Source organism: Poecilia reticulata, chromosome 21, assembly GCF_904066995.2.
Source record: "Poecilia reticulata chromosome 21, P_reticulata-male-v2, whole genome shotgun sequence".
Lineage (NCBI taxonomy): Eukaryota > Metazoa > Chordata > Actinopteri > Cyprinodontiformes > Poeciliidae > Poecilia > Poecilia reticulata.
In genome coordinates, this window is record NC_088850.1 from 12,376,116 (window position 1) to 12,659,200 (window position 283,085).

The 283,085-nt window shown below is 39.2% G+C and overlaps 12 protein-coding genes, 2 long non-coding RNA genes and 1 other non-coding gene across 36 annotated transcripts; 10 read left to right on the forward strand and 5 right to left on the reverse strand.

Annotated features, from left to right (window-relative positions):
* Nucleotides 1-18,248: 18,248 nt before the first annotated feature.
* On the forward strand, nt 18,249-20,167 carry LOC145549846 (uncharacterized). Its single transcript, XR_014085693.1, has 3 exons — nt 18,249-18,341; nt 19,029-19,124; nt 19,814-20,167. It is a non-coding gene; the product is annotated as an uncharacterized LOC145549846 (long non-coding RNA).
* Nucleotides 20,168-25,171: 5,004 nt separating this feature from the next.
* LOC145549746 (uncharacterized) lies at nt 25,172-27,168 on the forward strand. Its single transcript, XR_014085592.1, has 3 exons — nt 25,172-25,277; nt 25,957-26,052; nt 26,713-27,168. It is a non-coding gene; the product is annotated as an uncharacterized LOC145549746 (long non-coding RNA).
* An 8,665-nt stretch (nt 27,169-35,833) lies between these two features.
* On the reverse strand, nt 35,834-35,905 carry trnae-cuc (transfer RNA glutamic acid (anticodon CUC)). The gene has a single exon. It is a non-coding gene; the product is annotated as a tRNA-Glu (tRNA).
* Nucleotides 35,906-36,113: 208 nt separating this feature from the next.
* Nucleotides 36,114-50,910, forward strand: ncoa7b (nuclear receptor coactivator 7b). Of its 5 annotated transcripts, none has more exons than XM_017302292.2 (18): nt 36,114-36,284; nt 37,036-37,181; nt 42,994-43,139; nt 44,852-44,922; nt 45,064-45,171; nt 45,262-45,363; nt 45,508-45,633; nt 46,031-46,215; nt 46,362-46,394; nt 46,584-46,738; nt 46,921-47,478; nt 47,632-47,803; nt 47,937-48,084; nt 48,218-48,343; nt 48,604-48,756; nt 48,904-48,999; nt 49,096-49,169; nt 49,272-50,910. In XM_017302292.2, the coding sequence occupies exons 2-18, from the start codon at nt 37,144-37,146 to the stop codon at nt 49,405-49,407; spliced, it is 2,427 nt and encodes an 808-aa protein (XP_017157781.1). In that variant the 5' UTR covers nt 36,114-36,284; nt 37,036-37,143; the 3' UTR covers nt 49,408-50,910. The 5 variants fall into 5 exon arrangements, with proteins under 5 accessions (XP_017157781.1, XP_008396062.1, XP_008396060.1 ...); XM_008397840.3 differs by having other exon boundaries at nt 46,617-46,738; XM_017302293.2 differs by lacking the exon at nt 36,114-36,284 and adding an exon at nt 36,365-36,533.
* A 3,526-nt stretch (nt 50,911-54,436) lies between these two features.
* Nucleotides 54,437-58,505, forward strand: LOC103457580 (adenosine 5'-monophosphoramidase HINT3-like). The gene is made up of 5 exons (XM_008397842.3): nt 54,437-55,720; nt 56,225-56,342; nt 56,441-56,510; nt 57,512-57,638; nt 57,767-58,505. Exons 1-5 carry the CDS (start codon nt 55,628-55,630, stop codon nt 57,842-57,844), a joined length of 486 nt encoding a protein of 161 aa, XP_008396064.1. The 5' UTR covers nt 54,437-55,627; the 3' UTR covers nt 57,845-58,505.
* Nucleotides 58,506-59,546: 1,041 nt separating this feature from the next.
* Nucleotides 59,547-89,165, forward strand: ppp1r13bb (protein phosphatase 1, regulatory subunit 13Bb). Of its 7 annotated transcripts, XM_008397849.3 has the most exons (19): nt 59,547-59,937; nt 60,167-60,318; nt 67,122-67,269; nt 67,935-68,054; nt 69,233-69,303; nt 74,293-74,394; nt 76,763-76,937; nt 77,162-77,361; nt 77,445-77,609; nt 78,205-78,397; nt 78,817-78,945; nt 81,678-81,811; nt 82,549-82,999; nt 83,318-84,084; nt 84,180-84,317; nt 84,905-85,038; nt 85,126-85,292; nt 85,382-85,581; nt 86,430-89,165. In XM_008397849.3, the coding sequence occupies exons 2-19, from the start codon at nt 60,310-60,312 to the stop codon at nt 86,469-86,471; spliced, it is 3,345 nt and encodes a 1,114-aa protein (XP_008396071.1). In that variant the 5' UTR covers nt 59,547-59,937; nt 60,167-60,309; the 3' UTR covers nt 86,472-89,165. The 7 variants fall into 7 exon arrangements, with proteins under 7 accessions (XP_008396071.1, XP_008396067.2, XP_008396072.1 ...); XM_008397845.3 differs by lacking the exons at nt 59,547-59,937; nt 60,167-60,318 and adding an exon at nt 64,518-64,697; XM_008397850.3 differs by lacking the exons at nt 59,547-59,937; nt 60,167-60,318 and adding an exon at nt 64,522-64,540.
* Nucleotides 89,166-90,778: 1,613 nt separating this feature from the next.
* Nucleotides 90,779-140,225, forward strand: daam1b (dishevelled associated activator of morphogenesis 1b). Of its 3 annotated transcripts, none has more exons than XM_008397855.3 (26): nt 90,779-90,941; nt 117,994-118,286; nt 120,708-120,797; nt 125,609-125,680; nt 126,418-126,512; nt 126,817-127,150; nt 127,274-127,384; nt 127,482-127,585; nt 127,887-127,953; nt 128,040-128,157; nt 129,967-130,105; nt 130,313-130,371; nt 130,442-130,629; nt 130,799-131,107; nt 131,204-131,311; nt 132,573-132,602; nt 133,675-133,772; nt 133,849-133,933; nt 134,043-134,149; nt 134,761-134,849; nt 135,895-136,063; nt 136,195-136,302; nt 136,919-136,979; nt 137,113-137,244; nt 138,222-138,392; nt 138,918-140,225. In XM_008397855.3, exons 2-26 carry the CDS (start codon nt 118,098-118,100, stop codon nt 139,128-139,130), a joined length of 3,246 nt encoding a protein of 1,081 aa, XP_008396077.1. In that variant the 5' UTR covers nt 90,779-90,941; nt 117,994-118,097; the 3' UTR covers nt 139,131-140,225. The 3 variants fall into 3 exon arrangements, with proteins under 3 accessions (XP_008396077.1, XP_008396078.1, XP_008396076.1); XM_008397854.2 differs by lacking the exon at nt 90,779-90,941 and adding an exon at nt 106,623-107,082; XM_008397856.2 differs by lacking the exons at nt 90,779-90,941; nt 132,573-132,602 and adding an exon at nt 106,622-107,082.
* l3hypdh (trans-L-3-hydroxyproline dehydratase) lies at nt 140,223-143,832 on the reverse strand. Of its 2 annotated transcripts, none has more exons than XM_008397853.3 (6): nt 143,488-143,832; nt 142,197-142,681; nt 141,943-142,112; nt 141,659-141,781; nt 141,323-141,460; nt 140,223-140,520 (listed from the first exon to the last, which is right to left on the reverse strand). In XM_008397853.3, the coding sequence occupies exons 2-6, from the start codon at nt 142,672-142,674 to the stop codon at nt 140,395-140,397; spliced, it is 1,035 nt and encodes a 344-aa protein (XP_008396075.2). In that variant the 5' UTR covers nt 142,675-142,681; nt 143,488-143,832; the 3' UTR covers nt 140,223-140,394. The 2 variants fall into 2 exon arrangements, with proteins under 2 accessions (XP_008396075.2, XP_008396074.2); XM_008397852.3 differs by having other exon boundaries at nt 142,197-142,684.
* A 111-nt stretch (nt 143,833-143,943) lies between these two features.
* LOC103457585 (voltage-gated delayed rectifier potassium channel KCNH5-like) lies at nt 143,944-160,576 on the reverse strand. 3 transcript variants are annotated; one of them, XM_008397857.3, is made up of 12 exons: nt 160,216-160,576; nt 158,811-158,934; nt 157,534-157,640; nt 157,307-157,435; nt 156,226-156,341; nt 155,751-156,143; nt 155,118-155,210; nt 154,064-154,493; nt 149,764-149,963; nt 148,795-149,047; nt 147,776-147,972; nt 143,944-146,943 (listed from the first exon to the last, which is right to left on the reverse strand). In XM_008397857.3, the coding sequence occupies exons 1-12, from the start codon at nt 160,286-160,288 to the stop codon at nt 145,855-145,857; spliced, it is 3,204 nt and encodes a 1,067-aa protein (XP_008396079.1). In that variant the 5' UTR covers nt 160,289-160,576; the 3' UTR covers nt 143,944-145,854. The 3 variants fall into 3 exon arrangements, with proteins under 3 accessions (XP_008396079.1, XP_017157822.1, XP_081458631.1); XM_017302333.2 differs by lacking the exon at nt 155,118-155,210 and having other exon boundaries at nt 154,064-154,536; nt 155,740-156,143; XM_081602505.1 differs by lacking the exon at nt 160,216-160,576 and having other exon boundaries at nt 158,811-159,313.
* Nucleotides 160,577-161,984: 1,408 nt separating this feature from the next.
* On the forward strand, nt 161,985-170,174 carry LOC103457586 (sphingosine-1-phosphate phosphatase 1-like). The gene is made up of 3 exons (XM_008397859.3): nt 161,985-163,056; nt 166,768-166,857; nt 167,862-170,174. The coding sequence occupies exons 1-3, from the start codon at nt 162,397-162,399 to the stop codon at nt 168,411-168,413; spliced, it is 1,302 nt and encodes a 433-aa protein (XP_008396081.1). The 5' UTR covers nt 161,985-162,396; the 3' UTR covers nt 168,414-170,174.
* Nucleotides 170,175-170,861: 687 nt separating this feature from the next.
* abcd4 (ATP-binding cassette, sub-family D (ALD), member 4) lies at nt 170,862-184,538 on the forward strand. 2 transcript variants are annotated; one of them, XM_008397862.3, is made up of 19 exons: nt 170,862-171,266; nt 171,472-171,590; nt 171,824-171,951; nt 178,783-178,922; nt 179,117-179,233; nt 180,214-180,339; nt 180,604-180,654; nt 180,981-181,075; nt 181,158-181,279; nt 181,589-181,680; nt 181,768-181,857; nt 181,952-182,157; nt 182,453-182,544; nt 182,640-182,676; nt 182,981-183,042; nt 183,138-183,190; nt 183,278-183,354; nt 183,480-183,595; nt 184,057-184,538. In XM_008397862.3, the coding sequence occupies exons 1-19, from the start codon at nt 171,226-171,228 to the stop codon at nt 184,156-184,158; spliced, it is 1,866 nt and encodes a 621-aa protein (XP_008396084.1). In that variant the 5' UTR covers nt 170,862-171,225; the 3' UTR covers nt 184,159-184,538. The 2 variants fall into 2 exon arrangements, with proteins under 2 accessions (XP_008396084.1, XP_008396085.1); XM_008397863.3 differs by having other exon boundaries at nt 182,993-183,042.
* Nucleotides 184,334-197,436, reverse strand: acss1 (acyl-CoA synthetase short chain family member 1). Of its 3 annotated transcripts, XM_081602506.1 has the most exons (15): nt 197,343-197,436; nt 195,590-195,891; nt 195,330-195,426; nt 195,043-195,242; nt 193,494-193,669; nt 193,103-193,255; nt 192,868-193,015; nt 191,488-191,625; nt 190,473-190,565; nt 186,762-186,874; nt 186,177-186,303; nt 185,947-186,074; nt 185,615-185,678; nt 184,944-185,065; nt 184,334-184,794 (listed from the first exon to the last, which is right to left on the reverse strand). In XM_081602506.1, the coding sequence occupies exons 1-15, from the start codon at nt 197,345-197,347 to the stop codon at nt 184,630-184,632; spliced, it is 2,031 nt and encodes a 676-aa protein (XP_081458632.1). In that variant the 5' UTR covers nt 197,348-197,436; the 3' UTR covers nt 184,334-184,629. The 3 variants fall into 3 exon arrangements, 2 of the variants coding, with proteins under 2 accessions (XP_081458632.1, XP_008396082.1); XM_008397860.3 differs by lacking the exon at nt 197,343-197,436 and having other exon boundaries at nt 195,590-196,244; XR_014085602.1 differs by lacking the exons at nt 185,615-185,678; nt 197,343-197,436 and having other exon boundaries at nt 184,658-184,794; nt 195,590-196,243.
* A 2,642-nt stretch (nt 197,437-200,078) lies between these two features.
* On the reverse strand, nt 200,079-205,459 carry LOC103457589 (visual system homeobox 2-like). The gene is made up of 5 exons (XM_008397864.3): nt 204,638-205,459; nt 204,157-204,244; nt 203,501-203,624; nt 201,019-201,199; nt 200,079-200,425 (listed from the first exon to the last, which is right to left on the reverse strand). Exons 1-5 carry the CDS (start codon nt 205,161-205,163, stop codon nt 200,103-200,105), a joined length of 1,242 nt encoding a protein of 413 aa, XP_008396086.1. The 5' UTR covers nt 205,164-205,459; the 3' UTR covers nt 200,079-200,102.
* Nucleotides 205,460-223,034: 17,575 nt separating this feature from the next.
* batf (basic leucine zipper transcription factor, ATF-like) lies at nt 223,035-229,462 on the forward strand. The gene is made up of 4 exons (XM_008397865.3): nt 223,035-223,138; nt 223,221-223,337; nt 224,131-224,235; nt 228,284-229,462. The coding sequence occupies exons 2-4, from the start codon at nt 223,275-223,277 to the stop codon at nt 228,488-228,490; spliced, it is 375 nt and encodes a 124-aa protein (XP_008396087.1). The 5' UTR covers nt 223,035-223,138; nt 223,221-223,274; the 3' UTR covers nt 228,491-229,462.
* Nucleotides 229,463-229,613: 151 nt separating this feature from the next.
* flvcr2b (FLVCR choline and putative heme transporter 2b) lies at nt 229,614-256,075 on the forward strand. 4 transcript variants are annotated; one of them, XM_081602322.1, is made up of 11 exons: nt 229,614-230,629; nt 234,466-234,607; nt 242,164-242,304; nt 243,730-243,797; nt 244,910-245,013; nt 246,044-246,154; nt 246,957-247,062; nt 247,212-247,323; nt 249,228-249,283; nt 251,237-251,393; nt 252,610-256,075. In XM_081602322.1, exons 1-10 carry the CDS (start codon nt 230,054-230,056, stop codon nt 251,318-251,320), a joined length of 1,500 nt encoding a protein of 499 aa, XP_081458448.1. In that variant the 5' UTR covers nt 229,614-230,053; the 3' UTR covers nt 251,321-251,393; nt 252,610-256,075. The 4 variants fall into 4 exon arrangements, with proteins under 4 accessions (XP_081458448.1, XP_081458447.1, XP_081458446.1 ...); XM_081602319.1 differs by lacking the exon at nt 229,614-230,629 and adding an exon at nt 231,483-232,787; XM_081602321.1 differs by lacking the exons at nt 229,614-230,629; nt 251,237-251,393 and adding an exon at nt 231,479-232,787.
* The last annotated feature ends 27,010 nt before the right edge of the window (nt 256,076-283,085 follow it).

A 283,085-nucleotide genomic window follows, 5' to 3' on the forward strand; every position in this document is an offset into this window, starting at 1 on the left:
CGCCTATCTCTCCCTCGAGGTGGATGGGATGTTTATTTATTTATTTATTTATTTATTTATTTAGTCGTTCTTTGATTAGCATTTTTTTTAAAACTTTAAATATTTTGAGCAAAAAGTAACGGACTAAATATTTTTGGGGGATCAGAAAAAGATGAAGAAATGCGTTTGTTTTTAAACTATGACCAACATTTTTTAATCTTACTTGTTGTGACCGAAATATCAGTAAAGTTTGGTTTTCTGCGATTTTGCGCGGATGTAATTTTTTTTTTTATATCAGCAATAAGATCGGCGGATTTTTGTGTTTGTTGTCTAAATAGATACAACATAATATGATGGGGGATTATATCTTTCTTCGATTTTCTAAATTCTGAAACTGATCTAAATCTTTCGTTCGTTCGTTACAGACCTATTTGACATTGAGCTCATCTTTTTGTCCGAAAAACGGACATATTTTTGGACTACCCTTTAGAAGTTATTGAAATCAGTAATGTCGTACGTTGAAATTTGTAACACGTTGTTATAGAGTTAAACAAAGGAGTAATTCCGTAATCGCGTGTCTTCAAATCTATTATTCACTCAAAGACAAAAATTCCCAAAGCCTATAACTGCTTTGTTAATAATTTATATTTAGCAAAATAAACAGACATTATCAGTAATCCAGTCGATTTAAAACCTTTAATTTTGCTTGGAAGTGACAGATTTGGAGAGAGGCCACGCGTGATCCCTTCTCTCTTCATGTCACTATGAAGAATGGCGCTGTTGTAGTCGGAAGTGTCCGGCGGCGGCTGCTGCCCTTATGAGGACAGATTTATACCTGTCATCGACACCAGAAAACGTAAACACACGGGGCCATTTCATTGTGCGGCCACTTCCCGCTGACAGCCTCATACTGAGTTATGGAACCGCTACGGAGGCCTGTAGAGTCCCGCATGGTGTTTCTCTTACAGTGTGTGTGTCGGACTGAATGGATCAACGCCAGAAAACAATGGGGGGCGGGTGGGGGAACACACACACCAATTAATGCTCCGCGTCGTTGAAAAACACTTAAGATTGTTTACAGCGTGGTGAACGCATTGCGCAGTAAAAGTAAAAGTCCTGCTTTCATTAAAGTGTAATCATTAAAAATTTTAGAATAAACAAAGATGCTGTGAATAAAGTTGAAAAATCTATCTATCTATCTATCTATCTATCTATCTATCTATCTATCTATCTATCTATCTATCTATCTATCTATCTATCTATCTATCTATCTATCTATCTATCTATCTATCTATCTATCTATCTATCTATCTATCTATCTATCTATCTATCTATCTATCTATCTAAACTATGAATATCAGTCCATATGTATTTCAGTATTGATTCAATCAATCCGCCCTTTCCTGTAGGAGCAAAAGGCGAACAGGGCAATATTGCCTCCGTGGAAATGGGGAACTGCCATCAATGTGTAACTGCAGGCTGATAACACCAGCACCAATTGCTGACTAATAATATCAAGGTGTGGCTCAGCGTGTGGCCTTAGACGGCACAGAGTGGCATCAAAGTCACGGGTTGTTCGTGATTTTATGGCCCCAATCCAGTTAATGTACAGAGATTTGCTCACGCTCTCCAGGGAGAGCTGAAGGTTTCTGTAGTTTTATATCTGTGCTGGGTGGATTGTTACTGTCCGGACTGCTGGAGTGCGAGGTGAAAGGTTCACAAAAACAGTCTGAAATCAAGCATCCTCTCTCCCCTGTTGTTGTACTGTAAAATGGGTGTTTTGGTTTGTGCGGCGTTGCACATGCCAGACTGCAGTGCTGACAGTGACAGAGGCCAGAGCTTATTTGAAACGTGTGCGTGTTCATGTGTGCGTTTCAAACGATGATTCAGTGCTCAGTGTGTGTTTGCTGTCAGTGTGTATGAATGAGGAGGTGTCGGGTGAGGGACTAGATAGAGATGCTGGTATGTGCGGCACACTGCTGCTGTGAGGAAGGTGTGTGTCTGTGTGGGTGCGTGTGCATGTGTGTGTTTGAGCCAGGCACCAGGAAAACTGTCCCCGTCCTGGCTGGGGGCAAAGACTCAATCACTCGGGGTCGGTGACTTACTTTGGCCCTTCTTCCTTACACACAGACGCTCGCAAAAACACATACACACACACACACACACACACACGCGCTCTCAAGGAGAAAGAGGCCTGTAGACTCCTGGCTCCAGGAAGAACACTTCAAATGGAAAAGCAGGAAAACCCAGGAAGAGCAACGATATGAGGCCAGTGAAACACACACACACGCACACACGCACACACATGTCACTCCGTTGTATTCGAGGTGTTCCTCACTGGCATTTTCCTTTGCAAAGTAAGCAGAAAATCTGAGTTCTTTCAGCTAAAGGTCTTTCATCTTCTCTGCATCTGTTCCTGCTGATGTCACCTGTTTGTCTTGTTACAGCAGACCGGGCTGATGTTCCCTCATGTGACAAAAGAGTGAAAATCAATTCAAACACAGCTCAGATGTCTCCATTTACCCGATGAGTTATGCTCAGTTTTGCAGTTTTGTTGCTCAGAATACTCTCTCAATTTTGACTGTTTGCAGGTTTAGGAATATATCTAAAAGTCCACACACAATTATTTATCGTAGTAAGCAAAACGCTGAAGTGTAGAATACGCTAACTAGTCAAAATGAAATCAGTTCACACTGAATAGTTTGTTTATATAACTTCGACTCACAAATAATGTTATCAGAAGGCTTTTTTTTTTCACAAGGCAAACAAATCCAGTTTCTACACAGAAAAATATAGTCAATTCAATGTGATAGATTTAATGTCAGTTGCATACATTCCAGTTGTGGTCATAAAGCAATGCATTCAAATTCAGTCAACAACTACGTGTTAGTTGATAAAAAAGAATGCTTTGGCATTTTTTTATTTGCCCTTTGCAAATAAATTGTGTCAGTAGGACCACGAGTTCTGCTGATTAGGCTTGTACTGTATGTTAATAATTTTGAAAATGTGAAGTTTAAGTTGACAACTGCATTATGCAATCAAGAAAAACTGTGTACATTTCCATTAGATTGTTGTTCTTTTCTTAATCTGTCTCGAAAAGGTCAATTCCGAGTTTCTCTAGTGACGGTAAATGTGTCTAGTGTTAGATCAACCAATGATCAACCAGTATTCAGGAATAGCTCAAATGTGCATCATCTCATGAACTTTCAACTTCCAAGTGTATAGTGTAAACAGCAAGAGCACGTCACAATGTTACCTTTTCCCACAATGGAAGGACAAGGATTTGGAGACTGTACGGTTTTCCTTAAGGAGATTGTCCTATGTTCAAAATTTCTACTTTTGGTTTTAGTTTCTTTGAGATATGCAGTGTTGTCTTTTCCTTTCTGCATCACAATAAAATGGTCTGTCAACAAATTACAGTAAAAGAGTAAGTATAATTTTGTCTAGGGTCTTGCCATAAATGCAATTTCAATTCTTTAGACATAGTTTACAACAAAACATCCATCCAGAGTGCAGTTGTATTTACAACATGAGTATGCAGTTTGTCTCTCTTTTCCATACACAATTAATCAAGGACCTGTCACACTGAAGCACTGACATGTTCATCAGGTAAGATATCGACTTTTGAGAGATGAACTAAGGATTTTCAGACAGAGACTGGCTTTTTGTGGGTAATCCGCTGCGTTTTGCTGTTTGTACGATTTGTTCTGAGAAATACACTTCCTGTTTTGCAAATGTGAAGGATGATTTGAGAAATGCACCGAAGCAACTGAGAAAAACAAACCATCAGCAGAACCTGGCTCGGGGGTAGCAGCCGTCTGCCCCAATACCCCTTTAGGTATTTGAGAAAGCATAGAATGCACACAAAAATGCACTGAAGTGTGAATATACTTGTTAGTTAGTTAGCATAGCCTACTTAAAGTCTAGAGCTCAATCCAACTGTGTAAGAAGCTATCTATAGCTTTGCATGGCTCTCTGTTCAGTAATTCATATGGTGTTATTCAACTTTCTTCTTTAAACAAAGTCAATTTGTACTCAACTCTCCATGTGACACGAAATCAAGGCTTTTTGATTTCACATTATTCATTCTGAACTTTTTCTTATATCTACTTTTGATAACGTTGTTGGGTCTGGATTTGAGTGTTATTTTAAAGGATCTCGTGGATTAGGGTGTGTTTGTGTAAGTAAGGTTACACAGAGTCACACAGACACTGGTTTTCTTAGAGAGAGACCTGGACATCAGCGAGACGATCATCTCTTTTTCACACACACACATACACACACACACACACACACGCATGCACGCAAACACACATCCACAAATCCACACACACTATTAACCAGAGGTGTATTTTTGAACAAATTATTAACTCCTCAGGTAATTGATCTCTCATGTGAGAGGCCGAAGAACTGATTTGGACTCTATTTACATAATTTAAAGAACAAAACAAATGCAAATACATCGAGCAGCATTCAGCTATACGGGTGATAAAAATCAAATAATCATCGTTGATTTCATCAAGCACAAGATATCAACAAAAGATTGATTTCTAGGTAAGGAGAAAGTTAGAGCACCCCTACAGTGGCTAGTGCTACCAAGGCCAGGTACGGGTCACTCAGATTGGTTTGAGATCAATGTCATCTGTGGCATGTCTGAGGGGTTTCTGGTTTCAGGTGGCCCCACTTCATAGACATTTGGGTTTTGACTGGGCCCAGGACTTCCCATTTCTTAATTCTCAGCTAAAATATGATCGGCATACAGGTATATTTACTGTCTTTGTCTGTCCTTTTTTTTTTTTTTTTTTACAGATGGTATAACATTTTCCTGCTACAGCAAACATTCCCAAACCCTTGTCTATGTTTGCTGGTATTCTCCTTGCACATCTCCCATGAAAGCCAAGCTTCTCTGGTCTCATCTTGATTGCACAGGCATGGACTTTCATATCAACAACCAAAAGAACCTGCTTTATTGAGATTGCATTTTAAGCTTTTTGAAGACTTCTTTCAGAAACTTCTGCTCTGATTTCAGGGTAATCATTTTTTTAATGTCCTGCATTGGAAGACTATTTTTCAGGCAGTGATGTGGCTGATTTCAAATTCTTTAGAGACCTTTTTAAATGTGTACCAGACTTATACGCCGCCACAATTGTCTTTCTGAAGGCCCCAGACAGCTATTTTGTTCTCTCTTTTGTTTCAACATTAAGGAGCAGACCAATCTTGACCAATCTTGCTCTTTGAAATTGCTGAATCACTGGGTTTTAATCATGTGCTGACTTGATCCACCGGTGTGTGATTTTAACAAAATAAAAATAGGGGTGTCCAAGTTAATTCCTTCCCAGAAATTGGCTTCTGTTTTATTACCAAAAAATGTTTGCATTTCCACCAGCTTTTATGATCTCCAATGTTACAATCAATGAAATTTTTTAAATTATTTCCAAATACGACAGAAAAGCTAAACAAAACAAATTTTCATGTGAGTTTTTTTTTTTTTTTTCAGATCCCGGATATGAAAGGTCCTCTGGAAGTTTTGTGAATGATTCTCTACTATCGATGGTTGAACATGTGCCTCAACAGTATCATAAGTGCCCGTTTTAAATCTCATGCCCCGTGACACTAAGTGCATGAGTGCAAGCAATAGCAAGAGTATTTTTAGCAGTGCGGACCAAGGGATCCCGGGACCTCTCCCTGTGATAAGCCGTGACCAAAGTCCGCTGGCTAGAGAAGGCCGAAAGAGCAAATAGGGAACGCACACACACATACGGAGTGTTTAATAAACGCATACATGGGACTTAGCTGCAGTGTGATGTGGCAGGCAAAGGTAAGGCTGCTTGTTTGTGCGCGAGGGGCAAATTAGGGGCAAGATCCAGGTTAGGTAAAGGTGAAGTGATGTCATCAAAAACAATGGGTTCTGGAGGTGATGAGGAGTTCAGGCAGAGTTCATGCAAAGGTGGTCTGAGAAGCTTCTTCTGGGGGGAACTTCAACGAGATGCTCCGAAAGGTGGAGATGGTCGAAAACCCGTCCCGTTCTGTCAGTCAAAAAGTAGGGGGGAAAAAAAAAACACTCTGAGGAAGCAGGAGGGAGGAGAAACGGTGCCTTCAACTGCACCCAAGTCTGATAACAGCAGGAATCTTTTTGTTTGGACAGAGAGAGGAGGGATGATGTGTGAGAGGAGTTCAATAAATTGAGTAAGAAAAAAAGAATGAAGTTGAAAGTGGATCAAGAAACAGAGAAGAAACGCTGAGAAGAAGGATGCCACCAGACAGGAGGAGCAGTGGAAAACAAAAGAGGCTCCACACTCTCCTCTGCCTTATCTGTCTGAGGGTCTTATCCACTGCTGGCTCTGTTAGTGTAACCCCTCTCCCTCCCTTCCAGCACGGCCGCTCTCCTTCCACCTCATCCCTCCATCTCCATGTCCCCCCCCCTAAGCCCCCGTCCAACCAGCCCTCCACTGCTTGCAGTGGACCCCCGTTATCAGGCCAGGGCTGACGTCAGGGGGGGCCGGAGACAGAGGCTGATAGCGTGGCAGAGGCTGCCTCCGCAAAGGCTGTGGGAACCAGCGGCCCAGCCCAGTTCGACCCAGTGGCCCTGCACGTCCACCACCAGAACAGACGGAGGCAAGCAATAACAGCGAATTCATGACAGCGCACACTCCATGTCAATTTATGGCTTTGTTGTTGATTTTTTATTTTTTTTACTGTCGCACTAAAATAGAAAACTAAAATATCAATTGTTTTTGCGCCTCTCAACAGTTGCAGTTCGTGTTTTACATTTCCGAAAACGCTGCAGAAATAACACAAAACAGAAACTTTCATCAAAAGTCAGAGTTTAATATAAAATACAACAAATGCATTCATCAGCATTTTCCTTAAAGTAGCCAACATGCTTTTGTTATCTTCTACTATTTTTGTCACAATAATTCACTTTCAGTAATAGCTACAAGTTTGAGAACTTTAATGAATTTGAAAAAAACATATTGTGAAACTGTGTCATTTTGATAAAACCAGAGAATCAATTCTTCATTCATTTAAGGTGAAACTTGTTTTTTTTTATCACTTAACGCATCATTCGTCATATTTATTGGCATTCGATGGGAAGATGCTTAAAAACCCTTATAATTATGTCATCCTTTATTGTAGAGGCATATGATGTTTTTTATTGCTTTTTTTCTTTTTTGTTTCTTTTTTACAAAAAGAATGCAAGAACAAATATTGGTACTCTTTTAATACAAGCTCTTTTTTGTGCATGTAGAATAACATTTAGTCTTCTTTTATACCTCTCTTGAGGTTGGAGCCCAATCTCTCTAGATCGAATGGGAAAAAGTAGATTTTGTGTCTGATGAACCACATCGGTGCTGATTTGCTCTGAGGCTTTTGGATCAAATTCCCAGTCATGATGACTTTCACCCTAACAAGGTTCCCAGACCCTTTGGAAAAGAATCAGGCCCAAAGCATCACAGATCCTCTACCGTACTTAGCAGTGGTCACGTTTTTCACATGTTCACTCTTTTCTTAAGGTCAAACCCACCTCAGTCTTAGTCTTACATGTCCAAAGCAAACAGTTCCTGTTAAAGTCAAAGAAGAGTTTAGCAAACTGCTTCCAAACAACAGGCTGAGAACATAATATTTTGTCACCTTTTTTACTATATCAACAAGATAAATAAAGGTTAAATAAAGGTTAAGTAAAAAACAATAAAATAAAATATGGGTTTTTTTTTACTTGCTTTATTTGCTTACATTTATGGGGGTTTTTTTGTTTGTTTTTTGCTAATTTTAGCTACGAATAACCCAACAAAACTGTTTGTGCTGGTCCAGAAAAACCCAACACATTTGCACCGCATGGAATAAAAACAAGAAATACATTTCCTCAGACTGTTTTAAGTTTGCTCTTAACCCCAAATAGTTTACTTGGTATTGTCTTGGCAGAAAAGCTTGAGAGAAACAAAGCGAGAGAACATGTGAGTTTGTTGGTGCAGGTCAACAGGTGCAAGTTGTGAAGTGTGGGGAGTGAATGCAACATGGATGGCTGCAACAGATGAAGTTTCACATCATTAAGTGCAGGTGCTGTACTCCCAAAACACACTCATGCGCACACGCGCAAAACACACACACACACACACACACGCAAAGATATCTCATGTCATCTAAACCTTGTTAATTTTCATACTTCGACATCAATAATCTCAAGGAAGACGCTTAATGCGCCTTTGTTCCTCTGTCTAATTCTGGTCTGGCTCATTTACACTCAAGGGGAGCGAGGTGAACCATCAATCTGTCCTTTGCTCAAGCATATATTTCCACTTTTCCTAAGTGTGTCGCAGATGTTTTCGGTGATGGATTTGTCGGATGGGGAGTGGAGACACGCTTATCAGTGTGTTGTCCTCGATAAGCGAAGGAGATTTGTAACCGTTGTAGTTGGTCAGTCTTGGGTTTGTGCGTGTGCGTGTTTGTGTCTTGCTTTGACCTCTTCCCCGTCGAGCTAGTAGGAGGAAGAAACAAGCGGCCTTGACAGAGAGCTAGGAGGGGTGAGATCTTAAATAAGAATATGTGAAAGAAGGAAGCCGTTGTTTCTGAGCTCGATATTACTTCCAGTCTTGCTCTTATTTCTCTCAGACACACTCTTTACACCAGACTTCCTGTTATACTTTCGGTGTATTGTATTTTGTTTGGTTGGGATATGACAGACCAATGCAAAGTACGTGTGCAGCTTAAGGTTTTAGCTTTTGCTTGATTTGCTTGCAACTACAAAACTGAAAAGTTTGACTTTCATCTGTTATTTTTGCTTATTCTATTCTGCAAAATAGCCAGTCAAATTGGATGGAAAGCCTCTGAACAGCAATTTTCAGGTTTTGTTACATAATCTCAATTGGATTCAGGTCTGTTCTTTGACTTGGTTGTTCTAACAAATGAATATGCTTTGATTAAAATCATTTCTTTGTAGCTCTTTTGTACCTCTGCCAGTATGTGGTCGTCCTGCAGGAAAGCAAACCTCCACCCAAGTCTCAAGTATTTTTCAGCCTCTTACAGGTTTTCTTCCGTAACAATTCTCAATTTTGCATTATTTTTATGTTGATCAATCCCATAATACTTCTCTCAAATACATTAACATCACATTAAAAGAGTATCGATACAATCACAAAGAACCTTATGTGTGGCTGTTAAACAAATATGACAATGTGGTTAAAGGTGAGTGACTGAGCAAAAAGGTTTTGACTTACGCTGCACCCTGGCTGCTGAACACTTACTCATCAGTTAGAAGTTAAAGAAACAGGTGTACTAAAATATCTATATTTTAGGGTTTTGTCTCAATACAAAGATGCATTTTTATAAAACAACTCGATTCAGGCTTTAGAGGAACTAAATGCTATTTTCTTCATGCTCAGGCAGGTTCAGAGAGTGTGATGTGCAACTTACAGATCTATTCTTGACCGAGCCAGGCAGGTGTGTGACACAGATGTGCGACGATACACAGGGCCCGCTCTGGGCAGGCGACGAGGCTTGTTGGTATTTTACTGCCTTACTCTGACATGGAACAATAATTTTTCTGAAAGATGTTGAGTGTCAAACCTATGGCTCTTTGTTGGTACAGTCAATCAACGTCAAGGAAAATGTACTTCGCTCCTGCATTGGCTGCTTTGCAAATGTCAGTACCGTGTCAAATATTGGTATTTTCTGCTTCCCAAGCAGCATTTGCTTTTAAATATAAAAAAAAAAAAATGTGCAAAAACATAAAAATAATAAAGTGAATTTTTTGTGATTAACTTAAAGCTATGGTCCACGAATCAGGGAATCCAATTTAGAGACTAATTAACCTAACATGCAAATTTGTGATTTGTTCAATCTTATTTAACCAAACTTAACAAATCTGGTTTAATAAACGAATGCAAGGATGAAAATAGGTGTTTGCATGAGGAGGATGTCCAAGCTGAAACAAGCACCCAGCTTTCTGTGACCGACTGATCTCCTCGGCGCTCAGACATTATGCCTGTTCCGTTATGCTGCTTCTCGACTCGTTCAGCCTAAATGAAAATTGTTGAGATAGCAGAAGAAAGCAGAGCATCAGCAAGAAATGTTACGGATTTAATTACTGGAGGAAATTCTGCTGTGTATACTGAGGAAAAAAAGTTTGTATATTTCCAACTCTTTTTTTTTTCCACGCTGAGTGACTCAGTCTCCTCATCTCTGCCCTCTGGCTGACATTATAGGAGATGGGCTCATTAGGCGTTTTAATTGGTCCAGAGCAGCTGCTGTATGTGAACTGGTTTGTGGGCTGGCTACCCGCCAAACTTAAATAAGGTAACCTTGCGGAAAAGCTACGCAGACTGAGCAACAGATCAAACAGGTCAAAGAAAAGTTTAAACACGATGAGAAAACCTTGTATTCTGTGCTTTGAATGCCTTTATCAGAGTTTTTTTTTTCCAACTACTGTGTATTTCTTTTTACGAGAGTATTTTTAAGGAACCTTTCTATCTAAAAATCACAAGTTTTTAAATACATCTACCCCTCCACCTGACAGCTTGTTGGCCTTTGTAATAAAAAAAACTGTCTTCTTTGACTAAATCATTTGTTCAAAAGACTTTTTTATCATTAAATAAGCAGCACTGTGGTTCAGTTTTTCAAATGTGAATGACATACGTTAAGATTGATCAGGTTGAAGTTGATTTTCTTGCTGAAATTTAGAAATTAGACCAATGACTTAAGAGCACCTTGTCGAATCCACATTTAGCTCGTTTTCTCTTGTGTGTGTGTGTATGTGTGAAACCCGCTGTGTTTCACACATACACACGTGTGCGTGCGTGTGTTTGTCTTTGCTACATAGAGGGGACCAAAGCAAGACAGCACACTCACGGTGTGGGTACCAAATTTTTTGTGGGGACCAAAAACCTAGTCCCCACACCGTTTGCATTGAATTCAATGAAAGGAAGGTCAGGAGGATGCTCTGTCAAATTTTCAGACTAGTCCTCATAATTCACAAAAACCAACAGTTTGTGTATAAGTGTGTATAAGGTAGTCACTCAGTATCGGCCTCTATTGGTGGGTTGTGGTACTGCAGGAACACACACACACACACACACAATACACACTAATCTTACTTTAGTGACATTGAAGGGACTCATAAAAATCTACTTCAGCGGATTATTTTAAATGACTTGAAATAATTTTATTTACTATTTGTTGATTTATAACCTTCACATTTGGAATCATTAGCGTGATTGCAGATTGGTTGTTAACTTCTTTAGTACTACATTGACATTTATGTAATTAATGTAGTAAATATTCTTAAAAATCTGTAAAAAAAAAAAAAAAGTATTTTATGACATGGTAGCTTATTACTGGAACCGCCATAATCTTCATATACCAGCATAATTTTGTTTATAGGTTTATACATGCAGAACCTGTAGGATAAAAGTCTTGTCAAAAAAACATTGTCTCTTCAGACCATCATTAATTATTGATACAAAAAAACTTTGTCTTAAATTATATTAAATTATTCTTTAAATGATTGCTTCTGAGTTGTAGTAACATCAGGAACTCATTCAGTTCTAAGGGAATGGAAAATGTACAGCTCTCCCATTTTTCATTCATGTCGTCATTAAAATGTTTTGTTTTATTTTGTAATTTTGTGTAATTTTAGTTGAATATTTCTGCCCATGTTGTTTAAATGAAGTCAGTATTTTATTGCCACAACACTTTCCTTTGTAGTAGTGTCTAAAAACCAAGTCAAAGGAAATAAAACTTGAATAACTATACAAATGTACATTTTCAAGCAAACTATGCACTTATTGTTTTTGCCTGACTACAAATACATTGGGCTAATTTTAGATATTATTCAGAAAAATCACTAAGAGCAACTATCAACAGTATAATGGCAGATGACTTTAAAATAATAAATTTGTTATGGACCATCGATATGGAAAATTAAATAAAACAACTTCTTCCAGAGCTCAGAGGAAACTGAGGATTTTCATAAGATTTCTTTTAATATGCTTAACACTAAAATGTGTTTTTATTCATATTGAAAGTGTTTTCCACTGTTCTATTTAAATTGCTACTTTGTATTTATAATGGTTGCAATTAACAGATGCTATTAACATTGGTTTTATCAGGGTTGGAGAATTTTTGGAGTTGGGCGGGTTTTCCATTTCAGATTTGACAAGACTGCAGAATGGCAGCATGTTTATTTGTGAGAGTAAGGCTCATTCAGGGTAGAGAAGGAAATGGAGCTATGACCTCATCATTTAAAAGAAAACCCAGCTATAGTGACCAAAAATCAGACAGAAATACCAGGCATCATTGTCTCAATGGATGCTGAAAAGGCCTTTGACTGTGTTGAACTGGAGTACATGTTTGAAGTGCTCAGAAGATTTGGACTTGGAGAAATTTTATAAACTTGATAAAACTTAATTATAAAAAGCCCACAGTACCATCTTGACAAATAGCCTCTTGTCAACACCCTGTGGGCTAGGAATGGCGCAGGAAGCTGTCTTTCTCTGCTACTTTTCTCTTTGGCTGTAGTGCCACTTGCAATTGCAATTAGACAAAGCAATGATATTAAAGGTATATTAATAGGAACAAATTGTATAAAATATTATTATACGCTGATGATATACTTTAAACTTTGACAGACCCTGTGAAATCTACCTCAGCTCTAATTGATTGCGTCAACAAAATTTGGTAAAATATATGGGTATAAGGTAAATTATAGTAATCAGAAAATAATGCCTTTAAATGCCTGTGACCAGGGAGAATCAGTATTCATCAAGCCATTTTGATGGGCTTCTACAAGATTAAAGTATCTAGGAAAACACATTGCATCTAGAATTAGTCAGCTGTACTCTGAAAACATCAATCCTACAATTATTCATATTAAGGATAAATTGGTGAGATGGAAGAAGCTCCCCTTATCCTTTCTGGGGAGAGTTAGCCTTATTAAGATGATAATTCCCCCTAAGTTAATTTATCCAGTGTCTATGTTGTTTTTGTTTATTGACTCTAAAGATTTAGGTGGAATCAATAAAGCAATTGAAAACCTCAAATTAAAACTAAAGTCTTACAACTTCCCTGAACCTTGAGTGGATAGGGCCTGCCCAGGGTTGAAAACTATGTACCGTCTTTACGTGTAAGAATTATTTCAGTGTGGGCTACCCAAAAACACTGTAATCCATGGCTTGAGATCGAGGAAAGTGTTTGTAAACCCTGTCACCCCATAAATATGTTAAAACAAAACCAATAATTCCCACTCATTGTCAAAGATAACTTTCACTTTTGTTCTGTGGAACATGTTTGGTCAGAATAAAATTTTTTCATCTCAGACAACATTGGTGGATCTGACAGTAGAAGGTGGGTGTCCTGATCTTAGATCTTGGCAAGATGCTGGCATTACTAGGATGGATACACTAAACTACAAAAGTTTAGAAGAGATTATAAACCTACGCCAGATGATAGACAGCTCTACATTACAATGTCATTAGGTGACGTAAAACCCATCCAAGCACTGAAAAGATGCTTAGAAAAATGACTGGATATGTCAAAACTTTATCCAGCTGAACAGAAACAAAACTGAAGTTATCCTTGGACCTCAAGAGGAAGGATCTAGAGCAGGGGTGTCAAACTCCAGTCCTGAAGGGCCACTGTCCTGCAGTTTTTAGATGTGCCACAGGTGCAAAACACCTGAATCAAATGGCTTAATTACCTCCTCAGTTCTCCAGAACCTTGCTAATGACCTAATTATTCTATTCAGGTGTGGTGCAGCAGAGGCACTTCTAAAAGTTGCAGGACACCGGCCCTCGAGGACTGGAGTTTGACACCCCTGACTAGAGTCAGCACACAGTTTCAGTTATTACAGGTAGAAACTAGAGATCAAGTCCTAAATCTGGAAGTAGTGATGGACTCTGACCTGAATTCTCAGAATCTTAAAAATAGTTACAAAGTTTTCATTGTAGACTGTGTGTTCTATGAATTTGTATTTTTGTGTTTTAATTACATAAACCACTTTGAACTACCTTGTTGCTGAAATGTGCTATACAAATAAACTTGATTGATGGACTGATGAAATAGTTAAGAAATACAAAATATCTAAAGAATCAGGTTACTAGACATTTACACCCGAAGGCAGAATTGATACCAAAGGATGAACACAAAACCAACTCTAGAGAAAGCCACAAGCATACCAGAAAGAGAAAATAGCAGTTGGAAAGATCAACCCTTCCTCTTGATCTGAATGAGACTATTGGTTTGGGAGAAAAGAAATTAAATCTTTCAGCAACAAAGATAGTAACCAACAATGTGGACATTTGGTCAGAATGAGCGGGATCTATAATTCCTAGTTTGATGTCATTCAGTAGTTAGTAAATTAATAATGGACAATGTTTCAATGATTCATACATAGGTGCAAGTGGCATATAAAAAATCTTAATTGTGTCTAAAAAGTAGTTAATTCATTTATATTTAATTAAAAATTTTCAAACTGAATAAAATTCAATTTAATATACCATGTAAATGTATGCTATGCATAACATTTGGTACAACATGGTTCATCAATATTGAGAACAGCGGTACAAGAATTTAAGTTAGCAGAGTTTAATCCACCACACTTCTTCAGATGTAGTCATTTGCAGCAATGTACCAATTTATATAATTTATTTAAAATCAAACAAAGAAATTTGAAAAAATATGTGCTATGTGGGATACTATGTGAAAACCAACAACTTTTAAACAGATTGTACCTATTACATGTAAACACAAAACAGAAACTTAGCCGACACAAGAGAGGAGGAAAAAATCCTGACTTACCAATTACAAATTTACAATTCTTTGCATTCCAACTGCTTTTTAAAACAACTACTTTTAAAAACATAGATAGTTAATTAGTGTCCATGCCATCAAATCAAACACGCAGTCCCTTTAAATTACTTCAGGAAGATACTTGAGTCATTTGGATTTACAAACATGGATATACCGGACGGGTGGAAGCTCGTAGTTTGTGTGTCACTTGTCTCCACCCGGGGCCACGCTGACTAACAAATGAAGCGCACCTTTAAAGGAACTAATTAAGAGCCCTGGGCAAAGCAGCTCAGCACGTGGAAAAGTAAGTAATTTCTCTTATTTTAAATGTATTTTATTATACTGGTTTAATTAAAAGATTTAATGAACTGTGATGCTAGCCGAGCTTCTTTTTAAAACTCTATAAAGCCACACAAAAGCATACCACAGAAGTAAATTGAAGATTTACTTAAGTTAATATGGACAAGATTGCGTTTACATTAGCTACCTGTCATGTAAGCTGTTTTCCTTGTGTCCCGACATACTGTTCTAGGTTTAAGTATTTCCAAAAATTACTATATGTTAACATATGCAAGCCAAAATATTTCACTATATCCTGAAAACTTTTGTCTTCCAATTAAGGTGGAAGGTTCCTGATTGACTTGAACTACTAACGCCATTTTGACTTTGAAATGAAAGTTTTAAAACTTTATTTGAAAAAGATGGTTTTAAAAATGATTACCTGTGCTCTAACAGGATAATGACATCAGTAAAAAGAAGAATACCAAGGTGGGTCTGTGTGTATGAGCATTACAATTCAGATATTTCCATAAATAACATTTTAAAGTATTAACAAAATAATTTTGAAGCAATGAAGGTCATACTCGATAGACTTCTGATCTGCCATTCACGGTTTTTGTGTGTTTAGGACGAGGTGTGTTCGCCACGGCTCCTTTTAAAAAAGGAGATTTTGTGGTGGCTTTGACAAACTCTGAAGAATCACAAAGAAGGAGAACACTGTATCATAGTGAATGACTTCTTGTGGCATGAAAGATGGTGGTGGTAAGTCCAGAGTTTATGATAAATTAATGTAAGTCTGCAAAATTCTGGAGCTCTTCAAAGCCAATGGGACTGGATTCAGGAGGGCTGTTATGTAGTGTTATATTTTTACCAAGATAACTAAAAAAATATTAAACAGACTAACAATTGTCTCTTTTACCCCACCCCCACACCTTATTTGTAAAGTATTGATGCATCCCAAGAGGATAACAGTCTTGGAAGATTAGTCAATGATGACAACAAAAATCCAAATTGTACAATAAAAAGATATTGGTAGATGGAAAGCCACACCTGTGCTTATTTGCCATCAAAGATATAAACCCTGGAGAGGAAATAACTTACCACTATGGAGGAACTGACTGGCCATGGAGGGACTTCTCAAGGTTAAACCTATGTTTAGTCTGTGTGTCTATTGAAGAGGTTAAAATCCTGAAGACTGGAATATTGCATTTTGTGGAATTGATTTGGGAGCGAATACAATCTTAAAGTTTAAGATGGAAGTCGATTGATACAATTTCAATGTATGTACCTTGAAAAACTTTGAGGAAAATATGTTAAGAATATGTATATATTTTAGATTTTATACATATAGTCTTAAGGTAGTTAAATTTAATTAAAAGTATGAAAAGAAAAACACGTCTCGTGACGACTTCTTAGGTAATCATTTGAACCGGTAAAAGTGATGCAGAAGTTTGAGACTTTATGATGAAGGATGACGGCTAAACCGAACCAGAAATAGGTTTTTAGTCGATCTGCAGCTGAATTTCTTTTGTTTTGTTCTATATTGTTGTTGAGGTGGTCAGTGGATTGGAACAAAAGATGGCCAATCTTGTTGCAGTATTAAAAGACTATTCTTTTCTTTTCCTAAGGTTGACAAAGAACCAACTGTGACTGAGGGTGTTGAGGTTGAGCCTGCTGGCTCAGCAAATCAAGCTCCACCAAAGTCAAAGTCCTCCAAGACAAAGGTAATAATTTCTGAACTTCTTTTCACTGGGCTTCTAGCCCAACTGGAGATGTCTGGGAGATTCTGTTGGTACGGTTGCATTGGAAGAAATGTAATATTTCCTTCAAATGCTCCATAAACTATGAACTTAACAGGCTTTTTTCAGCAGTTCTGGTAACACACACTAGTCTGGTCTGATGTCATTGTGGGGTCTCTACCAGCTGAGGTGTTTAGTGAATGGTTGTTTGGGGCCATACACATATTTCTGGTTTACAGTACAAGTGAGGACCCCGTTTGAGGTTTCTTTTGGTCAAAATTTAGTCCCTTTTTTGTGTAACTATAGATCTTGTCTGCCCTCAGTAGCATGGTTGACAGCTGGATTAAGACACGATGTATGTTTCAAATCAGGGAATACGACGGAAACATGTTTACAGTCCAATCCAGTGACGTCTACTTCGATTAATGTTTGAAACGGTTTAAGTGATACTGAATTTTGAGACTTTATGATGAAGGATGACTGCTAAACCGAACCAGAAATAGGTTTTTAGTCGGACATCACTACTGTGATTCATTGACAATGTACCATGCTGATCTGCAGCTGAATTTCTTTTGATTTGCTCTATATTGTTGTTGAGGTGGTCAGTGGATTTGAACAAAAGATGGCCAGTCTTGTTGCGGTATTAAAAGACTATTCTTTTCTTTTCCTAAGGTTGACAAAGAACCAACTGTGACTGAGGGTGTTGAGGTTGAGCCTGCTGGCTCAGCAAATCAAGCTCCACCAAAGTCAAAATCCTCCAAGACAAAGGTATTAATTTCTGAACTTCTTTTTATTGATAAGCTTCTAGCCCAACTGGAGATGTCTGGGAGATTTGTCAGTACAATTTCCTTTCAAAGAAACGTAATATTTCCTTCAAATGCTCCATAAACTATGAACTTCACAGGCTTTTTTCAGCAGTCCCAGCAACACACACTAGTCTGGTCTGATGTCATTGTGGGGTCCATAGCAGCTGGAGTCTTTAGTGAATGGTTGTTTGGGGCCATACACACATTTCTGGTTTACAGTAAAAGTGAGGACCCCGTTGGAGGTTAATTTTGGTCAAAATTTAATCCCTTTTTGTGTAACTATCGATCTTGTCTGCCCTCAGTAGCATGGTTGACAGCTGGCTTAAGACACGATGTATGTTTCAAATCAGGGAATACGACGGAAACATGTTTACAGTCCAATCCAGTGACGTCTACTTGGATTAACGTTTGAAACAGTTTAAGTGATACTGAAGTTTAAGACTTATGATGAAGGATGACTGCTAAACCAAACCAGAAACCAAACCAGAAATAGGTTTTTAGCCGAACATTACTGCTGTGATTCATTGACAATGTACTATGCTGATCTGCAGCTGAATTTCTTTTGGTTTGTTCTATATTGCTGTTGAGGTGGTCAGTGGATTGGAACAAAAGATGGCCAGTCTTGTTGCAGTATTAAAAGACTATTCTTTCTTTTCCTAAGGTTGACAAAGAACCAACTGTGACTGAGGGTGTTGAGGTTGAGCCTGCTGGCTCAGCAAATCAAGCTCCACCAAAGTCAAAGTCCTCCAAGACAAAGGTAATAATTTCTGAACTTCTTTTCACTGGGCTTCTAGCCCAACTGGAGATGTCTGGGAGATTCTGTTGGTACGGTTGCATTGGAAGAAATGTAATATTTCCTTCAAATGCTCCATAAACTATGAACTTAACAGGCTTTTTTCAGCAGTTCTGGTAACACACACTAGTCTGGTCTGATGTCATTGTGGGGTCTCTACCAGCTGAAGTGTTTAGTGAATGGTTGTTTGGGGCCATACACATATTTCTGGTTTACAGTACAAGTGAGGACCCCGTTTGAGGTTTCTTTTGGTCAATATTTAGTACCTTTTTTGTGTAACTATAGATCTAGTCTGCCCTCAGTAGCAGGGTTGACAGCTGGCTTAAGACACAATTTATGTTTCAAATCAGGGAATACGACGGAATCATGTTTACAGTCCAATCCAGTGACGTCTTCTTAGATTAATGTTTGAAACGGTTTAAGTGATACTGAAGTTTGAGACTTTATGATGAAGGATGACTGCTAAACCGAACCAGAAATAGGTTTTTAGTCGGACATCACTACTGTGATTCATTGACAATGTACCATGCTGATCTGCAGCTGAATTTCTTTTGATTTGCTCTATATTGTTGTTGAGGTGGTCAGTGGATTTGAACAAAAGATGGCCAGTCTTGTTGCAGTATTAAAAGACTATTCTTTTCTTTTCCTAAGGTTGACAAAGAGCCAACTGTGATTGAAGGTGTTGAGGTTGAGCCTGCTGGCTCAGCAGATGAAGCTCCACCAATGTCAAAGTCCTCCAAGACAAAGGTATTAATTTCTGAACTTCTTTTTATTGGTAAGCTTCTAGCCCAACTGGAGATGTCTGGGAGATTTGTCAGTACAATTTCCTTTCAAAGAAACGTAATATTTCCTTCAAATGCTCCATAAACTATGAACTTCACAGGCTTTTTTCAGCAGTCCCGGCAACACACACTAGTCTGGTCTGATGTCATTGTGGGGTCCATAGCAGCTGGAGTCTTTAGTGAATGGTTGTTTGGGGCCATACACACATTTCTGGTTTACAGTAAAAGTGAGGACCCCGTTGGAGGTTAATTTTGGTCAAAATTTAATCCCTTTTTGTGTTACTATAGATCTTGTCTGCCCTCAGTAGCATGGTTGACAGCTGGCTTAAGACACGATGTATGTTTCAAATCAGGGAATACGACGGAAACATGTTTACAGTCCAATCCAGTGACGTCTTCTTAGATTAATGTTTGAAACAGTTTAAGTGATATTGAAGTTTGAGACCTCATTATGAAGGATGACTGCTAAACCGAACCAGAAATAGGTTTTTAATCGAACATTACTGCTGTGATTCATTGACAATGTACTATGCTGATCTGCAGCTGAATTTCTTTTGGTTTGCTCTATATTGTTGTTGAGGTGGTCAGTGGATTTGAACAAAAGATGGCCAATCTTGTTGCAGTATTAAAAGACTATTCTTTTCTTTTCCTAAGGTTGACAAAGAACCAAGTGTGACTGAGGGTGTTGAGTTTGAGCATGCTGGCTCAGCAGATGAAGCTCCACCAAAGTCAAAGTCCTCCAAGACAAAGGTAATAATTTCTGAACTTCTTTTCACTGGGCTTCTAGCCCAACTGGAGATGTCTGGGAGATTCTGTTGGTACGGTTGCATTGGAAGAAATGTAATATTTCCTTCAAATGCTCCATAAACTGTGAACTTAACAGGCTTTTTTCAGCAGTCCCGGTAACACACACTAGTCTGGTGTGATGTCATTGTGGGGTCTCTACCAGCTGAGGTGTTTAGTGAATGGTTGTTTGGGGCCATACACATATTTCTGGTTTACAGTACAAGTGAGGACCCCGTTTGAGGTTTCTTTGGTCAAAATTTAGTCCCTTTATGTGTAACTATAGATCTTGTCTGCCCTCAGTAGCATGGTTGACAGCTGGATTAAGACACGATGTATGTTTCAAATCAGGGAATACGACGGAAACATGTTTACAGTCCAATCCAGTGACGTCTACTTCGATTAATGTTTGAAACAGTTTAAGTGATACTGAAGTTTGAGACTTCATGATGAAGGATGACTGCTAAACCAAACCAGAAACCAAACCAGAAATAGGTTTTTAGCCGAACATTACTGCTGTGATTCATTGACAATGTACTATGCTGATCTGCAGCTGAATTTCTTTTGGTTTGTTCTATATTGCTGTTGAGGTGGTCAGTGGATTGGAACAAAAGATGGCCAGTCTTGTTGCAGTATTAAAATACTATTCTTTTCTTTTCCTAAGGTTGACAAAGAACCAACTGTGACTGAGGGTGTTGAGGTTGAGCCTGCTGGCTCAGCAAATCAAGCTCCACCAAAGTCAAAGTCCTCCAAGACAAAGGTAATAATTTCTGAACTTCTTTTCACTGGGCTTCTAGCCCAACTGGAGATGTCTGGGAGATTCTGTTGGTACGGTTGCATTGGAAGAAATGTAATATTTCCTTCAAATGCTCCATAAACTATGAACTTAACAGGCTTTTTTCAGCAGTTCTGGTAACACACACTAGTCTGGTGTGATGTCATTGTGGGGTCTCTACCAGCTGAAGTGTTTAGTGAATGGTTGTTTGGGGCCATACACATATTTCTGGTTTACAGTACAAGTGAGGACCCCGTTTGAGGTTTCTTTTGGTCAAAATTTAGTCCCTTTTTTGTGTAACTATAGATCTTGTCTGCCCTCAGTAGCAGGGTTGACAGCTGGCTTAAGACACAATTTATGTTTCAAATCAGGGAATACGACGGAATCATGTTTACAGTCCAATCCAGTGACGTCTTCTTAGATTAATGTTTGAAACGGTTTAAGTGATACTGAATTTTGAGACTTTATGATGAAGGATGACTGCTAAACCAAACCAGAAATAGGTTTTTAGTCGGACATCACTACTGTGATTCATTGACAATGTACCATGCTGATCTGCAGCTGAATTTCTTTTGATTTGCTCTATATTGTTGTTGAGGTGGTCAGTGGATTTGAACAAAAGATGGCCAGTCTTGTTGCGGTATTAAAAGACTATTCTTTTCTTTTCCTAAGGTTGACAAAGAGCCAACTGTGATTGAAGGTGTTGAGGTTGAGCCTGCTGGCTCAGCAGATGAAGCTCCACCAATGTCAAAGTCCTCCGAGACAAAGGTATTAATTTCTGAACTTCTTTTATTGGTAAGCTTCTAGCCCAACTGGAGATGTCTGGGAGATTTGTCAGTACAATTTCCTTTCAAAGAAACGTAATATTTCCTTCAAATGCTCCATAAACTATGAACTTCACAGGCTTTTTTCAGCAGTCCCGGCAACACACACTAGTCTGGTCTGATGTCATTGTGGGGTCCATAGCAGCTGGAGTCTTTAGTGAATGGTTGTTTGGGGCCATACACACATTTCTGGTTTACAGTAAAAGTGAGGACCCCGTTGGAGGTTAATTTTGGTCAAAATTTAATCCCTTTTTGTGTTACTATAGATCTTGTCTGCCCTCAGTAGCATGGTTGACAGCTGGCTTAAGACACGATTTATGTTTCAAATCAGGGAATACGACGGAAACATGTTTACAGTCCAATCCAGTGACGTCTTCTTAGATTAATGTTTGAAACAGTTTAAGTGATATTGAAGTTTGAGACCTCATTATGAAGGATGACTGCTAAACCGAACCAGAAATAGGTTTTTAGTCAACCATTACTGCTGTGACTCATTGACTATGTACTATGCTGATCTGCAGCTGAATTTCTTTTGGTTTGCTCTATTTTGATGTTGAGGTGGTCAGTGGATTTGAACAAAAGATGGCCAATCTTGTTGCAGTATTAAAAGACTATTCTTTTCTTTTCCTAAGGTTGACAAAGAACCAAGTGTGACTGAGGGTGTTGAGTTTGAGCATGCTGGCTCAGCAGATGAAGCTCCACCAAAGTCAAAGTCCTCCAAGACAAAGGTAATAATTTCTGAACTTCTTTTCACTGGGCTTCTAGCCCAACTGGAGATGTCTGGGAGATTCTGTTGGTACGGTTGCATTGGAAAAAATGTAATATTTCCTTCAAATGCTCCATAAACTGTGAACTTAACAGGCTTTTTTCAGCAGTCCCGGCAACACACACTAGTCTGGTCTGATGTCATTGTGGGGTCTCTACCAGCTGAAGTGTTTAGTGAATGGTTGTTTGGGGCCATACACATATTTCCGGTTTACAGTACAAGTGAGGACCCCGTTTGAGGTTTCTTTTGGTCAAAATTTAGTCCCTTTTTTGTGTAACTATAGATCTTGTCTGCCCTCAGTAGCATGGTTGACAGCTGGATTAAGACACGATGTATGTTTCAAATCAGGGAATACGACGGAAACATGTTTACAGTCCAATCCAGTGACGTCTACTTCGATAAACGTTTGAAATAGTTTAAGTGATACTGAAGTTTGAGACTTTATGATGAAGGATGACTGCTAAACCGAACCAGAAATAGGTTTTTAGTCGGACATCACTACTGTGATTCATTGACAATGTACCATGCTGATCTGCAGCTGAATTTCTTTTGATTTGCTCTATATTGTTGTTGAGGTGGTCAGTGGATTTGAACAAAAGATGGCCAGTCTTGTTGCAGTCCAAGACAAAGGTAATTAATTCTGAACTTCTTTTTTATTGTAAGCTTCTAGCCCAACTGGAGATGTCTGGGAGATTTGTCAGTACAATTTCCTTTCAAAGAAACGTAATATTTCCTTCAAATGCTCCATAAACTATGAACTTCACAGGCTTTTTTCAGCAGTCCCGGCAACACACACTAGTCTGGTCTGATGTCATTGGGGTCCATAGCAGCTGGAGTCTTTAGTAAATGGTTGTTTGGGGCCATACACACATTTCTGGTTTACAGTAAAAGTGAGGACCCCGTTGGAGGTTAATTTTGGTCAAAATTAATCCCTTTTTTGTGTTACTATAGATCTTGTCTGCCCTCAGTAGCATGGTTGACAGCTGGCTTAAGACACGATGTATGTTTCAAATCAGGGAATACGACGGAAACATGTTTACAGTCCAATCCAGTGACGTTACTTCGATTAATGTTTGAAACAGTTAAGTGATACTGAAGTTTGAGACTTCATGATGAAGGATGACTGCTAAACCAAACCAGAAACCAAACCAGAAATAGGTTTTTAGGCGAACATTACTGCTGTGATTCATTGACATGTACTATGCTGATCTGCAGCTGAATTCTTTGGTTTGTTCTATATTGCTGTTGAGGTGGTCAGTGGATTGGAACAAAAGATGGCCAGTCTTGTTGCAGTATTAAAAGACTATTCTTTTTTTCCTAAGGTTGACAAAGAACCAACTGTGACTGAAGGTGTTGAGTTTGAGCCTGCTGGCTCAGCAAATCAAGCTCCACCAAAGTCAAAGTCCTCCAAGACAAAGGTAATAATTTCTGAACTTTTTTATTGGTAAGCTTCTAGCCCAACAGGAGATGTCTTGGAGATTTGTCAGTACAGTTACCTTTCAAAGAAATTTAATATTTACTTCAAATGCTCAATAAACTGTGAACTTAACAGGCTTTTTTCAGTAGTCCCGGCAACACACACTAGTATGGTCAGATGTCATTGTGGGGTCCATAGCAGCTGAAGTGTTTAGTGAATGGTTGTTGGGGGCATACACACATTTCTGGTTTTCAGTAAAAGTGAGGACCCCGTTTGAGGTTTATTTTGGTCAAAATTTAGTCCCTTTTTTGTGTAACTATTGATCTTGTCTGCCCTCAGTAGCATGGTTGACAGCTGGATTAAGACACGATGTATGTTTCAAATCAGTTAATATGACGGAAACATGTTTACAGTCCAATCCAGTTATGTCTACTTCGATTAACGTTTGAAACAGTTTAAGTGATACTGAAGTTTGAGACTTCATGATGAAGGATGACTGCTAAACCAAACCAGAAATAGGTTTTAGGCGAACATTACTGCTGTGATTCATTGACAATGTACTATGCTGATCTGCAGCTGAATTTTTTGGTTTGTTCTATATTGTTGTTGTGGTCAGTGGATTGGAACAAAAGATGGCCAGTCTTGTTGCAGTATTATAAGACTATTCTTTTCCTAAGGTTGACAATGAACCAACCGTGTTTGAAGGTGTTGAGGTTGAGCCTGCTGGCTCAGCAACTCAAGCTCCACCAACTTCAAAGTCCTCCAAGACAAAGTTAATAATTTTCTGAACTTCTTTTCACTGGGCTTCTAGCCCAACTGGAGATGTCTGGGAGTTTCTGTTGGTACGGTTGCATTGGAAGAAATGCAATATTTCCTTCAAATGCTCCATAAACTATGAACTTAACAGGCTTTTTTCAGCAGTTCTGGTGACACACACTAGTCTGGTCTGATATCATTGTGGGGTCTACAGCAGCTGAAGTGTTTAGTGAATGGTTGTTTGGGGCCATACACATATTTCCGGTTTACAGTACAAGTGAGGACCCCGTTTGAGGTTTCTTTTGGTCAAAATTTAGTCCCTTTTTTGTGTAACTATAGATCTAGTCTGCCCTCAGTAGCATGGTTGACAGCTGGCTTAAGACACGATTTATGTTTCAAATCAGGGAATACGACGGAATCATGTTTACAGTCCAATACAGTGACGTCTTCTTAGATTAACGTTTGAAACGGTTTTAGAGATACGGAAATTTGAGACTTTACGATGAAGGATGACTGCTAAACCGAACCAGAAATAGGTTTTTATTCTAACATTACTGCTGTTATTCCTTTACAATGTATGCTGATCTTCAGCTGAATTTCGTTTGGTTTGTTCTATATTGTTGTTGAGGTGGTCAGTGGATTTGAAAAAAGGTGGCCAGTCTTGTTGCAGTATTATAACACTATTTTTTTCTTTTCCTAAGGTTGACAAAGAACCAATTGTGACTGAGTGTGTTGAGTTTGAGCATGCTGGCTCAGCAGATCAAGCTCCAACAAAGTCAAAGTCCTCTAAGAGAAAGGTAATAATTTCTGAACTTCTTTTCACTGGGCTTCTAGCCCCACTGGAGATGTCTGGGAGATTTGTCAGTACAGTTACCTTTCAAAGAAATGTAATATTTCTTGCAAATCATAAACTAGAACTAACAGGCTTTTTTAGCAGTTCTTGCAACACACACTAGTCTGGTCTGATGTCATTGTGGGAACTATAGCAGCTGAAGTCTTTAGTGAATGGTTGTTTTTGGGGCCATACACACATTTCTGGTTTACAGTAAAAGTGAGGACCCGTTTGAGGTTTATTTTGGTCAAAATGTAATCCCTTTTTTGTAACTATAGATCTTGTCTGCCCTCAGTAGCATGGTTGACAGCTGGCTTAAGACATGATGTATGTTTCAAATCAGGGAATATGACGGAAACATGTTAACAGTCCTATCCAGTGACGTCTTCTTAGATTAATGTTTGAAACAGTTTAAGTGATACTGAAGTTTGAGACTTTATGATGAAGATTGACTGCTAAACCAAACCAGAAATAGGTTTTTAATCGAACATTACTGCTGTGATTCATTGACAATGTACTATGCTGATCTGCAGCTGAATTGTTTTTGGTTTGTTCTATATTGTTGTTGAGGTGGTCAGTGGATTTGAACAAAAGATGGCCAGTCTTGTTGCAGTATTAAAAGACTTCTCTATTCTTTTCCTAAGGTTGACAAAGAACCAACTGTGACTGAAGGTGTTGAGGTTGAGCATGCTGGCTCAGCAGATGAAGCTCCACCAAAGTCAAAGTCCTCCAAGACAAAGGTATTAATTTTTCAACTTTTTATTGGTGGGCTACTAGCCCAACTGGAGATGTCTGAGATTTTGTTAGTATGGTTACCTTTCTAAGAAATTTAATATTTCCTTAAAATGATCTATAAACTGTGATCTTAACTTGCTTACTTGATGAAGGATTACTGTATATCTGAAGCAGAAACGGCTTTGTAGTAGAATCACACAGCTGTGATACAACATTCCTTTTGACTAGTCAATGTTTTTTATGTTATTTAGATGTTTTTTTTCTATTTGTCCCAATGTTGGCAAGCCTCTTGCTTACAATATTCAGGTTTATTTTAAAGTACATTACATTTTCAAATATTACGTCACTGACTTCAGAATTAAAAGTCAGCCCTAATTTATAGTAACATCAGGACTTCATTGTCTTGTGGGTAGGGTTAGGGTTAGTAACAATTACCTTAGATGTTTACAAATATATATTTTTGGTATAATTGAGAAAAATAGCTTTTCATGGTGAGAAAGGTACAGTTATTAATTGGTTTAGGTCCTGTATTTAACTGTATTTTGCAGGAAGGGTCTAATCAGGCATGAGTGTATTTTACAATTTCAGAAAACCCTTCAATTATGATATTGCTTTGGTAACTTCATTTCATTGTTTTAAACTTGTTATTAACTTTGGTTTTAAAGGTTGCCAACCATGCAAGAGGAGGACTTGGAATGAGGGAGAGGTCCTTGCAGTCAAAAAGCACTTGATGGCATTCATCACCACCTGTAGAGTTCCAGGAAAAGCAGACTGTGATAAGTGTTTAAAACGGGAGCCTGTTGCACTCAGAAACAGAAATTGGCTGGCTGTTAAGTTTTACGTTAAAAACGGCTCTTAAAAACAAAGTTTAAAAACATTTAATTTCATGCTGCTTTTAAGTGCTTTTAGTTAGTCATGTCATAGACATTTCAGTTTGCTGTTTTTTTTTAAATACAGAAAGTAGTATATCTTTTAGTTTTGGCTTTGTTGCAGTACCTTTTTTACTGACAGTAATTTCAGTTTGTACTTTTTAAGTTCATTTGTTGGTTTAAATATTTACGGGAAAACAAAGCATCCTGTAAAGAGCTTGGTTAAGCAATAAATGTTTATTCTTCAGCATACTTTTTACGCCTTACTCAATCATTTAGTACATAGAAGGAAGATAAAAAAATACCTTTCATCTATTTTCAGATGCGTGAAAAGTACATCATATCTGAGTTGTTGTAGATGCTTATGGCTGTGGGCAGGGAGGATTGTCTATATTATTCGGTATTCTAATGGATCTGAAGATGCCTCAGTGTTCAAACATATGAAAGAGGATGATCGGGTTGTCTGTAATGTTTGTATTACAATCAATCAGTCAATAGGTTTATTCGACAAAACTCATTACATGAGTGAAAGTGAGCAGACAGAACAAAAACCTTCAAAGAATCCTTTTTTGAACAACCATCTCCAGAGGATTTCAACAGTAGTCCCCGGAACAGAACCAGCCTTCTTATCAGGCTGTTAAGCCTTTTCAGGTCCCTGGCTCAGATGCTATTTAAACAGATGATGACATAAGAGATGACACTCTCAACAACAGACTTGTAGAGTAAATTAATCAATCAAGATTACTGCCTGTGGCCCATCTTCTCGTAATTACAGGTTGTTCCTGGATGAGAGATTTACAGTCAATCAGAAGAACACAAAATTATGATATAATTTGCTAGGAAAAGGTTTTTTTGCAGAAATGTATGCATCATTTTAATCCCTTTATGTAATGTCTTTAAAAGAATACATTTAACAAAGCGTAATATGCTGCTCAATACTAGAATTTGACATATCTGAGTGGCTACTCAATTTTCTTTTGTACCAAAGTGTAGATTTCATTGTGCATTGAGTCATAGTGGCTGTCAAAGCACTTGAACCGGAAACTGTGCTACAGGTACTAAGAATGTAATAAAAACTAATTAGTGTGTATTTATGTCCCACCCATTACTAAAACCTGACAAGTCCCCAAGAGTCACCTTCTTATCATGTTTGGAACTCTAGTTAGTCTTATTGCAAATTTAAAGTGATATGTTTGTTCACTGCCCCTCTAGCATGCTACTTGATTTTTTGCAGAGCTGTGCTACTTTCAGAAAGGGAGGTTCCCAGAAAGCATGGTCTTGTCTTTAGTCCCCAGTAGGGCATATAAACAAGGCTAGGTGTGTGTGTGTGTGTGTGTGTGTGCGTGTGCGTGTACGTGTGTGTGTGTGCTGTGGGGTCTATAGCTTGTGGAGAATCCATCAAAGCTTATCATTATAAGTAAACATGACAGAGTGGACAAAATGTCTTGTGCGCCGCCAGACCTGCTATCTGACCACGAGCCATATCTGCGATGATGGACTGATGTGGCGCTGGCCTGGACTAACCAGAGTCTGAGAGTTTAGAGTGGGAGGCAACATGCACTCGTACACACACACGCACTCCGGGACACTTGAAAACACACTTCAAAAGGCGCAGACACGCAAAAAAGTCAGGAGCCCTTCTATTACCTTATATCTTCAACATCTTAAAGGAATATTGCTGTTTCAGTGGATGAAAAGTTGATTCACTGCTCAGTCGTAAATGGACAGACACTGAAATAATACATTTGGAGTTTATAGCTGTTATTTATTGGCAAATGTTTATTAAGGTTCAGGGTTTATGTATTTTTCAAACACAGGGAGGATTTTATTCCCTAAAAAGTAATCATTACTGTACACGACAAGCCTCTTTTTTATGGCAGGTGAGATCAGAGGAGAGTTAAGTAGCCCCGATGGAGATTTATTAGTAGCGTTACTCTTCATCTTCTGCGCTCGTGGTTTCTTTATAGACTGTGTCTGAAGGAAGATTATCAAAAAAACCTAAAGGGGATTTTGAAAAGTATATGGATTCAGTATGTTTTTAGACAGGTTTTCCGTTCGTCCGATGTGAGGCATCTCGCATGTGTGTGAAGTGTTGAGGTCAGCCTGCATGTTCCTTTACTTGTTACAACACCACTGATAAGAAAGGTAAACAACCCTGCACTGTTTGCTCCCCTGCAGCAGTCACATGATCAAGAAACTCTGATGATAGCCTCTGTGTGAGCTTGAAAAGGTACAATTTTGCAGACGCAGTCTAATCCGTGTTCTGGGCGGTGGATGGGGGACCTGTATGTCCATTTGAACTAAAACTCCAGTACTGATAACCTCTTTCCATGCTCTTTAATTTCTGGGTCAAAAGTTGTGGCTGCAGTACCTCAGCTGACATGTCAGATTGACAGTAGGTGTAGTGGCACTGGATGGTGTACATACAGCACAGGGATGTCTGATGCCATGTCGTTGTTCTGCCTGTAATCAAGGAGCATGTGTGTTCAGGAGGTCATTAAACTCATTGTGATAAAGAAGGTGGTCCTTAAAGTGATTTGGACTATCCCAGACCACCAAGGTAGAGTTGACTTTCTCTTTTACATCTAGATTGTTAAACCTTAAAAAACATTGTTACAAAATTTAAGAAATTTATTTTATTTCTAACTCTACAGGCCTCTGACTTGTTTTGCTACTCATTGCAAAGGGGAAAAGACTAATTGGACATAATGGGGTTAAGTTTTTTTTTTTTTTTTTTTTTTTTACCTGCAAGTAATGTCAGTGTAATTAAAGATTTGTGTTGGACTGTGAGGGATTAGATGGTGTTGACAATAGTATCAACTCACAAACCGCTTCCTGTCCATCGCTGCTCTTGCTCAGACAGATGTTACTTTTCCCATTTTCCTTTTCGCCTCATACGCCAGTTTCAGTAATATTTCCCTTCTTCTTCTTTAGTTTCATAGATTCATGTTTAATCACCTCCATATGTTCAAGGTTCAGGAGCATTCTTCCACTTTTGTCCTCCTTTGATTATACTTATGAAATAAAATATGTTTTTGGAAGGGAAATCAGAGTGGAAAATAGTGTACTTGAAGTTTAAAGTCAAAGGTCTGTTGTACCTGACTCAAGTGTTGAAGTCCAAAACTTTCTTGCATGTTTTACTTTAAGGTGAATGCCAAATTATCATTAGTAACTAATAATTAGTACGTTATAATATCAGTTTTTATAGCGTGAAAGTCCAATTTCTAAACGTAACTAAATAATTTAATTCTGATTTTTATTATTACATTAAATTAGCATAATTAGCATAATTAATACAGAATAAATGACACACATGCTCTTAGTCATCGGCTACAACATTTCATGAAGTTGGAGCAAACACTCTTTGTCCATTCTTTTTCTTGTTTAATGTCTCTGTGTCATTTACTGGGCCTGCCTTATGTACTCCTCTCTTCAGGTTATCCTGAAGGTCTTCTACAGGATTTAGGTCTGGGGAGTCAGAATGCCATGGAAAAGGTTAATTTTGTGTCTGGTATGCTTTTTCTGTGTTCGTTTGACCTTTCATTTTGGACGTTGAGCGATCTAGTAACGGCTCATTTTCAGTTCACTTGCAGAAGCCACCGATTTTTTTTTTGTTTAAAATGTTCAATTATTTGTGAGGGTTTATGAAAGCATGTATTTTAACAAGGTTCTCACAGACATCACAAACTCTTCACATGAGGTTTTATTTTATTTTTTTTAAACCACACACACACACGCATGAAGACATTTTTTCCATTTAATAAACGCACTTTAGAAGGGTTGGATTTTTCCATGTGGAATTATGCAACTGAAAACCCCCAATTTATTCTTCTGCATGACTTTTCAGACATCTTTACCAGGGCCCGTAACAAATGTGGAAAGTTACTGTATTGTGTTTTCCTGTTTTATGATCTTATTTTAATTGTTTTTCTTTGGGTTTTATATTATCTGCTAACCTTAGGGCTAAATAATACACTCAAAGTCTAAACCAAGTTACTATTATTCTCTGCTAATCTTATAAACAATGACAGGACAAATAAAGACGCTAACTATCAGAAAGTCGGCTGTAATTTTGAATAAACCATGGCGATGCAAACATAAATAGATTAGCAGGAAGAAAATTGTGATTACAATAAAATCTCAATAACACAAACATGGACATCTCATTTTGAACTTCTGCTATCTCAGATTCTTCAGTGCTGTGCTTATTTATGTCGAAGCTGTGTTGTAAGTAGGACGCTCAGCTCTGTGTTGTTTATCTTCATGATTAGCTCTGTTTTAAAGATTTCTTGCCCTAATTGGTTTATGACCCAACCCCTCCATCAACATCAATCATCTGACTGTAAACTCTGAGACAAAACATGAGACTTTTTTTCCCCCATAATACAGCAGCACTTATTTAACATGTTTTGGCCTATTATAAATGAATTATGACCCCATAGTCTCTATCAATTATCATTTGTGTGACATCTCCTTTTTCAGTGTTTAGGTCTTTCTCCTTCTTGTTGCCACTGTGTACTTGACGTTATCAGTGGCTGTAGTCTAAGCTGGAGCTTTTGACGTCTGCGCAAAATGATTTTAAATCAATCCAAGGACCGAGCTGGGTCAGACTTCTGTGTCAGTTTAAACAGATAGAGACAAGATATCATCTTTAGTTGCACTGACTTACCAAAACAAAGCTTTTAGTCTACACTCTTGGGAGAATGTCTAAAACAGGGGACCAGACAAAAGCAAAATGTTGACAATTTTATTGAGAAATTGCTGAAAATGGCAAACACTGATCAGAGTATGTGTTGAAATTGAATCTGTGAAGCTGGTGCAGCATGCATGTTTGCGTACATGTTACTTTACCTGGGTAGATTTTAATCAGTATTTTTGAGTATTAAGTATGGCTAAAAGACTCTTACAGAAAGATGCATTTTACCAGTAACCTACTAAGTTAGTTAAATTCTATCTACTCAAAACGATCATGTTGATCATGTTGGGTTTGTCCATGTTAAAACAAACCATGTTAAATCAACTTGCAAGCTATGACTCTAGCATTAGCACTGAGGAGAAACTAGATAGATAAATCTTTAGATTGTTGCTCCAGTATAGGAACTTTCTAAGTTTTTGGTGTGAAGGTATTTGCTTCCAGTACGTCCCGTTCTGTGTCCCCTACACTTTTTTTTCAATCATTACAGTGTTTACAACTGTTTAGTCTGTAGTTAACATGCTGTAGTATATTTTTCCGAGACGCCTTTGAACTCAGCGTAAGCGTTCACACACTAACGTCCATTTTCAACCTGTGGGTCAGCGAGGGGAGACATGTTGCTGAGCATGTGTGCTGGAATTATGGCCGCAACCAATTTGCACATTTGTATTTTTCAAACAAACCAAGTAGGCTAATTTGAGTAATGTTGTGGGATGCAAATAATGTTTATTTATGACTGCTTAATCCATGCCAATATATCATCTTAAACGTGTTAGTAGGAATGCTAATGCTGTTACCTGTGATACATCCCTTTCTGGAAAAACAAAATACTAGGAATAAACCCAATCATCCTTCATTTCTGCACAAAAATCGTGTTTGCTATTTCTTATCACATTTTTTATTTTTATTTTTTTTAATTATTATTATTTTATTATTATAATCAAAAGAGCAAAACCAGGGAGGAGACATGAGACCAGAGGCCAGAAGCAGGGATGATGCATCGTCTTTATCAGGTAAGGAGCGATTATAACTTGCTTTGAAAAATATGTCTATTGTGAGGAGAAATCAGTCTCTGAGCATCATTTTTTTTTGTATATTCTGTTGACTCATGCACTTACATTTCACTGTTTATATCAATGTTATTTTGTAAACAACTTGGTTGTTTCATTCAAAACGTTACATAAACGTATGTATTTATATTAGGCAAAAAGCATCCACGTCTAAGTTCCTCTGCAGCTGGGTCTGCTCCAACATGTTTTAAGATCAGACAAAGAAAAGCTGGGTGGATACAAAAGGCAGTTTTCAAATAATTAAAGGAGAAAAGAACTATCTAAATCTAAATCGCTCTGATGGCATCACCGTGGAGGAACTTTGGCCCACTTTTCTTTGCTGAATAGTTTGAATTCAGACATATTGGACGTTTTTGACCATGAGAATTGAGCAAACTCAAAGTTTTTACCACTGGAACTTGTAATCACATTTAAGTTCAGAAATTGACCAGGTTACTCCAAAACCTTTAGCTTGTTTTAGATTATTCCTAAGTTATTCAGAAGTGAACCTGCAGTAGTTAAGGAGCCCAAGATTTTCACCTCATAGCCACCAGGTTTAATCCAGATATGATGTCTTTTTTTTCTTAAATGCTGTTAGTTTTATCCCTGAAGTAACAAGAAGCACACGTCCCAAAGGTTCCACATTGGGTTAGCAATGGGTTTGCCTTGAAAATCTGCTATGGATGATATTCAGTCTATTATTGTTGAATCATGACCTTAGTTGAGGCTAAGGCCTGTAGGGCTCAGGAGGTTTTTTTGTGATCTCCTGGACTCAGCAGTGCAGTCTTGGAGTAAATTTGATAGACTGCACTGTTTCATGTTTTCTCCATTTTGTGGATAATGGGTGTCAGTGTGATTTGCCTGAGAGCAAAAGCCTTGGAAATGCTCAGAACGCTTCCTACAACAACAGACAACAACGACAGATGATTTTTTTTTCTCTCAGCAGTTCTTGGATTACTTTCGATCAGGGCATGATGTCTTGCTTTTGGAAAACTTTTAGCCTGTTTTATGTTATCAGACAGATTCTGACAACAGTTTAAAGCGACTTCCCAAATGTAGGCCAGGCAGATCCATGCTGGGTGTGGCCGGTGAATCTGAACTCAGCTTTTTGATTAGCGTTTGATGGTCTGGACACTGCAAATCTGGGGAAAAGACAAACAGAAGAAATCTGGAAGTGGGTAAATGTCATTTTACTGTGCATCCAGGGATGCATTAGAGCTGATTATGGGCCACAACTTTGATATATGTGAATTTTGCAATCCCTTTATGTCAGGGGGACTAAATACAAACATACCAAACAGATAATGATGGTCTGTTTGATGTGCACGTCCTGAAAACATGACTCATATGAGCTTAAAGTTTACTCCATTTTTTTTGGCATTTTGAGCACTTGAATTACGTGACCATGTAATACATCTCGGACTCAACATGATGTCTTTTAGTTTCTTCTCTGGAACCAGATAAATGACAAGATTAACTGGAAAAGAGCGGGTGGAAGGCCACGTTTTGAGCTGTCCAATTTTCCAGTCCCACAGTGGTTCTGTGGATCTGGGACAATGACACCCAGATCCATAGCGTCCCCTGCCAACACAAACCCTGCTTCTGAACAGAGCCACCTCCCTCCCCACGATCCTTTGCTCTGAGTAGGGCAAGGAGAGGAGGTGGGGGGCCGAGGGGAGGCCAACGAAAGTCTGAACAGGCCAGAGGAGCGACACACCGGCGCCATGGCGATCCCTAAGACAACTTATCTCCTCTCTCTCAGTGATAGCGCCTGTCAAAATAACAGCCAAGATACACACCCAGCAAGGAACTGGTTAACTTGTAGGCCGTCCAGTTAGAATGCCGGGGTCTTTGTCTTTCCTACACGGCTCACTTGGGCTTGATAATGTCACTGCTGTCTTGGCACCCAATTATATTTAATAGTAATACATAAAGTTACAGATGACCCTCAGCATCACAGTCTTTTCTTATTAAGAAATTTTTTTTTTATTGTATTTCTGTTACAAGGAAGTGGGAAATGTGTATGTAATATACAAAATGAAAATATGTTAATGGCTAGATTATGCTTTAAAGCGTAGCAAAGTCTTGTAGTGGTTGTAGCTCTCAGATTTGCTCTATATACTGTCAGCGGCAACCTGGTCTGATGATGATAGACACATATGTTCACATCATACAACACTGGGGCAAGATTTCAAATGGAAAACAAAAAAGAAAGATAAACAAAACAAGCCTATAATAAATAAAAAATTCTGAGTTGTGAATATGAGTTTTTGTTTTCATCAGTTGCATTACTGCACAGTGGATTCACTGGATAACTGGATTTGAACACGACAGATCTTTTGGCGCCCTCTTGTGGTTGTTCCGCTCCTGTTATAAATGTCATCAGAGAATGTCGCAATTTAATTCATATATATATATAAATATATTGTATATATAAAAAAAAAGTGAAAAATAAATTGCTATTCAAATCCATTCAGTTCTATTCAAACTTGGTGAAAGTGGAATCATTTAAGAATTTATTCTATTTTCAGATCCGGTGTTTATTCTGTCAGCTGTTTTTGATCAAATTCAATGGGTCAAATCAACACATCGAAAAGACAAAATAATGATTTTAACAGATTATCATAATGTAAATGAATAATTTCAAGACTTAAACACACAACAATGTATTAAATAAGTATGTCAAACTGGTAAATAATTATAACTCCATTGTTTTATTTATGTTTTTACCAACTGATTATTACAATAATCATAAAAAGTAGTCATATGCTTTTAACATAATCAGCACAATATTTGTTTGTTTGTAAATTGAGATAATTATGGGTAAATGGGTATATTTATTTAATGTTTGTTTTTTGTTTATTTGTTTGTTTTTTGTTATTTTGCCACAAATAAATTACATTCAACTACTCAATGATATATTAAAATGTGGTGATTTTGTCCCAAAATAACAGTTCCAGTTACTTTGAGTACTTTTTTTTATTTTGACGTCCTTGTTCAGTTGATCTCATAAGGTTAAGGATATTATTTGTAGGGAAACAAATGTATGCCTATGTTTATTTCCATACCTATGTGATAATTTAGTTATTTTCACTTTGCCGATATACAAAAAAAAAAAATTACACTCTATGCTGTCACTAATTAATTAAATGTTTAAAGTTGAAAAAAAAAAAAGTTCCCTGACCGGGAATCGAACCCGGGCCGCGGCGGTGAGAGCGCCGAATCCTAACCACTAGACCACCAGGGAATCTGTTCGAGATGTTTGCATGACATATTATTGACTCTTCTACGATGGTCATGTTTTGTCAATGGTTATTTGTTGCATTTGTTCTATGACTGCTTAACTTGTATAATAAATGCCCTCTTGCCTCTTTTATAGAAAAGAAGCACAAAGGGAGATGTAATTCTAAACAAAAGGGACAATCTTCCCCCCATTTTCTGGCACTGACGACGCTAGAGGGCGTTGCAAAGGAGAGGCTTCATGTAGCGCTTCGAAGATGCTCGCCTGGCGTGAGCGCTGCTTCAGCTACCTGTTTTCAAAATCAATTTTGCACGTCATGGAGTCATTGTACAAAGACGTTACAGCCCACTGCTGAGACAGGTTGGAGGAGCAGGGATGTCTCAGGGTAAGCAAACGGTTTTAAACCGCAATTCCGTTCCTACCTTCAATAGCAGGTTGCCATTGTGTGTAAACAAAGTGGCTAGCCGCTGTAGCAGCGTTAGCAGCAGCTGTGTGTAGTCAGCTGGAAGAAAGCTGGACCTTGTTCGATGCGTCTTTGTTTGCTTAAATCTGCCGGTTGCTCGGGCGGGTTTTTGACAATAACATACCTGGCTGTTTTGTGGTTTGCTGTCGCTGCTTCGACTTGTCAAGATAAGTAAGCTATTTAGCTAAATTTAAACAACGTAGCTTCAATTATTGCGTTTCCTCAAAGGTTAACCATCTACCTGTTATATAAGACTGTAAAGCTACACATGGATCAACTTATGTCCTCTTTTTTTAAGTATGTCTTGAATCGTTTCATTAATTTTAGCGTCGTGTTAATTGTATCTCAGTGTGGCTGTTTACATCAATTGGATTCCCAAAGCTCAGTGCTAATAATAGACAAACAGACTCCTACAATTAAGCTGTATTACATAATGAAAACACATGTTTATGGCAGGAAATCGGGAGCAGATGCTGCTTGTGAAAGGAGCATTTTCTCCCTTTATGCTAATTAACCTGACACGAAGATCATTATGGGATGCTTTCATCGCCCTCCACGCAAGCCGACTGACTTACGGGATGCGTTATTAGGGTTTTGCAGTCCTACGGAGTGCTGCAGCTTGAGAAGGCATGACTGAGAGCTTTTCTGATTTCCTTCCTTCTCTCATTTGCAGGACGAAAAAGAAGTGTGAGAGACAACTGCGGGATCCTCATCTAGCTTGGCCGTGTGTGGATGTTTGTATGGATGTGTTTACTGTAGCTGCATGCGGATTTGAAGCCTGATGGAAAAAAGAGAGAGAAAGCAGGGATATTTTGACAGGTAAGGCACTCTTCTGGGTTTGTTTGTCTGTATTAAATGTCTCTTGCTTTGCAATGTTTAGGGCCAATGTTTGTATTTGAGCTTATGCCTAAATGACCAAGCAGAGGTAGTCCAGCTGGTGCTATCGGTGCCGGTCCAAGGCATTAGAGAACTAAGCCGCATCTCTGTTCCCACACTCTTCAATAGAGCCTTCAAAAACCCTCACATTCACAGACAGTATAAACCTCTCACTGTTGTTATAATGATTTTATATAATTTACTCATTGTGTATTGTATGGAAATGTAGTTTTATGACTTCTATATGTACAATGTTTCCGTTGGACATTGCTCAGATCTGACGTCATATTCTCATATATATTTGAACTCACCTGGCACAAACAAATGTTTATGACCACAAATCATGGAAATATGGCACAATGTAAAGCAATTAATATGCAATTAAGCTAGGTATTTTTATAAATCATAAAAATGCCTTAAAGGCAAATGGCCGTTTATAGGGATGAAATGAAAGCAGAAAAGTCAAGTCAAAGTTTATTTACATAGCACAGAAAAGAACAAAGTGTCAATATGAGGGTACGAAATAGAGATGTGCAGTGTATTGACATTGAGCGATTTATACGTTTTCTAATAAATACTTTTAAGTAAAAAAAACATTCATTTAAGATTTAAACGAGCTAACCTTTGGTGACTTTTCTTCATTTAATAGTAATTTTGCAGATCTTTAATTTATTACCGCCCACTACTGTAGTTTAGTCATTCCAGTCGCTTGTATTAGAACTGCGGGTCACTTCCAATGCAGACATTTGCTGTTTGCAAAGTAAACTTTAATGGGTAGTTAATCCTTTTCCATCCGAGTCTGTAAACACAATGAATGAAACTCGTTTGACTCGTCTGTTATGACTCCTGAGTTTAAGTTGAGGCCTTGTATATAGAAAATATTTTCAATTTATTTACAGCTTTCACCTTTTGAAACACCTTATCCCAGTTGCTACTTATTAGCCTTTTAGTCAAACAGAAAATGGAGATTACATTTTTTAGCCCCCCAAAAAAATCAAACAGAAAGCATCAAATTGTGAAAGCAATAGCTTGATGGCATCTGCACATTCAGAATTAACAGTTCGGCTTATTCACAAGCAAGCGAGGAGTCCGAGATTTCTCACTTCATCTGCAACGAAAGCTAAATCCTTCAAAGCTACTTTCAGTTTCTCAGCTCAACATTCTGATGCAGCTCATCTCGGTTTAACCCGGCGTGACTCTCTTTCATTTCTCTCGTTTGGAGAACCCAACACGCCAGCTTACTAGCGCTAGAATTTATTGTACCAGACTCAAGCTTGTACTCGAATATTAAAAGCACCTTCTGGTTGTATTGACGAAACATATTTATTGATTTGAAAGTCTTCGGCATTTCTGTTCATCATCCGTTCTAAACACCGAGGCGCATTGAATAATTGAGCATTTTCAATCTCTGCTACGTGTCGCAGATCTACACCCACCTTACAAGACCTCCGTTTAGTCAGTAGTGCGTCAGAGTTTCACACAGAGAGGCACTGGCTGTTGACTTTGAAATTGGATTTTGGCAGTGTTGTGAAACACGATATTGGGAAATGAGTGGAAAAAGGCTTTTCACAGCTACGGAGTATGGAGGGATGAGAACTTGTGAAGTTATCAGCAAATTGCAGCTCTTAGTCTGTGACGTCTGTTGCAGGTGAGGTGCTTCGGCGAGCTGCATGCAATTCAGACGTTTGATTACTGTGAAATCTGCCACCGGTTATTATTTATTCAGATTCCATTTAGTTTATTTACATAGAACCAATTCACAACAAATGTCTCAGGACACTTTACAAAAAAAAATTCAATTCAATCGCACAGCATTCCAATTGATCCTTATAGATCAAAACGTTTCTGTCTAAGGAAATTGCATCTAGTCATGGACTTGCAGCATTCATTCCTCTTGGACATGGTTGTTAGCTTTTACATCCTGTGTTTCAGTGGATGTGAGCACCATATATAATCACAAATCAACTTTTTTACCTGTGGAACGAGTGAATCATAAAGTAGAGTGTTCAGTTGCTTCCTAAATGGGGGAAAGGAAAAAAAAAAAGAAGATTTAAATACAATCAATGCCCGGATGGTAAGCACAGCGTTTGGGTTTTTTCAGAGTGGGTATGTGATTCAATTGTGTCTTATGGGCTTGTTTCTCTTGCATTATGGCTCCGGTTTCATGCTGTGATTAGGCTGACAGTCTGGCTCAAATAAGACATCAGTCATGTCTTTTCTGCTGGAAATGTTGGACTTTATTTATTCGATTATCATTGTATTGGTTCTTAATGGGATTTTGACTCTATGTACTATTATGAGAGGTCTACCTGTATGGGCACTAAGCAGATCTAAAGCAACATGCAGCAGATCTCCTCTAATAAAGTTACCCAGAGGTGTCTGATGTCTCACGTGCGGTAAGATGGAGTTCTCTCAAACAGAGGCGTTTAACATGCCTATTGCTATAGCTGCCATCAAGCACTTTATTTTAATTCAGAGCTTTCTTCCAGATTAAAAGATCGGCTTTGAATCACAGATTAACCGTCTTCCTGGACAGAGTGATATTTAATGTTACTGCTACAATGTTTAATTTGTTTTACCCTTTGGTATTTTGTGCTTTGCAGTTTGTTGGTTTTTTTGTTGGGGTTTTTTTGGTAGAAAATGGTGGTGCGTGGAGCGGTATGTTTTTTACCGACCGTGGTTGCCATGGTTCATTCCTGCCTTTTATTTCCCTCTGCTAGCCTGAGCTTTTAGATTTAACTTGCTATTACAAAAGGGAAACGCTCCGATTCCAGATTTAAAAGTCGAAACGGCTTTGATTATTCCTCAGTTATGTGTCTATAATAATCTCTAATTCAGATGTTAAAATCTTATTATTATTATTTCAACATTCCAAACCTATTTTTGGATTTAGGCTTGTTCATCACGGGACGCGAGTGACTTCGGAGGGAGTGCTGCAGAGCCAAGTGGCCCGCGGTGTGTTTGGGAAGAGAATCAATATGTTCGTAGCAAAAATAGTCCTTATCAGCCAACACAGCTACTGCTGTAACAACCACATCCCCTCCTATTTGAAGTGGGTGCCACTTTGCTTCCTGACATATCGAGCAAAGGTCAACATGCGGCCGGCCGCCCAGCGTTTTGCTGTCCAAGCAAAAGTCATTAGGCACCGAACTGCTTTGTTCCAGTTATGCTCACTATTATGACTCAAAATAATGTTTTGTTGATGTAGTTGATCGCTATCTGGCAAACACTTGTTTATTCTTAGGGGCCTAATGTGTTAAAACTTCATGCACGATTTCTTTGAATGGTGCACAATCATCGCTTCAGTGCAGCAAAAGTCAATACAAAGTTGTGAATGTAAAACCAACACACTGTTGTTCTAATAAGCAATAAAACTCACGTTAGTCAGAGTTAATCTTAACATGCAAGTGTCATAAAGTGATGCTATATGTTCTGAGCTGAGGATTAATCACTCTTACTTTATTGCTGCGCAAAAAGTGGGTGTGTTAAAATCCTTCTGCAGTAAACTAATGTCAAAGTCCTACTGTAGATTAATGCACTAGGATTTGTCGTATGATATAGTTCATTAATTAGACTTTTGGTTGTATGTTTCTATTTCTGGAGAAATTAATATTAAAACATTACACATTTAGTCAGGAACAGTGAGACAGGGAGATATAAGGACATGGGATCATAATTGATGTTAACCTGCACTTAGTGACTCCTGGAAGTATTGCGCTTACTCAATTTTTTTATTTTTTCAAATGAGAACGCTTTCTTCAGATTTTGTACAGAACAGGAATTCTATCTGAATTTTCAGTCGTATGAACTAACTGTGGTCACCAACCAAAAGTCTAAGTTACATTTTTGGTTGATTCAACAAGCAGGTGCTGTTAACGAATCGAATGCTACACGCGAAAGAAGAAAAGCAGAGTGTGGAAATGAAAGGAACCCTTTTGATCTGTGTAGTATGAGAAATTCCCCCCCGAGCGAAACAGATGCTGCTACTGCTGAGATTCTAGAGATCCATGCTGTGTCTAAGTCTACAAAGAGGAGAGACCTCGGTTCCCTCCGTCTGCAGCCTTATCGACCCAATCTCATCCGTTCCATTAAAGCACTTCAATACTTAAGATCCTGTTGTTGTAATGTTCCTTTATTTGCTCTTCACCTGCGTTTGTGCTGGAAATTAGCCCAGTTCCTCTCCAATAAGTAGGCTTATCTTTTCTTGAGATATCTTCTTATAGAGCGTCTTAGTGCTTTTGCAAAAGTATCCACACCAGTTGAAGTTTTTCACATTTCTGTAACATTTCAACTACAAACTTCAGTTTAATTTAATGTGATCAGTCAACGCAAAGTGGAGCATAACTGTGAGGTGGAGGAAAAAAAAAAAGATGCCTGCTTTACAAATTGTTTGATGAATGAAAAAAATGTAAAATAAAAAGCGATTCCGTGCATTTTTATTCTCCTCCCCCTAGACTGGGTTCCAGATGTTTAAGGTGCGTGTCCACCAGCGTCACACATCTCAAGACCATTCACATTTACACAATAGCTGATCTCTAAACAGCAATTTCAGTCTAGATTCTACTTTGACTAGGCCATTCTAATGCATGAAGGCACATTGATCTAAACCTGTCTTGCTTTAAGGTGAATTTCCATCTCGGTCTCAAGTCTTTTACTGCGTCTAGCAGCTTTTCATCCAGTGTTCAGCTCAATTCCATTATTCCCTTTTCCAGTTGAAGAAAAGGATCCCAGAGTATGATCTTGCCACCGCCGTGTTTCACTGTAGAGACGTTCAGAGTGGGTTTTTCACCACCATGGAGTTGAGAAAGACATGTTTGCATTCATAGCTTGTGGCAATCGGCAAACTTCCTCTGGTTTTCTTTCAACCATCAGTTTCACGTTGAAACATCAAAGCCAGATTTTTTGCACAACTTAATATTTATGCTCTTCAAAGGGTGCAGATACACTTGCAAGGCACAGTACAAAACCTGCGGCTCACCACTAACCCTGGCTACCAGTGTACTTCAAGTAGTAAGCTTCCATAATGTACCCCCATCATTTGCTGCCCATCAATGATTAAACAGGGAATAAGAGGAGTCTGGGAAGATGATACGGCTGACACTGCAAAAAAACAGTATTTGACAGGAGGCCTCAAAATTCACTCCATCTACAGTTTATCGCAAATGCACTTTGTTTAAAAAAGGATCTAGATTATGGTTTATGCAACAGTCTTACCATTTTTCCAGGTTCCTGTAAACAAGTCTGGTAACACTTTATTTGGAGGGGAGTGAATAAGAGTGACATGACACTATCATAAACATAATATAACACCTGTCATGAACATGAATAAGCTTTTGTGAATATTTATGACTGTTGTCGTAAAGCGTCATTCGGTAAATTATGAAACTTTTAATACAAAGTTGACATTATTCAAAACCAAGAAATCATTACTGTTTAAACTTTACCTTTAATAACATAAAGATACCTAACTTTTAATGTGCAATCAGTAATACTTTTATAACAAATCTATATCAGTTAATGTCAAGTTGTCATAACAAAGACATTTTGAATAATGTCAACTTTGTATTAAAAGTGTCATAATTTATCGAATGACGCTTTATGACAACAGTCATAAATGTTCATGAAGGCTTATTCATGTTCATGACAGGTGTTATGTCATGTTTATGAAAGTGTCTTGTCAGTCTTATTCTCACCCCTTTTAAATAAAGTGTTACCACAAGAACTGTTTTATTTATTTTTTTTGCTATCTCATCAGGCTGAAAAGGCGAAAGCAGCTGAAGCCGACCCAACCAGAAAAGAGCCAGAATGAACCGAGTCCAGCAATCATCTCCTCCTGTGGCACGGATCCCAACAAGAAGGCGGATCTGCACGGAGTAACGGATAAACCACCTGCAGATCTGGGTGAGGCGCGCCAAGAAAGAGCTGATTCTTCATCAAATATCTATGAAAAGCATAGTCATTTATTACTGTCAAATTTCACATACTAGGTTTGAGCAGAAGTAAGATAAATCTATCTAGGTTAGAAATCGTTGGATAGATGTATATTTTGGCCTACTGTCATGTGTTTCTTGTTTTGAGCATTATAAAGAAACCCGCATTTGACAGTTACATGTAATACGATATATTCAACCACTGCATACGTCTAATCATTGGTGTTTCTGTTCAGAAACAACTTATTCTGCTGAGTTAGCTGTTGACAGTGACTGTGAGCATTACAAGCATTCCTCTTTTTGTTTAAAATGTTTCCTGTGGTCTCACAGCCCCACGAAATAGGGAATTGTTTGCATTTGCAACCTCAGCAGTTTTAAATGGGAAGTTGCATAATCATTTTCCTGGTTTGTTTAAGAGTCAGTGAGGACACTCAGGGCACCATGTTCACAAAGCCTGCATGCAATAAGATTTGCTTTTAATTAGTTAATCCTGAAAGAAATGTTAAAACTCTGCATAATCTGTTTGCACTTTGATTTTGTCGGATCTGTACAAGTGCAAAGAAATGGTAGAAATAGTGTTTTTCTTAATCCACTATTTGGATTAAGCAAGATTCACTGTGGATACTTATAAATAAATCTTTGCATTGATAAACCAAACAGTAAAAGTAATGCATCATATAAAGGTGAACATGCACTATAGCTAAATTAAATTTTGGTGTTAAATCATTTTCAATATATTTTTACATTTATTTGATGTGTGTGAGTGATTTTTAGTTTTTTCTACAGGATCTTTATTCTCCCTAAATGTAGTATAATGTCACAATGGGGTTAGCCTGTACACACAGACTGAATTTACGTTGTGGTATTACAGTGTCAGCTCTGTGCAGACTTGGGGAAGTGGAGAGGTCAGAGGAGTGGCTGTTCAGGCACATGCAGCAAACGTTCCAGCAGTCTTAGTCATGCACTGCGTTTCGCTCAATTGTGCACTAACAGCTTCTGCGTCCTGGCAAGAGGAAAGTGCTGACTGTGGGAAGGATCTGCAACAGGAGTGTGATTGTGTGTCTGCTTACAAGAGCTGCTGCATCCTGTGCTGAATGATGATAATGGGGAGAAAGAAATAACTGGTACTGGAAGACAAGTAACTCAGTGGATGTGAAGGCCTTTCACTGCACCACAGATTCTCTCTGAGGTTTGAGTTGTGACTTTGACAGCGTGACCACACGTCCCTGAAAAAAAAAAAATGTTAAATTCATGTATGTACAATTAAGGCCTTAAAATGTCTTAAATTAATTTACAAAATGTAAGTTGGCCTTACATATGTTAATCACAGGTTCTAAATTTTGTTGTGGCATGACTATTTAATACCATATATTCTGTGTAGCTAATTTTTCTCACGGTACATATTAAAATTAAAAGATGACTAAAGATCTAGCTCTGCCGGGGTGTGAATAATTTGCTCAATTTCATCCTCATGTGACATCACATGACATTGTCCTCCACAGGTTTGCTCTGTCTCTTTCAGCTTATTTTTTTGTATTTTCCCCTTGCAGTAGGTTTCATGTTTCACACGAACCCTACTAATATACTTTGAAGTTTGTGTTTTTATTGAGACATTGCTTTCCAATGAAGAGATTTCTAACATTTAACATTTTCTAGAGTCTATAATTCTTCTTCGACTTTCAGGTAATGGCTGTAAAAGTAACAATCAGGCAAAAATGGAGAAAAAGAAGCCGCCGGGGACAGTAGAGTTCATTGTGAGTAGCCCGACACTCGCTAGACAATTTTGAAAAACAAGATGCTAATTTATTCATTTTGCATCATTTTTAAGCTGTGTGTGTGTGTTTAGAAAGTCTACAGAAGCTAGGTTTCGCATAAAGGCTGATCTGTGGTTACAGGTGGGACCTGATGATTCCATCAACAGCATCGCTCTTAAATTCAACATCACCCCGAACAAGCTGGTGCAGCTGAACAAGCTCTTTGCCCGCAGCGTCTACCCTGGCCAGGTGAGAGGACCGAAACTGTCCGGTCGGGCTGATTTGCATCGTTGTTATAGATTAGCAGACTATTTACTGGCCGGTCCACTGTCATTACAGAAGCTTTTTGTTCCCGATGTGAGTCAAGCAGAAACAGACCTGAAGTCGCCGGCGGCTTCTGACGCCTCCTTCACTAACGGCGTTTCTGACAAGCCCTTACAAGTGAGTCGAAATCAGTCCGGGATGTTGCAGCAAGGCTATTTGACCTTAAAATACCTTAACGGCGTGCTGTGGCATTTATGAGTGTCAAATCTTGACACTTCAGTTGTGCACATATTATTGGATTTGTCCTTAAACTTGTTCCAGGATTGCACTCAAAGCTGCCGGTCAGCGAAGTCCATCCGTCGGGAGTTCTCACCAAATTCTGAAGATGAGAGCCCAGCAACGGTTAAATTCATTAAGATGAGCTGCAAGTACTTCACCGATGGCATGGTGAGAAGCTTACATGCTTTGCTGAAGTCTGGTTAAAATGTAGGTTAAATCTTGAAAGACTCCTCCGGAAATGTAGAAAGTTATTCTTTTATTGTTTTTCATGCATTTAATTAATGTCCTTAGATGTTGATAAATGATTTGTCTTCTTTTGCTCCAGCTATTGTGTATACCTTATCTTAATGTATTCTATGCATAAGTGATAATCAAATATGTAAATTTTCATGTTGTCTATTTTTATGGATGAAAGAAAAACCCATATGCTAAGCAGAAAATTTTTTGTAAGCATTTTTCAAGTTTGGACAAAGCTGGAGAACAATGCTAAGTCTGGAAAAAAAATATTTGTACTCTCAGACTTCATTCCCTGTCATAGTTTAAAAAGCTGCTCTCCCTGTGTTAGGGTGTTGTGGGCGGTGTGTTAATTGTAACGCCCAACAACATCATGTTCGACCCTCACAAGTCGGACCCCCTGGTGATCGAGAACGGCTGTGAGGAGTACGGCCTCATCTGCCCCATGGAGGAGGTGGTCTCCGTGGCGCTGTACGACGACGTGTCGCGCATGCAGCTCAAAGACGCTTTGCCATCGTAAGAGCTGACGCTCCACATTTTCTTGCCATCCTTCCTGGCCTTTGCCTTTACTCCTTTTTTCCCTTATCCTGAGTCCAGCTCAGCTTTCTCTTGTCCTCAGCTGTTTTTTTTTTTGTTTTTGTTTTTTCTGACATTCTCTTCAGAACGCTACATTTCCAATTCCCATCCACCCTATCGTGAGCGTTTTCGTTTGTTAAAAATGTGTCCTTTGTTTGAGATTTTTTGTTGCCTCACATCACATTTGTTATTTTCAGTTGGGTGTAGTTTTTAATTTAAGTTGGTCATGTTCTTTGTTTTGTTGTGTTTTTTTTCCTCCCCTCCTTCCATCCTGTTTCCCGTCTATATGATGTCCCGTGTCCTCACAGAGACCTACCCCAGGATCTGTGTCCTGTCTACAGGCCAGGTGAGTGGGAGCAGCTGCCATCGGAGCGGGAGCTGAACCCCTTCAGTCGGTACGAGGCTCTGGTTCCGAAACAACCCATATTTTTGGATGACATTGAGTCTACCCTTTCTGAAACTGGTAAGACGTCATCAAATATGGATTTTTCCAGTCCGTACACCCCCCCATAGCATTAGCGGTATGCCAAAATCGACTGGTCAAATATGCTCAAAGGACTCAAAACCTTTAAAAGTAAAATATGCTTTAATTGTGGCTTTTATGTTTTGTACAGGGCTTTGTTTTAACATATTCCCTATTTCCAGTGAGTACAGAGGGGGAGCAGACAGAAAAGTCTCCGTCGGATGAGGGATTTACCGATCTGGAGCCAATCATCAACTGGAACACTGAAGAGACCCAGGGGAGCTCCTCGACTACACACTGCAGAGACAATTATGAACACGTAGGACCAAGCTGTCTCAACCTGCAAGAGTCCCGAGACCATTCAGCACTCAGTCGAGCTAAAGGGAGGCTGGATGACGAAGAGGACGAAGGTGTTGCTCAGAACAGCTCCGTAGAGGACGGAGAGTCAGTCTTATCTGCCTTGGAGACCGAGAAACAGGGTAGCTCGCAGATTAAACCCTTGAGCCAGCAGGTAACTGAAACCCAAGACAATCACCCCGAAGGCACCAAAGAGCTACCAAGTAGAGTAGAAGATAAAACACTCAGGAGCCTGAGTCTGCAGGAGGCTTCGGAGGTGGAGAGAAGAAGCCCAGACAGACTAGCAGAGGGCGACGGAGTCGGTGAGGAGGCGAGACAAAAGAAGAACCAGGAATCAGAGATGAGGTCCTGGCTGCTGAAGAGGATGCAGGTTCCAATAGAAGGTACATCAGAGGGTTGGTTATTAATGGTATTTATATGCTGAATATGTTACAACTAAAAATTCAAACTTTTCAGTGAGCTGTGAAAAGTTAGAATAAAACTGTGTCATTAAGAAGTTTTAATTTTTTTTTTTTTCTTCTTGTCTTGCTTGGCAGACATGCTTTTACCGTCGGAGGAGAAGAGCAAAAATCCACCCATGTTCCTGTGCTTCAAGGTTGGGAAGCCAATGAGGAAGTCTTTTGCCACCGGCATGACCTCCAGTCCCGGCCCCTCGGTCAGAGTCCGGGAGAGGCAGCCAGAATACTGGTTTGCTGTTCCTCAGGAGAGGTGATGTTAAGGCCCCCCCCCCCCCAAAAATCAGAAATGTCAACGTCAAAATAAAGAAATGGTAATGTTTTTTGTTTTGTTTTTTCTCGAGGATAATCTGTTGAAAGGTGTATCGTGTGTGTGTGTGTTTCAGAGTGGACAGTCTCTACTCCTTTTTCGTCCAGTGGTCTCCTGACGTGTACGGGAAGGAAGCCCGTGAGCAGGGCTTTGTTGTGGTGGAGAAAGACGAGCTGGACATGATCGACAACTTCTTCAGTGACCCTGCGTCTTGCAGCTGGGAGGTGAGGATTTTGTGCTACCATCACCCCAGTGTTTGTGTGGCTGCCATCACCCCAGTGTTTGTGTGTATGTGTTTTTTCCCCCACCCACTTCAACATCTTTACTTTTGTCTTTTTTTACTGCTGCGTATTCTAGATCATCACCATTGACGAGGCCAAACGCAGACAGAGCTTCAGCAGCTGTGACAGAGAATCTACGGTCGACGCTTTGCCCATGCTTATTGATAACAGTGATCTGCTGCAAGATACACACATTGAGAAGGTAAGTTGTGTAAGACATGCACCAGGTTTCCTACCGCCCAAATCCTTTCACTCTGTTTTTTTTTTAAACTGATATTTCATTTTACTTTGTCAAACATGACAAAAAAAAATCTATGCAAAAAATCACAGCATAACAGCTTGATTTTATGTTTAAAATGGGATAGAAAGAAATATAAACATATTAAATCCTACCCTAGATACTTATGCAAGTATTAATTCCTTAATTCACAGTCTAATAGTTGATTATTTTGTTTCTTTCAGCTTGCCTGCCGCCTGCCAGCCCGCGTGCAGGGTTATCTGTGGAGGCTGGTCTACAGCACTGAGAAACACGGCACCAGTCTGAAGACTCTGTACAGGAACCTGTTGGATGTGGACAGTCCCGTGCTGCTGGTTGTCAAAGATGTTGATGAGCAAGTAAATAACAGACTGATTGTACAAGATAAAACTGTTTATCTTTGGCGCCTCATAGTGGTGAAAGATGTATATAGACTTCACAAACCCCAAGTCACGTCATTTGTGGATATTTCTATCAGAAAGGTTATTTTTTTTGTCTTGTTACAGATATTTGGAGCTTTTTCAACTCACCCCTTCAGAGTCAGTGAACATTTCTATGGCACTGGAGAGACATTCCTTTACAGCTTCTGTCCTGAAATTAAGGTTCGTGCTTAACCAGCTCAGCTCCATAAACGCATCCCAAAAATCTGCACTCACTTTAGAGGGTTTTAATTCTGACGTAATTTGGCATGATTTCAGGTGTACCGCTGGACGGGGGAGAATTCTTACTTTGTGAAAGGCAACACTGACTCTCTGCAAATGGGAGGAGGAGGGTGTGTACAGCAGCCATGTTATTCCCTTTGCTGACACTTGGCTGTTGAACAGAAAAGTGCGTTTTAGCTGCTCCTTGACTTTTTGTGTCCTCTCTACTGCAGCGGCCATCTGGGTCTCTGGCTGGACGGCGAGTTGTACCGAGGCACCACCACCAAGTGCGCCACCTTCAACAATCAGCCACTTTCCGCCCGGGAGGACTTCAACATCCACAGCCTGGAGGTGTGGACCTTTGAGTAGCCTCATCTGCTCAGGCTCCTGACACATCTACACATCTTGAGCCATTAGACAAACACTCCCAAGTCTGTTATGCATCACTTGGAGCCACTCATGAAAGAGACTGAGTGTTATGTGAGACAGAAGCTAGCGGCAAAGGCGTCTGTGTTCTGAAGGGGGCCTCGTCACGAGTTTACATCCAGTTGCTTTTGCAAGTGGAAGTGCGACAAAATGCCCTGAGCTCATTCGCCGCCTTACAAATGGAACAGAGGCTCCAGCTTCCTCGGCGTGAAGGCTGCCTTGCAGTGAATGCTGCTCTTTGACTGTGTGGCTAAGACCTAAAGAGGCCAAAGTGCTCACATTAATGTTCACATTATTCCCAACAACACCAGATGAAGGTCCATGTAAAGGAACAGGAAGTCTCAGAATGATCTGGGCTTAATCCTTACAGAATTTATAAACAGTGTTGACAATATTTGTATGTTTGACAATGTACATATTTATGTACTGAAGAAATTCGGAATGTTAATCTCTTTTTTTTTTTTTTTTGTTATTGCTGCAGTTTTCTCAAAACTTGAAGGAAAGTGACAATTGCCAGGGTTAATTTTAACCCATTCAATTACAAATGGCTAAATTGTTTCCATCTGAAGCATTCGCTTATTTTTTGGTGGTAACTTTTTCTCTTGTGGTCAATCTGAAATGGCAAGAGTGAGATACGTTTCACTTTCCAGATGAAGAAATATGATCCAAAAAATCTCCTACAGCCAGAAACAAGTTTGCAATGACCACATTTAATGTTTTGTGCCTGACCTTGTATTTTATAAGAATATTTTTTCATTTTATTTTTATATATTTTTATTTTTACGAGAAAACTGCTCCATTTTTTGATATTTTTTTTCTTTTTTACAATAGTTTATTTCTGTTAATGAGTAATTTTATGTTAGAATTTTTGTTAGCTTTTTTTCTGTTTATTTTTCTTTTTTTTTTTTTACTTGGTCATTGTTGTTGAGCCAGTTCGACATGATGCCACTTTGCACTACAGGATGCAGCCAATGCTGCCTTTGTGGCCCCTGGTAATGAGCATTACTTTAATATTACTGTTAAATTGTTACCAAATCTAGTTGAATCTTTAACCAGAGAAGGGAAGTCCAACCACGCCTCACTCTCTACATTAGCTAAGCGTTGATGAGTAAAAGGGATCAACTGTTATTGCACTTTGATGTGACACTAACTACACAATCGAATCTGCTAACACAGAAATAAAGCCTCTTTTTGTGTCTGATGCAGGCTTGTAGTGCATGAATACAACACCACTACCTGCCATGCTCTGTTCACTAATGCCCGAAAAATGCTTCATGTTAAAATTGAGCGATATTACTTTAAAGCTGGTTGGTGTTGTAACTGTGAATGCTCCCCAAGTATTAATTCTTGTGAATCCAAAACTGCTGCGCTCTGTGATGTCTCTAAGAAGCTATTTATTGTTATTGCCACCACATTTAAATTTAAATAAATGTTGAACATATAACAATGAGCTGCTCATGATTTCAGTTGTCCTCAAAGGGCCAGTTGTGCCAGAATGTATTTATGAAACCCAATAACAAACTTACAATATTAATAGTTGTCTCTCCAGTCAGTGAGTACTTTAAATTAAACTAGAGAAATTGTTGTTCCTAGCAAAACAGCCAGGAGAATGCATATTTGCAGAATGACTGATGGAGAAATGAGAGAAACATGAGAACAAATAAGTAGAAAAAAGCAGAATAAAGCTAGTCATACATTGTAGAAATCTTAATGAAATTTAGCAAAGGTATAGCAGAATTCAGAAGAAGCAGAAGTTTGTTTCTACTTCTTATTCTTTGTTCTCACCTGAATTGTTTGGAAAAAGACAAAAGTGAAACAGAGCTTAATAAATATGATAATTAGCACAGAAAGTCAAAATTAGTACAAAAGCAGAAATATTTGAAAAAGTTGAACAGTGAAGCATAGCAAAAAGTATAAATTAGCAGAAGCAGAAATTAGTAAAAAACCAGAAAATTTTAAAAAGTGAAACATAGCAAAACAAATAGCATAAAGGAGCAGAAGAAGCATATTTGCAGAATGATTGATGGAGAAATGCAAGAAACAGAACAAAGAATAAGAAGTATCTGTCCATCTGTCCGTTATATACAGAAAGGTAGACAATATTTGTATAAAACCTTAAATATTTGAAAAAGTACAATAGTAACATATCAAAAGATATATAGCATAACTCAACAGCAATATTTGAAAAAGTGCAACAGCAACATACAACAAAAGATATAGTATAGATTAGCAAAAGCTAAAAAAAGTATATCCTGAAATATTTGAAAAAGCTGATAATAGGAAAACTATGCAAAAAGCATAAATTAGAAGGGCAGAAATTAGTACAAACCTGAAAGAGTTGAAAAGAAATTATAGCAAAAAGCAAAAAATAGTACAAAAATCAGAATATTTTGATACATGAATTGGTAAAATTGAATAGTTTGCAAACAACCTTTGTAGACAGTAAAACCAGTAAAGCAGAAGGCATACACAGAAAGGTAGATGAGCAGAATGCTGACACACAGACAGAAACAGAGCACAGCAGAGAAATACATTGAAGGAATAGGAGAAGGTGTCTGTACTCCAAAAGAGTTTGACAGAAAACGGTAAGACCTGTAACAACAACAGAGCTGTAAAGTCTTATTGTTAACAGAGTTAAGAGTTGGAAAAAGTAAAACAGCAAAAAGCATAAATTAGCAGAAGCAGAAATTAGTTCAAAATCAGAAATATTTGAAGAAGTGAAACAGCAAAACAAATAGCATAAAGGAGCAAAAGAAGCAGAACATTTTGATACTTGAATTGCTAAAATTAATTAGTTTGCAGAGGACCTTTGCAGACAGTAAAACCAGTAGAAGCAGAAGGCATATACAGAAAGGTAGACAAGCAGAATGTAAACACACAGATACAAACAGAACACAAGAGAAAAACACATTGAAAGGAGGTGTGACATGACTGTACTCCAGTAGAGTTTGACAGAAAACAGTAAGACATGTAGCAATGATAGTAATAGTTCCATAAAGTAGACACACGTGGCTACGTTTTAATGCATAAATTATTTCTCTACAGTGAAATATGTATGAACAGCATCATTTTGTTTGTCAAAAAGCATTAAAAGTTCATAAACGGCAGTTACTAGAGTGTCCATCTAGCAACTGACTACAGTTACAGAATTCCACCATGTACATATTTCAATGGGGCAAAAATTTGCACCAAAGGGCACGTATTTCAAAAAGTGTAATAGTGAAGTTTACCAAAAGTCATAGCAGAAATCTCCAGAAGAAGCAGAACGTTTTGATATATGAATTAGCACAATTAGTTGAAGATAGCAAAAGTAGTTAACGAATGAAAAATACGAAAAATTAACTTTATACCAGGTGAGTCTCTCTCACCTGAGAATGTGAACATGTACTGGGCTGATTCTATGCCTTCAAATAATTTTAACAGCTCCTGGAGAAGTTTCATAACTTATAAGTCTGAAACAGGACCAGGTCTGAAAAAAAACTGTGTGCTACATTTGAGACAGACTCCTTTTATGTCTGAAAGAGTGATGTCATCACTTCACTGCTGATGTCATTGTTACCATAGGAACTGAACATTCTAATGGTGCATTCACACAAACACGTTTTGAGCATCAGGCGAGTTTGGTTTTCATTCAAAGTCTATGTGAATCATCCAATGCCGCACTAGATGCTTGAAACGTGCAGCAAAGGCCCTCGACGCGCCTCCACATAGACTTTGAAAGTAAACCAGATGCGCCTGATGGTCAAAACGCGTTTGGTGTGAACAAACCATTATATGTACAGTGTCATATTAGTTCCATCATATTAGGACCAAGGCCCGGTCCTAATATGATGGATTCATTCCTTTGGTTCAGGGATAACGTTTAGAGGTAAGATGCCAATTAAATTTTAGTTAATGTTATGGTTAGAAATAGACTAGTATTGGGTGGGGTTAGGGAAAATGTTAGGGAAAATGTAGGGGTTAGAGTCACAGCTCCTAAAATGAAGGGAAATGAATGCAAAGTTCTAATATGGGTCAAAATAGTTTTGACAAACGTGTATAGAATTTTGTTTTCTAAATCATTCTATAAATAACAATTATATAATGTTTTTCTGGCAATTGCATAGCTGCAGCATACCAGTAGACTAAGGCGTTGAATGTGCTGAAACCCATTCAACGCATTAGAAACCAATCAGAACCAAAGGGCAAACTTTTGGTTCTGATTGGTTGTTTCTGGACAGAAGGAAAGACAGAGGAATTTTCACAGATTCTCTGTTTCATATTTTATTGTCAGACACTTTTAACAAATATTCATCCATCCACTTAAATGTGTTAAGCCTAACACATTTATCCTTGCACACACACTGTTTTGATTGTGTCTGTTTTCATTTCCTAAATTTGTGTAAAGCGTTGAATTTCCAGAAGTAGGAAAGAAAGCACAAAAAATGCTAGAAAGTGGAAGGAGCATAAAGAAATCAGAAACACAAGCAGAAATGAAATTGAGCAGCAGAAATCACATTAAGCAAACAAACTGTTAATCACAGAAGACCCTGGTGCTGGAGCTAACCTTTGTAGGATTTTATCTAATTATTTATTATCTATCTATCTATCTATCTATCTATCTATCTATCTATCTATCTATCTATCTATCTATCTATCTATCTATCTATCTATCTATCTATCTATCTATCTATCTATCTATCTATCTATCTATCTATCTATCTATCTATCTATCTATCTATCTATCTATCTATCTATCTATCTATCTATCTGTCTGTCTGTCTGTCTGTCTGTCTGTCTGTCTGTCTGTCTGTCTGTCTGTCTGTCTGTCTGTCTGTCTGTCTGTCTGTCTGTCTGTCTGTCTATCTATCTATCTATCTATCTATCTATCTATCTATCTATCTATCTATCTATCTATCTATTAAAGTTTGCACAAGAACTTTGCAGGAAGTTACTGTCTGTAGCAGACAAAGACAGTGAATTATCAAAGCTACACCTTTGCTAATGAAATTTAGCAAAGGTATAGCAGAATTCAGCAGAAGAAGCAGAAGTTTGTGTGCAACTGGAATTATTTGAAAAAGTCAAAAAGTGAAACAGAGCTTAAGAAATAGCATAATTAGCACCAGAAGCGGGAAATTAGTACAAAACCGGAAATAGTCAAAACAGTTGAACAGTGAAACATATTAGAAAATATAAATTCGCAGAAGCAGAAATTAGTACAAAACCAGAAATATTTGAAGAAGTGAAACATAGAAAACAAATAGCATAAAGGAGCAAAAGAAGCAGAAAAGATTGATATATAAATTGCTACACTTGATTAAAGTTTGCAGAAGACCTTTGAAAACAGCAACACCAGTAAAAGCAGAAGGCACATACAGAAAGGTAGACAAGCAGAATGCTGAGACACAGATAGAAACAGACCACAAGAGAATGAAAGTCTGAAGGTCTGAGAGAAAACAGTATGACTTGTAGCAATGATAGTTAATTATTTCAAAAAGTACAATAGTGAATTTTAGCAAAAGACATGGCACAAATCTCCAGTAGAAGCAGAACATTTTGATATATGAATTAGCACAATTAGTTGAAGTTAGTAGAAGTAGTTAACGTCCAAAAAATCTGAGCAGGATCTTAATAAGTGAGAATGCGGTAATGCATTCTCACTGATAATATGGAACATCTTTTCACATAGATTTAATTTGCCAGCATACAGATAATAACTGCTTTGATTTGATTGATAAAATTTAAATATACAACTGTTCTCTTGAGAGTTAGACTTATTTCCCTTTATAGTCTGAAGGGCCGCAAAAACCTGTGGCGGGCCGAATTTGGCCCCAGGGCCTTGAGTTTGACATCTGCTGTAGAACGTAATCTCAACAAAGACCGTTTTCAGAAAAGATGCATCACTCTGTAGATTACAAACAGTTTTAGCTTAGTTTAGCTTTAAAATGAGGTTCAAAAGTGTTCGGGGGATTCAGAAGTTTGGTAAATTGAATATGTTAACTAAATTGTACTTTTGTTTTACTCTTAAGGTCTTTCTAAATTATTTTAACCTAACTTCATCGCCATTTACCTATTAGGAAAACTGACGAGTGATGTCCACTCGCAAAAATTGACGATCTTTGGTAGACATGTAATGCGGAACAAAAACAAATATGTTGAAAGGTAACTTGATCCGGCAGGGAAGATGGAAGGAAAGACTTCTAGAGAGTTTGATGAATTGTGTATTTTCTGCCATTTTGCGCACAATAGAGACGAAGAAACGACCATTCTTAAGCAGGTAAGGAGTTTTTGTTGGGTTTAAAGAGGAAGGATCTGAAACTCTTAGGCCAGAGTTTCAGATTTATGTTTTGAAACTCTTGTCACGTTCCGTTGTCACAGAACGTGACAAAATAAAATAAAATAAATCCCGTCCAGGATTTTTATTGATCTATCTACAATAACTCTTTGAAGAATTTGAATTAATATGAGTTACAACAACATTTAATTTCCCTTTGGAATCAAAGTATATTTGAATTTAATTATATATTTCAAAATTTTTAAATGGATATAACGTCTGAATGTGAGTTTGCATATCTTTGGGTGAGTAAGTGGGTATTATTTATGTGTTTGGAATATTTAAAAGTAAAAAGACAAAAAAAGTGAATGGAACTTGTCTGACGTATTGACAGCACGTCTCTGATCACCCAGGAAGTTAAACACTTCCTACTGGTCAACTTCCTACAAGTCAACATCTCATTTAAGGCATCATGACCTTAAATGAAATAATTTCACTCTTCTACAGGACGAAGAGTTTGTTTGCTTCAGAGATATTGATCCTGCTGCTTCTCATCACTACTTAGTTATTCCTAGAGACCACATTGTCAGCTGCAAATCACTGAACAGAAGCCACATTGACCTGGGTCAGTGACATGTTCTCCTTACACTAGTTCTATTATATATTTTTTTTATATATCTGCTGCTCATAGTGGCCAGCAATAACAAACCATGTGTTCAACAGTTGAAAGGATGGCCAAATTTGGGAAGGAAGTGCTCCTGGACCAGGGGATTACCGATATGAAGAATGTAAGGTGGGTGACTAATCTAACAAGTGTGTTTATTCTCATTTGTGGCCAGCAAACTTCCTCTGGCCTTTCTTCTGTCTGTTTTTTTTTTTTTCTAGAGTGTTTACATGAGGGGAATAAAATAGAAATATACAATGTTTGCAATGTAAAACAGGTCAAGTTTATAAAACAAAACAGGAATGAAACAAAACATGTCAAACACAACATGGAGGGTGACCAGAAAATGTCCACAAGGAGACAGGTGGAAATGGTTTCACAGATTGTGACAGTAGAGCAATATACGAAATATAGCAGATAATAAACTGACAGACAATCAAAATGATCAAAAGTTGGTCATTTTAACCACAAAGTTGGCATAGTGAGGCAATTCATTTAACCATAAAATAACTTTAAACATCCTAATAACTTTGGAAATGTCAGGAAAGTACTGAATTTGAATCTGAAATATGTGCAAATATATTTCAGGCCTGGATTGGTGGGAATAAAATTACTTTACAGACTTTCTATCAAATTATCATTCTTTTCTTTCTTTCTACATTCCTTCCTTTTTTCTTTGTATCCTTCCAATCTTTCATCTCTGTTTCCCTCCTCCATCCTTCTTTTCTCCCTTCCTTCTTGATTCTTTCTTTTTTTTTCCTTTTTTCCTTTCTTCTTTCCATGCTGTCTCTTACTCTGTAATCCGTTCTAACTTTCTTTTTTAACTTCTCTTGTTTTGCAGGTTTCAGATAGAAATGTGCATATTTTTCTGTTCACCAGTTATTGAAGGCAGTTATCATTAAGGATGAATCAAATACTTGGTGCATAAACTCAGTAAGAAGTGTTTTTATTTGTGCTTTAAAATGGAAATTGAAATTGAAAAAGAACCCTGAAATTCTGAGTCAGCTGCAATACGAGACATTAGAAGTGAAGACAAACTTGTAGCAACTCTGTAGCTTCACTGACAGCTTGTAAGTCTGCGGCAAAAAGAAACTGAGCGAGCGTGGCACTGATGTGTGTTTGTTCTTCAGGTTGGGGTTCCACCAGCCTCCCTTCATCTCAGTAGGACACCTTCACCTCCATGTGCTCGCCCCGGCCAGCCAGATCTCAACTCATATGCAGCACAAGTTCACCCCAGGAACTGACCGTTTTATTACTGTGAGATTGGCTAACAAATTTTCTTCCTATTTTTTTTTCTACCATTGTAATGTTTTCTTCACTTAAAGAAGAAAACATTACACGAATCAGATATAACGACGTGTGTCCTTTCTCTACTCTTTCTCCAGGAACAGTCTCTAAGGAAGCGTTTAAAGAAAGTGTCTCCACTTACCTTTGCAAGTTTTAGACAACATTTGGGATTTTAGGTTTTGGATCTGACATTCACCCTAAAGGGCCCACAGCGAAGGAACCTCTAATGATCGTGCAGCTGTGGCAAAAAAAAAAAAAAAAAACTCAGCCTGGAAAGAGACTTTTTACAAGCACTGGGTGTTAAGAGAAAAACTAAATTCAGGTGTGCTGTTTTGAATATTTATTGTTTTTTCATCCATTATGTAGCACAGAGGTCACAAGGGGTGCTAGTGCCTATGTCCAGTGGGATACACCCTGGACAGATCGCCGGTCCATCGCAGGGCAATACAGAGACAAACAGGACAAACAACCGCACACTCACACTTAAGGAGCAGCCGAAGTGCCCTGAGAGAACCCACGCATTTACAGGGAGAACATGCAAAATCCAGGTTGGATGGAATTCTAACCCAGGACCTTCTTGCTACATGGCAACTATTCTACCAACTGCACCACTGTACAACCTACACATTTATTTATTTAAATCATTTTATCTTTATGTTTAGTTACATTTACATGTTAAGGAGACAATAAGCAAAACTGTGGCCTATAAATCATCAATTTTAGATTGTATTGTTTACTGAAATCTGTGCAAATCAATTTGTTATTTTATAGTTATTTATAATTAATACCAAATGAACTGTTACATAACTAATATAAACATTAAAAGATGATTTTTGACTTGTTTGAAAAATGGTCTTGATATATAAAAAAGATGCGTACGTCTTTTAAAATGTGGTTTTTAACAGTGAAAAAACCAACAATCTTTTTTTTAATCACAATAGAAGATACAAATTGTGATTGAAAAAAAAGCTTCTTGTATTTATTCTTTTATTTATTTTAAACTTATAAATGTCCATTTAAACTTTTAAAGCGATGAAACAATTGTTTATAGGATTAAAATTCTCAGAATTTGTGTCACCTCAAAATAGTTTTTGTTCACATCATTTGGAGTCAAGGGTTAAAATTTTGTGTCTGTTGTGCTTCTTTAATGTACAGCATACAAGCCAACTTATATTGTAATTCAAGTGCTGAAATCAAACTCATCCGCTTGATGTATTTTTTACTTTGTCAGTGTGCTTTGGATTCCTCGCTTGTAGGACAATTTGTAATAGACATAATGAAGTTTACTTACATACCTCTAAAAATTGTCAGTTTTTTATGATGATCAAGACAAAGTATTTCAGCACTTTTTTCCACATTTATTGTGACATACATCATACAAATAAACTAAATATAATCCAACATGTTAGAGAAAAAAAAGACATATAATATATATATATATAATATATAAAGTCTATAGGATATAAAGTCATCCTATAGTAACTCTGTTTAACTCTGCACTTACAGTGCACAATCAGGTTTTTGCAGCATTATGCAAATACTGCAATAACCTGAGTGTGCACTGTAAGTGCAGAGTTAAACAGAGTTACTATAGGATGACTTTAATAACGGCATATTCATGTGTGTGGGTAGCCCAGTGAAGTTAAGAGTCCACTGGGCTTTTACTAAAAAAAATTGTGGCCATTTTTTTTATACCACAAAAAATTGTGGGATAAAGGCCACATCAGGTAGATGAAAATATCTGGTGCTTCCTTTAAATACGACAGTTTTTTTTTGTTATTGTTTTTTTTTTTTTTGTTTGGTATTTTATTATTATGAGATTAGGACGATTTATGTCTGCCTGTCATGGCTGGTGCTGACGTTGCATTCTTCACATTCTACGTTAACGTGAAAGCGTCGCTGCTGTGGTGAAGTCCCGCCCCTCCCATCGACAACAACTGGATTCCAGCTATCTGTATTTTCGACAACTAGCATCGCTAGCCCGCTAACGATGGTTGCGTTCATAAAGAAGTAACGTAACCTCGGCGGACTTGGGTTTGTTTCTTTTAATCCGAGACGGGCTCCGTTTACGGCCCGCGTCGTCTATGCAAGCTACTGGACCAGCGGCCGCAGAGAGACTCGCTGGCGTACCGTCCTTTAGCCTTCTCCGAAACAAGATTAGCAGCTATCGCTAGCTGGCTCGCTGACAGCTGCCTGGGTTAGCTACGTGCCTTTACCAGCGACGTAGCAAGGATTTATTTGATAAAACAATGAGTCGTCTCTGACATTGGTGAGTCATCGTAGTAGTTTAATATGGTTTATATTTTTTTAATGTTGTTTTTAACGCAACCGCGCTAACCATCGGCTTGTTTGTAGCCACACATACAGAGCCACGCCTGGACCATTTAAATCACTGCGCCGCATGACACTGGGAACTTACTTCGGCTTCAACGCGCCTACGACTGTGCAATGTTTGTGTTCAGGATACTTAAGGCATTTCTACTGTTTTTGGTTCACAGAGAGTACTGAGGCCTTGTTGGTTGTCACTTAGGAGTTATCCGAGCCCATTTCTTGCAAGGTGGGTCTCGGTTGACTCTGCATTGGTGCTATTGAAGATACGCTCGTCCGCGCACGCTGGTTTGGTTTTACCAGAGCTGCCAGTATGATGCCAGTGAGTATGATCGCCTTTTAATAATGTTGATTTGTGTGCTTAATTATACAGAAATCCTATGTGCTTTCACTGGGTAGGTGAATTTTTTCCCAAAGACTTATTTAAAATAAATCGCTTATTTAAATGATAAAAAGTGATGGCATTTAAAACATTTTGGGGTCATTCCTATGATTTTACATAAAAATATATTCTGACCCAAATGACTATTTTTTTAATCAAATTTCTTAAAATTTCACCAATTAAAAGTCAATTTAGAGTTCTACAAAACCTGTTAATATTTTATGTTTTTATTTAACTGAAATTAATATTTTTAATTGACTTGGAATTGTTAAATTCTTGAATTCAGCCAAAAGACCAAGTTCCTTACTGTACTTTTTTTTTTACAATGGAATACAATGCTGGTATAGTTTTTCATAATATTTATTGTTAATTTCTCAAATTAAGACAATTTACACTTCACACCAACCTAAAACACAGCTGTGGAATAAAAACCAAAACTATTTTTATGGGTAATCCAAAAAATGGCTTTATTAAAACAAAAAGCTTCAGCGTTTCGATCCTAAACTATGCCATATTTTGTATTTGTGTAAAGGTATTGCAATTTAACTTTTAATAAATGCCTATTTGAAGCCTAATAAGAAAATACAGCATGATTTGCACAATTTTATGTCTAATTATAACATAAAATACATTAAAGACATCTTTTAATTTTTTTTATTAAGATTGTTTAATTGAACCTTATTCAGGTAACACTCTAGCAATATCTGAGTACTTTTTATTTATATACTCCATATTATTTAACTCGGCATTCACATTTTCATACATTTTGCCAAATAAAAGAAACATTTATCACCTCTGCTGCTATTGGCTCCTTTCCACTTTATACAAAAACTTATTTAAACAAAAAAAGGCACTGGCGTACCTAAAGGAGTGTTTTTTTTTTTTTTTGCTTGTTACATTTTTCCTGTACCCTGTATTGACCTGGTTTTATTGTTGTGTGCAGTGTAGAATATAATATCTGAATTGCAACTCTAGTACTAAGGCTTTGTTGTTGTCCGTCAGTGCTGAGGATGCAGCGATGAATTTTGTGGAAAATTACAACTCTGTAGGTTGTTCAGAAGAGAGAACAAACACAAATGCTGAATCCATAATGTCATGATAGAAGGAGGTAATTTATATTTGGTTTGTTATCTAAGAGTTGCAGGAAACAAACACAGTGAGCCTTTTGAAGCTTTCAAGTGTACAAAGTCGCTCTACGTTTGTCCCAGTGGTGACCTCCTCCGGTCCAAATGCGGCCACAGCCTCGGCGATCAGTTGCATCCTGTGGCACCAACCAGATATCGACGGAGTCAAAGAGTTAGAACAGCAGAGAGGGACTCGGTTCTCTCGTGTGACTCGGCCAGCCAATGAGACCTCAGTAGATCTAGGTCTGTGCGACTGCGTCAACTAACGCTCTGTTGTTGGGGGGCGGGGGGGCTTTTGAGCTGAGTGGATTGTCAAGAGGCATTAATCTCACACTGCGAAACTGAGCAAAGCTTGACTTGGAGGAAAAAGTAAACTTTTTTTTTTTTTTTAATTCTCACTTTTGTAGATTAGTTGCTTTAAAAGCAACACCAGGCGAGCCACCATGCTGAAAGTGCTTGTCATAAAAAAGTAAAGTATTTGTAGTTGAATATGGAGGGTTGTGACTGTTTATTCTTTTTTATCAAACCCAATAGGAGTAGATGAATAGAGTCAGGTATTGATTTATTTAGCAACTTTCAGTTGTTTAAGATGCCTGTTTCTATTTTGCTGCTTGAATAAAATACATTATTGATTATGCTTTCAAAGTTTTGTCCTAATGGACATTAGTCAGCCTTCACTCTGAAGCGCTCCCTTATGAAGGGCGGATAAGACGTTGTTGGACTTTGACACCTTTTTGTCTGCCAGCTGAGGCTTTTCTTCTATTCTTTTTCAAGACCTTGACAAATCTACTTCATGTTCTAAATGTGAAATATTAAGACTTGCTGCATATTAACAAACAAACCTGCATAAATGCTCAGGAACAATTTCCTAATCGGCTAAAGCAAGCCTTAAATCTGCTTATTCAATGTGGAAAGATCCTGTTGCCACGTTGCTTAATTCAAAGCAAAAATAATAATAATAAAAAAAACCGATGTTTATTCAGGTTTATGTTGCGTGTGTTTCAATTTTTCATTCATACTGAGGCTCTTTTTCAGTATTGTTTGTGTTTAAATACAGAGAATTGTGACATGCAGATTCAAAAAGCCCTTTCATCAAAGCACACCGGTTTATTAATGTTTACTTATGAGAGGAGCTTGTTAAAACCTTTTGAATCAATGATATGCAGCAACAAATCACAAAGAAACGGTCATGAGTCGTCCAAAGATTGAAATCGAATCTATTCAGTTTAAATGTGCGTGCAGTTAATGCTTGGAAACGACCAGGGCCATGTAGACACTCCTGTTGTTTACCACTGCCTCATGCAACACTGACTGAGCCCTGAATATTTTTCCTTCCCACAAGTTTCTTATCCTCAATGGTGTCATAATAACCTGTGTTGACACAATGGAACCTCATTCCTCTGCCTCAGTATTTGGTTACAATGCAATACGTGCTTTTCTTTCAAAGCTGAACATTTTCTCTGGCATCATTCAAGTTCTGAAATAATATTTTATGGGTTTTTTTTCCACTTTTAGTTGAAGTAGAGGGAGAAAAAAGCTTGAAGCAGTTGGCAAACATACTTAGTCAATCATTTGCGATAAAGCTCAGATGGTTTTGACTGTATAAGTCTTGTGTTCTGGTGTCACTATTTTATCTTGCTTTAGGACAGTTTTATTTTGAAACTGGTTTTCATGAAGCAGCATCTTTCTCCTGCTTATGTGCCACTTTATTGTGAGTAAGCACAGGATAAGACTTGAGTGAGAAAATGAGTGTTTGACTCATCAAACCAGGAATTATGTCAGCTGAGACTTTTATGTTTTGTTTTTTTCTCAAACAGTGATTGATCGTTTTGTCCATTCACCATTTTTCTTGCATTTTTGCAATCTTGATCATTTTGTACCAGACTAAAGGAGCTGTCTGCCATGGGATATTTCATACTGACCATGCATCAGTATGTACCCACCCTGACTACCAATTGATGAAACAAGGAGAGTTGTGACACAGACTCCAGCGTTGGGTTTATAAAGGTTATTTCCTCCTCCTCCATTCTGGGCAGAATATATTAATATTTACTAAAAGTAATTTTTTTATTTTTATTTTAAGAACGGCTTCTGTAAGCAACTGTGGTTATGAGTTTCACTAAGACTTGTTTGACTGGAGGTTATTATCTGTCATGTTTGATTATTTAATAGCCCCAAAAGGGGTTTAGAATTGCAATCAGGGAAAACAGAGTTCAATATAAAAACACCTAAGTGTTATGCCATAAATTTCAGTAATGCTTATGGTTTTGTGATTTTATCTTTATTGCCATAAATCATCAAAACCCAAAACTTCAATGCGAGTAAACTGATTAAAGGTTACAGAGAGAAACTATGTTCATTAGGTGAATATAGTAGTGAAAATAGGGTGACTTGACCTGAGGCCTTTATCATTTGCTGGATTATTCTGTTCATGTTTGATACGTGTGGTGTGTTTTTGTTTTTTTTAAATCTTTGAACCCAGTGAGCATCAATCTGAATCATCATTAGATCAACTAAAGGTTTAGCTTTTCAGTAAGATTCTGTCATTCTTAGAATTTCACTTGAGGTTGTGGAAAATTGTTTTCATTTACAATTCTGTCAAGGTCTTTGATTAATAATCAGGTTTTAGAATGTTAAGTCTTTACTTTCATATTATAAAATGCTGCTTTACATATTTGGCCATGAAAAGACTGATCCCATCCTCCCCCCCCCCCCATGACGCCACGGTAGCCAGCACCACATCCCAGCCACAGTCTTCTGTCAGAAAGTCTTTTCGTTATCCTCCTCTGCCCTCTCTCCCTCTTTTTCATTCTCTTCCTCTTACTGTTAGTTATACTCTTGCTCACTCTCCCCCGTCCATCTATCCCTCCCTCCCCGAACTGTACATCCAGCTCGTGTTTTTTTTTTTTTCCCTCCCAAGTCTCCTCTGCAGCACTTTTCTGATGCACGCACCGCTGTCGGCTTTAGAGGTCTGCTCGCGATGGCATAACGATTAAGTCCCACGACTGCAAAAGCAGCAGCAGCGCCATGATGAAGAGGTTTGTGAATATAATGCTGCGTGGCCTTGTTAGCCTCTCCAAGGAGAGCCCTATTTGGGCAAAGGAACACCAGCCGCTGCCAAAAAAGAAGATGAAGAGGAAACGGAGGGCGGTGAAGAGAAACAAGAGTATGGGCAGACGCAACTTAGTGAGGGCGGTTGGTATTTCTCCAGTGGTCCTTCAACAGGATCACTGGAGTTCCTGTTTTCTGAGCTGCTGTTTTTCCTGTGCAGATTTTTTATTTTTTTATTTTTTTCTGTCATGTTTTTTACTCTTATTAGCGGATCATTTAAGTTTAAATTTGCAACTTGTTTTCCTGATAAGCCTGAGTAATTGGTTTGGTTTGGAGGCAGACGATTAGAATTACATTATTAATTGTTGGCTAAAAAAATCTGCATCAAAGTAAAGTATTCTAAAAGATGTAAACAAGGAGGAATGTGCTCAATTCTCCCTCAAAGTGAGGTATATGTATAGCTTCATTCTTTTTCCCAGTCATCATCTGAAAATGTTTGTGCCAGTAATGTGTCACCACCCTTAACTTATCTGCAATAGTTCACGTCAGCACAGTTGGAAGCAGCATCAAAATGGATGTAGGTTGTTTTTTTTGTTTTGTGTTTTTTTTTTTGTCATACTTGTAAAGGAAACCCAAGCTAAAATATTTGCACGTGCTGCAGAACCTTTGGGCTTCTGGTCGCATTAGTCAGGCTTCAGAGAACAAGTGATCATGCTGGTTAATTTAGCCCGCTGTTGAAAATGTCAATGAATCAGATGTCTGCATCATTGAAATTCTGAGTCATTTGTCTCAGAAAATCTCCTGGAGTTACAGTTTAAAGGTAGCTCAGTGACTGGACTGTAAATTATATATGACGGTGCTGCAGAGCTGTAACCGGACACTGGACCCTTTTCACAAATGTAAATGTGAACTACTTTATTTTAAATGTAAACACCGAGTTTGTTTAAGGCATAGCTCTAGGTTTATTTTATGCGAGACTTGTCACATTTAGCAAAAAAGTGTATCTTTAATCCTTTTCGCTTCGTATTACCAGTAACATGAAACCAACATGTAGTGTGTTCTCACTACTATAGCAAGAAAAACAAGCATATGTGCCCAAAGATTGAGAAAGTTTAAATCTGTCATGTTAGAGCATTAGTGGACAACTTGTGCCTCCTTGATCACGTATTGCCAACTCCTACCCTTAAACTGCCTTGTTGGTCTTTTGTGCCCATTTATACAGACCTACACATCCCTTTTGGTTATGGTTTTGAAAAATGATGCGGACTTGTGGTTTAGAGTGTTTCTCAACGCTCAGCTGAAGGACGGCTCCCTCGGCTTGGCTTGCAGTGATGAAGGCAGAGTGAAAAGAGTTTTCCTCTGTTATGGAGGTCCGTGTGTTTTTGAGGAGGAGGTCAGAGATAACCTGTCAGTGACCCGAGTGTCTGACGTCATGGACGTATGTAACCTTTATTTTACCAGGAATGCCTCATTGAAATTAAGAACCTGGTCAAGACTGACAGAAGCCCACAGACAATAAATAAGCAATAGTGAAACGTAAACTACCATAGATCACTTTGCGGGTAATGGGATTCATCATATTCTTCAGATTTATTTGCTTTATTAATTTATTGAGATGGTATATTTAACCAGTCAGATTTTTGTGGCACATTTTAGCAGTTTTTTATTTGATCTCCTAAGCCTACTATACGATATTAGACAGTCTAAAATGGAATAATATCTTTCCTTCAGTGAACACAATTAATCGTTTTAGTCCTTGACCGAAGCTGTTAACTTGGAAACATCTTCAAGGCTAAAGTAAACAGCATTTGTTTTTTGAGGACAAAAGGCAACATCTTGTTAATTTTAGTGCCAGATGGGACTGCTTTGAATTTAAAAGTACAGCAGTGATGTAGAGTAGCTTTTGCACAAAAAGCCTACGTTTTTGTAACAAACATAAATTCATAGTTAATGTAGTAATGGGCACAACTCCAAAAGACAGTATTATTTTGCTTTTTTGTTTTACTGTTTTTTTTGGGGGGGGTTTTATCAGTTACATATTTTATTCTTAAGTATCACTTGCTATATGGATACATTGTCATCTCACCTACCAAGGCAGGATGACCGGTTTATATGCTTGTTTTCCAACTTTCGATGATGTACTTGTAACATTAGGTTTGTAAAGATAAATAAATGCGGCGTCACTATCTTCTAAATGCTCCCCCACCCCACTTTCTAAGAACTTTAGTTGAAAATTATCTTCCCAAATGCAAGTAGAGACATTATTCTGCGTTCCCTTCCAGCCTAAACTGCATGTTCACCACAGTATTGGGCCTTAATCTATGTAAACAGAAAAGTGGCAGGCACAGTCACGTGCATATCAGCAGCTCAAGCTATCAGTCACGGATGGTCTGCAGCATAACGCAGCATCAGCATAGAGGGCTTTGTACATCACTGAGTGTTTAAAGCCCCAACCTTCACACCACACCTTTAGACAATGATGGACTCTTTGTTTATTTCCTTCATTATCTATTTATGTTTTCAAAATTTTCTTCTCCGGATCATTTATCCCTTCCGCGTGTCTTTCAGATGATATTGACGGTGTACCTCAGCGATGGGGAGCAGACCGCGGCCGAGGTCCCCATCACGCCCGAGACGACGTGCCGCGATGTCGTGGAGTTCTGCAAAGAGCCCGGCGAGAGCGGCTGCCACCTGGCTGAGGTCTGGAGAGGCAACGGTGAGACCCGCCTGGGAGACTGGGAGTGCATAGATCTGCCCTAATCTACACAGTCTTCAAGTAGTGCATGAAAATAATGCAACGAAGCCCATTATTGCTGAGTCTGGCACTTTTTTTTCATGCACAGGAATTTCATTTTTGCTGTCTTATTCCAGAAGCATACTCAATCTGAAGAAGGTGTTGAGCTGAGTTACGCATGAGTTACTTTAGTGAAAAAGACAGAACATGGAAAAAGAGGAAGATATTTTTACAGCACAAGATAATGGGCTTCAAGTTCAGGTTCCAGTTCATAGGACTGTCACGACTTCCCTCCATCCAGATCTACAGCCATCATAGTATCCTGGTACACTGGAGCCAGTAGTTTTTGATCAGAGCCCCTTATTTTCTTCTACGTCCAAACAAAGGGTGTTATTAAACCCAAGTTATGCAATAAGATTCAGCTGACATTTAATAATCCATCGCTCCCCCCTCTAAAATCTTTCTGGTGTTTTTGCATGTTTTATTCCACCCTTTTGTTTTTGCTAACAATGGGCTGTCACGTTGACATCCAAAATACTTAAAACTCTTGGAGATATCCACAAATCTCCTCCTACAACCTTGTTGTTTGAGGGCAAATTAAGTCCCAGCTAATCGACGTCTTCCTGCTTTCAATCATTTTTCTGCAGAACGAGCGATCCCATTCGAGCACATGATGTATGAGCATCTGCAGAAGTGGGGGCCTCGAAAACAAGAAGTCAAGTTCTTTCTCCGCCATGAAGACTCTCCCACTGAGAGCAGTGACCAAGGTGTGTGTGGGGAAAGTCCGGACTCCAAGTTGGCTCTTTACGACTGACACTGCTGTCATCATAAGTTTGTGGCGGTCTGGGTCTGCGTTACAGATTTTGTTGTTTTGTGTTGTTGCACGTCAAAGCCTGAGTGCTGATAAAAATCAAAATGGCCCCAACAGGGACAGTTTTGTTTTCTTTCACTTTTGTCAGAAAATGTTTGACAACCAAAATGTCCTCGGGTGTGTTTTCCTTTAAGCTACTTTCCAACCATTTAAACGATGAGCGAGTTTACTTTGGGTAGGTTGGACCAGTTTTCACTCTCAAAAATATTGTTCAGCTGCATGTGTTTGAAGCATTGCCAAATAAACCAGAAATAATCCTGTATTTAAATCCCTTAAATCCCATCTGTCAAAGATCACCACAAAATATTTTAGTTTTAAAGCTCATTAGGTATGTTAAAGATGTGCACGCACATCAAATTAGTACATTATTCAATTTTTGTCTGTGCGAACATAAAATAAATCCACTTGCAATAATTGTTTTTATTTAGTTTCATTAAATACATAATTACATGATGCACGCAAAATACATAATTTTTCAGAATGTGTTTAAAAGTATCTAGTTATATTTTGTGTAAGTATTTCATCTTGTGTTGTCAGTCAGTCTTACCCATCAGTGAGTGGGTGGAGCTACTGTTGCTAAAGTATAATTTATTTGTGATTTTTTATTTATTTATTTTTTTTTTAATTTATGATAGTCAGTTTTAAAAAGGTAATTGTGTATTTAATAAGTTGACACATTTGGTAAACATGCTTTTGTCATATATTCAGTGTATTAATTACAATTTTGTAGGTTTAAATTAATGCAGGTATATTGTGCATCCTAAAAACTACTGTGAACAGTTGGCAAAAACATGGAGTTGACGGGGAAAAATCAGTAAACAAAGTTTTCTAAGAGAACAGGAATTTTCTTTTCCACCTTAGTTTGAATCATATTTTTTCCCCCCTTCTTTCTCCCAAGCAAAGGTTTTCCCATATCCAGTTTTTTTTTTCCATTGAACTTTTCTCAGTTAGTCTGTCAGTCTGTTCCACTCATTAATTATCTTTCAAAGCTGCACGTATCTGCACACTTGTTTGTGTTTTTGTACGCTTCTTTTCTTGGTTAGTGACGATTGCTGTTGCCCGTTTGTTTTGCAGGGAGTCAGCAGTCTCAGGATCAAACTGGTCGCAGAAGTGGCAACGCTGGAGAGAAGCACAATGAGAATGGGGTGAGAAGTAAAGCTTATAATTTACTGTCTCTTTAGTCACCTATTATTATGCACTGTTAAGTATATGTAGCTCATAAACATGCCTACATTTCCAGAGTGTTTTTGATAACACTTAAATCTGAAGTATGTTTTTGCAGACAGTCATTTCTACCTTCTATCTTGGGAGTAAAAGGAAAAATAATAGTGCATGTATGATTCTGCTGTCATGTCCATTGGACGATGGTGTGTGCATGTTTGGCTCTCAGGATGTATCCACTTGGAGATGCGAATGACTCCCGTTAAGAGCTCCCTCTGGCATGACATCCTCTTTCTGCCCGACCATCTGTCCCAGATTTTGCATCTAAGTGTTGCGGTCAAGGAAATGTAACTAATTGAACCTTTAGGGTTGAGACAAGAAGCCAGTGTATCTGGTGAGATGAGAGGCTTGGAGTTTTGTTGTTTTCAGCTTATTTGATTCGAGAGCAGCTGCACCATTTTTACTATTCTTTCGTTGACGGGTGGAAATATTATCAATATGAATGAAAAGTATTTAGATGGCACATAATGTCCTTGTGTTTTGTCATTAGTTTAGAGAGATTTGTAATCTACAATTCTCTTTACAGTACAAAATGATTACTCATGGTTTTCCAGTGTTCTCAGTAGGACTGCACAGTATATTGAAATGCAGTATACAGTAATGTGTACACAATCACATATTCAGCCAATTGCTTTGATATAATATTTTGCCTAGCGAGTCGGATGCTTTCATAGTCTGCATGCAAATAAATACACAGCTCAAACCAGATATTTACATGCACTATAAATAGACACAGTCTGACTCGCGTTTAAATAGACCAAGCTTTTCCACTTTTAGGTCAGTTGGGACTTTCAACATTATTTTCATTCGTAAAGTGTGTGTAAGATACATAGATAGATAGATAGATAATTTAAAAAAGAGGTCTGATGAACTTTGGTTTACTGATATAACAGAAGTATTTACAGTCATTAAAAGGAGCGTCCTGACTGTCACAGCTAGGTCAGTTTTTTCCATGTGTCAGATTCACAAGACTTCACCACACTTCCTTCTAGATCAGGGATGGGCAATCCTGGTCCTCGAGGAACAGTGTCCTGCAACTCTTGGATGTCTCCCTGATCCAACACACTTGAATCCAACAGCTGAATCACCTCCTAAGTGTAGTCAGGTTCTCCAGAGTCCTGCTAAAAACCTCATTATTTGACTCAGGTGTGTTGAAGTTGAGGCACAACTAAAAGTTGCAGGAGTCCGGCCCTTGAGGCCTGGAGTTGCCCACCCCTGTTCTAGATGATATAATTGTTCCAGAGAACATAATAACTCATATTCTAAAGCCTAACCTGGTCATGTCCTAGTACCGCTGAGATAAGCACGCATACATTTCTTTGCAATTTCAAGACCCTGTGTGAAAAATGCTGAGGCCCAGATGGTAGAAATGAGCGTTTTATCTCGATTCCTCTTCTCAAAAATCTCTGTCACTTTAAGACGCACCACCAACATCATACATCTATCATAACACAAACCAGTGGATGAAATGAACTCTGTTGGAGCTCAGGAGCACCATGGACGTCTCTCAGAAGCCTCCTGACTGTCAGAACTCATCTATGTCAGTTTCTTCCATGTGTCAGATTCACAGGACTTTACCACACTGCCTTCTGGATGATTGTCACAAATAGGACAATTTCTTTGGCTTTCTTCGGCATTTCCACAGGCTGCTGCTCTGCGGATTACGTCTGTCCACTGAGGGAGGCTGCTGTTTACAACAGACTCGCATGAAGGGAATAAATATAGATTTATGCCCTTTACAAAATCTTGTCCTCAAAGAAGCTTAGCAGACGGTTAGCTATCTCGACAGATCAAATGAAAAGTAAAATAAACACCTTTTGAGACATAAGGTGGTTTTGAGTTGGTTTATTCTGAGGGTTCTGGTATAAATCCATGATTTTATTCAAGAGTTTGTTTTGGCAGCATAATCAAAAGGTTTGCATGCGCTTCGAATTTCTTCCTCGGGTGAATTGTTATTGATGCAGATTTGCTTGAGTGAGTCTGAGTGTAGCTTCCTTTGCATCCTTCCTTCCTTTCTCTTCCAGACAGCCATTCATGTGAATGCTTTGATAAATGCCACATTGGGACAGACTGGCTGAGTTGTGCTGGCGACAGTGCAGTGACATCGGGGCATGTTTTGAGTTTAAAGTTGCTGCTTCCCTGCACAATATTTTAGAGAAATGGAAATGTAGAAAGGAAAATCACTCTGGAAAAGAAGCCGTGTTTTATTCTGACGAGATGAGTTGCATTAATCTCCATTAATCAAGTAAGTCCTTACCCATCCAGCTATTTTAGCTCCTATAATACAAATACTTTCACAGTAATCCTCTTGCTAATCTCTTTAGCAGCAAACTGAACTCTTTCTGTGCTAGTATTCCACATTAAAAGGAGGCCACCTTCACATGTCTGGCACCATCTGCTTTCTCTGTACATCCGAGTCGAAGAGAGAGTCTGGGAGAGTTTCAAGGCAGTTTAGAGAAGCTTGGAGTTCACCGAGAATGCTCCTTCACTCAAAGGCAGCTGCATCTTTGAAGAATGTTCAGAGGTTTGGTTTGGAGGAAAACAGGAGGGAAGGCATAACAAAAATCTGCCTTGTTTTGAAAGCGTTCAGGTATTATGTTAGTGTTGTTTTCTGTAGATGAAGAGGATGACTGTGGTGGGTGTGGTGGTGAAAGCTACAGTTATTAATATTTCAGCAGCCTCTACAGATAGTTGTACATGGATGCTGTTACCTAAATGTTTTATTGGAGTGGGTTGTGGTTACATTGCAAATCCTACGTTATTTAGGGCCCATTGATTATTTTTTTTTTTCCTTCAAAATTTTGTGAATTTGCATTAGAAACCAGAAACATTTTTTTAAAAATTATAGAAAGTCAAAAGAAAAAAAGTAATTTAGTTAATTGTTGAAATATTTTATTAACTGCAACTGACTTATCTTCAGTCTTTATTGGCTTCATTTATTTGGAAGTTTTTATTTTATTTCTTTTTTACATTTGTGAAGTTTAGCTGATGTTTGTCAGCGTTTGGTGCTTTTCTCCTGTAAACTCAGCATCACGTGAACCGTTATTATCCCGTTTCTCCTCGGATTCCTTTGTGTCAGGAATGCTGCCTGTTCCGAGATAAGAGACGCTAAATTTGGAGGAGGTCTGTGAACCGCACTGAGGTGCATAAACAAAGAAGAGGGGAATTTCTCCAGTAGTTAAAATGACTATAAAAAATCCTACCAATTGGCAGCCTATAAAATATGTCACAAGGTGCTGATTTAGTAGATTATAAGCAGTGTTTACGATGTTGACCTCAGAGTAAAATGTTTGTGGATTCCAGCCTGCTGGTTGAAAGGTTTTCCCTGCAGCTTCGGCTTCTCTCAATATTCTGAAATATCCACGTTAGATATTGGATATTCTAATCATCCAATTTTCAAAAAGTGTTTTTTTTTTTCATCCAATGTTTATCACTATTGATACACAACATATACTCCTCTATTTACAATCATCAAAACATAACTGCTACATCATATCAACAGTGAACCTTTTTTCAGGTTAAGTTTTGTTTATGATTTTCAGCTTTTCTAAAGCTTTAACCTGCAAATTATTTATTATGGACTACAATTAAATGTTCAAAGTATGTTTTTCGCTAACGTGAGCTGTGTTTGTTTTGTCAGTCTGAGTGTTTCCTAGTGAGGCTTAAAAACCTCAGTAGTACTAAAAATATCTTAACTTGGATACACTACCTTTCTATCAGTAACTTCTTCTACACTGACCAGTGTTGTGTTTATCATGACCTTGTAGCATTTACTGAACAGAAAAACAATTACTTTTAAGTTTCCAACCACCTGGTCAACTCAAAATTGTCCCATTTCGATTAGAAGCCATTTTTCCATCGCACCCTTACATGATACCAATGCAAGTATTCACCCCACTCCCATTGTTTAGAAAGCATAATCTGTCCTTGCGTCAAACTCCCAGCTGTGGACAGTATTGAGGAAACGATATGAAGGTCCACATCTGATGTGGTGGAGTTGTGGACGGCTGTGGAGTAAAAGTTTCCTTTTACTGTAAGAAATGTCTCCTGGAGACTTAATGTGGTGTATTTGACTGGTTGAAGCTCTGCTGTGTAATTGTGATGCCCTCTCTGTCATATGAACTGTTATTTAGCTCTTCACACTAAATGGCACATAGGCTTCATCGTCTCACATCATTACGTATAATATCTGAAGAGAGACTCTCTGTTGTGCCAAATTGAGTTGGATATCTCTTTAAAATGTATACAAATAGAATATTTTGTGTAACTTGTCAGTTTGTATTTTACTCTGGCACTTTTTTCATTATTTTATGTAATGTGCTTTGCTTACGTAACTTGGATGCCACATGTATTATTCTGCACTTAGTGACTTTTTTTTATTATTTATTTTTTTTACAATTGTCGTGGACGTGCAGACTTATGGGACATTCACCTGAGTGGTGGCTTTAGGGCACACCGCCACGTCACACTGTGTCTCAGTGGCAGCTTTCAGGTCTTCCAGCTTTTTTGCTCCGAGCTGTTAAACCTCGATGTTGTGGCTGGATGAAAAAGCTGGGTATCCGCTAAAGTAAAGCATCCTACTCATCAAAGCTCCCGGGGAGAAGCAAAATCTCCGGTCGTGAACTTTTCTGAATCCGGCAGCTCTTAGTAATGGGAATTTAAGCTGTAATATTTAAGCCTATTTTTGCTTTATTTATTTATTTATATTTACTCAGCAGACAGTTGTGTTTATAAGAAAGCAGGACGGTTCTGCACAATTAGGCCCATCAGTTCTCTTCACCTGACTGGAAATCTTTAACCGCCCTCTGTGCTGTGTATATATCAGCACTTCTTGTAACATCTCGGTGCGTGTCAACATTGGGATCACTATGTTTAGATTTTAGCGTCTTGACCAGTGTGTGTGTGTTTTGTAGGTGGGGAATCAGCGTGTGGAGCTCACGCTGTCAGAGCTGCAGGAGATGGCCACCCGGCAGCAGCACCAGATCGAGGCTCAGCAGCAGATGCTTGTTGCAAAGGTAAAACCTTTTACTTTTTTTTTTTTCCCAATCCATTTTCCAGAACAAGTTTCTGTTTACTGTATCTTTTTTTGGGCTGGACAAATAAAGTCACATTGTTTGCATTTCATGTCTCCTCTAAATTGAATGGTTGGGTTCAATTTAGAGGAATCTAATCCTACGTTCACACCCACTTAATGTCAAAACGAATCTGAATCAACTTTTATTTTCCCAAACTGTGCACAAACAAGGAATTTAATTTTGGTTTTCTGGAACTCTCAGCATAAAGTGTATAAATGTGTAACTTCTGGAGAGAAAAAAAACATAAGGCTAAAAAATAAAATGTACATCTAGTTGAAACCTTTTCAATTTATTTTATAAAGAAAGAAAAAGAGGAGTAGAATTTAGTTTTGTAAACCAGACCTTCACACTGTTTGAATTACAGATATACTTTCTGTTTTTCCACTTAAACCTCAAAAAAACCTCATTCCATGTGGGAACATCTATACCAGGAAAAGACAACCTATCAGTGTAAATTTTCTTGACAGAATTTTTTAAAGAAATGATGACGGTTAATGATTTGTAATAGTTTATCTCAGGGGGTACTCAGATTGCTCGCCCATGTTTGTGTTTTTGGTGCTTTTTCCATCATTGTGCTCAACAGCTGCAGTATTTCTTAAAAACCACAATTGCATAATGAAAGCACAAGACATTTTCCTATGGTGTTTTTTTTTTTTTTAGTTTTGCATTTGACCTCATGGGTAGATAAAGATGGTTGTTTCAGGGAAAAGAATGAGCCAGTGACTAAGCGTGAGATTCTCAGTCTAATTTTTTATATTTAATGCTTCAGTATTAAATATAAAATACTTGCAACAGGAAACTTGCAAGTAAAGAAGCTTCTTCGCTATGCTTGAGGATATGTATAATTTTTAGCTGTTGCATTGAATAAAGCTCACCCATAATCATTCACACATCTTAGGTTTAAAATCTTTTAATTTTACCAACATGTTTCTTCTGACTGGAAGGAATACTGCTATTTTGGAGTGGCCTGGTCCAGAGTCCTGACTTGGACCTTTACAGAAAATCTGGATAAAGAGCTAAAAATGAGGGTGATGGCAAGGAGGCCTTCAATGCTAAAAGACTCGGACCTCATCAATCAATCATTAAGCTATGCAGCAAATGGCCCGAGACCAGGAATTGAACCCAGGACAGTATCCTTAGCGCATGGTTCACAAACTGAGCCACCCAGCTTCTTTTACGGTTTTAATCAATTTGAGGATTATCCATATATTTCAATATGATGCAGATTGTCTTCGGTTAACTTCAGGACACAGAAGTACAGTGAACTGCTTATGTGTTTGTGTCGTGCAAAGATTCTCCTGCGACCTTAAAAGGGGGCCAAGCTGTTACATAACCAGTTGGATGGATTGTAGCGTGATTGTTGGCGAAGAGACTTTAAACATAAAATTCATTAAGGCATTTCAAGGGTAAATGTTAACCCATGAAAGCCTCTTTATGACTGTTATTGTTGTTAATAGGCCTGTCACGATAGTCAATAAATCAATTAATTGCATGATAAATTAAAACAAACTCTTATTTTCATTCAGATTCTCCTTTTACCAAAAACTGGATGTTTTGGTCTCAACTACCCCTTTTTTTTTGAGGAACAATTTTGTTTACAAAGACTTAAAAAAATTCAGTTTATTTGTTTTATTTTTTCTTAATATTTAAAATGTTTTTCAGTTCCAGTGTTAAATGTTCATTAGAATTAAAACTTCATTGATCTTTGAGAATGTGTTCTTGCATTATTTTTGCCATTACCGTTACATAACTTAAACATGGTCTCGAAACAACAATATTATCGTTTATCGCAATCTTACCCCGACTTGCGTGTTTGTGGTTTTGCTGATCAGTCATGCAGGATAAAGGCCACTGTAGACCTCCAGATAACACAACGGTGTATTGCCTTTTGTTGTGATGTGTGAAAAGTAGGCCCCACTCGAAGCCCTGCAGTCATTTGGAAACTCGGGCTTGTCGGTTCTTATTTTAGGACCCTAACTGGAGCAATTCTCACTTGGGTAGAGATGAAGTCATCTGACCCTTTCTTCAGCCCTCCTGACACAATGAAGCGTCCCGTTTAATACACACTCTAGACCTGTTTAGCCTTTAAAAGTGTCTCTTCCTCTTCCTGTGTTAGATGGTATCTGTTGTGTTTTATTTGCCTGCGAGAGTAATTTGTTTTGTTGGAGCAGAGGTCGATGTTTTGTCCTTCTGATAAAACATTGAATGTGGCCTGGGTGGCCACATTTTGCTCTTCTAGTAAAATATCTATCTTTGTGTTTTATTTTTAATATTACAAATTAAAAAAAAAATCTAATTTATTTTTCAGGAGCAACGTTTGCGTTACCTGAAGCAGCAGGAGAGGCGTCAGCAGCAAACCGTGTCTGAGAGCGAGAAGCTGCAGAGGCTCAAGGAGCGCGTGGAGAGCCAGGAGGCGAAGCTCAAAAAGATCCGAGCCATGAGAGGCCAGGTGGACTACAGCAAGGTCATCAACGGCAACTTGTGTATGTAAAATTACCAAACGTACTCTGACTTTTTCCTTCTACCTTTTTAAGTCAATATCCTGGTAGTAATACTACATAAATCAGCTATTGCAATGATTTTGAAAGAAGATGAACTTTAGAAATATTTATTTGTATGCTTTCCAGAAAGCATTTTTTTTCCTTCTGTTGACTATTAGCATATACATAAATAGTATTTATGTTGGGATTTTTGTTTTGACATCCAGCGGCAGAGATCGAACAAGTCACCAGTTTGTTTCAAGAGAAGCAGGCCGAGTTGCAGACGGCCGTGCTGAGGGTGGAGCAGCTCAGCCTGCAGCTGGAGGACCTGCGAAGAGGAAAGCTCAATGGCATACAGACCGGCCTGGGTGGCCAAGTGACCGGCGCAGCGGCCCTGGAGCTCAGAAAGCTTTACCAGGAACTCCAGGTACATGCTCTGTGTGTTCTCACCGCTTGCAAGAGGTTTACTTTGCTTCAGGCTGCAGTGATGACGCCGTTTATGCTCCTCAGATTCGGAACAAGCTGAACCAGGAGCAGAACAGTAAGCTGCAGCAGCAGAAGGAGCTTCTGAACAAGCGCAACATGGAAGTGACGCTCATGGACAAGCGGATCAGCGAGCTGCGGGAACGCCTCTACAAGAAAAAAGCTGAGGCACGTCAAAAAGAAAATCTCCCTGTAAGACTAGGAACACTCAATCCATCTCTTGAGTTTTTTTTTGTCTTTTTATCCTTCAGGCATCATCGTGGATATTTTTATCCATTTCTACTGTTGTCTTTTCTTTTTCTCCTTTATGAGAATCTCTTAAACCCTCCCAGCTCTGCAAAGACACTTACAGTGCAGTACATTACTATAGACTACAAAAATATAAAAACAGAAAAAAAAACTCACTCTTAAAAAATTTAAACATTTGAAAGAACTGTCTCCAAACATATGATTGGAAAATTAAGTCATGTTTATAAAAAGTGACATCAAGACTGACATTTTAAGTCAAAAGTTAAAATTCTCAAATTTCTTGTGTGTTTGGTAGTTTTGAGAAGGGCTGATGCTGTTTAAGAGATTTATGCAGAAAAAAAATACTAAAAAGTATTTTTTTTAATGGATTTTTTTAAGGTGGATATTTTTCTCAAGTTTTAAAAGTTGGTCAGTTAAACTGATGCCTTAGAGTTAAAAATCTCTCCAACATTAGTTCTGCAGGTTTTCTCAGGCTCTCTGAAAGTATCCATAACTCTCCATCATAACGTCTGAAATGTGTCTGACGCTCTCCTTACAGCTCAATAGAGCCAATGGGCCTCCCTCCCCCCAACCGGCCCCTGGCACGCTGGGTCGGGTTGCTGCTGTTGGGCCCTACATCCAGGTTCCGGTACCAAGCCGACAGGATGGGGGCTACACCTTACCGCCTGACCCTCTGAAGCCTCAAACACTGGGTGTGAATAACCAAGCCAACCAGGGTCGTCCTAAATCAGGTGGGCTGAACTTCATTGAATCAGGAATAACAATGTTTCCAGGGAAAAAAAAAAAAACTGTACAAGGTTTTATTTCACCCGATGTCGGAAGCAAAATTCCTAACTAAAACAGTGACTTAAAAAATGCATTTACTGTTAGGATATCAGCAGAAATTCGGCATGCACTTTGGGACAAACTGGCTTTTTCACTTCTTCACGTTGAACATTTCCTGCATGAACCAAAACCGTTTCTTCCCAATCTGAACTGTTAGATCTCAGCTTTGACTTGACCTCTGTGACTTCTGTTTCCCTCCTCTCTAACCTTCACTCTCTTCCTGTGTCGTGTGAACTCTCTTTGTCCGTCCTGGTCTCTCCTCGTGTCGATTCTGTCATGTCCATGTAATGTCTCTGTTTCGATTGGGGGTTGGGCTTTTGGGCAGACGGTGTGCGAAAGCCTCCCGGTCCTTGGAAAGTGTCTGATTTAGACATCGTTGTGGACCCGGTGCCCCCGTCCTTTCCAGAGTCACACCCGGGCCCCGGAGCCTCCAGTGGCTCTGACGGCACGTCCCGTGAGTGCTCAGAGCTGCATATGCAAAGGAGGGGCAACGACTGAACCTTTTCTCTTGATTGTAGCACAGGATCCTCAGTATGCATTCAATATTTTACTCCTGATTAGGAAAAAAAGGAGAGTTATTTGGAATCCTTGAAATCCGCCTCAGAAACTAATTTGTGTCTTTTATATTAAAGTGATTTCATTATGATGAGTTCCTCCAATATTTGCAGACCAGCAATACAGTACAATGCCTGAGTTCAGTATTTATGTCCCTTTACATTATTACAATGTTAACACATTACAACCACAAACTTTAATAAAGTTCATTAGGATTTTGTGTGACAGACCAACAAAAAGCAGTGCATACTTGTGAAGAAGAACAAGAGCAAAGGGTTAAAGGTGAGAAGAGCAATAATCGGCGAAGCAGCCAAGAGCCCAGTGGTAACTCTGGAGGAGCTGCAGAGAGCCACCACCCAGGTGGGAGAATGTAAAGCTAGTGCAAAACTACAAGGCAGCCATTTTATAGTCTGCAAAATACTTTAGACTGGAGCAGAGGCTCATCTTAACATATAACCACAGCTATAATCAAAGCATATATTTTGTTACAATATTGCAGGCTTACAGCCATAATGGCAAATAAAATTTTATTTGACACAGTATTGATGCACACAGTCTTGTTCTTTTTTTTTTTTTCCTCAGATTTTAATTTGTAAATGTTTGTCCTTTTCTTGAATGTCACATTTACGCACTGCTATGTGTTGGTCTTTTCTTAAATTGACATATGCACTGTAGTTTGTTGTTGTAATGTGACAAAATAAAGACCTTTAAGGGGTATTAATACTTCTGTACAACTCTGTACGTTTTATTTTGTTTTATTCGCTACGTTAACAGTTAAACATCACGTTGAAATAATTTAAAAATGTTTGCATTTATTAGAGAGACTAATCAACGCACTGCTGATCCTGTGCCTGTTACTTACAGTTTTGAGAAGGTTCGAAGAGTTGAATGCCTCGTTTGTTTTCACACACAAATCAGCCAATGATCTTTATTTTCCTCAGTGTCATAACATTCCTTGATGGCCTGTTGTAGCACTAACCTTCATGCGAATGTAGTGACATCTCAAACACTAGGAAACATTTGCTGTTGTCAAACACTTTGCATGAACAAGATGTTGACTTGAATCTAAAAGGTTTCCTTATCACTAGGAATTAGTATTCAAGTATCAAAAATGCCTTTATCACCGTATTGAGGGGGAAAAAATGAGCAGTTTCAATTTGACCGTTAAAAGTTTTGCTTTATAAAGTGAAAATTATTGCTTCCCATTCAGTTTATTGAAAGTTGCAACAGCATAATATGACCCATACTGCCTCGGCTTTGTTGATAGTTAGCCTCCACTTGATCTAAGACCTAAAAGAAATCTGATGACATCTGATGAAATCTCTTAAACACATCATTGAAGTTCAGCATTATGGTTTTCCGGCTTTGTCGTCTGCATCTACTTCTGCTGTTCTTGTTTTTCTTTTTCTGTTTTTTCCATTTGCCCTTTCTTTGCTGTCTAAAAGACACACCTTTGTAAAAGAGATTTCCCCCCCCTTCAAAACTAATGAAATTATTTACTATTTCAGCCTGAATGCACGTCTTACTTCAACTACATGCTATTCTGTTCTACTAATGCATGCAAATCCATTGTCATTGCTGTGAAATTGGGCCTCAGGATTTTTTTTGTCCTATTGATCAGTCTTCCTTTCTAGAATATTTGTCTTAGCCCTGTTTTTGATCAATATCTATTCAGACGGATTTTAGGCCATCTAGACGTCTGAAATATTAAGTTGAAGGACTTTTCCAGAAATGATTTAGGTTCAGGTATCTCATCACTGGGTAGGTGTATACCTATCAATATCAGAAGCAAGCATAGGGTTTCTTCAGTCTTGGAGAAAGCATGTACCGTATTTTCCGCACTATAAGGCGCACTATAAGGCGCACCCAGTGGCGCAACTACACATTATTCAGGTGGATGTGAAAACATAGATCCCCCCCTCCCCCCGTTTTGAAAAGGGAAAATTGGAAAAGGACACTTAATTAATTTTTCCATGATCTAAAAAGACAAAACATTCTTAAAATATTTTTGTATATTTCTTTATTCATTTATTTTAATTTTACACACCGTTTCACATTTTTTCTTTGTCACTAAGCTTTTCAGATCAGATCAAGGTTTTAAACAAGACTTATGGTTTAGATCCCAAGCAAAGAAAGAAATTGAGAAAACATTTTAGTATTTTCAAAGATGAAATAAATGAAGGAACCTGTTTTTAGCGGATAATGATCTATTCTGGATTTGAGAATGTTTTTCAATGGATCTGATTCATCTGATTGGCTCAGAGCTCAAAAACCAGGTAAAACATCCCGTTATCGGACGGCTGAATCAAAACCCAACACACCACATCAAGTGGTTCTGATTCACAGCAGCCTGAGCCGGCTCCATGAATATAGTTTCATCTTATCTGTCACTTCATGATTTCTGGTCAATAGGATCAGCATGTAAAAATCCTGACTCCTTCATCTGACTTTGTAACACGTTTACTTTCCCTCACTAAAATTCCACACAGCCCTGAACAAACATTTCATACAAAACATTAAAGTCAGATTAGTTGTCGCTTTGCATAGTGACATTTGTCACTATGGTTAGTGGTAAGAAGTATTTTTATTAATATTTTGTAACATACTTACTGTGTCCTGGTTTTGTCATAGCTAATGACACTGGTTGGCCCACCATAGGAAAGTCCGGCACAACTTTGAAACCTCCTGAGAGACGAGACTCGGGGGCTGACAGTCAAGGCAAGAGCCCCACCTCAGGCTCCCCCGTCACCCCAAATGCAGAAAAGGTAAGCTATCTAAGTCTATTCTTCACTAATTAATCTTCTGAAACTTGATTAACTACAGCCACATTAATTGTGATTTTTAAACTTGTGAGGACCATAATATCTCAATATTCATTTTTGAACAAATTTACCATCAATCTGTTGGGGTAAAACTGTCAAATCAGACTTTAAACTGTAGAAAAAAAACACAATATAAGATCTAAATATTAAAAAGAGATCAAGCAAATCGTACCTGATGTACAAATATATGAATAAATATTTTTAAACATAATCAAAGAGGTTTGTGTTTTAAGTTTTAATTTTGCTAAATTACTGACAGCCAAGTCAGCTACACAAGAAGTTCAGTTTTGCCTTTTAATTTTCACACTTCATTTTGTTTTAAATGTTTTTTTTTTTTCTGTCCAAACAAAATTTTGTTACATATTACAGCTCAGAGTGGATCAAATTGCGATTGGGCTAAGAAATTGCTTTACATACAATGTACATTAAGCACTTTGTATTGCCTGGTTGCTGAAAATGTGCTATATATATAAAAAAAATTACCTTTACCTTTATCAATATTGTCATTCAGAAACTGCAATCAAATAACTTGTCAAGCTGATTTATAAAAAAAAAAAACCTGAATGTTTATTAAATTAACCAAATACAAATGACATCTTATTCTACAGAACCCTGACACTTGATTCTTCATAAAAAAAAAATAACAAAAAATTTTTGTCTGTCTGCTGCTTTTTCCTCAGGTGCTAGATCCAAAACTTGCTGTAACCTCCCCTGCCATAACCAAGCCGCAGCCACCGCCGTACGGATCCCACCTCACTTCCGCAAACCCAGCCAGCTCCTTGGAGCGCCGCAAAGATGCACCGCCCCCGCGGCCCCTTCCGAACCCCCCGGCGCCCGCGTGGCCCCGAGTGCCGTCCTCCACCGGCTCCTCCTCTCAGCAGATCCAGCAGCGGATCTCCGTACCGCCAAGTCCTACCTTCCAGCCCAACGTTCCGCTCTTCCCGCCCGCGCTGAGCGAGCGTCTGGATCATCCGCCCGCCGTGGCGGTGCGCCCCTTCATCCCGGACAGAGGAACGCGGCCTCAGTCGCCCCGCAAGGGCCCACCTACCGTGAACTCGAGCTCCATTTATCACATGTATCTGCAGCATGCTGCGCCAAAGAGCCAACCGCCGAAGCCTGCTGTTAAAGCGGGTAAGACTTAAGAACATTTCTACAAAAACTCAAAATCTAACCAAGTATCGAGTGCTTGGTCTAGTTTCTAGTGCAAATATCTTGGCACACTTTAAATAATATACAGTTAAGGTACAAGTAACTTTTCAGCATGAAATAGGAGCTTGTTTTAAGACAATAACTCCTTAATATTGATGAAACATATGTGAAATAATCTGATAAAGGTTATTGCACTTATAACTAGTACTTTTTTGTGTTTTTGCAGTGTAATACTATATAAAGAAAAAACAGATTGAACTTTCTGTTTGCTTTTATTCCACCTTCTCTTTCTGCATCTAGTCTACGGAAAGCCTGTTCTCTCCTCCAGCTCGACACCAGCATCCCCCCTGCCTTACGTCCAAGCAGGGGGAGCATTCCCGGCGCTCCAAGGCCTCGCCGGCAGCGACGACTCTGTAGACGGAGAACTTGATGATCCGGAGAGCTTCCAACCATCGGCACCTCCTCCCAGTGTGGAGAATATTCCACGGCCACTCAGTCCCACGAAGCTTACGCCTATGGTTCATTCCCCGCTCCGTTACCAGAGCGACGCAGACCTGGAAGTGCTCCGTAAAAAACTAGCCAACGCTCCAAGACCACTGAAGAAGCGGAGCTCCATCACAGAACCCGAGGGCCCCAGCGGACCCAACATCCAGAAACTTCTCTACCAGAGGTTCAACACTTTGGCTGGAGGAATAGAGGGGAATGGTGGCAGTGGATCAGGTGGGAGTAACGGTGCCGGTAACGGAACGCCGTTTTATCAGCCGGCTATTCCACCTGGATACTTGGGAGGCGATTCGCTGGCTGACACAAACAACGGCAACCTCCTCCCTGAGACGCTGCTACAGCCACCACCAGGAGGGGAGGAACCAGGCTCTGAGGCTTCCTCTACCAACGACGCTAACGACAACGAACCCAAGGCACCGGAAGGAGCTGCGGATCCAGGCGAGGAGGAGCAACCGGAGGACGACAACAACAACAACATCGGAGGCTCTGAGGCATCTCTGCCCAGCCCGGTGCCAGAGGTCAGCAGTCCAGAGGAGAGCGGGACGGCAGTTTCTCAACAGCTGGTGAGTCACCGGAAAGGTGTACTCTTTTTTTTTTTTTTTTTAATACAACGTTAACTTTTTTCTTAACTTAAGAGACATTTCTGTTTTTGTTAAAGGAGAAGCGCACAAACCTGAAAAAGCCTGACTCTGAGCGCACCGGTCATGGCTTCAGAGTCAAGTTTAATCCTTTAGCCCTGCTGCTTGATGCGTCACTAGAGGGAGAGTTTGATCTGGTTCAGAGGATCATCTATGAGGTATGTCCTTCGGATGAATGTTTTATGTACATTTCATTCATAGAGCTATGCAAAAATATTCACACCCCATGAACATTTTTACTTTAAAGGGGGAATTTGAGATTCTGTAAAATCAAAGTGTTGCTATGATTCTTCCATTCATGTTTGAGAAATCCTCTAATCTCCCGTGGCAGCAATTAGAAAACACCTGGTAGAACTGCTCTTCTGCTTATCATCGCGCACACTACTTTACAGTAAACGACTGTAAACGGGCTACCGGAGAAATGTTGTTGCAATTACAAGCTGAAGGTGTAGTGTGGGAAAGACTATGGGCTCCTTAAAGAGACAGAGTCCTTTAAATAGGACAGTTTTTATCTGCGTTAAATTTCAAAGACAAAATGTTTTAAGTTATGTTTGATACATACAACATCTTTATAAACAACTGAACACATTTACTTGATTGTGCTATAAAATAGCACTATGTGCCCGGAAAATACACAATACTGCCCCTTTAAAGTCAAAAACCTCAGTGTATTTATGGGAAGAAGATGAGGAAGTTCATCATTTTTAGGTCGGAGTATAACCCTCATGTTTCTCTTTTCCTCCAGGTGGAGAATCCCAGCACTCCCAATGATGAGGGCATCACACCTCTGCACAACGCAGTGTGTGCAGGACATCACCACATCGTCAAGTTCCTGCTAGATTTCGGCGTGAACGTCAATGCGGCGGACAGCGACGGATGGTGAGTCCGTTGAGTCGACACCGTAACGCTTTAATCATGACTCGGTTCGCGTCTCTCTCCTTTGACTGCTTTTGTTCATCTGAGCAGGACTCCTCTTCACTGCGCCGCCTCCTGCAACAGCGTTCATCTCTGCAAGCTGTTGGTGGAGTCAGGAGCCGCCATCTTTGCGAGCACCATCAGTGATGTGGAGACGGCAGCGGACAAATGTGAGGAAATGGAGGAGGGCTACATCCAGTGTTCCCAGTTTTTATACGGTGAGAGAGGAAAGTTCTGGTTTTGTAATCCCGCCGCTGCTTCATCTCCTTCAAATCTGACACAAGCTGTTCTGGCTTCTCCTGTGCAGGTGTTCAGGAGAAGCTGGGTGTGATGAACAAGGGCACGGTGTATGCTCTGTGGGACTACGAAGCCCAGAGTCCAGATGAGCTGTCGTTCAAGGAGGGAGACGCCATCACAATCCTGCGGCGGCAGGATGAAAATGAAACGGAGTGGTGGTGGTCACGGCTGGAGGACAAGGAGGGCTACGTGCCTCGCAACCTGCTCGGGGTACAGCAGGCTTAATATTCCTTCTGCTCTAAATTACACTGCTATAAACTATTTTAGTTTTTTGGGAATTTCAGAATTTACCCCTTTCAATTACCTTGTCAGAAATGGTTAAAATTTTACCTCCATTTAACTCTGCAAAAAATAAATTTTTGGATTAGTAGACAGTGAGATAAAGATTTCCTTTATCAAACTAATTAATTATCCACATATTTTATACAGAAATATCTAAATCCCAAATAAGGCTCTTTCTGGGTTTCTAGGTGGGCAGAAGATCCAAATCTGAGCTCGTTTGGAAAGCCGTGTCTTCATAAGCAGCAACATGATGTCTTGTGTAACAGAGCAGATTTGATAACATGCTGATGCTGTTCAGAGATTAGATTCACCTGCTGCTTTTGAAATTACAAACATGGGAGCTACTAAAAATAAAGATTTAATGGACATGTTCAAAGCAGTTTAAGTAGTTTGACGGAATATGGGAACATAGAAATCCTTTTTTCAGACAACAGGAGGAATATTGGAGAGATCTAAAGGTTGCTATCACTGAAGTGTGCTAATAGTCATGTCTGAGTTGTGTATCATACAGGAAGAAGATTCAAATCCTGGTTACATTTGTAATTAACAGCATTTGCTAAACGTATTTTGTTATGTACAGTTGCATATTGTTTCTATTTTGTAACGATTTTGAGTTCTGCTTTACTTTAAACATTTAAGAATAAAATAACACTCATAATTATTGAAAAGTAAACAAAAAAACAAAGATGATAAAAATAATTTCATTAAACCCAGAAATTTAGTGTGAATTTAGTTATGCAAAGCAAATTCATTTTGATTTCCGTTTGTCTCTGCAGCTCTGTCCTCGAATTAAGCCTCGTCAGCGCTCCCTGGCGTAACGTCCCCCGCCTGGACCGGAGACGCACCAGAGGAGCCCGGTGCTCCGACTCCTTCCTGTGGCCATAACCTTCCCCAGCCTTGTGCGTTCACAAAATCTTTCCCACGTATGCGGAGGGAACTGAACTTTGACACACCTACTCACGTCTGCACACACAAAGACAAGCACTCCAAAGTCTGTTAACTGTCTCCATCCTTATTTCCTCCTTCCTTCCTCTCTCATTGTTCTAACAGACGACTATCTGAAGATTCAAACACTACCCCTTGTCTGTATTTCTTGCAGTGTTCACACTTCAGCCATCTCCTTGAAGAAGTCGTAACGATGGCACTGGTTTACATGATACTGTATGATAGCTGGAGGTTTATCCTTTAAGTCTGGTTTGGGTTTAAGGACGTTCTTTTTCTTGTTTTGCTCCGCCTGAATAAACACTATTGCAGAAAAACGAACCACCAAAGATGAAATGCAGTTAAAAGTTTTAATTCATGCTCTCTGCAACAGCTTGAAGTAAAGCCGAAGAGGGGGATGATCAGTTTCTTTGCTGCTGTTTGTAATTATTAATGGTTCCCAGCAGTAAAAGTCGCTCTGGATGGTCTCACGGAGCTGAAATTGAAATTTTATGGGGAAAACGAGAAAGTAAATCCTCAGTATCGCTCACACAAGCTAGTTTAATGAATACAGACTGACATCTCATGCATTATTCAGTAACGTTTTTTTCTTTTCTTTCTTTTGGTGAAATTAATGTGCAAAATCTGGACGCAGAACTACTCTGGATCTGTGGCAAGAACACTAATAAATTATAAGCGAGCCTTTGAACAATATTTTCTTTGTATTATGTGATATCTCTGTAAAACAGATGTTAAATTGAGAAGATTCAGTATGTAAAGTCTCTGAAATTAGCACATCCCAAAGACAATGATACAAAAGTGGGCAACAATCAGTATTTTGCTTTGCTAGAAAACGTTGTGCATGCAACTATAGTGTGTGTTAATGCATACAACACAATTAATAGCTGCATTTGCACAGAGAAGGAAAGAATTTGGCATCAAGTGGTGTCATTTATATGCAGTGTTTTCCGCAAGTCATTGGTGCCCCTGATACAGATGCATCTAAAAGCCTTAAAATACGTTATTGTCACGGCTCTTTGCTGCAGTAATCTAAATGTGAGCGCTATTTTTCTTTTTTTTTTTTCCTTAACCGGTCCCACCTCATTATAAACTTATGTTATCATCCAGCCTTGTTTATTGTAGTTCCACTTGTTTTAAGTTTAAAATATTTGCTTTATCCTACTGTAAATAAGAGCAAGTTTTGGTAAGGAGTGTTGTTTTAGCCTTTTTTTCTGTTTTATAGAGATTAACACATATCTGTGTCTGGCTTACTTGAGTGGCAAGTTCTTTTATCTTTTCCATTTTGAGGCGTGGCTGAGAGAACGTCACTTGTCAAGTCATATTTGTACCCCAGAGAAACAGGATGTTTACTTGTTGCATTTCTTTTAGAGGACTATTGGTAAACATCAATTGTATTTCTGTAACTCATATGAGGGACAGTACTGCGCTGCAGCAATTAGCACAGTATTTAAACAAAATGCATACGATAAAGTTAAATATAAATAGACTAAGACAAGGAAAACCCTGCAACATAAAGTAAGTTTGAAGGAGGATTGAAAAACCCAGTAGAATAAATATCAAGTGGAAAAACTATTCAAGTTTGGATTTTTATAATATTTTCCTAAGGGATTATGTTTATAGAATAAAAATGTAAGGCTTTCACATCTCTACCAAGGGCGCCAATGACTGAGGGGACATCATTTAAGCAGTAATGGGTTTTAAAATGGTTTTTCTGTAAAGAACAAGTTTTTGGTAAGGAGTGTTGTTTTAGAACAACACTCCTTACTTTTTTTATTTCAGAAAAAAAAGTACATGAAAGACGCTAAGAAAAAACTGGACTAGAAAATTATTTAGGCTTCGTAACGGTTTACTTAAATATATTAATGCACCTTGAGGTGTTTTATAGGCCAGTCTTCAAGATTAAACCACGTTCTGATTTCAAACTCATCTCTACAAAACTAGCTTTAAAGGAAAAGTACAGGTAAGGGAAATTGCTAGTATTTTGGCTCTGAAATGTTGCATTTCCTACACATGCAAATACGCAACCCGTCAGGAAGGAGTGCAGGAAATAAACATTGGTTATATACACATTTTAATTTCTAAGTCCAAGGAAACAGACCCTGTAGCATTATCTCTCACTACTATCTTCCTAAGACCTCACTCTCACCATTTCAAAAACGTTTATTAAACATTTTTCTTCCCTCGTTAGACAGCTTACACTCTATTTCTGAATATAATTTATATATTATCTGTTTTTCTCTATTAAAATATTTTTTGTTTGTTTTCCACCCTAGCTGGATTTTACAGTGTCATCTCTGGTTTATTTCTTATGATTTAACCAACTCCACTGAAATATCTCAGGACTGACTAAGTGCTGCAGACACATTTCATCTCGGCTCTGGAATAGCATTTAACAAATTGCAGTCTGTTGCTCTGTGTTGCAGATAAGTCTGGGCCATCATCGTGTAACTCCTGTATCCTTTGGTTTGTGCCATAAATACCTTTAAAATAGGGTGTGAATATTAGAATTGATCCTATTTGTTTGAGCTTTACGTTGCTGAAATGCTAATAAAATCTATTTGCTCTGTTTATTTGTGGTGCATTTTTTTTCCTTTCGTTTAAAAATGAAAAAGCTGCTTGAAGTGAAGTTTGTTATGCTGATCTTTATGTTTTTAGTTGTCAGACTGCATGGAAATATTTCAGAAGTTATTACTGACAATTCATGCACAACATAGTTATATGTAGGAAATGCGGGAATGTTTAAGATCTGACTTGAAGGAAAAGTTTGGGTTGATCTCTTGGTCAGACATTATTCCACCAGTTCTTAAAGCTTAGGGGGGAAAAGCTTTGGCACTGGACAAACAGGGTGGTTTTGTCAGTATAAACAGAGTTTTTAAGTTTGAGGATGTTTTTACAGCTCGGATTAAAACCATGCGATTTGTTTTTGTGCCACCAGAGAGCAGTAAATCATCTGTCCATAGCCACTTCAGTTTCCAAAGTTACAGCTTCCGATGAAAAGCAGGTCGATTTTAAAACGTCTGGCAATAAAAAAAAAAAAAAGAAAAAAAAACTAACATGGAAGTACTACTGCCTGTTAAAGTGTTTTACCTTGTAGTATATAGTTTTTTCATCCATCCATCCATTTTCTTTACACCCTTGTCCCTTGTGGGGTCGGGAGGGCTGCTGGTGCCTCTCCAATTAACGTTCCGGGCGAGAGGCGGACAGGTCTGGACAGGTCGCCAGTCTGTCGCAGGGCAACACAGAGACAGACGGGACAAACAACCATGCACACACACACACACACACACACACACACACACTCACACCTTATTTGAATTTTTTTCTCAACCTAATTAAATAAATACATTGCAACAACAGCAACCTTTGTGTAGTTTGCTTGTTTTGATTTTGGTAACAAATTGGAAGAACTTGCAGAAAATGAGTAATAACTCGATATTTATTGCGAGGGACTATTTCATTGCTTATATGTTGGTGTTAATTACATTTTGAGCTTACTAATACTTAAATGTGTGGGAAAAATGAATTGTGTGCATATAAACTGCTGTTTATTACTCAATAACTTTACAGAAATGAATGGAAACATTTAACATGTTCGGCGTTGGAACATACAGAAGAGGGGTCTACTACCATCTCTCCAGTTTTTCTTAATTAGGTCTGGGAATTGAGATGGCAGTGGGGTGGTTTTGTGACTGATAACTCGTTCATGTGTTAATTTGGCAATGTGGTCTGGATCATTATGCTTCAAAAGACCTGCTAGTAAGTTGTTTTCAGTTTATTCTTAAATTTTTAATGAAAAAGGCCCATGAGGGATAACAGCCCAAAGTATCACCAATCCTCCACTAGTACTTAATAGTGGGAATGAGATACTTTTCTACATTTTTCAGGCCAAATCCACCCAGTAAAGCTGAAACAAACCGCCTTCATTGCATTCAGTAATTGGTAGCAAATTTCAAGTTTATTTTTGCCACCAAACTAAATAAAGTATTGTTATATATATTTAAATATATATATATACACACACAGAGAGAGAAGAGAGAGTCTTATCTTACACCAATTCCTTGTCTGTGTGCACAAACTTGGTGAATGAAGCTTATACTTGTGACTGAAGCCCAGCACTACAACACCCATGAGGCACAGGGGTAAACACTAAACGACGCGTGCGCATTACCTGGTCGAGTAAACCGATGAGGTTACGCGAAGCTCTGACCAACCAGTCAAGAGGAGTCATTTCCAGCCGTCTGAGTTCAGCGCTTTATGTCCTCTTGTGTGTTTTTTTATTTTTATATTTTAGTTTACCTCATGAACTCACGGACACAGAAAATTAGAGGAATGTCCAACCTGACGAGGTAAGTACGGTGTGCTGTTTCCATAACAAAATAATCACCGCAAGGCGTGCAGGAAAGCCGGAACCGGGCCGTTTTGTTTGGTCGCGGTGTTGTTGGTGACCTCCTCACCGCCGCCCGGTGACGCCAGCCGGTGAACTGTGGGGTAATGCTGGGGCGAGTTCATTCATGCTCTGTTGGATTTCCAGAACTGCTAACGCTCAGAGAGCTTAGTAATCGATAGGAACGAAAATATTTACCAGACAGGGAATAACAGGGGCAGGCAGGAGTCACGTCTGTATTTGCATATATTTTGTTTGCGTTTAGCCCAGTTTTTGTCTTCTGAGGTAAACTGACCTGTCTGAGCAAGTGAGGTTAGAAACAGGATGAAAGATCTTCCAGGAAGGTAGTAAGAGTCTCTAATGGTTTCATAGCTTATTCACTCTGAAAACTACTTTAAATGCACCGCAGTTAAATATTACCTGCACTCAGCTTGGACTTTGATATTCTTACTTGAAATTTATCTGAATGGTCACTTTTGCTTATGAATATTCATTTGAAATTGAAACTGCACTATTATTTTTACCAAAATGCCAATACTTGTTCTATATGGGATTATTCGTGCAAACTGTTATTGTTTTATGTTTTTTGTCTGAGAGTTAAATGTCATTTTGCCTATTTGTATTATTTTATTTTTACTTTACCTATTTACCTAACTTTCCAATCGCATTATCAGATGTCTCATGGTCGTACATATTTTTTAAGATGTCATAATTAATAATTCCCTTCAAACTATGATTCAAAACATTTTGAATTAAATAAAAAACCTTTTCCGTAAATATCCTGTTAATGTGATTAAGATTCACTCACTGTCTGCATTTATCTGTTTATTTTTAGCCATATAAATGAGTTTACGATGCTATTTTTTGATGCATCATCATTAATTGTTTCCTTATTAAAGTCATGAAGCTTGAATCTTTCATAAATTAGCCAGCCTGTCAAACATTTAATACTTTACCGCCATGATAAAGTAACTACCTTTGTCTTGTGAAATAAATTATTTCATGGAGTTAAACAGTCACAGGTTGCTCAGAGTCCACAGCTGAGATTATCTGTAGTCTTATACCGAGTTGGACATTATTCAGGAAAGATTTACATTCCAGAGCATTAAAAAGCTCTTCATGGTTGAAGGGCCTGTATGTGCTTGTAAGAAGGCTTTACCGCTGTGGTATCATCTGCAGACATGTTTTGACTGTAAACACTGGAGAAGTCTGACGTTATTTTGTCCACAGCTTTATTGCTCAGAGAGGGAGGTGAGCAGGTGAAGATCAGCACTGACAGGCCTGGACATTTAAACTGAGAGAATTGTTTTTCTGAATACCTTGCCGATAAGTTCATGTTGAAACTGCGCTTTTTCTAAGCCTTAAGCTATTTTGTTGGCACCTAAGCAATTGCATAACAAAATGGCACATTTGCACATTTTAAATCGGAAGCAGTTTTTATTATAATGCACTTCTGCCATTTTCTGTTCATTATCCCGTATGTGGTTGTACATTGTGGCCGAGGGTTTTAAATGGGTGCGTTTCCTTCCATTAAGCGCTTAATGTGTCTTTGGGCTCGACTCGTGAAAACAAACAAACAAAAAAAACATTGCTGCTGTGACAACTTAGTTTTTTTGTTTGGTTTGTTGACTTTGTCGCTTGCTTGTCAGCTAATATCACTCAGCTCTGTGCAATCTCGAGCACATCAGATGACACATAATGGCATCACTTCCTCTACAGAAGCACAGCATTCAACCATAGCAGCTGCCCTCGTGTTTTTTTGCATTGGTCTTTTGTTGATTTTGTGTTCCTCTTGTTCTTACAACTTGCATAGATGGCTCATTTTTAGTTGCTGCAATTTGTGATGATCCCAGTTGAAGCTTGAAGTAAGTTGATAATAATTGAATAAATCCTTGATGCAAGGTGATTAAGCTGTCCCATGTAAAAACCTGTAATCGTGTGTGAGAACCAGAGACCAAAGGTGGCACTCCATTAACAGTGGCAGTCCCATTGTAAGCCTGTCAGCACGTGTACCACCAGCACATGGAGGGCTCATTTAATGATATATGTTAAGTTCCACGGGCTCACAGTGTTACAGTGTAGCTGCCTCCCTGGATACTTCACCATACGACAACTAAATACCTGCCATAAAGAGAGAGAAAAGGAGTAGCTGTGTAACATTGCTGAATCCCACAGACCTCCATTTGTCTGCATTGTTTCCAGATTTGGTTTTGTCTTCAACACATATTGGCCTCAGCAACTGACGGCTTAAACGGAGTCAGGAGGCCATTAAACTGACTGCAGGTGTTTGTGACGTGAAGTTTCTTTGTGCATAAATAGACATTCTTTGACCTTTTCATCAGCCATCTGTTTAAAAACACCTGCTGACATCCTCTTTTCAGCTCATTAAACTAAATCAATAGCTGATCTCTTCGATTGTTCCTTCTGTATGTTTGCACAAGTGAGTTACCTGCAACCGTGGCTTATATTGCTCAGTGTATGAGCCAAATCAATCAGAGATTGTATTTCAGTAGTTTGACTTCCCTTCCAACAGAGTTGTATAATATATCTGATTTGTTATGGCATTATCAGTGTCTCCAATATTTAGGAATCAAAACAGTTTGCTCGGGTACAATATTTGGTAGGGACCTATATTTCCTGCATTGCTTATAAGTAGAAGTTGCACATACACCAACTGTCCTTGATGCCCATAGCTGATGTACATTTATAGTGGCTAAGATGTGAAAACCAAAGGAGAGTGGAAGAGGCAATGTTGAAAAATAACTGAGAAGATGTGTTTGTCATTACAATTGTCAGCATAAGCATTGCAATTTAATAATTTTCTGACATTGTGCAGCACTACCTACCAAACATGACATGTAAAGCATAAAAAAAAAAAACTGTTGACAGACTTGTGTAGTTTGAGCAGTGTCTCAAACTATTATTTTGATTCGTACATTAGTATTACGTAGTTAAACCTTAATGAGTAAAACATGCTGTGTGCTTTTCAATCCCCAAAAAGGGCACTGGTTTGCTATGTCTCCAAGCTACTGCTTCTTAATACCATTTCTCTTGACACCTTCTATATCACTGGAAAAATGACTATTTAATATGCAATGAGCAGGGATTTAAGTCTGGATTCTTTTAGTCTCTACTTTCTTCTTGGGGGGGGATTATTGTGTGATGCTTTGAGATCTGAGTTTGGTTTTCTGTGTATAACATCATTCTTAATCACTCATTCATGTGTCTTTTCCTTACTTAAGTACATAATTGGAAAAGAAAAGTTCTTATAGCTCAAATGTGAGTCTTACACTTAAGCTGTGTTTGAAAAGACAGCAGGCCAGGGCTGTGTTACTGTAAATCATGTGCTGGGGAGTCCTGTTTAACCTGTTACAATCCAATGTGTGTGTGTCAGTGTCTGATCCTTTTCTTTAAGCATTTAGTGGATATCACCTGAATGAAAACATGCTGGCTTTCAGTAGTTAAGGCTGCAAATCTGGTGGGTAAATATGCCTCAGTAACTTTTCTGGGGTTAAATATTAACTACCGCTGCATGTGTGTGTGCAGTTTTCCAGTCTCTTGTATCGTGGCGTTCAGTTTCTGTGAGGTGTTAAGGTTTTCTTGACCCACAATCGTTTTGCTTTATTTGTCTGATCTGCAATATTGTGTAGTATTTCTTGCAGTGGAGTTTTACAGAACTTTTCACGATTTTGTCACATTTTTAAAATACTGATCACATCACTATCAGCTGCTGTTTTATCACAACCAGAGCAACCTCCTCCACAATTAATCCAGTTGTTTTTTTATGGATAGTGACACATAGAAACACCTGGATTTGTTTGGCAGGAGTGGAGGAGTTCCAGATGGAGTCTCTGTTTCATGTCCCCCCACCAAGCACACTCGGTGTGATTTGTGGTGGATCGTGTGGCATCGGTGCGAACAGGCATTACTCTGCGGGCCCGTCACAACAATAGGCCTATATGACTGTTTGAATGTGCCATTCTTTGCGCGGTGTGCTTCACTTGGGCCAGACAATGGCGTCATTTAGCATCCCATCTCCGTTTAGGCCTGCTCTGTCACCATGGTACCCCCTGCCATACCACACCCTACCCCCCCAGTCTGCCCTGCCTTTGCACTTGTTCTGGTTATTGGGGCAGCTGTTTTCTAGACAGCCATTGTTGGCCACACCCAAGACCCAGCCTCATATTTGGAGGATTGCTGAGGCTGGGTGGGCATAACTTATGGAAACACGGAATGCACTAGCAACATTTTTGCTTTGAGGTGGTTCGGACATGTTTAACACCGTTAAACGAGTTTCAAGAGCTGCTATTTTCAAAAAAATGTTGTGCCTTGTACAATGACAATAAAGGAATTCTAATTCTATTTGATGACAAAAATACTGAAAATTTGACTATTTATTGTAAAGAAAACAACAAAAAAAACAATTTCCACTAACAAGATAAAAGAGTGGCATATGTATTTGTGATTTTTTTTCTTTTCTTTTTAGTAAAAAGATAGTTATGCAGTTAAGGAAAAAATGAAATATATTATAATCAGTTCCTATTCCTATTTTACAAAGTAAACAGATCACAAGACGAGGCATGCCCCAATCCGGGTGGCTTACTACTCAAAACAAACTATTTTACTCCAGGAATTTCTTCATTTTTTCTCCTGGTGATTTAAAGGTTTTCCTTGAAATGACTTTCTAAGAAAAAAAAATCCAAAAAATGACATTTATTTAGATAATCACAAAGTGTTTTGCATTTATAAAATTACTGCTTCTTTTAACAGTTTCCTTTTAAAATTAAGTAATAATTTTACACAACCTTTTTCACAATAAACTATAATTAACAAATCCATCTGTGGGTTAGTTTAGAAGCCCACAGAGCAACCGCACACTGGTTGTCCTTCTTTGAGACTGTTGACTCTTGACCCTCCGGATTGTTGAGAGGTGAAAAGGCAACACACACACAGTGCCCGGCGAAGCCACTCGGTGCTGGCAGATGTTTCATTAATGTGTTTTAGCCTGAGTGACTTCATAGGTCACAGTAATGGATTCTTCATGGGAAGTCCTCTACCCAGTTTTAACTTTGAAAATGCATCTTAATGCTTGTGAGCCACATCCTTAATAACACAAGAAACACATTCGAAGCAGATGTTATGCTGTTAGACTTGATATGCTGTCATTGAGTGTTGGATGAATACAAACCTGATGTCATTGTCGGTGTTGATGCCAACGTTTGCATCATCCTCCGTGCTCTTATAACACCTGCAGTTATTAAGTATGTCAGGGTTTTAGACTCCGTCCCAGTTCCTGTTTGTGCAGCTCCTCAGTTTAGCTTCCTCTCCACCATGAAGATCCTCGATCTACTGCCTTGCCTTCTGGCTTTATATCTAGAACTGGGTGACCTATCTGATTTTATTTTGAGCAATCTGAACTTGTTGTAGCCATACCCACGAGAGTACTGGCAGTACCAGTTGTGCTACTTGCAATGCATGCAGAGAGATGGAGCCTTTCAAAATTTTTGCACAACTTTTCAACTTTTTTAATTTGGGATTTTATGTGATTGACCAGGGGTCTGCAACCTGTGGCTGCAGAGCCACAAGTGGCTCTTTGGATCTTCCACAATTGCTCTTTAAAACTTTGACAGATAAAGAAACAACTGAACTTTACAAATAGTTTATAAACTAAGATGTTTTTCAGTTTCTTTTCCTGGAATAATTGCATTTAGCTTCCGCACATGACGCTAAACGTTCCAGTCATATTTATTTAGATCTGTGTGTTGTTATGCTGGACATTGTGTGCAAATATCAACATCCCATATAAGAAAATTTAGCCATCATCTTTTAGAAAAGTAATATTTTTTCAAAGCTAAACATAGGAATAAAATGATTGTTCTTTAAAAATCAGAACAAATCCTCTTTATTAGATATTTATCAAAAAATCAGATAAATATCTAATAAATGAGTTGTAATTTTTTAAAAAGTCATGTAATATCTGTGGCTCTTAACCAGTCTTATTTAGCTGGACTGGTGGCAGAAATTGCTCTGGGTTGTAAAGGTTGCAGAACCATCTAGTAGACCAACTCACAATGGTGCTTATTTGTGACTAGTTTTGAAATCAACAAAATGTGGCCTGCGTTAGTATTGAACCCCCTTTGCTCTTTTTCCAGTGGGATCATGGGGGGGGGAGTCATTAAGCTACCCTGTTTTCAATTTCCCACAAGCGATGTAGGAGGCACAGCAAACATGTGAAAGAAGGGGCTCTGGTGAAATGAGGTCAGACTTGATGGCAGCATCATGCCGTGGGATTGCAGTCAAGATCTGCCACAACACTGGAAAGTTGAAGCTCTCCGTCTCATCTATAACTATTTTGTTACAACTTACAGGGAGAACATCAATTATGCTGAGTTTTGTGGTGCTCTTTAACAAAAAAAATGCAAATATTGAAATGTTTAATTTATATTTTTCTAGGTACTATAGTTTCCTTTTTAGTTAAAACCCACCTTACTTGTAATATGTATGTAATAAAACACGAACTGCTTAGGTAGACAAGCAGAGAAATGACTCACTGACTCTTCCTCGTGTCTCGTTTTGTTGTGACAAAACCAGGAAGTCGCACAGATTTTATGACCGATCTCATCCTACCACATTAAATCTCATCAGTGGCTCATGGTTTACCACAATATGGAGTGACGATTCTATTTTGGGTGCTGGTCTCTCCTCTTCTGAGGCCTGTTATTTGGACTAATTGCCTCAAGCTGTTAGTCTGTCATGTAACAGAGGATCCATTTATACTTTTGTTGTGGTTCAGCCTTAAGTATTTGGATCAGTTAATTGTTTTCTGCATGTGCAGTTTTATTTGCTTAATTAACTGGTCACTTGTTTGGTAAGAGGTTTTTAGCTGTTTAGGTTGGAAAATGACTTCTCTCTTGCTCTTGGCAGTCGGGACGAAATGAGGTAAACCTTAGCTTATCATGACAATGAGGATCAAAACTAATCCTGTTGGAGGCTCAGCTACAAGATGTGGAAAGAGTGCATCAGTGGAGGCCGTTCAAACAAAGGGCGCATGAGGGTCCTGTGTGTGCACGTGTGAGGGGGAGTCCCTTAACCAAGAGTTTGCTTTTAGAGGAAGGGAGGAGGTTTAATAGGTCTGGAGGGATTCATGTTTCACTCCATGCTCGCCTCCTGTGCCCCTTTGTCTAGGTCATATAATAGCTGGTAAGTTCTGCAGCAGAAATATTGGAAAGTTGGACTTTTCCCTGTGGGCCTGTGAGCTGCTGTCTGTCTGTCTGTCTTTTTTTTTTTTTCAGACATTTATTGTTTTTGAAGGAAAGCTTCCAGCTGGTTGGCTGCCAGCATTTTGCTTGACAGCACATTCAATCTGTTCAGGCTGCTACTTGAAGTTCTGGTAATGGCAGCTAAATTACTCATAGCTGACGCGTGTTCAACATTTCAAAGGGTCAATGATGCCACACGCAGCAACACACCTTGATTATTTGCATGAAATGTTTAACAGATAGCAGATCTTTTGACAAAACTACACATTTCACGTTAAACTTCTACAATCACAATGTGTCTCGGGAGGTACAACATCTGAGTCGGACTCCTGGAACTTCTCGGGATGCACATTTCATCTGATCTGAAATCTGGATCTTATTTAAATATGAGCATTAGATGAAGCTCCTGTGATTACCACACAAATCTAAGTTGTCTAATTGTAAGCCTCCAGGATGGATTTATAATCAAAACATCATGTGGGTTTTCAAATTATGCCATGCATAATTTTTCTTTTTTCTTTTTTATTGTTTCGTTTGACTAGATTAGGTCTGACGCCAACACGTGCCTTCTCTGTACACAAAGCTAACTGTGTGTATCTGGCTCTGATAAGCAGATGGATATCATATTCCAAAACAGCCTGTGCCAGACCATGGCATGCTTAAAATTGTTACCGCACCCTGCAGAAAGTTGGACTCATGTTCTAACTTGTAGTTCACTTATAAGAGCAATGCATGGAAAATATGTCTAGCCTATGTCCTTCTGCCTGTCTTCAGTCATAACTTGATCATCTCAAATGTATAATTGATTTACATGAACTCGAGATCTTGTTTTCAATAGAAATCAGTCACATCTTTATTGTTTTTGGCATCAAAATGTGTATAATTGGATGTTTTCGATCACTATTCTTTTCGGTTGTTTATCGCTTACATTGACTTGTTGGTATATTTGCTAGCTAATTTAATTTCCTTTAACAACGACTGATGGTAGTCATGCTCATTTTAAATGAATTAGAATAATTGGTAATTGTTTTATAAAAAAGAGGTCTTTGTTAGGCAGATTGTTGCCTGTTATAGAGTCCAAACTCATTGCTTTACTTTCAGACTTCAGTTGCTCTTTTCACTCTTCCTTAAACTGAGCATTTTTCATGTACAAAATGTTTTCTCCTTATCTGTGAGTTCATCCTCCAGATGCTTTGGGTTCCTTGAACTCGGCTTTAAGCTGCTGGTAAAAGAAACCGGTTCCCACACTTCATCATATCTGTGTGATTAGCATTCCTTTGGCGTAACTATTATAGCACCAATGCAGTCTGACGACAGTATCTACGTCTGGAGCATCATGTTCCTTATGAGGCGTGTTGTGAAAGCGTATTTATCTGCTTATTCATTTCTTCTCTTTGTACTTGTATGTATTAATAAATATTTCACATCATCTAATGAACTTTATTACCATGTAAAGATGATCTAAGTGAATACTTGGTGCTGTTGGGGTTTTTTCCATAGATGTGGAGGAATACTGGCCCAGTCATTGCAAAATTGCTCAATTTTAGCAATTTTAGAGTTTCTTTAACACATTAACTTTAACTTAAGTCCAGACTTTACTAGGACTATGCCCTGTCCAAAACTTTCATCTTGTCTTTAACAGGTCAGAGCAGGACATTCTGGTTTGCTTTGCATCATTGACCACCTGCTGAATCACGAGCGAACCTGAGCAACGTGACTTTCGCCATCGAGCAGCAAAGCTTCAGAACCTAGAAAGGTTTGGAGCATGATGAGCACCAAACCTATTTTCCCAAAAGGTTTGGTGCTCATCAAGATGTTTTCTGGCTAATGTGAGATAGACCTGTTGCTTGCTTTTCTTGGCAGTGGTTTTGGTTTTGGAACACGACCATAATTTGAAACAGAAGCAAATGAGCGCTGCAGTGCTTTAGATGTTGTTCCGGGTTCTTCTTTGACCTCCTGACTCAGTCCTTGAAGTAATTTTGGTTGGCTGGCCACTCCTTATGCTTTCTCCATATGTTTATAATGCCTCTCACTATGGCTTACTGGAGCCTTAGACATGGCTTTTTAACCCTTTCCAGACTAATAGATGTCAGTGACTTGGTTTCTCATCTGTTCTGGATTTTTATTTTTTTTCTTCTTGGGGCATGATCTGTTACTACATTAGGCCTTTTAGCCAACTTCATGTTGTCAAACAGGTTCTGTTTAAGTGAAATGTTTCTATAGTTCTGGCAGCAACAAGGCTGGGGCGTTACCAATGAAACTGAAGATAATGATTTAGTTAATAAGTTGATTTATCATATAACAAGTGACACATTTATTTTTCTCTTAACAGGGATGGTTGATTTGCATTGCTTTTTCTCTAAATTAATGAAATCCACATTTTGTATTTACTCTGGATACTTCTGATATTAATATTTATTTGCTTTGAAAATAAAAAAGAGAAGAAAAGTGTACTTTTACAGCAATACTACCCACTTTAAAATGTTTTGTGAGGTTTTTCTCAATCTTATGCAACCGTACAAATAGCCATTTGAAAAGGGTAATGTTCTATCAAACTGTACCTTGAGCATTTAGAATGTAATTCATATATTATACTGCAGCATACAGCTGCTCTGAGCACAGAGTTGTTTGTTTCTAACGTTTGCGTTTTGCAGCTGATTGCTGAGACGCCGCAGGGCAGAAGCTGCCAGGTTAATCCTGTTAAACACCAGGTGTCCTTGTTAAACTCCCGCAAACATCCTTTTTTTTTTTTTTTCTGCTGTGCATGTTTTGGTTTAAGTTTTCCTTTGCAATGCTCAGTGTTAGCAAAGTGTTTCATCTTCTGTTTCCATGTTGTTTCTTTGTTCTGCTGAGATTATGACCACAGATAAGCAGATTGTATTCCAGACACCTTGCGATACACTTTATGACAGCTTTGTTTCACACAGGACTTTGCTTCTGTCATAAATCCAGCTGGCCAAGAGCCAGTTTTGCATCTGTGTTGGCTGAGTAAGATGAGGCCAGATGAGGCCTCAAACCCCGTTCACTTAGATCTAGTCTGGTGGATGAACTCTCTGATCACCTTTGTGTGTCAGTAGCTAATAGCCGAACAACACTTTGAAGCTGTCTTCACCATCAGAGCAGACTGAGCACTGATTGGATTATATTGGATTAACACTACTCTATTTGATTTTGTTTGTGTGTATGTATCCTAGCTCCTCTCTAGTACTTGCTTCATGCTTCTCTATTTGTGAAAACCCTAACCACCAGTTTCTCACTGCTGGCCTACATCTGGACAGATCAGCAAGTTAATCTCTCTGCCTTTTAACCCCCAAACTCTGTCAGTCTGCCATAAGCAGTTTCTCTGCAGCTGCTTAATGTTGTCATATTTTTCCGCCACAGCCTTCAATTTGTTTTACCAAGCCCTTTAGTCCAGAATATACCAGACTCATTTGAAAAGTTGATATATTTATAGTTGCGTAGTTAAATATCCTTATGTTGGTAATAGATGGAGAAGCTCTGAATCAGTTTTTGAGATTCCTTTGCTGATACAGTTGTTTTCTGATCCAGAAATGACTACTTTTACTTCAACATTTAGTGTTGTTTTCTGTTTTGTTGTTGCATAAGCACATGTTAACAAATCAGTTTCTCACAGCCTAAGGGTCAAAGTTTTTCTTTTTCTGGATTTTACATTTACAAAGAACAAAGTCACATATTTGAAAAGTGTGGTGTGCACTTGTCTTCATCTCTCCTGAATTAATGCTTTATTGAACCACCACAATCTAGTGATATGGCTCCAAGTCTTTTTGGGGTATGTTTCTACATTATTTGCACATCTATAGATTGGAATATTTATCCAATCCTCTCTGCAAAACAGCTCAAGTCAAACTAAAAGGAGAGCATCAGTGATCATTATGTCCAAGCCGTGCCACAGATTTTTTAAATTGTATTTAGACCTAGATTTCTCCTAGACCATCCTACCACAAAACACGCTTTGATCAAAACCACTTCCATTGTAGCTCTGGCTCTGAATGTTCAGTGTTAGTCAACCTCCATCCAAGTCTCAAGCCTTTCGCCTCTATAAAAGGTTTTCTTCCAGGACTGTCCTTTATCTACTTCAATAAAAATTCCCATTAACTCTGACCAGATTTTCTGTCCCTGTTGAAGAAACATCCCCGCAGCATAATACTGCTACCACCATATCTTATAGTGGTAAAGGTGTGTTCAGGGTTAGTTTCTTACCACCAATACTGTTTTGCTTGTAGGCCAATAAACAGATTTTTCATGATTCTGCCAAATGCATCTACTAATTTATAAACGTCTATTCATTTACTGTAAGTTTATTACTTTACTGCAATAGGTTTGACTGTAAGCTCAAACCTTTACAGCAAAATCAACCAGCTCAATAACAGCTATCAGGATCGTAGAATCTGAAGCTTTGGCTTGTTTCAGTGCCCATATTGGATCAAATGGATCTTCCGTTATGCAGATTCTTACTTCCTATTTACTAAAACGTCACATCCCAATACCAATAACAGTATTGGAACTACTCTTATATAAGGTCTTTTTGGACTTGAGGTCCACTTCTACCTCTTTACAACACTCATCTTTTTTGCATTAAGACATTACATAAATGCTATGTTAAACACAGTGCTCGGTGAGATAAGTGACAGTGTAATTGTAGACACTTTAGTCATGACGTATAAATTGAAAACACTCCTCCCTGCCTTTAACAGAATTCCCTTAACATAACTTGCCTTGTTGGCTGCATCCACTTAGAAACATATTTTCTTGCTTGGTTGTTTTCTTTCACACCCCAGCTCTCTCTCTCTTTCCGAATTTCTGACCCATAAAGTGCTATTATCAGATATTGGACTACCTTTTCTTGTTTACACTTGCTTGGCTGCACTTGAGCGGATGCAGAGAGTTGTGTGGGCCTTCAGGGATGGACCTGATTCAGAGGGTAATTACAAGCTTTCTGAAGGGTGGGTAAAGACCAGAGGGACCCTCGCCAATCCTGGCATTTAATTTGTCAATGATGGGGTCTCCTTCAAGGGAAGGGCTGCGTGGTTGGAATTTATAGATACAGCCCCACCCATACAGAAACGTGTGGATACTGTGCAGTGCTATTGCCTTTCGCAATATCCTTCCCCTTCATTTCAGTTTTTGGCACTTTATTTAGATTTTTTGGGGGGAAGTTGATCACAAGCTAGATCACAATAAATATATTTTGTGGTGCTAGGTTTTAATTTTCTTTTTTATTTATGTTGTATTTTTTGCTTTAAATTCCAACAAGTCTTACTTGTTTGTTTTTTTAATAAAAAAAAATATGGGGCTCCTATCTTCCCAGGAAAAGTGTGAGATTTGATTTAAGCATTTTTTAGGTATTGACAAATGTAAAAAATAAATTGGCTCTCAAAAAATTGTTTTATTTCCATCCACTAATGTATATTCCATATTCAAAGTCTGTCTTCTGTTGAAATATCTGCTGTAAATTCACAGTGAACTTAAAAAAAAAGGGTGGAAAACCCCTTTTTGAGATTGAAACCTTTGGTTGTTTGTGTTTGGAAAAAGTCTGAAATTCTGACTTTAAAGATGTAGAGGAATAATGATACAAACTATTAATCACTGCAACAACATTGTTAGGAAACATTTTATTATATCTGAATTTTTCAGAAACCCCCAATCAACATCAAATTACAGTCTACTTTCAGTAACACTTTATTTGAAGGGGTGTGCATAAGACTAACATGACACTGTCAAAATCATGACATAACATCTGTCATGAACATAAAGAAGTCTTTATGAATGTTTATGACTGTTGTCATGAAGTGTCACTCAGTAAATAATGACACTTTTATTGCAAAGTTGCATTGAAAGTCCATTAAAAGTGCCAACTTTGCATTAAATTATCATAATTTACAAAATCATGCATCATTCTCGCCTTATTAGAAATGCTTTAGCTTGTCTTTAATCACTACCAGGAATTTTAAATAAAGAACTTTTTCTTACTTCAGTTTCTGTCCTATTATGCCTCAAGCTGGAGGTTGTCATGCATTTTGTCAATCAAGCTTGACGACTACAACTCCAGCTTGTAAAAGATCACAAACGATCTGCAACTCTCTTTTAAAAACTGTGTGATGGGGAAAAATATTCAGAAGTGTTGAGGTTTGACATTTTATCCAGGATAAAACCAATAATGTCAGCTAGTTTGTTCAGATATGCTCCTGTTGTTTTAACTTCAAATTAATACTGCACACAAATGTAGGACAATATTAGTAGCCGTGGAAACTGTCATCACCCTCAGTGTGCGCCCATCTGCTGGTGTACCAGGTGAGCAGGAGGTCAGCAAAACATGAGTGGTGGCTCTTTACTGACAGAGGAGAAACGTCCCACCAGAACAGAAGTCCTCCATGGGAACAGGTCCTGTCTGTTATTCCAGCTGCATGCCATTCTTTTCAGAGGCAGCTGTCCAGGACTGTGCAGCTTCCACTGTTATCCATTCATGACTGCACCGGCTCGGCTTGCCAATGATGTCTGTTATACCAGCGCAGCAGAGATAAACTGTTTCACACGGGCTCGGCTGCATGGATCAAAGGTACCAGATTAAACAGGAAAATTTGCCGCGTTTTATTTTTTCCCCAGCAGGTGCAAAATTGTACCAGCCAACTTCAATGCGTGACTTGGAAATGCTTCAGACGTCTTGAAGATGAAGGCAATGCCATGAGCAGGCATCTCCAAGTGGTGGGGAAATGCAGCTGCTGTGAGATTTTGAACTTTTAGCAACCTGGAAATGTGGAAAGTGACATTAATAAGTAATTCAGATCATAGCTTCTCATATCAGAATTTTTTATCCATTTTTCTCTTCAGTTGTTGTACTTCACAACACTTTCATTCCATGTCCAAAGCTGAAAAAGTGTAAAAGTCGCAGAAGAATGATGTTGAATCTGGAGGACGAAACTTGGGCATTGATTCATAAATGTGGCTGTAAATAAATAAATTTGGTAAATGGCTGTTTTTGACCATGTCAAATTGAAAAATGTCAAATCCTGGTAGATAGGCATCAGCTTTCCCTTTTCTCCCAATAACTTATGTTATCAGAATACTTGAATCAGTGAGGTATGGAGTTATTGTTTAAAACAAATTAGCGGTGAAAGGAAGCATCTCAACATATCATCAGTCTTGTTTTGTTCTTGGTGATTTATCAGCACTGCAATAATGTAGCTGTCATAACATTATTTACTTCAACTACCACAACAACATGTTGTTTCTCCTTTGAATTAAAAAAATTCAAACTATAGCTTTTTCTGTGGTGGCTGGAATTGTTTGACACAGATCCTAACCAAAAACTGCCACTGTTGCGGCTTATTGTGGACAAATGAGCAGGAAAATCATTTGAAAGAGCAGGAAAAAAAAGTTTTTTTTATGTCTTTGTTTCAAACAATTGCCAGTCTCTCTCTGTGACTGGCTTCCATGTTGCAGTTTCCATAAGCTAGGCTCTGAAAGCTCTTTTTTTTTGTATCGAAAATGTGTTTTTATTAAAGTTACAAAAATAGGTTGATGGTAATTAGTGATACGGCATCCCGTTTTAAGTCATGTTGTAGCATATGTGTTCTGTAGCAATGCTTGATCCATCTTTTAATATAAAAAATAGGTGACTGAATGATGGATGACATAACTTTTCCCAACAGCTGGCAGGAGACATTTATGGCCTGAATCATATAGACAACGGCTGTTCTTTTATGAGGACCTGTCTGATTATCTTTCCTCCTACTGCATGAGAAAAGATGAGTAAGTAGTAATTAGTGCTGATGACTTAGCTAAAGGTCTTGCGTTGGAAAAGATACATGAAGGAATGACCAACATGTTACAGTGGAAATACAGTTTTTTGCAGTTTCTGCTGGATTTTTCTTAGTCAGCAATTAGCTGAGATCTGTGTGCTGTAAATCATGTGGGAGTGTCAGGAATTGCTTAGATTTAAAAAAAAAACAAAAAAAGCCTCTGATTATTTTCGCTGTCACAAATGTGCTGCAATTTTGTGATCATGTGGATTTTATGCACAAAAAATGTGTTTTTGGGACCAGAAGGATGTCAAGGTAGAGAATAATAGCAGCTTTTCTTTATTATTGCGCTCCTTTTCTTCCTCAGCCTTTCATCGCTGCTTGTGCGTTTCCAGTTCGTACCCACATTTGCGCTGCAGGTTTTACACCTTAGTCTTGTTCTCATCTCGCAGCTTTCCAAACAAGACTTCACTAAACAAGCTACCCAAAGCCCCGTCTAAAGGTGGGGGAGGGAGGTAGCGAGCTGGGCGGCGGCCACTGCTCGGCTGCATCCTATTAGAACTGGGAGTGTTGAAAAGGGGTGTGGCTTGAAGCCAGTAACATCTGTGCCTGTCCCCTTTGCCCCCAAAGCATTCTGCAGAGAAAGGGAGTGGAAAAGGAGGCTGGGGAGGGAGAAGATCTCCTAAGAAGTTCTCGCTGGCCAGCTGGCTGTTTTTGCAAGATCTCAAATCGTTGCCGTCTTTTATGGCAGGTTTATCCTATTTGCCCCCTAGTTGACAGAGAAAACCATCCCCCATCTATTTAGGATTTTCATTTTGATTGATTTTTTTATTTTTTGTTTTGCACGTGTATATATATATTTTATTTATATATATATTATTTTTTGGCAGCTTCTTGAAGAGCGCTTATTACCGATGACTTTGAACCTGCGTGGATTACACACCTTGTTCAAGGATATGCTCTTCTGTGTGCTGCGTACAAGTTTTATTTATGTCAACCCTGCAGAGAGCTGGATGCTGCAGTGAGCTCAGGATATAAAGGGAATGCCCAGAGCACACCAGAGGCAAACTCTCTCCAGGACGGGGTAAGACGAGCCCTATAAATCTATCTCTTATACCCTATAATCAAATGAATGCAAGGAAACGGAGAGCCGGAGCAGAAGCCGGCTATCTGCTGACTGGAATGTGTGCGCAGACTGCATGTGACCAGCAGATAGTTACAGGCTATCAGTCTGTGAGTGTGCCTAAGAGGAGTTGTGGCTGCTGGTTTGATTTATCACCCACACCGGCCACCACCAGAGCGTCAGCTGGATTCCTCTTACCGATACGTAGGTGATTGTGTCATGTCTGTCTAATTGAGAGGTGCTGGTGCTGGGAGCGGTGTTGCCGTAGTAACCGGAGAGAAGAGGGGGAGGATGACACGGCACTCCTGTGAGGGCCCTGGGCACATTTCTCGGTGGGAGAGTTGTGCCGTGCACGCAGGGAATGCCCCGTAATGACAAGGCTGCTCTGGCGATGGGGTGAGGTGGTGGTAGAAGTATGTGCACTCATGTACCGGCGGCTGCCTCCCACCAGCTTTCTCTCCCATTATCAGCATCAAGTGAGTGTCAAAGAGAGGGAGGATGGCATACTTTTTTTTTTTCCTTTTTCCATGACTGGGGATGGGTGGGGTGGAAAAAATCAGGTCAATGAGAGAGAGAGAGAGAGAGAGAAAGTCACCTTGAGCGGAGACAGGTCCACTCGTCCTCCCCTCTCATTTCCAGCTCCTGCCCACACTTCTCCGGTTTTGCTCCCAGGAGGGAGGCTGCGTGTACTCCACATCACACGTATCACAAAGGGACTGACAGCCAGTCTTTGTGATTCAGTGGGATTGTGCGGTGCCTCAGAGTGATGAAGCAGGATTTTTTTACCCTGTAATCCTTAATGGTGCTGTTACTTGTTTTTGTCTGCTGAATTAGAGGGGCAATCCTATTTTCTTCCCCTATAAGCATCCAGAAGAGATTAAAAAGGAGGGTAATGTGCATTGGAAAGGGGCTTACATTAAATCACCCACCCAGCTTGCACCGGTCCCCCACTGCTCCGGTTACCATAGCAACTGAGGAAGAGGCAGGGATTTTTTTTTAAAACTCATCCTGCCTCTTGGGGTTTCATAGGAAATATTGCAATGCTCCTCCTGCTCTTTTATTGACGATCTGCCGGGTTGCATATTTTATTAATGAGGAATAGATTTGTTTGTAATGTTTGACTATGCGCAGCTGTGCACACAGTAGTGTTTACTGTTCCCTCCGCAGAAAGAGATTGAGATGTTAGCTGTTGTTGGTTTACTTATCTCAGTTTTTCAAAGTCTGTAATCTATACACAGACTCATCCACTGTTTGTTCTGATCTTTCATCAAGTTTTCCTCTTTCCTTTCATTCACGTCTGCTTCACGATGAAGTCAGTCATTTCTATTGATGACAGAAGCACACATTTTCCAGATAATAATATATTATAAGTTCTCTTAATGCTGGTCGTCTAGGAGATATATTACACTGTACTACCCACATTTATTGGCACCATAAATTGCGGGAAAAGCCTTAAAATTGATCCATCTGTTATTCCGGCTTCATATCTGGAACATTTAGAAAAGTTCAACCCTTAATTTGATGATTGCTTTTAGCTAAATTCCAGTTACCACCAAACTCTTCATATAAAATAAATGTGCCAGAAACATTTCTAATTTATGCTGTAAAACTTAGCCAGTTTTATGAACTTCCTGCTTCCCTGAAGTAGGAAGTTTGGCACATTTGAGAGGTCACCAAATCTGCATAACAATCATTAAAAGTTGTCTACATGCTATTTGTCAGAACAACACAAAGGTAAATACGTGGAGCTTACTAAACTCTACCGAGTAAGGAAAATGTACATTTGGTAAAGTGAATATTTGGAAAAAGCAATCATGGCCACTATAAAGTACACTAGATGACCTGTGTTGCTGTGAGCCATTTATTGTTCCAAGAGCTCATATATGTTGTTGAAGTCCATGGCATCTGGACTCTTTGAAACACAAGGACATCTTAAAAAAAATCTGGTGCCATCTACCAGAAAACTGAAAATACATTGCCAGTGGATCTGTATTGGTGCTCAACATTGTCCTACTCTTAAGTCATCTTGTGTGCATCTTTATAAATTGTTTTTTCCTTGATCATCTAAAACAACCCCCTAATAGTAGCATCCAGATAAGACGGTGAAGAACTCTGTTTCAACTATTTTCTTTTTTTGCTCCAAATGTAACCTCCACTTGAAGGTCTGACCTCTGGAAGAATGCCGACATGGGTGGGGGGCTTTGGATCGTCTCTCTGCACAACTGGTTTGACAACCTTGTCTGTGAAAAAAGCAGCAGCCTTTTAACCTGCATTTTAATCTCTGTCCTCCCTACATTTTACACTGGCCTGCCTTTTTTTTTTAACACAGATTTTTGTCCGTTAGGCTACATTTATCGGAAGTAACAAATGAAATGTTTTTATGTAGATGTTATTTATAATGTGAATGAGGAAGCTACCATTTTAATACTTCTCCTTATGGATTAAAAGTTCAGTAGACTCAGATGTTCTGCATTTCCAAGGCAACAAATATGTCCTTTGTTGATGAACTAATGCTGCTTTCTACTATAGGTAAAATATGTCAATAGCTCTGATTGTGAAAGTTTGTTGCTTCAGCACTCATTTGTGACATAAATCTTCTGGAGCTGGTTAGCTTGCTTCTAGGTCTTTATCTCCCACCTCTTCCTGTTTGGAGATAACTTTTTACCTGTGGCTGCTGGAAACAGGCTTGTTTGCAGCAGATCTCATCCAACCTGTGATCATGTTTCTGTGCGCTGAGGAGATGTGTAAAGATCATGAGGTTTCTGTAATGAGGAAAGATGGAGTAAAAATTGGATTACCCTTATGTAAGAGGGCTAATAGAATTTACTATTTTTGAAACGCCAGACTTGTCTTTTTAATGGAGACAGAGTGCAAAAATCATATTCATCTCAATTTCAAACTTTAATCTGTTATATTGAGTCTCATGATTGTCTTGGCAGCATTTGTTCTTCCCTCTGAAAGTTGTACTGAAACTTATTTTATGGTGCAGAATACTGCGACCTTACGGTTAGTTTTGGCTCAGACTAACTTTGTAACACTTCAAAGTCCCGAATAAGTAGAACTTTTCTAACCCTCCACCATGTCGTCAAAATGTGTCCATTGTTAGAAGAAATGCTTCCTTTGTCTACTCCTGTGCTGGTATCCCCCTTCTTGACTCATACTGCATCCCTGTGTGTTAATCCTGTAATCTGAGAGCCCTGCCAGCTCCCTCAGCCATGTGACATTAATGCTCCAGAGGCTATGCCACAGCCACATTTCAACAAACAATCGTGTAATTCAAATGCACAGTAGCACCTTGCTGTCGGAGGCAAACTGCGCCACTGTTGATCGGACAATCCTGCCAACTCGGCTATCACAGAGATGTGATTGATTTTAATCTGATAACCTTCCGGCGTCTGAACCATGTGATGGTTCAGAGTATCCAGGTCTGCCTTTGTTCACACATTGTGTTCTCTGCGCACCATTAACTAATTGGCGGAATACATAATTGCATGTGAACCAGGTGTGCTGAACAAATGGGCAACATGTGGCATTAAAAACACCATATTTTTTATTTATCGTAGGGACATCAGTTTGCTTTTCATGTATAAAATGCACAGAGCACTTTGAGGGTTTGAAATGTACATTTGGGAGTTAAGGGCAGCTATATTCAATGTCTATTGTTGTTTTTCTGCTTTGGTGATATGTTCATAAAATGTATATGACTCATCAGAGCTCAGGTTAATAACCGAGGCTCCAAATACCTTCCTGGTTTGTCTTGTAACACAGCTTCAACTGTAAAATTATATTGGTTTAATTTTTCTGCATATGGACAATCTGTGATTATAGAAAGGATATTTTCAATGGGTTATGGCATGATCCGATCTTTATCCCTTCCAACAACAAGTTGCAGTTTTCATTCAGACCCTCTAAATTATAATCTGAGGTTGGGTGTGGGAAGCTTATCCCTACAGAGATTCAGCAAACAGAATTTTTGTAAAGTTTTTGTAGGGTTTCTGCTTGTCTATCCTTATTTTTGCCAATTCTAAGGTCTTAAATCAGAATTTATTGGGCAAGATTGCGTGCAAAAACTAGGAATTTGACTTTGGTTTCAAGAACTCACAGTATAGAAAGTATAAATATGGAAACTTTAAAGGGATTAAAATAAAAGCAACAATGAAAATATATTTATCCCACCCTTCCTGCCATAAACGGTCATTAATTATTTATATTATGAGTAAAAGTGATCTCATACATAATGTGGGTGTGGGTGTAACGGCTGTGTGACTTTAAAACAAAGACAAAATGATTGGAGAGTTGACATTTTAAACTGTCTTTAGTGTCAGATAGTAGCAATTAATGCTGTTGGTGTTATTAGCATTATAAATATCCAAGTCTCCTTTTGTTTTCCTTTGAGAATGTGTATCCTTACTTTAACTCTGAGATTTCCAAAGGCTAGCGAACATAATCAAGTCTAGCATGTTCCATAAGAGCATATCCATTAATCTCCACTTTATCTGCCAAAAATCTTGCTCTCTCTCGTTTTTTCACAGCTTGAACAATTTTTTTCTTAAATTGCTTCTTTTATATCTGCACTTTCACTGACTTGCAGAGTTCTTAAGCAATTTCATCAAATCTGGAATTTAATTTCAGCATTTTTCAAACTCAGGTTAAGTATTAAAGAAAATAAGTTTTCTTCTTATTGCCAAAAGGTTGTGTTCTTTATCTCCTTAAAATGCTTTTCCTCTGTGTAAATATTTACCATAAATTCATGGTAAAGTACGGTGTTTTATTTTTTTAAATGAGCATGAAGGGATGTGAACTCTGGAAAGTTGAATCTGGAAAAGTCTGGATTTTTGCACTAAATCTAGGTTTGGACCCTGGATTTCAATTTGCTGATCAACACCCAAGTATGGTGCATTCACTGGCCACAAACAGATTTATTTTGTTTTATTACTGCATCTCCAGTAACTTGTACTATCTCTATTTAATACATCTGAAGGATTCCTGTTTCACTCGAGAACATTTTACAGAGGTAAATTGTTTCAAAACATTGTAAGAACATAACAGATATTTTGTTGCGCTTTAAAAAAATAAAATAAAATAAAAAACATATAAAGCAATGCTATTGTGTAATACATTTATTGATTATCGATAATTCTGCTGCTTCTTTTCTCTGTCTGAAGCCACAGTGAACTGTTTATCTGTAACAATTTACAGCCAACATAAATTTGAGATATAATCTGAGCAGATTTAAGTTGTTGTATGTTTAAGAAAATTAAAATTAATCAGTCAAAAACTGCTGAGAGATGGCAGCTGGGTTCAAAAGGAGGTATTTCACACATCTGTTTCCAATACACAGCTGTCCACTGTGTTCTCTTTCCAAGGTTGAATTCCTGCGTCAAGTCGACCACATGCGCACAAAGAACCATCAGCCCCAAAATGACCTTCTACTATTTTTAAATTAAACATAAATCAACCTAATTATGTTTTGTTTCTGGCACTGACGCAGCTAAATAGTCCCTTTGTATTATATATACAACCGTTTTATGAAGATATTTGTGGCGCATGCTATTTTGCCTTTTATGTCACTGACACGTGTAGCATTAAATAAATCCAGCCCTTGTTATTTTTATAACAGGAAGGCACATCCCCTTAAGATCAACATTTGTCTTCAGTTATTAACAGGAGATTCAGTCTATAAACAAAAAAGGTCTGAATGAAATCGGGGGGGGGAAACAGGCAAAATCTGGAGGGAGGCAGCTCTATGAAAAGTGTCAAGCCATCTTTGATTTTTTTGCCCCTTATTCTTCTCGTCACATGTCTGGTAACGTGAGTGTCTGTGTTTGGTTTACAATGTTCTTCTCAACTTCTGCCTTTCCTCCAGCCGACCTGACAGCTTTGAGAGTTTTAATAGGGGGCTCTTGTGCAGGCACCATGCACGGCTTCTCGCACAATTCACAAACACTGGTGTTCTTTTTACAGTCTGGACCTCAGCCAGGTCATCCGCCAAACCACATGGTCAAGAAAACAATAAAACCATCCAAAGACAGAAATCTCCCTCAAACAAACAGAGAAGTTGTCTGAACATGGGCAGGCGGGGTCTTGTTAAATGTGCCACGAATTAAGGAGCACAAGAATTGTTCTGTAAGCAGGGGCCGACTAACATTCACGATACTCCTCGTGCGGCCCGGTCCAAGAGTTGATTTATGGTGGAATAAACAGCATTCTTCTTGATTATGGAAAATGCAGCTGTTGCGTGGCATCACCGTCAACTTTCAGACTTTTTGCATTTCAAACATGCCTATCGACGTGGATCATTTCTGGAATACGCTGTTCGTCCTGCCAACTTGTAATGCTTGGACAGCTAGTGGTCGTTTCAGAAAGCTTTGCTGAAAACCCATGAGCCAAAATGCTAAGATGAACTGTGATCCCACCCAGTTGGAGCAGGTGGCAGTCGAAGGTTGGTTGTGTGGATGTTGTTCAGGGTCACAGGGCTCACCTGGTTTGTAGAAGAACGTCTTCCAGCTTCAACAAACATGTTTTTTTGTTGGAAACCTTGATCAACTGTCAGGCAACCTCTGGCGTTAACGTCCAGAGCACTTTGGTCTCCCAGGTTAAACAGTGACGGCACACAAACACAGCCTCTGCGGCTACAACGGTCTCTGTGTGTTTAAACCTACCTTGTACCAGTTCCTGTGGCTTAATATGGCTGACAACTTTACACAAAGCTTACAGCAGGCTTTAGCTAATGGAAAAGATGGGTTGTGTTTTGGACTAATATGGTCAAAGAGAGCTTTGAATATCTCCTTGCCTTCATGCCAGAATAGATGGTGAGTGTGAAGCCAAGCAGCTGCTGTTGAGACCTCCGGTAGTCCATTCTGAAACATCGAGGATGTGTCAAAATAAATACACACTAGTCAGAGTGTAAGAAAGAGGGAGCTGCTGTGTACTTCAGCCCACATGTGGTCATCTGGTTGCAGGCAGAGTATGAGTAGTGTGTATATTAGAAAAGTCTTTACAAACCTGAGATTATTTTTGGAGTTCGTAGGCCTCCAGAGAGCAGTGGTTAAATGTACCCATGTGCAAAGTTGCTAATAAAACGTCCTGTTACATTTAATCTTTAATTTTAACCAATTACAACGTAGCAAAAGCAGGACTTTGTGTCCTAAGCCATAATTATTCCCAGTGCTGCTAAAATAATATAACAGATTATTACTGTTACTGTAATTTGTTATTTTTATGAGTCTTGCTTTTATTTACAGAAAGCAAGGCTTGATGCAGTTTCCAGTTAAGACGAAAAAGAAAAACAATGTGGGAAATCTTTTTTGTTTATTCAGCCTTGAACATGAAATATTCAAATGGGTTGTAACATTTAATAAAGTCTGGATGTACATAACTGCCTGGATATTTGGTTTGATTTGGTCAATGACTGAAATCATTATACACCAAAGAAACTACTAGAAATAGTCAACGTACCATGATGTGGTTGCATGCTGCTGCTGTAAAGACTCCACGATGTCTGGGTCAACAAGGCTGGGTTAATTTTGGTGAATAAGACTGTAATGTAATGTTTAGTCAGAAAGCTAGACTAAAACTAAACAAGAAGTCATTTAGAATGACGACGACTATGGAAACTTGACCAAAAGGGAGATTAAATCCAATCATAGTTTTAATCCTTTGTGAATTTTGATCATGTAATCTAACCAGTATGGAGTTACAGAATTTAGGTGTTAACCTGTCCGCGTTTCTGCTGATTTATCTATATGTTCATCTGCAACATCATTTGATGAAATTGCCTCCCTCTTAAGTTATTGACAGTCAATTTACGATTTATTTATACAACATAGCAGTTAGAGGAAACAAATGTTTCAAGCAACTGAAAGTTTTTTTTCCCTCAAATCCATATTTAGCCATTATAGCTGATTGTTTTGAGTCATTTCATTTTTAAGGAAACTTAGTGACATTTTGCAGTTTATAGCAGAGCTGTTAGCTTACCCAGACACACTAGACATGGCAGAACGCTGAGAGCCCATTAGAAAATATGGGCTACTCTTTTTTTTCATTAGTAATGGGGATAAAGCTACCGATACATGAAAACAGGAGTTTCTATATTACTGGTTTGATACAATTTTTGCAGGGCTTACTGTACGTCTCGATGCTTCCAGACATCGAGACGTACAGTAAAGCGTTATACATGTAACCAACGTAACCTCAGTTTTTGTGGCTCAGCTGACCAAGCATTGCTTTTTAAGTGGGATTCTAGGAGCTAAAACAGAGTCTTGCAGACAGGAAGACTAGAGTGTCTGGGTAATGCAGAACACAAGGCAATGAGGAAATAGCAGGGTTCTTATGCAGGCTTGAAAAGCTTGGAAATGTCTGGAATTTGCCTTTAGCGTTTTCTATGTGTGAAAAATCTATGGATGCATGGAAAAAGTCCAATTTTTCAAAACTTTTTTTTTTCTTTCCCACATTTCCTAAACACAGAAATCTAGTAATGTGTAAGAGGTGGTGTAAGAAGTGTGGCGGTTTTACAATAATCTATAAACATTCATGAATTAAAGATTGTCTCATTATTTGTGGTAAGTAGTGATGATGAGAAAACGGCCCACTCGCAGATTAAGGTGAAGTTTTGGAATATTGCAATAAAGTTTTTGAATCTTTAAAACTTTTGAAGATATTTTTATTCGTATAGACTCGATGTAAATTATCTTAGTGATTTAAAAAAAACAAAAACTTCTTGGATATTTAATGTCTATTTCTGATTATTTTAGCAATACTACTTGGATTTACAACATTTACAATTTACAGATTAGACCAAGTGATTCATCCTTAATGAAAATGAATTTCCCCTCGGACAGCTAACTACAGCTCTATGCTCCTACCTCAGCTCTTTGAGTACGCTGTCCCGCAGTTTCCTGATTACAGTAGAGGACATGACTCGAGCAGACTAAATTTAGAAATGAGTCCCACAGTTTATGATCCATACAGTCTGGATGTAGAGCCTGACGTGTAGTAAATCTTTGTAAAAGGTGAATGTGGTTGTGCTCAGCAGAAATCTGGTCACCAAGAAAAGGCAACCAGAAATTCCTGTAGGTCGGAGTCGGCTCTCCCTCCGCGGTTTATGACGCCTCGCTTCACAGCGAGGAGAGAAGCTGCCATGATATGCTGACATCCTAGCTGTGTTTCCAGACAGTGGAGATGTGTCATGAATTTAAAAGCAACCAGCAGGTCAGAGATCCTGTTTGTGCGTTTCGTCGTTTGTTTTCACCGTTTTTAGTAGGGTGCTCATCTGAGGTTTGAGAGGAATGACAAATGAACAGCGTCGTTCAAAAGCTAACTTGTCGTCATGGAATGAGAGGAGATGTTGAGGAATCATCATTAATCTTTAAAGTTTCATGCATATTGTTTTTGTTTTTTCCCCAAGACGTTTTAATGTATAAAACGTAACTCTGAAAGCACCTTTTAAGAAAACAAAGTCAAGATTTATCGTCTAAGTATGTTTCAGAGGCAGTTTGAGTTGGCACCAATTCATTCATTTCTTACCCACACATTAGCATTTTCTCATATCTCCATGTAAAATATATTACCATAAACCACTGTGTGCCAGTGCTTTATTTGTGTTAGTATTTTCTCCATAATTTAAGAAAATACTTATCTATTATCAATTTAATGGCTGATTATTTTCTAAAAAGTATGCATTTCAACCAATTTTCATTTATTTTGCTTCCGATTCCATTGTGACCCTGCTGATTTCAATCCAATATGGGAGGTTCTGAAGGAACCAATACAGAACTGATACAGATTGATATGTCACATTAAGTCACATAATCATGTCTCCTTACAGTAGAAGACTAAGAACACATGATGGAAATGGGGTTGAAGTCGTTTGTACAAATTTCCCCCTTCGAAAACCTCAAGTACCAAATTAACTAAACTACAAAGGTTCAAAGTGGAGAAGGGACACAAAGTCCAAACCGCTCAAAACACATGATAATGATTAGCATTTGGCAGTCTATGTAAATGTTCCAGAGCTTGTTTTATTTATTTATTTTTTAATAGTAAAACTTTGTGGAATCTGCTCAGCCCTGTTCCGTAATGCTGTTCATTTATGACAGCTGATGTTTGTATTTTTACCCTCCATAAACATGCAGGCGGACGGTGCCACTGTTCAGCAAGAACAGCAGACTTTTTAAATATGCAGCTGTTAGAGTTCATGTTTTGGTCTGTAAAAACATTGACTCTACTTCTGAAAAACAATATCCTTTACCTCTCAGCAAGACGCCTCCTCGTCAGAAATGAACGCCGAAGGCAACAATGAAGAAAGTGGCAAGGGAGCCTTAAATGCACTAATCCAGGCAAATTATGGTCACCTCCTCAAAAATCCCTCATAACTAGGCTTTATTGTATAAACAGCATAGCTGCCCTTTGTCATGTTTTATTGATTTAAGCTACACCATTAAGCAAAACCACAGGCAAAGATTCAGGCTTTACATTTGTGAACTTCATCTCTCTTAAAGACTTTGTTTTCTCAGTCATAATGAGGAGTTTTTGATTCAGTTGTTGGGGATTTTCTGTTGAGAACTAAAGATTATAGCCTTTGAACGGAGTGTTGATCAAATAGTACATCTTAAGCCCATTTAATTATTGGATATCTTCTGTGACCATGATCCTTCAGCATTCTCACATTTAACTAAACAAATCTGTCACTTTCCCTCCTTTCAAAATTGTTTTTATTCATTTCAGGCAAGTTTTGCTCTTTGCTCTGATACCTTCTTCTAGCATTTCTCTCCATCATTGATGATTTTACACATTTTCTGTCAGTTTTGGCAAAGGCCTTCATTTAAACAATACAGGTCGAAACCTTACTATGTCCTCTCTTTGCGTCCACAGCGTGCTCTGATGGAGGCCAGACTGTAAGGTGGAGGAGGCCGTAAAGAGGTCCAGACGGAACCTCCTATCCTCCCTACCTGATCAACGCTACGCGGCTGATAGCCATGGCTCCCCGGAAGCGCGGGGGCGGCGGCAGCCGGGGCGGCCTCTCCTTTGTCTTCTGCTGTTTTAGCAGCAATGATCACCCAGAGATCACCTACAAGCTGCGGGAGGACTTTGCCCTGCAGAGCATGGAGCCGTCTCTGCCGATGCCCGGATATGACGAGCTAGATAACATGTTCTCGGAGCTGGTGGTAAGCTATTGCTTTTTTGCTGTCCCTTATTTAGTGTTCTCTGCAAAGCTAAATTCATTCATCTATCTATGTCAAAGAAGACATACTTTGGTTCAAGCAGTACAGAAAAGTTTGGATATAATCACAAAAGGATCCAGTATGTATGATTAAAATGTTGTATTGAAACAAGTCACTTCAAAAAATTTATTTACAGCAAAATTTTAACATTTAAATTTCAGCTTTCGATTTCAAAATATTCTCTTGCCTTTTTAGAAATTTGTAATTGAAGTATCATGTTCTCATATTTTACAGTAACAATATCTTGTGAGTAACCAGGCCAGCATGCTTTCCTTTCTTTCTTATTGTCACTTCTAATTTGTCCAGTCACCCTCTCTCTCTCCTGGCCCTGATTCCCCTCTCACGGCAGCCACAGTAGTTTCTTTGCACATCAATAGGTCTCATTCAGGGGCTCTTTATGTCTCACCCCGCTACATCTGCTAATTGCTTGTTTTTGTCTGCCGTTCTATATGAAGACATAATTGAGTAAGTTTAGTGTGAAGACAAGGAGGCTTTCTGTTGCTCTGTTTACCAAAAGACAAACAGCCACATGCTTTTATTTTTTTCCCCCCTCAGCCACTCACTGGCCTTTTTGTTTACATCCTAAATCTGTCCACTAAGAAGGGAAAAAATATGAACAGTGGGAGAAAAGTTGCTGATATGTTTTTCATTACAATCAGTTAAATTTGAGCATGATGAGCAAATGACAAGCTTGTCTTCCCATGATAGATAATGTCAGAGGTCAGAACTTAAATTAAAAAATAAGTCTTAGAATCATGTAAAAATGGACACATCTTTACTCCTAATAAAGTGTATTAAAGTTAAGTAATGTTTTATCACAGAGCATAATCTAACACTAAATATTTCACACATTCATTTGATTGATACTTGAACGAAATAAAATCCCAGTGAGTATGATGGCTTATTTAGGGGATAATTTATGTTTATAGATGTTTTTATGGCCAGAGGGAGCTTTGTAGCGCCTCTCAGTAATGGGGGATGCAAATTGTCCGTTGTGTTTTGGGTGACTTTCTTGACCACTGGCGCATTGTGCAGCTCAGACACTGAGCTTTGAACTGAACCAATAGTAGAAACAGAATCGTTATCCTATTAAAACACCCCATTGTGACTTTAACAGGACAATAATCCAGAACATACGGTCTAATCAACACAGATGCTAAATTAGCCTTCTTCCATGGGCTTGTTAGTCGCCCAGTTTTAATCCTACAACAATCTGGACAAGGGAGATGATGGAAAGAGGAATGATCAAAGATCCCTAAAGCCTTTTATCTTACAACAGAAGTGTTGTCCTGTGTGGAAAGGTATTAACAGGAAGGGTATTAATAGAGGCACCAATGGTTGACCAAAAGGGAGAATATTTCTTGGTTATTTCTTAATATCAGATCCCCCACCCCCACAGAACAAATCTACCCAAATTAAATGTTTTTTTCTAAAATTTCCAGTGTCAGATTATACTACCGGAATAAAACACATTTATTTTTAAGCTTCTGTTACAATTAATGGCAGCAAATGAGTCTTTATCTGTATGTATCCAACCTGAAAATACTAGAGTTTATTAAATCCTTTGCCCTGTAAGCCTAGCACTCAGAGTATGCAAGCCCCTGACTTATAGGATCAATCAACACTGATTGATTACAGTTAAGCTGATTAATTGATTGGCAGGTCTTGAACACTTTCACAAAATCCAAACTGTATGCTGGTTGGAACAGATGAACTCATTTATCTCTTTGTTCTTTAACTATCTACCAAAACCACATCCAAACTTATTTTTTATGCTCCTTTACATCTTCCCTCTTGTGCTAAATTGCATAAGAGCTTTCTCATGCCTTTTATCACTTTCTTCACATGAAGTTAATTAGACGCAGTTATCTCCAGCTGAAAGTTCACATGTTAAACCTCACATATTTTGCTGATACGTCCCCCTTTCCCCAAATTGGCTCTGGTGTTCAGTCCGAAGCCTTCCCGTCAGCACCCTTTTTTATTTGTGCCTCTGCGAACGTCACACATTGTGACACATGTTGTCTCCAGATGTTTGTTACCACATGGCAAACACGCGAACCGCGCCTTATCTTTTTACGCCGTTACTCGCATGTCTGAAGCCTGGAAGGGATCCGATTTACTTCACAACCGCACTGGATTTACAGTGACAGACACAAGCCAACCCAAAACTGATCCGCAGCTAAAAATGAGATCTGTTTGAGCCTTTCTTGGCGAGCATTTTTGTTTTGCAGGAAAACAGAATTGATTTATGTGGATGTTTCTAAATTTGCAAACGCAGTGCAGCACGGTAATCAATAGCAGATCATTAGCATCTCCGTCCTGCTGTTAAGGAGGAATTTTGAAGGCGTTTTTCTCCTTTTGCAGGATGAGCTGGACCTTACAGAGAAACACAGGGAAGCCATGTTTGCCTTGCCTGCAGAGAAGAAATGGCAAATCTACTGCAGCAAGAAGAAGGTAAAAGATCAGACAGTTTTTGCAGGGCTTCTACATGGTCTACGAATTCTCCATACCTTTACTCATTAGCCCATCTAATTTTATCCTTCCATTTGTGTCATTTCTTTGTGTTGTTTATTACCCGAGTCCCTCCTTCCCTGTACATTTCATCCCATCATTTTGCATCATTTCTTCCTTCCTTGTATGTCATCTAGTGTGGCTTTCTTGCTTCCTCCCTGATATCATTCCTTTTTCCACTGTCTTTTCCCATCGTTTTATTTCTTCTTGTGTTCCTTTGTCATGATTTTTCTTGTTTCCTTCCTTCCTTACAAATGTACTTGCATAAACACGTCCATCCTCTCTTCCAAACTTCTTTCATCCCTTATTTGAGTCCTAACTCCTTTTCTGCTTTCCTTCATTCCCAACAGTCTGTGTTTCTTGAATTTTAAGCTTTACATAAACATATCATCCAGATGTTCACAGTAAAATATTCTGTATTTTAAAATGAACATAAAGGACTGAGAACACTGGGAAGTTGATTCTGTGAAAGCATGAACGTTGTACATGAATCATGCATAGAAACTATGTTTTCACAGCATTATTTTCTGTTTGAATACTTTCATTTTGACTCACTATATCTCCTAAACTATCTCTAAAGGCGTCCTAAGTCTGACCTTTATCTCCTGGATGTTTTATTTATAGTACATGAATGTTTGCACTTCCTGTAAAAACTCTTTAGCTACATATTTCTGTGCTCCTAGCATGCTGTCTGTCAAAACCAAATGATTAATAACGTTCCTCTTGAATGTGAAATTATTCGCCAAAAGATTGAAAATGATTTATTTTATTTTTTTTAGCTTTTATGGAACTGTCCCGCAAGAAGGCAACTTTTATCTGTGTCAAACCTTTGACTTGTCACTTTTTTCTACCCAGCTGTTTTTTTTTTATCATCTGTAAAAATCATAAATAACTGTATTTAAGCTGTCCAAGCATGTGCTTTCAGACTTCAAGGAATATTCTTCCCAGGAGGAAGATGACTAGCTCAACATCACTCTTGCGACTGTTTATGATCAAGCTCGTACAAAAATTGGGAACCTTAATAAAGCCTTTCTGTATTCCATTACAACGATGGCAAACCACATTCTTTCTGTGTCTCAACATCTTTTTTCTTAGTAAAGACAACAGAGTTCAGATTGTCACACAGCATGGAAAATAAATGTAACTTTATTTTTAGTTTTTTTGTAAAACTATGAAATCTGATTAAAGAAGCCTCAAACTGTTAAACGGTTGAAATCTGGTGGGGGAAAACTGAGAAAATGTTTTGCTTTTTTTAAACCACATTAGCTTGCATTCATCGATGAAAAATGTGATGAGACAATGTGGTGAAGCCAAATCCAATTAGATCGTAGTACTAATTGTTAATTTATGTTCTCTCATTGCGTCATGGAGCTGATAGTTTAAAAGACACCTACCCAGTAAACGTAACAAACTGAATTATTCGAGTCTCCAAGCAACATCCATTAAAGTTTATTATCATCACATGATAATTATTTCTTATCATGATATTTGCCGTAATTCTGCAAATCGTTTTCATTTTTTTGTGCTTGAATTCAGGGCAAAGCTTTGTAAATTGTAGATGAAGTTGAATATTATTCTGAACTATTACCAGTTAAACATTCAGTGTATTTATAAGCATTAATGAGTTTATTCCCATTTGAAAGCTAAATATCTAAATAAATCTACTCCTAGATTATCACCCTTAGCGTAAAGTTGTTGCTAATAATCTTATTCCCTCAGGGTTAGATCACTGTGTCTTTGCTCAAAACTTCATTATAAATGATAACAGCCAGACACACGATAAAGTCACTTAATTTGTCTATTTTTGGTTCTTTTTTTGTTGCTTGATAATTTACTTGAATAGTAACAGAGGCTGTTGTTGTTTTAGGCACTAACTGGACTCAAAAGCTAAAAGCCTTCAATGTTCTGGTGTTATCTTTGCAGCGATGACACCTGTCCCCTCAGAGTTTCCACATAGCCATAACATTCCCGACTGCTCTGGAACCGCGTCGCGTTTCATTAAGCTCTTTGTTCCTGATAAAAGGCGCTTCAGCTGTTCGTCTTTCCCCTACACATGAATTTTTACCCTCAGCATGCAGGAAAACACAGATGCCTGTTCTCATGTCACTCTGTGGAAGTGACGCTCCCGCTGAATGTGCCCTCGCATTTATGCAACATGAGGTATGAGCGTGTAGGATATCCTGTCCCGACTAGTTGGCCGTCTGGGCATGCAGATGTACTAATCTTTTCCTACATCTGCAGAGGAGAGATGATTAATCTGAAGGATGGACATTTAGTGCATCAGTGTGTACATTAAAAGTCTTCAGTCACAGAACCAAGATAGAAGTTCTGTGTATTTTTTTGTCTTTAAATATATATAAAATTTTGGGACCATGTCCAGTGGGTTTAATTATTCTTGAAACGGATACGTCTCCCAGCCATAAAACTTTAAGTGATTCTTTTGGCGGGTCGTGTGTTTTCATGTTGATAGATAATTGCTATGGTTACTTCCTGAAGTCAAAAGAACAGCCTTAAAACGCTACGTCATTATAAGCCTCTATATTTGCTTCTGTTTATTTTACTATTTGACTGAACATTCTTTTACTACAGATGTTAAGTAAATTTGTCCCAAAACTACATTTATTCCTCAGTTATGACAGGGCAAGTTGTAAACACTTCATGGTAGAAATGAAGTATTTTGATCTTCTCTTGATCCTTAAGTAAAAGACAAAAAAAAATTTCAAGAGGTATGGTGAATTTTTTTGCATTATGCTCACAAACTTCAGTGTATTTTATTGGGATTACATGGGCATGACGCTGCCACCACCATGTTTCACATGACATGTTCAGGGATATATATATATATATATATATATATATATATATATATATATATATATATATATATTGTCTTTTGTCTAATTCACAATTTTGCACTACAATCTGGTTAAAAAAATACCAATAAAATACAATGAAGTTTTATCTTTAACATGACAAGAAGTAAAAAGTTCAAAGAATAAGAAACTCTTTTAAAAACAGACTCCGGTCTTCAGGAAGGATTGGTTTGCTGGCGCAGTGAGCGAGGGAGGGTTTAGACGGATCAAAGCCTTATGTGTGAGCATCGACCTGCATGAGGGGGCTGCGAGCAAAGACAGAAATGCCCAAGTATTGCTGACTCTGCACTAGTCTCTGGCTCTAGCCCAGACGGATACAAACTGAACCATCAGAGCTCAGAGGGGAAGGGTGTGTTAGAGGGGGGGGAGAAGCCAAAGGAAGTACTTGGCTGTCCAAGCCAAACAGGAAGGTTCACTTCCACAGGTGCAGCTCTTTTATGAGCGCAGTGGGGGGTTGGGGGTGCATCAGCGATAAGGAGGAAAGTAGTGTCACAAACGGGGCTCACTAAAAGCCCACCAGAGATGAAGGTGCCCTTTTTTATTTTTTCTGACTTTAGAAGCCCATCTGGATGCTGAAGAGATAATTCTGTCAGAGCCGTAGCTGTTTGCTTTGGCCAGACACCTGAACCGATGAAATCATTCTGTCAAGAATCAATCTTCTCTCTGCCTTTTTGTCAGCACTCCTCAAGGCTACATCCTCTGCCAAGAGGAAGATTCACTGATCCGGTTGCTAGAGGAGACTTTGCACTCGGGTTTCAGGTTTCACCCAACTCCAGAGAAGGCTAAGCTGCAACTTCTCTTTCAAGCGGGCTGTTCTACTAAAAACAGAAACTCACCCCTGTTTCCCAAAGCATCTTTGATCTTTATTTTCCTAAACGTGGAGAAAATAAATCCCCCTCTACGCTCACTCCCCCCTTCATCCTGAAGAAACTGGAGTTATAAAGCAGGCTGCTGACATCCGAGTTAGAAGATCAACAGTGAGAGGAAAGTGGCCCCACTTCTGCGGCTGCTCCTCTAATAGACTGGACCACATTCAGATCCCGCCTGGATCTGGTCAAGCTGGCACTGGATCCTGAGTGGACCCAGCAGGCTCTGGTCCGACTGTCGCTGCACACTCCGCGCAGACCGGCCAAGTCTCCGCGGTCCGCTTTAATAACGGGCGCTCAATTAGTTTCCGACGGTCACAGTTCGTTTGTGCCTAATGGAGCAAAGTTAAGCTGGGAGTCACAAGGCCTTTTATGTTCAAGCCAAGTTCAGGAGAAAGAAACTGCCTCCTCATGAAAAATAATGTTTTTATGTACTTGTGAAACAAACATGGCTATGTGTAGATTAAACTCACTATAAGTCGGGCTGTGTCCCTAATCTGTGGTTTTAACAATCATTTGTTAATCTCCAGATTTCCTCAAGCAGCTGTGCAGTCTTTTTTGGCACCTACTGAAGCGCTTGGAAGATAAAATGGGTTGAATATCTGTGTCGTCCTACTTAGGAGTTCTTCATTTTTAGCTATTTCTGTCTGCTCCCTGAGCGCTGCATGGCGCTTTAGCTGGTGTCTTTTACAGCTTATTGATCTGACAAATGATGGAGAGTAGGAGTAGAGAGCAAGAAGCTCCGGTTCTACTTTGAAGTCGGTCTTTGATGTTCATAAAGATCAAACGTGTGACGAGAACCAGATGAAAGTTTGTCCTTTTCTGTGACTTTCTGCTGCATTTCGAAGTTGCGTCTCAAAAGATTTGCTCTCACCCAATTCGCATTCTCACTCCAAATTGGTCCTCTTTAATCTTCACTTTATATTGTTGTGTGATTTCTTTTGAAATTCTTCAGTAAATCACAGAATAATTGTATGTTTACAAAATAATTTGCTTCTCTGCTTTTTTTTTTTAGGAACAAGAAGAAAACAAAAGCGCAACTAGTTGGCCAGAGTATTATATTGATCAGCTCAACTCAATGGCAGCTGTAAGTAGTAATGCTAGAAGACTAAAATTCTTCTTTTTGGTTATAAACTGTTCGTAAAAACATGTATATTTCATCTGATTATTGTTATTTTTATGTAATATGAAAATGTAACTTCAGTGCGCTCCATGCTTTTTGACACCCTTGGTGGAGGTGTGTGAAAAACAAATAAATGTTAAAAATGGTTGAAGAAACACACCTGATAATTTGGAGAAATTTTACCTTTTAATTTAAGTAATTTCTTTTTGAGAAATGCAATCACTACTGGTGCTACAATTATTTACCATCAGTTATTTTAGTAATTCCATGAAATAAATAGAACTGAAACCATTTTTATTTAAATGTCTTCTTTAGTTTGATCAGAGTATCTTGGAAACTTTCATTATTGTTCATTACATCACTTCTCATTTCTGTCATGAGCTTTTCAAAATGAGAAAGACATGAGAACATGCTATTCGAGAAAGGAAATGGCAGCAGGAAAATAAAAGTAAAATTAAATATAGCCTAAACCTGCACAGAGCAACACGGAAAAAGTTCACAACGGCTGACAGTGTGAGTGAGAAGAGTGAGATCCTGGCGTCACCATGACAACAGTTTATTTGAAGGCCTTCGTACAAATCTTTACCAGGGGTGCCACTAAATGTGGAAGCGGCTATATTTTCACATGCAACTGGTAGGTGGCTCTTTGAAAAATAGGCACGAACTTGAACGTTGATGGGGTTTCATGTGTTGTTGTACAGAGAAAGACCCTTCTCGCTCTGGAGAAGGAAGACGAGGAAGAAAGAAATAAAACCATAGAGAGCCTGAAGACGGCTCTGAGGACACAACCTATGAGGTGAGAATATTTGCCGTTTGTCTGTCTCTGACAGCCACTTTCATGGTCTTTATGTTTAATGTCATCTATGATTATATCTTCTCTCACTTACCCTTTCCTAACCCTCTCTGTCATTCTTTTCGGTTCCTCGTCACAGTATGGAAATGAGTCCTTTAGAAAGTGAAAGGTCAATGTACAAAAGAAAGTTTATTTCTCTAATCGGCTGCATCAACGCTTAACCTCAAGGCTAAGCTTTGATGCAGCTTAGCCTTGAGGCATGTGGCATGTGTGTGTTCTTGGAGTTACCTTGAATTTTATATTCCAGGTTTGTGACCCGTTTCATCGACCTGGATGGCCTGACGTGCATCCTGAACTTCCTGAAGAGCATGGACTATGACACCACCGAATCGCAGATCCACACGTCGCTGATCGGCTGCATCAAGGCGCTGATGAACAACTCTCAGGGTCGTGCCCACGTCCTTGCGCACTCCGAGAGCATCAATATCATCGCCCAGAGCCTGGCCACGGAAAACATTAAGACTAAGGTGGCAGTGCTGGAAATAATGGGTGCCGTTTGCTTGGTGCCTGGTGGACACAAAAAGATCCTGGAGGCCATGCTGCACTATCAACGCTTCGCCTGTGAGAGAACGCGCTTCCAGGTGGGTCATTGCTAATTTTCTTTTCTTTTGTTTTTTCCTTTCTTTCTTTTTTTTTTTTAACGGTTCAATGCAGCAATATATTCGGAAGATATTAAATGCCGGTTATGGTCCGTCGTTCTTCAGACACTTATAAATGAGCTGGACCGGAGCACGGGGAGATACAGAGACGAGGTCAACCTGAAAACGGCCATCATGTCCTTTATTAATGCTGTGCTGAGTCAAGGAGCTGGAGAGGTACGTTGTTGAATCATTGCACTCATTTTATACTGGAGCATTTTTATTTAACAACTTGTAAGATTTGACTCACTTTATTTGTTTTCCTCCTTAACAGACTAGTTTGGAATTTCGTATCCATCTCCGATATGAATTTCTTATGCTGGGAATTCAGCCTGTGATCGATAAGCTGCGATCACATGAAAACTCAACTTTAGACAGGTAAGACTCTGTCTCTCTCTTTAAAATGTGCAGTTTCAATGACAAACATCAGTAATAAATTTAAACAGAATTTTTTATGAAAAGCTGAGACTCAAAGTTTTTCATATCAGGTTCCTAGGAAACGTGGAAATCCAAATCCTTATTCTGAATCCATCACCCTTAGCTTAAGCTGTAATGGGACTTCCCAGAAACCCTTTTGGAAAACGCACAAATATAAACAGTTCATGCAGGATAAGTACTTGAATGCATCATATTTGCAGCCTTTCAATATAACAACATAGTTTTTTTGTGACCCTCTCAGGCATTTAGACTACTTTGAGATGCTGCGGAACGACGATGAGCTGGCTTTGTCGAAACGGTTCGAGTCGGTGAGGAAGAGAGCCGCCTACTCCTGCAAGTCTGAGTAAAGCCTTTTCTACACATTCAATATCCCGTCATGGTTTCTCTCTTTTAGGCACATATAGACACCAAAAGTGCCACACAAGTTTTCGATCTCATCCGCAAGAAGATGAATCTCACTGACGCATACCCGCACTTTATGTCTGTGCTTCACCACTGTCTGCTAATGCCACGTAAGTGTTTCTGTATAAGGTAGGATTACACAGAGATAGTACCTATTTCTGTAGTATTATTTATTTTTTTCATGAGGCTGCAAATAGCAGTCCAAAGGCAGCGGTATAACTCCCATACAGCACACAGTGCTTGTACTCTCCAGTTTGGTGCCAAAAAAGATAAGAGTGTTGACTTTGTCCAGATTAGATGGTCCAGAAAATTGGATAAGCACATTCCCAGCCTAACCGAACACTATGCTCCTTTGAACCATGATATTTACTTTGTCCAAGGGGTTTTTGTAAAAAGGTACATAATTCCTAGTTCCCACATCATGCGTGAAAGAGCCTCTAAACAAATAAGTATTTTAACTGGTGTGTATTTTCTTTATTAATCAACTAACTTCAGTCAGCATACTAAAAGAGGTAGATAAAAAAAACCTCTACTAGGCCTGCTATGCAGACTGGAAAAGTTGGATGCTAGTATTTTCCACAGTCTGAGTATTTATGGTACTTGCATCTGAGAGATCCACCGGTCCATAAATCCAGCACCAATCCACTATTCTATTGTTTTATGTGTCCATCTAAAACACATAATCATTCTTAGTTGTTTCAGGTTCTCTGTTAAAAACAATATTCTGCTGTGAATTCATAGGAAAGTTTTGTATTTTGACTTAAAATATGTGAACATTGGAAAAAAGTCTTATAAAATCCTGAAAGTAGACGTCTACAACCTTGATTATTATTATTATTCAGAAGAAGAATGAATCAGTCACTAATTTATGATGATATAATCCTCTGAAATAACACTTGACACAGATATAAATGTAACACTTGTTTTCACTACCATTTTGTCACTAGCTGAACTCAATCTAATCAAAACTTTTTCTATATACACAATAAAACATATTTCTCTAAATTAATTTGTCTAAATCTGTTTGTAAGCACTTCTCCTTTGCAGAAATTATCCATCCCACTTCACAAGTGTGGCATATCGAGATGCTGATTAGACAGCATAATTATTGCACAGGTGTGCCTCAGACTACTCACAATAAATGACCACTCTGAAATGTGCGGTTTTGCTTTACTGGGAGGGTCAGAAAACCAGTCGGTATCTGGTGTGACTACCGTTTGCCTCGGACAGCCCAACACATTTGCTTCACATAGAGTTGATCAGGTTATTGATTCCGCTCCTCTTCAATGGCAGTGCAAATTTGCTGGATATCGGTAGAAACTGCAACACGCTGATCCGGAGCATCCCGAACCTGCTCAATGGCTGACATGTCTGGTAACCGAACAAGTTTGGTAACCGAACATCCATGCATGAACTGGGATGTTTTCAGCTTTGATTAATTGTGTATAGATCCTTGCACAATTGACCGTCGCTGCGATGGTTTCTGACAGTTGGGGTTAGTTCTGACGGCTCTGGTGGGCATTCCTGCACTCCCTCAAAATCTGAGACATCTGTGGCATTGCGCTGTGTGATAAAGCTGCCCATTTCGGAGTGGCCATTTATTGTGGCCAGTCCGAGACACACCTCTGCAATAATCATGCTGTCTAATCGGCATCTTAATTCATCACACATGCAAGGTGAGATGGATTATCTGGTGAACAGAAAATTGCTCAATAACACAGATGTTAGGAGATTAGTGAATAATATTCTAGAAAAATTGGTTTAGGAAAAGTTGTGGATGTTTGAGTTCAATTCATGATAAATTACACGTGTTGCGTCTTATACTTTTGTTCATAGGAATATAAGGCATTTTTTCTGAGGCTGTTGAAGAGTAAGAAATGATTCAGGACTGACTGAAAACTCCTTGTCTTCTTTTCCAGACAAAAGAAGTGGAAACACGGTACAGTACTGGCTGCTGTTGGACCGGATCGTCCAGCAGATGGTCCTACAGAACGATAAAGGTCACGACCCAGACATCGCACCACTGGAGAACTTTAACGTAAAGAATGTGGTCAGGATGTAAGTGCGCCGCTCGTCCTTTAACACACAGAAATAAATGGGGACATGGAAGGAATTACATGACTGTGGGAGTGAGGAATGCGCAAGAGTGCTGTGCTCGCTGACGAGCTGAAAGTCACAAAGTTTACAATGTTGGCTCTGGAGGGTTTCTTCTTAAAGTTCATCCGCGGGCTGGGATTAATTATCCGTTGTCATTTTGCTGCACAGGCTGGTCAATGAAAACGAGGTCAAACAGTGGAAAGAGCAGGCAGAGAAGATGAGGAAAGGTGGGTGCGTTCCACGACTTCAAATCCAGATTGAACGAACTCGGTGCTAACAATTATTTCTCCACAACAGAACACCATGAGCTGCAGCAAAAGTTTGAGAAGAAAGAACGCGAATGTGACGCAAAGACGCAGGAGAAAGAGGAGATGATGCAGACCCTCAACAAGATGAAAGAGAAGCTGGAAAAGGAGAGCAACGAACACAAGAATGTCAAACAGCAAGTGGCCGAACTTACAGCGCAACTGCATGAACTCAGCACTGTATGTTTATGTCACTGTGAAAAATCACAGGTTTTTGTTTTAAAAAAAAAAACCTCCTTGTACTTCAATAGCATAAGGTTGTTAATTAATTTTCTGTCGTTTTCATAGATGTGCAACACGAGAGACTTGCATTTGAACCCTCCTTTGTGTTTTCAATCTGTCCCTGCAGAGACAGGCAGCAGCTGTCGTTCCTGGAGGTCCTCCTCTGCCCCCCGGACCACCCGGCAGCCCCCTGCCTCCTCCACCGATTCCATCACTTGCAGGCATGTGCCCCCCACCACCTCCTCCTCCCGGTGGTGCCATGCCTCCACCTCCTCCGCCCCCTCCACCTGGTGGCCCTCCGCCTCCCCCTGGACGCGCACCCATGGGGGGCATCCCTCCACCACCAGGAGCCCCCCTGGGACCATCTTTGAAGAAGAAAACCATTCCTCAGCCATCTAATCCTCTCAAGTCTTTCAACTGGTCCAAGTTGGCTGAGGTGGGAGCAGTAAAGAGATTCGATGCCAAGTTTTTATGTTTTTGTTTTTGTAAATAAAATGACACTGGGGTAAAATGTATACTTTCCTCTGCACAGAATAAGCTGGAGGGTACTGTGTGGATGGATGTGGACGATGCCAGAGTTTTTAAAGTCCTGGATCTGGTGGACATAGAGAAGACATTCTCAGCCTATCAGAGACAGCAGGTATGATTCAGGTTCAACTTTAATTAGACGGGAACAGCAGATTTTTCTTTTTAATATTCAGATTTTTTGTTCTGCCATTTTTCACTTTTTCATCATCCAAGTTCCACAGCTCTGATGCGTGAATCTTGCTGATCTTTTATATTTGAATTGATCATATGGTCTGTGTGACTGTATGTGCATGAGTTTAACCAGCACAATCAGCTTCCTGTTGATTTTGTTTGCTTTTTGTTTTCTTGCGTTGCTTGAACTTGTTCACTTTTTATTGCACGAGAACAACACTGTTAAATGTATTTTTTGGAGGATTAGAGATGACAGACCAACACAAATAGTACATTATTGTGAAGTGGAAGGAAAAGTATAATTTTTACTCAACACTTAAAAAAACTGAAAAATGTGCCATAGGTTTGCATTCAGCCAGCCTGAGTAAATGCTTTGTAAATTCACTTTTCAAGACGGTAATAACTGCAGGCTTTTGGGAAAAGTCTCTGCCAGCTTTTTTTATGACTAGACTGTTTTTCCTTCCTTATGTTCAAAATGGCTCAATCTCTGTTGGACCAGATGGAAAGTGTCTGTGAATATCTTTTTTTTTTTTCTGCCCCAAAAAATCTAAATTTATGTTGAAAAATGTTCTTTGAATTAGATATCTTTATTTGAGCTGGGAATTCGTAGAAAGGTGTTGCCCTGTATTTATGAAGATTATTTATTGATTACACAAGTAACAGTTTTGTGTTTTTGCATTTGAATTGATTGTTTTCGGTTTTGCCTTTTTTGCTGTGTGAAAATGCATGAATGAACTGTTCAGAATTGGCTTCCTTTTGGTTTTAGTTCTCTTCTGCTTTAATTTCTGCACATTACAAATGATTGATTTGTGGTATTTTTTTATATTAAAAAAAATTCCCTCATGCATTTAAACATGTTTAATACACTCAACCTTACACTGAGATTGCATGTAGAATGTAAGAACACAGGCTGAGTTTTGTTTTAGAAGTCAGTTACCAGCCTGATTAAATTTCACAGTGACCCAACATGGAGGCAGCCGACAGACGTTAATGTGCGCAGCATGTGACAACGAGCACACATTGATTAATTGAACCACTCATCCCGTCTCACTGCTGCTCACCTCACTACTGATTCATTGTCACTGAAGCACTGAATGAGCTCTGATTCATTTGCTGTCTGCTCTTATGGGCTGCAATCACATAACTGCTTTACTCATTTCTAACGAATGCTTCCATCTTCCCTGCTTCCTGCTGCATTTTAGGACTTCTTAATGATCAATAACAGCAAACAGGTGAGTTGATTTTTCTCTACTGTTGAGTATTTGGGGTGTTTGATGTTTGTGTGTCATGTTTGTGATGTTATGAGCTCATTGTGTTTCTCCTACAAAGCTTTTGTAGAGTTTTAGTCCCTCTTTTATGTGTTGTCTCTTCTCGCCGGCTTAAGACTGCCCAGTTGTTCATGGGATTTATAATTTGAAAAAGTCACTGGTTTATCATTTCCACGTGAAGGCAAGCACAATCCTCCTCTCTTTGGTTCAGAACCACACTTATCACCTCTGCAACAAAATGTTTCCTCACAATCTGGATGTTTCCAATAAATTTTGGAGGTTTCTGCATCCCTACGTTCAGTTTCAGCTTTGCTTGGGAGGAGGAAACGCCATTGGTGTTCTCACCAGCTTCTTACAGTTAACATTTGGCATTTTGTATTTGCGCTGCATTGTGAAGAGCGCGCATCTGTTCTGGGCCTTCCCAAAAATCGCGATTTGGAGGTTTTCGTGCTTAGCCTTAGCTTGGAGCGTCGTATAAGCCACAGACCTGAGCATAGTTTGGAGTTTTCCTATTCTTTCTTTTTTCTTTTTTTTTTTTGTTTTCTTGGAAAAGTGAGGATTAATCACGTCAGCATCCTTGCTGGCAAAGCAGTGGCGGGACCCCACCCCACCCCCCGCCATGCCTCATAGTTGCAGACAGTCTCTGGACCTTTCTGCTTCACATTTTCTGTTTTCTGAGCCGCACGAGACCCCAAGAACTACTCATCATGACTAAGCAGCCACTACTGCTACCAGGCCATTTACACCAGAGCCCGATATGCTACCAGCACGATAATGAACCACCTCAGAAGTTTAGTGCATGCTAAACAAAGTCTGGGAACTCTCACCTCAACTCTTATAATCCAGCATAATGGGGAGCGCACTGTGTTCTTGACACACCACAGAGGACCCATCTAGGGCTATCCACATTCTGCCAGATTTTTGGTATTATTTCTAATCTTGTTGTGCAGTCTTAGTCTGGTGAAAAATGGGGCTTAATCTGTGTTTTGCTTCTGGCGAAATGGTTTACTATAGCTCTGATCTTAACTCTAAACAGAAAGAAGCAGAAGATGACACCTTGAGCTCTAAGAAAGTCAAGGAGCTGTCGGTCATCGATGGTCGTCGGGCTCAAAACTGCAACATCCTGCTCTCACGGTGAGTTCAGATGAAACCGTCACGCCGAGCGGAAACAAAGCGCGTTTCCAACTGACTCACTTGTTGTGTACTGCAGACTGAAGCTCTCAAATGAGGAGATTAAGAGAGCCATTCTTACCATGGATGAGCATGAGGACCTTCCTAAAGACATGCTGGAGCAGGTATGGACACGGAAGCACAGACGTACCGAGCAAGAAACGCCCGTATTGTGCTGTACACATCTGCTGCCTTACTGCCGGATTTGTAAATATCCTCACTTTGCTCGATCAGCTGCTGAAGTTTGTTCCTGAGAAGAGCGACGTGGATCTCTTGGAGGAGCACAAGCATGAGCTGGATCGCATGGCCAAACCTGACCGCTTCCTCTATGAGATGAGCAGGTAATTACATTTGCCGCCTGCAGGATCCTCCTTAACGTGAGAGCCGGGAGCTTCAGGTTGGCGTGGCTCAGACAATAGTTTTTGTTGCAGGGAGCACAAATAAATAAATAAATGAAACAACACATGGGTTTCTACTTAGGAGGGAACAATAGCTGAGTGTGAATGACGACTTTTTAAATTTGGGGGATGATTAAGTTGTAACAACAATGTAGTAAGAGTATTTTTATTTGCAATAAAAGTTATGTAAGCCATAAAAAAATAAAATATATGTAATAGCTGCAGAATCTTTATGTTTTTTCAAACAGACATTAGGAAAAAGCTAACTGGGATTGCTAAAATGTGAAGTTTTGTGTTTTATTTTAGGAGAATGTCAACTTTTCATGGAGTCTTGAAAGAACTACGCATGTCACTGTGGTTGTCATAAGCTTCAGATTCTGTAGTTTATTGCTCTTACGAACCCTGCCAAAAATACTTCCACTACCACAAATCTTATGTCATTAAGTGAGATGAATAGTTTTGGTTTTATAAAGGGTCTGTTTTGTGGCTTTTCAGTAAATCTATTTATTTCCCTATTCATATTTAATTTCGCCTGCTCTTCGTCTTCCTTTCAGAATAAACCACTACCAGCAGAGGCTTCAGTCGTTGTACTTCAAGAAGAAGTTTGCAGAGAGGATAGCTGAGATCAAACCCAAAATTGAAGGTGAGCAAAACCGTAGAATGAGATTTAACTTCACTCGGTCATATTGATTGGCATCCCTGGTAAAGAAGTGCCTTTTAGAATTAATTAATCTCTTATTGCAGTAGCACAAGCTTAAAATAAAAAGTTGGTTGAGAGTGATGCAAGAAAAACACCTGGCTTATCTTGCACTGGGACTACAACTGGAACTGTGTACATCAGTAAGATAAGACTAAGCTCCTTTTCAGATGTTTTTTTATGATGTTCTGTATATGTGTTCTATATAGCTTGTGATTAACTAAAAGAAATGAAGTCGACCCACCAATATTCTGCCCTGAGGCCCCTCTTGTCATAGCTGTAAATCTGCAACTACTATGAAGTGTACGTGTAATCGCTAAGGGGTAAAATAGTAAGTAGAGTGAAGGATGAGTGATGCTGTGGGCCTCTTTCTCTTTCAAAGGCCCACAGCATTTGAATGTTGTTCAACAACATTCAAATTGTTGGAATGTTGTTAGCGTGCTTCCCATCATCGACTCTATGAAATACCAGGGCGAGTGGAGTGAGAAAATCTGGTGGCCTCTGCCAAACCAAACATAAGAAAGGCCGTGGTGGGGGTTTGCTGGATTAAAATGTGGCCAAATTGATACACAAATTGTACACCAGAAACAAAATCTTACTTAATTCTGTGGCCATCTCAGTCTCCTAAACTGAAGTAGGATGGCAAACGGCATCAGAAAGGACCCATGAGTCTGGACTGTCTCTCCTAAACAGAAATCCTCTCTCTCTGTAAGATGCAACCTTGTGAAATGTTATAGAGGACCAAGTGTTGTCCTATTTGCAAATGGGATTGTATAAAGGGTTAACGGCTGGAGAAAATAAATGTGCTCAATATAACTGTGGGATCTTTTTTCAGGGTGGGATCGTAATGCTTCAATAAAAAAATAGGATCTGTTTTAGGTTTTTTCCATATTTTTCCCAGGGTTGCCAGTAAAAATGTCTGGATTTTTTTTATTTTTATTAATCCACACTCCTGTCATTTTGACGCAAGCTTCCCATTTCTTTGTTTTAGCTCTCACTAAGGCTTCCAAGGAGATATTACACAGTAGAAACCTGAAGCAGCTGTTGGAGGTGGTGCTTGCTTTTGGAAACTACATGAACAAGGGTCAGCGAGGCAACGCTTACGGCTTTAAAGTGTCTTCTCTCAACAAGATCGCCGATACCAAATCCAGTATTGACAAGTAAGTTTGTCAGCGGTACAACTGGCGATATCTAAGTATGATAAGGAACTGAGAATGTTTTATTTTTCTGGTGAAGCTCCATTAATCAAATACAGCACAGTTACTCACTCCTTTGTGCCTCTTTAACTCAGGAATATAACTCTGCTGCACTACTTGATCACCATCCTAGAGAAGAAATACCCCAAAGTCCTCAAGTTCCAGGATGATCTGCAGAGTGTCTCCGAGGCAGCTAAAGTCAAGTATGTAAAAAAATATATATAAATTTTATTTTCTTTTTGCTAAATTGTTCATAAAAATATGTTTGTTTTTTTTAAACTACTGATGAACCCTGGATAGTTTCATCAAGGACTAAAGTCTTCCATCCTACCGCCACGCCACTCTGATTTTTTTTATTTAGACGGATGCAGAGTTTGAGTTGCAATCTTGAGTCGTCTTTAGACAGCTACATCACTGTGGTACTCTTTAACCATTACAAGTAAAACACACAGTGATTGTGTGGAAAACTAAGACTTTCAACTGCCTTCATTCACTGTAATTATGTTTTACTCCACAGGTCCCATTAATTTAATGTGTTTTCGTGACAAAGTAACAGTTTAAAAACAAAAAACAAAGCATAAATGATGCCATTTATGTATATAGAGAAATGTGAGATTTTTATTTTTTTTCCCCCACTTTTGTCACTGAGATCATTTAAATCTCTGGGTATGGTCCTCATCCGTTAGGTTTCAAAGCTAATACCTTTCGATTTCTTTTAGGAAGCATCCAATCTTCACAGTCTGCTATTAAACTGGTTTTAAGGAGGATCACTCCTCGCTGTAGGCAATTATCCACTTTCTCTGTTCTGTTTTATTCCAGCATGACAGAGCTGGATAAAGACATTGGCAACCTGCGCAGTGGCTTAAAAAGTGTTGAGAGTGTGAGTCAAACATTCATCTTACTATTACAGCAGTTACACACTTTTAAATAACACATTCTCAGCCTTTTAAAATATTGCTCAATTTACATTTTCATCTTCTTTTTTCTTTTTTTTTTTAATTTTACAATTACAGGAGCTGGACTTCCAGAAGAATCGCCCGCAGGAAGTAGGTGACAAGTTTGTGTCAGTGGTAAGCCAGTTCATCACGGTGGCCAGCTTCAGCTTCTCCGACGTGGAGGACTCTCTCGCCGAAGCCAAAGAATTGGTGAGTGGATCCAAAAGGATTGATTTCTGGAGGAAACCACATGTGAGCTGACGGGAGCGCATCACTGTCACTCCACGACACGGGCGCTGAAAGCTCTCTTCTGGTTCCTTCTCGGCGCAGCTGTTTCTACACGTGTCGTTGACCCCCATCAGTCACCTCTGTAGGAAAGCGAACAGCAGGGGGGGAAGCGTCTCGGCTTCCTGCTGCAGGACCCCTCGCGCTTTTTATTGGGTCCAAGAAACAGGAGCACAAGTCTAGGATCATTTCTCGGCTGGGGGATTACACCTGCCTGCTGCATAAACACGATATTTCATGGATGCTTTTTCTTCCTTAAAGTAAAGCGCCAGTGTTGAATAACAGAGGAAGCTTTAGTTTATTGGGTTGATTAAGGTAGTACTGCTTAAAGCTTGAGCATGTTTTTAACTTTTTTTATCTGAGATTATGACATCAGACTATTGGATTTATATCTGTTTTGTACATAAAAGTGCATTTAAAGTATCGATATGCTGCATTTTCTTATTTATTTCCATAAGATGTTAGAAAGACAACCCAAATGATGAAGTGACTGCTTTAAAATCCCCTTTAAAGCATCTTTGATCTACCTTATGGTTTTCCTGTCAGAGCTGCTGCAAACATCTCATTTTTAAAGGTATATATTCTCAGCGTGACCTCACATCCGGACGCTCTCCTTTTTAACTAGCTGCTCAAAACACCCAACAAACACATTGTCTTAATTTGAGGCTCTGGCTCCAGCCCCCCGACCTCTGCTCTAATCAGTAGCCAGTCATATCTAAGCTTAACTTGGGCTTCAAAGCTCCCGACTTCTGCTGCCCTGCTCCGATTTCAAAGGAGCCAAAAGCTTAACGAGTCTCCTGTAAAACGGTAGAAGACAGAGGAAGACGTGGTTCTGCTGACTGCTGCATTAAATCTAATCCCCTGTGCCCCTCTCTGTGTTCCTCTTCGCTTTGGTCCTGCAGTTCCTGAGGGCAGTGAAGCACTTTGGGGAGGATGCCAGCAAGATGCAGCCAGATGAGTTTTTTGGCATCTTCGACCAGTTCCTGCAGTCGTTCACGGAGGCTCAGCAGGAAAACGAGAACATAAGGAAACGCAAGGAAGAGGAGGAGCGCAGGGCCAAAATGGAAGCTCAGGTGTGTGACGTTGTTGACTGCAAAGTTTTGGTTTAGGGACATTTACACTTTCACTCAGAAGTCTAAATGGACATTTGTACTTTTATGACAGTTTCGATTTTTTTCAAGGGTGAAAAGTTCAACAACCAGGTGCACAAGTTGTCATTTTTGTAAATTTTCTCTTATCTGCAAGGGTCAGAACTATACATACAGACTCGGTTTAAATCTTCAAAAGCCCCAGATGAACATAATTAAGAGAAAACCAAGTTGCCAAATTGCCGTGCATAAACGGATAGATTGGCAGCAATGTGATAATTGAAGAAAGAGAGGACAAAAAAAACCTGTTCGACTCAGCTGTTGCTAATTTAGGTTCAGCAGATGAATGAAAACAAATGAAACTGTTCTACAGGTTTTATGCGCAGGAAAACCAACACTTTGTTAGATCTAAAACAGTGCTGTGCTGGAAATGATTCAGTCTCTTGTAAGTTAATGAGAATCCACTTGGAGAGATTTATAAATGAGCTGCTTGTTCCTGCGTGTCACCAGCTGAAAGAGCAGAGGGAGAAAGAACGCAAGGCCCGGAAGGCGAAGGCAAACGGCGAGGACGACGGCGGCGAGTTTGACGACCTGGTGTCTGCGTTGCGGTCGGGCGAAGTGTTTGACAAGGACCTGTCCAAGATGAAACGCAACCGCAAACGGATCAACAACCAGAGCACGGACTCGAGCAGGGAGCGGCCGGTCACGAAGCTCAACATCTAAAACGTCCGTCCCCGCTCGCTCGTTGTTTTCTTCTTCAGCATCGGTTTCCCGCTGGGTCGAACTGACCTCCGCATTCCTCCACACCTTCATCCACCACCACCCAGATAGGCTTGAATAAATCATGACCTCGCTGCAGAGCCGTGCACTACACAACACATTCAGTAACTTGTTATTTTTTTTTTTTTATCTTATTCTGTTAGATTGCCATATGAGAGGGGGCGGAAACCAAACGCTGATTAAACTTTGACCAAATCAGATCAGCTTGTTCAGACAAAGCTGGAGAACAGCCTCCCTCCAGGTGTGGGAGATGCTTGCGATTGTTTGATAAGATCCCTTTTCGTGCTGCTTTTCTACATCGGAATCTATGCACAAAACTGAAACGTGCAGCTTTTAGACTCATCCGGAGCCGGGAGAGGCCATTTTGTACAGACTTATTTCATGGATCGAAAGGCGGCCAGGTTCTGCTACCTGTGGTGTCCCAGACAGACTTGATGCTCTGCTGCTGCAGAAACATCAGAGGACTGAGACTCTGCGTTGTTGGGACACAAACTGAAAGTAATAGAGAAGCAGGGATTTTTCTATTCATTACTGATGGGGAGCATTTATTATATATGTGTGTGTATATGTTTCATTTGAACATTCTCCTGTTAAGAGCTGGCCTTGACTGTGTTGGTTTTTCTTTGTTGGGTGGGGTACTCTCACAACCTGCAGCCTCTCAACATGTGTGAACACTCATGTCATAAACAGCATATATCCAAATATAAGGGTGTGTGCTTTCACACACACACATAGAAATGTATAATTCTTATGCTAAATGCCATTTTAAGAACAGAAAACAATTCTTGAACTATATTTCCCTACCCATAATGAGAGTTGCCCCACTTTAATGTCTTTATTTGAACAAATTAAGTATGTTTTCAGCACACTGGCTGGACTTACAATGCATTTAAAAACCCATGTATAGGTAACTTTTGTATTTGAATTTCAGCTTTGTGAATCGATCCAGCGTCAAAACATCCCCACTCAACTTTTATAATTTAAATACTGCCTTCCATTTGATCGGATAATAATAGTAATAATAAATGGGAGAAATTACGTTTGAGTTCTGTGTTTATTCAACTTTAACATTTGTTTCGGTTAAAAATCTGTAGCTGAACATCTCACACCGCAAAATCTTTGACGCTCATATCAACCTGACCTCTGGCTCCACCTAGTGGTCGGTTCCCTGTATTTTCTAAGGGGATTTCACTTCTAGTGACAACATTCACTTTAGCAGAAACCCGTGGGCCAGCTCGTCTTGCGGCTCCTGTACGAAGCGTGAAACCCCGGTGTAGAAAGCTCGGCCGGCTACTTCCACCACAACTGCCCTGAAGTCGCCGCATCTGGTCTCCTGAAGAGAAACGGAAACGACAAGAGTTCACCTCGGACTGCCGGGGAAAAGGTTTGTGGGGGGTCGACACAGGAGGCGCCATCGGCTCATAAATCAGGCTAAAGCTCAGCTTAAGAGTCAGAACTGATGGTTTTAATAAGAATGACGAGAGCTTAGTTTTGCTCCTGTAGTGAACTTTTAGTCAAAGACGGTAAGAGCCAAAAATTAGAAAAACAAATTTAAAATGTGATTTTAGATCCATTTGAATCTATTTCAAGTTGCTGTTAACCTTTGCTTGGTGGGGACAAAAAGAGAGCTGAAATCTACCATATAGATTTGTTCTTTTATTTAAATTTTTATTTATTTTGGATTTATGTTAACCTAAAAATCTTCAACCAACAGGCCACTTACAGCATTGATTTAGTGTAAATATTCTAGACAGTCTTTTGCTTAAACATGAAACTGTTTAAGATCTATTCATTTGGTAAAACTTTGTATTTAATCAATAATTATGTGCACCCAGTAAAGCTAAAAAGGAAAAATATTTTAAAAATACTAAATAAAACTGTAAAACCCACGTTTTTTATGCAAATATATTTAAAAAATGAACGACTTGTGTGTAAATGGTTGCCACACTGATTCAAAACCACGTATAATTGTCTTTCCTCTTTACAAGTATGCATGCACTAAATTGGTTTTTGCCAACCACATAAAATGCTAATAGAATAAACTGATGTTTTTGGTTATAATTTGACAAAATGTGGAATTGTTAGGGACTGAATACTTGTGCGTAGAACTCTATCTAGATCAGGATTTCTCTTGCCTCAACAGCTTTTCCCGTAAACTGGGATCCGGTGGCGCCGCTCTGGAACGTCCTGGTCTGGTTCAGCTGGATGAGACCTTTGTGGTACTGAAGAGCAACTCGAGCTGTAACACCTGAGCCAGTAGGGCTTCGGTCCACCTGGTGGGGAAACGGATTACATGTTTAAGAATGCATGCTTTAAGCTCAGTACAGAAATGAGAGCTTAAATATGACATCTGCAAAAACCAGAGACTGAGGGGATGGAGAATGGGGGCGGGGGGGGGACGAGGTGGATTGGTGGATAGGAAAATGGATGATGTGAAGCTGGTTTTTCCAGATTGTGCAGGGACCCTGAACCTGAGCTTCGGCGAATACGCAGATGTTGGCGGTGGGCTCGGGCGAGAACTGGTCTCTGCCGTCTGTGAGGATGGTGCCGTAAAGGAACGCCAGGTCGTCGCTAACTGGATGGTGCAGTTTCACCTACCAAGGAGAAGAGAAAGGAGGAGGAGAATGTGGACAGACAAGTATGTGGACAAGCTCGTAAATAGCATGCACATGAAAAGGAAGCACTCTTTCTGTTAACATCCCTGTGGCTGACTAGATGGTTTCCTTTTCAAGTGTAAAAAGAGAAAGTTTCCTACCTGGGATTTGACAGCTCTAGTCACCGCCGTTGCTGCGTCCACCAGAACCCGAGTCTTGGACCGCTTCACATCCAGACCAAACCTCTGTGCATCAACAAAGGCGTAAAAAGCTCCCCCGTAGCTGATGTCCACCGTCACCTCACCAAATCCTTCCACTGTCACCGTCACATCTGGTGTAAAGTTATTTAGTCAGACCTGTGGAATATAAAACCACCTGACCACAATTTGAGTGTAAAAAAACAAAAACATCCAACCTGTTGCAAAGGCAAACGCCGGCACGCTCAGAAACCTCACCGCTCCTGTTTTACCAGCAGAGTACTGCACAAAGGCCTTCACCAGCCCACAGGGGCAGTGGATGTTCACCTGCGTCTCCGGCGAGCGCGGCTCCTTCACCAGCTTGTAGTCCACGGCGAAGCGACCCAGGGCGATGACGGCATGTCCGCACATCGTGCTGTAGCCCTCGTTGTGCATGAACAGCACCCCCAGGTCGGCCTCGGGGATCTCGCTGTCCACGATCAAGGCCCCGTACATGTCGTAGTGACCCCGGGGCTCGAACATCAGCACCTTCCTGAGGTGGTCCAGGTGCTCGCGGGCGTACCTGCGCTTGGAGAGCACGCTGTCACCTCTGACCTCTGGGTAGCCGGCGACAACGATGCGGAGAGGTTCCCCTCCTGTGTGCATGTCGACCACAGAGAGCTCGACTCCCTCGTGAGGAGGAAGCTGCAGCTCCATCTCTGAACTCCTCAAAGAAATAAAATAGCACGCAAGGTTTCAGCATCATTTGGACTTGATAAAAGTTTAGTTCAATGCCTCCTCACACCACAGGAGAAAGGAAAATAATACACAATATCACCAAATAATAGAGTCCGCCCTAGTGTAGTTTATCTCGGTATAAATCCAGATGTTTGAGGTTTGAGAATATTAGTGTACATACAGCATCCTGAAGACCAAGGGACACAAGGAGGCCAGCTGAAAAGTTTAAAACAAGGTTCAAATCTTGGAATATTGGCTTGTCTTGGAAGATTTGAACGTCCCACAAAGCCCCGTTTAGGAGTTTCGTTCGGACGAAAGTATATTTAGGACTAGTTGGACACTCTGTACATTCTGTTTGAGCTCGAGCTGCTTTGTCAGAAGAATCTGTAAACATTTCCATTACACAGAAAAAAAACCTAAAGCTGTAGTCGAAGCAAAAGGCAGCCTTAGAAATGCAGACTAAACTTTTTGCTATTTGTATCAAAGAATAAATGACATGTAAAACATGCGTATGGTTACAATGACTTCACTTAAAACCCAAACAAAATACATTAAAATTTGGCGTTGACCAAAAGTGAAAAAGTTGAGGGGGAGTGAAGCCTTAATTATACAGCGGGTGAGCAGGCATTACGGGTTGGTCTTTTGCAGAAGTTAGTTTTGATTTTTATGAAAAGACGCTCAACAACAAAACCAAAGCAAGGAACAGCTTTGAAGTTGTAGTAGCGACCAACAGCAACACAGGAGCAGAGACAGTCGCTTCAACATAAAAACAAAAAGGAGGAAAATGTTTACCTGATTTAAAAATATTAAAAAGGTTCTTTGATTCTTGCAAAACTTTATAAAAAATTTTATTCGTCTTCCAGTTATTTTGTTACCAACACAAAACGGACCAGAGAGGATGGGAAAAAAGGATCAATAGCGCCACCTGTTGTTCTGGATGACTAAACGACGTTTAAGATGGGATGGTGCGGTGAAGGGTCAAGTTTATATAAACAAGAAAGGATTTTGACACAAATAATAACCATAACTGGGAGCGATAACCCAATTATAAATTTCTTTAATAAATAAAATAACAGAAGGTGATCTGGGATTTAAAAAGAAATCTAATTAAGCCTTTACAGTGAAAAAAAAAAAAATTGTAAATAATAAAAGTAAACCTTAAATGTGCTGGGTGTGTGAAATAAAAAGCAGACCGCCACATTTTATTTCACATTTAAAACGGGGAAAATTATACTTTTACACAGACGATAACGAAGGAAGACATTTTTATTCATCTGCAAACTGAAATAAATAATAAAACTATGACAAATTATATTCTAGGTCATATCACAACCTTTCATATTTCCATGCATTTTTTTTTTTTTTTTTTTTGGTGTGCTGGGAGTTTTAGCTGCTCGTCTGTAGCAAAAACAGAGTTCAGAATTGTTTCCAACTTTCATGAGATAAAGATGTGCTACATAGGAGACTAAACAACAGATGGTGAGCAGGAATCTTGTTTTCATTATTCATTTCACAGCCGACAGGCTCCCTCAGATGCATGCAAGGTCGCTAAATAGATCTAACGTAGGACAGATGTACCAAATCGGCCAGCATGCTAACAACATCACAGCTTACACTAACTTAATCGGAAGTCATCTACAATTAAATGCCAATTATTTAAATCAGCTACCTGTAATAAGCGTACCTGAGCAAGTTTAGTTACATGTCAGAATAAATAGTGAGTTTAATACAGTTCTGTTTCTATATCTGAATTATACATTACAATGTTGCAATCCTTTTTGAGCATGGGTAAATCCGTTTGTTGAACACTTCAGTAGTTAAATGTGTAGATCACTAATATACTGTTATGTTTTTCACCCTTTAGATTTCCATGCTCTACTAGTCTGTGTCAGAACTTCTAAATGACACTAGTGTGGGAAAAAATAAAGGTCAACCCTAACAGGTACTTAATTGTTTAACCTTGATCAGTCCACCTCTGTGGGAGGCTTTTACTTTATAAGGCACATACAGTTACCTGACTCCAGGGGTGGTAGCTATAGTGAGGGATGAGGGGACATAGGGGAGACATTAGACAAAGTGACCGATCCATTGTGCATGTGCAAATGTTGAGCATGTTCCGATCTTATACGGAGAGAACAAAAAGTCAGAGCGGCTCCCATTTTCTCTGAGACACAAGCAGATGAACGACAAAAATATGCACATTGACATTGGTAAAGTAAATAGTTCAAGAAGTCATGCTGTGCTTTGTTTTCTTTTTTTTTGACATCTTAATAAAATTTGATTATAAACTGTCTCTGGCAAGGTTTCCTCACAGCTCCTTCAAAGCAACGCTGAAATAACTCGTCTTTACAATAAATCCTTTGGACCACAGAAGGGGTCCGGGGGCTGTCTTGGTCTCATCTTGAGAATGGTTTTCCTAATCTAGGATCAACTTATGTTCTAGTTTCTTTTTTTGTTTTGAAGCCAAGATCAAACAGTCTTATGTTAATAAAGTGACCAGATATGAGAAGATGATTTCTCTGTTGCATACCACTGGTGTCATTATTCCTTCTAACATCACTGTAAACACTCAATTAAGGTGGCATTTCCTTCCTCCAGCCACTGGTTATTATCTCTAACCAGGTTGTGCTCCTTTGTACCGGTTTGGGGAGAGTGGGGTCTATTGGAGTTGGGTTTGTAAACATGCAAATCTGAGCACCCGACATTTGCAAAACCAAGCATCTTAAAATGAAATGGCGACATCGCCACCCATCAAACACTAACCATTGTTTTCCATAAAAGAAAGGAGTTTTTTTGTTTTCTTATTATGTCCATTTTAACTAAAGTGATGGTTTGGCATCCTTTTAAGAAAACACCGTAACATGCATAAACGCTGCAGAGCAGATAATGTGGTGCTTTAAAATGCATAAGAAGTTTCAACAATCAGCTGTATTTTTACTTGTTTGTTTTTTTTGTTGTTGTTGTTCATAATATGTTTCTGTGCCTTCTTGGCAACACACCGCCGTACAAAGTGCATACAATTCTGAGAAAAATCCCTGGGATTTGATGCATAGGTTACATAAAGTAATGTCAGCATGCAGTCACGTTTTTAGTGTTCAAAATGCCCTCCAGTCCAGCAGAAACATGCGGGTTGCCGATCAAAAATATACAGATGTTGAGTCACAAAGATTCCTCTTCTGCTTTTGGCGCCACGACCCTAGAGGACGCCATCACGTCGTGACTTTTTATTTTCGCCTTGGAAGAAGTCGGAGGCAGCGAGAGTCTCCGTTTGGACGACAGCAACCTGAGGACTTCGCTCACTTGCGACTCGAGGAGAGACAGCCGACTGCTCAGTTTCCTAATGTCTCCTTTCAGCTCCAGCTTGGCCTCGTGCAGCGTCATCTGCAGCAGGGATTGTTCAGACACCGGCTGGAGGAAGGAGTGCCTCAGGGATACCTCCGTGTAAACCCCCAGGCTGTGCTCGAAGGGACTCCTGTCCAGGGGGCTCTTTTCCATCGGGCTCCTCTCAAAGGAGCTCCGGGAGTCTCCAGCTCGGTCGATGCGCAGGTCACTCTTTGTGATGCCGCTGTCGCAGGAGTCGGTTTTGTGCAGGGCGCTAGTTTCCTCTGCCGCGTCTCCTGCTGTGTTGCCGCCCTCCGTGCTCCCCGTCTGTCCGCCGCCTTCTGATTCCTGGCTCTTTTTAGAAGCTGCAGGCTCCTCTGAGGCCTGCGGTGCTTTCGAACACTCCTCCGCTTTCTGCGTGTCCCTTTCCTGCTCAACAGCAGGAAGCGCCGGTTCAACAGATACGGCACTCTTGAATCTCGCCCACCCTCGCCCCCCTCTGCTGCTGGCTCCGCCTGCACCCGTCCCACCGCTCTGTGCAGGTTTTAAACTCCTCTGACTAGGCCTCAATTCCATGGTCACTTGGGTGCATAACTGCTCTGACTTTCCAGAGTCATTGCACTCTTGGTGAGGAGAAGTCGCGCTGCCTCTCCTGCCTCCACTCCCTGCTTCTGAGCGCATGTTGGTGCCGTGCTCCTGCTGCTGATTGCAGGAGTTTGAGTCGGTGTGACCGTGGTGCTGCGGCTCCATCTGGATGCAGTTTTGGTCGGAGTAAGGGTGCGTCTCTCCTGGCGCTTGAGAGTCCCTCTGCTGCCTGAACCTCTGGAACAACTTGCGAACGGGGTGATCCTCAGGAATGGAGAGCGCCACCTCGCTCCTCTGCCGCTCCTGCTCTCTTTTCACGTCAGCGATCTTCCTGAAGATCACCTGCAGGGCAGAAATGAAGGCAGTCAACAAAGGCAATCTGTGAGCATTCATATGTATCTTGACAGATGCAGCTATGACGAGAAATTGAGTACAAGATTAATCCACCTATTTTGTTTTGTAAAGTATTATATATTTAGAAAATAGACATTTTTACAGCTACTTATTTCTACTGAGCACCATGTACTGTTTTCTTACTGAGTAAAGGATTTGCAGGTCACTTCCTTTCTCTATTTATTTTTCATGCTACATCTTACAGGATTCATTTATTTTTCGTGAATCAGCAGGTTTTGTCCTCACGAAAGCAAACTTTACACATCTAACGAGTTTATGGGTAAAAGTTAAGCCCGTGCAAACAACAACAAAAAAAGCGCTTAAAGCACCTTGAATTAATAATATATGATATAAAATCTATATAATACAATCAAAGTGTCATGAATCTTTTAACATGCAGCTACTTGTTTGGATTCAGAGCCGCTTCACTGCGCCTGTGATTTTATTCAATATAACAATTAAGGAACTCTAGGTCATTTTTATTTGTCTGCTTTTGACTCTTCATGAAGTAGCTCCTTGATGTGTTTATGACTGAATTGTTTCAAAATGTTCCAGTAGCCTCCATACAAGCAGAGACCCGAATCGACTCGGCAAGGAAAAAAAACGTGAATAATTCATGAGATGTTGATTAGACATGGTAACGTTACAGGATCATCTAAGCAATTTACCCTAAAGATCAGAAAGTAAAACATCTGACATATACTAGGGTCTTAGTAGAATAAATAGTGCAAGTACAGTCTCGGGAAAAAAACCCCAGTGCTTCCTGTGACATTTTTTTTACCCGTTTCCGTAGGTTACAGGTCAGGATGAGATTGCGGGAGAAGGAGTTGGCAAATGCGGTGTAAAAGTCCAGGACCCTCATCAGAGCTTCTCTCCTGATGACGTGCAGGTCGCAGTAGGTCAGCGCTCGCACGTTGGCGCAGGCCCGGGCCGGCGTGGTCTCCTTCCAGAAGACGTCCCCGAACACGTCCCCTTTACCTGGACGGATCCAGACGCCGTCAGTTTACAAGTAAAAAGACGAAACATGTTTTCATTTGAATCCATGTTTTCTCTTCTCCAGAATGAACTACGTAGCACCTTGCAGAAAGCACCATATGTTTGTATATATTGAAGAGGCTGAAATGCCTGTTGTGATAGAAATGGCATAAAAAAATAAAAAAAATCGTTATAATTCCGTATCAAAAATAAGATGGTAGCTCTGGAGGAGCTGCACAGATTCACAGCTCAGGGGATGGGGGAGAATATGTAGAAATCAAAATTGTTATTAATAAACTTCACAAACTAGCTTTTATGAAAAAATGGTCGGATGAAAGTCATCGCTGAAAGAAAACTGCAAGAAAATTAAAAGTTTGCCCCAAGTCATGTACAGAATTCAGTAATTCAGTCTTGACCTATATTGGTAGAAATGTTCGTTTCTAGGTGAGTATGGTGAATACATGCTCCTAAAAGTCTTGAAGCTGAAATTGCAGCAAGACATGGCGAATCAAGGGGGCGGGATATATACTGCTCAAAAAAATAAAGGGAACACTTAAGTGTTCGTTTAAGTGTTCCCTTTATTTCTTTGAGCAGTGTACATTCACACCACACTTTTCAGATTGCCCTTATATTTTCCTCCTACGTCAAAAATCAATTGTCTACGCAGCATGACGAAAAGTGGCGAAGCTCAGTGGAAGTATTCGTTAACAAGGTAACGGCAAGATCAAAAAGTGGATGTTGACTGGTGTAAATATGACATAATGAAATCTCTGTCCAAGTTTAACATTTCAACATAGGTCCAAATAACACCCAGCGTTGGGTTACCGAGTATTGCGATGACCTCGTCGTCCTGGATGACTTCGAGGGAGCCGGAGACAACAAAGCAGAGCGTGTCGACGCTTTCTCCGATATGGAAGATGAGGTCTCCCGGCGCGCAGTGCGTCGTCTGAAACTCCACGGCGAGCGAGCGCAAGCAGCCGTCGCTCGCCAGACGAAACGCCGGATGGTCGTTGAACACCTGCCTGTTGAGGTGCACACAGATGTCGGCACGCATGTCTTTAGGACAGATGGAGAGGACCTTTGGGAGAGACGGAGGAAAAAAAAAAGGGCTGTGACATAGATGTATAAAAAGCGTTTTGATGGCTGCTTTTAATGTGGTTCCTTAACCAGAGTGTTTGTAAATATATCAACTGGCAATATTTAGAAATCCTCTCTATAAGTTACCTCCATTTTACTTGACATGGACTTAGCTGCAGAAAAGTACATTTTAAAGCAAAATGTATCAGATTTTTTACAAAGATGCTTCTGGTTTGGTCAAATAAGCATTCTTAGCTTAATGTTAGCAACACCTGCAAGGGTTTCACAGGTAAAATGTTCAAGGAAGGAGAACGACCCCACGCCAGAGATGCAGAACATTTTAAATGCACTTCGTTCTGCGTTTCAAATCTCTTTGTAAATGTAGCACACTTATTTATAATACACAGACTACAGCACTTCAATAATTAACAAAATCCTCATTATTAAGAGATACAGTATGTGCAAGCCTTTTAGGCAGAATTGATTTTTTTTTTATGCAAATAAAAAGAAAACCTATAGGTACATTTCGGGAGAGAGGAAGAGAAAAGATGATGTTAACGGTTTGTATTGATTTTTTTTTTTTTTTTTTTTTTTTTTTTTTGCTTCTTGTTGATGACTCAGCTTTGAAGAGACATACCATTTTTTTCTTCTTTTTTTTATTACTTCCTAAAAGGATTAAATAGTGGCTGTCTGTGCTGCGAGCGTCAGCCCGGCTACCTTGTCTGTGTCGATGCCTTTAGACATGGCCCAGGTGGAGACGATGAAGTCCATGACGCGCTCGCTCAGACCTTTGGGAACCTGGTAAAGCTTCAGGAAGTCGCGCACGTTGTTGAGCATCTCATGGTATCGGTTTGTGTTGGTGTACATCTGCTGGAAGATGGTGGTCACGTTTCCAAAGATGGTGGCGTAGAGCAGCGCTGAGAGGGAAAATCAATGCACACGTCACTGCTGTGGAATGATTTCTCATCAGCTTTTTGCGTACTGGCTAAAAGAAACGGGGTGTCTCTGCCACATCTAAATTTGACAAACTAAGAGGGTGCAAGTTACAAATGTCCTGTTACATTTATTTCACACTTCTAACTGAATAAATGCTTACTAGTTGGCAAAAATGTGTGGCATGTCAGCTAAACAAAAAGCTGTTTTTCAATTCTTTACACTTCATAATTATCTCTCTTACTTTTACAGCAATCGTTTTGTGCACATTTTACTCAAGATAACACAGAATTTGAAACCGCCTAACCACACGCATAAACCCAGTGAGTGCCGCATTAAGCCTTTATGATATAATTTCCACTGAACGTTTCTTCGGTAAAGAGTGCCGCGCTGCCGTGACCTCAAAGAGTCAGTCAGTATCTCATATAGTGACGTTTTACCCACTCAAGGAGAAAACTTTCCACTCATCACAGCAGGAGCACAGAGGTTAGGATGCATATCTATCGTGATGGCTCATTGTCCACTTCCTTCCCCCGCGGCCTGCAGGCAACTCTCCCTCTCTGCAATTGTTTCTGTGGTTAATAATCGTATCTGTAACAGGAACTTCATCAGCTGCAACTGAAGCGGACATGGCGTTGTTTTTTTTGACGGGGTCCCAGTCCGATTGGGCCACCAACGGAGCGATGGGTGTTTAGTGTGTAGGATGCACAAACCTCGGAGCGCGGCTGTCACTTTCTGAGTCCTCACTGGTTTTGTTGCATCACTTTTCATGCTGTTTCACTGGAGTCGCTTAAAGGTTAAAGGTGCAGCGATGCTACTCAATGGATGGTGAAATTAAAGTGAGCAGTATGCTGACACCAGTTTATGTTGCAATTTTTCTCAGTCTCTTTGGTGGATCTCTCTGATACGAGGTTTAATGTTACTCCAGCCTCCGCAAGATTTAGTCTCTGTGCTTCTTAGGAGAAGTTTATCGTTCCCTACAACAAATTGCAAATCCTTTTTGACTTCCATACAATTATCTTCTGTTTTATAAAATTACAATGTTTCTTATGTCATGCCAATCAAAAAGAACTACACTTATGGATGATAAACAGTCATTCACTTTAAAACAAGTAGTTCTCATTTCAGTAGCTGTCAATATTTATCCCAAATTCAGCATTTTCTCTTAGATAAACCTCAATTTTCACTGATTATATTGTTTAATGTTGTGCGCAGCTTTGGTCAAAGGGTCTTTCTTATGTTTGCTGTAAATACCCGTATATTTTGTTTCAGAAAAATGCTGTGACCAAATTAGAACCGTGAGGAACATATGCAGTAAAAATGAAAAAGATACATATTCAGTGTCTGATATTCATTTCCCTCACTGTAGATTTTAGACATACTGTAGATTTCAAATGACTGCAGTGCGTAGCGCCGTGTTGAGCATTTTCAGCAAGCGCCACCGAGATCTGACTTTTCTTGCGTTGGGACGCACGTTTAGATGAAAACATGACAAAGCCGTCTGACCGCCTCGTTCATGAACAATACTGTCGGGGCTTTTCAATTTGATGACACTTGACATTTTCATTGGCACGAATGCTGGCTTTTGAGGAATGAAGCATCTATTTTGAGCAAGTGACACACTTTTGCAGATAAATGTGGATTGCTGGTGAAGGCGAGAATGATATCACCTCACAGTTTCTGTAAGCGAACCAAATACTCACAGAGTTACATAAGCAAAGAAATAAAACTTAAAGAGCGGCGTATATGCTGAGCTAGATATGAGTGGCGTTACGCAACAGCACAGAACATGATCTGTGGTGTGATGAACTGCATCGCGTCTGCATCCGCTTCATGCTGTTCTAAGGATTTGAGGTCAGCTCTGTGAAAAAAAAAAAAAAATAGCTGTTTTTAAATCACAGGAGAAACTTATGAAATAAAATCTGATTTAATTCCTTGTTTGGAAATAGTTTGAAAAGGATTCATATGAGAAACTTAGCACAGAGACAATGGTTTTGTTTGAGATGGAGGAACCTTCAGACAGACAGGCTGTGATGGGCGCTGAACATGTCACTTCTTATTATCAACAAAATGACTCTTAAAAAACTCAACTGGGGTTTAAGGCTCCAGTGAAAGAGGAGAACCATGTAATTCTCTTCGTTGAAATAAGATTCAAATTTGTGGGAAGTTTTTTTTTATCAGGTTAATATAATTCTATTTTTTTTTTCCAACTTATTCTTAAAGCTTTACACATTTGTCGGACTTGTTTTCAACAAGCACGCCTCAGTGTTTATGCATAAGCTTATTTCAACTGCAGATCAACATATATATATACATATAAAGGTTAAATAAAACAATCTGAGCACACAGCTCATGCAGTTTAGGCATAAATTATCCACATGCTGATAAGATGATTGTAAGAAGATATGCAACCTTCCCCGTCTAACATATGCACCATATGTTGCTATACTGACAGCTGTTACGTAGCCAGCAGGACTGCAGAGAGCACACTGCCGTGTGCAAGCAAGTGTGTCCAGACTGTTTAATCTCTTTTTTAAGATTCTGCTCACTCATTATGAATGGATGAATGCGTGAATGGGATAAAAACGGCATCAACAAATGCATGTCTGGAACCAGACGTTTACGTACATCCGTCATGAGAATGTAACAGCATGTTGAGTTTGGCCTTTAGTTGATGATTTTCAACTATTTTTCCAGGTAATTTAAGAAAAAAACAAACAAAAAAAACTCTCAGGCTTTTGTTTCACTTTGTTGTGGATTTCTCTTTAAACAAACCAGGATTAAAAATTACTGTTACAGTCTAAGATATGCACACAGATCTCTAACTTTCTTTAGCGAGTTCTAGAGAAACCGGACACTTTTTTGTAGCCATCAATAAGCTTCTGGGAACATTTTTGGTGGATATTTGAACTTTATTCTTGTGGGAATAGAATTTACATTAGTTGATTTCCTGCCGCAGACCTGATTTTTTATTTATTTATTTTTTTTGTCTAGTCCACAAATTTTTAATTGATCTAAGTCTGAGTCTCTGGAGAGACTGGAGGAATGAGGAGGCTTGGATCACTGCTGGAACACACACTTCCAGTCATATTCAATACATTACAGTTTTGTTTGTCAGAACAAAAGTGCCTTTCAAAATAACAACCTTTAAGTCAGTATTAAATTATTTTTTAATTAAGCCCACATTTCCACTTTAAAAAAAAAAAATATTTTTTTTTTTATTGGTCTGATGTAATATTCTAATTTTAAATGTTTTCATTAGCATCACAAAGGCTTTAAAACTCCAAACAGTGTGTAATTAATCTATTCAACGTGATAAATTCCTGAAATGACTGGACTTAAAACATCTCACACAAACTGGCACCCAGAAATGAAAAGAAATGGATTAGGATGTTCAGGAACAACCCAGGAGCCATCAAGGTTGAAGCCTATAAATAAGTAGAAACTGCCGGGAAGCCAGTCTCACGCTCTAACAGGACAAAGCCAGAGGTCTGTTGGCCAGAAAATCAACCAACTGAAAGGAGCGCTACTACTTATTAAACTATTGGTCAAATATCCAGCCAAAATAATGTCAGAAGTTTGCTACTGTCTACCAAAACATAAATAAATACATTTGCTACATATTTAAGATATTTGATGCCTTAACCAAATAAAAGTGAATGTGTTTGTATATTTGAGCCTGTATGTATAAGTCTGAGATGACTATACACTGCTGAGTTGTATGCTTTGTGTTTTTCTAAATGTTTCTCATTTTTCTAAATGAAATATCTGCAGATGTTGCTTCTAGATTTCTCCTCTGACAAGTTTAAGCATTTTGTCTCTGCCTCTGCTGATTGTTTGTAGCTCCGTAACGTTATATCACCCGTTACTTGCTTGACGTCGTCTCAGTATCTCCGCTTACAGTCGCTCAGATCGGGCTACGGTAATGATGGTACTGTAAGACCATTGCGTAACATCAGACCTATTAGATTTAGTTCCACTCCAGCTGACGCATTACGTCCCGTAACGATGTATACGAAGGAGCAAATATATTCCAGAGGAATTTCTGCAGACTTTAAAGCGCTGTGGATAGATGAGTACTCACAGCCCACCATCATCATAGCCACGGAGAAAATCTTCTCTCCATCTGTTGTTGGCGCAATATTGCCAAATCCAATGGTGGTGAGACTCGTCATGGTGAAATAGAGAGAGGAGACGTACAGGGTGTCTTTGCCGGGGCCGCCTTCCCACCGACCCGTGCCGCTGGCGTTGTACCGGTAAGGCTTTCCGATGCTCATGGCCAGCTGGTAGAGCCAGCTGTCCGTCTTGATGCTGTTGGTGGTCTCGTCGATGACCTCGTAGTCCCCGATGCTGTACCAGATGCAGGCGAGCCAGTGGGCTACCAGGCCAAAGACACACACCAGGAGGACCAGGACGGCCGCCCCGTACTCCAGGTAGTGATCCAGCTTCCGGGCCACTCGGCCCAAACGCAGCAGGCGGATCACCTTCAGGGAGCTGAAAAGGCTGCTGAGACCCTGCAGGACAAAAGCACACGTTATTCTAAAGGTTTGATCTGTTCTGGAGGGAAGAAAACGAAATTTACTGTCAGGCCTTGCCTTGTTTTCTTTAACAAATCACTTTATTCAAGACATTAAATTATTTACAGAAGCTGTAAACCCAACAGGAACAAATTTTGCACATCAGCGTTTAAAAATGAGTTGTCAAAACAGAAACCTATTGTCACATCTGGCAAACGGGGAGCATCATAAGTTAATGTAGCCACCTGGTGAATATAAGCCCAATATTGACCCTTCTGTTAGCTCTCTTTAGCGTCCATCAACACCAGTTGGCAAAACATATATGCTTCGTTCATCCAGTCTGCCACCATAAATGGCTGAGTCACTCATCGGTTCCTGCTGTCTCATTCGTCTCACATGTTTCTAAATAGCACACGAGTGTTTCTGGCCTAACAGTGAGCCGTAGGGTCTGTATAAAGAAGAAGAAAATGTTTAAACTTTTTCCTCACTAAAGGTAAAAATATTAACCATCCCATATAGCTGCAACAGCTAATTTGGTAATAAGCATTTTTGCTTTAATAGCAAAAATGATGAGCTTTTTAATGCAAGTCCGGACAAACTGGGGGGGGGGAAAGGACTTACTGGAAGAACAGAGTCCTCTGCGCGAGTTGTGTTTCTGTGGAAATTTGAGAAGTCACGGAGATGACTTGCCGGGGAGGCATGAGGAGTGACGTCCTACAACGGAAAATAAAACGTGTGTAAATATCCATGACGAGATCATCTTAGAAAGAATTAAACATTAAAATTCTCCGGCAAACAGCCGCAACAGCAATTTTATTTTGATTAGAAATCTAATATTTATGCTTCAAAGCTGACGAAATACGTTTTTTGGAACTTTGCACTTCTCAGTATATTTTTCTTGAATAATTTTATTTTGTAAATGTTTTACTTTTTAAAATTTTGTCTTAAACTCTTGAACGCTCTGAAAGGTTTTGAAAATATATACTAAATAATAAAATGTATAAATAAAGCATTTGCTGGGTAAAATCAAAGTTCCATATTATTATGGAAATCTGACCATTAAAACTGAATCTAAAAAAAAAATCCAATGCTCCATGTAAAATTTCCAATCTCTAAGCAGGTGAGATTACCTGAGCTGACCCTTGAACCCTGAAATTTGACATGATAAGCCAGGTCAATTTCTTCTCAAACCCGACCTAAAATTCAATATGGCTGCTTCAAACATGATAAAAGCTGCAGTAACAGGCCGTTTACCTCCTCCACATTTTCAAAGGCGTTGATGATGTCGTAGGGCAGACAGGACAGCAGGTCGATGACGAACCACGTCTTCAGGTAATTCATCCGGATTAGCTTTGCGTCTGAGATGACTTCTCCAGCCGGACCCACGAAGGTTGTGTGGAAGTTGAGCACAATGTCGATCAGGAAGATGACGTCGACCACGCTGTCCACCACCAGCCAGGCCAGGTTGTTGTGCTTGGTCCTGAAGGAGACGTTGTAGGGAACCATGATGGCCGTGTAGAACGTGAGGATGAGGATGACCCAGTCCCAGGTGGTCTTAAAGGTGCAGTAGTGGAGGATGATGTGTGGAGGGGTCTTTGGCGCCTCTTGCTTGTACTGAGGGAGGATGTCTGAGCCCAACTGGAGAGCCTGTTATTGAGAGGATCGTGTGTTAAATGCCGGCGGTGCAGAATGACTTTCCCACGTTTTCAAGTGGGTTTTTTCTGCTCACCTCAACCAGTCGGGAAGGCTTGTGGCTGACCTCAGGTTTGTTCAGAGGCGCTATCTGCTGCACCAGGTTGCGGTTGTTGGTGAGTGCCCTTGTGAGCCTGGCAAATTTGGTCCAACCTATGGAATAAGAGTTTCGTCAAGGCAAATGTGCTTGAACATGTTCTCATTTTGTCGGGTTACAATCTTGTTAGATTTATTAGATTTTATTAGACTGAAAGAAAGATTGATTTGGATTTATCTTCAATAACGGTTGCTCCGATGCCTTTAAATAAAATTCAGCTGCCTTGTTTGTTTACCTTACTGAATTAATAGACCAAATGATATCCCAAATTTCAAACATCTCAGGGAGCCAAATTCAATATGAAATTACTATTATTCTGAAAATGAAAGAGTTTATGACTGCAAACCTACCAAGATGTTATAGAACTGAGTAGTGATTTCATATACAAAAGGAACAAGAAAATATGTCACATAACTGTTATGTTACCTGCAAAGACCTTCAACATGAGAATTACAGTAATGTCACAAGAACCGGGTAAAATTGTTGTTTTAGATAACAGGAAATAGAACATTGCTTTGTTCATAAAACTGTGATTCAATGAGGCTGAATGAAATACAACCAAAGGGGGAGGGGGGGCATTTTGATAGAAATAAACCACTGAATAAGCGATTCCAAATCCACTTTTACAGGCTAGCATTTTGGGTTTTCTGAACTGCATTGTGGGTAAAAACCTGCTCTTGTTTTGGGTTGTTGCTGCAAAACCTCTCGACAGCATGTTCGCACTGTTTTCTTTCTTTTAGCTGCTTGATAAGCGCTCTTCCTCCTCTCGGAAATGGCCCTGAGGAGACCCTGAAAAACCCACTGTTCACTGACCTGAACACACAACACCTGGCCACTTCTGTACTAAACACCTGGAGAAAAACGTCAGCGAAGTCACCCGTGTGCGATCAAGAGGTCTGAATGGACTTCATTTTCTGTCTTTCATTCAAGTAGTTGTGTTGTTTAAGAAAAGCCCTTAAGTTTTTGGACGGCAATTACAGCAAAACATGATTAAACGAGGTAAAGCCCCATTTGGCCTCACCTCTGGCTGAATCATCTTCTATTGGCTGCTTAAAAAGTGTAATGTCTCTGAAGGTGCAGAGGAAAAGCACCACCTTGTCATTTTCATTCCTGATCGGTGCGATCTGCATGTAAAGCCATATTGGTTTTCCTGTCGGGGAGTAAAACAGAAACAAAGAACTGCTTTGTAAGTTGAGTAAATATGAGTTAATTGTGATTTTGTTTTTAACTAAACATGTTCGCACTCACTGTTTTTTGTGTACAGAAGCACCTCGTGGAAATTGGACTCGTGGCTGTCAAATGTTTGCCTGATTTTGTCTAAAGTCTTTTTGTCGGTCAGGTCACCGTACATGAAGCTGCAGAAAAGGAAAGAGAGAACATTTTAAACTGACTTTTTTTTTTTTTTTTTTAAATAAAACAAAATGTATAATTGCGAGGTTTGGTTGTCAATTATATATCATCAAAAGGATTTAAGTAAATTTAAATTGAATATCAGAATGTTTTCTTTCCTGCTTTAATCATAAATGAACCTTGATTTGGCTGGTGGGAGGAAGCTGTATTGATGTTGTGCATGCACAAGGCATGCAGCCATATGAGTTCTAGATGAGATTAACTAAACTAAACAAAACCATTTATATCAATCACAACCAAGAACAGAAAAAAAAAACATTATTTAAATCAGTGCACTTTATCGGAAAATAAATGTGTAAATCACTCCCAGCTTCTGGATCCAGATATTTATTTTATAGTTTATTTTGGTAAATGGGTTTAGTTGTGATTTTTATCAAGGTTTTTAATCATTCATTAAAAAGCAATATTCCTCTGCATAGGAATATTGCTTTGTTTTTTTTAGTTTTTTTTATTTTTATTCAGTTTCCTAGTTTAGTTTGGACATGATTCATCATCATAATACCTTTCTTCTGTCTGTGGTTTATTGTCAAACTGCAGTGTTGTATTTTCAGCAGTACCTTTTGTTTCTTTAAAATAAATGTGACTTTTTTGTGATCCTGGTAGCATACTGTGGTTTGGTCTTGGCTCAAACACATTTCATCTTCAATCACATGGCCAATTAGTCACTATTTTTGCCCTACAACTACATTAAAAGTCCTTCTTTAGGCAAATTAACTTCTCTGTTGGAAACAAAAATTTGTCTTTTGTTGTTTTTTTTTTTAATCTTTATTCCCAAAGGTGGTAAGGAAACACCTTGTGTTTGATGTAAAACTATGATTCAAAACTAAAAATTAAGTTACTCTATTTGTCCTATAGAGCTGGATTAGAATCTGCAAATTATCGCTTTACGTGCTTCTAATGGTTTGATTAACTTATCATAATTAACTGAGTTGAGATTAATAAAGAAAAATCAACCTGGCTGCAGAAACTCGGATTCTAAAAAGTTTTTCAACCCTAACATCAATCAAAACATGAGTACTTATTCTTGGGGGAGATGAAAAACTTAAAGATATATAGCACAGACCGTCCACTCCAGCTTGACATTCAGCTTCATTAAAGCACAGATGGTGTCTTACTTGCATGTGCTGCTCTTGTGCATGACCTCGGCTCTGTGGTAACCGGACAGCTTGCAGAATCCATCGTTGCTGTATACAACTGGCCAATCTAGGATCTGCGCATTGCCCAAAAGGAAACTGGTTTCTGACAGAGTAGTAGAAAAGAAAAAAAAAAGGAAATTTAGGTCTGAACATCCAGAATACACCTCGAGTGTCCACAACATTACACAAACTCTGCTTATACTGTGCAAAGAGTTGCAAATTATAACACAATCCAACACTGACACTTCAAATTTCTCCACCTGAGATACTTAATGGAGATAAGAGGCCATTCATGTCTACAGAAAGCCTAATCTGAAGCTTCAGTGAGCAGAAATATTTGCTGATAAAAGGTTTACGTTCCAGCCTTAATGCAAATTAAATATTGATGGCCAGCTTCAAAGTTTCCCAGCCATGTAACAGTTAAAACACAGACTGCAGAATGGGGAAGTAGAGATGGTAGAGAAAGAGCACAAAAGATTTCTAAAATCTTTTGTGCTTTAAGGTGTTGACTTAACTAGTACTGGAATAAACACATGCTCTGCCTGCTTAACTGATGAGGCCTGCATCTCCATTTGCTACTAACCAAATGAGGGAAACAAGCAAACAAATACAGTTATCACACAGTCGGCATGTATAATAAAAAGGTTCGCATGCATCATCCAGAGGCTCCCATGAAGACTGTGTCTGCCATGGGATGTTGCAACGGCAGAATCATTAAAAAAGCATTACCGTAAGACATTGCTCGACTGAGGTGAACAAGTAGAAGCTATATGGCATAAATCACATTAACAGTCCCTTAAGTGGAGAGAAAGAAGCACTAGTTTAAAAATGGCTGCAAGTTGAGTCTGGCAGGGCATGTTTTGTGCTCAGTGACTGTGGGCGCTGATCTAAAAGAAACGAAGAAGCCTTGAGGTTTTTGTAGTGTTTACTGACAATGCCTATAGGTTTTAACTTGTTACATTTTCTAACTTAATTATAATCAAAAAGAAGCTAAATAACAATAAAGCAGCCGGTGGAGTATAACTTATTTCTAGAAGCTTTACACTTGGGGCGTGACTTTAATGTAGACAATACGAATAGAGAGTTTTACTCGTTTTATTTCACTGATTTCATCCGACGAGTTTGAACACCAGAGGTGGGTTATTACATAATTAATCAGAGCGCATAAAAGTCAGGATCCGGAGAAAGAAAATGAACCGCTTAACTCACGAAAGAAAGGTTTTTGTCCCCCTGAGAAGCACTAAAACACACTTTAATATCATAGAACCTAACACAGCAAAATAATAATAAAAAAAATCAATAAAAAAAAGATGCAACAGAATTTTAGAAACATTAAAAGGACAGCACTTTTATTTATTTCTCCGCTTTTAAGTGTGAAACTCACCGCTCGAGCGCCTGACGATGTTTTCCAGGAAAGTGTTCTGCGGAGCCACCAGACCCCTCTTGCCTCCATGCATGGTGGAGGGATCCGGGCAGAGACTCGCTGATGCGCCGAGGTGGTGGTGGTGCTGGTACCCACAGCCCAGTCTCTGCAGACTGCCCCGTAGCAACTCACACCACGTACGGTCAAGCACAACAGAGAAGAAACAGCATATCCGGTGGACAGTTTTAAAAAAATAAAACCTCCAATCCTAGAATGAAGAAAAAAAAAAAAAAATGTCATCACGCAAACTGGATCAAAGGTTTCAACTGGATTATGTTATCCGGTCTCCACTAATTAATGGCCTGTTTTCAAACATATATCTTAAAAATCACAATTTGATATAATAGGGCTTGTGAATAATATGTTATATAAGACTCGCTGATCCATAAGCTGTTATCGTGTTCTTACACAAATGCAGACATTTTTTTTTAGACTTCTGGCCAAGGTATAGCAGATAACATCTCTCAAAAACAGATTAATATAGGTAATAAAATATAATATGACCTGATCTGTGTACAGATTCATGTGTTTTGAACATCCGCCATACCAGTAATATTGGCTATCAATAGAAATAATGATGCAAATAATATTAGGAATAGTTTTATTTTGAAGGCATCTCCACTTGTTTTCCGGCTCTTTCCGAGTGCACTATTTGATTTTTTTTCTCTCTCTTGCATTTAACAGAAGAATTTTTTTCCCTCTCTTCCACAAGAACATATATTTCTGTAGCTATGGAGATAACATAATAAGAAAGAGAAAGAATATATAAAACGACATGGCTTTGTATATATAAAAAATATATTTGGAGCCTTTAAAAAATTATTTACTTGAAAGAAAAAAATCAAAGCATGCATTACATAAAGAAAACAATTGTTGAATATAAAAATAATTAAATAAATAACACATACATAATAGTTTAGGGGGGGAAATCTATAGCTTTTATTTGTTTTAGTGAATATGTCAATGTACTTTGCACTCATTTCTCATTGTATAGTATATGGTAAGCATAAGGATTTTTGTTGTGGGAGTGGGAGGTCAGACACACACACACACACACACACACCGCCTCCCCCGCCTGACCCCTCACACACTCCTACACACACACATGCAGCGCACAAGGCATTTATGTTGCGAAACCTCTGACTATACAGATTTAGGGACTGTAGAGATTTTTACGTGCACATTTTCCAATGTCAAACTTTGAAATGTAAAATTCTAAGTTAAAATAAAATGCCTAATTACACCACATCAATTGACCAACCTGCTTCAGATGGTTATATGTGGAAAACCTGCCTGTAGTGATAAAACTTTGGAGATTCACTGCTTGTGACAACATTATCAACAATAATAATACAAATATACACTGCTAAAAATATTCATCTTTAAGTTTTGCATTATTCAGGCAATCAACATTAACATGTTAAATGTTTTTTTTTTCCTTTTCTTCTTTCTTTTGGTGGTAACTCAAAATGCAAGGAAATAAATACTACGTCTTATTCCTGTTTTTTAAACGTTGCCACGTTTGGAAGGAGAGCAACTTCACCCATAAAAAAAAAACTTGTCAAATCCTCTGTCGCAGCGCAAAGCTTGCAAGCTAGTCAGTATTTCCATTGTTTGGAACCTTTTTTTTTTTTTTGAACATTGAAGTTTAAACAAGTAACACATGTTTGGTAAATGAACACTTTAATAATTTATCAAACAGAGGCAATGTGTGAGAGAACTATACACACACAGGACATTTTTATATCTCGTGTCCACTGCGTGTTATATGATAGACGTCCAGTAGGAGGCGGTGCTTAAACATTTTGGAGAGTGAACAACAGAAAGTAACGCCAGAAAAAGAAGAGGAGAATAAACGTCCCAGCGATTTGACGCAGTTAGTATCTATGAACGCATTGCACTGTAACTAATGGTTAACTGTTACGGACTTTGGATGCCGGTGTCTCTATTAGGACCACGCCACCGAACAAAGGCGGTATTTTAAATGCCGAGAGCCGGACTTCAGAGAGGTATTCCGTACCGGTCTTCCTGCTCAGAGCGTTTTTTTTAAAGGAAATGACCCGACCATAGTTAGCTTTCCCGATGATGAATTACAACTGAAAACAAACGGTTTTGTGTAACGAAAAATAAGTATTTATAGTCATGGCGAACGCTGCTGTAAATAAGTTTGTAGAGATTTGTAATTATCTCCAAGACCCCATCCATGTTGCCAGGTTTCAAAATTTCTGCGGCGTTAAAGGGACATTTCCGGAGAAGCGGACCCAGCCGGACAGCGGGCAGCCGGACCCGGACTGTCCGGGACTCAGACAGAGGGTCCACCAGAGCTCGGATGAGGATGTGGGGAACGGGGATCCCTCCTTGGCTCAGGTTAACGGGAACCAGGAAGAGGACAAGGCCAGACCCGCTGGTCCAAAAGCGGCAGAGACTGTTAGAGCGCCCCTCCGAAGGAACTCCCTGACCGGGGATATGGGTCAGGAGTTCCTGATCCAAAACAAGTTCCTCTTCTACCTGTTCACCTTCGGGACTGAGCTTGGCAACGAGATGTTCTTCATCGTCTTCTTTCCCTTCCTCTTCTGGAACATCGACGCACTGGTCAGCAGGAGGCTCATCGTGGTCTGGGCCTGGAACCTGTTCGTGGGTCAGTCTACCAAGGACATGATCCGCTGGTCCCGACCGGCCTCCCCTCCCGTGGTCAAAGTGGAAGTCTTCTACAACTCAGAGTACAGCATGCCATCCACGCACGCCATGACGGGGACAGCCATACCTTTCTGTCTCTTCATGCTGACCTACGGACGGTGGGAGGTCAGTATGTCCATTTGTTTCACAAGCAGGGTGAGGATATTATCAGTGGGAAGTAAAGATAACAGATGCTTCAGGGAAAGGATGGTGTTTAATGACCGTTATGTCCAGATAAGAGCAGCTCCAGTTTGAAGCCTCATGGAACTTGCAGACCCCCAAGGGCCACTCACAGGTTCACTGGCCTCTTGCTTTAGTTTAAATTGCTGAAGGTTTTGTTTTTCGTCTAAAACCTTCAGCTGACTAATCAGGTCAGGGATCAGTTCAGTTCCTCTTTTATCACAGAAATATCCTCACTCGTTAGGCTCTGACTTCTTAACTTGCTTTGCTTTTTCGGTAACACTTTATTTGAAGGGGTGTGCATAAGACTGACATGACACTGTGATAAACGTCACATAACACCTGTCATGAATATGAAGAAGTCTTTATGAATGTCTACTGTTGTCATGAAGTGTCATTCGGTAAATAATGACACTTTTAATACAAAGTTGCTCTAAAAGTTGCATTGAAAGTCCATTAAAAGTGCCAACTTTGCATGGTTTTGTAAATTCTGATAATTTAATGCAAAGTTTGCATTTTTAATGGACTTTCAATGCAACTTTTAGAGCAACTTTGTATTAAAAGTATCATTATTTACCGAATGACACTTCATGACAACAGTCATAGACATTCATAAGGACTTCTTCATATTCATGACAGGTGTTATGTCATGTTTATCACAGTGTCATGTCAGTCTTATGCACACCTCTTCAAATAAAGTGTTACCGCTTTTTCTTTAGATTCTAAACTTTTTACATTGGAATATAGTTTTTAAAACACAATTTTTCGAATTGCTTGCAGCCTGAACACAAAATAATTATCTGTTGTTCACTATTAACATTTTTGTTACAAATGGAGGTGTAACATTAGTTTGCCTGGAGATGTGGGTATCCCAGTTTTCTGTTGATCAGTGACTGGTGGGGGGAAAATGCAGAAAAACCTCTTTCTGTATTAGCTAAATGCTTCAAAACAAGAACTGCCCCCCCATGTACTTAGTTTAATGCATTTGACTTTCACTTTAGGAGAAATCAGATAAAGGCTAGATATGCTTTTGTGTATAAATGGGGAGAATCTTGTGATTTCTTTCATAAAGGTTGCCATGACATGTTCATTAATGCTGAAATGCTACAAACGGTCCTAAAATATAATTTTATACATTTGTTGTCTTTTGTCAATGTATTTATATACCAGTTTATTTCCATTGGTATCGAATGTTTTTATAGGAATTAAGGAGACATGCTTAAGAAGGAATCTCAGAAGGTTTCCTGGGGTATTTCAAAAATAAATATTCTGCAGGATGCAGCATATTTGCTCTTCAGGCCGTTCCAGCTGGGTTATCTGATCACAAATGACTGAAAGCAGCTAATCCCAGGTTATCTTCCGTCTTCAGTCGTGAAGAATACCAGTAGCTCTGGAGAAGAAGCTTCAAGATGACGAAAAATTGAAATCTCTCTCTGCGTATGTGAAGCAAATCCTGGCCTGTTGAGGCCGACCAACAGGTTGTCTTAGTGCTTATTGTTTAAACTCACTTCGCTACATTTTAGTCAATGCGACTGGTAGGAAGAGAACATTTTGTCATTTCCTGCAATTGAAAGTCATGACCGGTTAATCTGGCTACGACTCTGTTGAGGTTTTCATAACAGTTCAAACAATAGCAGTGCTCAAAGAAAGGAACTGTTCTTTTTAACTGTTCTACACAATAAGTACATTTTTAGCCCTGCAGTGAACTGGTGGACTTGCCTGGGCTGTAAGGAAAACGGTGTTTGGGAAATGGATGAGTGGATGGATGAAAGCAAATTTTTGCGTATTAAAAATAAATGAGAGAAAGGTTTGATCTGTGTAGGCATTCTTCTTATAAACAGATTGGCCAGAACTTCAGACACACCTCTTCTTCTTATTAATGCTTACCCGTTTGTTTAAGCTTGCTCTATACAGCCTGACATTTGGTGGGTATATTTTCCAATATGGAAACTATTTGAGAACCGTCTCAAAACATGCGCTTTACCATTTCCTCTTTGCGGTTTCTTGCTAAATTATTTGCTGACATGCACACTTGTGCTGATAAAACCCCCTGACAAGCGTAAAGATCACCCACGCAGGAGATAGGCGAAGGCACAAGCTGTTGGAGTTCAGTGGGAAGAGATGTAAAAGGCAAGTTTGGGGGGGGCAAGAGAAGCAAACACACTGGAAAGTTGTGCGGTTTGTTTTTTGGGGTTTAGACACAGAAAACACATGCCGGGAGACAAAGCACAAGGTCATCAGTAGGAAGGAAAAGTTCAGGGCCTGAAATCAAGGTTTTATAGTTGAGGAATCTGTTGACGGGCTTTGAACTGACCAGAAGCAGCTGTCCTGGTTGAGCTTTCTCTGCTTTCAAGTGACTGATGTGGACACGGCAAACGAGCTAAGGAACCAAAAAAAAAAAGACAGCGGATTTTAAAGCTGTAAAGGGAAACAAACGCACATCACCGCTGCCACCTGGCACTTCATTTATGAAGCGAGTAAAATATTCCACTGAACGTGGGATAGATCTTCAAGAAACAAGATGAGTACTCACTAATGTCCATTACATGAACAAATGTGAGTTTATAGGTAAAATGATTCAGGTCTTTTATTGAGCAGCTGATCTCATCATTATTATTTCTCTGTAGCGATTTAAAGTGTTTATTTTTCTTCTTTCTATAGAAATGTGTCTCCAACTCTGAAAAAGCTTGAAAAACACGTAACGTTTTTGTTTGTTTGTTTTCAGTGCAACTGGTATTTTCTGCATAATTATAACAATAATTAATTTTATTTATAATGTCCTTTATCTCAAGTTGAGATGATCTGCACCATCAGCAGGCACAGCGCGTGAGGTGTCTTGCCCCAGGACACAAATGACGAGGGCTGGCAGAGCGGGAATTGAACCGGCGATCCACCGATTGCAGGGTGAACTCCTACAGCTGCTGCAACGAATCTTCAATATAAATTTCAAATCATGATGTAAATCTGGATCGCAACCTGTCAGCAGTGTTTCTCAGCTCTCCTCGTGATAAAGAGACATTGCGAACCTGTGCACCAACACACATGTATGAATCCCTGCACCAAGCACACACACACACATGCACTCTGCCACCTGGTAATCCACCCTATTGCTGCCTATATGACACTTTTCTAACGTTGTTCTCTGACATTTAAATAACATTCAATCTGAATGACTCAAACACTATCTATGCCTCAAGAATTGAGCAGTGCTTTTCTCTGAACTTTATCTCAAAATGCTGTCAGACTGTTGCTAAATGCCATAACCTTTATCTTTTTCGCAGAACTTTCTTAAGCAAGCGATGACTTGTGACTGGGAGTCATTGTTAGAATGCTGACGTCGCTCATTTGGCTGAACGCACTGCGGACATCCCTCCTCACACAGTGACCTCTGCTTTGTTTCTTACCTTGACAGAAATGAGCCAAATATTCAGAGTTTTTAGAAGATGCCAAGGGTGGCAAGATGACCATATGGCAATACATAAAAATCTCCATTCTGCTATCAGTGTCCCGTTATCATTGCTGCCGTCCTGCAGCGTCTTGCTGTGACACGTCGGGAGAAACCCTGATGGCAAAAACCACAGCCACAATACTTGCATTTCTATGGGATTACCTGTTTAATAACGTGCTGCTTTAACCTGTGTGTGCTCTCTTTTGCAGTACACCTTCCTGTTTGGATTCTCTGTGGCTCTCAGCTGGAGCCTCCTAGTCTGCGTTAGCCGAATCTACATGGGCATGCACTCTGTTCTGGTGAGGTGATTAAATAATTACATTAAAATGAAACTGATTCTTGACATGCCTATTGTCTCCCATCAGCTACTTGAAGATACATTACAAGTGCGGCCTTGAACTTCTGTGGTCTCGACTCATGAGCTGGTTGTAAATGATAGAAACATAATCTGTGTTATGACTATCGTCTGGAAAAGTTCAATCGGCTTCAGCTCTCATGAATGACCCAGTTGAGTGCTTCGCTTTTATTTTAAATATATTACACTCTTGGGAAAAATTGCTCAAATATGAAATCAGGGTTAAATTGAGAAGGTTTTGCCTTGACTTAAGCTTTGTTTGTGGAAGCAGGATAAAGCCTCCAGGAATGGCAAACATTGAATCATGCAAAAAAAAAAAAACTTTACTGTGGTGCCTCTTCAGTTGTTACAGTTCCTTATCTTTTTGCTTTGCACAAGCTACAAAGGAATCCTCGCACAGACCTCCAGTTTATCTCTTTAGTTTGGGTTTAAGTTAGAGCTGCAGAATATATCAGGTCAGTAGTGATCACTGGCATATTTATATGTGCTGCACGCAATCACAAAGGACTGCTTGGATGCCGCATTTGGCAGTGTTATTAGTTTTACATATATTTGAACTTTATCAGTGTTTAGTGCTTGATAACACTGCATTGCTCCTAGAACATGGTTATAAACATATGTAGATATCCTGTAGATAATGTTGGATCCAGTGGTGCGACCTCAGAAGCTGCAACCTATGCGACCTATCAGCTGATTTGTAGATGTATTGGTTATCTTCTGCATTGCCCAATAGTAAAACGGGTTAAGCCATCAGCACCTCACCTGATTTTTTTTTTTTTTTCTAGAACTTTTTACTACTATTGCTGAAATAACAGGGGAACATAGCGCCTCCTTCAGGGCGGAAAGCATCATTGTTTCTTTTGTGATTTTTTTTCAGGATGCTGAGCTAATGCTTGCAGTTTTGACTGACTTGTTCTTTTTTTTTTTTTTTTTTTGTCTGTTTTGCAGGAAGTGATCACTGGCTTCCTGTACAGCCTTCTGGTTCTCGCCTTCTTCCAGCTGACCTTGGAGAAGATCGACAACTACTACATGGCGAACCACTACGCTCCTCTCGTCATCGTCTTGTCACATGTGAGCCTGGGACTCGTAGCGTTCTCTCTGGATTCGTGGAGCACCTCCCGCGGCGACACCGCTCAGGCTCTCGGCACCGGGGCCGGCACCGCCCTGGCTTCACATGTGAACTACCAGCTGGGTCTGCTGCAGGACCCTCCGCTGTCCTCACTGCCGCTAACTCTGCCGCCGATCACCACGGGTCTGGTGTTGCGCTCCGTGCTGCGCTTCGTCATCGGCGTGGCCGTCCTCCTTGCCACCAGAATGACCATGAAAGCAGTGACTATCCCGTTCTTGTGCCGACTTTTCGGGCTGCCGCCTGACGACGTGAGGCGGGCGAGGCAGCAGATGAAAGTAGAGCTGCCGTACCGTTACATCGTCTACAGTGTTGTAGGCTTTATTTGCGTCAGCTTTGTGCCTGTCCTCTTCTGGATCTTAAACCTTGCCTAAGTTTTCTGTGCAAACTGTTTGGACATTTTGACGGACGATGCCATTTGGGAATCTGCTGCTCGTTCAGGCAGAACGCAAGTTGTTTCCGGTGCGACCGAAGCATAGTTAAAGGATGAAGCTGATATTTCGGTAAACAAATCCAACCAGAAAACCACAAAGGGATGTAATTATATCAAATGTTGTCTCAGCCAAAGAAAATCTAAAAAAAATAAATAAAACACAGTAAACCCCAACAATGAATTCAAAATAAATCTTCCTTTTGTTCTAAGAATCTATATTTAAATACATGTGGCCCACTGAAGCACTAGTTTATTTTTTTTTAAGATGCGTAATCTCTCTTTATTTCTTATTTTTTTAGTTAGTGATGCATTTCTAATTAAAAGGAGAAACCTGATTTATCTTCATCTGTGACACTGACCTAAAGAAACACTGGCAAATCACAATTATGTTTTATTCTTTAAATCATTTAAAAATATAGAAGAAATGTGCTGCAAGATATGTTTTTTCATTCCAACAGAAAATGAAAGAACCATTTCCTTCATTTTCTGTTATGTCATTCAGTTGTTTTTCTATTCACAGACTGATGCAGTTAATGGAAGGGGAAAAAATTATGTTTTTGGTTTTTTTTTGTCTGACTTGGTGATTTCCAAGGAAAAATGGACAATTCTGATCTCTGGTCAATAGATTGGTGTATCTTTACTCATCTTTTCTTTTTTTTAATTCACATCTCTCACCACAATTATTGACAGACATCTGCCTCTCGTCTTTTCCATTCTGCTGGACAGCTAACTGGCTTTCATTCCAGTAAATGCGGAGTGAACTGTAAGTGAAAGGAAGTGCAGTATTTGTTACTAACTTTTAAATATCTGAGCAAAGAAAACATTCAGTTTAAGACGATAGTAAAAACAACTAGTGCTGTTTATGAACATGCTTAGCCTTTGTCCTTCGGACGTAATAATTATTATATAAAAAACAATATCACGGTCCTTTAAAGATTTCCATATTGTCAAGGCGTTTAGATTTCAACTGAGCCTTCAACATGTATTTCAACAAATGCATGTTTCAAATGTATTATAATGGTTTTGAGTTCACTGTTGAAGACCCTATTTCACATTTCCAAAGGTTGTTAAAATATTCAGCTGTATTCTTTAAGAGATTCATATTTTCAAAATAATTCAAACCACAGGAGAGATTGTGGCAGATCTCATTTGCTGCAGTGTTTTAAGTAAATAAAATTCACTTACAACACTTTTAAATTTTATTTAAAAGTGAATTTTATTTAAGTGCTCATCAGGGACCTTCATTGTTGGTTTTTGACTTTAACGTTTTTGTTTTACTTCTATTTTCTTGTGGCGACTTTTTTCATTATTTCTACTGATTATTTAGCCCAAATATAAGTACACTCAGAAATAATCATTTGAAGAAATAATAAACATATTTTTGACAAATTACCTGAATTTTTGCTTTTGCAACAAGTAATCTGTAAAATCGTCTCTTATTTATTGTTTTGGTTTCCAAAGGCATCTCATCTGACATTTATAAACTGCAATATATGACAATGTTGACTCTACTTTTGCCATTGATATGACTGTTTGTATGTTGTTGTAGAGTAGGTTAATTCTGGTATTAAAACCAATATATCCCTTTTCATATATAGATGTTTTTCCATCATCAACTCTTTCCTTTTATACCAGAACAATGCACATTAACTTGGAAACAATGAAAAAAAATAAACGTTTTTTTTTGTTTGTTTTTCTGTCATATATGTTCATATGTGCTCTTATTTGCGGATAAATTAGTATCTGTTAAGGCATCCTACTGCTTACTTTCAAATATAATTATTCATTAACAAATTCAAACAGATAAATACTTTTTCAAGTCTGTTTTTTTTAAAATAAACTATGACATACTTGCATCCATAATACATATTACATATGTTAGAACATTGTAAAGGACTGGTTGATGTTTAACTTCACCTATAGGTGTGTCTTAGATATATATATTTTTTTCTTCATTCAGCAAAGTTACTCACAATTGCTCAGAGCATCCAGAATCTTTACTCAAGTAAGACTTAATACTTACCTAAGTTAAAGTAAAAAGTACAGTTTAGTAAAATTACTTTTAAAAACTTTTTTTTTTCTTAATGTGACTGGAGCTAGCTACTACCTACCTCACGGAAATGTCTACAAGAAAATATTCACTTACATATATCTTGGGACATTTAAGTGAATATTAATAATTATTGTTAAATTATTAATTTGCAATAATTGAAGTTATGTGTTTATTTATTATTATATTATATACCTTTATGTTTTTGTAAGCAGTTATACATATAAAAAAATTATATTTTTACTGTGCTCTTTTACTATGATATCAACAAATATTTTATATTACTATTTTCAAAAATATCATGCTAAATTTTATTTCGAAAAACCGAAGAGGAACTCGGGAACCCGGAAGTATGACCCGGTTGCTGACCAAAACATTTGCTTTCAGCAGAAGCGGAGGTTGACAGTGAAGCAGCAAGGCAGACTTAACCGGGATAAGTTAAACTTTCTTGCGAACTAACTACATAGCCTTGAAACAATAATAAGGGACACGATTTAACATCCATTTCTAGTTACGTGTTTGTAGCTGCACTTGCTAGTGGCTGTCAGTTCATTCGGATGTTGCAAATCTGTTGGTTTTTAGATTATCTGGAGCCCTGGTTGCTCTCAGGTTTGCCTGAACATTTAAGGAATATTAATTGACCTGTAAATATCCTATGTGAGCTGTGATATTGAAGGGAATTATTTCCCAGCTGCTGGTTCAGATGCCTTGCCTGGAAAAGTCAAAGGAGAAAAGGACAAATAGGTAAACCCCCCACGCCCCCCAAAAAACAAAAAAACCCTGATTTACAAGATTACGATGTAAACTGTGTGTATTTACATAGACACTAAGAGTCTATTTTATTTTATTTTTTAAATAAAGTTACATATCAGTGTTTTAGCTTTTGTAGAAGATAATCCAGAAAATCAAATTAAGATAATGTTTCATAATTTTCTTCTCAATCATTCAGACCAAAACTAGACTGGACGTTTGTCCAGAGGTTCTGCAGCATCCAGAGGGTTCTGTTCCCATCATGGTCCAGTCAAAGTGTGCTAATGTTCGGAACGCTGCTGGGTGTCTCTCTGACAGGTAGTTATGAACCCATTTGAGCAACCACAGACAGAAAGAGGAAATGAATTGCTGAAATCACACTAGTCATGTAATAGCAGAAACTTCTTGATGAACTCTTGTTCCTTTTGTGTCTGACTGCAAAAATATGCGTCCTGTTGCTGACCTTTACCTTGGGTTGAGCTGCTTTACGACTCCCTATCTGACTTGTCTTTCAGTATTGCAATGTGCTAACATCTTTTTTCTACCACCAGAGCAGCTGATCATTTACCAGGTGGGCATCCTCCCCAGTCACTTCTACAACGTGCTGGCAGACAAAGATTATTCCGGCTTCAGGAGTCTGATGGGAACAGCAATGGTGCTCATTTTGCTCAACTCCACGGTAAATTGATGTAGTAGTGATTGCCGGTTTTGTCCCCTTATCTCTCATTCCTGTGACCACATGAGAATAAAGTCACACTGATTGATTTTCCCATTAAAACCTGGAATTTGGCCCTTTGTCACCTGATCCCCTATCTTTTAAACCACCAATGGTTTGATCATTGTCTTTCAGCAGATGTTTGTTTCATGTAAATCATGTTATTGATATAAGTTAATCAGTTATATCTGTTTGTTTAAATCTTGACATATAATTCCACTTGTATTACTGAAACAAATTATTTTGTCCTTTCTCATCATACATGCTTAATTCTCTATTTTGTTAATTTATTTGTGCATTTTGTCATACAGTCATCTAGCTGTCTGTCTGAGACACCATTGTTACGGCATCAGTGGGCCCTGCCCTCTTTTTCCTTGCAGGGTTCTGCAGTCAGGCCCTGCAGGTGTTGGGTGTTCCTCTGATTGGCGTCCTGCAGCTTTAAAGCTGCTAGGCGTACAGCAGAGGGAAGGCTTTTCCCTTCCCTCTCCTCAGATCCCCACTTGGTTTGGTTTGTATCTTTTGGTTGAGTTTTGTTAGGTTTTGCATTTGCTCATTTCTGGTTATTTATAGGTTTTGCTCTAATCTATTTTGGTTTCTTATTTCAGGCATTTCTTTTTTCTTCAGGGTTATTTCTTTCATATAACTTAATAAATTCTACTTTCATTTACACATTAAATCCTTGTGTGGTCTCCATTAATGTTGCCCCATCAAACGAGCCTGGTGGACGTAACATTGTGGGGGCTCGTCCCTTCATGGTTGCCATTGTGGGAGCTAATTATGCTTGATTGGCCTCATTGGTGAGTTCAGGTTGCAGTTACATGCCCCTGACTTTGGTTTTCCTGTACTGCAGGTTATTTGGCTAGTTTAAGGAATTTTACCTTACTAGATTTTGGACATTTTTGATGTTTCATGTTTGTTGCTGGAGGTCCATGAGGATTTTTGTTGGTAGGGGAGAGAGGGTTGTGTTTTGAAAAAAGGTAAGTGCTGTCTGGTATTTGTTTGTGGCAACTTCATTTTAGATTACCCTGTTTGTTGTTTTGGTTTGTTATTTTTGGGTTGGACTCTGGGCTGAGGGCACCGCCGTGGTTTGCTGCCTGAGAGGTCTTGGCCTGGAGGGATTTGCTGCCAGCGGTATCTTGGTGCTTAAAGTGACTTGGCTCTTGGAGGAAGGCCTGAAGACTAGGCTAAGGTTAGTCAGGGTTTTTGGCACTTAGTTAGTGGTAGGAAAATGGAGGTTTGCCATTTGTTTGTACCAGTCATGCACTTCCTTGTGGTTGTTTAAACAATTGGGTATATTTTGACCTGTATTGTTTGTTTTTTTTGAAAGTGGGGTTGTTGGGTTAGTTTGGTTTGAGGATGGACGTTGTGAGTTCTTTCTTGTCTTCTCCAACATTAGAACTCTTGGAAAAGCTTACAAAGGAGCAGATTCGTCAAGTAGCTGAACACTTTAAAGTTGATCTTGAAGATGTAAAAGGATTAAGGTTACCTCCGCTAAGAAGTTTTTTAAAAGACGAACTTGTAAAACTGAATGTCTTTCCTGTCTCTCTTTCAGATGCTGATGTGACAGATGAAACTTCCCTCGGTTCAGTTTCTTTAACTGGTGCTCCAAATGAATTGTCGAGCTCAACAGTGTCTCAAGCTTCTCAATTAAAGTTTCAGTCGAATAAAACTGAGATGGAAATGCAGTTGGAGTTAGAAAAATTACGACTAGCACATGAGCTTGAGGAGAGAAAATTAGAGTTACAGGAAAAGCGGCTAGCATATGAGCTTGAGAAAAAACTAGCTTTACAGGAAAAGCAGCTAGCACAGGAACAAGAGGAGAAGAGGTTGGCACATGAGTTGGAGGTGAAGAAATTATCTTTGGAAGCTGAGCGCCTGAAGTTGAGGTCTGAGGGCAGGTTAAGTGGTGGATCTGTTAATCTGTCTCAAGGTGGTGATGGGTTTTCTGGACATAACTTGGTTAACATGTTGAAGCTGTTGCCTAAGTTTAATGAAAGAGATCCTGATGTGTTTTTCTCTTTGTTTGAGGACATGGCAGAGGACAATGACTGGAGTGATCTAGCTTGCTCCATGCTGCTGCAAAGTGTGCTTGTGGGTAAGGCCCAAGAAGCATATGTTTCATTAACTTCAGCTGAAAGAAAGGTATACACATCTGTTAAAAAAGCTGTGTTGAAAGCTTATGAATTGGTTCCTGAGCATTACAGGCAACAATTTAGGAGCTGCAGGAAAGCTGAAAAACAGTCAAACACGGATCTGGTCAGAGAACTAAACACCCAGTTTTCTCGTTGGTTATCAGCTGAAGGTGTGGATGATTTTGAATCACTTTGTGACTTGATGGTGTTGGAACAGTTCAAGAACATTATTCCAGAACGGGTGGCTATATATATCAATGAACATGAAGTAAAAACTGCTGCTAAAGCTGCCGTCTTAGCAGACGAGTATGTTCTGACCCATAAAGCTTTGAGGGTTTCTCATTTGAAAGGTGACCACAGCCTTAAGGAATTTCATTATGACCGGTTTCCTGGTAAAAATGGATTGGATCATACACTGAGATCTAAAGCAGACTTGGTTTGTAACTATTGTCGCCAGAAGGGACACTGGAAAAATGAGTGTCCTCTGAATATCAAAACTAAATCAAATAGGGGCAAACGGGATCATCGAAAACCTGTGGCTTTAGCCAGTGTTACACAGTTGCATTCAGTGGAGTCTACACCGCTACCTAAAGTTGAAAGTGTAAGACCAACTGTCTTAGCTGCACCTCTTGACTTTCAATCTTTTTCAGAACTGACTGATTCAGATCCCCAGAACTTTGTGAAGGATGTCGGACAAGATTACGCTCCTTTCATCACACATGGGTTTGTTACTCTGAATGGAAGTTCTAATAAAGTGGCTGTAAAGATTCTGCGTGACACCGGAGCATCTGAATCTTTCATCTTGGATTCTATTTTGCCATTTTCTTCATGTTCTGATACTGGTCGTAGTGTCTTAATTAGAGGTATTGGGATGGAAACTTTCTCTGTGCCTCTCCATAGGATCTATTTGCAGTCAGAACTGGTACAAGGAGAAGTGACGATAGGTGTTCGTCCTTCTTTGCCTGTGGAAGGGGTGTCTCTCATTTTAGGAAACAATCTGGCAGGTGGACGTGTGTGGCGAGATGTTGCACCTCCTCTAGTGGTCCGAGCGTCTCCATCTGTTTCCGTGTCAGACAAATGTGCTCAAGACTTCCCTGAGGCGTTTCCAGCTTGTGCAGTAACTCGTGCCATCACTCGTGCTTTGGCTGATAAGGAGGTTGAGTCTGGTAAGCCTAGTTCTGTTGAGAAGACTGCTTGTTTGCCAACTCTTCCTGTTCCTTTGTCACTCAGTGAGTTGATTGCAGCCCAACAGGAGGACACAACCTTAGCTGTCCTGTTTGACCAAGTCCAGACAGCTGAACAGGACACAAAAACGTCATGTGGGTATTTTCTACAAGCAGATCTGTTGGTACGTAAATGGTTACCCTACAGTGACAGGGATATTGTTGGTCCAATTTATCAAGTTGTTGTTCCAGTCAAGTTCAGAAACCTTGTTTTGAAAACTGCTCATGGAGAATTGTCTGGTCATTTCGGAGTCAATAAAACTTATAATAGAGTTTTACATCATTTTTATTGGCCGCGTCTGAAAAAAGATGTTGCTGCGTTTGTGAAAACCTGTCACACTTGTCAACTAACTGGAAAACCTAATCAGACGTTGAAACCAGCTCCACTTTTTCCAATACCTGCTGCTGATAAGCCTTTTGAACACTTGATCATTGACTGTGTTGGCCCACTGAGTCCTTCAAAGTCCGGATCAGTGTATTTACTGACGGTTATGTGTAAAAGCACTCGTTATCCTGCAGCATATGCTCTGAAAACCATTACAACAAAGTCGGTGGTCAAAGCTTTGTCTAACTTTATTTCAGTGTTTGGAATCCCAAAGACCATTCAGACTGACAGAGGTACCAATTTCACCTCACGCATGTTTGGTGAGATTTTGAAACAACTAGGTGTAGTCCATCAACAGAGCAGTGCTTATCATGCTCAAAGCCAGGGGGCACTAGAGCGTTTTCACCAAACCCTGAAGGCTTTGTTGAGGGCATACTGCACAGAGTTGAGTAGAGACTGGGAAGAAGGTCTGCCTTGGCTACTTCTGGCAGCTCGTGAAGTTGTACAAGAGAGCACAGGGTTCAGTCCAAATGAACTAGTGTTTGGACATCATGTGCGTGGTCCTCTTGCTATTTTAAAAACCAACTTGGAGAGGTCTGAGCCACCATCAAACCTGTTTGACTACATCAATGGTTTTCGTCGCAGACTTTTCTTGGCTGGCAAACTAGCTTCTGAGAATCTTAAAAAGGCTCAGAGGAAAATGAAGCGATGGTTTGACCAGAAAGCTGAAAATAGAGTGTTTCATCCAGGAGATAAGGTGCTTGCCTTACTTCCCATTCAGAGTTCACCTTTCCAAGCAAAGTTTTATGGTCCGTATTCTGTGTTGAGATGGGTGTCACCACAGGACTATGTGGTTTCTACCCCAGACCGTAAACGACCAACTCAGCTTTGCCATGTGAACTTATTGAAGCCTTACTTTGGTTCTACTTTGGAAGAAAAAGATGGGAAGGCAGTTGCTGCTTCTGTGAAGGCAGACTCGAGCTGCAACACAGGTTTGGATGAGGATGTGCAGACTCCAGATGACACAGTGTTCCAGCCCAGACTTAAAAACTCTGAGATGTTGTCTAACATACAGACATTATTGAGTCATTTGTCTGCAGAAAGAAGTGAGCAGTTGAAGCAGTCCATTATGGATTTTCAAGCCTTGTTCAGTGACATTCCAACATGTACCAATTTAATTGAGCATGACATAGATGTGGGAGATGCGCAACCCATCCGTCAACATTTTTATCGTGTGCCTCCTGAGAAAAGTAAGTTTTTGGAGTCAGAAATTCAGTATTTGCTGGACAATGGCCTGGCTAAACCATCTTGTTCTAGTTGGTCTTCGCCATGTTTGTTGGTTAAAAAACCTGACGGTACTTTTAGATTCTGTACTGATTATAGGAAACTGAACAGCATTACAAAGCCTGACTCTTACCCGCTTCCTCGGATGGAAGATTGTGTCGATCAGGTTGGAACTGCAAAGTATGTGAGTAAATTTGATTTGCTCAAAGGTTATTATCAAGTACCCTTGTCTGCTCGAGCCCAAGAGGTGTCTTCCTTTATTGTACCATCAGGATTATACTCTTACACTGTAATGAGTTTTGGCCTTAGGAATGCACCTGCCACTTTCCAACGGCTGATGAATAAAGTAGTGGCTGGTTTGGAAGGTTGTGCTGTCTACTTGGATGATGTAGTGGTCTTCAGTGACACCTGGATTGAACACGTGCTGCGTATCCAGAAGTTGTTTCAGTGTCTTCAGGATGCTCGCCTAACTGTGAACTTAGCTAAATGTGAGTTTGCAAGAGCTACAGTGACTTATCTGGGAAAAGTTGTTGGGCAAGGACAAGTGAAACCAGTAAGGGCAAAAGTCCAAGCCATTGATGGTTTCCCACCTCCTTCCTCAAAAAAGGAGTTGATGAGATTTCTGGGGATGGTGGGTTACTATAGAAACTTTTGTGAGAACTTTTCTACTGTAGTGGCTCCATTAACAGACCTATTGAAGGCTAAAGTCCAGTTTAGGTGGTCCTCAGCTTGTCAGAAGGCATTTGAAAATGTCAAGTTTCTCTTGAGCACTGCACCAGTCTTGTCTGCTCCAAGATTAGACCGGCCATTCCAGGTACAGGTTGACGCAAGTCAAGTGGGTGCAGGAGCCATTTTGTTGCAGACTGACGAAGGAGGAATTGACCATCCAGTGTGTTTCTTTTCTAGGAAGTTCAATCAACATCAACTTAATTATTCGACCATTGAGAAAGAGGCCTTGGCCCTTATTTGGGCCCTGCAGCACTTTGATGTGTATGTGGGTGGGGGTGCATTTCCTGTTGTGGTATATTCAGATCATAACCCTTTGACCTTTTTGCACTCTTTACAGAGCCCCAATCAGCGGTTGATGCGATGGGCCTTATTTCTACAGCCTTACAACCTTGAAATTCGGCACATTCGAGGCACTGAAAATGTGCTGGCTGATGCATTGTCTCGTGCCATTGATAGACCAGACTAGCAGGAAAAAATGTCTACAGAGGTCCTAGTGGGAACCTCTGTTTTAAGGGGGAAGGTGTTACGGCATCAGTGGGCCCTGCCCTCTTTTTCCTTGCAGGGTTCTGCAGTCAGGCCCTGCAGGTGTTGGGTGTTCCTCTGATTGGCGTCCTGCAGCTTTAAAGCTGCTAGGCGTACAGCAGAGGGAAGGCTTTTCCCTTCCCTCTCCTCAGATCCCCACTTGGTTTGGTTTGTATCTTTTGGTTGAGTTTTGTTAGGTTTTGCATTTGCTCATTTCTGGTTATTTATAGGTTTTGCTCTAATCTATTTTGGTTTCTTATTTCAGGCATTTCTTTTTTCTTCAGGGTTATTTCTTTCATATAACTTAATAAATTCTACTTTCATTTACACATTAAATCCTTGTGTGGTCTCCATTAATGTTGCCCCATCAAACGAGCCTGGTGGACGTAACACCATATTACTTTATGGTTTGCTATAAAATTGTGTGATTGTTTCATCTTTGTGAGGTCACCCTGACATGTATTTTTTTATACGTACACTTTTACACTCTTATTTGATTCCCAGCCTAACTGCAGTGTAGTGTCGCAATACTTTTATAGATTTAAACTTGCTATTTATTCATTTATTTTTTGCTTTTCAGCTTAAAAGTCTTGACCAATACATTTGCAATCAAATGTATCTCAGCTGGAGGACGACCCTGACTGAGAGCCTCCATTCGTCCTACTTCCAGGGCAGAGTTTATTACATACTAAATGTACTCCAAGAGGACATTGATAACCCGTAAGCATAGGGGTTTTCTTTTTTTCTCCTTTCCATTTCTACTACCCAAATAATTAAAATATGCATGCACAAATAAAATGTTCAGTTTTACTGTGCACAACAGTCTTGAACTGTAAATCTCAATTTCTAAATCTTTTGGCTATTAAAACTGAGTCAATTTATCTGTTTCTCTTTTGCACCTGTGTATCTCGCAGAGACCAGCGGATCAGTCAGGATGTGGAGAGGTTCTGTAAGCAGATGAGCACCATGGCCAGTCGCTTGATTGTCTCACCGTTCACAATTTCTTACTACACCTACCAATGCTTCCGCAGGTCCGTGTGCAGGAAGACGTCGCATTACTGCTACAGTATACATGTCCAACTATGAAGCTAAGATGTTGTAAACTAACATGATAGGTGCAGTTGCACTGCAGTAAAAGATGGCTGGTTTTAATTGTATGAATAATTTAAAAAAAAAACGAAAGAGAGCAGCAGAATGAGGTTGGAGAAGCTGAAATAAACGATAAACTTTTATCCAGGGTGTTAAGCCCCCCAAGGTCTAGGGGTCCAGGGGCGGTAACATAAAATGTGTCCAGAATAACAAGTGGAATGTAAAATGATAAAAGGTTTCACTAAACACCATGTATCCCAATTAATGCAAAACAAACGGGATTAACAAACTCAAGAATGTCAAGTGCAAATTAAAGTTACAAAATGTCCAAACGAGTCAACTCAAAGTAAACTCAAAATAACTCAAAAGGGAGGGGAAAAAGAACACGCAAAGGGAATGCTAAGGCTAAACACCAAGCCTCCCAAACACAAGCTTCTAGCTTGTGAAATTAAACTAGAGCAAAGTCAAAACTGCTCAACTGAACAAACAAGACCAAGTTAGTTCAAAAACTGTCCAAAGCAGTTGCAAACACCAAACAGGGGCGGCAGTTTCACAAAACCTCTTCCAACTAAAGGCCCCACTGGGGGGAATGGATTCAGGAGCCTTTAATATGGTGCAGGTGAGCGTCAACAACGTTTGATTGGCTTGCCAATCCTCTGCTGGTCCAATGGTGTAGCTGCTCTCCTGCAGCCTTCAGGCAGCCAATCAGGAAGGTGTACTCTCACCTGCATAACAAAAAGGAAGCCTGCACAGCCTCAAGAGGCCAGGGGCCGTAACACAGGGAGACATTTTTTTTTTTCACATCACATCCATCTCTGAAAATATGTCTGAACTCTATTGGTCTTGCCAAACAATGTAACAGATTCTTAATTGCATTTATGTTTCACAAAACGCCTAAAAATAAATTCCCTTTGTTTTTCAGCACCGGATGGATTGGTCCTGTGAGTATCTTTGGATATTTTGTTGTTGGAACTATTGCCAATAAAATCCTCATGGGGCCCATTGTGTCCACTCTGTTTGAGCAAGAGAAACTGGAGGGAGACTTCAGGTAACTTTCACACAAAGTGCTGTGCACACAGTGGTTCGAGCTCCTGACACACACAAGGCTTTCCCCAGTGTTTGATGTAAAGGAAGTTTCTGTGGACTTTGGCGCGGTGCCTTTTTCTTTCTAAATAACGCAGGATATGCGTCGGCTCGCAGTTTATATTTGATCTTTTTTTTTTAATCATATGTTAAAACCATTAACAATCTGTGCTATAAATGCTTCCTATTAATGCCTATGCTGAAATAAATGTGCTGATTTGTTTTCCAGATTTAAACACATGCAAATTCGTGTCAATGCAGAGTCCGCCGCCTTTTTCAGGTGAGTCCAAAATAATAATAATTTGTATCACATACGCACACAAAGCAATCAAACTCTCTATTCACTCACAGCGTCTTCATATACTGTCAGTTTCTTAGATGGTGACTCTTTTTATTTACTCAGATTTGATCTTTCAGCTTCAAGATTACGTCGGCCTTTTACGTCGTCAAACAAATACAGAAATTTGTTTGGGGATTAAAAACTAGAGTTTCACCTTAAATCAAGTCTTTAATAAATAGTTTTAGATATTTAAATCTGTGTTTCTGTGCTGAAAGACGACCAGGTATGAAACTGCATAAAAAGATCGGTCTGTGTTTCATTTTCAGAGCTGGTAAAGTGGAGCACATGAGAACTGACCGAAGGCTGCAGGCCCTGCTGCAGACCCAGAAGAGCCTCATCAACAAGGAGCTCTGGCTTTATAGTAGGAACATCAACTATTAGCACATTTCGCCTCTGGAGCATTTCAAACTTCTTCGCTTCAACTGTAACTCTTCTTGCCACAGTTGGAGTAAACACCTTTGACTACCTCGGGGGGTTCCTCAGCTACATTATAATCGCCATTCCCATCTTCACTGGTGTTTACGATGGTCTCACTCCAGGTGAACTCAGCGCACTCATCAGTAAGGTGGGCCTGTTGTTTTAAATGCTCATGCAGAGCTCTTTTCTTTTATTTCAACCTGTTATCAGCTCCTTCATGAGGAAGCAGCTGCAGAAATCAAATCTTTTGTTCCTAGTTTGTCCACTAGATGGCAGAAAAACTCTTTTCTTTCAGTCTAAGAGCCAATGCCAATATTTAGCATTTATTTCATTGCAACACATCTAATTGTCTAAGGATTTGACTTTGTGCTGCATTTTTTTCTTCTATTTAGTCAGCAAAGGTGTGATTTTTCTTTCCCTGCCTCTCCTCTTTCTCTTTCCCCTATTTTATATGCAGAACGCCTTTGTGTGCATCTACTTGATAAACGGCTTCACGCAGTTAATAGACCTGTCAACTACTCTGTCAGATGTGGCGGGATACACCCACAGGTATGACGCTGCATGTCTAACGACAGCAGGTCTTTCGTCGGTGGGATTTGGCCTCCCGCCTCTGAAGCTCTGTGTTGTTGTGGTCAGGATTGGGGAGCTGAGGGAGGCGATGGATGACATCCTTCACAAGCAGTGCGATTATGACCCCGCATCCGGGGAAAGCTACGACTTTGACAGGTCAGAGGGAGCGGTTTCACACAAACACAATGAAAGTGGGGAGCAAACCGAAGACAGCCTGCATTCGATTTTAATATAATCTCCCCCAATCCAGTGACTTTAATGTCCATGCGGGCCCTGTGGATACGGCCTTCATCCTGGACCACCTTTCGTACAAATCTCCGTACTCGGATCAGCTCCTGGTGGAGGACCTGAGTCTAAAAATCAGCCAGGGGACTCACCTGCTGGTGGTGGGGAACACAGGCACAGGGAAGACGTCCCTGCTGAGGGTCCTCAACCGTCTCTGGGAGGCACACAGCGGTGAGACGGCAGGAAGACCGCGACTGTTGTTGAACCATTAGGGTATCACAAATAACTCCGGACACAAGTGCTTGTTGTGTACCTGCTCTACGTAAATGTGATGATGCATCACTTTCAGTTGAATCAGTTACCAGCAGAGCACAGATGAATGTTTAAATAGTAACCTAAATGTATTGTTGAATACATTAGCACAAACATAAACGGACTGACAGCTCAATGTGGCACTTATATAAAACAGCGTTACAGGCTGCTGATGCAATCATTTTTTCAGGGGTTTTTTTTTCTGCGCCTTTAGGTTTTGTCCAGATGACCACATGTTTTGGTCCCAGAGGGACCCTCTTCCTACCTCAGAAACCCTACATGACCGACGGCACTCTGCGTGAGCAGGTGACGCTTTGTTTATGAATTCAAATAACAAATATACTCTTATGTGTGTGTGGGTGTGACTTGTCTTTTATTGGAGTTTTTCTTTCCTCAAACAGGTGATTTACCCGCTGAAGGATATTTACCCTGCATCAGGTATCACATATTATAATCAAACAGTTAACTATAAGACAATACAAAAACTGGTGGAAAACAAATGTTGTTTAGGAATTCAATTAAGTGATCTTTATTTATATACTGTATATTGCCATCTCATAATATGCCATCTCATGTACTCTACACAAGAATAGGGAACAAAATAATTAGTATAAAGGATTAAGAGTTTACTATAAAGCACATTTCTGGGATTGTTTCCATTTCATCAAATGCTTTCTGTCTTAGTGCTACTTCATGGTTTCTGTATTATTGTGACTAACATGAGATGATAATATTTATTAAGCCTCGTTTTCAGGGTCAGTAGATGATGATAGAATTATTCAATTCCTGGAACTAGCAGGAGTGGTGAGTAAAAGTCGTGCAGTAATAAAACGTTTCTTAGATCCTTGGGACTTTGTTTATAGACTGGTAATAAACCCCGTTTCCAATGCGTTCTGCAGTCAAACCTCTTGAAACGAACCGGTGGTCTGGATGAGAAAGTGGACTGGAACTGGTATGACCAGCAAAATAAAGTAAAAGCTATGAAAATAACAAAAATAAAAATAATCCTTTCTAATATATATTTTTTGTATTCCTGCAGGTATGATGTTCTGTCTCCAGGTGAAATGCAGCGCCTCTCCTTTGCGCGACTCTTCTACCTGCAGCCAAAATATGCAGGTGAGTTCCTCTGCAGCTCAGGTGTGGCCAGCTGCTTTTGTCTAAACCCTTTATTCTGACAATGACATACAGTGCCATTTAGAGGTAAGGAACCTTTTTTTAATTTATTTTTCTTAATCCACTAGTTTTAGACGAAGCCACCAGTGCTTTAACAGAGGAAGCAGAGGCTCAGCTGTACCGGACCTGTAAACAGCTGGGCATGACTTTGATCAGTCTGGGACACCGTAGCAGCCTTGAAAAGGTAAGCTGAATAATCATCAGGTGTACTGCAAACCTATCATTTCTTTATGCTTTGCTTCAAAACAGCCAGACCGTCTAATAATCTTTGAAGTGGCATAGGCAATTGAGTTTTTCTTTGGACCTTTGCTGCTTTTTCCATCATTTACTTTTGTCCAGCCCATTTATCCGAACACAACAGAATGTTGCTTCATTGGAGTCAAAGTCCAATGCAAACATTAAACGGCATCAAGAAAGCAAGGAAGCAGAACCAAGACCTCTCTGAGGGCAGCTAGGACAATATGGCCTCTTTAAAGTAAAAGTCAAAGAAACAGGTTAATTTTCAACACAATTTAATCAGCAGCTTAACAGGATATGTTGGTGAAAATAATGATTGCTTCATCAGGCCTTTGTGCCTTGAAATCTTTTTTGCTTTGCTCTCAATTTTGGTGCCCGCTTCGTTAACACGTCATACCGATCTTCCAGTACCACGACATGCAACTGAAGCTATGTGGAGAAGGCCGATGGGAGTTAATCAAGTTAAAAGCAACCAGTGGGACCCTCAGCCTCAGACAAGAAGCCACGTGAACCCGCTGACCTGCAGGAAACCTCAAGGTTTCTTAATAACTTATCATTCAAATCCTCTTAAACATGTTTCAATCAGTCCATGTGAGCAGTCTTGAACAACTGTTTGATTATTTTCTTATCTAAAGCAATCAAGGAATGCAGTGTTTTACTAAAAAAAGACTTGAGATTCAGAAACTGGACCCAAAAAAATGTTTTATTGTGTTAAAAATCTTATAGAAAAACACTTCTTAAGTGCATTAAAGTTATTTTTGCAATGATGTTATTCATAGCCACATCTGACGGTTTCACAGTCTTAAAATGAAGACATGTGGGTTGTTAAAAAAGATTTATATGTACAATAAAATGAAACATTTGGTCATTAAAATAATTTTTTCTTTAAAGGCACATGTGTGGTTAATGGGAATGTGCAAGTTATCCATCACAGCCTCCTTTACATTTCATCGATTTCGGGAAAGTGAACTCCCATGGCTCTTATTTACTCAAGACCTTCTCGTGGCCTTCGATGATCTCCTGGACCGCTGCCGGATCGTCCAGCGTGCTCAGGTCCCCCAAACCTTCCAGATCGCAGTCCACAACTTTGCGCAGCACGCGCCGCATGATCTTCCCCGAGCGCGTTTTAGGCAACCGTTTAGCAAACTGCGTCACAGATATGATAAGGATAAAATCTGATAAATGGGCTTCATCTGAACAAACTGCGTCACAGATATGATAAGGATAAAGAAACAGAGTGAAGCCTGTTTTAAATGGAAGCTTGTAATTTGGACCCAGCCAGAGAGATGATTTACCTGAATGAAGTCAGGACAGGCATACTTTGCGATCTTTTCAGACACCATGTTGTTCAGCTGCTTGGACAGATCCACCTCCTGCACGTCTACGCCCTTCTTCAGGACCACAAAGGCGTAAACTCCTAGCAAATCAGAATAGACGGGTATTTATATCCGTTTGTTCACTGCAAAAAAAAAACAACTCAGTTTGCATTGAGAGAAATCAAAAGTTTTAAATTTATACTCTGCAATTTAAAAATTTGATCCGACAGTTGAAGAATGTATTCTTGGTAATCTAAGACTTCCTGTTTGTCTGGTGCATGAATATCATTTGACAAAAAGACCTTCAAAATGGGAAATACAGGAGAACGTGCCATTTAAGAAATCTTTGGATTATAAAATTTTAATATTGCTGAATAACCCATATATTTTATTAACTTTCACTAAGTGAGACACATTGTATAGATTAATTACGCACAGACTTATGTTGGAAAGAATTTATTTCTGTTGGTTATCGTTTTCCACTTACAGCTAAAGAAAACATATTCAAAATTAAAACAGCGCAATTTTTAAAAACAGAAATGTGGGCTCAGCGAAAAGTAGTCTTAAGTCTGATAAACGGGCTCAATCTGAACGAATATTCTAACTTGCTGAATATGACGTGAACATGTGGAGGACACGTTAGTACTTGCCTTGACCCTTGATGTTATGAGAGTATCCAATGACTGCAGACTCAGCCACTGCACTACACTGATTCTGTCACAGACATAAAATGCAAACCTCCTTTTATATTCAGTGATTTAATAAAGCGTTTCGGAATAAAAGACATGGCTCAAAAAAATCTATGCTAACTAGGTTTGTTTTTTTCCTCTGTTTAGCAAACAAACTACCGTGACTTTGTTTTTGCTAATGCTAATCAGTGTCATTTTCTTGGGATGTTTACAGTAAATCTAAGTTAACTGGCTTCTGTTACATGTTGCCTAAATAATGTTGGTGTGCTTGAGTATATTTAAGGTGAACTGACCACTACGTCCTCTATCTCTGCTGTCCCGATCCTGTGGCCGCTGACGTTGATGACGTCATCCAGACGCCCTGTGATCTGGTAGTAGCCCTCCTGAGAACGATAGGCTCCGTCACCGGTGAAGAAGTACCCTATGGTTTGTTACAAATAGGGTTTTTATTTTCCATTTTTGATGTGAAGAATGAAAAAAAAAAGGCTGAAAATATGAGGTTGTTTGTTTCTGAACACAGTACCCGGATAAGGATGGAAGTAGGTCTCTAGGAATCTCTGGTGGTTGTTGTGGATGGTTCTTGCCATGCCGGGCCACGGCTGAGCCATACACAGAGCTCCAGATGTGTTGTTGGAAGTCAGTAACTTTCCCTGCAATAACAAAAGACGACAAATCTGTTTACGCAAAAGCAAAACGCTGAAGTGAGTTGGAAAGACGGAGGAAAAAGTTGTACTCTTAACAAATGTAACTGCAAATAATGTAAAAATCAGAGTTCACGGAGAGGTTGGGCTGCTAGTAACGCAACAGTAAGCACTGAGTGCTGAAGTTTTTTTTGTTGTTTTTTTTTTTTCCGTTTCCGCCGCGCAAGAGGAAGAAAGGTCAGCTGAAACGCGTCACTCCAACTGTCTGCACAATCTGTGGGCTGCAGGCGGCATATCAGTGTGACTGACGGCTGAGAGCAGGGTGGGTATCAAAAGTGACACAGCTGGTGGTGACTGTTTTATAATCCTTAATCTGACCTTCTCCCCGAGGCTGCTCCCACAGCCGTGCGGCATTCGCGGGGTGGGGGTAGGACACACACAGACGCACACGCTGCTAAGCGGTTCACCTCAGTGTCCATGAGCACCGGCTTGATGCCAAAGAAGGGCCTCATGGCCATCCCAGGGACGATCTCTGCGTCTGGTTCTGACGGCTTTGGGGCGATGCAGATGCCACCTGTTTCTGAGGTCAAAACAAAAAGCAAATGATAAAGTAATTTCATCGAAACCTTGTCATAGTGTAACAACTGACATCAAAATAAAAAACAAGTTTTATTCACTTTTTATTTCCAAACCTAAAGAAAATGACACGAAAGTTTGACGGTGCATTTTTATACATAAGCCGGGTTTTTGGGAGGTATTTTGATCTTTTGCAAACTTTTTCATTTAGATTTCATTTTTGTTTAATGAATAGTGACATTGTAGACTCAATAGTGTGTTTTGCACGCTTGATGTTGAATTTAAATTATTTCGTCATTGGATAAACACCAGATCACTTGTATATTAACACCATTGATTTGAAAGGTATGCTTCCTTTTTACTTGCACAAAGATAACACACTTAGATAAGTCAAACTAACTACAGCATTATAACCCAATCATACAACCTAATTTTTGTCAGTTGTAGCAAAGGTACTTTAAATACTACAATAATTATTAGATTTATGGGGTTCCTCTGGGTTTAATGTTCGGGCCACTGTTATTTTTATCATTTAAAATGTTCTCTAATGTCTAATGATTTAATGTTTGGGCCACTTTTAATTGAGTTATTTTCACTCTAAATCAAATCATCATTTAAATACTATTCTTTCTTTAAACATTGGATCCATAAAACCTTAACAAGCATTCACCCAATATTTTATATTTTAACTAGTTTAGCAATGTTAGATTGCTAAACTATTTAAGCAATCTAATCTGTCAGACAAATTAACAATCACAGCTAATGTGTGATGAAACTATCCATCCATCCATCCATTTTCTTGCACCCTTTTTCCCTCAGTGGGGTCGGGAGGGGTGCTGGTGCCCATCTCCAGCCAACGTTTCGGGCGAGAGGCGGGGTACACCCTGGACAGGTCGCCAGTCTGTCGCAGGGCAACACAGAGACACGAGACACACAGGACACACAACCATGCACACACACTCTCACACCTAGGGGCAATTTGGAGAGGCCAATTAACCTGACAGTCATGTTTTTGGACTGTGGGAGGAAACCGGAGTACCCGGAGAAAACCCACGCAACGCACAGGGAGAACATGCAAACTCCATGCAGAAAGACCCCAGGCCGGGAATCGAACCCAGAACCTTCTTGCTGCAAGGCAACAGCTCTACCAACTGCGCCACTGTGCAGCCGTGATGAAACTAGTGCAGTACTTTATATTTTGGTGTTCACATGTAAAATGTTAACAAAAGCTAAGTCTGATCTATTTATCTCTCTTTTTTATTTATCACATTTGTGCCGTTCCGCGAACACTTTTACATGACATCTTTATCACTACAGTTAATTACACTAAAAATACAAATTGAGAGTAGGCTGTGTATGCCGAATGTCACACGGGAATAAAGGCAAAACAAGGAACGGATGGAGCTGAGTAATGTTTTGTGACTCCCGGCATAAGGCTTTCTCATGACTCCAGATGCAGATTGTGGTATTAGCATCATACTAAGTAAATTAAATGCAATTAGAGCCTCCCAGGCCTCATGGGCTCTGGTAATCCACCTACTGGTGGCACCAGTGGTAGCGACAGCAGAGGGGGCTGCTCTAAAGTAGGACACAACAGATGATGCCACAATGGCATTAGACTTGTGCGTTGTTCTCGTTGACTGTAACTCTGAGACTTGTGCTCAAAACTGTCTCCCAGGAGTAAATTCATGTTTCACTACCTTTCTGGTGGTGACTGTTTTATAATCCTTTAAATGCCGACTATAAATAAATCTTTTTTTGTTTGTTTAAAGCTTGGAAACGAACAGAGACCCCCTCGACTGACTTCCACCTAAAACGATTTGCTGTTTGAGACGTCCGTGCCCTTTCACCCTCTCACCTCCCCTGCCCTTGGTGATCCGACACTCGACTCGGATGCCAGCAGAGGATAAAAATCTAATTTTTCTCTACTAAACAGGCTACTTGCTGCCTGATCAACCAAATGTCATTTATGAATAATGCCACTTAGCCATAATTGAAAACATTAGTTCGGAAAAAAAATACCATAACAACATAATCCTTTTTGCAGAAGTAGGGTATTTGGGTCATATCTGTGTCTCTGATTCTTAAGCTCATGATGCTCTAATGTTTCATTATCATCAGTGGTAATAGGTTTTCTACCATTTGCATGTTAATTACCACGGGTGTGCGCCATTTGCTTATATTACTCGATCTGATTAGGGTGAAACACATAGTGTCAGATGGGTTCAGCAAAGTTTACTTTATTAGCAAAATCCGATGATTTACAGCATGCTGACATCATAAGCTAATGTTGTGGAAGCATGGAGGCTGTTTTCTTGCGACATTAAAGTTGAAAACATATTCTAGAAGGTTTTCTTGTGTCAGACCAAGTGGAATCCCTGTAGTGTGTTTACGTCACTTCCTTTTTACAGTACTATGAAACAGAACTTACTCCCTTACAGATTTCTTGTTTTTTTATATATTCTTCCTAATTCATGGTTTAGCAGTGATTAACCACACTTTGAGTTACATTTCCTCAGCTACACCCAGACCCAATGATTGCTAGGCCTAGGAAAATAAGAAAGCACTTGTCTGACAGCATGAGGTGGGATCAAAAAGCAACACATCATGCCCTGATCTGAAGAAATTTAAGGACAGGTGAAAAAAAAAAAAATGTCAGTCTTCATTTGTTGACTCCAGCGAGTCACAGCAACAACACAAATGGAGACAACGTGGAATAGCGGTGAACCTTCCCAGCCGTGTGTAGCCTCCAAGTTATTCCGAGAACGCAAAGAAAGACTCATCCAGAACGTCACAAAACAAGCTCAGAATAAAAGAAACTGCCCTGCAGGCCTCACTTGCCTCAGGAAAAGTAAGTGTTCATGAATGAACAATAGAAAGAGGACAAAAGCCAAAACCATTGCTGACCCAAACAAGGCGCAGAAGAAGTTTAGAAGAACACATTTGCACAGCTGATTGCTATAACAGCCTTTGTGTTTACATGCACACACGTTATGTAACAGTCCCCGTTTGGCGAACAAAGCTGACGGCTTTTCCCTTTAAGATGGACTGCTTCTGTGCAGACGTGGCCTCTTTTGAGGAGGAGTTTGTGAGGCTAGCTTCTCCTCCAATGAGGAAGATGGTACTATTAGACTCCCAGGATCTGACATTAACACATTTATAGATTCCTCTGACATTTACCTGACAAGACACTGTACAAATAACAGCACACAAGTAGCAGACTGAAGTCAAGCTTAAAAATATACCACATGGTCCACTTATTTGAGTGTTGACACCTGATGATCCCGACACAGCAAATAAAACTCTTCTCTGCTCAAATGTAAAAAAATAAAAATCTTTGTTTTTTCTGTTTTATTAATGAAATGATAATGTAGTTTTGTGAAATAGGATCCGACTCAGGTCTCTGTTTTTCTGAGATGACAGATCAGCCATCATGGCTGCTAATGAGATGAAGATGATTATGTCAAAATAGCCTCAAACGCTTATTGACGATGTTTTAATTGTAGGTCAAACAAGCTGTGAGATATGAGGTTTTTTTTTTTTTTTGCTTTAAAGTTGGGTAACTTTCTACAAAATTTTAGATTACAGGATCTGTATCTTACCGGTTTGCCACCAGGTGTCCACTACAGGACAGCGTCCTTCCCCGACCACCCTGTTGTACCACTCCCACGCTTCTGTGTTGATCGGCTCACCCACTGCAGACACAAACACCATCAGTTACGTATTATGTCATTATACGTCGTTATTAGCGCGGAGCCATTTTAATCTCATGTATTTGTAGATTTCCTCTGGATGTACAAAACAACTGCTTTGCTGATAAGTTAGACTTGAGGGCAAATAATAATCGGTTCATAGGTTTTTAATAATTACAGGCTGATGATTAACAGTTACAGGGTACTTAAGGAGAGCAAAAAATCCAAAATGAAGCCAAAAAGCTTTTATCCACAACCCATAGTGACTCCAAGTTAGTAATAATATAAATATAACTGTATGGCTGATGCTAGAAAACTGGTAATGTGCAGTAGAAACAGCGTGACCTTCCTAAGAAATGTGAACGTGAACCTGCGTTCCCTGCAGTTGTTTCGCGTTTGCCATCATGCAGTCTTGTCCAGTGCAACTCTGTGAAAAACACCTACAGTTTTTTTTTTTACACATAAACACAGAAAACTGGGACAAAGGTGAAAGTCGTTCAGGTCGAGGCTTCGTTTCTTTCTCGGCTCTCTGCCAACCCCAGTTTGGTTTTCAGTAAACCTCAAGCCTGCATCAGCCTCTGTTTGTTCTTTCAGGGCAATTTGCAGCCTGACTGGTGAGGAAAGAAGGACATCATGTGATTTTCCACTCTGTGCTTGACAGCAGTCATCTTGCTAAAAGTGCTGTAATAAATACATGTTCACTTTTTTGTTATTATTAGCAGAGCAGTTGAATACAAACAAAACAAATCCTGTTTACATTGCAGAAGCTGAGAATCCGTGATGTTCCATAAATTAAAGACATTTACTAAAGAGCAGGCAGATTAAAAAAAAAAAGACTTGCTACAAGTCCAACCTAAAAAAGATGAAAGCTGGACAAAAAAAACCAAAAGTCTTTTCCCGCTTCGGAGCAAAGTGTTTCACGTACCAGAGCCGAGTGTGGTGAGGGAAGAGCGGTCGTACTTCTTCACCCACTGGTCTCCGTATCTGATCAGGAGGCGGATGGCGGTGGGAGCTCCGTAAAACTGGTTGATCCTCAGCCTCTCCACCATGTCCCAGTACCTCCCTGTGAACCAGACCTTTACATGTTATAGGATACAAATAATTCCACCAGCAGTGTCCTTCTTGCACTTTATTTATTTTAAAATTACACACTTTTCTAACTTGGATGTGTGAGTGCAAAATATTACCCTTGTAGCTACTTGAATGGTAGCTTCAATAATTAAGCAACACAATGAGGTATTTGATATGTTTATTAGAGTATAGTAACATTTCACTCAGGATTAACTTTTTGACTTGGTGGTGGTGTGTCCCAAACCGAACGCATTTTTTAAAAGCAGTTTCTGAAATCTGGAACTCCGGTTTGTAAAATCATGCTGCAGTTTTAGTTCTTTGTTTTACATTTTAGACCCATTTTAAAGTCGCAGGACCAGTTTAACAGTAGTGAGATGTGCTTTCAGTCAGTAAGTCAAAAACCAAAATACTGGTGGTTTAAATGTTAAAATCAAGGTGAGGTGTGGTCAAACACAGAAAAAAAACATAATTTCTACTAATTTGATTTACTAAGATGATATTTTTTCTTCAATTGATTAAATTCAGGACATTTAAATATCAAGTATTAACCGTTAACCTGTTTTAGTAGCAGTTTTGTTATATACACACCTCACAGTTGTGGATCAATGCAGTACTAAGATAGCATCTGGGCCATCTCACTGCTTTCACTGCATCTGGTCAAACATAGATCACCTTTATTTGAAAATATAAAACTGTTGGTCTTTTTAAATAAAAAGTGCAGCATATTAGATTAAAAGCATATGATTTGGGAACTTTGTATATTTATTTTGTTTGTAAAGCCTCCAAAAATAGCCACACATATACACAAATACAGTTTAACCTGAATTTAAAGTTGTTTGCATTTTTATTCATATTTAAGTGAGTGTGAAAGTCAATAGCTAGAATACTAATGGGTAAAACTAAGATTTGAGTAAGAGAATTATAGGTTAATCATGTCAAATTAATAAATCAAGGTGAAAACAACTAAGTTTATTAAGTTGTGTTCAACTTTTGTTCTTTAGAAAAGAAAAATAGGGAACAAAACTGGAAAAACAAACGTTTGCCAACTTCATTTCCTTTTTTCCAAAGCTAGCCAGATCTGGAAAGTGATCAATAGGCTAGAATAGAAACAACCTTTTATTGTCCCACAAAGGGGAAATTCAAAGAGGATCTCATAGTTTTCCCAAACTTTTCAAGGCTGTGCAGAAACTCTGTACCAATTTTAAACTTAAAACATTATTTTAGAATTCAAAACCTGGGTCGGGATACACCGGAGTGCTCTCAAACAGAACGGTGGTCCCTCCATTGGCCAGGGGCCCGTACACCGTGTAACTGTGTCCAGTAATCCAGCCTATATCTGCCACACAGCCGAACACGTCCCCATCGTGGTAGCCGAAGACGTACTGGACACGAACCGGAGGGAGAAGACAAGTTAAACGTTATGTCGTAGAGACGGATCAGCAGTTTGTGTTTGTGGGATCGCTGCTCACCCTGTGTGTGAGAGCGGCATACAGCAGGTATCCAGCTTGCGTGTGGACCAGGCCTTTGGGCTTCCCCGTGCTGCCAGATGTGTACAACAGGAACAGGACATCCTCGCTGTCCATGGCAGCCGGCTCACACACCACGTCCTCCTTCAGCATCTCCTGAGCAGAGAACAGTGAGGTCGCGACGGGGTCAGGAACGTGACCTTATCGCAACAGTTCAGGAGGCAGCGCCTGGTTTCATCACATCAAAGTGAGCAGACGGGAGTTTGCTCAGCTGTTCCACGTTCGATTTTTTTTTTTTTTCAGACAATTCCCCGAAAGCCTTTTCTAAAACACGACATCTTACTTTATGAACATCGTATCCTGAAAACACACAGTCAGCCAGTCAGGCTCTGACCTCCTCCAAGGCGATGTCCCTGTCCGCCATCTCGACTCTTTTTTCAGTTCTCATGGCCACAAACACCTGCCGGACAGTCGGACAGCTCTGGACGGCTGCGTCCACCGTCCTCTTGAGCTCTGTGATCTTCCCGCCCCGGACGCCCTGGTTCACGGTGATGACGGTGCTGGACTGAGCTACAGACAACGCAGGGAAGGAGAAGTAAAGAAACAACTGCACAAAAATAACAATTCAGTTAACAAACTAGCGTAATGTGATGAATGTCACCTCTGCTATCTAAACTGAGCTTTAGCACATCTCACACAACCCTTTTAAAACCCAGCCTGAGATGCCTGCTCCCCACCTGGCTGGGGTTTCTGGAACAACTGAGACAAATTGATGGGGTTGGAGATGATGCCCTGCTGTTGCGCCTCTTTTAGACGAGTTAACAAGTAAGTGTGAAGTGGGAGGTTGCTTCATTGTCAGCTGCAGCGCCTCTCTCACTCTGCTGGTTTCGCTGCGTCTACTTTATTGACGGAAGCACACATCATTACAGGGCTTGGCCAGCTCAAGTGGGTCATTGTGAATAACCAGAGGGGACTTTAAAAGGGGCCCGTCTCTGCAGCCATACCATAAAAATCCTAAAAAAAAAGGCTTTTGTTAAGACTTTTCTTTTATATCCTATCCAAACATCCCGAGTACTAATTTGCTGATTTTTATCTTTCAGCTGGGTTTTTATATAAAATTCTGCAGTTCTTCATATTTTTTAGGAAAATAATGAATGTGTGCCTTTAACACAAGAAGTTAAATAAATGGCTTATGTTGCATTTTTTGTAAAAATGAGTCCACGTGGAAGACTGTTTTTAGTTTATCTGGGCATAACTTTAACAACTGACCATGTCCACAGTGTCGCAGGCATGTATTCCTGCATTCCTTTATAATCTGCATGTAGAAATGTTATAATCTAAACTGCTTTACACGATATGGAATTACAAAATAAGTTTGATCATGGCTAACTACAACCCCACATCATAGATGTAGTCGGAGAGTAAAAAAAGACAAATTGACTTTGTAGGTGTGAATTCAAATATTTGCAAAACGTTTCAGATTTTTTCCCTAGTAAAAATGTTGAATGACTTAAAATTTTCCTATATTTCAGTCATTCATTTAAGCAAAACAACGTACTATTATTTTTTACACATTGTAATGTTTGACTTTGGACTTCATATTGTTATTTAAAACTTCTAAAATATTGCTTTTAACACTTATAAGGTTTGATCATTAATGAAACAAGAAAAGGCCGTAAGAAATCAAGGCATTTTTATAGAGTTCTAACATTCATTCACATTTATAGATGCACCTTCCTCTCATTTTTCATGGTGCAATGTCCCTCTGTTAGAGATAATAAAAGACTCTGTTTGAGCAGCAAGATGATCCCAACTCTGTTATGACAGTGAAGTACTCATGACTACAGGAAGCTAAAACAAAACTCAGTTGATTATAGACAACCCTGAGATCAGCTGTTTGTTGTGTAAGGTAGATCTAACCCGGCACAACCTGCACAGCTCACCGTCTCTTATGCGCTCTGCCAGGGCTTCTGAACTGAAGCCTGCAAACACCACATTGTGAGCAGCACCGATCCGGGCACAGGCCAGCATGGACGCCACAGCCAGAGGGCAGGTGGGCATGTAGATGGTGACGCAGTCCCCCTTCTTTACGCCGTGCCGCCTCAACAGGTTCCCCAAGCGGCAAGTCATTTCCAGTAGCTCCCTTACAAAGATAAAGGTGAGTCACACATTTATTTTATTTTAACCGAAAAGAAAAGATCGTGACCTTGTATGATTCCAACATCCTCACCTGTATGTGTACCTGACCTCTGACCCCCGCTCATCCCTCTCCCAGATCAGGGCCACCCTCTCTGGACAGGTGTGCACATGGCGGTCCAAGCAGTTCACTGTACATGACGTGCACAACGTAAACAAAGCAGCGTTAAACCACGTGATGCGTTCAGGGCGCACATTGTTATCAGTTTGTCATCTTGTGTAAAACTGTAAAACAAGGGGTCGACACGCTTTCGACGTGTCTCGCTTTCAGCTAAAACGTGAACATAATCTCACCGGAGACGTTCAGCTTTCCGCCCTCGAACCACTTAATCCTCCCTTGGCTCAGATCGCAGTCCTGCACAGCGTCGAAAGGTCGGATCCAGTTCAGCCTCTGGCGGGCCACGGCGGCCCAGAAGTTCTCGCTGTGGGAGACCGAGTAGTCGTGCAGAGCGTCGCGGCCAGAAACGCCCTCGAAGCCCGCAGACTCCGGCATGAAGGCCGCCGAGTTCCAGCTGCTCCTGCCGCGGCGCAAAACATGAAGAAAAGATGCCGAGACGCCACGTCTGATGGAGGCAGCCACATACTTCGTAGTGCATCTGCAGGGAAGCCACATAGTGTTGCCTGAAATCAGTCCGAGCTGTGCAAAGAAAGCGTGCAAATCATTTCCGCAAAAGGAGAAAAGTTTTATGATGAAAGGTTGGAAATGTTGCGCTCGCTGTTTTTGCGCTGGAAATCTTGGAAAGTCCTGAGAGGAAGGGCTTGATGAGTTAAAGGGCGGTCACTAAGAGGAAAAAAAAAGAAAAAGAAGAAAAAAAAAACAATCTGCCGACACTTTGTTCCTTCGAAGAAAAATACTAAATTGTATGCAAAATGCAATGAATGTTGTGCTCCTTTCACATTAAATCACTGGTCGAATTAATATCAAAACATTTCAAAGATGATCAGAACTAATATCCATGTAACAACTTGCATGTAAAGCGTGTGTCAGTGTTTGAGCAATAAAGGTGTGGCCATAACTTGTAAGACAGCCTCTCAGTGAAGTTTATTGGCTGTAAAAAAGACTCATTGCATGAAGAGGACAGGTTGTTCATATCAGACAAGCAGCTGTGTTATGGGCTAAACACATACAGGCAAGGGCGTAGGAAGTTTATCATTGGGGCGGGGGACACATATGGGAACCCTGACAGATCTGTAAATAGATAGAGCAATAATGTCAAATAATAGTGTCATCAACACGTTACTCTAATCGGACCCCTTGTAACGCATAATCTAACGCGTTACTATCCAATAATCAGATTAAAATTAGGTATCCAAGTTACTGTGTGTTGCTATATTTGTATTTTTTTTAGTAAACACATATTGTTTCTTTCTTCTTTTTCCTTGGGGATTTACGTTTCATGTGTAAAACCAGCGACACAAACGTAAACGATGGAGGGGAAAAGAGATGTACATTTTCTAGCTGATGGATTTTTCAGAGTACGTTATTTCTTCAAAGTAACTATGCCATCCCTGGTAATAAACGAACTAAATAATTTTTATATTTTCACACCCTGAAACTCCACCTGACTCTCCTATGTCTTCCCTGATCTGCTCTTCTTATAATAAAATAGTTTAGTTTATTTAAAAATTAAAACCAGTTAATGCTCAATAAACTAATTGAAGACCACACCAGAGTTTCCTCGGTCTCTTCACCTTTCTTCAAGCTAGCTTCACTATTCTAGCACTGCCATTCTCCTGAATATCTAATGTAATACATGTTAAGTCATAGAGTATGACCAGGTGTTGTGTAGCCATTGCTCACACTGACATTACACTAAGTAACAAGAAAAAAAGGCTAATTTTGCTTCCGTTTCATTTCCTTGTGATGAAATAAAACATTGTTGCTAAGTTTTTAGACAAAGTTAGCAGTAAAATATTAGACGTGTGACTATTCCAGAATTAAAACGACTTAAAAAAAAAAGTTTTGGTTCTATTTATGAAAGTAAACTGACAACAAGATGTTATAAACAAGCGATATTCATGGCAATATTCCCGACAAACCGTTTACCTCATTCAAACTTAGTTTCTAACTCCCGCTGCCTCCTAAACTCTCTGAGCCTTTCAGAGGAGGGAGGGGGAGCAGGAAGCGCTGTGCTGAAGGGGCTGTGGTGCGCCTTCAAAATAAAAGCACGAGAGCGGAAAATTTTAAAATAAAATATTTTTTGCAACTGCGGTGAAATTGTTGGGGGGGGGGGATGGAGGAGGACAAATGCGCCTGCCTCCAATATTGGGGAGCACGTCCCCCCCGCAACTCCCTCAGTTCCTGCGCCTATGCATACAGGTCTCAGCCAGCAGTATTTCTGAAATGGGGGTTAGTAACTCAATTACTGCACTGGGAAAGGAGGTAGTACTTTTCAAAATGTGTCTTGAGGAGGGTTGTAAAAAAAAAATTATGTTTGGCATGTATTGCATGGACTTCTGTAAACAGAAAATGTATTGTTTTGTTGACAAAAAATCAAAAAAGCGTTTCAATCCAGAACATGTTGAAGGGATGTGTGACTCATTAGCAACATGGTAAAACAACAGTTCCCCTGGTCCTTCATGCCCTGTCCACTCTGAGACTAGATTAGGTGCATCTGCACAGACATTTTGTCATTTAGGTTTTGCGTCCAATGGACTGAACTTATATAGCACTTTTCCAGTGATTTTGACCACTCAAAGCGCTACACTAGAGTCACATTCACACACATTTATACACCGATACGCAGCTTGGTGTTAAGTGCCTTGCCCAGGGAGGCATTGACATGTGGCAGGAGGAAGCTGGAATTGAACCTACAATCTTCTAATTGCAAGACATCTACTTAACCCACACAGCCACAGTCACCAATGGCAAAAGGCTGGTCTCATGTTTCTGTGTGTACATGTGAGTCATCTGTTTTGAACCAATGATCCACATCTCTCTGCTTGCTGTGTTACAGCACCATCACTTGGCCAGAGTACTTTCTGTGACGATGCGTCCCATTGTACGAACGCACATTTTTTATTAATCGTTTACCAGAATTTCCCATGTTTGTCTCCAGCCTAGATGTTTACCTATTGCTACATAACTGTGTGAACTAAATGGGTCCTCAACTGGCATCTGCTTATCTTGATGGTATGCAGAGGAGATAATGCAGTCATCTGAATGACGTGGGCTGAAATATTTAAAACCTGCAGGACTTTGGACTCTGAAGACTAGGGTTGGAGGGAGCAGTCTTTATGGAAAAAGCAGCTGAAATTGAATCAGTAATTCCACTCTTCAAATCTTCCACCTGCATTTTTTTTTTCCAATCTACCACAATTATCTGATGCTCTAAATCTGCTTTTCTCAGTGTCTGAGCCAAATGAATGTGAGAGTAAGATTGTTTGACTGGCATTCATGCCTGAGATCAGCGTTTCACATGTAAAGTCATCCCTCTTTGGCAACTTTCAGCTGCATTATCAAGAGACTATCGCTTGTTTTGGTTCTTTGACACTTTTTTTTTTCTTTTCTTTAACAAATTTCACAACTTCATAACTGAATATAACTATTGTGAGCTGCAACTTCAAAAACAATTGCAAAACAAAATGTGAAGACATCCTAATGGATGTCATTTAGAACCAAATAGAGATTTGTGGGGGGGGGGTGCAGATGATCTTCAATGTAGATGCACGTCAGCTGATTTTTGGACTGGAAACCACAGCAGCAACGGTGCTATTTTTGCAGAACTTTTCAAAGAATACACAAGCTTCAATTGCTTTCTTTTTTAAAATTGTTTTTAGTCATGCTCAGACTGTTTATTCTTTGCAGTTGAATAAGTTGACTTTATTGCCACCTACTGGGCTGATCAGTCTCTTGATTAGGCAAAGGAAAGAGACTATTCATATTTCCTTCACCTCAATAATAACAGTAAAAGGAAATTCTGCTGATTGCTCTTTTGATATATATATATATATATATATATATATATATATATATATATATATATATATATATATATATATATATATATATATATATATATATATATATATATATATATATATATGCGCCTGCCTCCAATATTGGGGAACACGTCCCCCCCGCAGCTCCCTCAGTTCCTGCGCCTATGCATACAGGTCTCAGCCAGCAGTATTTCTGAGACCTGTATGCAGCCCGACACTCATCATCATGCTATTTATTCTGTGCCTCTCTGGCTGTGTTTATGTCTTCTCAGACAAGTGAAGACATAAACACTTGTCTGAGTATATATATATATATATATATATATATATATATATATATATATATATATATATATATATATATAATATATATATATTTTTTTGCAGTTCACAACAAGACAGATGTCCCAATTGAGATTCAAGACTGAATTACCTCATCTGTAATGAGTTTGATAAAAAAAAACCTCCAATAGCTTTACCATTGCAGCATGTGTTTTGAAGTGAAAGACAATCTACATTAGATTGATTTTCTTCACAGTCATCATCATGGATAATAGGAGTCTCTGTCAGAACACAAAAAAAACCCATTTTAAATATAAGTAACTTTTATTTAACCTACAGTCACATTTATAAAGGGACAAATAAGTACATGTCATCTAACCATCGGACACTTTAAATATGTACACCACGCTTTGATCGTCTGAAAACAATGCTTTAAGCTTGTAAAGTTCCCAGGATTCGGAGGCCCAGGAGATGACGAGAGGTCCAGGATTCAGTTTCACCAATCAAACAACGTAGCAGGCTCCTCTCTGTTGGTATTTCATCATCAATCTGTGTGCTACCGTCTTTTTTTTTTTTTTTTTTTTCAGTTGCTCTTCTCCCGCTGTGCAGTCTCCTCATGTTCCGTCTCCCCTCTGTGCACCGTGTGGCCGTTTGCTCTGTCTGAAACAGTCTCCAGCATCTTTGCACTGTGCTCCAGTGCCTTTGCTCGCAGCACAGCAATGCTGCACTCCCTCAGTTCCTCCTTAGAAATGGACAAACTGTTGTCTTTACTCTGTTTCTCCTTCTCTTCTTCGGTCATCGTGTCTCCCGTTTTCTCCTGCCCAGGCGGCGGCGGCGTTGTCGGCTTGCCGCTTATGGTTTTTCCTTGGGAGGGGTGCGAAGGATCAACAGACTTCTTGTGCATACCTGAAGAGCAGAACAATAGGAATAGTTTTTGAGTTTAATCTGGGAACAGATTTGGGGATAAAAATAAAGAGAATATGAACGTAAATAAAAACAAAAAAAGTAAAGAAATTAGGGCAGAAGTTCTTATTCAATTAGTGTTTCCTAATTGATTTAATCTAATCAATTGACATGAGGTGACATGAGGACTAATCTGTCTTGATGAGGAGGGATTATTGCTGTATCGACTGCAGGGTGAGCCCCTCAGCGCATGTCAGAATGCAGTTCAATTTCAGCTCTTAATTACAAACTCGCAGCCAAAGGTTTTGACTTTTTTGATCACGCATAAACATGTAATATTATTTTACATTGATGATAGAAATGTGTTGGCATTTCTGTCATTAACAACATCTGTTGCTCTTCAATGACTATATTTGTAGGTATCTTTAAGTTTGACAGTCTTTGCAACTGTTATTACAAGACAATAAGATACGTTAAGCGGTTGAGGAGACAAACTGGACGTGAATGGCAAAAAAAGCAACAAAAAAAAAAATCCCTAAAAAAACAACAACTTTGAAACCGTTTTATTTCCTGTATTTGAGTGTATGGTCACATACCCAATAACCACGGAGCGTAAGAGTCCGAGATGCCGTCCTTTGCTGACTTGAGGATGGACTCAGGCAGGGGGATGGAGTGGCGGACCATTGCGCCGTACAAGCCGTACTCTGCCATCACACTGCTGCGCCCCCAGCACTTCTCCCTCTTTCTCCACTTAGCTCTGCGGTTCTGAAACCACACCTGCCGAGACAGGAACAATAAACATGACGTTAAAACGAAATAAATAAAAATAGGGGTTCAGTCTGAAAGTGCACCAGGGATAAAAATGTATTTTCACCTTGAAAGATTTGTGCTGCTCTTGCTCATTTGCTACTCTCAAATGTTTCAGATTATGAAACCAGTTTTAATGTCAAAGAGGTTTATAACCAAAGTAAATATATATATAAAAAAGAGTTTTCAAATTCTGTTTTTGTTAATTGATGGGGCTAATTTGTAGAAGCAGCAAACCAGCCACAGATCATCACACCGCCGCCACCAAGTGGTACGTTTGGTACGGTAGACTTATGAAATGCTTTCATAATCATACCAGATGTATTCCGCTTGCAGATATGCACACCAAAATTCTGTTGGTCTGACAGATTTAAAATACAAGAAAAAAAAAAATCTCAACTTTCCTAGCGAGCAGAAAAAAATGTGCTCTCAGTCAAAGCTTTAAATGTTAAGGAAATCCTTATTGGATTGTTTATGTGCCAATCAGGTTGCCAGAAAATCACTGCAGCATGTGTGTTCAGCAATCTTGCTGAGGATGTTGCTCTAATATTAGCGATCAACAGCTACCATGATGGAAGGTCAACAGACTGTCCGTGTGGACTGTTAAATAGCAAAACACTTTTGCAAATGACACACGAGTTTGAAGTAATATCACAGATTGCTCATGAAAAACCTTGAGAATGTAATCTTTTTGTGCATCTGTAAACATTGAGTAACAATCTCATGGTACTGCACACCAGACAGCTTTGATGTGATAGCAGTTGTTTCTGGCCTGTTTATCTGTAAAGGTTGAACCAGGGTGCTGTGAATGCTGCTGAGTCCGAAGGATAACTTGAAGCGGAACTTTTCACTTTACAAAATGAAAGAGCACCAAAGAGCAAAAGTTATATTTCAAAAATCACTGCTTTGATAGTTGGAAAAATATTCAAGGTTGTACTTTGTGCTGTACAGATGACAAGATGAACTTCTCACAATCAACCTGTTTGGCTCCTGTTAAGCAATAACATGGACACTTGGAATATTTCAGTGTTAAAATCTGACAAATTACGCTGTGGTTTGTATCGCAACTGGACCTGTAACGCGGAGGGATCGATTAGGTGTTTTCAACATTGATTCATGTGAAAAAGCTACACAACGTCACCGCTGAGTTGGACATGTGGTGTAAGAACATGTTGTGTAACAACATTCAGCTGTCACGATGCACTGCAGCTATAGATGCAGGCTTGGTTCATTTTTAAAGCATGTGTAAAAAGATCAAATTTCATCAGCAAACATTTCATTTAAATTTAATTCCTTACGATGTGTTTTGAAAAAAAATGGTATGGGCCTTTAAAAGCAAATAAAAGAAAACAATTTGTTCAGGTAATAAACAACATAACAGTGTCAGGTAAATAAGAGTGGTGAGATGAACAAAAATAACAAATAAATCAACCAATCAAAAAGAGAAGCAGAAGGCAGAATGCAGGCTGTCCTATGTGGTTGTGGAACAGCCTTTAAAAAGATTTTCTTGCATCTAAAGTAGCCTCTTAGCACAAAAACTGAATGAAAATTGTCTCATAGATCGGTTCTTTCAGAGCAAGTAGGCTTCTGACTCTTCAAGAGGTTAAATTGATTTCCACCTTGTAATAGCCTTGTGAATATGGATGAGAGGAAAAAAGAGTGATACTTTAATGTGTGTGTGTGTGTGTGGGTGGGTGTGTATGAGAGAGTGTGTGTGTGTGTTGGTTGTGGAAAGATGGGCAGGTATAATATTCATGTGAAATTGAAAGGCCCCAGATGAGCAATCGACCCTTTTTTTTTTTTTTGTGAGTGAGTGAGTGAGTGCTCCTGACAGCTTGTGCGTTTCTACTTCCAGTGAGAGGTGAGGAAGGAGCGGGGAGGCTGATTGGAAAATAAGTTAATTTCCAGACCTGGTCGATCGGAGACAGGCGCGTCAAATTTCATGGGAAATTAAAACACTTTGAGCAGCCGGGCGCAGCCCTCTGCTCAGCCGCTGACCTCCGCTAATTAATTTCTTTATAGTTACGCTTTCATTATAGGACCGCGGCCTGTTTATGCTCAGAAAAGACAGGATCATTTTTTCCCTCTCTAACAACTAATTAAAGTGTGAGGGGAAGCTGGCAGCTGAGGAAATCTCAACCTGATGGTTTGGTTTTGATGTAGGCCCCATTATCACTACATCCACACACAGGAGACATGGATTTTTTTTGTACTTTTTTTTTTTTTTTTTACATAGATGAATTTCTTGCAGTGAAAAAAAAATCTGCTCACCTGTATTCTGTCCTCTGGCAGCTCAGTTTTCATGGACAGCATTTCTCTGGCGTAAACATCTGGATAGTGAGCTTCATTAAACGCTTTCTCCAATTCCTCCAGCTGATAGGATGTGAAAATGGTTCTGCAGACAAACAGAGATGAGTTTTAGTTTATTTTTCATTATACAGGCTACTTCTTACAGTATTACTTTACTCGAAATTCTTTGAGATATGTTATACAGTTTCAAATATTAGATCTTTTTCTTGACCCCTGTTTAGTTATATTTAAAAGGAACAGCGCATAAAATGATGACATTTTTGATATATCTTTTTAATGCATTTTCTTTTTCTTTTTTTTTTTAAAGACCCAAGTGCTGCTGTATCCAAAAGGTTCTCATCATATGTATTCTAATTTATTGGCACTGAATAAAGTCAATTAAAAGAAACAACATATAAAATATAAAAATGAAACCATCTACAATTAAACTTTGTTCATTCATACAATATTAATAATAATAATAATAATAATAATAATAATAATAATAATAATAATAATAATAATAATATTGAACTAAACTTCAAACATTATCAGAGTTTATCATAGAATAAATTAAAAATAAAATATATAAAACATTTTAAATACATTAAGTAAATAAATAAATAAATAATTTTTACCTGTGTCTTCTTTTCTTTCTCTTCTTGCTTTGACACATCGATGAAGTGGAGAATTTCGGATCACCGGAGGAACTCAAGTCATCTGAATCTGTGATCAAATGTCATAAAATCATTTATATGCCTATAAATGATTTTCCAAAAAAAAAAAAAAAACCCAACAACTTCCAAATATTGTTTTATACTGATTAAGTCGTATGATTTACCTAAAACGGCATAACGTTGTGCATTTCTACATTTGCGCGCAGGTTCGTTCAAAAATAAAAGTTGCTAAAATCGAATAATTACAGAAAAGAAAAAAAATTGATCCGCATTTTCGCGAAAATTTTATAATTTCCATTTCAAGTAAAATCTATGAAAAACATTTTATACCTTTAATAAGACTGAAAAAAAATATTAAATGCTTAATTTATGCGTTTCTCATATGTCTCATATGAGTCAGAAATTCAAAGAATACTTTTTATCTGGACTGAGAGACACTCACCGGAGCTGGCACCGGAGTGTTGAGCCTCCATTTGGGGGTCCATCTGCGGCGCCCTGTGCAGTGGCTGCAGGTGCACATTTTGCGCCTCTGACAGCACCTCCAGAAAAGCAGGCTGACTGTAAAATGTGTGTATACTCTCCGGGCCCAGGAAGCCCATGCCGACTCCGAGACCTGCGTGTCCGAGGGCCGACCTGGCGGCCAGGACGTGCGCTCTGTGCGGCAGAGTCTCCAGGGGCCGCCGTGGTGCGGTCGCCGGAGGCTCCTTGTTGAGGCCGAGCAGCTCCTGGATGCCGAAGCCGGTGCGCCGCTGCACAGTGGGGGCCATCTTCCAGACCGGAGGCTGATGCTTGGAGCCCCCCTGGTTTAGGACGTTCTGTGAAGCTGTTTTCTGTTTATTCTCTGTGTCTGAAAGCACAGCTCCTTCCTTACCAGTCATGCTGTTGGCCTTCTCTCTCCAGCAAAAATACTCCTGATCGCTGGTACGCAACAATGTGATGCTTTTCTTTTTTTCCATCTCTGGACTCATCCGCGCTGCGCTTTTTATTCAACGGGCAACAGGCGGCAGCCAATCACAAGAGGGGAGAATTTACTGAAGTTTTTGTCAGATCCGTGAAGCCTTATGGGAGAAATCACTGGCAATTAATAGAGAATAAGAAGATATACATTTATTTTTTAATCAGGAAATTGTTGATGTGATACATAAAGAAAAAATATTATTGATGTTATTAGAACTTATTATAACGTTCCCGACGTTTTATATATAGCTTTCATTTTAATTAATTATTTGATTTTTAACATTATTGTATTTTCAAAATCTAAACTATGCCCTTCTAAACTTAGTTAGATTTTTTTCTTCATTACATAATAATAAAAGGAAACTTTTTAAACGTCATCATTATTACTATTTTTGATATTATTGATCTAAGGTGCTAAATAGATCCATTAGGGGAAAAAAGGTAAAGAGTCAAAAGGAAACGACACAACAATTCTTACATTAAATTATTCATAAATGAAAGAGACAATTAGCATTAAACAGAAGACATTCTGCAAATTAAAGTCTAGAATAGTATATTATTATTATTATTATTATTATTATTATTATTATTATTATTATTATTATTATTATTATTATTATTATTATACGATTCTCACTTGCGAATGTAAAGAAAAACAACAAAATCGCGCCAGACAAAACATTTCAGCTTAATGAAGCAAATCTAAGCTGAACGCAGGGTCCAGCTTTCTTCCCAACGTCCCGCTGTGATTTGCATATTCTAATTAGGTTTGCGCGCTAAACGTTTTGTCTTTGTGGCCACAATCTGCGCATCTGTTGATTAGTTTATTATTACCATTCGACGGGTCACATAATAAAGTTGTCCCAGTTCGGTGTATTTAGGACACACCACGGTGGTAATTAAATATGAGATCAACAACGAAAGCAAACGACAACAGATTTATCCTCCTCCCCCCCTCCCCGGCCTCCGGGGCGCACTGTTGCTTTAGATATATTAAATAAAACTAAAACGGACACACACTAAAAGGTTACAGATTGGGTGATTTAATCCAATTTGGAAAGTGAGAGCAAACGAGGACGTCAAAGGAAACCATCCGTCGGTTATAAAAGAAATAAGCGAAGCACTTGATTGTGAAATAAAGTGGAAATACTCTCGTTCCTTCACCCTCTTTTCTTCAAGCCTAATCTTGTCTAATGAGCTATTATTCAATTAATGCGGGAATTTCAGTCGTTTGGAGATAATTTGCGGCACGCTTTCGGACATCTGGACAGACAATTGCGCACAGGAGAGTTTTATGGAGATGAGGAGACGCGCTGGAAGGAAGCGGCATCACTGGGACATGTGTGGCGATGAATGAATAAATAAATAAATGGGGAGGCTCCCACGGGAGTACCGCGGGTACCCGCCGGGCTGCCACGAGAGGAAAGACACCACAACAGATTCAGACGCGATCAGGAGATTTGGCTTCTGCCCGAGAAAGTCGATTGTCAAATGTGTTTCTGCGCGCCATTTTTTCCGGTGAGGCCATAAATATAATGGAATGAGCCTTTAAGAGGTCAAAAGGTCAAAATGTGACCTTTTTTTGTGAAAGGTTTTATTTTAAAAACAGAAGAAAGAGGAAAAAATGTCTTTGATATAGCAAATATGACATCAGTGGTTTCATTTGTATTAACACACAGACTGTGGAGCATAGGGCCGGTCCGAGGTATAGGCAAATATTGCGCCTTCTTAGCATTGCTGCTGACCTGGGACTCCACAAGAAAACGTACTTTTCAAGAAAACTTGACTTAGAAGTAGGTGTTAAAATGAATAGGTTCAACGTATTGTGTTTCAGACGTGATTACTGCGGACGATCCTCATAAATATGTGAGGATCCCCATATATCCTCACATGTGACATGTATGAAAGCCTACAAACATGTTTTGCAAAAACATGTATTACGGTTGGTATAACTGCGTTAGCACACTCTTTAGGAAATTCTTTATGCTTTTTATTTGAACTAGAGCAAATATTACATTTTTCATTAAACATATGAAAACTCCGTTTTAACAAAGGGTATGAAGTGTGTTCATTATATTTCTTAATAAGGTTTAAAATTGGCTGTATTGCAGATAAATGCAAATGCTTTATCTATGTTTTGTATTCATGTTAATAAGAAAGGATACCAGCTGCCCTTGGCGGTGGGTTAGGGTGAGGACCAAAGCCACCCACCCAGGGAGGCTCAAAGTAGAGCTGCTGCTTCTCGCCATCGACAGGAGTCAGTTGAGGTGGTTTGAGCATCTGGTCAGGATGCTGCCTGACCTCCTCCCTGTGGAGGTTTTCTGGGCTCATTCCACTGGGAGGAGACTCCAGGGAATACCCAGAACTCACTGAAAGGACTATTTGTCCCGTGTCGCTTGCGGACGCCTCGGGATCCCTCAGAATAAAATGGAGTATGTGGCCAGAGAGAGGGAAGACAGGGTTTTCCTCCTGGATCCGATCTCAGTTAAGTGAAGTACAATACATGGATGGACAGATGAAGTAACAGACAGACAGATGAATAACACGATATTGTGCTTAGTTTGGGCCACAGTTTACGTGTCTGTTATACAAGGTTGATGAATTAACTTTAGATTCATTTCAGAACCTTTTCATTCAACAGCCTTCTGCTGTATGCAGAAATATTAGCATAATATTGCTGAAATTGACGATGAAGTAGAACAACAAATGCTGGCTTACAATGACGCTAAATAGACTTCAATGTCATCACACAGTCACTGACTCCCTCACTTTTTAATGTTGCTACTCACCATCTCAACAAGTACTCTCCACTCTTTCTTGACTTTATCTACTTCACGTTTCAATTTGACGTCTGACATTTAAGCCGCAGCAAGAATATCTGCTTGCAGTTTGTTCCTGTACCACACTTTTGGTTTTCCATTTGTACTTTTGCTTTCTCTTAGCAGTGAACCCTAAACCGGCCATTAATAATGTTCTCTCGCTATTAACGCCATCATTTGAAGTGCAGTTAAAGTTTTGTGATTCCTATTTTAAAGGGGAGGAACCGGTCTGAGAGGCAAACAGCAACATTTTTTGAAAAAAAAAAAACAAAAAAACATCAAGGTTGCATTACACAAAACCATGTGGGAGAATGTGTAATGGACTGATGAACTGCTCCAAAAAGTATGTTCGCAACAAAAAAGTTATTGCAGTGCATCATTACAAGAAGACCAGAAGAATATACTATATTCATATTCCAACATGATGGTGGTTTCATATGACAGATCAACAGAGTGCTTACCTGAATCTGAACAATAGATTTCAATTCAAATCTGAAGCATATGTATTAGACTCTTCCAAAAAAGGGATTTAAACGATCAACGATAATGATAATTTCAGTGGAAAAGTGTTCCCTCTTGCTTTCACATACTTGCAGTTTTATTAGTGAGAGGTTTAGAACTTTTTCTGCCTTTTGGTCCGAAGGTTTGGTCTCAGTTTCTGGAAGTTCCTGAGCCATCTTTAGCTTTGTCTCTTTGTTCTATCTTTATCTTTGTAACGACTGCAGAAGTGGCCCTTCTAATCTAGCTAATTGCCGTTTTTCCTGAGCTTGGCCTTTTAGAAAGAGGAGCCGGGTCACCAAACAACCGTTGATCAAAACAACCTATTAGGGCGAGGAAACAAAAAGCTCTCACAGTCCGAACAATGCGCCATCGGTTATTCACTGGTTCGCTTTGTGGGCGCAAAGCATTAATTAGGGCAATAACTTCATACTAATGCCATTCTGTGGTCTCTATTTCTGTTCGGAAGTTTTGTCTGGGATTCTCTCCCCTGTTGCTTTTGCACATGTGTTGTTTCAATAATCAGAAAAAAAAAAAAAAGAAATACTGAAAATGTGGGAGACAGGCCCTGCAATGGCAAAACTTTCTTGCCAAAACTAGTATTCCTCACCAGTGCAGCTCCTAACAGGAATTGACATAATTACTCTGCCTGTTTCTTGTCTAATTAGCACCCTTCCGCAGTGGACAGGGACTAGCACTTTGGCAGGACAGGGGAAGTGGACAGGCATGGCCGTAACAACAGGAGAAGGGGCCCCTGGTTTCAACGTAATTAGGTGAGACAATGCCCCTGACTGTTTTTGAACTATGGCAGTGGCTCGGAGTTGGGGCCAAGTCGACGAACAGACGCCCCGTGAGGTACATCTCCCCTAGACCCTAATAAGCCCCTAATTGTCCGTTCTGGTTTCACATGGACAGCACCAGCAGACATGAAGACAGCCTATTCCTGGTCTCCTGTAGAGAGCGTGGTCCCAGATGAGGGGACAGGGGTCAAGGTGCCTCTGAAAGCTCATTGAGGCCATTTAGCATTTGGACGTTAGACTCCAGTCAATGTTTGTTAACATCCTGCGGGCACTTCTAAAATAAGCAGCGTTATAAAGAGTGATACGTCATTTTCTACAATAACTCGTGTCAATTTTTTTGTCATGTTCCCCCCAGAGACATTTGGCCACACAAAGAGAAAAACGGCGTATTCCAGATATATTTGTAACGGTGCCATCATGCTTACTGAACCTTTTCACATTTCTTCATGACATAGCAATACACATCAATGTATTGTAGCATAGCATAATCTAATGTGAAACACTGACAAAGTAGTTCAAAAATGAGAAGTGGAAAGATAATGGCAAATATTTTACAAAAAATAAAAATAAAATTGCGTGTGGCATGAGTTTGTATTCTAACTCTTACTTTTCTACCCCAGTACAACCATCTGACTTCAGATATGATATTTGTACATATCTGTGTGTAATTTAATCACTCTATCCATACAGCTGCTATGTGAAAGCGTCAGACAATTGTCCTCAAAAAGACCCAACAAATATGTCAGGCAGAACGTTATCGTAAGCGTTGAACGTCTAACAGAGGTCTGTTGAATCCATCATCTGATAATGAGAAAAAAAAAAATACGGCAGAACTGTAAACCTACCCATTTATTGTGGAAGTAAACAGACAAACATTTTGTCTTTCCTCCAGACAGATTTGATTTTGAATCAGGATTGGTTTAAATCGGCTTGTTTCCTTCCAAAAACATCCAGATTTTAAACATACTCCACAGATTTTTTTATAGGGTTGAACTTTGTGCCATTTCTGATGTAAATGTGAAAGTAATAAAAGAAAATGCTTTTGCAGTTATTCTTCAGTTTTTTTGTGTACCATATATTATATTTGCATAAAGTATACACTAATAGTGTAAGTAATATTCTTTTTTTATGACATAGTGTGTCATATATATATATATATATATATATATATATATATATATATATATATGCTCAAAAAAATAAAGGGAACACTTAAAAAAATAAAGGGAACACTTAAACAACACAATATAACTCCAAGTAAATCAAACTTCTGTGAAATCAAACTGTCCACTTAGGAAGCAACACTGATTGACCCGACGAGGGTTCCCGTTGTCAATCAGTGTTGCTTCCTAAGTGGACAGTTTGATTTCACAGAAGTTTGATTTACTTGGAGTTATATTGTGTTGTTTAAGTGTTCCCTTTATTTTTTTGAGCAGTGTATATATATTTATTTATTTATTTATTTTACATTTTCCATAAGAATTGAATGTCCAATTAAAAATGTGTTTAATCTAAAATCTTAAATATATTTTTTGCCGTTATTTAAAAATATAAACACATTTTCTATATCAGGCTTTATCAATACAAGCTATTTTGTTTCAAAAATGTATGTTGCTTTGGTTTAGCTGGACTGAAGGCAAAAATGTCTCTAATGTTTGGTAAAGCTGCTGACTCCTGCTTTTGCAACAAAATATGACAGAAACTTAACTTGTAGTTTCTGTTGGATATGCCACCAAACATGCAGCTTTCTCATGGATTTGCCATTGTATACTAGAAAGTGGACGTGACCTCTGATCCAAAAATAAATGTTTTTGTAAGCATTTTGCTAAAAAGATTAAAAAGCGTTAAATTGACAGATGCTTCATGTCCACCAGAGGTCAGAGGGCACACCTAATTAGGGTCATATCTAACCGCAGATATTTCTCCTTGCTATTAAGCTCTGGTTCCAAAAGACTTTCAGCAACATCTTTTAGATTTGTTCAGATACTTTCTTATTTCTGGGTGCAGATGAAACGCTCGCAGTACAGGCAGCTGGCGCTCAACAGGCTGCATTTCAGCACTGTAAGATGAGCCCATTTGACTAATCACACACTCAGACACACACAGAGCGGCCCATATGTCCGGGGCCACTCCTGACGGCAGGTGGTGCTCAGAAGATTCAACATTTCATAATTCCCTCTCTGTAACATCCCCTGCGGTCAAAGTGCCGCTCACAGGGACGTCAATCCGATGTACCCTCACTCCTTTAATTAGCTGTCAATTAGTGCAAATGAATCAACTCTTCGCCTAATTAAGCAATGCCACCAGGCAGCTCCCACGTACGGGCCATTGTGCGAGCAGCATGAGAAAACCTCAGCTAGCAAACTCGTTTTGGATCACGAGTGCAACCTAACGATCACACTGACAAACACTGTTTATTGAACTCTGTGTCACAGTAACCTCGCTGCCGCTGCCAGATTTTGAACTAATTTCCGTCTTTGGCTGGAGATGCCAAACATCTTGATGTCTTTTATGCGCCAAATTATTTAATGCAAGGTGTTGTTCTGCTCCATTTTTAAATCCTCTAAAGGTTTAGATGATTCTTAAATTGTCTGAAATGCCTCTTGCTGTACGTGGATTTAAATTAAATAAAACAATTAAACAACAAGAACGTTCTTGCCAGTTGTAGTTCCCATTTTCATCATTACGTCTTGTTTAGAAGCTCTATTACCAAAAGTAACTTCAAAAGAACGATTTGGTTGTCCAGTTTTAGGAGGAAAGCGACTAGCTGATCCAATAAGCTTAATGTGAACGGCAATAAAAATCTTCCAGTAATTCTCCATCCAAAAATACTAAAATTAAATGTATTATTACTTTAGATAAAGGGCATGAAAACATAATAAATTGAGGAAGTCATCTGTTGTTGACTTTCTTTTAGCCTCTCTTCATGAAAGACTTCACTCCTTCTCCAGCCTTGTTTGTCCATCTTCCAGTTGTTTTAAACTTTTCAATTATTGCTCTGACTTCATTTGGGCAAATTAAACCCAGTACAAAATTTTTTTAAGCTATTTTCTGACTTTTTATAATCTCAACACATTTGCCTTACTTTAATCATATGTTCTATTGTCTTTCCCATTTTGAAGGGTTGCTAAGGGAAACGAGATTCTGTGTCACATCATATTTTGATCTTGAATACTAAGGAAGACAGGGTTTACTAAGGATACATCAGAAAATGCTGCAGTTCCACAGATTGCAATGGAATATTTACTAACTGGGGACATTTGTAAAAAAAAAGGGGGAAAAAAGTAATAACTGTAGAGGACGATGCTGCAGCTGCAGCAACAAAGCTTCACCTGTTTTGATGCTTTTTGCACAACACAACAAGCAACCCCACGCATCTGTAACGGTGGATGACCCCCCCCCCCTCCCCCCTGCTCATGCAATCCTTTTAGCCTGTGTGTGTTTGAGGTTTAATCAGCAGGATGAGAAGATTCACCCAGGTTAGGGGCAGTTCGGTCGTCTCACCTCTTTCCACCAGCCACTCTGCACCTTTACGGGCCGCGATTGTCATTTAATGGATTAAACATTTATCCTTTCCTGTGCAAAGCCCCTCAGAGAGAGAGATGACAGCATCACCATGTTCACACAGCTAAACACCCCCCATCATGCGCACTCATCCACGCGCTTACAGAAGCACGACAACGCCTCTTTTGACGGCACTGTTTGTACTTAAAATTCAATTACCCACTTATTGATAGCTCTCTGGGGTCGTGGGGAGGTACGGATGATTTCCCACGAGACTCTGGGCTCCTCTGCACATCTCCAGCTGGATCTATTTCATGGCTTTGCTCATCAGCAGTCGGCGCAGATGGAGCACAGGAGGCCGTCGTACGCCTGCACACACCACTGCACGCTGACTCTAAAACACACACACACACACACACGCAAAACAAGAAGAATATGTTGATAACAGAGTGAAAGTGTTTAGATAAAAGTAATAATGAGATTTATCTTTGAGTTTTTCTACTACTGCTGCTGCTACTGCTAATAATAATGAAATTAATAACAGCATTTACTTCACTTCCTGCTTATTAATGGAGATAAACAAACAACTGGGGTTTCAGGCTGACCATGACAGAGGATCTGACAAATACTTGACTGAATAGAGATGCATTTATGCTGGAGAAGAGATTGATGGATTGCTACACAGGTGGACCTGATGACTGGACAATGAACAGCCGAGGCAGTCGACAAACAACAGCGGCAAAGCAAGGGAAAATACCCTCAGGATGAATTTCAAGAGATGAACATATCCGTTATTATTTCTCTTCTTCCTCTTATATTCTTCTGTTTATATGCTTCACAATGGAAAGACTGTGAAATTGAAGTTGAAGGACCATCACCATCCCCAAGGAATAGCATTAACTTATTAGGGTTTTTATATAAACATAACAAATTACATAGAAAATGTAAATCTTCCTATAAACTGTGGAAAAATTATAAAATCACAGCTGTTAAACAACGTTTGAACCCTTTTTTCCTTTTTTTTCTTTTTTTAATTTGGCTGCAAAAAATTAACAATCGTCATACATGTACAAATTGCATAGGTTCCTTTTCAGGTGTTTAATCATACATACATACATACATACATACATACATACATACATACATACATACATACATACATACATACATACATACATACATACATACATACATACATACATACATACATACATACATACATACATACATACATACATAAAAACATTTAAAAAAACAAGATAAAGTCACTGTGAATGTAAATAGATGGAAGGTAAGGAAATGTACATATGAGAGGTTGGTTGTAAAATATACAAAAAAACAGTAAAATGACTGTTGTTTGGTTATTCAAACATTATTATTCAGTATTATTTAACTGCTGTTGTTTGATATCTCCAAAAGCCACTAATGTTTGTTCCTACCTGAACACAGTGCCTAATCCCTCTCCTTTAATCTTTTAAACAGAAGAACAACCCATTATTTCCAATGAAAAAATGCCTTTCGAATACTATTCAGTCCTAATAACCCTGATGAAACCATCTCTTCCACTGTGAAATGCCTCAGTTAGAGTGCTGCACATTTATCATTAACTGGTTTACCAATTGCACGGCTTCTTGAGCTTCAAACGTAACTAATCACCCCTCTCAGCCACAGGTAGGACCCTACAGGTTTGCCACGCGCCTCGGTGTCCCCAGAGGGTTCCAGCGGAGCCAAAGGAACGCCTGGCGAGCGGCTGGCCTCGCCGCGACGCTAATTACGGTCCTCATCTCTGCTCTCCCACGAGACGCCGCAAACCTGATGACAACACGCAATAATCCCAAGCATCACCAGGAAACAGCTGGGGCTGCTCCCTGCATGTCAATACCTCGAGGGTCAATGAATGGAGTAGGATGGTGAGCTGCATTCCCAAAAGCAGGTTGTCTTAAATGTTTTTACTGCACCATATTCTGTTTTAACACAAAAGTAGTGGACAAAAATCTGATGTAGTGCAGAAAATACTGTTTTTTTTTATTTTTATTTTTTACAAAGAATCTTTTTTAAAGTGTTGCATGAATTTAATCATCCCACTGAATCAATTTTTTTTTGCAGAGATGCATTCTGCAGCAATTACAGCAGAGCTTTGCACATCAAAATAATTTTATTTTCCCTCGTTTCGTTGCAAAAAACAGCTCAAGTACATTCAGATTTGGATGCAGAACATCAGGAAATTAATTTTTAAGTCTTGCTATAGACAGCTGGATTTAGGCCAGAGATAGATTTGGTGAGGGGATTTTAGCATATTGTGTTTGATCTAATCTTTCCACTGTAGCTTAGGCTGTATGTCAGTGGTTGTTGTTCTCCGTTAGGTGAACCTCAGTCCCAGAGTCAAGTGTTTTCGAGCATCTGACTGGTTTTCTTCCAGCCTTTCCCTTCAGTCAGCTCCACCCCTGTTCATAATGCTCCCAGCACCATTTTTCATCAGTATGATATTGTGTTCGGGGTGGCGTGCAGTGCTGCCTTTTCTCCACATGCAGGATTATTGAACGTTGGCCAAATGGCTCAGTTTTGGTCTCTGAGATGGTAACTGGAGTGCCATCTTCTAAATGTCACTTCGTATTTTGCCGACGAGAAACCAGACTCTCTTTTCCTCTCTTAAATAGGCCTTGATTCAGAGTTCACTGGGAGAAATTTAGAAAAGTAAAAATGAATCAAGACTTTGAGTAGCGTGGCACAAAACGCAAAATAATCCAAAATAAATTCTGACCAGACAATGAAGAGGAATCTTGCCGTCCTTTAACACAACAGGGTTGGAGTGTGGTCATCTTTCATAAAGTGACCCTGGATTGATGAGATCCACAGATTCCACGCAGTGTGATTGTTCATTAGCAGGGCGCTGAGCTGTAATAGCCTGCACACTTCTCTCAGCTGTAAATCTCTACCCCACTCTGCACCCCGGTTTGATCCCCTGTCTCATCAAAAGGGCTGTGAAGAATGAAGTCAGCTTGATGAAAAACAGAATGAGATTTATCTGCTCCACCCACCTTCCGCCTCTTTGCACCGAGACGAGCTTCAAGGCAGCGAGTGGAATAAGGATGTGAGGCCCTGAAATGCGCTGGTGGAATGTGGATGTTTTTTGAGATGCTGATGAGTCTAAAAAACATTCTGACTGAAAGTCCCTTTTCTGTTTGAAATTTTGCTAGTATTTAATGGAAAGGCAAGGAAGGGCAAGACAGCAAAGGAAAAATAGGAACAGGCAGGAGTTGTCTGTTTTAATAAAAATATAAATTAAACAGCTAAATTGTAATTTTTAAAGGAAGTTCAGACTGTGTTTGACCAGTAATTACCATAATTTAAAGCACCAGTGTAACTAATAAATTCAACAAATTGCTCCCTTTTTTAAAATATGTATATGATCCAACCACCTATCACAAAGCCTAATTAAAAATTTTAAATAATAAAAAAAAGCATATACATTTTTTTTTATGTAACAGGGTAATGTCTTCAGTGGTTTCTGTGGGAAACTGATCCTGTTCCAGAGTTTTTCATTCACACTGTATGTGCTTCCCTTGGATAATATCTCGTTATCCTGATGATACACTGATCTAATGACCCTATGTCCTGATGCCACTTCTGTAATTGAATATTGTAAATGAGCCAACATTCTGGTTGTTGTTTTAATCATTATAGCTGAATTATTCTAAATTTCAAATGCAAGTTTTGTTTTATTCGCTGTGTGAATGACCACAAACACATCATGTGTTTTAATGATTAGTTGATGTTATATGATTTTAGGGAAAAAAAACAAAGAAAACTTGTGATAAACTTTAATGAACTTTATTAAAGTCAGAGCAGGACAAGCATTTGTGCCATGTAACTTATTTTGAAGGGTTCTGGAAACGTTACTGTAACACTTAGGGGGAAAAGAGACGACACTTTGTGTTTTTCTGTTTTTATCCTTTCTGAGAAACACTTCAGTACTAAAACTTTCTGACAGTTGGGTGAAGTCACAGTCTGCCCATCGAGGGTGAAGACTGTGCTGCACAGCGTCCCACTCAGTCTGACCGTTTTCCTTGCAGTTCCACGTCATAAAATTTAGGTCAGAGAACAATGCAGTCTCTCTGCTAGACCGTAGCACGGTGCCAGGACCCTTCACATCCTCCTCTCTGACCCTCATCACTGTAACCTTTCAAAGACACCCCTCCACACTGCGCCACAGATTCCGAAACATGCTGCCACTCGGTCGTTTCCAATGCAAAACTCAGAAAAGTACAATTTGCAGTTGGCGAGCCACATTGTGGTGAGATATAAAGACAACACTTTATTTGTGAATCTGTGGATTTTTCAAAACCTTTTGTTTGCAGATGTGTCTGAAAGGTATTTTCACTTGTTTTGTCTACAATATTGGATTGCCCTGAAAAAAACAAAAAACCCACAAGATTAAAGCTAAAAGGACAAGAAGTCAAGAAAAGTTAGGCATTTTTCATTTATATAAACATATGTTGCATGACATTTATTTAATTGGTTAATGTCATGACTTTCATTCACAGAAAACAACATCACTTAACACAACCTGTAACTTTTCAAAAGTTACAGGTGTTAGTGTATGTTTGCAAAGCTGTATTGGAACTTGTCCAGTAGATAAAGCTCTACAACTGTTGCACCGTTGCTTAGTATTAGGAGGCACAATCATTTCTTGCCACTCCCTTCAAACGCTCCAAATCATAGAACATAGAAAAGATTCTGAAACATTGGAAGAAGACTTGGTTGCCGTTTTATGTGTAATGATTCACGGATCAGTATTAACTCCTTTTGAAATTAAAGAAAGGATTTGTAGGAACCAGTCTGTATAAAGACAAAACAATCCATCCGTTCATCACGTGGTTCTCTAAAACGCCTTGTCCAGTCAGTTTTGGGAGAAAGACGAACAGTCATCCTAAATGGTTGAATATTCACAATAAGAGACCTCTAGAAAACTTAAAACCTAAAGGACGCTTTACACTTGCTCACGCAAAATTCTCTTCTTCGCCTCTTGGTGTCCCTTCTCTTGTCTCTCCTGCTAGCATCTCGTCTCTCCTGGTCATTTTCTTGCCAGAGCAACACCTTGTTGCCAGGTGAGGTGGCTCTCACCTGTAATCCAAGCTATGGAGGCCGAGGCTGGAGGATTGCTTGAGCTCAGGAGCTCTGAGCTGCAGTGGGCTATGTTGAGCGGGGGTCCACACTAAGCTCAGTATAGATATGGTGTTCCTGGGGGAGCATTGGATCACCAGGTCCTCCAAGGAGGGGTGAACTGGCCCAGGTTGGGAACGGAGCAGGTCAAATCCCCCGTACTGCCCAGTAGTGGGATCGCCCCAGTGAATAGATGCTGCAGCTCAGCCTGAACAACACAGTGAGACCCAGTCTTTTTATACTCAGCGATACACTACTGATAAAAAAAATTTACATTTTAGCATCACACAGCTGTTTGAACACTCATTCTTGCTTCTTATTTAATCAAAATCCTTCATATAGCAGCTGGGATTCCTGCTCAACACCGCCTCCTTTTGGAGCATACCAGACACTACATCAAGCTGGTGCAACTGAAAAACTCGAGACATTTTGGTTTGTTCAACTGATAAAGTCAACTCAGTAAACAACAAGCAAACAGAGATGTGATGATTCAGATGTCGGACTTCAGCAGAAGTAAGTTAAAGTTTCAGGGGTTGCAGCTTTGTGATGCTTAATAAAATGATGTAGTATCTGCTGTCCTCCAGCAGGAGGCGGTGTTAGACAAGAGTCCCAGCTGCTTTTTGAAACGAGACGCTAGAATTAGTGTTAAAGCAGCTTTAAGATACAAACATATAAATATTGGTGTGACAGTAGTGTATTCCCGAGTATAAAAAGACTGGGTCTCACTGTGTTGCTCAGGCTGAACTACAGCATCTATTCACAGGGGCGATCCCACTACTGGGCAGTACGGGGGATTTAACCTGCTCCGTTCCCGACCTGGGCCGGTTCACCCCTCCTTAGAGGACCTGGTGGTCCAAGGCTCCCCCTGGAACACCATATCTATACTGAACTTAGTGTGGACCCCCGCTCAACATAGCCCACTGCAGCTCAGAGCTCCTGAGCTCAAGCAATCCTCCAGTCTCAGCCTCCAGGTAGCTTGGATTACAAGTGAGAGCCACCTCACCCGGCGACAAGCAGCTGTCAGACAAGAAATTGATCAGGAGAGAGACACCAAGTGGTAGAATATATTACTGCATGTGATTAAGTTTAATGAGTCAGAGTTTCGATTTAAAGTGTTGCTTTTATTATGAATATTTAACCGTCCAAAGTGACTCTACATATTTTTCTAAAAACTGAAAGGATAAGGTCTGACAGGATATATTCACTACTGGGCCACTCAGTGTCCCTCTCTTACTTCTGCTGCTAGCATCTCGTCTCTCCTGGTCAATTTCTTGTCTGATCAGCTGCTTGTCGCCGGGTGAGGTGGCTCTCACCTGTAATCCAAGCTACCTGGAGGCTGAGGCTGGAGGATTGCTTGAGCTCAGGAGCTCTGAGCTGCAGTGGGCTATGTTGAGCGGGGGTCCACACTAAGTTCAGTATAGATATGGTGTTCCAGGGGGAGCCTTGGACCACCAGGTCCTCTAAGGAGGGGTGAACCGGCCCAGGTCGGGAACGGAGCAGGTCAAATCCCCCGTACTGCTGGGATCGCCCCTGTGAATAGATGCTGTAGTTCAGCCTGAGCAACACAGTGAGACCCAGTCTTTTAATATTCGTTAATAAACTACTGTCAAACCCTTATTTACTTTTGTGCATCTTAAAGCTGCTTTAACACTCATTCTTGCTTATTTTTTCATCAAAATCCTTCATAAAGCAGCTGGGAATCTTGTCCAACACCGCCTCCTTCTGGAGTATACCACACACTACATCAAGCTGGAGAAACTTTAACGCTCTGTTCAGTTTCAAATGACCTTTCATTCGTCTTTATAAAGACGATTTTAAAATTTGTATTGTGGCATTAATATTTCTGTATTGTTTTTTTTATTTGATCTGACTGGGTTATACTGAGACATTAATATATATTCATATCAATTAAATCAGAATAATATAATGTATGAATTAATTCAGTTTCTCTGTATCCCTGCAAAATTAATATATTTTCTCAGCATGGTGCTACCACCGCTTCCATAAAGGTCAGATTTGTGCAATGCGTGACTAATAGTTGTCCTGTTAGCAGTTCGGCTAACCGGACAAATGTGTGGTTTGGCTGTGTTTGGTTTCTTCAAAGCTATTATAGCCTGTTGGCTGCTTCGCTGATGAATCCTCTCCTGGCCTTGTCATGGCACAGTAGGTTTAGCTGTGCCATACCCTCTCCATTTTAAGATGATACAATATGACTCCTCATATTGACTTTTCACGTAGCATCTCATTAAAATTCACAAAACCCTGTTTTTACAACATGATCAAAATGTATAAAACTTCATGATGTAAAAGCAGTTTTCAAGGCACTTTAATTATCCAACGTTCCACCTTGACATTGCTCTTTGACTGCACACCGGGCTCGTAAAAACGAAAACAGTAGCAGTAGACACTGTCACTGTCTGGACTTCACACGTTGGACACGACGAGTCATAAATGTCATTCGTGTATGAGTAAATACTTCATACATGACAACAGCAGTGTTGATATTTTTATGCTCAGAAGTGTTCGAATGATCATTTTCCCAAATCAGAAGCTTAAAAGAAACCTCCACTCAGCTACTTCCAAGAAACACTGACCACTTATCAGGGTGCTTAAAATGCTTCCTTAGCAAGTGTTTTCCAGAAAGATCTACTTGAAGGAGCAGTTTATCGCTGAGGTTTGTGTATTAGAAGAATGCGGATGATTACACACACACATCACATTACAAGAGTGTGTGCACACCAAGTTCTTCAGTAAGTAGGTCTCTCAGAATATTCTAGAAGCAAACACGTTTTGGGTTAGTATTGAACCTTGTTGTGCTTCTCTCCTGGCTACCACAAAACTGGACAAATCAGCTTTTCTCCTTTCTTTTCTTTTCTTACACTCTCAACTCTGTTGGACAGCCTTAAATGCCAAGTATTAGAAATGTCTGCCCTTGCCCAAGCTCTTCAAAATTCCTGCGATGGTGGAACATGTTTTTGTGTGGGAGGACTGTTCTGCCAAGCAAAGCTGTTTTAGTCCTGATTCTTTTTTTTTTTTCTCACAAGAAAATCTTGTTCTTGCACCGCCAAATGCTTTCTCGTGACGGGGGCCAAACGAGAAAGGGCCTATAACAAGTAAAAGGGCAACTGCGGCTTTTAATTAGTCTAACTCTAGGTTTCACGGTGCAGTAAAAAAAGAACAGATATATCATGTTTTGTGTTCTTCGTTTTTGTACTACTTAAATGTATTAGATCATCATCATAATCATCATCATCATCATCATCATCATCATCATCATCATCATTATCAAAAAAAAAAACATCTAAAGTTACCTGAGTGAACACAAACATGCAGGCTTCCTTTGCCTCATTTAAGGTCAGTGTTCATGTTTGAACAATGACAAAGGAACAAAAAGAAAAAAAAAGCCTCCATGGGAGAGCTCTAAGGCATAAATGGCTGCTGACCCCGTCAAAAAATATATGTCTCATATTTCCCAAAAGAACATACTCATGAGCCCTTAGACATTTGGTAAAACGTCTGGTGGTCTGACAAGATGACAGTGGAGATTTTTGGAGGATGTGCATCCTGTTACATCTGTTGTGAAAAAGAAAAAGACCACCATCATATTTGCCTTCAGTCAAACATGATGGTGGTAGAGTGATGGTCTACCACCATCACTCTACCTGTAGCTACCTGTAGCTGTAGTTGACAGAACGACAGAACGATAAACGACACCGGGAAAATCCTGACAGAGAATATCCATTCATAACCTTAAGCTCAAATACACTTGAGTTTTGCAACGGCCACAATAATTACAGGCACACCAAGTCCACCTCTGCTTAGTTCCCATAAACCAAAGTAAAACTTTTAGAGTGACCTAGTCAAAGACTAAATTTGAATCTGATTGAGATGCCGTGGAGTGACCTTGATGCTCAAAACACCTCCAATGTGGCTGAATTGTGACGATTCTGCAAAGAAGAGTGGGCCACAGCGATGACTCATCGCCAGTTATCAAAAATGCTTTAATGTGCTGGCAGGGGCTGCAAAACCTGCCATTAGGTTCCTGGGGCAATTATTTTGTTTGTGCAGACTCACGATATAGCTTTTAATAAAATTATTTTTCCTTATGGACTCAAGTTGTCTTTATCTAATATCAAAATTAGTTTGATAATCGTAAGTATTTAGCTATGACAAAAAAGGAGAACCAAAATAAATCTGTAGGGTGGGGTGGGGGGAGGGGGTAATTTTTCAGAATAAAGCCACTTGAAAGAATGCTTGGATTTCAGGGCAAAATTTGATACATTTCCAGTATGTTTTGCCCCCACAGAGGCCGTAAACCTCCACCAAATTTAAATTTTTTCTCAGACAATCCCCACACTTGCAGCATCATTTACAGTGAAAAGGCTACAAGGGAACTGTGGGTGGGTTTTAGGGGAGCCCCTTTAGCATTTCTCAATGCCGCAAGGCCTCGATGGCGCCCTCACTTATTTGCAGCTGGTGTGTCGCAAAGCGAGACGGCGCAGCGCAGAATGTGGAAATCACCATTAGGCATGTCGATATTCGAGGCCCAGTCACCCATGCCAGAGGTTTGGGATGTGGCGTCCCTGGAGGACTGAGTCGAAACGCAGCATCATATGCGACGGCCCCCAAAAAAGGGGAAGAAGATATACCCCTGATGTCTGTTTGATACTTACCAACAGACATTAAACTAAGGCTGCGCAAAAAAAATTACAAAACAAAACAAAAAAGAAAAAGCAAAATAAACAAAAGAAAAGAAAAACATTTGTCTCCTGTAGAAAGCTGACTGTTTTTAAGTTGTTGTTGTTTTTGTAATCTTACACAAAGTTCCTGATATCCTGAGGGTGTTGATGAGATGAAATGAATGTGATAAGTTATTTCTCAGGAATTTACACAATTAGTTTGAGTTCAAACTTTCCATCAGACATGTGACTTCCAGTCTAATGCAACTTACCCAGATTCTTACCAGAAGCCACATCAGATATAGATAATTAGGTATACAACTCTCATAGTGTGTGTATATGTGTGTGTGTGTGTGTGTGTGTGACAGAGAGAGAGTGAGAGAGTGAGAGAGAGAAAGAGTGTGAGAGAGAGAGAGAGAGCGAAAGAGAGAAAGAGAGAGAGAACGAGAAAGAAGGTGAAAGAGGAGGAGTGTCAGAGAGGGAAAGAAAAGAGGGAAGAAAAAGACTCATTGCTCATTAAGCGGTAAGCCAAGTTCTGCTCAAAACTAGCTCTACAAAGACTTTCCTTTACTGACACACACACACACCCATACACACTTTTTCAGAAACCCAAAGCAGAAGTGGACAGAGACACCGGTTTTCAGTCGCTGTGGTTGGCTATGGCTCAGGGCTCTGACAGCAACGACGCAAGCTACAAGTCCCCATCACCTGGAAGCAGACCGGTAAGTGTCTCATTTTTTTGTTGTTGTTTTTTTAAATTTTTTGTTTACATTTTCAGATAATCTCCAAATAGTTTTACTGAAAGAGTACACATATAAATCAAACATCTGTTTCTTCAATCGCTCTCTGTGCTTCATGCACACTTTGTGGCCATCGAGGCTCCTGTCTTTGGTAGCTCTTTTTTTTCACAGCTTGTCAGGGTGTTTCACTTGCACACATGGGCTGGAGGCATGACTCGCATCAAGTGTAGGCTTTTTTGAATTGCACAATTCATCACTTGCCCAAGCTGTGGGAATCCTTGTTTTTTTTCCTTTTCTTCTTCTTTTTTTTGTTTTTTTTTTGCAATTCTCGAAACTGTGAATGATCTAAACGCTGCCAGGAAAACGCATTTATGTGACTGTCATCCTTCTGCCTTCACGTGTGCAAGCCTTTGGTGTTCATGACAATTCATATGGGAGTGTCTGGTGGCTTTCAGGCTACGTTACCAGACAAATAAAGAGAGAGTTGTTATCTCTTTGATGTACAACTGAATCAGCATTTAGAGATGGATTAGTTATTGTGATACCAAGAGCGTTAGGGACATGAAACAGGGTGTGCGTTACACCTAACCGAAGACTCAGCCACTCCCTGACCCTACCCTTCACATTGGGCTCTATGCAAACCCATTCTCCTGTCAAACTGCCATTAGCATATATAACACTCCAATTTGTAGCCACCAGCGATAGATAGGAGGTTTTGGGTGGTTTTGTCCTTGTATACGTTGCGTCGACTGAAAGGTGGTTGTGTTTTTGCCAGAGCTCCTCGGATGACGTGAAGAAAGTGATGAGGAGAGAGAAGAACCGTATCGCTGCACAGAAGAGCCGGATGAGGCAAACTCAGAAAGCTGACAGCCTTCACCTGGTGAGGAAGCCAAAAACTTTGCCACAAACATCACACCCAGCAGTAGAAACATGAGCTTTAAGCCCAGCAGATTATCTTACTTTGCAAAACGCGCTCTAACAGACTAAGATTTAACTACAGGATATGTTAAGCAATGCCCAGAACAGGTAGCTTTACCTTAACTTACAGCATTCCCATTACGAGAAAACTTTATGTCTCTGGGAATAGGTTTGTGCTATATTTACAAAATGCTACCTGACCATGTGGTGATGTGTCATGGCTTCTGTTGGGCTGCACGCTTGGGTGCTTCTCGATGTGTTTGCAGAAGATTAAGGAATAAATTAACACGTGTGGGCAATCAAAAATCCAGCGCCAAAGACTGCAGCCCTGCTGAGCTCAACGGCAGGAGTGTGTGTGTTCAGTCAGCTAATTTTATGTGATAGTTGTCGTCTATGTTGACTTACATGGATCTCCAGGTTCAGGTCTGCATAACATCAAAAGTAGCTAAATTTGATTTCCTTCTGTTTAACCTTTTTTTAATTTTTAAAAATTTTTAAATAGGACAATTTGTACCATAACACCATGCTCTGCTGCCGCTACTCTGTTATCAGTTTTCAGAACATCTACTTCTGTGAACTTTATCTGATAATTCGAAGAGATTTTGACCTTCAGAAAAGCCACATCGTAGGCCGTAGTAGATTCTGTGAAACAGATCTGAATGCATGACACTACTTCCAGTGAAACATGCTGCATTTTATCAATCTGTTTAAAACCCTGTCACATTCACAAAGAACACCAGGGGACCACAGAACATGCTCTGTGGTTTTGCTTTCATCGTCTCGCTAGATAAACAGGAAGGTGAATTTTTCCCTTGCTGTGACACAGTCTCTTATTTCCTGTTTCTTCTGTAGTATTTTTTTCTCTGTAAATGAGTTTGAATGTTGTGTGTCGTGGGCAGCAGGGGAGAAAAAAAGGGCTGTCACTTCTTGTAAAGCCCTGATAGCAGTGGGCTGTATTTGGCTAAGTGACGCAAGTACATGGGGTTTACCCAGAGCTTCTCTGACAGTAAGGACCTGAAGGTTTTGGTCATGGTGAGATGACCTTTATGGTACCTGAGTGGAAGATTTTTGCTCTACAATCCCCACACATAGACGGTAAAGAAAAAAAAACACAAAAAAGGGGGAAAAAAAGAAGAAAAGTTTTCTGGTTGTGACGTAGAATTAACTCTTTTTAAGCTGTTTTGGAAAGTCGAGCTCTCAAACCCTTTGAATGGTAACTTCTCACACTGTGATGCTGCTGCAAGACGTTGCAGGTGGTTTCTCTTGTTTTTCCAGACTTCTGCAACACAGCTGTTTCTCTGTCTTACAGCACTGTAAAGAAGACTCCAAAGTTACCTCATTTCTTTCCTTAATTTCAGTGTAGAAGTAAAGATTACATATTTTTTATTGACTTGTTTGGCTAAACAAACCCTGTTTAGTCATTGTTTGAATGAAATGAATAATATTCTCATACCTAACAAAATATTTACATTTTGTGCTTTTAACTTCCAAATGAAAACTGTTGTCACAGAATGAATTAGTAGGATAAAACAAAATTAAAAAGTAGAAACTCTTGAAATTTGACCTAGTAAAAAGAGTAAGTTCGTTTTATGTTATATCACAGTTTGCTTATAAATGATGCAGACCATTGTAGGAAAAATATTAACGCTTGTAAAGTACAAAACTTTGACAACAACTATACATTTAAACAACATCTAGAGCCTGTAAACTGTTACATATAGGTTTCATTTTATTAGGTGACTTGTATTATATTGTCATTTTGTTATGTAGCTCAAATGTTTACATGTCTATATCCTGTATATGATATATGCTTCAATTCATTCACAATAATTGTGTTATAATGTGTTTTATAGTCAGGAAATTAAGATTCTTGTTCATATTTAAGCTAAAGTATATCCGATGTCTAATGCTAGTTGAAAACGTCAGCTATTATTTGCATGATAGTCCACACACAAGGAACTGATGAGTTGTTCTGGGCTGAAATATTTCACGCATAGTGGTGGTTTTTAGCAGAATGCTAACACATTATCCTGTTAACAGGATAATAAGTCAACAAACTCATGTTGAGCATGCATTACTTTGGTATGTCCTATAACAGTTATAAAGGCCTTTGGTTTGTCCAGGAAAAAAAATGTTGTGTGATGAAGGCATTCCCTGGGGGACTCCTCTGAGTGTCGAGGGAGATTCAGTGAGTAGCAGGAAAGAAACATCTTAAATGATTTAAATAATAACTTAAGCATTTGTGCAAGATTACTTTTTTTTTTGCGTATATATTGTGGAAATTTGGGTTGGATGTACAGATTCGACAACCAAGATGTATCAAACAGTGATAATTGGTTTTCTTGGAAGAGTTGTGTTGTTTATATAACTTTACATTTTGTGGTTTTGATGATCCAGGAATTTTGTGAGGGAAGTTAGAGATTTTCCAGCTTTGTCAGAGGAGTACTTCACCATTCCTGAAAAACCCTACTCTGAAATGAAAGATGTTCAGAAAAGGAGAAATGAAATTGTGACCTACATTTTAAGAACTGCACCATAAGGTGTTATTTTTTCTAAAGGTCACACAAAGAAATCCCTCACAGTTGTATTTTAGCTAAAAAAAGAAAAATGCAATATGTTGTGATACAATACATTTCTTTAAAGACACTGTGCTAGATTTCAATAGTATTTTAAAGGTACTGTGCTTTCTTCTTTTTTTATGCCTGTTCCTCTTAAAACAGTTTTAACAGAAAACTGTTAAAACTGTATAAATAAGAGGAAGAAAACACATTCATATACATTTAGTAACACTTGTGTTTTTTTTTTTTTCAGTTTTGATGTAAAACGTCAGAGTGAAGTTGAAAAGAAAACGTAATCAAGACAGAAAATGTAACCATAGCCAAATCCATTCAAAAGTACCAGTACCAGCAGCAATGTTTATGTGAGCTGTGGGTCACACTGCTCCTTTAGTCAATCCTCATATCTCCATTTTAAAAATACACATTACCATTTTGTCCCAATGCTTCCATGTTCTACCAACGTACTTATACCATGGGCTATGAGTTCATTTCACATTGCTGTTATTGTGATAAATGGGTATGCAAATCCTAAAATCTCACTCTTAACAGAGTATTATTTTATTATCTGAACCGTTTTATTCTGACACTCCATTTATTTTTCTTCTGTCAGTTTGGGCCACCTGTATCGAAACTAAACTGAAATAACACTAAGTAACCTCCAGCTGCTACATATGTGCTGGACTCATATAATCACGTTTCTTCATAGCAGACTATAAGCAGACAACAGAAAATAGCTGCATTTATGTAAAAACTGGTGTGAAATGCCCCCCTCTAGTGGCTGCCGATTGATGCATGGCTCATATGTCTTTCAGTAGAAGTTTTGGTTGTTTCATTCCAGAAAAAGTCAAGCACAAAACGAGCAAAACTCCGATAGCATATACCGACAAACACAAATATGTGAAACGGAATGGTACGACACAATCTAAGAAACAATTATCCCAACATCCATTGGAATAATGTAGCTATTTATAGTCCCACTAATGTTATTTTTATTATTTAACTGTGTTTTTTGCAAGCATAACCTTCCAAGCAACAAAAAGTTTACTTTTTGTGCAAAAAGTGCACCAGTTATGTTCAGCAACAAGTTGGGAAGGGGCACTCCGATCCATGCGCCGTCCAGCAGACACAACTCACTCTGACACTTTATATGGCATCTTAAAAAGACTTTGAAATGGAATATTGGAGCAGTGCGGTTTTGAAACCATAACTTTTTAAAACCTAGATGTGGTAACCAGGCAACGCTTGTTGTGCCCTCATTAATAGAGTTACAGGACATTTACTTCTTACTTTTGGCCAACACGTTTTAAAAGACTTGTCAAGCACAAGGTCATGTAAAGTAGCCTAAAAACGACTGGTTTGGCTGATCATTTATCTAGCTTGGCGTAGCAGCGCAGAACCACTTTCTGTTATTTTGAGCTCCGATCTAACATTCCTATCCATGTGTGTTTCCAGGAAAGTGAAAACCTGGAGAAGGAGAATGCCGCCCTGAGGAAGGAGGTGAAGCAGCTCACAGAGGAGGCCAATTACCTGTCATCCGTGCTGAGCAGCCACGAGCCCCTGTGCACCGGGCTGGCCCCGCAGACCCCGGACCTCCTCTACCCCCCCCATCAGAGCAGCTACCACCGCCAGCACATCGCCGTACCACACTACCAGCGCTGACCTGCCCGAGGGCCTGCGGCTAAAACAGATGACTGACCTCAACAGACACAGACTGACAGGAGACTTGTGTCTTTTTTGTTTATTGTTGAAACATAGTTAAGGCAAGACAGGCTAAGTTGTCCGTCAAACAACGAGCCCAAACTGTAACCAGTAGAATTCAAGACCTATTTATTTTGCTTCTTCATGTCTCTTTGCTTTCCGATTGTGAATCCATATGTGAATTTAAATGGCTTGGTAAGTAGGTTTATCAAATAGTCCATGTTTACAAAGAGAGAGGAAAAGAAAAATATTGTGCTCACATTTGTAAATGCTTATTTTTAGTATTTCAGAGAGCACCTTTTGTCATCTCATGTCTTGTGTTCTTTGTGTTTGTAATATGTTTTTGTGTGTGCATGTGTGTGTAGGTGTGTGGGTGTGTGTGTGCGTGTGTGTGTGTGTGTGCATAAATGCTCAGGAGCCTTGACAGTGTTGATTGTGGACAAAAAGAATGTAAATGTAAAAAAAAAAAAAGGCTGGAAATGAAGGAATGGTTAGTGAGAAGACCCAGTGGATGTATTTATTAAATTTTATGCTTTTTCTTTTTCTGAAACATCATCTGTAAACCTTCTGGGTTCATGTTATTTTTTTTGTTTGCTAGAACAGCTGGGTGTGTGTAAAGTCTACACAGGTGCTGATAACAGGGACACCACGTGACAGACGTTTTATTTCTCTGCTCAGACGCCTCTAGGTGGCACTGTTTAACAGTGTGTGAGATCGAATTACAGTAGCTTATATTTATAAAGCATAAAATAATTCATTTGTGGATTGCTCTGTATGTGGGGGATAAGGGTTCACTGTGGCCCTTGAGCTCCACTGTCACATTTTGCTTGTGCTCCACTCCTGGTGGCCTAAATCAAACGACCTGTTATCTGCAGTGTATTAAAGCAGGAAGTAAGTGTAATAATAAACTGGCTTTAATTGGTTTCATTTTTATTACTGACTCTTATTGTAATAAAGTAGATAAGGATATCTCGCTCGCTCACGGAGATACCAAAACGTATCTCATTCCATGTTATGCAGCTTGAACTGAACTGTTCAAACAGCCTCGATGAAGTTCTTTTTTTGTATTACTAAACTCCGCCCTGGTGGCCGACTTGAACCGACTTCTTTTAAGATTTCAAAGCGGCGAGTTTGAGTCCGGGTGGAGGGTCAGAGCGGGCTTCCAAACACGTGTTACATCGACCTCCAAATCTATATCTATTCATGAAATATTCCGCTGAACTTTCATGCTGAGCTTATTTATAGTTTGAGGGGAACAGTGTGACTACTAAACTTGTTTTCGAGGAGGAAACGCGCTGCAAACTTTGAGCGGCACTGTACTCATGTGTTATACATTTGTAACAAACAGAAACGTTTTGACTTGAACTCGTTTTTTTTTCTTTTTTTGCTGAAAATAGTTATTTGTAACGCATTTTGATCGTTTTATTTAGCTTTAGTTGTTATAATATAAACGAGACACAACTGGAAAGCACTGCATGATCCTCTATGTACTGCATCACTGATTCCACTGAGAAGACCTGAGACATGAGCGAGAAACACACGCTGGAAGACACTAAACTAAATCCGGAAGACTCGGCGAACCATGCGAAGCTCGAGGCGGGCGACGCGTCTAAGCTCCCCGGCGACCGGAGCTCAGAGGACGGCCACGGGGAGCCGCAGCCGACCCGTCTGTACAAACGCCGCTGGATTATCGTGTTTCTCTTCAGCTCCTATTCGCTGTGCAACTCGTATCAATGGATCCAGTACGGAATCATCGGAAACATCTTCATGAAGTTCTACAACGTGGAAGCGTTCACCATAGACTGGATGTCGATGATCTACATGCTGACGTACATCCCGTTGATCTTCCCGGTGACCTGGCTGCTGGACAGAAAGGGGCTCCGGGTGATCGCGCTGGTGGGCACGGCGCTCAACTGCGTCGGGACGTGGGTCAAAGTGGCCAGCGTCCGGTCCGATCTGTTCGCCGTCACCTTCCTGGGGCAGTTCTGCTGCTCCTTGGCGCAGGTCTTCATCCTGGGGATGCCGTCGAAAATCGCCTCTGTGTGGTTCGGTTCGGAGGAGGTGTCCACCGCCTGCTCCATCGGAGTCTTCGGGAATCAGGTGATGCAAGTCTGTGCTGGAGAAATAGGTCAAATTAATTAATCACCCATTTTCAAAGATTTTCTGTAAGGTCCTTGCTTCACTTATGGAGCACCGGGACTGCCAAAATCAAAAATAAAGAATATAAATAACTCAACAGAACAATCATTGTGGCACATTAACCAAAAAATAAAAAATAACACAAAAAGCACAAGTCTACAAAATGTTGTAGTACCCACTTCCAGTCTTTAAACTATATATGTTCAAATACCTCAAAACGAGTTCTGAATGGCATCACTGACATAGATATTTAATTTTTATTTCAATAATTGCATTCTTATCACAGTAAGTATATGTAGAAATTAATGACCTACAAAACTGCAAAAAAGAAACATTTTATTCAAGAGAAAAATAAATTTGTAAGTATTAAAACACCATACATAAATTAGTGATACATGATGCATAGATAAATAAAATTTAGAAAAAAGAAGGGAATATTATATACAAAGAAATTGAAAGAAGGAAAAAAATAAAGGAAATAAGTGCTATAAACTAATATTGTACTATTTCAATTATTCTAGTCAATGCCACAAGGTATGAGAAGATCTGCTGGAGATATATATTTTTTAACACACTCAGCATAATATACTGCTCAAAAAAAATAAAGGGAACACTTAAACAACACAATATAACTCCAAGTAAATCAAACTTCTGTGAAATCAAACTGTCCACTTAGGAAGCAACACTGATTGACCCGACGAGGGTCCCCGTTGTCAATCAGTGTTGCTTCCTAAGTGGACAGTTTGATTTCACAGAAGTTTGATTTACTTGGAGTTATATTGTGTTGTTTAAGTGTTCCCTTTATTTTTTTTGTGCAGTGTAGTTTTCTGTGGAAATATCTCTTGAGTCAAGAATTTGACAATAAGAGGCCATCATGCAGAGCTGGGGATGTTGCAACTGAGAGCAAGTTCAAATAAGAGATTCAATAAATAGGAACAAAACATTTTAGCTGTCAAAGCTTTGAAAAATGTTTTAAAAAAGACACACGCACAAACACAGTGACCAGTACAATGACTTCATTTTCAGGATATTAGAAAGTATGATGTAAGTTTTTCCTTAGAAACAGCACATAGACTGTTGCTTGCAGTTTGTGTTGAGAAGTAGCAAAGACTTGTAAATATTAACATTTGTAGCAAGTTTCTGCCGTCTACAAGCATTAGTTTTTACAAGAGTTGTTTAAGACTTTTATGTTGAAGAGTTATTTTCACTTTTACTAATGGAAGTCTGTGTTGGAAATGGTTTCCGAAGAATTAGACTTTCTCATTTAAAAGTGTCACCTGACACGGTTGATGGTAATGAATATGTGGGCATTCTAGTACGATCACATGTTACGACACACCACTATTCATTCCAGCTGCGCTCGCATCTTTCTGCAGTGTCCAGACTGGAAAGCAAGCGGTTGGGAAGCACAATCTGGAATCCTAAGACAGCTCACTTTGGCCGATCCAGGCAGGGGCCCCGCTTCAGGACGGCTGAGATGCCTCAAAACAATACCTTGAAAGGAAACCGTGCAAATCCTGAACTCACCGTTGAAGAATGGCTGCAGTCCAAGGCTGCAAAGGGTCCCTCTCTGGGCCTTGCTTCTCTGCAGTGGAGCTCGGGGCCCCATGGCAGAACACTCTCCTCTGGCTCCAGATTGGAAGTTGGGGCTGACCAAGCTGAGCTGTTCCAAATAGCCAAAACCAAGCTTTACCATCGTCGCTGGGTCATGCTTTTTCTCTTCAGTGCAGTCTCGGCTAACAATGCCCTCATGTGGCTCCAGTATGGCATCATTACTAACATTTTCATGCGCTTCTACAACGTCGATGCCCTGGCCATCGACTGGTTGTCTATGATCTACCTGCTCACATACGTGCCCCTTGTTCTGCCCGTCCTCTGGCTCCTGGACGACAGGGGAATCAGGGATGTTGTCCTTGCCGGGTCAGCCTTTAACTGCATCGGTGCCTGGATAAAAGTTAGCAGTGCCAGTCCGGATATGTTCCTGGTGACCTTCTTTGGACAGTTTGTGTGCTCAGTTGCCACAGTGTTTGTTCTTGGTATTCCTTCTCACCTTGCCTCAGTTTGGTTCGGAGAGAACGAAGTTTCAACGGCTTGTTCCATCGGGGTTCTGGGAAACCAGGTTTGTCTGAAGAAGTCAACTGATCAAAAATAATCTTTCTACTTATTTTCTCAAGTTTAAGTTTGGTTTAGTTTGTGCATTTTAGTGAGGAAAATTTTTTTTGGTTTTGATGATGATTTCAACAAGGCGAAACTAATATGTGTGGATTGGTGATATTGAAGTCTAACAAATAATTTGCTTACGCTCACACTTTTACACAAGTTTTATGAAAAAGTGTAAAATGTACAAATGTCTGAAAGAATTAGGACACTTGCATAAACATTAGTTTTATTCAAGCATGTTCATATCTAATATAGAGTTTTTTTCAGGAAGTTAATTTTAGTTAATTTATGGTGGACACCAAAAAAATAACTTTTTCCTCATTAAACAAACTAATAACTAAAATATGGAAAAGTTTAGGACACCATCATGTAATTCTACCAACTTTAGCTGGAAAAAAACTCTTAATCTTGTATTCTCACTTTCAACTTTGAGATCTTTGAGTCATTTCTGGCAAGTTACACCACTGCAACTCAGTGAGATTAAGATCTGGACTTTGGATAGGTTCTGATCAGAACAGTTCAGTTCTTCAGTTTGAGTCCTTTTTTTTTTACGCCTCACGTTTTACTGTAGCGTGGCTGCCTCTGATACATATCAGACCTGTCCAGATTCTGCTTCAAAGCAACCATAACACTTTTACTTCCATGATTTAGAGTTGGCATAAGTTTATTTTTCTTAAGCCAAACATGTCCTCTGTTCTGGTGGTATCAAAAACTATTCTGCCCAAAGAACATTGTTCCAGAACTCCTGGTTTTTGTCTTCATGTTCTCTGGCGTTTGTGTTTTTCTTAGAGTTCAAAGGTTTTTTTCCTTGCAAATCTCCTATGATAATTTAACTTGTGCTGTCTCTTTCTGATTGGACAGGTCACTTTGTGTCACTTCAACATTCTGGAGCACACCAAGCCAACTGTATGTCTGAGGGCTAGAAAGTGCAAAACGTCCTTAAAAATGCTGAGTAATCACGCTCTAATTGTGTGCTCCTCATGTGAAACACCTCAGTTCAAACTGGACCATTTTAAGTGATAATACGTTTTTGTGGGGGTCCTAATTTGATTTTTACCAGAGATTGAAATTTTTTAAATGACATTTTACAGAAAGTTTTGCGGGGTTTTGCTTCAGTTTTGATTTAAGTTATATTCTTTGAAATTCCCTCTACAGTTGATAACATCAACTGTGTACAGTTGATGTTAAATATCTCTCTGGACATATATCCAAAAATGCAAGCAAAACGCATTTCATGTGCAGGTTGTGCTCATATTTTCGATGCTTGTGTCTATTATATTTGGTGTAAATTTGTAATGTGATATTTTGTTGGCCGTAATTGAAATACCCCTAAGAGTTTACATATTGATAACTATTGATAACATATTGATAACGGTATTTGGCACTGAATTATCTGTTTACCACAAGGTCTTTTAGTTTGTTTGAACTATCAAATATTAAATCAAAATGTCCATTTTCAATTCCATTTAGCTTAATTAAATAGCTCCCGTTCAAAGCATTTTACTCTCACTTCATTTCAGTTCCATCACACATACATTCCAAGTGATCCTAGTTTCTTTTGGTGCTGCTTAGATCACAAAAAAGGTGGCACTTCTTTTCATTTTTAATTTTGTGTTTCTGTGTTCTCTAACACACAGATGGGCTGTGCCATCGGGTTCCTCTTACCTCCAATCCTGGTGCCTAACTTGGAAGACATGGACGAGCTGGCAGAGCACATCAAAACCATGTTCTACATAACAGCAGGAGTGGCTACTTTTCTTTTTATCCTCGTTATCTTTGGTAAGATAATTCTCACACATAAAAGTAAAGCCTTTTATGTGCCAAGTCACTACTTCCTTATCTGGCTGTAAAGCAATTAAGAGTTGATTTTTTTCAGATTATTATTTTTTTCTTTTTTAATTTAATTTGGAATGAGTAGAAAAGATGTTTTGAGCCTTATAACTTAAACAGAGTTGCATTTCTCAGGCTGGCGACAAGATAATTAAAGATTTTTTTTTTTAGTTTAGGCAAATATTAACTTGAATAAATGGGATTTTACTGTACAGTGAAAGGGCAGCTTTCTGTGAATGAATGAAGAAGTAAACCATCAGTGACAGACTCAAGCTCATTGTAGAAAAGACTTTGCATCATTCTCCCTTAAGTATTATTCTTTTTTCTTTCCAGAGCTCAGACATTTAGAGGCGCATTGTGTGGGTCTATTTTGGACCGGGCTAATGGGGAGTCCTTATTCAGCAGATCTTTACAGGGATGGTTTTAATTTCCACACTCTGACAGAGAGCACAATTCAATAAAAAGGAAAATCCGATGACATATGTGTACGCACTGGGAGATTCATATCAAAGATCATTAGTCCACTCAGGAGAAATGTCCTGGCTGAAAGGCTTTCCTGAACAGAAGTCAACAGTATTATTTTGTCGCAGCAGGGTCTGTAACTGATGTATTAGAAACAAAGAAACCAAACGCCACAGGAAAATTCAGTACATTGTGGTAAAGGGAAGTGGCGCAACATGTGATGATGCACAGGATACATGATGTTTGGACAAATGGTAACGTATAATGATCTTTGAATTTCTGTGAACTGTCTATTTTTTTCTTCCTGATTTGACATTTTTGTCCAGCTGTGAGGTCTTTTTATTATAAACTGCTCATCTATTTCACACACCTGCATCTTAATGCTCTTCTATAGATTGTAAATTAATCACAATGCAAAAAACGACAAAAAACTACAATAAACAGGAAAACAGGAAAACAGTTTATAAAGGAAAGAAAAACAATTCTCAAGAAGATTACTGTCTTCTGTTAGCAGGAAAAGAGTGGGCCCACTGGTAATCACTCTAGCATTCCTTGAAACAAAAGGATGTTTGTGAAAGCATTTCAATCTAGTACCATGCGTAACATTCAGAATAACCACTGTGTGAGTTTGTGTTGTGTGACAGTCTCCTGTTGTAGCTAACTGCAAACTTCAGCTAATTTCTTCCAACATGTGACCAGCTGAATGCTGTGTCACGTGCATTTTTCAATCTGACATCTTTGAAGGTGGGGTTAAAATTATGCAGTTATAGGTAACAACTATATGAACATATTTTTTTTCTCTCCAAACTCATTTTACTACATCATGCCTATGGGTTAAAACGTTTTCAAATGAAAATCTGGTAAAACTAAAAAACAACTATGTTTGTTTTTACTTTATTTTTCTGAGTGTTAATTTATTGCCTAATTTGTTTAAGATTTTTTGTCTTTCTTTTCTTGGGTCAACATAATTAAAGTCACTGTGCAATTTGAAATCAGGTCACGTTTTCATGGCTTAACTTTTCAGTGACAGAAATTTTGCATACCAGTGCACTAAGCTTGAGAAACATTGCTTAGTTTAGCATTAAGCCCAGGGAAAAGGGTGTGTGTGTGTGTGTGTGTGCGTGCGTGTGGGTGTGTGTGTGTGTGTGTGTGTGCGTGCGGGTGTGTGTGTGTGTGTGTGTGTGTGTGTGTGTGTGTGTGTGTGTGTGTGTGTGTGTGCGTGTGTGTGTGTGTGTGTGTGTGTGTGTCAAATCAGTTCAGGGATTTCACAATATGGGAATTGGCTCTTTTAAAACTGACACATTGCATTTTTGCTTAATGTTCCTCTTATATAGTTTCAGTGGGCTAAAAGTAAGAAAAATGCAATATCTAATTAACAATAAAAAATATTTACATCTCCTTCAAATTTTATTTTTTATTTTATTTTTTAAAGTTATTTAGCTTTATATGTATATATGGCATTGATATTAAATAGTTCTGGTCGGAAACCCTCTCCAGGACCGTATATGGACCAGAAAATTTAGCCTGAAAAGGAGAAGTCATGACTGGACACAAAGCTAACACTTGATCACCAGGCAGAAATGAGCGAACCTCAGCACGGCGATCAAACAGACTTTTCATTTTCCTCTGCGCTTCAGTCAGCCTCTCTTTAGCAAGATCCCGCGCCAGATACAAGCGTCTTCTGAAACCATTTACATAATCCAACAAGTTTGTCGGTGGAACGGATTCTTTAAGCCCGTGCGCTACCACAGCCAACGGACCCTTAACGTTGTGCGCAAAAACCAGTTCGTTTGGGCTAAACCCGGTGCTTTCCTGGGTTACCTCCCTGGCGGCCAGCATCAGCCACGGCAAACCTTCCTCCCAGTCGCCCGCCAGTTCTGTACAGTAAGCTCGCAGGAGAGACTTCAGAGACTGGTGGAAGCGCTCTAACGCCCCCTGACTCTCTGGATGATACGCTGTTGCTTTACTGTGTCGGATCCGTAACTGCTTCAAAACCTGACTGAACAAATGTGATGAAAAATTCGTTCCTTGGTCAGATTGTATGACTTTAGGGATGCCAAACACCGAAAAAAACTGAGTGAGCGCACGTACAACTGACCTAGCAGTTATTGACCGTAATGGATAGGCTGCTGGATAACGTGTAGTTTGACACATCACAGTGAGCAGATATAATGACCCAGCCTTTGAGCGAGGTAACGGGCCAACGCAATCAATTATTAAGTGCTCAAACGGCTCAGATGCGGCAACAATTGGGCGTAATGGGAACGGTTTCAAAGTCTGATTGGGTTTAGCAATGAGCTGACAGACATGACACATCTTAATGTAAGACGATACGTCCTTTTTAATACGCGGCCAGAAAAAATGTCTGAGCACCCGGTCATACGTTTTACGTACTCCAGAATGGCCCGACTCGTCATGAGCAACTTTGAACACTGCGGAGCGGAGTTTAGTGGGAACCACTATTTGAAATACTGGCTCACCCACAATGTCAGCATGGGGTAACCATTTCCTCACCAACAACGAGTCCTGCAGGAAGTATCCACATGCACAGTCCGTGATTTCACTCAGCGGGCGCACCTGATCGAAGAGACTCTTAAGAGAAGCATCAGCTTGCTGCTCCGCCACGAACTCGCTGCGAGACAGAGACATGGGAAAACTGGACAATGGAAGAGTCATTTTTTTCACACATTTTTCCTCTTTCCCGCTCTGAGCACGCGTCATGGCTCGAGTAACTGCGCATGCGGTAAAAACATCCGGGAATTCCCTGTTATTCTCGTCAGTCTGAGAAATGACTCGTTTAATCGGCTCCGACTTAACAAGTCCATCCAACTGCACAATCTCCGCCCACAAATGTGTCCCAGCTAAACCGTTACCTAAAATCACAGAGACTCCGTCAATCGGCAAAGCAGGGCGCACAGCCAACTGTGCGTCACCCGTAAATAGTTCACAGTCGAGATATACTTTATGTAGTGGAACAAACAAGACGTTTAATCCCATTCCTCGAATCGGAACACAGGCACCTGTCTCAGATTCAACCGAGAACGGCAAAACATCAGCTCTAATGAAAGAGTCAAACGCGCCAGTATCCCTAAGGATCTTAACTGGAACCTTCTCCGTGCTGTTTGGCAGTGACACATACCCATCACGAATAAACGGCAGATAGGAGACGCCTACTTCAGAACGCTGAACGTTCTTCGCGTCCTTTAGATGATTCTGCACCGGTGCAGCCAAACCAACACCTTTAGGAGCAGTCTCAAACCTTTGCATTTCAGCTTTAAGCTGATAACAATCCGCCTTAATGTGTCCGCGTTTGTGACAATAATGACAAACCCGATCATCCCGAACAACCGGACTTTTAAATCGTCTGGCCTCATTTAGCTCAGCGACATCAACCCGATCAATGCGGTACTTGCTTCGCCCAAAAGATTGTCTGAAACCAACCTGATCTGAAAAATCCTTATGCGTCAGAACGTATTCGTCTGCCAACACTACAGCTTCAGACACGGTCTTAGCTTTCTGCTCATTGATGTAAGTTGCTATGTTTTCCGGCAACCCGTTTTTAAACTCCTCCAGCAAAAGTAGATCGCGGAGCTGATCAAAGTTTTTTACCTCCTGTGCAGCGCACCACCGATCAAACAAAGCGGTTTTTACACGCCCAAATTCCGTGTAACTCTGATTGTCGGATTTTTTAAAGCGGCGAAATTTTTGTCTATATGCCTCGGGTACAAGTTCGTAAGCCTTTTCCACTGCACTCTTCACTTTATCATAATTTAAACTGTCACCAGGTGACATCGAGGCATAGGCTTCCTGTGCTTTACCCGTAAATACGCACTGCAAAAGCAACGGCCAAACATCCTTAGGCCACTTGAGTGTCTTAGCCACACGCTCAAACAAGACAAAATACTTGTCCACATCCGACTCTGAAAACGGTGGAATCAAACGAATGCATTTATTAATGTCAAACTGGGCCCCTGCCAGACCACTGTCCTGATCAGCAGAACCGCGCGCTGAGTCGCGTTTCGCAACTGCCTCCAATTCCAGTTTGCGCATTTCAACTTGATGTTGCAGCTCCAAACGACGCATCTCCAATTGCAATTCCATTTTACGCACTTCAGGGTAAAACGGCCCTACTTCACCCTGTGTGTTTGGTGCGGGAGGTGGCAAAACCTCTTGCTCAACCAATGCGGCGTATAAACGTCCTTTAATAACCCCCTTTTTCTCTTGTTTAACCACAGGTATGTTAAAATGAGCAGCAATGGCTATGAGATCGTTTTTAGTAGTACTATTAAACTTCTCCAAAGAGGGATCAGCTACAAAACTTTCCAGGTCAAACTCCATTTTCAGGACAAAAATTAATCACGTCACAGAAAGAAAAAACGCCAGCTAAGCGCCAACTACAGCGTGAAGTGAAAACAAATTGAAACAAGTGCACAATGGGTCCAAAGTAACTATGTCCCCACTATACTTTACCTGCCTGCCACGACTCGCCTGATAAACTGATTCCTGGCTCTTCACGTGGATCGGCGGCGGGTTTATTAAGCACCAAACCAGTAAGAAATTAATCTTACGGACTGCCCCCGAGATCACTGCTCGCACAGTGAACGCTAACCGCAAACCCCCACGACACTATCAAAATAAACAGGTGAAGTCTAAAGCGACAGCACCTCTTAGCCTAGCAGGAGACACAGTCACTAAAATAGAACCAACACTGATGCACAAGCTCAAAAAACATTTCACTCACCTGCATATTGAACCAACCTACCAAATACGCCACAGCTGCCCAAAACAAGCCGGCCAAAAAAAAAACGTGTCACACCCAAATGGTGACGTCAGTGCTCACTCCTACAAACACGAAAAAAGATTAATGACAAAACATCACGCCTTCAACCATTAAGTTTACAAACTGTAGGAATTATTTGCTTTGGACGAGCCCCCATTTGTTACGACTGGCTCAATGTCATAACAAAAACATGAAACCATACCATGGTTAAAGTGAAATAAAGTAAATGTTTATTAACACAAACAACTATCAAAACAAAAGAAACTCAAAAGTGCAAAAGACGGGGAGCTGGAGCCTGGCAACTACCATTGCCTCTGCAGAATGGACGCTGAGGGCCACAGGCGACAAACCACCAACGACCAGTGACCAACGACCAGCTACGAGCCACCCAGCGCCGCTGAAAGACGGAGACAGCCAGCTTTAAGTATCCTGCACTCCAATCACCCGATCAGGCACACCTGCAAATGGGAGGAGCACAAAGAGGGACAACAAGACCAGCCTACAAGGCCCAGGGCCGTCACAGAACTCTAATCTAGAACCGTAGACAGAGGAAAGGTTAGCCGCTCAATTCCGGCCAGCTAAGCAAGGTTAGCGTCATCAACTAAATAATTCGCTCTCTGGTTACCTAGCAACAACCTGTTGAGTAACTTGTGCGGCAGCAGTTTCATTACTGCTTAAAAACAAACTATAGCTGGAAGTAAAAGGAGAAAATTAATCTAATAGCTCAAGAGAAAACTCTGGATAAAAGACGAAAGGTCATTTGACCATTTTGGCAGGTTTTCAGATATTTAAAACAATCAATAATTATTGCTATTAACTGACATGAATCGCTATATCGTAATACAGTTTTCATCCATATTGTTCAGCCCTAATCGAAAGTGCTTATTTTTCATTCCACGGGATGTACTTTAGAATAGTTGAGTTTTTTTGTTTTACTTGGAAATGAAAACAAAGCTCAAACTAAAATATACTTTGACTTTTTCACTGTTAGCACATGTAGAATTTCCTTCATTTATTTCAAGCATGGCAATTTTTTTAAGCAACATATGGATCTCTTCATGTTTTTCGTGAGACAATTTTATTCCACTTAGTCTCATCATATGACACATAAACACATAACACATCCAGACTTCCATGCAAAGTGCCATGTGTGAGAGCCGCCCTGCTGGGAAGGCCATCTGTAGCCCCGCAACAGTCCTGTGAGTCAGCAGGGCGGACAAAGTCCCGCGAACGAGAAATTTGCATAAACTGTGTGCAGAGAGGTGAAAGAACAAGTTTGACTGCTGCACTAGTTTGCTAAAAGACACTGACCGCACATGCATGTAAAAATGAACAGCTCGGTGTACAAAAAGGTTCCTGTTTTAAGTTTTGATCTTTAAATTTCCAGCAAACATAAGAAACTGGTAAAAACAAACAAACAAATAAAAAACAAGATTGGTGCATTTTAAGTATATTTTTAACTATGTTTCTTAATTAGCATAGTAGCAATTACTACAAACTGGTTAAACAGAGGAGAAGCTGTGAGAGAAACACAGACACACCCATCTGTGTTTTTCACTAATACGGTCTCAGTAAGAGGATTATGCACAATGCAAAAGTGTTCTGAGAGTTATTTATGAAAACAATGGGATACATTTTCACAAATGACTAGGGATGGACCAATATATGATCAGATAAAATTATATTTACGATATTGCTGATACAATATCGATATGTTGTATGATATTGCATTTGTTTACCTAAACGTTCAATACTAAAAAATGTCATATTGCGCCTCGGATTTAGTTTTAATACCTCACAATCATCACTGTCACATGTCCAAACAAATGCCACGCAAACACAACAACATGACAACAAGTTGGACATAGATAGACATTAACAAATTCAAAATTCCACTTATGGGATCAATACTGATATGTTACAAGATGACTGCAGATACAATATGCCTCCCTACAAATGACCATTGTGTCATAGACCGTTTCCCCTGTTATACTTGATATCGGGGCTCATTTCTTTAGATGTTTTTATATTGTTTAACAAGAAAGCGGTGTCTTGAGGCGATGCCTTAAAATTCATCCATGCATGCTCCCATTTAACGATATCATCATCTGTGCTTTACATTAATTAATAAAATGTAATAAAAACAACCAACTAACTGAAATAAGAAGCATTTAATGTAATCTAATTTCAGACTGGGACTCCCACTAAGGTAATATTTTGATTATATTGTATCTTACCTTGTTTTTTTCTCAATATATGTCAGTTTTCCAGGAGCGCCCGAAGCTTCCCCCGACTCTGGCGCAGGCCTCAGCTCGCGCAATGCCACCAGAGGACTACTCCTATGTAGCGTCCATCCTCAGGCTGCTTCGAAACAAACCCTTTGTGCTCCTCATCGTCAGTTATGGTCAGTTAAAATGTTTTACTCTAGTATTACAGCTAGTGCTTGTGACCACTTCTGTAATAAAGTGCATTAAAAACATTTGAAATTGGTTATTGATTTTAAAATTTGGGGTCACAAAAAAAAAGAAAAAAATCTGGTAGCATTATACCAGTCATTGTTTCCACAAAATATCAAACTGTGTTTATTCTCTTCCTTGATTAGCATTGATTACAGTAAAAAAAAAAAAAAAAAAAACTTCCAGGAAGGCCTGAAGACACTCTATTTATTGACTGACGAAGTACATCTTATCGCTGAGTTGTGGATGTATCCATACACGCAATTATCACCGTTATTGGAAAACCCATTGAGATCATAGGGAACGCATGTTGGAGTGGTGGAAGGTTTGCTCATCTGCTAATGTTTAACTACTAGTTGGCCTCCGTGTGACTGAAAGATCACAGCACAAGTTCATATTTTAATTCTTGGAGCTCCAAGGTGAAATCAGTTACAAACTGAGCCAATAATGACAAAAATCACTTTTTAAATAAATATTTTACAACAAAATGAAGATAATCTTCTTAAAAAAAATTGACTCTCCACAAATCATGCATCGTCTTAGACTTTTCTCAAAATGTGATTATCCTCTGGGTGCTTTCACTTCTGTCTAAAATCTATAAATAGGTAAAAGAAAGTGTTTTGTTTTTGTTTGATTTTCCTCATTTTAATTCAAATGACAAGTGCAGGACAAGAGTTTCCTGGCACCTCCTTCAAGTGACCCTTTGGGTCACAGGTCACTGGACTCAGCCACGTTCAACTGTCTCTGTCACTTCACTGAGCTCTAGTTGTTTTTCATTTGAGTCCAACTGGATTTAAGAACCTCCCTTTCCTTATTACTCCTTATTATTATTGTAATGTAAGATTTATTGTAGTATAAAATTACTATAATTTTGTTGTTGTGTAATTGTTCATCAAGAAATATAGTGACGAGTTTCAAGTAGACGGCCAGAATTGGCCAAAACCAAAACATTAAATAGTTTCATAAATACTTGAAAAAAATGGAAATGCACACATTGAATTGTTAAACTTTGATGTTTACTGGTAACGTCAAAATGGGTGGTCTGCAGCTGGGCTAGGTTAGCCAATTATCTTATAATGGACTGTGACACAGGAAATATCAAATAACTAAACTATTTGTAAACTGGAGATATGATGATTTGAGGAGAACCAATAAGAATTATTGAAGGGACTTTTACATATATTTACATTTTCATATCTGTTTAGTTTGTTAACGCCATTTTATAAAATTATTACATTTACTAAAATTAATGTTATTAATTGGATTGCGGTACGTTTGGAACTAGATCGTTGTCAAGTGCAGTGTCTGATTGTCCAAAGTACAGCTTTTGATAAGTGGGCTAAAGAAATAGATAAAATGGTCTCTCCTCATAGGTCTGAATGTGGGCTGCTATTACGCTGTAGGAACCCTGCTGAACCGCATGATCATCGACCGTTACCCTGTGAGTTCAAAATTCATCTGCAATTATCTCAAAATTCATTTATTATTTGAAGAGTTTATTATTTGAAGTAATGCACTGATCAGTCAACCCAATCGGGGTAATTTTACCTTGACTGGCTCTGACTAATTGTCAACGCTGACTAATCTGTTTTTTTTTTTGTTTTTGCTTTTGTTGTTTTTTTAAACTCCCACACTTTTTGGTTTTACGTTTCAATAGTTGTTTCATATGTAATAAATTAATTTTTTTTTTTTTTTTTTACTTTTCCATCTAAAAGATAAAAAGGCAAAATTTTTTGGTATTGGAAAGGTACTTTTTTAATAAAATGGGTTTAGTTTGAATGTCAAAGCATTGAGTCACTGGGTCATCGTGTGTGTATGACTCAAAGAAACAATATCTCATGCTCTGCCTTTTTTTAGAACCAATTATCTTATTTATCTTTTTATATGTGGTTGTACCATGGACTTTTTTTCATCTGCAATAAAGATCGATCAATTTGTCGATTGATTATTGAGTTTGCTTTTGTTTGGCATTTTGTGAAATGAGGGTATTAGTTACGAGCTGGTTTTAAAGAAGTTTGTGTAGGGATGTCTGCTCCATGTTGTTCCTTGTAAAGATTTTAACTGATTCAATTTTGGCCAGATGCAATAAAAAAACAACATTTTCCCTTACCACATTCCTACATTAGAAGCCAGCTTTAAACTGTTTGTTTGTTCATAGATTTGTGGGCACAAAAACAGGGACATATTTTATCCAAATGTCACCAATTTCAAACAAATCCACCAGAAACCTTCCACCTCACAGTGGAAAATGTGAAATTTTGAAATGGAAATAGTGTAGAAACTCCGTACAACCTTGGCATTAAATATAATGCAACTAACTGCTAGATTAGCAGAAGCTTATAATCAAAACACTGCACCATTTCACGTTTTTTTTTTGTTGTTTTTTTTTTGTTGTTGTTTTTTTTTGCGTAAAATCCCAATAAAATGTCTTGAAGTTTTAAATACCTTGCAAGGCACATGTTATTCTCAGTTAATTTCTATTAATAACACACTGTCTTTTAATTGCTTCGTTGGGAACTTGAGCTCACTTCGTCTTGCTGTGTTTTGTGACAGGGTGAAGAAGTGAATGCTGGGAGGATTGGGCTCACAATTGTCGTTGCAGGGATGGTTGGCTCACTGATCTGTGGAATCTGGCTCGACAGAACAAAGACATACAAGTAAGTCAACATGAGTGCAGCAGATCCTGAGAAAGGAGGATGTTTGGTTTATAAAATTAAAGAGACATGGATAAAGAGAGATATAATTAGAAGTCACATGTAGCCAACTTTCTAAGAAGCTATTGAATTTGAACCTAAAGTCAGAGTCCCATATTTAAATCTTTATACAAAGCCTCTACACATGTTGTCTCTTCCTTCCTGTCTTCTTCTGTAGTGTTTTATCTGTTGGCTGTTTAGTCTGCACGGCTGTTTAACCAGGTGCAGCCTGCTGTTACGACTGTGATCCCTCTGTCTTTCTCATGAGCTCTCAGGCTGTGCAAATAATAATGCTCGTTATTTTCAGCTGTTCTCCTCAAAAGACTTTTGCCCTGCAAATGGGGAAATACAGAAAAAAATACCCTGCTATGCGCAGTAGCATCTGGCTTTTTAGTACAGTGGAAAATGTGGGACTGGTTTGCTGTTTCTCTGGTAATTCTGCTCTAAGACGTTTATTATTAGATTTATCCTCTGACAAAAAAAAAACGGCACCAATTTTCAATCTGGCTAGAACAGTGGACACAGCTCACCTTTGCTGTACAGAAAACACTTGTAAAATCTCACTGAAAGGCTCTGAGACCTAGATTTTAAAAGCTGTTGGACCAGAGAAAAGCTGACGTTTGATGTTAGCAGTCGGTGAGACAGCCGGCAGCTCCCCGTCAGTCCTGCTGTGTGGGTTGACTTCAAGAGTGCAGCAAAAAACAATAAATCATCTCAAAGCATTGCGCTTTCCAGTTATTGTGGTGCAACTCACTCTGTGTGGCTATTAGAGTGCCATAGCGCAGGAGAAATCCTCTGACTGTGAAGAGTGTTTTGCTCAGCAGTGAGTCCAAGTAGGTCTAATTTGACCATAATAAAAAAAAGATTTTTTCTAGAAATAGAAAAAAAAGAAATTCCCACAAAGTACTTTAAAATTTTTGTTGTGTAAAATTTTTGATTTTTGAGAAGAGGTGAAGCGAAACATTTCTCATATTTGACATGTTTATTTTTACAGACAAACTACTCTGGCTGTGTACGTCATGACTCTGGTGGGTATGATCGTATACACTGCGACACTCGACCAGGGACTCCTCTGGGTGGTGTTCATCACTGCTGGATGTCTTGGGTATTATTATTTTCTAATCTTATTTAAATTAAGCAAAAAGTAACTTAAAACATCTGGGGTATGGGCCGTGAAGAGAATTTCAGATTACGGAACAAAATATGACAAAATCTTTCTGATCAATATTGAGCTATTGAATTTTTTTGCTCATACTTTAGTGTAAAAATAAAAATCTAAATTAAGGAATTTTGACAAAATATATTGAACAAACTCCTACTACTTTCTGTATTTGTTGCTAAAAAAATAATAATAAAAAAATCCAGATAAATTGTTCTTGTCTAACAAAAACTCATATGATTCTACCTAAAAAAATGGAGCTAATGTGAATTAAAACAAATTGTCCTTAATATTTAGTACCAGCAAACAAAATGAGATATAATTTAAAAAAAAAACCTAACACGTCATCATGGTTGTTGTCATCGTTTTTCTCCTTATCAAAACATATTTGCTGACATAGAAAATAGAAAAGTGTACTATCTGAAAGACTTTTGCTCGCTGTCACTTCTGTGGAAGGAAATAAACTTCCTACAGTGGCTCAGTAAAAGTATCCGATGCCAAAACTTTGTTGTTAGGTCTAAAATCCCTGCTGCCATAAAGCAATAGAAAGATTAGAGTACTTTTAGGAGGTACAAAGTTTTCTTCCACATGTTAAGTGTCATGAAAAACTCTCCAACAGTTCAGTGGACGTAATACTGAGACTGAATAAAACAAATATTGTCGGTTCAATGAATCAGATTGCAGCTGCAATTTTTTTTTTTTTTTTTTTGAGCGTGATGTAATTTCTTTTGCATGCATCTGGCTCCAGGTTCTTCATGACAGGCTACCTGCCTCTCGGTTTCGAGTTTGCAGCTGAGCTGACATACCCGGAGTCAGAGGGAACGTCTTCGGGATTGCTGAACTGTTCAGCACAGGTGAAGCTGTGACTCATGCAAGACGTTTATTACACAGTAGTAAGAAAATCTAAAGAGAGGAATACATCTTAGGATTTTAAAAGTTATCCCGATAGATCTATATTGTTGTTTTGTTTTTATTTCTAACTGAACACGTTGCGCACGCACAGGTGTTTGGCATCATATTCACCATCTGCCAAGGGAAAATCATCGACAAGTTTGGGACGTTGGCAGGAAACATCTTCCTCTGTGTCTTCCTGCTAATTGGCTCAATAATGACAGGTATGGCTTTTGTGAACATATAACTGCATGAAGCAATTTCTAGGTATTATTTTGAAGTCATTCATACTGAGCTGTGCAACGCCAATGTTTTCATTTCTCTAACTCTGTTATTGTTTGACTAAAGCCTCTGTGGAAGGTGGTAAATTCCAAGAATGTTGCTCTTTATGTCTGCGTATCTTTAAGCTGTAAAAGCTGGTTACATTTCAGGAAACAAATAATTTTTTTTACTGCATAATGTCAGTTCTGTATTACTGTAAAACATGATGTAAAAAGACACCAGTTTTATCGGCAAGGAGTAGAGAATAAAAGAGGACAAGATCTTTTAAAGGCACCATACTATTATTTAATAAGAACAAAATCTTGTTTTTCTGCATATCTGCAAAGTCAAACTAACACGTCATCTAAAGGTTACTATTAAAAAAATACCGTAATTCCACAAAAGCATTTATACCGCTTGACCGTTTCCACATTTTGTCACATTGCAACCTAAAAAAAAAGAGTAGGTATTTATTAGAAGCCTTTATGATAGATGAACACATTAGTGCATGAGTAGTAGTGAAAAGCTTTTAGTTTTTGTTTTTTTTTCCCTTAGAGAAAACCTTCTAAGCCTCAACTTAAGAGTTAAGGCTGTTAGAGCTGCAAAGGACAGGGTGATGTTAAAGTCTATCTCATGCTTTCACACACACACAACAGCAGACGAGCGAGTACTTTTGATGAAACCATTTCGCTGCATATTTATATTTTAGGTGTGCAGCATTTTGTTATCGTCTACACTTCTGTTAAAATAAAATGTTTCTTGTCGCCGTTTGTGTAGTTACTGTGACGTTGCTTTATTCTTTAGTCACCACAAGGGGGCGACACGCTCACAAACTCCACACGTTTTACTTTCATATGAACTATTTTCTCTAGGGGGTTATCTTTCAAAGGTGAGAGGGTATAATCAACTCTCAGATATTTTTAGACATTTTGATGAAGCAACATGAGGAAGCTTTAAGAATACTTTTTTTCTTTTATAATATCAACTCAGATATGTTTTAAAAAGTACTTCTGCAGGGGTAAGCAATGACAGAATTTGAAAGGGATAAAAAAAGTAGATAAAAAAACTGCTGACACGTGCTAAAATACTGGAGCCACCCAAACAAAGTGTAGCTTTAAAAGAATCACATGGGGAAGCGATTTGAATTGCATGCGGATGATGTAAGGTGCACAACAGGTTATTCAGCTGCTGTGCAACAATGCGCACAGTAGCAGAGTGCTTTCTGTAATTAAAGGTTACTGACCTTCCTCAGTCAATACAGAACCACTGAAGTGTTTCTTTCAAGGTCTATTGAGAGCTTTACGAGCAATGTGTAACTTTTAACAATACGCATTAGGCACTGAGGCGATAAACCTCGCGCTCTCTAGAAAAACAAGAGTCCATGATGAGTCTGTATGCTCTCAAAGGTCAGGAGACTGACTCATTTGTTTGCTCAGAGTTCAGACTATCAATAACTTGTTTTGGTCGTAATGGGTTTAAAGGAAAAGGAACTGCTTTCCAGAAAACAACAACAACAACAACTTAAATTTGATTTAGTTTGCTTTCAAACTAAATTTGTCAATTATTCTCTTCTTGTGGAATAAACAGAGCTGTAAAATCTTTTATATCCATCGATATAAAAGCAGTGTGAAGGTTTTTGCCACTTCTCTCTTTCTGCAAAGTCTTTAAAAATGTTCAGCTTATGAGGCACCAGTTAAGACTTTAATGTGTCATTGTCTGTGTATGTATGACTGCCTATTCTTCCTCTCGCTGCCATCATTTATGCTTGTATGCAGCATAACATTTTACTTTCATTTATTTTTCTTTTTTACAATATGACCATTTTATGGCATCTCATGATCTTGCGCTGCGTCTTTCTGTGTTGTAGGTTTGATCAAGTCTGATCTACGGAGACAAAATGCAAACCGACTGGCCAAAGAAGAGGTAAGTGGTGAAGGAAGGTAAGGGGATAGTGCTTGTGTAGGGATAGTCAAGGAAAATTGGGAACATAAAGTGAAAATGACAAAATAATGAACTAGATCACAATAAAACCACGATAAAAGATTATTTATCATAGCTTATACGTACTAAATATGCCTTTATTTACAATAAGATTAGTAAATGCAGAATCAAAGCTATTTTCGAATAACAATTGTTATTGTTGCGACTTTTTTTTTTGCATTTGCTTGTAAGGCACAGAGTCACATTTATAGCAGTGATGTCTATTTTTTAATCCCATATGTATTCTGCACACAGGTGTATTCAGACATAAACTCAAGAACAAGAATAAAATGACAAGAAGATACGAGATGCACAAGTCTTAGCTAACATACGCTGCCCAGCCAAAAAAAAAAGAGAAAATAGAGACAGTAACAGATTTTTGTTAGATCATCTTAATGTTTGATCTAACAAACATTATGTCATGCTTTCAGCATGAAATGAAATGAAAGGCAATCATACATTGCCTCTTTTTTTAAACGTCAGTTTGAAAACCTAAAAAAAAAGTTTCCTGATACACAAAGTTGCAATTTCACCCCCAGAAATCCTCAAATTCACAATGACTTCGTCATTTCAAACAGTGTCACTAAAGTGTTTATCAAGTTTTAAGCACTCAATGACTAAATTCAGTGCACATACAAGATTTCAAAATTGCGTATACAGTGACTCAAACACAAAATGTACTATTCACTCTGTCAAAGCGAGTTGCTCACATCATACATGTGGAAGAAGAAGGATGAGGGGGAGGGGGATGAAACTTCATGAACAGCGAGTCACAGGGTTTATGACACACATTGTCAGCGTGAGGCATTCTGTGCAGAAAACCTTTTTCATCCTCTTTGTGCTGCTAGTAAGTTGCTGAAAATAATAACACTAACAATCATAAAAAAAAAGAATCACAGTTTTATTTATAGTTGCCTTTAAGACCCACATGTACATTGAACCGGATAGAAGCGGTGGAAAACAGCATGGAGTACAATAGTCAACACAGCAGGCAAAGACCTTGTGTTTGATCCTTCACTGCATGGCCATAACTCACGATGGGGGTGCAGGAACTTCCCATAGTTAAAGGGAAATTACATTCTCGTGGCGATGTGAAACCCTTGATGATGCCATTGTGGTTGTATGGCCAGGAAAGCTTCGGGACTCGCCAAACAACCTACGTTGTTTGGCGAGTACGTATAGCAGACTGGCGTCATGATGCCCTGAGACTAAAATACTAAAATAAAAGACTAAAATAAATAGCAACACTTAAAAGGTCTTGAAGGCCTGAATACATTTTCTTTATCTTCATCTGGTGTGAAAGTGGGCTTAATGAATGAAAAGCTGCTCACTGTATTGAACGGAATCAAATTAAGGTGAAAACTTAATTAAATCACTCTTCTATAAATGAGTCTTTTAACTGTGTTCTGGATTAAATGTCTTTATTTGGCTGGGCAGTGCATGTTTGTCTACAGCTGCAATCAATCCAGAGATACTGCTCTTGTGATTCACGCTGTTTTCGAACTGTTTAGTCATCGTGTGTTCCTAATTCTGGATGGGCCTCCGAGCTCTGTGGTGAAGTTACTGCTGAGTGCTGACAGTAAAATCTTGGGTTTCATGTGCACACATTCCTCATTTCGATTCTAGATGTGCCTGAGTCACCTTAAGCTATACTTTTGGCTTTTGCAAACTTGCCCCTTTGCACTTTCTGCAGGACAACGAGGCGCTGACTTTGAATTTTTTTCTCCCCTTCAATTCAGTAGCTTGATCAGAGAAGATTCAGTGGCTTTTAATGAATAAGCGACGCATTATGTGATTGATTAAATCTCCGTCAGTTTCTCCTGAACTTCATCCCAGACAGGAGCCTCGTGCGTCTGTAATTGCTGAATGAGAAGTGATCGGCAGCTGTTGTTTTAGGCGGAGAGGCGGATGCTGGAGCAAGACTACGGAGCGACAACCCAAATCTCACCCCAGCCACAAACTCCTTCCTCTCAAGCCTGATCAAACAAAAATTTTCTGTGCACACAAAAAAAAAATCTCCTCAAATTTTAGCTCAACACACAGCATTAGAAAGGTAGGAGCACAGAACAATCACACACCATTGTTGATTATCTTGCCACCTTCTGTACACTATTTCACTGCGCACCTTTAAATCTCTCCACTCTGTCTCTCTGTATGTGAAGATCAATGCTTAATCAACTGTATTTTTTAAAATTCTTTCAGTGTGTTGCTTGAAATGATTTTTTCCCCAGATTCAGCGAATTAATCTGAGCGAGCAAAATGCGTTTTGCTCAAATTACTTTTTTCAAATGCATTATTACGGACACTGAAGAAAATACATTTAGCTAACTCACCATGTAAAAGGTACTTTTGCAAAAGGAAAAGAAAAATCCCCAACAGCTGAGCATATTTGTTAGTCTCTTAAAGATTTTTCTTTCACATCTTATTTTAAATAATTTATGGATAAAATTTAAAAATCAAACTAATCTCTGTTTAAGGGTTTAAGTGTAGCTCAAAGGAAGTCGGTAGAATAAACCAGATCATATTTTCACCGTTTGTTTTCCTCATAATTTGCAGCATTAAAGTAGCCATATTGTGAGACTGTAGTTTGGCATACTACTGACATTTATCTTTTTTTTTTAATAGCAGAATTTCATTTAAGCTTCATGTAATCTCTCATGATCCTCCCATCACCGTACTTTACTGCCTCCATCTGATGTTTTTGTTGCTTTAGCTGTGAGAATCTTTGCTAACTCTTTGTCAGTCAGGACGAGAAACACTTGGCATTTCCTGTTGAAATGTTTAATTTTGTGAGAACCCATCCACAACTTCAGCAGGCTTTAATTGTGCCGTCTGCAGTGTGGGGTAGCTCAAGAGGTAGAAATCTTGTCAAATCCCCAACACTATGCACTTGGTGTATATGAATCACCTCATAAAACTGACATAACCTTTGACCTGCTCGACATTTTGTTATGGAAAATACCACAAACTTTGTATTTTATTGGGATTTTATTTGATATAACAACACAAAGTAGTGCCTGATTGTGAACTGTTAGAACTCGATAGTTTAATGTTTGTTTTTTTTCTCTTTACTTTTAATGAATTAGCATGAAATGGTTCTCATTTGTTGTTGGTGGTAAGAACCAAACGTACTCAGTGTGAAGCATTATTATCAGGCATGTTTTTGTGTAAATACGCTTACTATGTTTGGCTAAACATGCAAGTCAAATGGCTAATTTTGGTGTACATATAGACATTTATATTAACTTAATACGTTTTTTAATTTACAGAAACCTCCTGATTCCACCATGGGAAACTTGGACTTACCCACCATCATCAAAGAAGTCCGGTTATAGAGGAATTAATTTAATCTTCGACGATTTTAATATGAAGGACTGATAATCATGAAACCATCAGATTGTTTTCTCTTCTGGATAGACTGAGACAAATGTGTGAAACAATGCTGCCTTGACAGTTTGATCTGTCAGTATTTAATTTTTTTATGTTTATTAATATTATCTGACTAAAATAGAGCAACAAAGTTTGATACTTTGTTGTTTCACTTTAGATTTGATTTCATTGCACAGTAGTTTTGAGATTTAGGTGTCTGATTATGTCCAGAGTTGCTGGGAAAACTGAAATCGTAATAGTGTTTTTTTTGGTTTGTTTTCTTTTTTTTTATTAATATTTTTTTATTTTTTTGTGCAAACCTCACAAGGTGAGGGGCAGTGTTTTTACTACTAGAGTATGTCAAAACCCAATTAATGAAAACAAAGAGAAATATCTGCACACTTTTATGAAAACAGTCACAACTTGTGCTGCTGTAGTAGAATCCAATATTAGAGACTGACTTAAAGGGGCAGTGTTATATAAAATTGACTTTCTTGAACTTTACACCATGTTATAATGTTATTCCCTCATCAAACACATACCTGAAGTATTGCCTTGATTCTTCCATTCATGTTTGAGAAATTATTCAGTCTCCCGTGGCAACCATTCAGCTGTGCACAAAGCCTGGGGGGACCTAGCACCACCTTCGAGATGCAACTTCACCTTCGTGCTGCAGTTTTGGAGCTTCTGAGCTTCCGCCTCACAGAGCAGACCTCCCCAGCAACTGCCCCACTCAGCTCCTTCAGACTAGTCAGCAGCAATTAGTGAACACCTGGTGGATCTGCTGAGCTTGTTATGCGAGCTACTTCTCAGTGCAACGCTGGTAAAACCGCTGTTGAAGGGTTAATACTTCCTGAATGATGTGATTACTTCCTGAAAGTGAGAGTTTTCAGAGAAAGAGACCCAATTTCAAGTCACTAAATACTGAAGTCAAATTTCTTTTGAGTGATATTTGTTATATGCAGCATTTTTATAACAACTGAAGGCAAAATAGTTAGTTGATTGTGCCATAAAATTTCACTATGTGCCTACAAAACAGATAATATTTTCCCCTTCACAGGAGAAAATATCCATGTAATTTATCAGCGAGCAGAGCGTTCAGTTTTCGAAGGGCTGAATCTAAACAGCACGTTTCTGGTCACGCTGACTATTCAAAGCACTTTACACCAAAGCCAGATTCAACCAATCATGCTCACATTTGTACAAGACGTAGATTGGTAGACAATTTGGCACATTGACAAATGGCAGAAATCAAACCCACAACTGTTGGATTGCAAGACAATTAATTAGCTGCTGAGCTGCAGTTGCCCTTGAGCCACAATCACCCATAAAGCCCTCTTTACCTTCTGTGAAGACAAGTCATCACTCCCCTTGCAAACATGTACAGTGGCCTACAGTTATTGGTGCCCCTGGAGAAGAGGTGAAGAAGCCCCTTACATCAATTGTTATTAGGGACATTTGGCAACCCTGATATTTGTCCTCTTAGTTTCAGTAGCCTACTTTAATTTTCTTTAAATTTTCTCTACCTTCCTTTTCACTTGGTAGGGACCTTGTGTGTCATTGTTCCAGTTATTTCACTTTTGTTATTTCTCCTGTTATTTCTCTTTAGGTTGGTAGTTATTTTTCTTTCAACCACTCTAATGACTAGACTAAATTTCTCTCACGTCAGCTGAGTGTTTTTTGTCTTTCACATTTTTGAAGACCGTCACTAAATCTAGCCTCTGTGTTAAGTCATATTGGAAACACATTTTGAAAAAGAAAAAGATGGTTTTCCAATTAAACACTAATTACCTTGGAACTCTAAAGAAACAAATGGCAATCGTATTTCAGCTACATTCTTAGACTCGATTATTTTTCCCCGGTGGATTATTCTTTTCAAATTAAAAGATGGATTTTTCTAAAATTGGCAGTGCAAAGAAATATTTAAGGTGCTATACTGTGATAAAAATGATGTAAACTTTATAACTGTTTTATTTTTGAAAAATAAGACTTATTTATAACAAAAGAGGGATTCTAGTTTCTTGCAATCATACTGAAGTTTATTTCTTAGGGATTTAAGTACATAAAAAGAACTAGTCAGAAAATTAGAGAAGAAATTTGGGAACAATATTGATTCAGCAACACAGACCCACACCCTGCATGCAAACATCCACACTCAGGCACAGGAATCAAATTAAAGTTTGGACTAATCCTGATTTATTATTATTTTTAAAGTTTTTGATTCTCTGAATTAGTAAAATACAATAAGTGTCAGACAAACAGCCACACTTGCTTACAGGCACTGAATGACTCTTGCTCTGATTACACTTTATAGTTATTATACTTTAGACGCTCATGGATGTCATTAGAGTGGGATAAGAGGTTGTTTTGCTAATCTAAAAGGTTCATCAAGGATATTTTCAAGGTCAGTTAGAGACAGTTATAAAAGTGTGAAAGGTCAGATTTGAAGTGTTAGTGCTGAGTGCTAATTTCACTTAAAAAAAAAAAAACAACTGACTTTTCACCGATTCAACAGTCTGGACGTTTTCCACATGTCCTCTTGTGTTGACTGGTTACTTTGTTTTCACAGTTTTACGGATTATCACTATAAGCACACTTACTCTCTTATGTTCCTCTAGAACCATTAAGATTAGCATTAAGCATTATTGTCTTTTTTGGTCATTTTTGTCAAAAATGTCTCATGTATTTTCTTGAAAACTGTTTTATTTTTATTTTGCCATATTGTTTTCAGCTGACACTGGTGTTGACTGACACAAACAAATGCTGTAACACAACCTCCAGAGGGCGCCCTTCATCCATTTCTCTGTTTGACCAGTGCACATTCAACAGTGGAACAGCCTGATTTTTGTCATTGTCAAAAATGATGGCTAACCATTGTTCTTCAGTTTTCAACAGTTGTTTCTTTTGAATTAGACTGGCAATTGAGATATTAAAATAAACAAGAGAAGCAGCTCTATAAAAGAAGAAAAAAAACACATCTAGCCTATTTTATCTTTTAATTTTATTGCACTTTTTTCCACATTTTTCCCCCCCCACTACATAAATCTAGGTGGAATCTTTAATTTATTTTTGACTGACTAACCTAGAGCCTCATAATGTTGATGAGTCACTAACATTGTCACTGTATATCACAGTTCATGTCAGTAGAAGGATATCCATGATTAAGACACGGAAAAATATTTTGTAATTTAATTTGTACAAATATTCCTGTTTACTTTTTTAACATAAAATTATTTTGTAAAAGTTCTTCTTACAATTACTTGTCACATTATGTGCATTTCACAATGAAACTTACATGTTGTACTCTCATGTTGTCTGTTAATTTCAAGCCCAGATTCACCAGTAAAAGTCTAAAATTAACATTTACACAGCTGATCTTTTTATTATTCCTTTTTCACAAATGGCACCAATCTGAAAGAGAGGTGCGTTTAAAGATAAAACTTACTTATATCAGATCCAAGTCTACAGATTCATGTTGAAGTTTTAGTAACTTCAGCATGAAGTTACTAAAAGTTATTAAACTACGCAACCTATGTTGTTTTTGAGAATGAACTACAGCAACAAAATGTTTTTGAGTGAATGTTCACTCCATGTCAGAGTGATTGCATATGAAAATAATCAATTCAGATCAAGCTACTGAATATAACCTAATTACCTACAGTGGATCTCTAACATAAACGTCTTTGTTAGAAATCTGGGTTTCTGAAACAGAATTTCTTTCCGCATTTAACGTGACAAAAGCAAAATAAGAAGAAAATGTCAGAATGGCCTGGTCCTTCTGATTCAGTAGCTTCCAGCATTTTTCTGCCACATTCTCCATAAAATGGCAATATTTTCTCTACCTTTCAAAAGTTCTGTAAAATCTATCAGATTGTAAGAACATCCTCAGGTGACCCCACAGGTTCTCCGTCAGACTTAGTTCTACGCTGCGGTTTGACTCGTACAATTTCAAACTATTTTTGATAGTAAATGAAACAGCAAAACCTATTTGGGTTGTTGTTTCAAATTCAAAGCTGAAGAAAGGCAACATGTTGACAAGTAATTAAGAGGTCACAGAGTAAAAGTGTTCGGTAATAAATGCACATTGCACTTTTCAGATTTTTAAATCAGTAAATATTTTGAAAACCATGTGTTCTTTCCTTCCCCAGTATACACTACTTTGGTTGGTACATCACATACATTCTCAGCAAAATATGTTAAAGTATATGGCTGTAAGTTGAAAACGTTGCAAAGAAAATGTCAAAAACTATAAATACTTCATATCAATTTGCCTTTTTTCTAGATATGACAGTAAGGAAGACAAAGTGTGCACACATTACCAGTGTACAAACACAGCATCACCCAGATTTTGTGTTTTATATAATTTTATGTGGTATTACTTTACCTTCTGGATCGCTTCAAGCATGCCTGTGGAATAAATATTGACCTCAACATGTAAAGCCAAAAGAGAGGGTGCAGTACCATCAATGACCAGCTGATGGTATGATAGACATACGATCCAATACATTTTTGTGATTAGCATCTGTGTGGGTATTTTAACATTTCTCCTCTTTTCCAACAAATCCTACATTGTGAGGGTCCACTGCTCCTTATGGGGCCCACAGTCTGGGCCCCATAATAGGAAGCGCTGTTCATTCATGAAAAATGAATGGAAGTCATTGCACAGTTCTTGTAAAGACAGACAGACGCACTATGGGTGTGTGTGCAGTCAAATCTATTTTCAGTAGATCAACAACTGCAGTCAAAGAAGTGTCAGCAAATCAATAGGATCAGGAATAGTGAAAATGCTGCAAGTTTCACTTCATGTGAAATGTAAAAAATAGGGAGGGGTTTTCGACAAATAAATGCTCCTAAAACCTCCTAAAAACCAAAAGCAGACAGATCAGTTTCCACATCAGGCTCCAATTTTGTGCTGTCCAGTTAAGTTCAATCAGAAACAAAAGGGTGACTAGTGTCAGCTCACTGGCATTCATTTTAGAACAGTTTCTCAGCTTTGTTTTCATAGGATCACTACAGTCATAGTTGCATTTTCAAAAAGTATGATATTTAGTCCATGATGGTTGCTGAGTTTACTTGAGAAACTTTAGATTTCTCCCACTTACAAACTTTGCACATTAAATCTGATTCTTGTGAGCTTTTCTTGTATGAATTATCACAATAGTCACATTCCTGAGGTATCTATTTAAAAATATCTTGTGACACCCACGGCCAATAAAATGTTTTATATAGAAAACGAGTAAAATAGGGAAGGCATTTAGCTGGGGTCCTGAGCTTAGGAAAAGTCACATTTACGTGGAAGACTTAATTTTTGAACAGTAGTGTTCAACATAGCTGCCAGCGTTCTGAGGTATGGCCGGCTAAGCAAGCTCACCGTGATGCCAAAAGAAGTCTCCAAAAACCATCACATGTCCTCAGGGAACCTGCAGCTCGAAAGTGCATACCAGTGCAATCAGAAAGAGACTGCACAAGTGAAACGTTCCTGGGAAGTGAGTAAGGGGGGAAACCTTTGCTAGCTAAGAAAAACATGAAGACCAGACCTAATTTTGAGAGAAAGAACATATAAAAAGCCAGGGCTTCTGGAATAAAGTTCTCTAGTCCATGGGAGTTCAACTCCAATCCTTAAGGGACGGTTTTCTGCCAGTTTTTGTTGCCATGACTTCAAACTGATTAAGAAAGAAGTTTTGCTGCACAGTTTGAAACATCAAGTCCCTGGTAGCATTTCCAAATAACATCAGTGCTTCCCTTTTGGCTGTTTTTGGCTGCTTATAGTCATAGCACTGCAACTCATCCGATGGGGTAACATTAATCACTTAACCATCTAACCGTTAATTAGGAAGCAAAACGTGACCAATAGAGAAACCTACAAAAATAGCAAAATCAGCGCAGAGAGAACTTCATAGAAAATAGCCTGTCCCGAAACATTTAAAGTTACACCTTGTGGAAGTAGTAGCACCACAGATTGACCAGCATTACCTCTGATTTGGCAACGGTGCACCTCATTCCAAAGCCTGATGATTTATTTTTCAGTGAAAGCCGGCCCAACTGCGTCACAGCCCCGAGTGTGGCCGATCCTACCTTCCTCCTGGCGCTTCTCAGATATGATCAACTAGCCACATCGTCATCCGTCCCTCACCCACAAACCAAAAACACACAGCTGAAATCATAGACTGTATCGTGTTTTCTAGCATTCTGTAATTCACTTCTGTGCTATTTACTTTACTACATTGTAGGCCTCCACAAAACCGGTTAGATGCTTCAAGCAAAGTCTAAATTTGCCGATATCATTGCCACTAAGTGTAGGAGTGTGAAGCCATCATGAAAAGGAGAAACACGGAGAAAGAGGAGGTGAAGATGCCGTGACGCATTGACTCCTGTTTAAGTTGCAGCAGAGGCTGTGTGAAACACCACTGTTTCACACATGATCCATCTTTACAGTGGTAAAGATGGATCCCGTGTGATTTCTGACACACGGGTTAAAAAAAAGAGCTGAGGACAACAGAAAAAGTGTTAAAATGTCCAAATCTGCTGACAATCAACAAGGGAAAAAAACAACAACTTTTTTTTTTATCTTGAGTTGAACACTGTGCCTTTGGTTGAAGGAAATTTAAGTGTGTTAAACACTTACAGATGGCAGCTACTTCAGAGAGGCTGCTGAATGAACACCTCATCCATGACCGTTCTGGAGAAATGTGACTCACAGATGGACACCAGAGATGGGAGGCACTTCTGTGAAGTGAAACTGTATTTTTGATACTTAACACTGGCAAAAGAGTCAGGCTAATAAAGCAGCAAATAACACAAAGATTAAGAAGAGGGTTTTTTTTTCCTCTACTTTTTGATCTATAAAAAAATTGTAGATGTGTGATGTGATACATGCATCTAGTTTATCTTCTCCAATAATCCATATTTAAGGAAAAAAAACTGCATCATCCGGTTCTATCAGATGCAGAAAAACTAAAGAAAAACAGAAATTGTATTACAACAAACAGTAACGGAACAATTGAGGAAGCACAGCTGATGGTAGACGTAGAGGCAAAAATCAGCAAGTGAAGATTCAAAATCATCTTGTATATCTTGGCATGTTTTTACAATGCAACCTGGAGCATTTCTTTTCCTCCAACATAATTTCTCAGAAACCTTTTTGATTTTACCCTGGCCTTTACGTCTGTTCATTTCTGCTGTGGTGTTCAAATCTGGGTTGTTTATGAAAATGACATCTGCTGAAGTTGAGAAGGTTCTCATCCCTGAGGAGTACTACTGCTTCAGCATCAACGATTTGAGGAGTGCCAAATCGTTTAGCTTGTACAATGTCTCTATTCTTATTTGGAGTTTATGTTAGTCAAATCTGCCAGCTTTATCCACCGCTACGCATCTCTGCAAAGAACAAGGTAAACCATTGGGACTTTCAGTTGTTCCTGGGCTTTCCGAGACTTGAAGTTATTTGAAAATTATCCCTGTGGACTCAAAGAAATCAGCTGATGAAGTGGTTTAATAAAGAACATGTCTGGTTAGTGTTTTCTAGCAATCTGAGGATACTGCTTCCTAACAACCTCACAGTGACATGCATCTTTCTACTTCTGTTACCAACAATGACTAAATAGAGCCTCGATTGAAAAAGGTATCAGATTATTTCAGAGGTTTAATCAAGAGGGAAACAGAAGGAGAAAGAGAGAAGATGTTGCAGCAACAATAAGAAGGTAGGGTTTTCAGCAATAAATCTCTAAGTCTGAATTCTGTTCTAGCAACTACACTATATGATCCATGTACAGTCTATCCTTATGGAAAGGTGTAACTGTAACAAACTGTGGTGCCATCTGGAGAGAGTCAATGTTTACTTTCAAACCTAAAAACGTGGCGGGAAGGGGGGGTTCTGATCGTTTTTATTTCCGTCTCAAAACTCCATCAGTCTTTTTGAGGCTTAATTCATTTAATTCATTTATAAATCTACTCCAAGGTTAGATCACTTTCCCTTTTACACTTTGAAACACAGCCATGTTCAAAATGAGCACTGGGCAAAAGCCTTGCAAAAGGAGGTGGCTGAAGGTGGTAGGAGAGTCTCATTATCTACATTGTAAAAAAGATCTATACCAACAAGAAAAACTCGAGAAGAAGAAATGACTCTGAAAGCATCATAAAAAGCCAAATTGCAGTTTGTAAAAATGCACTCAGGGACCAGGACCTTCATTTCTGAAGATCTGTCCTGTGGTGTGGTGAAACTAAAACTGAAGTGCTTTGCCACAATGACCATCACTACATTTTGAATAAAAAGGGTGACGCTTTCAAGACTGAGAACAACAGACAAACTGTGAAGCATGAAGATGGCAGGGTCATTACAGCGTGGGTATTTTGGTGGTAAATAATAATAATGATATTAATAATAATATCTTGAGATCTCAAGGGACTAATGGGGCAAACAAATCAATACTTTAGTGTCATCTCCATTGGCTCAGATGATAAAGTCGAGACACAAATAGGTCATCCAAATTAGCAACAATCCATATTTAAAATCCAGTAGAACATTTTCTCAAAAGGCATTTGCAGAAAGGTCAAAGGGTGCTGGCAAGGCTATCTACAAACCTGACTCAGTTATGTCGGTTCTGTCTTGAGAAACTGGCCAAAACTCCAGCAAACCACAGAGAAAAGCTTGAGAAAAGACACCCAAAATGTTTTGGTTCAAGTCACACAGGTTAAAATAAAATTCTACCAAGCACATAAGAAATGTATGCAAACTAAACATTTTTCTGTTTTCTCACACTGGTACTGTACTAGTTTAAATCTAAATGACTTTAACCATTTCAATCACAGACAATGAGAAAACTAATGCTTGTGTATTTGTGTATGTAAAAATATGATTTCTGCTAAATATATTTTCTATTATCTATAAATAAAAATTCAAAAATTTATTGCAGAGATTAAAAACTACATGAAATAATTTGCAATCTCAAGAAAGGGGAGGTGAGGTGCAATACAATTTTGTACAGAATCGTCTTTTGTGTGCAGACTGACTGTTGTTTTTATGTTTGCTTGCTCTGGCCCAGTACCCATTTCCATTGCATCTTTATTTATGTTGTTTCTGAGATTACGGCACAAAAAAAGTCTGTGTCAAACAAATCCTCTGATGAAAACTCTGGGCGTCACAGTTTTATTTGTGGCCTTGTTGATTAGTTACAGCAGTTGGGAACTAATTTCTTCCAGTGTTCACCATAGCTCATGTGTTGTTTTTATTTTATTGTTCATGGGGAAAATGTTTCAGTGGGCAAAAAGTGGAAAAATCCCTTAATTTTCCTCCCCATAACCAAGCTACTGTTTTGGCTTTTACTGCTCTCTCCTCCGCCTACATGGTTAGTCAGAGTCTGAACCTTTATTAAAACGCCTCGTGTTTGTGGGTTCGTGGAGGTAAAGGTGCTACCAAGCCCTGTAAGTGCTAAAAAAGAAAAAAAAAAAAAAACACGCCCTCGACTGAACTGTTTTGACAAGAGAGGTATTCATTGAACAGTTTGCAGATTTACCTGATTTGAATTTACATCTGGAGGCAGAAGAAACCCCGGGTTGTGGGCTTTTCAGGGGAGGTTTCTCCGGCTTCTCAGGTTTCAAAGCTGGCAGGCTGATCAGAGTGCACGAGGTTTGTGAGCCTTGGCAGTCGCACACAGGGCCGGGCTTTGAGGACCCAGATTAACCTACACAGAAGTTAAATAAACACACATCCACGCATGGTCGCATGAATGGACGTTTCATCACGGCCCGCTATGTTTCCGTGATTGTGTTTGAGTAATACACTGCCGCACTCCATGATGCAATCAAAAATAACAGTGAGAACGCAAAAACATATGTGGAATATGAGCGGAGAAGCATAGGGATGGATAGACTCTTCAGATTAATGCACATTTGGACCTCTTTCCCTTCCTTTATTTTCAGATGGTTATCAGTTGCAACTTCCACTAGTCACTCATCAATTCCAGCATTGTGTATTCATGTCCTTGTAAAGTGGCCTCAAGGCCAAATCTTAGCTTGACCCCCACAGAGTGCATGACTCTGGGATAGAGTGGGGCCTATAGCTTCTTGGAGGGGCGCACTATAGTAGCGGGTCGTGTTAAAACAGCAGAGACAAGGGAGTTTGGGGGGAGGGGACTTGTGTTTGTACACAGGGAACCCCAGACAGCTCAGTAAAAAGGAGCTTTATTATTTAGCCCACTGCCAAGCAGAGATCAGGGTGGAAAATACACAGGATCACCGGCGCCTACTCCCTTGCTCTTGGAAAATCCTCCCCAGAAGCGTCCAACCATGGGGCCTGGATTTAATCACTCTCTGTGGCATCTGTCTTCCGTCTGAAAAAGGGGAATCATAATCGATACGCATCATTGTGACCCCAGGTCTTGATGTCAGATTTAGTGAAAAGTAAATACAATACGATGGTCTTTTTCTAGTCTGATTACAATGTGTCGAAGCCAGTATAACGGTGTGGTTTGAAAACTAAACATTCAAATAATTCAAACAATGAAAGAATTGTTCAGAAGCAAGCTCAAAGTTAAACGAATTGCTAAAAATTCATAAATCCTGCATAAAGAAAGCAGACAGAAGGCAATCTAGCTAAGCTTTTTAAAGGGTTCAGTCAACCGAGGCAGGTATTTTGGAACAACACATTTTATACATCCAAACCAACAATTTTAAAAATGTAGAGTTAAACTAAAGAGAATATCTTTTTTTTGTTTGTTTTAACATTCATTGACATTTGGATTCAAATGTTTATTTAACAATGCAAGTGGAGGATGATCCATTGGTCAAGTTCAAGAGTTATAGATTTTTAAATGGGGCTCGTCTATTCCAGTCGATATCCCAAGGAAGCTATGAGATACCCTACATCACCCTTAGAAAATCTGAGACCAATTTTAGCTTTCTGCTTTTTATGGTTTATCAAACTTACAAATGAAATGACAAGAACATTTAAAATATCACATGTTAATATTAAAAATGTGCAGAAACCCTGCTTTGACATCCATTTGTTGAAATACATGTCCACTTTACGTGCTAATAGCAAAAAATGACCACAACCTTGTGGTCAATGTTTGTATTACCCTTAAGTTAAAGACTAGCTGTACTTTATCACAGCCAGTTCCACAGTTCCTGTAGCTTTGTTTCTGACACACCATTAATAATGAAATTGTTGGATAGAATGATCAATAGGCCTCTGTGGCTCAGGAGAGTATTTTCTCCAAGGTGGATAGCAGCAATTACTGTATTTTCCGGACTATAGAGAGCACCTCACTGAAAACCGCACCTACAAAGTGTTTTTTTTTTCGGCTCGGATCGGCCCGGCTCACTTTCAGAGCTTTTCCACAGGCTATTTTTCAGGGTTGGCCCTGCTTTTTAGGGTCCTGCTTCGAAGCAGGGCCAGTCGGGCTGTCCCTGGTTTGGTGGGTTACGCAAGCTTCGCTGCTGTTCACCGACTGGCCATGGGTGTGGTCAGATGCAAGGTGAAGAGCAAAGAAAATACGAAAATTAACACGGACATAATTTTGGAACGATTGAGTCCTCGCAGAAATTCCTTCCATGGAGCAACAACAAAGTCCAGGCTTTTCTTGTGATTATTGGGGACTGCAGCATGCAGTGCCAGCTAGATGGAACAACACGTAATGAAAAAGTCTTTGTTGAGGTTTCAGAAAGAATGGCTGGCGCTGGATCCAAGAGGACATCTCAACAGTGCCGGGAGAAATTAAAAAAGCTGAAAAGCGAATATAAAAACATGAAGGACCACAACGGTAGGAGCGGGTTGGATCGTAAGCAGTGGCGGTTGTTTGACCACATGGACAGGATATATGGTCATCGTCCTGCTAGTCGTGGGCGGGAAGGTGGCATGGACCTCGCTGTTGGACAACATGTGTGGTGGTAAGGTTTTATTTCACACTGAGCCATAAAACAGTTACTGTAAATGTGAGTTAACTCTATAACATTGCAAAATAGACAGGTTGCTGAGCATGAATTGAGCTTGGCGTCCTTAGGTCTGTGTGTCCATATAAAGTCTGAGTGTATTTTATTTATCTAGTCTGTATTATGCACAGGGTCCAGCTCCTCACGCGTGGAGTCCAAAAACGAGACTGAGGCGAACTTGGATTCCCCGTCATGTCTGCCCGCTTCGAAGCCCAGCTGTTTCGGCACCAGTAGTAACGCTAGTCCAAACGTACCTTCCACACATACATATATAAACCGCAGCGGGCTATAACCCACTGGTCGACAACACAGACCCATGAATTTGTTCACGCCGAGCTTACTTGCAGTGCAGCGGCTATTAACTTAAAAGCTGCATCATATGAACGTGTGGTTTCCATGATGAGGGGGTATGAGTTTGAAAACATTTCTGCATTGTGCCTGCTGCTAGCATGTGCTTGTTCTAAGCGAAAATCATCACTTTCTTCTTTGATTTCCAATTTCGACTTCCAATGTTTCACTTTCTTCTAAAGAGCCCCCTGGTGGTTGAAGAAAAATCGACAGAAAAGCCTCGCCGGGCTATAAGCCGCATGGTACAAAGCGTGGGAAAAATGCAGCATCTTATAGTCCAAAAAATATGGTATATGAAAAAATAAAAGGACCAATGAGCCACAACTTAGATTCTACAGGCCTTAGCGTACTTGTTTAACAACAAACATTTTCACTGTCCAGCTACCAAAAGACTGGACGAGTAGAGCTTGTTTGCTCGTCTTGCCAAGAGGAAACCGCTTTTCTCCACAAAGAATTTTTGAAGCACAACTCTGGTTTGCAAAGTTGTCCTTGAAAGAACCACAAAACTTCTGGAGCAAAATGCATTGGACAAATGAGACAGAAATAGAGATGTTTGGTCATAATGCTTAATTATGACCAAAGATTGACTCTAATTTGTCCTCTCGGATGAAACAAGTGTGAGTCATTGCACAGATCATCAGACTGCTGCCTCAGCTGCGTGCTCTCAGCTTGAACCTCTGGCTGAAAACCAATAAGGTGCCTCCTCTGGAAAACATTCATTAGCAATGCAAATGGTCATCTGTTAATGTGAGCGCTAAAGTCGAATCAGAAACATGATCAAATGTAGTCAAAGTCCAGTGAGTGTGTCAGAACACACTCACTGGACTTTGAACTTGGTTAAATCAGGCGCCAGAAAGCTGTATGCTCATGAAGGGTGCTGGACACAAAGATGTTTTTAAAGAAGCAGAAACCTTTATCACTGCAGGCAGCAAAATCCCACAAAACTATCTCTAATCTTTTCAAAACGTTGGTCATCGCCTTAACATCTGGAGTGATGTAACATATATCCTTTTTGGAGTAATCCGGGCCGATGATGCATTGCCTAGGCCTCGGTTTGTTCTTGGGGTTTTCCCACAGTTTGCTGAGTTTGCTGCAAGCAAAACTAAACAGAAGCTAATATGAAAGCTTTAATGGTCCATAAGGGGAACTTTGGTTGCTCCATCAGCAAATAGCAAAAGGATATAGTGGAGTGGAAAACATGGACTTGTGTAGCAAATTTTTTTTGAAAACTAAACCCTTTTTATATGCCTCTAATTCACCCACTCACTCTCTAGTAGGGAACCCAACTACAATCATATGTATAATTTGAAATTTCTGGTTTGAGAGACTTATGAGTTAATAAGAGATCAAAATTCAAATTATTGAATTAGCAGACGACCTGCTTCGCATTCTTTGCTGATGCAAAACATCCCATAATGCATTAAATAAAATACTAAATAAGGCATTTAAAATCAAAGTGAGGATAAGGAAAATACTGCTAGCTTAGTTCTGGACTTCTACCCAGAATACAGGTCTAAAATGCCTCATTAATGGAAAGCAGGACTCGGCTTTATGTGGGTTTCACTCCAGGATCGTTATTTAACCAAAACCAGTGATTTCCTACTACTCCTTCAGACAGATGTGGGTTCTCATAGCTTCTCATAAATTCAGATGATGACTTTTTATATTCATCATGTCCTAATCTAAAGGAAAGATGGATAGACTTGGAAAGTTATGAAGACATATCAGTCGGTTCTGAGCAAATTCTGTACTTAATCAAGTTGGATAAAACGTTATGAAATAAGATGTTTTCACTCACTAAAATTGAGCTTGTAGATGTAAAAGAATGTCAGCGTTTATGACGAATGATTTTCATTCTACTTTGAGAGGGTCAAGCATTTTAAAAGTCTCTGAGGAGTTATTTTTACTTTAGTTTAGATATTTAGTTTTGCTCAGTATATCAATGTGGTTCTGTATGTCATTGAAAAGAAAACCTAAATTATTTGTCACGATTAGTGGTAATTGAGGTGAGGATGAATGAAGAGGATCCAGGTAGTGGTGTGAAAAAATTCTGATTTAATCAAAGCACTCATAGAAAAACAGAAAGTCCAGACAGCACTGGTGAACTGAGAAGGCAAGGAACTCAACACAGGTAGCACGGGCAAAGACGACGACAGCTCAGACAAGGACCCAACGAGGAAACACAGACACAGGTGGGATTAAATACACAAGGGCGTAACCAAGGAAACAGGACACAGCTGAGATCACTCAAGGGGGTGGACAAGACGACACAGGAACTAAATTGACTAGAAAACAAACACAGAAACCTAAATCCTCACATCATTCAATGATAAAAACAGAAATGACCCAAATCCAAAAATCTACATTCCTGCCCTAACGCAGCTGTTACAGTAAAATCCAATTCAGATTAGTAGGTCATCATAAATTGTCTTCTCAGCACCGCGGGTTTATGCAAGTTTCGGTCAAACATTCGACTTCCCTCTGGGACCCAATTCACTCTGGTCTCCTGAGATGACGCAAAACGCTTTCCTACTTTAAAACCAATATTGACGTATGGGATTTGCGAGGAAATTAGGGTTCTGTTTGAAGCCTCCAGGGTACTTTAGCATACTGTTCCCAATAAAAGGTAACCTGGCAAGGTCTGACCATTTTGTATTCCTTCGTTCTTCGCTTTTTACCACTGAGAGAAGATTCCCGGGTTTAAAATATGTCCGTCCTGTAGAGTAAAGTGTTGGAGCACAATTTAAAACTACTTTTCTCCTAAATATAATAACTGAGATTTGAATAACACTGTGCAGATTGCCGCTGCTTCTCAACGCTGATATGACGGCTGCATTCAAAAGTCACTTGTGGTTATATTTCTCGGCTGCTTCCAAAACCACACATTACAGAGTGGCTGCTACTTGTCTACGAGTGATTATGTCTGTTTTCGCAACAGAGCTAGAAAAACATTGCACTGCAATGATCTCTCACTCGACCCTCCCTCATCAATCCCTGGTGTGGACTGCTGGTGTATTTTTCTCACCATATGACTTTTATTAGTTTGATGCAAAAAAAAACCCGGATTCGTTCTTTGTGTCACGGTCGAGAGCTTTTCTCACTTAGATTTTCAGCCTCTTTGCGTCAAATCAACCAGAGATTAACACAGTAGAAGAAAAAAAAACACAGCAATTTGCTGAGGACTCACCAAGTGCTAACCGCAAGGTAAAAGTTGATTAAAGCTGTCGATTGCCAAGGGAGAGAACTGGATTTTATTCTGGACCCAAGTGGAGCCACTGCCTTTTACCTCTGTAGGTTAGAATTACAATCCTATTAGAGCGTACAGTCAGTCAAGAAATGACATCATGTGCTTTCAGTGAATTGAATGACTGGTGTTTTCACATCGCAGTGCTGCTCAAGGAGCCGCTGGGAGGGATGGTTCTGGATAAGGTGTCCTTGCTCTGTCAACACTTGAAGAAATCAAAGCGTTCTGTTCCCTTCCTGTGTAAGAAACGCCCTCATGTTTTTCATTTTCTGGATGTGGTGGACTTTTGACTCTTTCACCCAACAGTTTTCACAGTAAAAAAAATACTCTAATGGGAGAACCTTAGGCAGTATGATGAAATATTTGCAGCTGCTGACAAAAGTGAACTTTAACTTCTGGAACTGACATGGTTATGATTAAAAGTGATGTTACATAAATTTTACTGGGATGTAGTAATACTTTACACTAAGATTTTCAAAGATGTTTTAAAGGCGCTAAGTTTGACTGTTTCAATACTTCCTCTGTTCCCACTCCAGGCTGTCAGTACCACCGTTCTCTTTTGCCCTGTTTGCATCTCATCATCTGCCTAATCTTCTGCTTTTTGTCTCTCACAGGCTGCTCATCGTTTGTTTTTCTCACAATACCTTTCTTTTAAATTCTTTAAAGTTGCTATATCCTCCTGACTACCAGTAGTTCATTTTTGTCCTCTGTAGAGGACATTTCTAAACTTGAATATCTCCCACCCCCTGCATTCTACTGAATTAATTCCTTTTGGTATCTGGAGAGGACATTTAGGGCTTCTCAATGATACCACATGTGAAGTGGTGGGACTTTTGTACGTACCTTTTTCTAATTCATAAAAATGGCATTTATCAGTATTAACGCATTTTATGAGACAAAGTAAGTGCATAAAACTTTTTATTACCTTACAAAGACTGGGTTTTTAAAAAAAATGGTGATTGGACAATATTTTTTTTCCTGGTAGTCAGGAGGCTAGTAGTGATGGTCTACTCAGGATGCTTTAAAGAATGCATAAATAGGCATAAATGTGTGATTTGCTACTTATGATCTCCCTTTACCAGCAGCCAGGATGTGCTTCATTCATTCCTCACAGTCAAATCGCGTCCAGGATAATCCCCACGATGAACTGCGAGCCTTCCCTCCCACTGAGATCCTTTTAAAAAGTCATTCAGTCAGATTGTAAAAACACCTCATCCAACATACAAACATGTTATATCATGCAAGTTCATTCCTTTAAATTTTTTTTTTATTTTCCCAACCCCTGACTCTTCATCCGGGGATCACTGATTGTTGCAGACAGGCAGTGGCTACTCATAAATACTCTACCCAACCCCTCTGAAAAAACTAAAACAGATGCAAACGTTTTAGGAACATGTTTCTAGAATAAAAGTATTTTATTAATATTTATTGTACATATAAAAATAAGTTCCTGTATGACCAGCTTATTGACTAAAACCTGTTTTGATAACTAAGTCAAAACTAGTATGACAAGTATTGAGGTACATTCACTACCTGCAGAGCCATCAAAGGAATTATTTTGACTTTTGAACTTGTTTTTGTCATCTTCTATTTATTTTTTGTGTTTAGCTGCATGGATTTGGGGTGTGTTTGATTTGAATGATCCAGTGATAAATGTAGTTTGTGGATGAAAAGTCACTCTATAGGTCGATAACTGGTGATTCGTTTATCTTAAGGACAATTGAACAACAGAAAGATCTTGGTGGTATTGTTGAATCAGTTCCTCCTGTCTTATTTCAATTATTACACATCCTGAACCACTCAACAAAGACACAGACAGTCGCTCTGTTTGACTTACTAAGTGTAGAGAACATTGTTGCTTGCTTCAGTTATGTCATGTAAGTTTTGACTGAAATACTCGCTTTACTGCAACTACAAAAATACCCATATACTTAATTAAAACTGTGAACAGAATTACACAATTCATTTATGGTCTCGATCTTGTTTTGCCCTTTCTTACTTTTGGCACAAAAAGTAAGATCGGTGTTAATTATCTTAAAAGTCGTTGAGCCAAAAGAACAAAAGTCCACAGACCACGACCTCTTCAGAGTTTCAACATTAATCAACAATCCACTTTTTCCTCTCCGGCTGCTGGCTTACTTGTGGTTTTTTGAAATAACTGCTACGATTTATAGCTCCTATGGGGTTTTTGTAGTTTTAGTGTCTGACTTCAATCTCTCTTTTTGTGCTAAAAGCATCTTGAACCATGTTCTTTAGATTCTTAGTCTCCTGTTGATATTTTCTTATCTGCTCCTTGAGCATTTTTTTGTGTTACTAACTAAATCTGTGACTTTGTATTTAACTGAAATGAAGTTGTTTTGTAGAGCCTAGACATTGTTATACGTTGCTTAGAGGAGTTAATTTATTGCTCAGTAAAGCATCTGTTTTGAACCTATTTTAACACAGAAAAACCAATAAGACATCATCCTCTGACTCATTCACAACCTCAAATTACTAGCAGCAGGTTTCTGCCTCCTGCCTAATACTTTACCTAAAGTGCACTCTCTTATTTTCTTTTGTTTCTTTTTGCAACCTTTGGCGTCTGCAAACATCTACCATACACTTTAATATCATACGTCACGAGGTCCGTGTGGCTGCAGGGATGAAGTTGACCATCTGAAACTGTCTGAATATGTAAACCAGATGGGCATGAGACAGGCAGTCCATACATCATGGCTGTCAAAGCTATGGACGTGCAATTTGCAAGTAAGACCTTTCAGAATAAAAATGATGGATGGGTTTTTCTTGCTGATGATTAATATGAGAAAATGCTTCACAACCAAGGCTTAGTTCTTTAGTCTGCCCTTATAAATGTATTCTTGGACCAGTATGTGAATACACCTATATGAAGATTTTATTCTAGAACGTTATTCCAAATTATATGCAAAAAAACAACAATTTATTCACAGAGCACATCTAAAATTTTTTAAAGAAAATGCAAAATGAGAGTCTGAAATACCTGAGCTCAGTGCTATTTGATATGATGTTTGTTGGCATTTTCAAAGCAGCTGCTTTTTAAATTTTCCTTGGCACACATTGGTTTTAGCCCTCGAGGAAAAACTTGAAAACTGTAGTTATTATCCTCTGCGATAGTGCTAAGATGATTTCTACTGTGTATATTAATGATTATTAAGGCATATTTGCTCTTTGAAATATTAAATAGACAGACAGGTCAGAGAGAAAGTTGTGGAGGCATTTAAAGAAGGGTTATGTTATAAAATAATATCCCAAACTTTGAATGTCTCACACAACACCATCCACTTAAACTCACACTTTAGGTAAGGAGATCATTAATCAAAGAAGGTAGCAATGAAAAGACATTCCCCATCCACTGTTATTACGCTTAAGTCAGTTTGCAAAGAATGGGCAAGTATTTCTATTACAATATATGAAAAGCAGGTGGCAAAACAACTTAAAAGACTTCCAGAAATATCTGTGATGAAGGGTTTTCCCTCAAACTATTGACTTGGGCCCTGAGTTTACACATTTTTTCAGATTTTTATTTTTACAATCTCACAAAAACACAAACCGTTTTCCTACTACTTCCCAGTTATGCTTCTTTTGTATGAAGCATAATTTCATACAAAACTTCATACAAAAGTATGACCACAAAAGTTTGTGGTCATACTTTGACAAACTATGAAAAAAAAAAATCCGCTGTGTCTTTGCAAGGGACAGATAGAGAGGACGCATCGGCCGTTTGTTTGCGAGCCTTCATCGCTGCCTCTGGACTTGGGCAGAAAAGGATGTGCGGAGTAAATGAAAAACGTCAAAGGGAGTTTTTAAGTGTTGCTAAAAGGTGACCCCATGTGTGTGGTCCCCCCTGTATCAGATGCATTGAAGAGAGACATGCACAGAGCATGTTGATATTCAGAAGCATGTTTGTTTAAAGAGAGTAATTGAGACTTGCCACTGGAAGAATCCCCCCCCACCCCTCCACCAGTTTGGCTCAGAGTGTGAGAACAAGGGGCGTCCAATTTGCCATGTCTGCTTGCTGCTGGCATGTGTCATGCTATGATGGGAAATACGCTGGCCCTGCTTTTTGCTCTTCCTTGGCGTTCACTGTGAAAGCAACATGAGACCACACATACTGTTACTTTTATGGTTTTTCAGTCGAGAATCCCTTTAATTGGTGCCAAATTCCTCATTACTGACACTCTCAACAAACAGCCAAAGAAATGTAAGGCTTTAGTTCATTAGAGAATGAACTGTTTGACCAGATCTTGGACGTCTTAAAATAAAAACATAAATAAATAAATTCTGCAAAGGTTCAAGAAGGTGAGTTGCACTGGTAAAACTATGGAGAAAGAAAACGTTTCTCCCTGTTCTTGGTGAAGACATGCTTGTGGCTTCTTTGATCTACATCTGTTTGACACCTTAAAACGCGACAAAAACAAATGTACTTAAGGGGGGATTAGTTGGAGCAGGACTCAGCTGCAGATGTTATGCTTGCCAGCATGCCGCTTGCCTCGAAGACAGGGGGATCTCTGCACTTTGTTTAAATTGCCAGTATTTACTCTGCCAGTATCTCCGCTCATGTGCAAAACGGTGCTTGAATATGATTTTGATCACCTCATTCCTTGCCTTCCACCCAGCCCTCATTCATGTGTCAGTACAAAGTGTGGGCTCTAATCCCTGCATGAATGCCTGTTTTTCAGCTTCACGTGGCAACACATTCCAGCTGCCTGGCGGGTGAACAGCTGGTTGGCTGTAGCACAGGTTGTTTTATGTAATCCTGCATTGTTCAAATCTCAAGTATGAAAAACACACATCAGGAATGTACTTGAACTGGAATGAATGGAGGTTCTTTCTTTACAAGACGTGGCTCAAAGTTCAGTTTACACTCAGAAATTGTATTTTTTTTTTTATGTTTATGTGGAATTATAGGATATATTTACAGACCAACATTTTCCTATCTTCCATGCACCGAATTCTGAAGACTTTTTTTTAATGCTTTCAACAAGAATAAAACATAAATCATTAATGTGCAAAAGAAACAACCTGTAACAATCAAAGCTTCAACTTGAAACTGATTGAATTTGTTTTATAAATATATTTAGAAGAACTTGTGCCTGACAACTTAAATATTTCAATTATCCGCATACACCTTTAAGAAATATGAAATAAAGTTTCCAGCATGAATCCAACTTTTGCTCATCGATTTCATTGTTTGATGAAAAGGGTTTTATTTTTTTTATTTGACTTCTTTTTTTTTTTTTTTACTGATTAGTGAATTAATGGAAAAGGCATGTTTACGGTCTTATTTATAAAGAGATAAGTATTTTCTTTAACACTTTTCAGAATATGTTACTCATTAATAATTAGCAGTATCTGAGCGTGTCCAAAATGGACGGACATTCAAACCTCTAATTTTTGTATTAGAGGTTTTGGGTGAACTTTGCGAAACCTTTTCATTTTTTGTCAACATATAAATCAATGCGGGTTTTTCATGAAATGATAACGGGTCAAACAGAAGTACACACTATGTCTGTCATCAACTTCTCATTGTTTCTTCAGTGAAATCATGGCTTTAATAGTTAGCAGTGTACTCATTTTTTCCCTTGCGAGTTACTGCTTTACAGTGACTATGTTGTGTCATGCAGTGCTTCTGAGGGAGAGCAAGGCATTGAGGCATTGATGTCTTGCTCTTGATGGAAAACTGCTGCGGGAGCCAACTCAGAAAACGAGGAAGACAGAGAGACGGTTTTACAGTAGATTGTCTGTTCTGAGACATTTTAAGAGCCATGTTTTCTAATCTTATAATCCCACTTCACAATAGTCAATAATCGGTTTCCCAGAATACTGCGTGTTTGGGTTTTGGGTTAGCATATGAGGTAAAAGGTTTTCTCTATGGAGCATCCATGAAATACAAACTTGTAGTTGCAACAGAAATAATGATACTCGATTATAAAATCTCTGTGCTAAATATACAGGATTACCGCTGAACATGTCTTGGTTGAGGGTACATTGTACTCAAACAGACTGATGTAATGCTACTGAAAATATATCTCCCCTGCTTTCTCAGGCAGTCCTGAAACTTCACTTGAGCCAATATTTTCTTTGCCTCTCCGGCTCACAGCCAGTATGTTGCAGGTCGATGCCTGCAGTTTGGTAGATGATCATCTGGAGTTTTCTTTTTAATGCTAATGATTAAAAAAAAAGGAGTATAAAAAAGAAATGACCTTCATATCTTCTCCATGTGGGGTAAAGTTGAAATTTTTTTCCTTGTGTTGGTGGTTATAGTCCCTGCAGTGAAACCAGATCTGAAGACACTAAGGCTCAATGGCGTCTTCTGATGAGTTTTTCTGGAGATCGCAATATTCCCTCAGGGATTTCGAAATTTTACTGGAAAGTGAACAATGCATAGATCGACTTTCATTGTGATTTATTTTAATGGCATTTTCATGTGCACTTACTTTTAGGTACGGCTTAGAAAACCTAAAGGTGAATGTAATAGTCTCCTAGGGGTCTTCAAGAGAAAACCAATATGATCATTGGAAATGTAAAGGCCTGAAAATAACCCCCTTTTTTTGGTTATCATTGCAGAACAACATTTATGAATCTTGACTTTTCATACTGTATTTCCATTTTAAATTCAATTTGTGTGAACAACCGTAGTCATGCATATAATGGCTGGTGATCTAGTCACATGGAATTTAACATAGTTTTCACAAGAAATCTGTTTTTCTTTTACAGGACTGTGAAAGAGCTATTATTCCTTATCTGACCTTCACTTTTGATTTTATTACCTTGTTATTTTACTGTCTTTTTTTAAATGTAGTAGAAGTTATTCAAATCAACCAATAAAATCTGATTTACAGATCTAATTTCTTTGCCATCAAATTACCCTGCACAAGTTAAAAATAGACAGAAATTAAAAACCTGTTAGAAATTTTCAAACTAGCTTCATATAAGAAATTAGTCAAATAAATTAAATAGCCACAATATTGAGAATGAGAACGTGAAGTGTGGAGGCAGATTTTGGAAAACCAGCCAGTGAAGTTTGTCAAAAAAAATCTATAAATTTATGGAATGTTTTTGTAGAGCATATCTAATTTTTACTTTAAAAAGAGGTTCAGGAACTACGCACCCAATCAGTGTGAGAATGGTGAAAAAAAATTACAAACAAGCTGACCAATAACCCAAAAGTCTACCCTTCGCAGTCGGCAGCTTGCATGATAAGTGGCAGGCTTCACGGCTGTAAAAAAAAACGACAAACAATCACAGGCTTGTTTGGAAGTGTTGCTGGGAAAAATGTCTTCTCCACAAAAATAATGCGGCAGCACAAATTAGCTTGTGAAGTTGCATGTGGATGAGCCACAGACCTTTTTGGAACAATATCCTTAGGACAGATGAGACCAAAGTAGAAAATGTTTGACCACAATGCGCAGCAGCAAGCTTCAGCCAAAACCAAACAACATCTTGGCCCAAACACCTCATAATAAATGTCAAGCACAGCGGTGCAGGGGCAATGACTTGAGGTTGTTTTTACTGAGTCAACCAAAACATTCAAGTCTGAACTGTGGTGGCATCTGCTCGTCTTATTCTGGGTCATCAAGGTGCCTTGATAAAGTGAATTTTCAGAGCGGACTGCGGCGCTTTGCATTAGCAAACGTCTGAAAAACTCTGTGAACTGAAGGCCCCAACACAACTGGTTGTATTAGCCATTGAATTATGGGGCACACTTAACTCCATCACTGCGAGTTAGAGTGTTTTCTTTATTGAGGTCTGAATTTATGGAATTAAGCCAAAGAACACAAGTCGGTCTGTTCCAACCACATCTGCAGGTATACTTCTTCATCATTATTTTGAGGAATCGATAGATCTACAACATAAAGCCAACGAACATTATACCTGAGCTATTTCCAAATTCCCCTGTTGTCTGACTTTAAGATTCGCCTCATGTGCTTTTGTTAAATAGCGTAGCTAAAACACCGGGATCGCGAAGGTAACCAGGTTTTTTTTGTTTTCTGTCGTTAATGTAAAAATATTCACAGTTATTTTGCGCTCGGTAAAATATATTTCTCCATAAAAGTTGATTAGGAAAGAATAACAAGCTTTAACATTTAAGAGTCTAGAGGTTTTCAATGAGGAGAAAAATTGGTCATTTCTTGCAGGGTTACTCTGAGTTTCCCAAAACAATACATCAATCATTACACGGTCACATAATCCTGCCTGTTCACGGTAATACGTCTTTTCTTAGAATTAAAGCTCAAAATGAAATTGAATTCAATTATATTTCAGTGTAATGAAACATTGGCATCACTTGATAAGTAACAGTTGAGGTCGTGTCAAGTGCTTAAAGAGGAAAGAATAAATCCAGAAAGATAGATATAGGGGATTTATCCAAGAAAGATAATTCAGGAGCTGGAATGACGAACATATTTAGCTGTCCTGTTTTAAAAGAAAAGAACATGAATCAACCACCAATCTTTTTTTTATGAATCAGAACCCAGATACCTTAAGATAAGACGATTAACTCACTGGAAGCTGCTGGATGCCAACGAGAGCTCTGTTACCGAAGTCTCTGGGAGCCATCAGGCCAAGCAGCGATAAACCGCCGTCAGTCACAATCACTGCAGAGCTGGGCTCCCTGCTCTGCCAGATTATGCTCTCTACCCATTCATTTCACCCTTTAGCTCTGGCATGGTGAGCTGTAATTCAGCCTTTTTGGTGTGAAGCTGCAAATCTTCACATGGACTAAGCTGCTACTTATTTGAATAGCTGTGACTGATTAAAAGCGATAGGCTTAGATTATGTAAGACTGTTTTTATTTCTTTGATATTTGTACTCATTTTGCACGATGACACATTTTTGACTCCACTGCACCAGTAAAACCACAGAGCAGCTTTTTTTTTTTTGTAACAACCTCCAAGCACAGCAGAGTCTGTGTGAGGCCTAAATCCTGGAGAAAGTTTGAGCCTGGGGATTAATATATAAAATAAAACTGATAACTGTGGTTTGATAGCAAACTATTGGTAAACCAGTAGACGCCTGGCTGTCAGAGCTATTTAAGCGATGGAAGATTTATTACAGATAACTTATGATTATTTTCTAAAATAAATCTTGGATTTCATTGGTTGCCTGCACAGAACTGTTTCACAAGAGTTCAAATAACAGCCTTCTTTCAGATCAGCTTTGGGTTTGAGTTTAGATTGCTATTGATCTTGCAAAAGTGAGATGCCACTCTCTCCTACTCTGCAGCTCTTCATTTTCTTGGCATTTGATGGTTGACCTGCTGGCTAAATTGTTCACTTAAAAATGCCGGTGAATTATCTCAGAGTGCATTAGTTCCTCTTGAATGGGCAAAGCTTGAACCCCACATAGAAACATTATGCAATTAAAGTACAAAAATGACAACAGATGTTCTCGTAACCCCCACGACCGCCCACACCAGACCCATCTATGTAACTCAGGTTGGCTAAATGTTTCAAGAACCTGACTTCATCTGATTTAAAATCTATTTTTGCAGAGCTAAAATGTTGCAGGTTAAGTTAAATATGTTTGTTTAGTAGCCACATCGTGGCTCAAATGTGGATAGAGAAATCTTGGGAAAAAAAACAAGACATTCCAGCTATCGTCGGGCTTAAAATCAGAGAGAACCCCAGGCTACTAGAAAACAGCCCACCAGACTAACAGAAGCCAGAAAAAAAGGTCAACTAGGACAGAAGAAGCGAGTGTCAAATGTTGTCCAAGCAAAAATACAACAGCTGTATTGTTGTTATGGAGCAATAAGTAGAGGTGTCTTTTAAAAGTGGACATAAAACCATTTTCCTGTGGCGGTCTAAAGAATTCAAACAATCCAGAGACAATATAAACGAGGGAACTTTGGGTAACGCTAATTGTAGGTGTGCGGTGGCCTAAAATAACCCAATAAAAAAGTCACAAGGTGTGCTGGGTAATGGCAGGTTAGCGTTATTATGGAGCCTCATCGTGAACTACAACAGGCTTCTTTCTGGGTGACTAAACATAAAACCTTGAGATTTGGAAATCTTTTTAAACAGACAGCAAAAAAAATAAATAAATCAAAAAAGAAAATAAAAGTAAAAAATAATGTTTTGTGTAGCCACTCATCAGTCATGATGGTCAAAGATCTGCATTTGCATAAATCTTTTTTGGGTTTGAGTTTAGATTGCTATTGATCTTGCAAAAGTGAGATGCCACTCACTTTTGTTTACAACAGCTGGTATTTCTTTGCCTTTGTTTGCCATCCAATTCAGGTTAAATGGATTAGCGATTGTGTTCTGGCAAAGCCTGACCTGAAACAGTCAAAGCTTTGTTGCTTGTTCGTAGAGAAATATGTAATTTAGAAGACATGCTGGCCAGAACACAAGGCAAGAGGGTAATTTAGCCCAAACTACAAGCTATCAGCAGCCAATAGTCTTCCCTTTAGTGCTCTGCAGAGATAGACAGATGATATAAAGATATGCATCTTTATAATCTATAATTTACCAATCAAAGTTGGGTAACGTGTCTGGAAAGTCTCCTTTAGTTATCTAGTTCTTGGGGTATCTTCATTCTGAACATTTAGTTCATTCCTCATAACATTGCTTTGAAATGGGAAAGACAAGAGAACTTAACAGTCAATTAAAATGCTGTAAGAAAATAACTATTCACCCAAACTTGTCCTCATTTGCAGTCAAAATATAAATTAAAAAAAGTCTAGAACACCCGGAGCTGTGACAAATAAGGTGTGGTGAGAGCAAAGTTTATTTAAATAAGAACAAAACCACCCATCTAAACCCCTCAGGTCAGGAATTAAATGTTTTTTAGTGTTAGAGTGTAAGATTTTTACTTGGAATGAGTGTGGTGAGTTCTGCACATATGGCTGAAGTACAAAACAGTGCATATTTATAGATATTGATTTAGTCATTTAGAAACAAGGTCTTAAAAAAAATCTTATGTAACTTTGTAGCCAACTTGAACTTTATTTATGTTTATTAGAAAATTGGATTGTTTGTGGAGCTGTGAACCACTGAATGGGCAACAACTTAAAAGACAACACTGTTTATTTGCATTGTGCAAACCTAACAATGCTCGGCTTGGTTTGGCTCTGTTTACAGCCTCAACCAAGCTGCTGTTTCATTTGGAGATGAATATAAATAAAAGCTCAAATCAGTTTGGCGTCTTTAGACAGAGGGCTTGAGAGCAGAGACCAATCAGAACTTGACCTGTTTAGCGTGTTTACGGACCCAAATAGACAAATAAATGGTCAAACACTCAGAGAATTGAAAACTGAGCACCAAATGTTTACTCAGTGGCATTTTGATGTTAATTAAACATTTGGTTTGCCTCTTTCTGAGGCCATGTTCATAAGAACACAATTTTTCAAGAGGGATGAAAGCCATTTATTGAAGTTCTAGAAAATGTAGTTAATCTCACCTTCTCCGCTGATGTCTTCATCATGAAGCCATCAAGAATTATAAACATAAAACAAAGTAGAGACCCTTCCAGGATTACAAGAAAATGTAAACTAGTTTTGCCTTAATGTTTTAACATGTCATTTCGTTTTACAGCCAAGTATTTAATTAAGATTATGGACCTTTTCTAATTGTATCCAAAACCAGCACCAATTCTTAAAACTTAGACATTTCTTAATAAATGAATGTGTAAATGAATGTTTGCGTAGAACTGCAGCCCTTAACCAGCAGCCAAATTATTCAGGGGTCAAAATTTTAAACAGACAGACAGCCACAAGTCTATCCCTCAGTTCAGATTTGGATAAAATGTTGAATCACAGAAAAAGACACAAAAATTGGGTGTAGGCTCAAAAAGCATAACAGACCACAAAAGAGAGGCAATTTGGCAACACTGAGCCATTGTGTCTCCAGTGATGCCAGCTCATCATTACGCATCTGGACCAAAATCGAGTTCCCTGGAACAAACAAACCGTACAGTCTCACTGAATGTACCAAATTTGTATTTACTTTTAGACCGATTTCTTCAAAACGAAGAAATTGAAAAGTCGTTGATACTTGACTGACTTGCAGCTTTACTGCGCACAACGTCAGGTAGCGCGACTCCGTTTAGAAGTTGGAAACAATTGTCCATGCGGTGAAAAGACCCACCTCACTTCAGGACATGAGCTCTTAAAGAGAAAGCGATCCTTTAAAAGGATGAAGGCCAGGTTCATGATATATTTCACACACACACGTTTTGAGTACAAACCTCCTGGAGAGGTTTAGGGCTCGTTGTGCTGTACATTACATTACACACCCCCACACTCGCGCATCGTGTGAGACGCGTAGAAGTCAGCCGCCTGTGGAGCCCCGCCAGCTTAAGGAGTCATGAGGTCTCGGGCAGATTAATGAGGAGGTACAAACCAAACGTGTTTCTCATTGACTTTGCGGACGAACAGCAGGTTTTTGCTTCTGCTAGTTACTTGGCAACACGGCGTCTGAAATATTTTGTTACTAATAGAAGAGTAATTGCAGAGCTATTAGAGATGTACATTTTTTTCCCCCCCTTTCCATCTTTGTTGAGTAATTTTGGCCTTATGCAGTGAAAATTAATGGATAAAAGTCCCACAGAGCAGTTTCCTGTATCTATGAGTAACTGATGATGATGTCGAATTTTTAACAGCTCAACAGTTAAGTTATTGTTCAACTGAAATGCTTTATTTAACTTGGCAAGGCATTTTTCTAAGCTATTATTAAAGACACATAAGGTGATAAACTGCGCTGGAAGCAGGGTGTGAAAAAATCCAGCATAGTTCTTGTATCTGTTTAAAATCAGACTGAGTGAGTCCTGTGTGCTCAGGAGGTGGCAGCCTCTGTTGTTCAGTTACAGCAAACAATGTCATGTGTACCAAGAGGATAATGCACTTCAGAAATTTCTGGGCTAGATTTAAACATACGAGGCTTTGACCACCAAGGTAAAGATGCTGAATGCAGAGGCACGCCACACTTTTCTCATTTTGAAAACCGTTCCTCCCGCTTCATTTCACAGATCTATCAATTAAAATCCCAACACAATACTGCACACTGGAGTTTGTGCTAGCAACGTGACAAAATGTGTGTTTTGTTGTCATGTTTAGTTGCTAAGAACACTTTGGCAAGGCGCTGCGTATCCATGCTAAAATAATGAGCTGCAAGGGAATAGACAAAGCTCTGAGGACGAATGGGAGGTCACAGTTCAATGTGACAAACATTTGTTTTTCAGCTTTGCCGTCTAAAAATCTGAACCTTTAAAAAAAACAAACAAAACATTTTTTTTTCTCTCACTTTGGCATTAAACTTTTTCTTTACATGCTATTTTAGATTACCAAAATTCTAATGCCAAAATAGCTTGATATGTTTTTTTTTTTTTTTTAGAGCATTTCTATTTACTTCCTGTAAAGTCAGAAGTTTACATACACAAAGACAACCATTCCTTTTCTGTCAATGATGCTGCTGAAATAGCTTTGTGAGGTTCAGTCACAACATTTGATTTAAACGGCAGCACATCTCAAATATTCTGATTCACCACTTTAACTGGGGGGGAACAGAGGCGGCTGCATTTTGAGGAAAACAACACTGTGCTGCAAATGAATCAACATCTTAAGAAAGTAGCTTGGAAGTTCAAATTCAGTCAAAATGTTTGAGCACTTATCATTAAGTTATGATGTCAGTCATGTAGACGATTTAGAGAGCGGCTCCAAAGATGTGTGTTAACAAAGCGGACTACAAATTTGCACCAGTTCTGACAGATTTCTGACAAACCGTTGTTAGAGACTTTTGGAAAGAAGGTTGTGACAATTGAGCCAAGTCATACAGCTTAAAAAGCGTTTCCATCAAAGAAAATGTGTTCAAGAATGTTAATAAACAATTCTGCTTCTCATTTTCATAACATTTAGCAAATAGAAATAATTTTGGTAAATAACTGACAAAAATGATACATGGTTTCAGAAAAAAAAACAAGAAGAAAAGAAAAACTGGAGAAGTGTTGCATGATGAATGAAAATGATAAATTCAGTTCAGTTTTCTGAAGTTGATTTTTGTCTGAATTAAAACATGTAATATGATCCTGGAAGTAGAAGCAGAGTAGCATATTCGGGCATATCGGACAGCAGGAGACTGCAGAGTCATTCGCATGGATGGGATTCAGCATCTCTGAAAGTTTTCTCACTGATCTCCATCTTTTATCGCCGGGATCTTAAAGCGTGCCACTGCATGGTTAGAAAATCTTTACAGAAAGTTTCAGTCTTACAATTTGAATTGGGTGTGCATGAACTTTTCCCTTCTTTTTTTTTTTACATCTTTAAACTAACACTCCCTTCTTTTAATGTTGTGTTTCGGCTTTAGAGGTTGAGCAGATTATAATCTAAGAGCATCTGCTTCACTTTCTCACAGGCTCCACTTTCCCTCCTCTCGTTCCGGCACACACCGTCCTTTTATTTTCTCTCCCACACACACACATACACACACGCACACATTGAGTTATAATGTAATGCTTTGGTTTGATCCAGACCTCCCATTCATTTGTTTAGCTCTGAAGGTCTATGAAGTTGATATGTGTTTACATATTTGTTCACCCTTTCACTCTTTTCCAGTAACTACGGGTGCTGGTCGACCTCGCACGCGCGCGTGTGTGTGTGTGTCTTCTTCCCATTGCTGAATTACACAACTCTTTCCAACCCAGGGCCTGAGAACTGCTCTGATGTGACCTGATGATTTTATTGCAGCTACAGCCTTTTAGACAACTCGCTCCCCATCTCTCGTTCTATCGCTTTCCCTCTCTCTCTCATTCTCTTTCTCACAGACACAAACATGTATATACACATACACACACATATAATATATATATATATATATATATATATATATATATATATATATATAT

Bases quoted from the DNA above. Each gene is read 5' to 3' on its own strand.
- LOC103457585 (XM_081602505.1), bottom strand. From the start codon at position 159,013: ATGTTGTGGACACTCGAGGTGTATTCTGGATGTTCAGACCTAAATTTC. The intron at 157,641-158,810 runs GTAAGACACCAT...CCTTTTCTGCAG, and splicing joins CACAAGAGCAGCACATGCAA to CTTCATGTACGGTGACCTGA. The intron at 156,342-157,306 runs GTGAGGCCAAAT...CTTATTCCATAG, and splicing joins AGAAGATGATTCAGCCAGAG to GTTGGACCAAATTTGCCAGG.
- abcd4 (XM_008397862.3), top strand. From the start codon at position 171,226: ATGCCTTGCCTGGAAAAGTCAAAGGAGAAAAGGACAAATAG. The intron at 181,076-181,157 runs GTAGGAACATCA...TTCTTGCCACAG, and splicing joins CAAGGAGCTCTGGCTTTATA to TTGGAGTAAACACCTTTGAC. The intron at 182,545-182,639 runs GTGACGCTTTGT...TTCCTCAAACAG, and splicing joins ACGGCACTCTGCGTGAGCAG to GTGATTTACCCGCTGAAGGA.
- flvcr2b (XM_081602320.1), top strand. From the start codon at position 231,885: ATGGAAGTCTGTGTTGGAAATGGTTTCCGAAGAATTAGACTTTCTCAT. The intron at 232,788-234,465 runs GTTTGTCTGAAG...TCTAACACACAG, and splicing joins TCGGGGTTCTGGGAAACCAG to ATGGGCTGTGCCATCGGGTT. The intron at 242,305-243,729 runs GTCAGTTAAAAT...CTCTCCTCATAG, and splicing joins GCTCCTCATCGTCAGTTATG to GTCTGAATGTGGGCTGCTAT.
- acss1 (XM_008397860.3), bottom strand. From the start codon at position 195,908: ATGTGGCTTCCCTGCAGATGCACTACGAAGTATGTGGCTGCCTCCATC. The intron at 195,427-195,589 runs GTGAGATTATGT...CGTCATGTACAG, and splicing joins CGGAAAGCTGAACGTCTCCG to TGAACTGCTTGGACCGCCAT. The intron at 185,679-185,946 runs GTCAGTTCACCT...TGTCTGTGACAG, and splicing joins CAGAGATAGAGGACGTAGTG to AATCAGTGTAGTGCAGTGGC.
- LOC103457586 (XM_008397859.3), top strand. From the start codon at position 162,397: ATGGCGAACGCTGCTGTAAATAAGTTTGTAGAGATTTGTAATTATCTC. The intron at 163,057-166,767 runs GTCAGTATGTCC...TCTCTTTTGCAG, and splicing joins TGACCTACGGACGGTGGGAG to TACACCTTCCTGTTTGGATT. The intron at 166,858-167,861 runs GTGAGGTGATTA...TCTGTTTTGCAG, and splicing joins TGGGCATGCACTCTGTTCTG to GAAGTGATCACTGGCTTCCT.
- ncoa7b (XM_017302292.2), top strand. From the start codon at position 37,144: ATGGAAAAAAGAGAGAGAAAGCAGGGATATTTTGACAG. The intron at 45,634-46,030 runs GTGAGAAGCTTA...TCCCTGTGTTAG, and splicing joins AGTACTTCACCGATGGCATG to GGTGTTGTGGGCGGTGTGTT. The intron at 46,739-46,920 runs GTAAGACGTCAT...CCCTATTTCCAG, and splicing joins GTCTACCCTTTCTGAAACTG to TGAGTACAGAGGGGGAGCAG.
- l3hypdh (XM_008397853.3), bottom strand. From the start codon at position 142,674: ATGGAGCTGCAGCTTCCTCCTCACGAGGGAGTCGAGCTCTCTGTGGTC. The intron at 142,113-142,196 runs GTTGGATGTTTT...ACTTTACACCAG, and splicing joins GGCGTTTGCCTTTGCAACAG to ATGTGACGGTGACAGTGGAA. The intron at 140,521-141,322 runs GCAAGAGAAATC...GTTTCTCTTCAG, and splicing joins TTACGGGAAAAGCTGTTGAG to GAGACCAGATGCGGCGACTT.
- LOC103457589 (XM_008397864.3), bottom strand. From the start codon at position 205,163: ATGAGTCCAGAGATGGAAAAAAAGAAAAGCATCACATTGTTGCGTACC. The intron at 203,625-204,156 runs GTAAAAATTATT...GTTTGTCTGCAG, and splicing joins AGAAAGAAAAGAAGACACAG to AACCATTTTCACATCCTATC. The intron at 200,426-201,018 runs GTATGTGACCAT...TCTGCTCTTCAG, and splicing joins TTACGCTCCGTGGTTATTGG to GTATGCACAAGAAGTCTGTT.
- daam1b (XM_008397855.3), top strand. From the start codon at position 118,098: ATGGCTCCCCGGAAGCGCGGGGGCGGCGGCAGCCGGGGCGGCCTCTCC. The intron at 133,934-134,042 runs GTATGGACACGG...TTGCTCGATCAG, and splicing joins CTAAAGACATGCTGGAGCAG to CTGCTGAAGTTTGTTCCTGA. The intron at 134,850-135,894 runs GTGAGCAAAACC...TCTTTGTTTTAG, and splicing joins GATCAAACCCAAAATTGAAG to CTCTCACTAAGGCTTCCAAG.
- LOC103457580 (XM_008397842.3), top strand. From the start codon at position 55,628: ATGGAAGGAAAGACTTCTAGAGAGTTTGATGAATTGTGTATTTTCTGC. The intron at 56,343-56,440 runs GTCAGTGACATG...TGTGTTCAACAG, and splicing joins CAGAAGCCACATTGACCTGG to TTGAAAGGATGGCCAAATTT. The intron at 56,511-57,511 runs GTGGGTGACTAA...TTTGTTCTTCAG, and splicing joins ACCGATATGAAGAATGTAAG to GTTGGGGTTCCACCAGCCTC.
- batf (XM_008397865.3), top strand. From the start codon at position 223,275: ATGGCTCAGGGCTCTGACAGCAACGACGCAAGCTACAAGTCCCCATCA. The intron at 223,338-224,130 runs GTAAGTGTCTCA...TGTTTTTGCCAG, and splicing joins CATCACCTGGAAGCAGACCG to AGCTCCTCGGATGACGTGAA. The intron at 224,236-228,283 runs GTGAGGAAGCCA...GTGTGTTTCCAG, and splicing joins AAGCTGACAGCCTTCACCTG to GAAAGTGAAAACCTGGAGAA.
- ppp1r13bb (XM_008397845.3), top strand. From the start codon at position 64,530: ATGATGAAGAGGTTTGTGAATATAATGCTGCGTGGCCTTGTTAGCCTC. The intron at 81,812-82,548 runs GTAAGCTATCTA...CTTTTTCCTCAG, and splicing joins TCACCCCAAATGCAGAAAAG to GTGCTAGATCCAAAACTTGC. The intron at 83,000-83,317 runs GTAAGACTTAAG...TTCTGCATCTAG, and splicing joins GAAGCCTGCTGTTAAAGCGG to TCTACGGAAAGCCTGTTCTC.